Here is a 217,241-nt window from a genome sequence, read left to right as displayed (position 1 = left end):
CACTGCACACACACAAAGCTGCCAGAAACTCGCAGGGAGAGATGGGCACAGTCTCTGTCATCGGCCTTCGGATGCAAAAGTGCCAAACCATCAACTAAAGGAAGAAAAAAATGCAAAATAAAATACAAATCTGCCAGAAATCTCTAGCCTGAAGCAGCTCACATCTTTCAACCTGAAGTGCTTTGAGTAAAGAAGAAAGATGAAGACCTCCCCCCCCCCATGCTCCCGCCCACCCTTAGGATGACATCCAGCGATGAAATCCTGGGAGGAAGTGAATGAGGTCAGGATGGCCTGGAGGCCTGATGTCAGGCGTCCTCTGTGGCTGAGGAGAGAGAGAAACTCGCTGACAGGTTCTGCATAACATACACATCTATCCACACACACACCTTTGTATTCACATCTTTGTGGGGACCGTCCACTCATTTCTCTAGGAAAAACTCTAATCCCAACTGTGATTACCTTACCCCCTACCCAGCCCTAACCTTAACCATAAATAAGAAGAACAAAACACAAGACTTTTGGCACTTTCAGTTTTCGATTGCAGTCATAGATTTTAATAAAATTCAGTTTCCCTTTGGGTTGACCGAAAAATGGATCCCCAAAGTCAAAATAGCAGGTCTTATCACATTATGGGGACATTTGGTCCCCACAATGTAATACATATGTAACTCATTCACACACACACACACACACAATGAGTACACACGGACGCACACTTCAAACATAAGTTTCACAATAATAGCTACATGTAACACTGATTTCTCCTGCCACACCGGGAGAGCTATGTGCTTAGTGTTTTGGACAGTTGCCGGTTTCAAATTTTCGATCTGCATGATTCTGTAGGAATATAACAACCTCAGACCTGAAACATGCACTGCTTGACCAGACCATTTAAAAAAAAAAAAAGTTGCACGTCTCGAATGTCATCTCACTTGACCGATTGCCTCTGATTGGACGAGGCAGACCCATGTGACCCTTCCACACTGCTGCAGATAAAATGATGTCTCAGGCCCCATGTAGCGCAGGTAGGCTGCATTCGCCCAGGATGTTTCTGCCGCTGTCAGACGATGCGGGGGTGCTGACGACAGCTCGTCTGTGTAAACGGTGTGGCCCGCGGGTGTCTGGGCCGGAGGCCAATCCTTACATCTTTCATGTTCAGTCACACTCTTTCATGCTCAGATACATGCATATCTATAGACATACATGTGTATTTATATATAAACCACCTTCAGCAGGATTTAATGGCTATTTGGGGAGAATGGGTGCGTGTGAGTACCGGACCAACACATGGGTGGATTAAGGCTTGGGCTTGGGCCCACTGAACCAGGGCCCAGGGTCTGTGGACCTTGTGTGTGTGTGGGGGGGGGGCATATGCAAGGTCCACCAGTCCATGGCAATGTCTAGATTATGTCGTCCTGTTACTATGCCAGTGCTAGTCTTAGATACCACACCGATTTTGGCCAACAGTGGTTTTTGGGGCCAAAGGCTTCTTCAGTTATGTAAAGGGATTTCTTAATTAGCCCATGAGCCCCTACCAGAAAATAAATTTTGTGGGGGTGTGACCCCACCCCCAGTCAATTCTGGTGATTGGAGTCCTAAAGCGAATTTAGAAGGGGGTGGACTTCAAACTCATCATGTTAGTTCCTGGCTAAGTCCCTGATTGGTAACAAAATAATTTCAGATGAGTTCAAACACAATATCCTTTAGGCAAATTTGCAAATTTAATTTTGTTTATTCAGCATCCCACACCCCAGCCTTGTACCCCCTACTGACTGGCATAGGCATATAAACATATAAAGAACCTATTAATGTATTAATAAGAACGACCATGACTCTATACCAGAAAAGTGGTGATGTAAGATGGATAAATGACATGGTCATACAGTCTTATTCACACGGCCAATGAGCAGAAACTTGCCCAGTTTACTACCTAATCATAAGGAAGCTGGTTTGTTACTGGTATGTCATGGGTGAAAGTGTTTTTGTACTACGATTCTCCCACATGACTAGAGTTTCTAAGTGACTATTGGTGACTGTCAGGTGTGCATCACATTCAGTTCTCAGCTGGCAATAAATGAGGGCCTCAAATTGTCATGGTTGCTGTGAGTTTAGAATATGTCACCTTTTAGAGCCTGGTTTGCTTTCGAAGTGTTTAAAGTGTGAATTATAATGCGTAAGTGCTGCTTGTTTTAGCTGCGGTATTGGATGTCAGCTGTCTATCATTTATTTGTATTTAGTTAACAATGGTTGGATGCAGATACATGCCTATATGCACTCGTCGCACACTCAGGCACTGAATTGGGGTTACTTCAGTTTGGTATAAACAATGTAATCCCAAGCCTGTAGGACTGTCAGGAGAACAATGCAACGGAACTCCCACTTTCTTAGGTCAAAGCACAGAAGCGGTGGCCCTGAATCACCAGCTGCAGGGAAAAGCAGGTGATTAAATGCACTGCCACCTAAAGTCATTCTGGCTGATAGCAGCAGTCAGTCTCATTATTGCTGCACAGTCAAGCAGTCGTGTAAAAGCCCAGATAGTCTCATTACTCAAAGTCTATCTCAGCATATTCAGTTCTATATTTCTATTTTTCTTTATTGTTTCAGAAAACATACTGACCATGGCCTGCATGAAATGTACCAGGTACGTAGTCAACTTTCATGTAATTACCAGTTTTAAATAATGGTTTCTGCCATTCCAATTCCCTCCAGTAGGTGGCAACCAAGGTATTGCAGCTGGTTACATGATTGATTTTGAAATTATGTATTGGCAGCATCACAAACACTTAAACCACAAACCAAGCACAATAGATTGATTCTACAAGGAGCCACTAGATGGCGTCAAAATAACAACAAATAGCTGATGCTGAGCTAAAGGCAGGTTAATCTTTCGTTGGTCAGATGATAATCTTGTCCAGTTTGTTCAAACATAGTTATAGCTCTTATTTTTACTGTCTGACCTTCTGACAGCTGGATTCTAATTAATCAAACAGGCATTAGGGGTTAATTTTCGGTAAATACTGAATTATTTGTGCTGACTTTGTGCCATAACGTCTGTCCCTGAAAGGCCACGCCTGTACATCTTACCTTTAGTAGAATAACATGCAATTACATTAGACCATAATAACATAATTCTAAAAAAGGAAACATGTTCTTATAGATTGAATTGTTACTCTTCAGCTTATAGCATAAGCAAAAAAACAAAAAACAAAACAGAATACAAATCACGAAACACAGGAACTACAAATACAAATGAAACACTAGGGAAACAAAATCTACAAAATACAAAAACCAAGAACAGTAAACGGTAAAATACAGCAATGCTACAACTTAATTCAGAGTCGGTTCTGAATTAATTAAGGATTATATCTCTGTTTATGTTATCGTGTTCTGTGTTGGGGGTGCAAGTACACAAAACAGGTCCTTGAGGAGACGTGAGTAAATATCAGCTACAGTATACATACACACAATTTTTGGCTCATCCCCGATCTGCTTTCACATTTGTCCATTAGTGAAAGAACTTCTGAAATGGGAGCCAGCCGCTCATTAAAATTTAAATCAATTTGCACAACGGCAGATTAATTCTGAAGGCAAGCGAGGCAGAATTTATACATGTGATACATTCTACACGACTCTACACGTTTGTTTGTATGCACGATTCTCTCTCTCTCTTTCTGCTTCACACATGTGCAAATTCCCTACTGTTGCAGATGGCAGAGTTTAATGGTTGCTTCAGTACCAACCCAAAACCCAGCATACATGGGTTCATGGAAGGTGGTTTGGTACCTATGGAGCAGAGTCATGGTGTCGGAGATGCTGTAGAAGGACAGAATCCCGGCCCTGTGATCCAGGTACACTCCCACCCGGGGACTGTAAGGTACCCTGATATCAATGCGCTTGAAATTGTGGCAGGCAGAGTAAACGCTGTTGATGCAGTCTAAGCTCCAGGACTGATCGTTGCCCCCGAAGGAAGCGCGGCCAGTGGTCCCCTTCCTGCTGATGCCTTTGTATGTCACCGCCACCTCCGCCTTGGTCCCCTCCAGCTCAACTTCCCAGTAAAAACGGCCACCGGACAGGACCTCCCGGCACAGGAGCTGGCTCTTAGAGACGAATCTCTCTGGGAAGTTAGGGTAGTACTGTTTGCTCCCCCGTGTGACCTCTCGCCCGTCTGCAGACAGGGTTAGCTCACGGTTGGCCGTGTTTTGGTCAAAAGTCAGGTTGAAGGCATCTGAGCGGAGACATCAGAAGTTGACGGTGTAAAGCACCTTTCTGTCCATGAGCTTACCTACAACAGTGCTCAGGAAAAGCACAGTAAATTATCGAAATAGTGTGTCTTGCACAGCATACTTACATTTTAAGAATTCTGGTCTGGAGCTCGGTTCTGGATCAGATTGTTCTGGATCAGACTGTCGCTCTGGAAGAGCACTGGGCCCAGGAGCAGAACTGGGATTATCTACTGTACAGAAAGTCAATGTATATAAGTAAAATGCATAGGACCAGGGTTCACCAGATAAACATCACTGTAATACGTAACAATTAAGCCCTTATGTGAAAGAACCTGCTTATTTGTATGAGAAATATCAAGATTTGCAAAATAACCTGAATGAAAAAAACAAAAATGACAAGGCTTTCAGACGAACCTGTGTTTGAGATCCTCATCACCTGAGCATCACACATATCCCCTATCTGCCGCTTCAGGTCAGACAGAGCTGCCTTCATCACCTCAAAGGGAAGCTGCAGGTCTACAGCCAGGTTTTGGAGAGCATCAGGTTCTGCTGGGAGGCACGGTAAAGGCCACCTCTGCTGTACATGGGAGAGAGGTGAAGGAGGGTTCTGAACATACTACGGTCGACCCTTCCACATCACAGGGGTTAGGGGCACAGAACCCCCGTGATCAGGAAAAAAAACACCACATTTTTTGGTCCTCTAAGCAAGCGGAGCATAGTGAAGCAAAAAGATACAAGAAACACCAGGTACAAAGATCACTGCAAGATTACTGCAAGACATCACTTGAGAGACTGCCGTAAACATGCATGGCGTCCTCCAAACCAGCACTGTACATATGCATTGAGTTACGGTACATTTTGTGTGTCGTCTACTGGCCTTTGCGGCTTTCACAAAACTCCCAAAAACTACTATTTAATTACTAATGCCAACCACACAATGTATCAAAACCACAATGGAGAAAATCATGATGCAGGTGAGTGGACTGTAGCGATGGGAAGCCACTTTGCCAACAGAAAACACCATCAATCTTGACCTTTAAGGTGACCTTTATGGCAGGAATTTGAACCCAAGTTGGTGGAGGCAGAAGGAAGTCTAGGGGATAAATTTCCAAGCGATTGAACATAGAACAGGGACAAATATGTGTGTACGTCGTAGGCAGCCTATGGAACTGTGCAACATGAACGCAATGGATGAAATTCACTATAATAATCATTGAAATGGGTGCTGTGGGAAAATATACTCATTGCACCATTTTAAAATTTCAAGATAACATAATTACATACACTACATACACAAAAAAAGTCTCTCTATCTTGTGGAATGACAGCATCCTTAAAACATATTACCCGAATAATATTTAACTTTTAACTAATAATAGATTTAACTTTGGGATGCCACTTTTGAGTGTTACTTTCTAAATGCAAATTAAAGGCCAGACTAACAGGACTCATTTCTACTCCTGACCGGCAGATAGTCCGAAAAACATGGATGTTACCTGTAAGAAATGGACAGGATTCTTTGTGTGTGAAATCTTCTCCAGCTCAGAGTCTCTTTTCCTCATCTCATCAATCTCCTGGTCCATTTGCTGATGCAGCGTTTTGGCTTCATCCACTGCAGCCTTCTCCTGCTTCCTGATCTCATCTATCACCTCAGAGCACCTTCCCTTAATTATCTGGATCAGCTCAGTAGAGATTCTCTCAGCGTCCTCTTCTGCTTTCCTTGCAGAGGCCTAGTAGAGACAGATGGGAGGAGGAGTGGTCTTACTGGTTACCATATCCTAGGGCAGGGCTATTAAAATCACGTTCCTCAAGAGCCGAGCACTGCTGTTTTTCCTTCTATCCTTTACCTGAGAGCCAGTTGTGAAGCCTCTGGCCAATTAGAGCCAGAAATTATTAAGCTAACTACCTGGGAGACTTGAAAACAAGGCCTGGATTTGGAATCGAGGGCCAGATTTGAACAGGGGGCGCCTAGGGTGTTTGTCAATATGCGTACTTGACCGTATTTGTGTTCTCGTGTACCCGTTTCGTTTAGTTCAGATACTCAAGAACACAAGAACGGAGAACAATAAAAATACCTAGATATTATTCTTGCCACATCCCAAATATCAAAAATGCATCGGTTGCACCCTCAAGTTCGTTCTTGGGAGGCAAGTTAGCAAGAACACAAGTACGATCTTCACGTTCTTGGTACTGGGAAACATCTGAAGTCTCCCTCAGCCACTTCCACCCCAGTATAGAGGAAGATTGCATTGACAGACAGATTAAAGGACCCCTTATGGCCTTAGCAGCCCAAAAAGCCAAGCCTCCCACTTTCTCTGTCGTCCATGCCCACCATGAAGGACTCCAAAGTCATCCTGTTCTCCAGCAACTGTCTCTCCCTCTCCTCGAGCTTCTTCTGGAACCTGTTTCTCTCCATCGCCAGCTGTTCCTGTACACAAAATAATTCCATTTAGTCACATCCCACATCAACACCACATCCCTCCATTCATCCACATCAACACCACATCCCTCCATTCATCCACATCAACACCACATCCCTCCGTTCACCTAAACTGTAAAACTGCACTGTAAAATCTAACTGTGAGAAACTGTTATAAGGGCAGGGCTGGAACGTACAGAGAGGCTCTGTGGGACCATGTGAGTTCTGTGACAGTGGGTCAGGGACCGATATTTGTACAGTATCAACCATACCTATGACCCCAGTTCACCAATCCTGATCCTGTATCCAGGAATCTCATATCTATTACCAGGAGCATTTCAAGCTACTGAAAAGATCAGGGGCTACATCAAATTGCTTGACTTTTTTTCTGTAAGAAGATTGGCATCGGGGCTACAAAACTCATCAGAGTCATCAGACCTAACAACGCCCATGTCTATAACCATCACGTCTTAACACAAGCTGGGAATTTCACGTAAAAGCAGACATGGTCCTGTATGCATATTTATAAATGAGTGACATGATTAATACCCTTAGATTGAAATGCTGGTTTAGTAACTGGAAGAAATTGCAATTTTATAATGTAAATAGAAACCTAGAGCTATAGTTCCAGTGTACTGGTGCCGGTACAGTTTGAACTGCATCTGGGCCTTACCTGTCTCTTCGTCTTTTCAGTGACCACAGAGACTTTGTCGTGGCACTGGTGCATCTCCAACACACACCGAGAGCAGATGCAGCTTTGGTCCGTACGGCAGTAAACATCCAGCGGCCTATGGTGCAAAGAACAGACCATGTCTTTCTGCTTCCCAGACGCGCGCACCCACCACGGCAGGGCTGGGGAGTCCGGGGCCTTCCGTTTGTTCCCAGCAGAGTTGCTAGACACTGTCACTCCAGTTTGGGACCTTTTCATCTCCTCGATCTTCTTATTCAGAAAGACATTTCTGCTCAGAACTGGCCGAGGGCTGAAGTTCTTGAAACACCAGGGACACTTGTAGATGCCAGTGACATCATTCCGATTCCATATGCTCTTAATGCAGTCCATACAGTAATTGTGTCCGCAAGGGATTGTCACTGGGACTTCCAGTAAATGCAGACAGATCAGACATTTGAACTGGTCTTGGTCCGCAGTGAAGCTTGATAAGGACATTTTTACTATTCATGCCAAAAGGAAACAAAAAAATATATAATAAACCGTCTCGTTTTCAAAAACTTCCCGTCTTAGTTTTATTTCGCAGACTAGGTGTGTCAATCTTCCGCCTAATTTGAATCCGCAGGGGGCGTGGCCCTTCGCTTTTCGGACCGGTACGGAGAATTTCGGACGTCGTTTGTAAGTTCTGTGTTAAAAGATAAAACTTCCGAACGACGGAGCGTTAAGGCGGCTTCGGGAATCTGGGCCTGCATGGGTCTGGAAATAAGTGGCTGACTTATCAAAAGCATAAAAGTCACTTAAATGACTTGTGTTCCGGTTGTTTAGGTTTCGTTTCAGTACTGTGATGTCATGTTGCACGTTATTTTTTCCCGGTCGTAGGATCCAAAAAATCTTTCTGACCTAAACTTAGATCCGTGTTACCTTCAAATTGACTTGAGTCTGACTGTGAAAATAAGCTACGCTAATACCGGGGCTAAATTTATTTTATACAAGAATCTTGCTTTTTAGCTGGTGTGTGTCTGTGTGTACTTATAGAGTTGTGTTTTGGAGACACTCGAAACCGCTTGGATAGTATCGGAGGGACATTTACGGGATTCGTGTTGTTTTGGATAGGTCTTTAAACGTAATTTAAAGGTGAAAAAGACTTTGTATCATCTTTTAAAATCGTGTAAAACGTAAACATGGCTACACGTCCAGGATGGAGGAAATTCTGTTCTGTACAATCCTGTTGTATATGACAAGCATTGAAAATGACGAACACAAAAAAAAAAAATTAGTGGAAGTGCCGAAATAATAATTATGGTCATGGGCGTAAGTCATACGGGAGATGGGGGAGGGGGGGGTTGTAACGCCCCCAGTAATCAAAATCAGCCAATACAACCCCCTGGACCCCTTTGCACGGGTGGAGACCTCACCCCCCCAGTGCTCAACCCAAAGTTATGCACTTGCTTTCAGTACAAGTGTGAGTGATATGAAAGTCCCATGTGAGGCACATTGGAGTAGTTTTGCACAGACAAGAATTGAGGTTCAGTGGAGTAATTTTGCACGGACAGGCATTGAGGTGCAGTCACAATAAGGCATGGCTACTACGATATTCTGGGAAGAGACTGGTTTCAGAGAGCATGTATTGAAGAAACATGCTTATCTATTGGCCCATGATGATGATTCAGTCAATTTCCTACAAGATTATATCTAAAACATCCCTCATCCCTTCGGTGTCCAAGCGACAATCCGAACAAAATACACCTTATCGGTCAGGTATCCCAAAACCTTCCCAGGAAGCACAAGGCAGGAACACAATGAAGACTATGCCAGTCCATCAGAGGGCACATATTCACACACCACGGCAAATGCAGAGGCATTTATAGATTACGGATTAATGTGTTAGCTATCCTACATAATATCCAATAGGGTACCAGCAAAAATCAGGGCCCCACCCCACCTTCGGAAAAAATGTAACGGTTAGGTTCAACCTGTGCCGAGACACAGAGCTTGGGGCAGGAATTGGATCCAGAGCCCTGGAGGTGAGTCCATAGTGTTACCTGCTGAGCTGCTACGCCTCCCCTGCCGCCCCCAGGGCTGGTTTCTCAGGGCACCACAAAGATCATTTTGGGATTAACTCCAAAGCACCGTTGCCTGTAGCTCCAGGCTCCAAACATGAGGCCCAGACTAGAGCCCTGCGCGGGACTATTTTTTTAATCCCGCTCCCGCCCACTCCCGCTGAATTTCTGACCATTACCGCCCACTCCCGCTGAATTTCTGACGATTCCCGCCCAATCCCGCCCGCTGTCTCTGTCACTCCCGCCCACGACAATCTAAAACCCGCCCAATCCCGTGAGATTTGCGTTGGGTCCCGCGGGACCCGCGGGATCCCGCTCCCAATGCAGGGCTCTAGCCCAGACCACATGACCAGCAGATAACACAGCATTCCTTAAATGTGAGGCAACACCTGTGAACATTAACCTGAACAGAGAGACCACAAGCAGCAGCACACGTCAGAGAAATTTATTAATATCGTTGCTTACAGAGAGTGTCGCAGCAAACTGTACAAAAACAGATGATATTAAAACATGATCTATAAGGAAAGCTGCAAGGACCCCTGACATGGGGCCCCTTCCAACAGGACGCTTCCCTGCCTGCCTGTCAAATCGGGGCCCCCTGTGGAAATCCATCTGAAAGGTTGGCTTCCCCCTTCATTTTCCACAGCCATGGCGTTGCAGTCATAAACACAGCAAGACTGGCAACCAATGGCTGGACTCCCAGAAATGGTGGGGGGGGGGGGGCATTCCCCTGGCCTTTATGCAGGTATTACATACATACCTGCCTTAGCGTAGCGCACAGCTGAGATTAAATGGCAAGATGTATGCAATGCAGAAGTAATATTTTAAAAGAAAAAAGCAAAAAAAAAAATAAAATACACCTTATCGTCCCAGACCAAAATCACCAGCTTCCAGCATATTACACCATGGGAGCATCACTCAGGAAACAGAACATCTGGTCCACAGGAAAACAAGAAGGGAGCGATGTGAAGGTACAGCCCCCCCCCCCCCCACCACCCCCATGCCCACAAACCCGCACATCTGCCTATACAAATAAACACATACCTATAAGCAAAGCTCCTTATACACAAAGAATACATAACAGAAATCATTCATAACATACGGATTCTAAGATGCCCCCAGGAGAGGACAGTAGTGTAAGGTTGAGGAGGTAAAAGGTCCAAAGGGGGCTGGATCCCCTTTCGGTAGGCGGACAGTGGCCACTGCAGCAGGTTGTAGGTTCAAACACAATCCTCAATTAACCGGCAGATTTGGTGCGGTCCTGCTATCGTAGGGTACTAAATTACAGTTAGGGGTATAGTTTGGCCCAGACCGGATGAAGAGCACAGAGGCTTTTGTGTGTGTGTGTGTGTGTGTGTGTGTGTGTAGGGGGGGGCAATCAAAAGAAGCAGTAAGGATGCAGATGCAGTGCTTCTGGCACCTGTGAGCAGGGACCACTGCCGTGATGGTTCTGATTTCAGACCACAGAGTGACAAGCTGGCCACGGCGCTGGGTGGTCCTGACAAGGTGCTTGGGACAAGGCTCCGTTTCCCTTGAGAGCACAGCGGAGGGAGGAACCGGGTTCTGCCGGGTCCCGCCAGGACTCCGTCTGACCGCATCTGGGCCTCACTGCAACAGCTCCTCCCAGGAGATGGGTTTGGAGAAGACCTCCCGCTCTAGCCAGAGGTCATAGTTCATTTGAAATTCCTCGGGCAGCTCTACCCGCTGGCCCAGCACGCTCTGCAGGCAGTTGTCCACGGGCAGGAAGTCCGGGTTGCCCTGGCTCTTGTCGTAGCGACGGGCATTGAAGCGCTCTATGTTGGCCCTCAGTGCGCACTCCTCAGCCTGAAAGTCCCAGGGCCGTGCATCCAGATCTACTACCGAGAAACGGGGGCAGTTACCACAACTGGGGCACTGACTGCTAGGGACTAGCACTTGTACCAAAAGGGGATAGTACCTCTGGAAATGTGTGATTCAAACTGCCATTGTCTGCAGCACTAAGAATGGAAACCTGCTTATTGAGGTCATATTCGTCATCAATTAAGAACATCTCAATAGAGCAGTGGTCAGAAGCCCTTCTCCTGGAGATTCACCCACCCCCCGCAGAGCTTATCTGCAACCCTAATTTAACACACCTGATACAGAAAATCAGGATCTTCAGTAGCATCTCAATATTAGAACCAGCTAAGTTTAAGCCAAGCTGGCTTGATTATCTGTATCAGGTGAGTTAAATGTCTAGGAGCAGGGTTGGTGACCACTGCAATAGAGACTGTGGTAACCATCCACAGGCTGAAAGTTCTGGGGCAGTCCCACAGCCAGGGGAATTCATGGATGGAGGGGGGCATTGAGCAGACGTAAGCTGAGTGGGCGGGGCGATGGCGGACTTACCGTTTCCGTAGGCCCAGTCATCATTGAGGCGATGCCGCACCTTCTGGTAGATGGCCGACATTGTTTTCATGTTACTTTTCCTCCATTGTCGCCCTAAGTACTTAGTCTGGACCTTCAACAGCTTTAACACGTATAGCTGCATCATGGCTTGCTTGACCTTGAGCGCCCTCTTGAGGATAGGAGCTGACTTAAATACAACCAGCATCTGTAGCAAATGGAAGTGGAAAAAAAAATCTGTATATTTATATATGCCTGCAGGCACAAATAATCAAATAAATGTACATAAAAAAACATTCACATTTACCTAAATCAACTTTACTTTTATGTAGCAGGTTGTTTTAGGTCCAGAGAGGCCAACCTCATCCACAAAGGGCCGGTGTGTATGCAGGATTTTGGGATAACCTTTAGGTCAGCTGATCAAACCCAGGTGTGAAGACCCTTCAGCCAATCAGTGCTCCACTTAGCAATCTAATTAGGGAGTAGCAGTGAAAACCTGCTATTTCAGGATAATATTGGCCACCCCTGTTTTAGGTATAACTAGTTGGCTAACTTTGTGGCCGGAAGGGTCCCAAAAACGTCCTGGTCATGAAACTGCATCGTTAACTGCATCTTTCATGTATGTAGGGCTGTCGTGATGACGTCGAGATGTAATCGTGATTATATAGTGCATGAGCGATAATCACCAGGGCCTTAGATGAAGAACGTTTGTCGAGACGCAGGCTTCTCACTATTTAACAGTTTTAATTGCGGCCGCAATTTGGTAAGCAGGTTAGTGGTGTGCCTGAAATATTACCAAGATGTGATGCCTGTGATGTGTATTGTGATGCCCAACAGTCAGTAGTCTGTGTAAATTGAGTGTATCCTTCTGTTTATTACATTCGCCGCATGTCACTGTTTTGATAAATAATGGAGGCGATAAGCACTGAAGTGGTGGTGAAGAAAGGTACGGATCAGCAGCCAGATGATCTTTTGAAAAAGGAATCTTGCTGATAAGTTTAAAAAGATGTTGGTGTCATGGTACATTTTGCAGCTGTACGTTTATTAAGTGTAAGGATACTCAGAATTTATACAGATCACTAACATGAGCAAATGAGCAAAGACAGATGGAAAGATATGTGTCACATACAGAAAGACAGGTAAGTAGGTGAAGAGAAGCGTAGATGGAGCTACAGACAAAGAATAATGGGCTCCCCACCATGGTTCTGGAGTGCTTCCACTTGGTGAGCTTGTTGAGGATTCTCAGCAGGTTGATGCAAGAGAAAAGGTTCCTCCAGCAGAACTGGTTGTTGTCACCAGCCTCCTGTGAACCAGAAACACACAGCGAGCCTGATGAGACCCAACGCCACAACGTCTGACTGCTCCTCAACATCTGACTGCTCCTGGTGCCTTCTGATATCGGCCTCAAGCACGGAGGAGGAGAATCTTGGAATTGGACAAGGTGTCTAAGATGTCAAGTACTGAGTTTGAGGAAACTGGTATTTACACGGGACTCTAGGATCAGACAACATTGCATTACATTAACAGAGAGGACCCACATATTTCCCCATAATCCTCTATTTTTCCCAGCAGGCATTGTGCCTTACCAGGCTCTCTGCAGTCAGCTCAGGCAGCTCATGCACCACACAGTGGGGGAAGTCCAGCACGGAGATGCTGGAAACGAAGATGCACAATGTCACTAGGCTTCAAAATCTGGCCACGCCAACACATCAGGCTATGTTGCAATGACCCAGACTGACCTGTTCTTAGCTGTGATGTAGGACATTATGTTCTGGTTGAAGAACTTCAGGATGAGCGGAATGCAGTTAGCAAAGACCAGGTGTTGGGCCATATACTCAAACTAAGGAAGAAGGATAATTGGACGCTGAATGAAGCCATAAAACTGCAGGAGTTCTGCATCAGTTATGGGTTATAGGGATGGTACAGCAGGTGCATGGTGACTGGTACCTGGTAGATGTGGTTGAGTTTGAAGTGTTTGAGCAGCAGCAGCAAGATGGCAGAGATGGCCTTCACGATGATCTCCTTATGCCGATTCACATCCACACCCAGCTTCATGCTCTGCAGAACTGTGGTCCTGGATGAAAGGAGATGAGATCATTCGCTCTCACACATCCACACACAGGGCAGCAACACAGGGGGGGGCTGGGGGGGGGGGACGTACGGCATCTCTTCGGGCAGGACGTCAGCCAGGATGTTGATGGAGTCGGTTTTGGCCTTGGAGGTGGGAGCTGCAGCCAGCAGGATCTTCAGCAGTGCAATCTGGAGTGGAGAGATGTGGGCAGCGAGAGACAAAGAGGGAGAGATCTTTCAACTGCATATTCTTCAGAATATTGATACGAAATAGACTCCACACTTAGGAATCTTGGTAGGTATTTGCAAACTCACCATATACTGTGGCAGGTTGGGGAGGATTCCCTGGTACAGCAGCTCAATGGAACACATCTCTACTTCCTCTTCCCCCTGTCACACAACAATGACATCACCTGACTGGGGCTCACTGTACACAGAGCGTCTCTGCCTGGATGGACTGGGCAGCAGGCCTACTCACCCCTGACAGCGGGGTCTTCTGGAACTCCTCCTCTTTGGCAATCTGAATTTCGGCGATGGACACATACTTGTGCTGCAACAGAGAGCACCGTGAACCTTATTCTCACACTCCGGGGGAATCGTGGTAGGAAAGGCGCTGCATAAAGTCCCGTTAAACCGTTAGCACCGTTATGAACTTTGGGACTGGACCCTACAGAGGGGGAACTGTGATCTGCGTTCAGGGTATCCCTGCACTGCTATAGCCTGAGAAATGGTACCTGCTTCAGGGTCCTGATGCTCTCGTGGATGGGAGTAGGCAGGCCCACAACGGTGTCTGTGTCGCTGCAACACACAGCTCAGCATGTCAGACTCACAGTACGTACCTGGCGCTGCTCCAAGAACTGCCTGTCATTCCTGTATCTAGCCAAGGACGCTACACTGGAAAAAGCAGCTTCTCTACTGGCCAAAAACCCCCCCTTTCTCTGGAGAGTCTGCTACGGATTCCTTGATAATAAGTTTGTTACGATCTTAAATGGTTAATAAGTACATAACAATCTAACAACCCCAACTTACCTTCCTAAAGTGTATCCAATAAATTTGCTTCTGCTAGACTCCAAGAAGTGTTCGATGTCCTTCTCCCTGGAAAAACAGGTGCCCAGATTTAACGTAAACGATGGGTCCTCATTCATGTTGGAGGGCAGAGCACACAGATCTGACAAACTAACTGGTTCTGCAAGGACACTTACCGGACCTTGGGGGCCCAAGGCAGGCCCTTGGGGAAAGACACCCTCTCGCAGGGCGGGTGTGGGATCGGCGGGGGCATAACCTCATCCCGCTCTAAGGGAAAGGTCTCCGGTTCCAGGCTATTGTCATTGTCATCGCTGTCATCTTCATCCTCACGAGTATCATCCGCTTTGTAGGGGTCCTTTTCATTGAAGGCATCCAGGTTGTCCTGCTTGATGAGAGCCTGTGAAGGGGAGACAGGAAGAGCTTAATGCCAACTGGAGGCCTGACTCATTGCCGAGACGGAATTAAGTTACGTTGTTGCTTGGCAACAATCTCCGATTTTATATATTTTTTTGTCGTGGCACCAGAAGCTCCAGCTGGCAAATAGACCCTCACTGACTCAAACCGTCGACCGAGTGAGTACGTGTGCCCCCCGAAGACAACATGCCGGCTGACGGCAGCAATTTCAGGACTGTGGCTGGCTGGGCCGGAGCTCGCAGGACGGCGAGGGGGGGGGGGGGTACCTTGTGCTCGCGGCGAGCACGTTTTTGCTGTTGCTCTATGAGGTCGGATGCGGAGGCGGGGGGGGAGGCGGCCCGCATGGTGAGCACCACCCGGATGCTGTCCTCCGGCAGGGGGGGCAAAGCCAGATCCTCCCGCTTCCGCACCTTGATTTGCTGGAGCTGCTCGAAACCACCCAGTGTGAACTGGAAATATATGGGGGGGGGTTGACATTATTTGCATGACATTGCAGCTTACACAATGACAAACTAGCACTGTACCCAGATGGCTGTTGATTTAAATCCCACTAAGGGCCTGGCTGCTATGCCTATGGAAACTACTCTTAACCCATATTTGAAAAAAACAGGCAAAGCTATCATTGTACCAATGGTTTAAAAATGAAGCTAATCCTTAGGTTACCGTGGCAACAAGCATCAACAACAATCATATAATAAACAGTCTTCCTCACCAGGATGGTCTTCCACAGCAGAAGCAAAACCTTCTTCATGGGGAAGTGGGGGGCGTGGCCGCTGCAGAACTTGGTCACCATGCCGAACAGCATGACGGAGATGGGCTCGTTGTTGTACAGCGGAGAGCCTGCAGGTCACACATTCATTCACAGAGCTGCAGTACAGACAGGAGGCGCTTTTCAACTGACATTCAGGAACCAACCCATACCCGAGCCGTACTGTGAAGAAAGTCTAGTTACAGAACGGTTCCAGCTCACTCCGGCTTTCCACTGCAGAAGGGTCGGCTCAGTAAAGGTGCCGGTTTGGAGAGCGACAGTGATATATAACCGAAGAGACGCTTATTTACTGTTCACACGGTGTGACTACATGATTTACAAGTATTATTTTTACTGTGCGCTAATACCTGCTAGCACGTCTGTGGGAAACGCTGTCTTCAGTTAGCATCAAACGCTAGCAGAAATTTGCATTACGAATCCATTCCGTTCAGCCGTTCTATAATACTATTTTAAGGAGGTGGTTGGAAATTCTCAAGTTATCGGGAATGCATCACTACATCACACATCACTATTACTATTAATAATAAATAACATATAGAATATGCCTTTTTTTTCCTTCAGATAATCCATGCGTATCAACGCAAAATGCCGGTATTTTTGTGCATTTTGACCAATCGGCTTGGTTTGGTCACTTTCCACGGGGCCATTTCAGCTCCGACTACTCACATACTTTACAATGGAAAACCGCGAGCCGGCTGTACGGCTCGGGCCTTGGCACCAGTGGAAAAGCGACTGGAGATTACGGTGCGGACTTCTGCGATCTCCCCAACAGAGCCGCGATTCTGGCCCAGTGTGCTCCGCCCCACCGTACCCAGCTCGGTCCTGAAGGTGTCCCGGGCGGTCCTCCACTCCGGGCTGTCAGCAAGGACCTCCTGCTGAATGGTCTCCACCATCAGGTACATGATGTTCAGCAGCACCCTGTTCAAGTGCAGCAAGTCAGATGCAGGGGCAGTGGGGGGGAATGGGTGACGTTCGAGGGGGGGGGTGGTGCTTGAGGTCTGTTACCTGAGGTCTGTGCTATCAGCCAAGGAGATGGCAGGCTTCCTGACGGCACTAGTGCAGGCAGCACTGTTACTGCAGGCGGTAGAGACAGGAAACAAGACAGAAGCCGATGAGAGACGGACAGCTTTCACACTTCCCACATCCTCACCACCGATCACCTGCAACATGATTGGCCACGGTGGTTTAGGTTCCACCAATAGTCTGTGAGATAACTGGGCCCCACCCCCTCACCTTATTAGTTACATACTCAGGAATATGCATACATATAACCCTGCTTATCTTGCACTATCCTGTGTTTTTGGAATTTTAAACATTATTGTGAATCTCTCTTTTTATTGACTTTATGTCCAACTGTGGCCCTGGAGGGAAGATCATCTCCTGCCACTGCATGCTTGTATATGGACAGTATGCCAATAAAGTCCATGTGTCCTGAGACCCAGCCCCGCCCCTCTTACTCGATCTCCATGTTCAGCAGCTCCACCAGGGCCGAGAAGGTGCCGACCTCCAGCAGGAGAAAGACGTTGTACCTCATCCAGTGCTGCACCTCCGCCTCCGATTCACACTCCCCGAAGGTACCTGTGCAGACCGGCTATGAGCACTGGGACCCACCCCGAATCCCAAACGAACACCACACAGCTAAAGGATTAAGCAGCCCATTAAGCTACCATAGACATCGGCCCAATCATGTGGAATTATCTGTATTTACCCAAAGCAGTAAAACAACAGAGATCAGAAACTAAAGACAGTAAAAACGTTATGCATATAACGACTAACAAAAATGTGGATATTCGTACTAAAGGAGTTAAAGAAATAAAAAACACGCCATGTAAAGGAAGGAAGGACTTAAGAGAGAGAGATGGAGGGACGTCCCACCCTGAGCCATGTAGAGAATGGCTCTGGCCACCTTCAGCCTCCTCTCGCGGGCCGTCACCTCCAGGCTGTCCAGCAGCCGCATGGCGTGGGCGCGGTGCTCAGCCAGGCTCAGCTCTGTCCACTTCTTATCAGCCACTGGGAGGACCGGCACAGGGAGGGCAGACTGTATGTGCTCCATCTTGGCAAGGTGCTATTCACATGACTCACACAAACAACATCTGGATGCCTATTTACGGTCATTGCTGGGAAAAACAGCAGCACACACAGCGGACTACCAAGGCCAAAATAACCACGAAAGAAAGGAATTAATCCTTAAGGTCATCATTACTTGTTTTAGGTTTTGATAATAACAGTATAGTCACAAGTTAGAACACTATTAAAATGACTGTTTTGATCTGATTATTTCTTTCCTGGTTAAACGTGTTGCATAAACGATGCACATGTGTGACACATGGCACCTACACGCTGTTACAAAGTATGATTATTGAACCTGTGGAGACATCCACACAGACACAGCAGCTTAAAGCAGGGGTTGGGGAACCGGTTCCATAGAGGGCCGGTGCGGGTTTTTGGGATGACCTCTCAATCAGCCAATAAACAGTGGGTCCCCAGGACTGGAGTTGCAAACCACTGTTTTATTATCGGCTGATTGAGAGGTCATCCCAAAAACCCGCACCGGCCCTCCATGGATCAGGTTCGCCAGCCCTGGCTTAAAGGGATTCTGCAGCAGCATGAGCCCCACGCTGCCATGCCACCTCACAAACACTGCAACGCCTGTGGGGAATTAGGGAAAACGTCAGAGCCAGTACCATGAATCCTGAAGTCCTCTGTGAAGCATTTCCTATTGAGGAGGAACTCCGGCCCCTCAGTGTAGCTGTACAGCTCTGAGGAGACAGTAAGAGGGACGTGTCAGCCCTCTGCAGTGGGAGCGCTGATGACCGCGAGCGCAGGGGGGGAGTGAAGCTGCGACATCCCACAAGCACCTCCCTCACCTGACAGCTCTGCCGCCCACTTCTCCGCGTCGCCGTATTCGAACTCCAGATCCGGAGCCTCGGAAAACCCCTGGAACCGAATGAAAGGTTAAGAAAAAAGTCATGCTCTGACATGTAGCCCTACGAAAGCAAGATGGGACAGAGGGATACCTCCCACATAATATGGAAAGAGGGTCAGGATGGAAAGAGATGCATGTAGTATCAGAATTTAATTAAAACTGTAGATATCACTGCTTTTTAAATCAAATTCCTGTTACATGAGGCACCTAATTAACCTACTTGTGTATATCAATAAATCCATTTTACATTAGCTCAAATGTATAGGAAACACAAACCTCATTAAGGCAGATAACTTTATGTATCTTAGTCAAAACAGGAAATGCAGCCTTATTGACCATTTCATAGATCTTTGGAGCTACCTTGAGGCTAGCTAACTTAGTAGCATAGAGTCAAATGTAGCTCTGTTTTAAATAGAGCATTTCGTCCAGTGTAGCCAAAATATATGTAGCTTATGTGAACTGCTGTCTTAAAATCACCCTAAAATATATTAAATCCACAAGGCAAGCCTCCAGATGCTGACTTGCAATAATTGATTTTAAGCACATATTAAGAGTAAAGCATACGCTCTTGTGCAGAGCTGACAAAGACAAGGTGTTGCTATAAAAAGCATTGGTACCCCCTAGTGCTCAGACGGAAGGAGGAAAAAAAAACAAGGGGGGTTATTGGGGCTTTAGCGCCTCCCCCGGTAAGGAAACTTCAAACCTTAAGTGATAAACACGAACTTATCTCAAGAAATCGGACAAGATGGCACAATACAACCGGCAGCACACTATTTTAGTTACTTCACACAATAAGTAACATAAAACTGTTCACTAAAATGAGTAGTACTGGCTGCCAACACAGCTACAGGTTTCCTACACGTTAGCACAGCTGCCAAACAAATAAAAAAATTCTTTCAAAATATCTTCATATTATACAAAAAATAAACCGAATCGTTGCTATCGCCATCTAAGGCTGCTACCATAAACATTTATCCAAAAATGCCCAATGCCATTACTATCAGACTGATCATACATTGTATCCTGTGTAAAATGGCTTGTGATCCCAAGACGACAGCGCTTTACTAAATAAAAGCTGCGTGGCAGTTAAAGTTTAAGGTTGTTTTGAGATTTAACATTTAACTGCACATTGCCGTAATCCTGACAGGCACCGCATCGGTAAGGGACAACCGCTTAGCTTGGTAGCTAAAAGCTAGCAAGTACCGAAAAAATATACGACGTTTTCTTTAGTGAGATGCGCGACGTATCTATTTACGACTTTCCATTCCTTACCTCCGAGTCTTTTCTTTGGTTGCGGGTAAATTCACCCCTGCTTTTGTTGGGTATCATAGCTCTCTGCTTGTTATTGGCGATCAACCCACCACCACCGCCTCCTCCTCCTCCTACGACGTCCATCTTTGACATGGAAACGGTGGCACTCTCCGCACATCTCGCGAGATTACGCCAGAGGTGACGAATTCGCATCGCAGTGAGTGGGCGCCGAGTCTGGGCTTGCAGGAAGATCCCAGTACTCTGCTGTTTTTAAAACGTGGTCATGTAGTCCATATATACATATTTATATTTCCTCAGAATTTTTCAGATAGATCATCCTTTTGCGGATGTCATTTTCTTACCAATATTGCCAAACAGGAAGACATATTTCCTCGTTTTTGTCCACCTTATGAAATAAATCCTTTCCGTCAGTTTCTTCCTTGCGCCAGTTTCCCGTTGTTGAATTTGGCCAAAGTTAAATCCCTCTTTAATTCACTCCTTGTCAGTCTCTTTACCTGTTTTTTTTTGCATTCTTTAAAAAAACATACTGCAGTTACCCATCCTCTGGAGTCAAGTTATCCAGTTTACTCAAATGCACTCCAGAGAGCATTATTAGAATTGGAGTATTAGGTAAATTAGTGTTATTTTTTTTCGTGGTTATTATATATTAAAACCATTCACAGGTGTTGATTTTTTCATTGTGGGTTTACACTGAAGATTTCCTCAATAACGAAAGTGTTTGCATGTATTGAAACTTTACAGATATTAAAAGTTGTGCATAAGAATATAAATAAGTAACGAGACGCTAACTTCCTCGCTGCTACAGTTTCCCTCTACCATGATTAGCCTTAATTGCTAATCGAATAAAACGGTAATAAATGCTGACAACTCATCTATACCATTCCGCGTGATGTATTCTGTTCAGATTTACTCTATAATAACCCTTCCTATTCTTTAATAAATCACTGAAACGTTTAACATTTTAAAGGTTTATTTAAAGAATTCCAGCAGGTGGCGACAAATCAAAAGGAATGGCAAAAGGAACCGGGCTTGGCGAAACAAGTTAGGAATCACATTTATCTATGCGAGGCTGCCTGATACATGGATAGATATTGTCAAATGATGCGTGCAAATATTCAAGGGAACAAAAAACGTTGCATTACAATTACGATAAGAAGGTATTCTCTATTAATTCATACCACAGATATCTTAAAGGGAAATTAGTTAAGTATAACAGACATGGGCAGCGTCATGTTCTACTTCACAGTGATCGCTTCTACTGGACCGTAAGCTGGGTCCAGTGATGGCCGCGGTGTTCTGGCGCTTCACATCCCCATCCTGAGTCACACATTTTGGAACATGGACTATAACCCCTTGGTTTACTGTCCTTTCCCCTTAATATGGACAGTTATACGTACGGATTAAAAGCGACGGAGCGTTAAAATTAATGCACAGGCTGGGGACGGACATAGAGCGGTCGTGGTAAAACAAAAAATGCGGTCTTTATTGCACTACATCAATTACACAGGGCACATATTAAGAGATATATGGCTTCCCTTTAAGCATAAACGTATACCGTTTTCTAAATGTAAGTGTAAATAGTGCAATTTAGAAAGATCCGAATGATTTAGTCTACACATAATAGCGTGATAAACTTGATTTTAAAATCTTTATGACTGCAGAAGCACGCAATACGTCGGACTACACGCCGTGAAACTGAGTATATGTATTTTTTATTTTGTAACCACGTGTTGTCCCTCATCGTAAAGTGCGTAAGTGTACACGTCAGTTATCGCAAAAAGTAAATGCAAGGAGCAGTTGCAAAATGCCGAAAGCAGCGCGTGTGCGTACTCATCTCATCTCGGGTTAAAAATTTACCTTTGGTCCGCTGGCACACTAAAAAGTACATCTCAGTTTTATTTACTAAAATATATATTTAATCTTTAAAAGCTTCTGTATGTATATGTACGCAACCTCCCTATGGATATTGTGACAGAAAATAGCAACAACGTTATGAAAATTATGAAAGAAAATCTTAAAAACATTCAGGGTGAAGTCCACAAAGTAACATAATCCTGATTCCAAGATCATGACCTGTCAAAAACAAATTAGTATGAGAAAATCTTGGGCCAATGTCAAAAAGTGTGGTCCCCTCACCTCCGTCCCCCCAATTCCAACATCACTTGCACAAAGAGGCAGATTGTGCAAAAATCAGTCTAGAGCCACAAATTGCCACAAGCTCAACTCAGAGTTTAGGGGAAAAAAACAGATCAGACCGAAAAGGACAGAGGTAATATCAGCTCAAAATGGATTTTGGAGGTGATGTGGATCAGGCCACTGGCACCAAAATAGGGAACAAGCATGTCTTCTGTCATTTGGCACTGGTTTAAAATTCTTGGTAAATATATTATTAACTGATCATCGAACATGAGCCAACACTCCGTTTGTTGTAGTAAATTCACTATTCAAAAGTGCTTGTTATGTTCTATAGCCGTGATTGTGCGCTGCAGCATCTGTAGGTTTAGTTTCAGTTACAGCTATTAAACATAACCAGCGACCATCCTTTGTTAAGGGGCGGGCCCAGGCTGGTCTGCACACAGACCCCCAACAGACCAGCAGGGTATTGGTTGTCCTTAATGAGAGAGAAATCTCTCCTCCAATCACAGCTGGTACTTCATGTGACTCGTAGCATGGAAATACACCAATCAGCCTGGGCAAACATTAGGTAAACTGATTTGCATGGGTGTGGAAGGTTTTGCCGGGAGCCAGGATAAACACTGTTCTGGAAGACAACTTAAATATAGAACAATTTTCTTATAGATCTGGGGCTGGGGGGTAAAAACCTACTGTCCGGAATTCTTGATATTTAGTAGACGGATATGCAAATTAAAGTTTGTTGGATGGCCCAAAGATTGCTGTCCGATATCATTCATCATAATATAGTAGGAATCATAAGAGCTGAATAAAAGCCTATTGAACAGTATTGTGTTTTGCTTTAAGGAAGTAGCTTTTTCAGGATGATTTTTTTCTCTGTAAAGTAACATCTAAAAAAACAAACAAAAAACCATGAAATGAATCTGGCTTGTCTTCCTGGGCAGCAGGACATCGCTGTGGTTCATCCTCATACTTCAATATCTGTGAAGGGACAGAGAGAGATTTGCGTGAAATCTCACACTCTGTCACTGGTGTAGCAGTGCAACTGGGACGGCTGATCTGGGGTCAGTGAAGCCAGATGGCTGACTGTGGGTATGGCAGATTAAGTAACTGTCGTAATAGGAGAGACTCCTGTACAGAAGAGGTGTACTTGGAAGGGAACAGTGTTGGCAATCCTACAGAAAATATCTGCCTTATTATCCTGAGAGTGATGTACACTCTCCTACAGAAACTGTTCATCCTATGTAGTCTTGAGGGTGCTACATGCTTTTCCACTGGCATACAGGAAGCAGGCGTCGCCGAGTTTGGAGAGCGACAGTGACGTAAAATCTAAGAGAAGCTTGTTTACTGTTCACATGCTGTACATCATGATTTACTGTGCGTTAATTTCTTCTAGCATGCCTGTGAGAATTATTATGTTATGTTAGTATCAAATACTAGTGGAATTAGCCTTAGCGCGAGTAAATTAGCATTATGAATCCATTCTGTTTAGCTGTTCTATAATAGTTTTTCATGTAGGAGGTTGGAAATTTTCAAGTCTGGTGGCGGTGATGCAACGTGCTCGGTTTACTCGTACATACTGCTGGTAAGCACAGGTATGGGCTGGGTACGACTTGCACGATTTTCAATGGAAAACCGTCTCTTTGCTGTTCGGCACGGTTCTTGGTGGCAGTGGAAAAGCACCAATAGACTGAGTTCTGATGAAGATGGGGAGACTCCCCTACAGGAGAGTCCCAGAGCAAACGCAGAGAATCCCAGAGAGACAGCATTTGGTCGATACCTGTAGTAGTTGGGCTTGAAGGGGCCGTTCTTGTTCAGCCCCAGATACTTGGCCTGCTCATCTGACAGCTCCGTCAGGTGGGCGTCGAAGGTTGGCAGGTGCAAGCTGGCGACATATTCATCTGCAGCACACACACACGTGCAACTGACGCAAATACAAATAATCTTTCAAATTTTATGCACGTGTTCCCTTTTGTTTTGTGCCTCACTACAAAAACCCTGGAGAATTACCCAGATATTCTCTGTCTTACCCATCTTCTTAGGCAACAGGTAGACGTCCTGTTTGTAGCGTCCCTCCGGTGCGTTGTAGAGCTCGATGAGCGCCAGCGCCTGGACGGAAACCAGAAGAGTGTGAATCACTGGTTGTGCGATCCCAGCACTAGAACCTGCAACCATCTGGTCACTATCCAGAAATCCATGTGTCAGACATACAACATGAAAAACATCACGGGGCTTGAGAGAGAGAAACCAACTTCAGGTATTGGCCAGCATCTCCTCCCCCTGCATGAGACTCTGCACGGCCTCAATATGCCTCCCTCATGGCGTTTTCATTAATAGAATCTCTGCTTTTTTAGGTCAAGGACAGTTTCTCTCTAAAACTGAGAGGAAAATCATTGGGATTCTATTTCCTATAGAAAGGTTACCTCATACCTACACTAACAGTGTCCAGGTACATATTTGTAGCCTCCTGTTATTATGAAACCCAAATCATTACCTAGAGGCTGTTGTTCTGAGTCCAGCAAATAAAAAAAAAAAAACAAAAAATGTACTACAGCTCTAAGCTGAATGACTTACAATACAGCGCTCACAGAAAGTTTTGGGATGCTTGCTTAATTCAGTAAACATATTGCAAATTTATTGATTTTATAACAAAAATCATTACTTTATTCATCTGTTTACAAAAATATACACCACATTAGAAACAACCAGTAGTTTTAAGTAAAACATTTTCATTTCAAGTAGTAATAAATTGAAACCCAAATTATAAAAAGCTCATTTATGAGCATCATTGGGTGCTTTTCAATTAGTGACACCTTTGCAATAATATAAAACAGCAGACATTTGTGTTTAGTGTCCCTTTGGCAGCCAATGACTACAACTGCAATTAATAGCAAAATGGCAAGAACAGAACTGAATGAGTCAATCAGAAAAATTATGACAATAAAAATGTCCATGGGGATGATATGTGCAGATACGTTAAGCATTGCTTGTCAATGGACTTTTGTTATGAAACCAATAAATCTGCAACATTGTTACTGAATTAAGTAAGAGTTTCTGTGAGCACTATATATGCAACAAGGCGTGAGTACAAAGAGTGACAGCTGCCATAGCCATTATGAATCACAGAATCTGCTATAATTAAATGCTATGGTGCGGCAGTGGATGCACACGGAAATCGGCTTACCTGGGTAGTGGCTGTGATTGACAGGACGAATGTGGGGACAGTGGAACAGCTCAAGTTCAGAAGGCGACCCTAAGAAGGACAAAACACCCAATCAAACACTCAGATAAAATCTCCACATAGCTTTTAGCGCAATGCTGTCAATGTAGCTCAGTGTAGCTACAGTATATGCCCCACATCTTCCAACCTCGATGCATGTACTATCAAACAACATCTCTCAATGTAACTAAACTCAGTGACAAAAAAAGTTAAGCACCCAGAAGTAATGGTCCGATTTGGATGTAGATGCGTTAGACAGCATTACCAGCACTTGACGGAGTTTGATAGGGGTCGTATGCATGAGGTAGGGTGGTCGTATCGTGCAATTGCCCGGCGTGTGGGGCATACAGATGTCACAGTCGCCCGATGTTGGAACCAATGGGTACGTCGCCCAAGGTCCCGGTCGTCCAAGACACACCACAATGTCGTCCGTTTGATCCGGGTGCTTAACTTTTTTTGTCACCGAGTGTATAACCAGACGATGGCAATAGATATAGAATTACAGGAGCCTTTGGGTAATCAGAAAGCTTGGCTATATCCAGCCTCACCTCCGCCAGCAGAACTACCCTCCTGCCATCAGGCCAGATGATGTGGTCCACCTGCGAACGGACTTTCTCCCATGTGAGCTCGGGGGTCCTCAGACTGGCCTGGAGTGTTGCAAAAGTGAGCATGTCAAGCACACACGAAGGCCTGAATATTCTACCATAGACTCTGACAATGGAAAGTCATCTCACCACGTCAATCTCGGTGTTGGAGTGGCCCATGTTGCACACAACGCAGCCGTTCTTCATACGGTCAAGCTGGTCCCTGGTCACCACATTCTTATTCCCTACAGAGCAACTGGGTTAACCAACTTCCGCTTGGCACGTCGAACGCTGGGCGCAAAGCTGGGCGCACATACCCGTGCAGGTGATCACCATATCCACCAGGCGAATGACCTCGTTCAGCTTGACCACGCGGAAACCGTCCATGCTGCAGGAGTGCAGAGAAGGATGAGTGGAGACAGAAGAGGAGTATTACAGCACAGGCCGGGATTAAAGCCAACTAGGCAGCAAGCCATGATATATAGTGGCTTGTCTTACAAATACAAATTGGCTCTAACACATGAGCTTTGTCTTCCTGGCACAATCTGGATGTATCCTCTCCTTACAGCCTCTTGACAGTTTCAGTATTTTCTGAGGTTCTTCTAACTAGGGTCCTCACTTCAAGTGCACAATATCAGATCGTCCGCTGTTCTGCATCATTAACTCGACGCTCTAATGCTGTCATTCCTACTGAGAACTAATGACACTCATGCTGACACGATTAAAGAGTAAGTCATCATCAACAATATTGTTTTGTTTTGGGAATATTGATGATTTAGTAAGACTCAGTCTGAGTACTGATTTATCAACAACTCATATGAGAACCCATGCAATCGGTATCTTTTCTAACCCTAACCCTCTTTGCTTCTTACCAGGCCTGCAATGCACAGATGGGGTCGATCTCCGTGACGTAGACGATGGCTCCCAAAGCCTTCAGAGCCGCACAGCAGCCTTTCCCAACCTGGGCGGCAGACCAGAGCAAACCCAGCAACTCAACAGAAACTTGCTACAGATTCAGTCCCGACACGTTCAAGACACATACCAGAGATGAGAAGCAGACCCAATACAGACGCCACACCGAGTTAGCAAGAGGATTTAGGGAGCAGAAATGAAGGCCTCACCTCTCCATACCCGCACACCACCACCTGCTTCCCGCCAAACATCACGTCCGTGGTTCTCTTTAAACTATAATCAAAAATAAAATGTCATGTCATTTTTAACATCATCATGATTTCACTGCCCAAAAAAGGGCATCAGTGTGTTTTTGTCCTCCATCCTGAGTGTCTTCTGTGTCTCTGTGAATAGCAGGCAGAAGTTCAAATAAGGAACGGCATAGATAATAATGAGTATGTTGAATCACTCGTTAATTTATGAATGAGGTCACAAACTACTTTAGTTACAAATCGTTTTGAGAAACACTCATTAATCAATGAATGAATTAACACATGATAATGAACTACTTTTTGACAAAAAGCTTTCAAAACCCCCCCCCCCCCCGAAAATTTACCTAAATTTAACTACTTTTATCTAATGAAAATTTGTTACATTTTGTCAAGTTATTATATAATGCAGTGTTATTACATGATGCGTCGTTTGATGGTGTATGACAATACGTTACGTAATAACACCACGTTATGCGACACAAATACGTTTAATTTTGCCAAGTTATTACACAATGCAGCATTATAATGCATTGTTACAAGTCTTTCTGAGACAATAAAACACAATTTAAGTCTTCTGACCTCATACTTTCTGAACTTTGTGACTTCTCACAAAGTTGAAAGTAAGTGCTAGTGAAAAACACATGAGCTACTATGACATTAGCAACTGAAGCTAAACTTTCAGTTTTTGCTTATGCTCATGCCTGTGATGTCGTGTGAGGCGGAGGGGTAACAGGATGCTGCATGGGCAGTGATTGGGTTTGAATCCAAAGCCCATTCAGCCCCTAGGGGAATAAAGAAGACCTAATCCTTACTTACCCGTCCAGGATGGACTCTCTGCAGCAGTACAGATTGTCAAACTTCTGCTTGGTTACCGAGTCATTAACGTTCATGGCGGGGACACACAGCTTACCGGCTTTGGATAGCTGGTACAGCCTGGAACACACAGGGCAGAGTTTTAAGGTCCACCCAGTACTCCCAGGGAGACCAGTCGGCAAGACCCGCAGAGAGGGGTCTTTGTTTTCCAGGCACCTGTGTACTCCAGTGACGCTCTCCTCAACGATGCCACGGATCTTCTTAAAGACACTCGGATACTTCTTATACACCCAATGAGTCAGGTCACCCCCGTCGTCCAGGATCTGCCATTTGCAACAGAGAAACCTCATACAACAGTGATCAGAACATGAAGAGTCACATGACTCAGACTCTTGCCATCTGTTGTTACCGTCCAGTCATTTGTACCATAACAAGACAAATTAGGTTTTAGCAATTTTACGCAAAAACTGCCAGCTCATTTAATGGGCCAGAGCTTAAAACATTACTGTTTGATGCAGATTTTCAATAAATTAAATCAATTTAGTCATATACTGTCACTACAATGTAACTTCTTTTCAGTTAACTATTTCTTTATTTGTTTGGCTTTTCGGCTTTTTTGTCTTTCAAATGTTACTTTAATGTTTTTAACTTAAATCTATCCTTCTGCCTTTGTAAAGCACTTTGAATTGCGTCTGAATTGTGCTATATAAATAAACTGGCCTTGCCTTACCAAAAAGGGGAGAAATGTTTTTGGGCTGTACCATGTGAGGTGCACAGGGGTCAGGTGTGAGTGCCTCAGAAAGTCTGGACCGTACCATGTTGGGCTGCCATCCATCCATGCTAATGCAGCGGTCGATGCACCACCAGAAGTCATCCTCAGACTCTCCCTTCCAGGCGAACACTGACACCCCTGGGGAGGACAAGGCCCATCTGACGAGTGACATTTAAACATCATCGTATATTTACCGAATGTCATATGTATACAATGTGGTGCTTCAGTCATCGTCTGTAAGTAGGCAACAGCAATAGAGCGTCAGAGTCTGGTTCACCTTCTCTCTTTTGGTCCTGTGTGCTTTTCTCCACCTTATCACCTCTCACCTTTCTCCGAAAGGGCGGCGGCCACCTCGTTCTGCGTGGAGTAGATGTTGCAGGCCGCCCAGCGACACTGGGCACCCAGGGCCACCAGAGTCTCAATCAGTACCTGGAAGTGTGGGAATAGAGCATGGGCTGGGCGATAAACAGGGGAATGGACCGGAGAGACACTGAGGCAGTACAGGTATGGGGACGGACTTTACAGGCACGGTAAGGCATGGCACAGACAGCAACGTCAAGAGGATGGACAACGGCGGTGCGATACAGACAGGACAGAGAACCGGGACACAGTTGACGGTACAGAGGGTCAGATATGGTGGACGAGGAGAGCAGATAGAGAGGGACAGACAGCACACGCACCGCTAGTCCTTCAGTATTAACTCATTAATGGGCCCCTACCGCCGTCTGAGCCGTGATGTGGGTGCAGCCCACAATTTTGGCCCCCGCGAGCGGCTTCTCTCCCAACGCTCTCTTCCTGAGGGAGATAAGGGCTGACATGTCTGCATGAAAAAGAACAATAAAAAATTAGAGGGAAGGGGGTTTAATAATTACACTGGATTGGTTTAGCGATCAGTTTCAACCCTTGGTGGGTTTAACACACGTCATATTTATTACTTCCCACTGGGTCAAGTCAGGCAGTGATTGGCTGCATGAGATAACCCCTCCCGCCACGAGTTTCAAAGTGCCGCATCTTCCAGGACCAAAGACCATCATCAAGACCCCCAGGACCACAGAAACCGCCACACCAGGGCCTTTACAGAGGGTCATGTGACCAGCCGCCCACCTTGCTCCGCGATCTCAATCTCGCGGCGGCCGAACTCGGCCTGTTTGATGTTCTTCACGCAGAAGTCGGTGCTGCCCAGCGAGTTCAACTGGGTCTTGTCCCGTGGGGAGGTCTCATCGTCCGAGCTGTCAGTGTAGGACGCAGCTGGTGGGGCGGGGGGGGGTGGGGGTCACACAGGGATACGAGTCACCGCTCTGACACACCCAGCCATGCCGTTTCATCGGACCAGACGTCTTACAGTACATGCGGTACAGCCATGTTGATCTCAAGCGAAGGGGACTGTGGTTTACCTGAGCTGTAGCTGTCCGTAGAGGACTGCGAGATGGACCGCGAGAGGGAACGCCTTCCTGCTTTGGTGGGAAACTTGCTGAACTCCTGCTTATCTTCAGCAAACTGGATCTGCTGTAGAGGTATAAATCAGACGAGACATTTTATATAACATTTTAAAACCCAGACCGATGACAGCATTCAAAGGCCTGCATTTCTAATACTGGGTGTGAATCCCTCACTTTATAGGTTAGATGCACATTCTCACCTGGGCACCATGTTTGTCACATTACATCACCTCAGTCCCTGTCTCCCAGGATACTTTGGTCCTCATTATATTGTGAAAAAGAGAAAGGCAGACATTCCATTTTTACAAAGTGAGAATATCTAGACTCACATTTAAACCTTCATACATAACATCCCATTGTAGTTCCATCATGAAAACTCCAGGCGAAAGAGCGGCGCGTCAGTGGTGCCCAGCAGTGACCTCACACCTCCGGCAAATCTAGCACTTGTAGGTATTAAATACGGTTTTTAAAAAGTAGTATGCTACAGCAGGTTGTGGGTTCGATGCATTGGCTTTGTGAGTCTCCTTGTTCTCCCCATGTTCGCGCTCCAGTTCCCCCCCGCAGCTCTGAGCTGCCCATAGCGTGTGACTGGCTGAGACCCCCCCCTGGTGCCCAACATTATCAAGGGCTCACATTTCATTGGTGTTAATATTAAAGCAGCGGGGGGGGTGGGGGGGGGGGTACGAACAGCCAAATAAAAACGAAAGAAAAAAAATACAAAGTGTGTTAAATTAGGTCATCATCTGCTTCATAGAGTCTTCTGCCAAAGCTTCCTACCAGTTTTATATTAAGCAAGCAACCCCAGATTCTCGTTATTGTATCAAAAAACATCAACACTTTGAATTGTGTTGCCAAGCAGACAATGCCATCGGATTACTGACAGCTTTCGAACTGATCCCTAAAAATATCTTGTTCTCTTTCAGTGAGGCAAGCGAGCCAATAGTCTCAGACACGTTACGCAACTGCCCTCTGAACAGCTCCGGGAGACTAAAATCATGGGGTGGGGGGACCCAGGGGAAGCCTGACAGGGCAGGGACACATATGCAGGGTAATCCGGCTCACGGTTCTGCTTTCCGGCATGTCGATAATTCTGCTAGATAGACGCCAGTCCGAGGTCAGGGGTCACTCGTGTGTGCACACACTCACACACAGAATCTGTGCCGCACAAAGATTTTGGACATTCTTTAGACCAGTGGTTCTCAAACTTTTTTGCACCGCGACCCAATTTTCACCATGCCAGCTCAGTCGCGACCCAATATTAAGTGTAGGTTTAAATTAACGCTATGATCAAGCATGCAATGCATTCTGCAGTTTACGCCAATCAATGTCTATCGCACAAATCTGATTGGATGTGCCAGTGAATTTTGCCCCTTTCAGGCACAAATTTGGGTCACGACCCATGGGGTGTCAACCGCTGCTTTAGGCATTTATGTGGAAAACTGGGCAGTTGATTTTATTATTCTGACTGTTTCACTTTTTTTTTTTTTTAATCAAACCACTTTCAGTTATGAGTCTCGTATCTAACCAATGCAGTACCTTCTTTTCCAGGTTCCTTCACCATTTCCCAACATGCACCTGTCTGCAGGAGGATGAAACATGTCCCATATTTTCTAGAAAACCAATAAAGACCCGCTGTTTCTATGGAGACATAGAACTTACGGACTTTTAGAGGGAAGCAGGCAGAGCTGAAAGCAGGATAACAACAATAGCTGTCTGGCAACTAATATAATCACGGTGTTGTTTGCATTATGCTAACAGTGAAAAGATCATTTATGGGCCTCAGACACCGTTCCATGGCTTCTGGATTAGTCTCCCTCCCACATGCTTTTTAACATTTAACTCCACTAAGCTTTTCCCAGCTAAATCCCCTCCAACTCTGGTATTAAGCTGTTTGTTATGTTTGAACAGAAATGATACGAGTGTCAGACGGTGTCCTTGGCAATAATCCTCAATTCTGAATTTTGACCTTGAGTGGAGCGTAAATGGAGCAAAGTGCTCCCCGTCAGGACCCGTGTCGTGAGCAGGACCTGCAGTCACTCACAGGGTAGGATTTAGAATCCTTGGGTTTTATTTGCTCATATGGCAGAGAAGAAGGAGCCCAGGCCTTTGTTAGACTGATGGTCAAATGGCAAATGCATGCGCTAATAAGCTATGAAAGGCAAAAAATAAGGGTGACTATAGGCTGTCCTATCCTGATGTCTGACTGACTCAAAGGGTTGAGGCCGTCCTTGGACATTATCAAGTCTCGCAGCCACAATCTGTCAGTTTATCAGTTTTCCTTTTTTTGGCTGCTTGATTCTGCTCATTTGTCCACTTGACCTCTGAACACCTGGATCACAAAATTGGGCCTTGGCCTCACCTAGAGCAAAGGAGGCTACAGAAGTCAATCACTGGATTAGCCTTAGAAGATACACACTGACCTACAAGCTGCGGCAGCGAGGAGAATGGGAAAAATGTGAAGAATGTTAAGAAATCGAACCTCCTAAACAGAGCCAGTAGTCTCTGCTGCCACAAAAGTCCTGAAACACCATCCCCCCAAGAATGGGTGTACGATGTGACGATATTAGATCATGGATGATTAAAATGTCTCCACAATCTGCCTTTACGGAGAGATCATTAGTATCACGCTACAGTGGACATTCTATCAGTTGCAGTTCTGTGGCTCACATACATATCTAAAGTCGGTAGTGCCTTGGATTTCTTCCTCTCTCCCTTTCACGCCTATCCCAACATGCAATGTGCAACATGCAACACATTCCGTACTTGCCAACGTAGTGGCATGGATGGCATGAAGGAGTTGGTCCCTAAAAAGAATTTGACATCTGTAATTTGGAACTTTTTTGGATTTTCCAAAACTGACAGCAACAGTTATTTGCAATATTTGCAAAGATAAGGTCTGCATGTCGGAGGGCAGCACGAGGAACCTTATTAACAACCTCAAAGGAAAATCTCCAGAAGAGTGTGCTGAGAATGTTTGTCTTTTTGGTTTTATTGCCTTATAGGGCTGTATTTTTTAAAATAGGGGAATTAGTTTGGTTGTATTGTTAAGTAACTCGCAAAATAGTCACAAAAACATGCGTGAAAAAGAATTGCGATAAGATCGTGGATCGTGATCTTGCCTGAAAAAAATCGTGATATGAAATTTTTGCCGTATCGCCCACCGATACCCCCAAGTTACTCCTTCTGCAGAAGCACACTTTCTACATCCAGATCAGACCAACCCCTGCTTTCCATGACTTCAATCGTGAAAGTCTAAATTCAAGGCAGAAGCAGCACTACGAGCAGTGACTGCTGGGAGCTAAAGCCACAGGGTCGCTTCGAGGAACCGGCCGTCACACACAGGCACTGTTCATAACGGGACCCTAATCCACATCCAGTCTTTTGTCTGCTAATGAACCACAGGAAACACCCAGCCCTTGTTAACTTCCACAACCCTGTGAATGAAGGAACTAGGACTCACAGACGCAGCTACTCCGGGTCGCTGTGCAGAGAGGAACGCTAGCCCATATGCAGTTTGCCGTCCATGGAAAAACCACCGTCCACTCCCCGGTACGTCTCAACCGCATGACCGCCGAAGGACCACAACCAGCCCCCAGGCCCCCATCCAGTTTCCAGCCCCAGGCCCCCAGCCCCAGGCCCCCAGCCAGGCCGGACTCACCCCGCTCTGCCTTTGCGCCATCGTTTCCTGTTTGCAGCTCTCAGCCTCTAGGTTCGTCTGCACTCCTGCCCGGGTATTTTAACATCCAACATGCGTTTTCATGGTAATCTCCTGGCTGGCGGGGACTAGGGAAGACGGGGAGGGGGCGGTACCACCCTCTTTACAAACGGCCACCCCTCCCCTCCCGAGGTGGCTGAAGTCAAACGGCTCATTTTTGGGAAATACAGGCAACCTGATGATTATGACCACAAGAATGGCAGATTAACATCTAATAGAAACCTTGCCCCTTACCTGCCTGGCTGCGTCCCGCCCTGTCCACTACATCTCAGACTTACTCTAATGAGTAAAAGAACACGGGCTATTCAGTATGGTCAATGTCACAGATAGCCTAGATTAATGGTCCTACAGATGGAACTCTATCCATTCATTTTCCATAACTGTTTATCCAGTACAGAGTTACTGTTAGCCAATCCCAGAATGCACAAAACACGATGCATCCGCAATGGGCAGAGAGGTATATATGCATTTCACATATGATACTCTGGCAGCTACGATCCAAAAAGAATACCATTAGCTTACTCAACACCCAGTCTGTTTCTTTACAGGTTTCCAGTGTTCACGGATGTGGAAAACACTCAAGCATGTGTGACGTGCTCAGGAAGAAGCACACTTCGGCAATTTTCAAGCATAAAAAAGCAACTGACACTCTAACACGCATGCAGCTCTGGAACAAATTTAAAAAGCACACTATATTTTTTTAAATCTTGTTTTAATCCTGGTTCTACTGGCAGAAGACCACACTGCGAGGCGAACTGCTTCTAGGCGTCGAGTTTCTACAACAGCAGGACACAAGAACATGGTGAAGCAGGAATGCTGGAAATAACCAAAAACCAGTCAGCTAGAGGGCAGAAGCAACTTTCTAATTCCAGAGATGACCATTAACTTATCATAAATCGGAGGATGATCTCAAGTGACCTTCAAAAAGAATGGGAAACATTAAATGGTATGAAGTGCACTGCTAAGACAATTCATAACAGGCCCCTATACTGTCAGAAAAGTACCAATTTGTACCTTTGAGGGTACAATTACTTGTCACTGGGGCTGTACCCTCAAGGGTCTGCCAGTTGTACCCTAGCTGTAGGGTAATGTACCTTTTAAGGTACAGAAATTGACTCTGAGGTACATTTTTTGTACCATTGGGGGTACATTAATGTTGTTTGTACCTTGGACGACAAAACTGTAGCAGGCCTGTACCGATTTTTCCAACAGTGTAGAAGCAGGACTGAAGACCCATAAAGCAAGGAAGAAGCCCTTCATCAATGAGAATTAGGGAAGAGCCCGGCTAGAGTTTGCAAAATCAAATGTATATTTTACACATGAGTGAAACTGAAAATTTTGCTGTGGTCTCATTTTGTTCCAGAGCTGTATATTTGTTTAAATTGTATGTATGAAAAGAATACTTGGAAAAAATCTTAATGTTGCAAAACTCAATGCATTATTGCGTATGTATCGTTTAACAATTCGCACTACTGGTGAAAGAGGATGTATAACAAAGAAAGGAGCCACTGAATAAGGGAGAAAGTGGGCAGTCAGCTCAGGAAATGTCTACATGTCAAGTGGTCCTGCTTCCCGTCCCCAGTTCTGGGGGTGGGGGGTTTGGTGGGGAGGGGTATTGCCCTAAAAAACCCACAGAAGATGCTACAGTCACCGTGGCAACTGTCACCGAGTCGGCTAGGTAATCCACTGAGCAATACGTCTCAAAGATGTTCTGATAAACAGGCTAAGAGATACCAAGCCAGTGCCATTCAAACCAAAGCACCAATTGTTCACAAACACACACACAGACACTAAAGCAGAACATTCAGAGGTAAACAGCAGACAAAATGCCAAGTTGGGAAAAAAAATGTCAACATCAACAATTTATGTTTAAAGCCAAGGACAAAAAAAATGACCCCCTAGCATCCTGACAGGTACAGCATGAGATCCACACTGGCTCTGTTCCTCTTCATGCAGAAAGATCATGTTTACTTGCTCTTAAATCAAGGTCCGGTGGTTTGGAACTCCGATAAGGCAAAGCGATCTCACGACTGCTACATTTGTTGACACAGCACTGAATGACTCTTTTATAAATTGTATATTGTTATTAGGTTGACCAGCTGACCACTGGTCCGTAGAGATCCTTCTCTTCATTATCTCCTCTCGTCCTCTCCTGCTTCATGGTTTGTTACACATCAGGAAGGTCCTCAGGTAATCTCACCTCTTATTTTCAGTGCTAATGGTAGGCATACCTGTCATCTTTAATGTGGTGGACACCATTACCTCAGAACACCCTCTTTTACAAGGCAAAGCCTAGATTAAAGGTCATGCAGCAATACACCAATCAATCACCTTCCATAACCACAAATCCACAGAACCACAGCAAACCAGGAGCCCCCACCAAGAAACCCAGGGTACTCAAGACAGAGTGCTAGGTTTAGAAGTGTCGTTATAATACATGACTAAAGTTAAAATGCAACACATTTCAATATACAAAAGATGTACATGGGACTCAATTCTAAAACAGTATTCAAATTTTACTCATTAAAAGGGAAACGTGAAGTAGTTCTTCCTGTGTGTTTTGCTGGACTTTTACCCCTGAGAAGCTCGATGGATAATTCCATGACAGGTCAACATAATAACGTTCAAAACAAAGTTACGTTTATTTCTGATGGCTTACACCACAGGTGTCAGACTCCAGTCCTGGGGGGCCGGAGCCCTGCACATTTTTGGGTTTCCCCTCGTTTAACACACCTGATTCAACTTCTTGTGCTAATTACCACATAGTTGTTGAGCTGAATCATTTGTGGTGGAACAGGGAAAGAACTAAGCTACACAGGGCTGCGGCCCCCCAGGACTGCAGTTTGACACCCCTGGCTTAGACTATACTGTTCAATTCGCTATAGCAGATAACAACACCTGCATGGATTTTTTTAGGAACACTTCATTGACTATATACCGTAAAGAGAGGGATGTTCTGATGATGGTTGCAATCAAAGCTCCAAACAGCAAGCAGGTCAGTATTTTTGCAGGTTGTCTTCGTAAGTGTGGATGCTCTTCAGTCTGCCACACAGGATACCAAACGCTTGAGCTCACATACTGTAGGTTATACCTCTAAGCTGACAACAAGCTGTATAAAAGCTGCCTGACCTGCTGTTCTGTCAGACTCCCTCATCTACTGATTTCCAAGTCCTTGTATTTCCTTATATCGCCACCATTTAGCTTCTCCGCTGCTCCACCACATTATGCACGAGGCACCTAAGCATCCACAATCAGGAGGAAGCTGGAGATAGGCCTTTTTCTCCATGAACCTGGTGAAAAGTAAGGTAATGCTGTATATGCTGTGAGGCACCTTCTCCTGTCTGAATGACTACTGGTCTACCATGCATGTGTGTATGTCTGAAAGGTGACCAAAATTTCTTTCCATTATGTTCTTGAAATATTTTATTACATACTACTGTCCATCCATACATCCATTATCCATGACCACTTAGCCAATGCAAGCACACGGATGAGCCAGAGATGCCAACTATGGTTAGCTGGCTGGACTGAGATTTTCAAATCGAGACACGTCTGCACACACATTTACATGTATGTTAGAGTTTTATTACCGTGTAAATAGTCTGTAGGGTTTGCAAACTGCCCCAACGCCTTTGATATAGCTTATTTTATGTTTATAACGGAATAATAAGAATTTGCCGTACGATTTATTGCATGAGCATGAGTCTGAAAGCTTGACTGTCACGCCAGATGCGCGAGAGTTGGTGATACTGGGATGGGCGCATATTTATGTGAGGATAATAATTATTCATGAGTACACAACAAGATCCAGACGTGTGCAGGAAATTTACCCCGGACGCCTACAGACGCACCTGCGCACCAAAAGAGGGGTGACAGGGCCAAATCAGCGCACCCCAACGGAGACGGTCACTTATTCGGGGGCGGTAGGCAGGCGCAAGGGTGTCAGTAAAGTAGGTAGTAAACAGATGTCCCAGACAGTTTAACATTTATCAAAAATAAATCCCATTTATTATCAACAACCTGCGATACCGTTTCCAGTTGGCGTAGCACTAGGTGTCATAAGCATTACTAGTTTTTGCCAGCCAGCTTGTAATTCCGCTAGCCGTTTTGCGGAAAGGCAATCATTAATAAAGTTTCACATTGCACAACTTTAGTTTGGTGGAAGCACATTTATTCGGGGGCTTGTAATAAATCTCGCATTGTGCTTGGGATGTCTTCCGTAGCCTTGTGCGCAACGACTACAGATCGTCCAGCGCACGCACTGCAACCGAGTGTCCATGCATCGCGTTTATTTTATCATCATGATAAATTACCATCATGATCTAACAGGGTGTTGGCTCCGCGCGGGTCGCCTTACCTTTTTGACAGGTTTCTGGGGCGTGAACGCGTAGGGCAGCTCGCCCGCGCTCCCGCGCCCAGCCCTCGCTGAGCACTTCTCCGCCGCGTTCTCACTCTCCTTGGCCTCCTTGCTGGCCTGTTTCGGTTCAAGCTTACCGTCGACCACCGATTCCGACATTATAATAAGTGAGGTTTCTCTCTTTGCCCCCTCCCCTTCACAGTTAACCCCTGCCTGCTCCGTACTTTGAAGCTCCTTCCTGATCGCACCCGTTCTTCTCGGGCAAAAAGCGCGCGCCTGAAGCGCAATCTGAATGCGGTAGGTATGCGGTTATGAGCCTGCTCACGTGCGTGCGCGCTTTGAGTTTTCGGGGCTAATATTCTGATGTTAAAACAGTGATGTCTTCATCGCAGCTGTAGGATTGTCCCCTTTTTCAGTCTGCGTAGGACTGCGTAGCTGCTATTCGCAGGCAGCCTTGGCTGCTTCCGTCCCCTGTCACCTTAGCGAGTGGGCGGGCAGGGGGCGGTGTCTGATTGGGCTTTACCGAAGCTTTTGCGGAACTCAACCACAGATAAACCACGCTTGATTTTCTTTTTGACGTCTGTGGCGAGCATAGAAGCTTAAAAAACATTTTGATTTAACAAAGCAGTATTTTAAAATGCGTTGTTGTGGTCGCGGGGTCAATACTTTATTAACACAATTAGTCTGACGGTCTAAGTATATACTACCAGTCTGAGAGACAACATATAAAACGTATAAAATAAAAAAGCTCTTTTAATGGCAGAATGTAGTACACAATCCTGCATTTTATTCTACTAATTCATGCATGGAGGAAAAACCAATACAATATACATTAGAAATGTATGTACATTACCCTACCCACCATGTGACATTATTTTTTTATTTTTTTTTACAAAGTTCATGCAAAAGCCCTTGCCATATTGCCAATTTACTGAGCAAACACACTACCGCTACCAGTGATTCGGTATGTAGCAAAGTAATTTCAAAGTTCAAAGTAATTTTCTACAACTGCTTCAGACAGATACAGATGAGAGTGGTTAAAAGGTGATAGAAATCCTTGCCAATAGAATCACAGAGTTATTGCTTCTCAGAATGAAAAGGAATAAGCAAACTTGCAAAACATGTGAAACAAATTGGCGTGGTGCTGCTTCTTTGCCCCCAATGGTGTGGGACACAATCCCTAATAACTGACTTTGTTGTGGGACACTTTCATTTACATGCCTGGTGGTTGGGAGGGTGTTATGAGAAATACAAATGAAAGAAGAAAAAAAATCTTATCTACAACTGTTTTTGCTTCCCATCCTACACACAACAGAAGAATGAAACAGACACGTGTGTCTGTCATGTGTCTGTCAGCACTGGGTACTAAGATTTTTAAAAAATTATACAAAAAGGGAGGGCTGTCATGCAAAACCATCAACACAAAACCTCCTGACTAAATAATTTAATGAGGAACTGAAAAATATTCTAATGTTACACAATTATACTTTACAGAGAGAAACTATTCAACACTAAGATTACAAAATAGCCAGTTACTGCAGCTATGCTTTCCTACGACGTAAGCCCCACCTATGAAGAAAGTCGGGATCTCAGACTTCCATCCCAGCCCTGACACAGACTTAATACCACAGGAACACAAGTACAGGACATTTCACTAACACTAGCGTTAAATCTGTAGAATTTCATCACGACCCCGTCACGCATCCCGTGACATACTGAGCATTGTGGTCTTAAGCTTTTCCTCCCTCCCTAAACAGAGAAGCTGAAGAGGCAAAACGTCGAAAATGAAAATCAGATGATTGCTGTTTCTTTGGAAGATCAGACCAAATCATTTGTAAAGTGGGTTGCAAGCTCCTCAATTTCAGGGCAAGTTCTGGATCACTCTGACATAGCAGCCGTACCGATTTTGGGAGCTACAAAAGGGAGGGAGAGGCAAGGGGGGGAAAAAAAAAAAAAAAAAAAAAGCTAAAGTGTGCCCACATTTTAAATCAAAAAATAAAAAATATAAGCATTCTGCATTCACTAAAACGGGGGACGTTTCCTTATAACAAATCAGAGTTGCTGTTGAGCGCCCAACATTGGGGGAATCCCCTCATTCTCTCTCTCTCTCTCTCACACACACACACACACACACAGGCAGGCAGCCTGGTGTTACGACACACGGATGATCTGGTTCACGGTCTCGTCCGCAGCTTGGACTTGATCCTGTTGGCCCTGGAAGGAGGAGGCAGGGGTCAGAGGTCAGACAGACTGCACAGGTGAACACAGCACACCTACGGACAGGTCAGGTGCTAGTGTACATTGTAGTGTAATTAAATTTAGACCCCCAGGCTCCTAGAATTTTCACAACATTGATGTAATCTGGCATACTTGTGTTGTGTTAATACATAAATAGTTACAGGCTTATTTTAGCCCAGTTACAGATATTTATTTCAGTTCAGTTGCAAACATTTTTCAGCTAATATGCGATAGTGCTTCAAACCTTTAGCTCAATGTTAAGCTTTAAACCCCAAAGCTTTAAATATTAAACCTGGAAAGCCACACATACAGGATTCCTGCAGCTTGCCCTCTGATCAGAAGACTGTTTTAATTTTATTAAGTGTTGCAAAAACAGGATTCTGTTATGTTGTACATTGTTGTCCAAGGCCCATACAAGGAGCTCACATATGTTAAGACATTCTTCAGATGGTATTAAAAGTCATTTATTCATATTTAAAAACAGGAAAAGAATATACATGTTTGTATGCCAGACAAGAAAAACAAACACGTGAATACCATCAGGCCAAGCAGAACAGCACATCTTATCTGGATTTAAAATATTAGCATTAGCAAAAGCAACATGCAGACATCACAGTGGGGCATATCTACAGGAAATTCAAACTCCCACTTCCACGAAAAGCAAGCCTACACCAACCCCCCCCCCCCCATGTACCAATCCCACACACTCGCTTAGGAGGTCTCCAACTTCCAGGTGCTGTTGTCCTCCAGGTCACGACCCGGACAGTGGTACAGTACAACCCACCAGACGGGTCTGGGTTGGGCTAGACCCGAAAGCTGGGCTGGAGGCCCAACAGAACAGTTTTGGTGGACAGGTTTATAGCACAGCACAGCACGTGACAAGCAAGGGCTGGAGAAAACTTTACTGGAGCCTGACTACTACTGCCATGCTGGGTTGAGTGATACACAGCAATTCCCCCAAAGAATAAGCAAGAGAACATACAAACAGAATCAAGCTGATGAGACCAACATAACAGAAATGCCAGAGCAGCAAACAGAAACAGGGGCCCAGGGGAGCTATTCAGAGGAGGTCAGTGAAAATGTCACCCCCTAAACTGCCACTTACCCTCCGCCAGAAGTTCACAACTTACAGCTGAGCATATTTAACAAACCATAAAAATAATCTTATCTGAGGTAGCTGGCATAAGACAATGAACAGTAGGTTTCAGACACAAAGAAAACATGGCTCTCATCTTACAGGTAAGGCCTACTGAGTACAAGTGGGATGTCCCACTGTTTACCCGAGGGGGGGGGCAGACATGGATGGCCAATGGGAGTTGAGCTGCAGAGCCCTAAGCACATCCTCCTCCTGCTGCTGGTTTAAGTCCCCCTTTTCCCTCACCTGTAGGGCAAGGGCCATTTCCTCCTTCTCCTTGGGTGAGAAGAAGCGGCCGCCATCACCGCGTTTCCTCTGCATGGCATGCCGGTGTCGTGACTCGTGCAGATATTTCTAAGAGCAGAGACACAAGTCAGCACCAATGCCTAAATGAAACAGTGATTTGTCAAATTGCCCCCTCTAGTGGAAGATATCTGCAGTGACATTTAGAGTGAGTAAGGTCCCATGTAGGGTATATACCCTGATAGATTGAATGCCTAATATTTTGCAATGGCACAATATGTTATTTCTTTATACAAAGAATGTTTGTTATTCTTTATATAGACTAAATAACTAAACTTGCTTATTATTTGTTGTTGGTCGAGAAAGTAACTTGGTTTCAGATTGCCTAATAACGGATTCAAGTGTTTTTCTTTTATCTTCTTTTGTGACAGACTAATGTAACATTTTCTCTAAATAAAATTTACTTGGAGCAAAATAAAATTTTGAAGTAATAGTATTCCAGGAATAGCACTTTGTAATTCGGCACACAGTGTATGAGAGTCACTTGAGTTATTTCACTGGCTAACAGCATACTGCTTACATATTTGCCTTCTGCTAATCAGGTAGCCCCCCCCCCACACACATTGGGATCACTCAGCCGCTTAGCCCACACGCCAGAAATAACTGATACCTTCATGCGGACTGATATCTTCCTGGCTACCACGGATAACTCAGGGCTCCACCGTTAGCGTCGGCGCTAGCTGCACTGCCCTGCCCGCGCCCCAACTCACCCTGCCCCCGTCCCAACTCACCCTGCCCGCGCCCCTGCTCACCCTGCGCTCCTTGGGGATCTTGCCCTCGGCTTCCAGCTTGGCGCGGGCCTGCCGGCGCTTCAGGATGCGGTGGTACTGCTTGGCGTTAACGTAGAGTGGCTCCTCCTCCAGCATCTCGGCGCCAGGCAGCGGGATGCGTTGGATGGAGGGCACGGTGTTGCCGCCGGGCACCATCTGAGACAGAGCGACGGGGGGGGGGGGCAGGGACATGGCTTAGACCAATCAGCGGCTGAGGCCCGCGGCTGCTCCCCACACTCCCTCAGATTTTATATGCTCACCATCACCATGCCACCGGCATTCACCATGTTGCCGGATACCGGCAGGGTGACTGTCACGGTGCCCTGGCCGCTGGTGCTGGTGTTGGTGTTAGAGCCGGCCTGCACGATCTGGGCCCCTGCCAGGCTCGCCGCGGGGATAGTGATCATTCCTGCAGGGCAGTGAGATGTCAGGAGGCTCCGCCTACCGGGGATGGCTGGCACGTGATTGGTGTACACGTGGAAACGAGGGCAGGGCACTTACCCTGCTGCAGGATGGTGCCGTCAGCGTTGACCGGCTGGTATACAATAGTCTGGCCCTCGGCCGTCTGCGCCACCTGCTGGCCCTGCACCGTGATCTGCTGCTGGCCCTAGAGCACACAGAAGTCCCAGCAGTCATAAGCCAAGAGAACCATGCTGTGTAGAGCTTCCTTAACCTAGTCCTCTAACCAAACTCACATGGGTCGATGGACTCCCCTCGCCCGACGCCCACCAACGCTCACCTGGGTCTGTCCGGCGGTGACGGCCGTCTGGGGCTGTTGGATGATGATCTGCTGGGTGGCACCTTGTTGGCCCTGCACTTGAAGCGCCTGTCCCCCCTGGAGCTGGATCTGCCCCGGCTGGACGAGCTGGATCTGCCCCACAGAAAACAAGAAGTGTGAGGGACTCGAACTTGCGCAACATTTCACATATCGATACCACCCTGGAGAACGACCCCATGCAGCTCCCCCCAAGCCCACGGTCCCGGCCTCACCTGCTGCAGACCCTGCGTCCCTGATACAGGCACCTGCATAATGGTCTGGCCCTGGCTTCCAGGCATGGCCTGCACCATGATCGGCTGCCCCGAGGAAGTGATCAGCTGGCCTCCGCTGACCTGCACCATCAGGGGCTGACCCTGCACCTGGGTGGCAGGAGACACAGTTAATAAGCAGGGTTGCCAAGCTCCGGACCCCAGACCACCAGGGTCAGTAATGGACACCAGGGGGCAGGTGCGAGCATGCGCGTGCAGGCAGACACTCAGCCAGCGAGCCTGGAGACGCCGGGCAGAAACGAGCACCTGGGGACACCGCGGTCCCTTGGCACGATGTCACAGAAACGTCACGAGATCCAGCCGAGCACAAATTGCACAAGACAGGTGCGGTCGGGGAAGGGGAACATCCAAACGACAAGCTGAGACATGCAGGTCTTGCATCACTGGGCCGAGGTGGCGGCGACGGGATCCCACGATGCCAGACAAAGATTCCACTTTCTTACAGTCAGGTTTTACAGACATTTAAATGCTTCAAACAGAAGGAGCATGCAAAGCTCTGATCTGGGGTAACCTGCCCCTGATGTTAATTTTGCATACATACATACATACACAAACATAAATATAGACAATTTTTTGTTAAAAGCACAATGTCTTAACGTTTGAATGACTTAAGATTCACTTAGATAATCTGAGAAATTGCACAAGTTAAATATTAAGCATTATAGGTCTCCAAATAAATTGAAGGGAAAAAAGAAAAAAAAATGGATGAACAACAGTACAGAATAGAATCAAATTAAAATCTTTAAATGTTATGGGGAGAAAAGGTGCGATAAAATTTAGAAGTTTAGAAATCTTATGAAGTCTTAGCTCCACTGCTAAATGTTTGTATATTGGTATATTCGTCTTAAATTTCATTAGACTCAAGAGGATGTTCTAAATTTCCCCCCAACTAAACGCAGATGTGTTTTGGCATTTTATATCTTATCAGCTGGAGCTTTGTAATTGCCGTTCACACATTAAAAAATTAAAAACGGCACAAACCCTAATGTCTCGGGGGGACACTCATGGTGCCACACTCAAGGTGGTGTTCGTACTGCATTCCGAAACGAGATCTTTTCAGGTCAACAGCGATGCCAAAACGTAGCTTTGTGGGGAACCCATATATGGAGCCATTGACTACTCAAGGACTGTCCTACCGCCAAGCTGCAGCGAGATGTGCGATACTACAACATCCACAAGTTGAGGGAGGACACACCCACCAGCTACTCAGGGTGGGGTGGGGTGGGGGGCATTCATGCAACCAGCCAGGCCAGTGTGCAAAGGTTCTTCACAGGCAAGCATGGGAATGACACGGGGGGGGGGGGTCATGCAGAGAACTGGGAGCTGGAATTCACACCACTACCTGGAGAGTCTGCACCTGCTGGCCAGAGGCCGGTGCCACTTGGGCCTCAGTCTGCAGCTGCACTGCGGTCACTGTGCCCTGCGACCGAGACAGGGAACCGTTACCAGGGTACGGCCAACGAATCCTTCAGAGCGGGGAAGGGAATTGCTACCGTGGCACAACTGTGCTTACCGCCCAGAGACAGCATGTACTCGCAGGAGCACGACCGCAGCCACTGTCAAAGTCGGCAGGGTTATCGAAGTTTAACTGCGGCCTACGCGTCCAGGAATTAGGCAGAAAATCGGCACAAGACCGCAAATACTGTGCCAAAGACGGTCATTAACACAGAACTGGGATTAGTGTGGTCAAAGGAGATCACTGACTTGCATATCCCAGGTTTGGGGGGTTCGGGTTTAAAAAATTACATGTAAAAATTATAAAACAAATATCCAGGATTCTCCAGCCATTTCACTCAATAATGGATTCTGAAATTACTGGGTTTTCATATATTCAAATCTATAAACATTTTCCTGTGTGCAAATCATCCACACAGATGAGAGAAAGTGATTCAGTCTGAAAGGCATGACTTAAGTCGAAAAATGACTTGCCACAAAAAAACCCTAAAAACTATTTAGACCATGCGGCGAAAATCGGCACCAAATACCAGGTAAATAAGACAATTTTTTTTTTCATTTATAAGCTGATATTTGATTTTACACAATATATTATTTTACATATTTTAACATCGCCTGACTGATGTAAAGTTGCGTAAACTGACAGTATTTAACAAAAAACTGACAAAGTTGATTGACGTAACACGAATCAACATGTGACGACGTATTACTGTAATGTGAAATATGCAGATCCTAACTCTCGTCTATTGATCTACACAGAAGTGATATTACACTGAAGTTCTGCAAGGTTCAATTACCTCCACATGAACTAAAATCAATGTCATGTTTTTCCATGAGAAAAGCAACACCACTGTCTTTCTGTGGAAATACATTTGTCCATGACACATAAGGTTTTTCTCAGAGAATCTCACCGCATGATTTTACAACCCCCCCCCCCGTAACACACACAGCTGTATAGTAGATCACCCTCCCTCGTAGGAGTTAATGGCTGGATAAACATCTGCTTTAGAAGTCTTATCTCCACTGCTAAATATTTGTATATTGGTACATTCCTCTTAAATTTCATTAGAATCAAGAGAATGTTCTAAATTTCCCCCCAACTCCGCCCTAAACGCAGATGTGTTTTGGTATTTTATATCTTATCAGCTGGAGCTTTGTAGTAGCCGTTCAGACAGAGCAAAGACATTAAAAAATAAATACAGCACAAACCCTCATGTCTCAAGGGTAAAGCTGTACACACAGCTGTACAGGAGAATCACCCTCCCTCATCGGAGTCAATGGCTGGATAAACATCTGCTGTGGAGAGCTCAGCCATCTCTGTGCCTCTGCCGCTCACCTGCTGCTGGAGCTGCCCGCTGGCTGCCTGGACCACAATCTGCTCCCCGGTGGTGGAGGTGGTGGTGGTGTACTGCTCCATGCCCACGTCACCTCACTCTGCTGCTGCTGACGACGACGACGACAACGATCTGAGGCAGACCGAAAACATGAGTGCGCATCAACAGCAGTGCCGCTGCCTGATCAGGAGACACGCACGCTGAATCACACCGACTTCCCATCTACCCACTGCATGGTCATTTGCACGTCAAAGCAACAAACAGTCAAAAGAAGTTAGCAAACCAGTACAAATTGAAGTGACTTCTAACAGCTCAAACGAGGTCTGAATCTCTGTCCAGGACACTCATACACAAAAAGTAAAAAATCTCAAGTAAATTCCAATGTTTTTGTTGTAGTTGGAATGTTATACCATTCCAAACGGGTACAAATACTTTTAGGAAAAAACTGGTTATTTCGGTGTAAAGTCGCCATGCATGTAAAGGGGGGGAAAAGCACAGAGGGTGGTTTGAAATGGTTACATCTTAATTAACGGGTTAAGTGAGGTTAAATCCCCCCGCCTCTATAAGCTTATTTGTTGACCATTTCCCGCGATGCAAATACAGAGTGGTCTGATTTGATAGCAGTCCGAGTCATATTTTGTTTCGTAGTATAAAGTGTATCTAAAAACAACGAAGGGACGCCCCCTGCCCATGACGGAGGAGCCGAAACGACTCATTTTGCGATGAAAAACTCGCGATAGTGGATAAAAGAGAGCGTTTAAGTCACTTGGCGGCTGCTGGAGACTGTATTTCAAAATTATATCGAATGTATGCACAATTCTTAATAATTTATGGTCATTGCTCTTAGAGATGCGTTAGACAAATGGTGAAATAGGCAGACAAAGAAGCCGGTCGGCGCCTCATCGCGGTCCGAGGTTCAACACCCGATCTCTGATATTCACACACGGTTGTATGACTATGGGTTTGAGTAGAATAGTTTATATAAAACTGGTAAATTAAGTATACATTATTTCTGTCTCCAAGACCGATGGTAGTGCTTGTAGATATCTGGGGAAAAAATAGACGCTTTTCTTGGCGATGGGGGTCATCGCGTGAACTCGCGCGCTTTAAGAATAACGTACAGCGAGTGAACTAGAGGTCAGTATTTGTGGTAATAAATCATTTTGAGGTATTTTCGCGGTTCTCCATCTCCGTCAGAAAAACATCACTGTATGCCAAATATGTAGGCCCCGAATGGAAGGCGATTCACACAATAGATTAGCAAGCTACTCAGCACGGGTGTACGAGTTCATGTCCTAAAACGCAAAACTAAAAGTAATTTGCTTGCATGTAACCTACGAAAATTAAACAAAGTGTAATGTATTTCTTTTTTATTGTGGACTACCACTTATAACGGATATACTGCCGTGGAGGCATGTGAGAGCGCCAAGCGCCGCTAGTCAGAGCAGGCGGCCTCCGTCTCCCGCAACACACAAACAAGTAGTTTTCCAAGGAGAATTCCGAATTTAACCGACACTAGACGGGCACCACCGGCTGCTGGCAAGCAGTGGGGCCGGCCGCACACATTAATGCACAGACTCCCACGTAGTCGGATAGAGCCTGCGGGCTTGCCGAGCACGGCAGAGTACAGAGGGACCATGAGACAGCACCGGTTTGCCTCTCGTCGCCCCGGCCCGGGCCTTTCCTCGGCCCTCTAATTCGCCTTGGATATCGTTCAACCATTTTGTTTCGGGGACTAGGGAACGTTGCCTGCCGCGTTAATGTGCACTTTTGCGGCGCGTACCTAGCAGTTAAACGTAAATACAAGCCAATTCCTGTGTTTTGCGGCGTTAGTAATTTGGTTGGTCAGTGACACACCAATCCCCTGCTGCCGGATCCCATCCCCTCCAAGCCGCGCTCCCTCTCACCGTTTCTCCGCCGCACGGTTCCCCTCTGATTGGCTCCAGCGCCGACCAACGAAGCCCAATCACCGAGCTCACGCGAGTGCGGACAAAATGGCGCAGCTTTACCACCTCCGACAAGCAAGGCCGCCGCCGTTTCTCCGCCCCTCGTCGTCCCGCGACGCCTTATCCACGCCCATAACGCAACATTGCGCATGCGCCTGCCGTGTTCCTCCGCCCACGTCGGTCCGCTGTTGACGTAACACTGCTAAATGGCGCCTCTGCAGCTGTTTTATATTACAACGGTTTTATGTGTACGAAATTCAAAGCTACTGTATCAGGAAGTGTGCAGGGAGATGAACGTCGACTGCTTTTGTTAGTCGTTACGAAGATGCGGTTTAGGCGGTAATTACTTGATTAACCATAGAATCCCGATTTTAGTCATTGGTACCTTTTGCAGTTCGTAAATTCGAATACATTCATCATAACCATAAAGCACGTCTGAAATGTTTGTAATGCTTTCTTTTATTGAACAAATATTCAAGTACAAACTTATAAGGCATGATTGAATACTCCAGTTTAAACAATAACCAAAAAAATCAAGAAAACGCATAAATAAAGTGTATGCGTGACATTGCGTCACGTTGAACCCAATCAGCACATTACTGTGAAGGCCCAAGGCTATCCATATTGTTCACAATCATCAAAGCCACAGTCCATAATTGAAATAAAAGTACTAGTTGAACTGAATTATTACTTAGACCTTACTTCCGATTAACTCTGAAACCAGATGTTTTACTTCCCAGATATAAATTATTAGTTATGAATTATGTATATATAATATAAAGTAATATAAAATATATAATACATATAAAATGACTCTTTTATATGTGTGTGTGTGTGTGTATGTATATATATATATATGTATGTATATATATATATATATATATATATATATAAATAATACCTGTTTCTCAAGCATGTTTGATGTAAGACTGGCATATAATAAAGTTAGTGGTCATAGGGTTAGGGTCAGACACAGTCTGCAGAAACAGTACCGTAAAATGGGAGCTCATATGATTATGATTATGATCATGTTTTCATATATGATGGTTACTCAGGCTACTCATATTAAATAGAATTTAATATATCAGACTTTCAACCTCAATAGGCATAGTGGAGAGATTTCTATGTCCTACATACTTTGATTAATGTTTGTTAATATAAATAACATTTTGATCAAAATACAATTTTTACTATAAACATCGGTCCGTCAATGGACAGGTTGACGATCCCTGAGTGTAACATCTAAGTCTGGGTTAAGGCTTTGAGGGTTTTTAAGCAGTCCTTCACACGATCTCTGCACTATCCATGAGTGTAAGCCTGTTAAAATGCAGTGGAAACTCCACAACATCAGGCAAATAGTGCAAAGGTACTATCTTATAGAAAATATTGTATAATGAAGTACCTATAAGCTAATTAATGTTGCATCCACATTTTAAGATCCAAATGTAAGAAAAATATATTGAAATATACCAGGAAGGGCCATTCCTTTAGTGTGTGCTGATTTCCCTCAGCTCTTGACTTCTTCATTGTGGAAGTGAACTGGACTGCAAATGATCTCATGAGTTTATCATTGAATTGCAATGCCAGCAATTATCACACTTGTGAACTTGATCTGAGGCTGGATTAAAACAAAGCTTAAGTGAATAGGGTTTATAAAATATTGCATCTGATTTTTATTGCCCATTGATTAAGACATTCCATGCATTTGTGGACATAACAGAATTCTACAAGAATTTTTGAACACCTGTCATAGAATTAGTTACAAAGCTGTAGCAGAACGATAAAAATAAACAAATTGTTAAAGTTCCCAGAATTCTCTTTATTACATCAAAACAAATCAAAAAATGAAGATTTCTTTTTTACATAAATACACAGATCACCAATGTGAGAGAGTGGGGAAAAAAAACTAAACGGCTTTCCATATATTTTTCAAGCATGATAAAAAAATATATATACACCATTTTCTTAGATTACAGCAGATAGTATTCACCAGCCGGGAAAGCAAGTGCATCTCTGTGACTATTGGACAAACTCTGTGCCTCTCGTTTCAAGTTCCTCACAATGGGTTTCTCACCGCAAGGGTTGGTGGGCAAAGCTGTGTGGCTGAGAGGGACCAGATCCCAGCCCAGATCAACCTGGTCAGCCACCTGTCCGACAGCCATCTGGTCTAGTCCATCCCCGTACATTTGCATGAAACGTGACACCACAAAGAACCAGATTACAAGGCAGGAAAGTGTCCTGGCAAGCAATGGAGGTCTCTTGGTCTCCCTGGGGGTGGATCTCTGTCTCCCGGGGCTTCTGCACAAGCAGTGGATGCTGCATTTGAAACACGGTTTGGCTGGTGGTCATTCAGGCCGGGTTGAGAAGTGGCTGAAGGTTGTTCTGGAGAGATTTGCGTGGTGGAGTCGAGGCACTAGATACAGCAGCAACTTTAGTACTGGAGCTGGCGTGGATAGACAGAGTTGGGGGACTGGAGGAGAATGGTGCCTGGGAGTTGGGAGGGGGGGGGGGTGCGTCTACCCAGGTTTCTCCTTCCACCTGGATACAGCTTCCTTTGGGTCTCAATCCAGAAGGTCCTGCACAGCAAAGGCAAAGGCATTTCAGCACACAGCAAGTGAACAAGCCTGGCTAAGCTACAGCAGTCGGTCCTGCTACACTCAGACCCAGGTCCACTTGTGAGCACGTGTGCACGTGTGTTTATTAGCAATGTAACGGATCTGAAACCAAGACCCATAAATCAATAAGTTATTGTTCTACTTAAAGTTAGGACATGCTGTATATTTTGTAAATATTACACCTTCCAATTGTGTGTCACATGACTATTTTGGTCCAATCATGACTGAGCGATCATGCCTAGGCTAGTTTCATTAGCTCAAGATGGATAATAAGCCTTAGATTGCAGAGCCTCCTGGCACTGTCAGGTCAGCGGTGTTGGAATATTTTGGTTATCCAGGAGAATATAGTATTTCATTTTTTAATTAATTTTTTTGTTATTTAATTTTATGTGAAGTTAAGGTAATATAAGATGTTGTTTAGTTCTTCTGTTAGTTGTTGAACAATAAAATCTATATTTTTTCCCCATTTTTTTTATTAATCACCTACTGCCCTTCCGACCCAAAAAATCTAAACAAAAAAAAAAAACTAGGTAAGGACCGAACCATGACTCAAATATCAAACTCTGACCCAAACCGTGGATTTGGAGACTAGTTATGTGCCTTGTGTTTGTGTGTCAGTACCTCATCGGAATCGTCGTGGTACTGCCTCCTGTTGGAACTGACGGCACACGTGTCCAATGCATCCGCGGTCTCGATGCCGTTGGCGTCTGCGTGTTGCTGCAGCACTGAGTACCTGTGGACCAGAAATCTGCAAGAGAAACAATGAGATGTGCACTCCGGCAAAACATAAACCCACCAGCCCAGCAGAGGGCACTGTGCCAGGACCGCATGCATACCTACCTCCCTCCACATACGTATCTCTTGATGAAGAGCACCCCTGCTGCCACACTGATCAGCAGAGTGCAAATAACAACCAGTATGATGAGTGCAGTGCTGGAGGTGCTCGTGTTCGTCTAGGGGGCGGGGGTCAGACAGGCAGAGAGAGTAAGGATTTTGATTTATTACAACTAAACAATAACAATGAATGTTACATATACATGAGAAAGTGGCAGTGGAGACTCCTTACCTGCTTTTCAGTGACCAAAATGTTGCTGACACACCTGCTGCTCAGGTCAATCACTGAGCGCTCGGGTGCAGCACCCCCCTCGCATTTGTCTCCTGGTATCTTCCGGTACCTGTGGGTCACAGACAGGGCGGGAGATCAGCATTACAGGTGGAACCAACAGTTGATCCCACTCTCTTTTATCGTCAGGGTCAACCTCACAGACTTTCTTGCCTTTGTGTACGAATCATTCATTCATTTAAGAAGTGTTAGTGAGGGAAAAAACACACAATTTCCCTGAATGTGAATCCAGAGTATGGGTGTGCGATTTCGCGATATTAGTTCGTGAACAATTACAATGTCTCCACAATCTGCCTTTACGAAGAGATCATTAGTAGAGATCGTTAGTATCATGCTACAGTGTACTTTCTATCAGTTGCAGTTCTGTGGCTAAAGTCGTTTTGTCAGTCAAATCTGTTTCGACACACCAACAAACCGGCAGTAGGTAGTACCTTGGATTTCTTCCTCTCTCCCTTTCACGCCTATCCCAACATGCAATGTGCAACATGCAACACATTCCGTATTTGCCAATGTAGTGGCATGGATGGCATGAAGGAGTTGGTCCCTAGAACGTATTTGACATCGGCAATATGGAACTTGTTTGGATTTTCCAAAACTGACAGCAACAGTTATTTGCAATATTTGCAAAGATAAGGTCTGCATGTCGGAGGGCAGCACGAGGAACCTTATTAACAACCTCAAAGGAAAATCTCCAGAAGAGTGTGCTGAGAATGTTTGTCTTTTAGGTTTTATTGCCTTATAGGGCTGTATTTTTTTAAAATAAGGAAATTAGTTTGGTTTTACTTCTAGGTAACTTGCAAAAGTCTTAAAAACGAACATAAAAAAGATTCATTATATGATGTTTTTGCCGTATCGCCCACTCCTAAATCAGTGTCACATTTTCTGCGAGTACTATGACCCTGTACTGAAGAAGCAACTGGAAGATGAATGGATGGATGGATGGATGGATGAAAGGATGGATGGATGGATGATCTAACAGACTGCAGCACCAGAGGTAAACTCACTGACTATATTAACGTTCTTTGAATATGTAACAAATATTTATTAACAAATCTATTTAAAAAGATATTTTCACCATCTACTGCAGTGCATTTAATCTTGGAGGACATTAGAATCACTGAATGGGTTTGAAACTTCCAATGTACCTGCAGGTAAGATGGCTCATGGATGGAGGTGTAGCTGTATGACAAATAAACAGCGACCAAGAGAGAAAAGGAAGGATGACCGACAATATCATTACCAAGAGGGGGGTGTTCAGGTGCTAGGGCGGGCAGAATGAGCATTACCCCTTAGTCTGCAGCTGCTCCATCTTGCCCTGTAGACAGAACTCCAGCACCTTGCCCTGGAGGTCCGGCTGTTCCACACACTCTGAGCTGTTCTCTACACGGTAGTAGCCAAAGTCACTGCCGACGGAATGGACACGGTGTAAGTAGGTACAGCTTCAAAACAGCTACTCAGCTCCGTCACGGGCGCCAAGGTCATTCAGTCCATGGCGACACACCATGGTTATAAACATCTTGGACAGACTGCAGAGGCACACAACACCACAATCTGGAGCACAGAACCCCTAGTGGAATTCTGGGGCTTACGCCACATGACATGACCTGAAAACCTAGACTGATTCTGCCTCGCTTGTATGTTGTTTTGGTCAAATATGTCTGCTAAATATAATAAATGTAAATGCAAAATGCACAACCCTGTCAAGTCACCTTCCAATCAAAAAGAAACAACAGGGGTCTGTGAACAGATGTTGAAAAGAGAGAAATGGGTTTCTTCACTTCTGTGTACTAACGGTGCTCATTATGCCACAGTTTCTGCATTACACCATCTGCACAGGCTATCACGGTTAGAACTAAACCTTGGATGTGTTATGCAGAATGCAGATTACTGTTCTACTCGTTCTCTTTCATAACATAACGTGTGAAGTGCCTTACCAGAGGAAGTCATCCAGCGTACACTGGCAGGGTGACGGCTGCTTGTTGATCATGTAGTCTCGGCCGTTCAAGCACACCGAGTCTTTGCGTAGCCGTAGAAACTTCTCCTTGTATCCCAGCATGCACCCATCGTTAGGATCGCTGATGTCATCAGAGTGTGCCAACCACTCCACGTAGTCATCATCGACACCTGTGGAGATGTGCACAACATGTGTATTACACACCGCCAGCAGTGTAAGACCCTTCTGTCATTTTTTTCAAGCTTGTTTTTCCATCAATAAAAGGAGATCTGTCATTCGGCTCTAGGCCGTAAAAAAGCAGGTGGTATGAATGTCACTTTCAAGTTCACTGTAGTGGTTTCTCAGTTCTTTATTGGTGACTTGCAAGAACCCACAACTAGCCACAAGTTCTATCTCTAAAACTCGCTCCAACCTGACAAGTAGAGCCTCCCCCATCGTCAATGTAAAGTTTACCAACCTAGCTTTAATTCTCCAGCTCCATCCTCCTTTCCTCTTCTGGCTAAGATTACCTGGCACTATTCCAGATCCCAGAACCCCCAAACTCTGAACAAGACCAATACTCACAATCTCGACTGAGCAGCTCTTTAAAGTCAATTGTGATGGAGACCCAGAACTGGCTGAACAGGTTCTCGCGGTAGCCCCAGAGACTGACATTCATGGAGCGCGCCCCAGGCTCTGATGCCAGCCCGGAGAAGTAGATCGGCTCCTTGGTGAAGTTGTAGACGTGCCAGCACTGTCCCTCATCTGTGGAGAACCTGCTCAGAGAGAAAAGAGAACAGCTGAACTACAGTAGCAGGTCCTTATGGAACAGTCTGATCCCTCTGGCATCTGCGATGACCTCCATGGGCTTTGGATGGTATAAGTAGCTGCCTGAGCTTCACGTACAAGCGTAGCTTGTTTAACTGAGGGAGTCCCTCATCGGGGATCCAGCTGCTAATTAAGTGCTCGTTGATAGGTAACACCTAACCACTCTGCGGTGTTCACCACTTGCATCATCATGAACCTGCTGTCCTCCTTCACATTAACAGAGTTCGCCAGACGGCACCCACTCAGATGCCAGACTGTGTGGCCCTTTTGGCACGGAGTCACCACCCCACAGTACGAATCAACATCTCTCTCAGCGGCCAGACGACTTAACATGGCCGAGAAAAGCCCGCCATCAGGCCATCAGTGGAACAGAGTCTATCACACAGCTCACCCCATACACCCCATACACCCCACCCTGATACCACCACCCCAATCCCCCGGACCAGACTCACTTAATCTGCTGGATGGTCTGGGAGGGGGTGTGCTCCACGGCCACCAGCAACCCACCCGAATCCAGGATGGCATAGTGGTGGGGGCCCTTGAGAGCCAGCTGCCAGGAATAGCCCCCGTCATCCGATACATATACATCAGGCTCCATCACCGAGAGAGCATCACCCATGCTACCTGCAAGGAGGTCAGAGAGTTAGGGTCACTGTAGCATCGCTATAAAGCAGCTGGTTGGTTGCATTTACTTGGATAAACACACAACTGGAAATGGGGCAGGTACATTCACACTGCGATCTACTGGGAGTGATGGCAGGAATAGGACAGATTTCAGCTGCCTGAGGCCGGCTGGACTGGGAAAGTACCATGTGCTAGGATGAGTCCCACGGCGTTGGGCTCGGTCAACGGCAACATGGGAACGTTCAGCTTTGCGGAGATGCTGTAGGAGGCATGGATATGGAAGGTACACTGTAGGGGAGGAGAACCAAGGATGGCCGTCAGGGTCTGCTGAACACGCACCCAAAGAAGCACATGCAAGCACGTCAAAGTGCATGCAAACACAGTAAGGTTCTTCTGATCACACATCTTCTGCTCTTGTCTACCCATTGGGCGTCATCACCTGCTCTTGGCTCTGCAATGGGGCGTCACAGCCGCCTTCTGCTGGTTTCTGTAGGGGCCTCCACTCACCACCCTGGTCAAAGGTCACAACTGTCTGCAATGAGCCATCTGTAAATCACAGGGACCGGATGTCACATAAGGTCACTCAAACCGGCATCCAGAGGGAAATGTTTTTGTCTCTCTTGATTTAGATCTGGCCCTTAGGCTCTACCCAGACACACTCACCCTCCGCCAACACGGTGGTCATGAAGACACCGCGCAGTGATGTTATGTTGGTGAAATCAGTATCACCCCCAGTGGTGCTGTAAAGGTGCCGTTCCAGAGACGTGGAGTACACAACACCGCGATCATCGGAGACGTAGATGGTGCCAAAACCTGAATCTGGGAGCAATGACACTACAAATGACCCTATCTGGTATGGGTTACCTGCTAACAATGACTACCAAACCAACCTGGATTTTGCATGAATAACCATCCATGGAATAACAGTCCCTGTCTACTGTCTATCTGATCCCACGGGTTGAGTTTCCCCTGGCACTAAACTGAGGTCCGCTGGCACCACCCCTGCAGAGCCAGTCCAGCATGTTAGTGGGAAAACTGACCTCCCGGCTCGTCCACGTGCATGAACACCATGTCATCACTTGCAGCCAGGATGGAGTAGAACTGCTCGTGCCCCACAGCTGGAAGCTGAGCTATGTTCCACGTGTCACCCTGGTCCAGGGAGACGTGGATCACACGTAGGGTGTCCTGGGGCAGAAGCAAACGCATGTACAGAGCTGTTACACTGTCTGCATGCACACACAGACACACACACAACCACGCTGTCTGTCAACCTACCGAGTCAGCCATGACCGAGGCAAAGAGGAAGCGTCCACCCACACCAAAGGAGTAGATCTTGGTGCCAAGGGTCTTGAAAGTCTTCCCATAGTCCGTGGTGCCCCTTAGTTCCAGCATGCCCCTATCGCCTGACAGGGAAGAGGGAAGCTACACGTCTCACCACCCGCATCAAACCAGAAAGGAAAACACGACAGGGCTCAACCAAGCTACTCACTGCAGGATCTGTTAAGACTGGTGGTGAAGAAGATTGCTCCATTTCGCCCCCTAGAATGATGGACATGTGACATTAGATCCCTCCATCCTTCAGCCACATCACATACAGAAACTCTTGGGACACTTGCATAATTCTTTAAAAATGTTGCAAATTAATTGGTTTCACAACAAAAGTCCATTGACAAGTAGCGTTTAACATACCTGCACATATCTTTTGCAAAGACACTTTCTTTTTTTAGGTGTCAGAATTTTTTGACTGACTTATTCAGTTCTGTTCTTTCCGTTTTGCTATTAAGTGCAGTTGTAGTAGTCAGTGTAGGGCTTTTCCTGTCCAGAAGCTACAAATCCAGACCCAGATTTTGATTCTGCCATCCAGGTGAGCATAAAGAGTGAGAGTCACAGAGGACTCAACTGGTTGGTAGAAACCAGGGTTGGAGCCATTCCAGAATGCATTCATCAATTCCAATCCAAATCAGGAAATGGAACTGGAGCTGGGATTGGAAAACAAATTATGGGGAACAAAATTGGAATTGAATTCGAATTTCAGGGATATTTAAATTCCAGTTCCAGTTCCATTTCCTGATTTGGATTAGAATTGATGAATGCATTGATAGAAACAAAATCTTGGTCTGAATTTGTAGCTTCTGGACCTAAAATGCCCAACAATGGTAGTCATTTGCTGCCATAGGGATACTAAACACAAATGTCTGGTGTTTTATATTATTGCAAAGGTGTCGCTAATTAAAAAGCACCCAATGATGCTTGTCCATGAACTTTTTAACTCAGAACAGCTCTTTTAGAACTATAATTTGGGTTTCAGTTTATTACTACTTGAAATAAATGTTTTACGTAAAACTACAGTTTTTTTTTCTAATGTGATATACTACGTATGTTTTGTAAATGAATAAAGTAATGTTTTTTTTAATTAATTAAGCAAGTGTCCTGTGAGCACTGTAAGCCATTTCTTTAGTCTCTTTATCTTAGTTTACTGACTGTAAGCCGTTAGACTACACGTCTAAGAGAAAGTAAGCAGGAGAAAGGCAGAGTATATCAAGAAAAGTGTTCTGACAAGAATGCCGAGCTGTCAGATCCAACCAGGGCCTGGTTTGTCGTTGCTTGCTAACGCAGTCCCAGAAGACCAGTTTCTTGGATGGCTTGACCTACATGCCAGAAAGCCAGCAGACACACCCTACGCAGCCCGTCAGACCGTCCTTCTAAAGGTGGCGACTGCTACGCGGAATCGAAGGCCGAGCAGAGATCCCAGTCACTCACTGGCTCACCAGTCACCCACTCCTTACCATTTCACTAGACACACAGAGTGATGAATGTTCCTCCAGTTCTTGCCAAAATCCTCTGACAGCCAGAGGTCATGCTGAAACAAGGAAGCAAGCAGGCAAATGGGCAAATAAACCAGAAAGATTAAAGCCTCTATCACTTAAACATGCTTAAGAAACCTTTACGATAAAATATACACAAAGATGTTTGCCACTGCCATCAAAGATTAACTTCCTTAATGAGTTTGTCAGTAGTGTGTTCATTATCAACAGCATATGTAGGTACGTGGGTGTGTATCTGCTTATGTATAATTTGTCTGGGGAGGGCAGGCTGTGGTTAACTTGCCCCAGTCTTTATATGATATATAATAATAATTATATTCTCTCAGCCACAGAAAACACATTATTCCCAGGCCAACACCCAGCTGGTTCCGATCCCAGATCCCGTCTTGCAGCATGCATGTGATCGCATGGCACATATAAAAGCATCGCGGGTCTCCGGCAACGGCGACTCACAGTGGAGCTCACTGCCAGCAGGGCCTCGCTGTCGCTGGGGTTGTAGGATATTTGTGTCACCGGCTCGAAGGAGAGGTTGTTGCTCGTGAAACTATTCCCAAAGTCCCTGGAAAGAAAGATTCGCGAGATGTCCTGGCTCCCTGGTACGTCGGCTGTGAGAATCACCTGAATAGAGAGAGCATTTGCATCGGTGGCCTGCCCAAATATTGTCTATCTCATCTAGAGTTTGCAGTGTAAAAACAGGAAGAGTCTACTTTAACTCCTCATAAATGCCAACGCACTGACACGCTGAGGGGTAGACTAATAGAGTGTGACACAATCGAGTAGGGTAGGCACTTCCAGTCACTGGACTCCGTAGTTTAGCATGTTGACATTCAATCAGAAACCAATGGTGATGTAATATTCAAATAAGAACTGACATGACAGAGCGAAAGTCTGGTCAGCAAACCATCTGAGCCCTAGAACCCTAAAGGTAGATCTCCAGTTTGATCTAAGACCTCCGCACTGTGAGGAGTAGCAGACAAAATGAGGTCTGTGCCTGAAAGCATTTAAAAAGGCTCAGTCTTCCACCAACCTTCCCAGAATTCTCAGGGCCCACAGCAATGCCAAACTCGGAGCGGATGAAGGTGTTGTTAATGAGGTTTGTCACGTCGTCGAAAAACTTCCCGTAGTTTGTACTGTGGGGGAGGGAGATGCAAAGAGTTTTGCTGTACTGCCAGTACAAGTACAGATATTCGCACACAAACATAAAATTTTGTGCTGAACCCCTCTTCCATCTAGTAGGCCTGCACTGACACTTACCTTCTGTAGAGTTTTGACTGGCCAAACCGCAGCATGAAAATAGGCACCTGGTATGTTGTTAGAGCCAGAATCACCTGTGTGAAAGAACCAACGTCATTGGTGGTATCTATGGCAACTGATCACCCAATCACTGTTATGTTTTTTTTCCCCCCCATTGTTTAACTTGAAAAATAATCTTCCTTTTCTCTTTCTCTGCTGGCAAGTAAGTTTAAGGTTAGATGTGAGCAGTTACTCTACATGTTGTCACCAAAACACATCTTTATTTAAGCTGCTGAACGTCATAGTGTAAAAATAGGTCAAGATGTTGTTCCGCCATGTTGGCAAGATCGACCGCCAGGAACAGACAGTTTTGCAGGCGAGGGACAGATTGGATAAGAGCACAGTGTTCACAGCACTTTGAAAAGCTCGTGCCTAAGTTTGGCTCATAGCACACTGACAAGAGAGTGAACAAAGGTATGCAGAACTATGGTGTTTTGCTCAGTCACGGTAATGTGTCTTAATGCCTCAATGCATATTTCGCAGTCACTGAACAATAAATATACAGGAAAAAGGGGAAAGGAGGTGCTGCAAAAAGAGGATCAAGAAAACAAAGCCAGGATTATGAAAAAAATCACTCAGTTCTGTGCCTTTGCTGTATAATTAAGTGAAATATTTCCTCAAAGAAATTTTCCATGAAACATTAAAAATAAAGCATCACGTATATATTCGGCAGAACTTGGTCAAGTTTGCCAGTCAACACAACCACTGCAACTGTTTTGACATTGTGGGAATTCCCCCCAACTGAAAGAGAAGCATTCCAAATTTTACAGTTCTTCTCATTATGTTGTTGTCTTTGCCCGTGAACAAACGTTTGGGAACGACGAGGCGGAATATGATTGGTCCCCTCACAACGCAACGCTTGCCAAATGAAGGTTCCTGATGCCTTATTTTTGATTGTTGTGTCAGAGACCCTTTGTACTGATGACATTGTGTCATGCTACCTGTAGACGCTAACTAGTGATAATCTGGGTCCAGTGGGGTCCAGAATAACTGCACAACTGTGTGGTAACTTTCAGGAACCAGACAGGCAGTCTGACAGGAACGCGAAAGCCGTGGGAATCTCCCGAACGCGGCTCCACACTTCCTGCTGACCAGCAAATTTAACTGTGCTGAAACCTGGCTGGCGGGAGTGGGGGGGGGGGGGGGGGGTATCATTTGCTATGATGCCCATAAAAAGAAAATCTTGATTGTAAAAAAAAAATCATAAATGCACATTTGTAAGAATCAAACTGTAAGCTGGAACTGAAGTATGTTTTTAAAATCACAAAAGTGGTTCATTTAACTGCTCCACAGCTGACAGAGTGAACGAACCTGTTGTTTAGATTAGATTAGATTAGATTAGATTAGACTTTATTAATCCCACAATGGGGAAATTCTTTGAGAAACAGCAGCAATAATGAAAAAAGACAGTACAAAAAAGGACAGGATCCATAGGATCAGCAAATAAATAACAATACAGATAATAAAAACAATAGAAAACAATTTCTAAAACTATAAATATATAAGTAAAAATGTAAGAAGAAAAAAGAAACATATACACAATGCTAGTTATATGTGTGAACAGGTGCTGAAATATACATACATACATACATACATACATACACACACATATATACATATATATATTCACACAGAACTTGGTTCTGTCTTGGATTAGTGCCCGGATATCTACAGGAGATGGACCAAGACTGGTTTTCCCTTGCATATGGCATCTGGACCACCCATGAGCCTAGAAACGTGCTATTTGCATGCTTTCTCAGGTGGCTGTGCTTCCTCGAACGTTAGGACTGCCTCGTGGGTGCGGCTAAGCCAGCGCCTGGATACTCACCCCGGTGCCGTCTCCCACCCAGGCCAATGACACGGAGCCACTCAGGTCTCTGAAGACATACTGCAGAGAGAGAACAGAAGGAGGGCATTACACACACAAGGCAATCTCATCCATGGCCTAGAGATCCTGCAGGAGGGGGTGGTCAATCTTATCTTAAAGGGCCGGTGTGCATGCCTGTAGGTCAGCTGTTCAAACCTAGATGTGAGGACTCTTCAGCCAATCAGTTCTCTAATTAGTAATCTAATTAGGAAGTTACAGTAAAAACCCGCATACACTACGGCCCTTTTTGGATAAGACTGATCACCCCTGTCCTAGGGTGACCTAAAGTGACCTAAAATGATTGACGTAGCTGATTGTTTGACACATTTATCCATCCGCTGATCTTCCATAAGTGCTTATTCCGCAAAGACCCAGGAACTAATGCCAGGAAGCACATGGCACGAGGCAGGGAACACCCTGGGCAGGATGCCAGCCCATCACAGGGCACGCAATCACACACAAAGAGCAATTTATAGACAGCAATTCACCCTACCGTTCACATAACCATTCGTTTTTGGACTATGCGAGGAAAACAGAGATCTCAAGGGATATTCAATTCACACAAACACAGGGAGAATATGCAACCAGAGCCACAACCCGGAAATGCAAGGTCACACTGCTAACCAGGACGTTTCCCTGCTAGTCTTTGACACTTTTACAGTTTTACAGATTAATAATTATACCTACAGCTGGAGATAAATTCAATCATTTACCTCAAGGGAACCACGGGGACCACAAATTATACCCCTAAGCCCAAGATTCCATTACACCACCAGCTCCTATCCAATAGTCTTCGGTGCATCACCAATTGAAACATAAACCAACCCTTTTTGCAAGGGGAGCACCACTAAAGATGTGTTTCCTGTATAACAGGATGTTCACAGTATCCCACTCTGCTCCTCCTTGACATTCGTGTCTTCATAAAAAATGGATAGGTATAATCCCTCCCTCCTTTTGACACCAGGACACAAGTAAATTCACATGCAAAAATAAAGTTCAAATAAAACCTCAAAAAAAAGGACACAGCAGAAGCATCAAGGTGCTTAGGGCAGTGTTCCCCCGCTTCCCCCGCATATTTGCCCTAGGTGGAGTCAGATTGAGGAACCACAGCCCAGCAATTAAACTGGACTCAGCAGCATTCCCCTAGGGCCTGCCCCGAGGACGTCCAAAAGCGGCACGCTGTCCGAGTTGCCTGCAGTTTGTATAGGGGAACGGCAAGCGTGTCGTGTTACCCCTCGCCTCTCACCCCTGCACGGATCAGCAAATCAGCATTACGCAAACATCAGGACCTTCGTGCACTACGGGGCACACTCATGCATTGTGCATGATCATTAACTCCCAACCCAGTAACCGATACCTGTAGCCTGGTCTACCAGGTTTCCGTGAAAGCCTTATCAACAATGCAAGGTGTTGAGGAGCTGAGGAAGAGGATCGCCCACAAACGCCAGTCTCAAATGCCAACAGGATGTTAACCAGGAACTTTCCTGCCTGATTGCCTGTTCAAACCAACACGGAAAAACACCTATTTACTCAACCCGACTCGTCGTGGGAACCTTGGTCCACAGTGGCTCAGAGAACCAGCAATGTAATGCAAGGCAAACCAAGTAAACATAGAGAACCACTCCTCCAGACAGATAGGAAGATAAGGTCCACAAGTATCGCATAATGCCTCAGACAAGAGGAGGGCCTTTGAAATTGCCATCTCTCATAAAAAAATAAACAAGGATGTCAAGGCCTGCCACCACCCTGCAGGAAGAAACAGGAACCATAAGCATAAGCCAACTGTTACTGCAGCAAGAGTTGACACAACCTCCTTTGTGGGCATCAGTGCAAAACATGACCTGCGGTTTTCCCTTGGGCTCCATGTGCAGAGAGGATGGGGGGGGGAGCAGAGTGTAGAATATTGAATCTACTCTCACTGCTGTTGCCGTTTCCACATTCAAATCCACACTCCTTCTCACGAGCTTAACTCCTCCTCTCCTTTTCGAACCCACAGGAAAATGCAACACAACTGGTTTGGCATGACATTAGTACTCATTTATTTATCATAAGTCTATTTTTGGATAAAGCTGCGTTCCGGTGCCAGTGTTTGAAACGCTTGAAAGCGTTCTTGCTGTGTTGCTCCCTTTAACCTTTTATAGGTTAGACCGGGGCCCCCACTTGCAGAAACCAGTTGCTTCAGCTAGTACATAACAGACACCACCTGATCACAATGACACCATGACAACCTGCACTTACTTCTCGACAAAAAAACAAAGAGAGAGAGAGGGACACACACACATTTCTCAAAGCTAAAAAAATCAGGAAATAAATTCTTATCTGATTAGTTTGGTTCAGAAATTCTCAAAAAAGGTACTTGGTTAAAAAGCAAAATATATGTAAAAAATGCTAAAGAACAAAACAGAACTTAATAGCTCTTCAGCACTAAAAGATCACACCACTGCAGAATATCACTTATCTTTGTCAAAAATGCAAAAAATGAAGGCCTTTCAATAATCAAATGACTGAATGAATCGCAACTAAACAGAAAAAAATGTAAAACATGCAGCTAAATGAGAGCTTTATAATCAGCTTGAGGGATACTAGCTGGGGTGTCCTGTAGACGATCTGGGGAAATTCAAGTGACGTTCAAATGTGTAATATCAACATCAATTTATAAATAACCCCGTCCCACGCATCCACACAGCGTACACCATCTGAAAGAAAGTGCAATTGAGCAGTGAAGTATTTCTGGCCGCCTATGTCTGCGATGATTGTAGTCCAGGATCATACAACAGAGCCCAGTATGCATCTAACATTTCATATTTCCTGTGTTGTTGTTTTTCAGTCTACTGGAATCATTGCCACGACAACAAGCGCTTTTAGTTCCTGATGTTCCTCACCTCTGAACGCCACCTGTGTCAACAAGAGAAGTTCTGGAGATTCTGACCCTTTTTTCCACCACACAGCTTTCCCGTGGTTCTTTGGCGTTCATTGCTTTGGCAACAACAGCCCGGGCCGAGCGTGAGACAGAAGGAGAGAGGCCCCGGGCCCAACTCTACAAGCTACTCGGAATAATGTCAAGTGTGCAAGAGAAGAGCGGTCATCATCGACTGAACTGTGATCACCTGAACCAGAAGGCACTTCCCAGGGCTCCATGGGAAAGATAATCTCTCTAGGCTGCAGGGGGACCAGGGACGACATTCCAGCGCAGTTACAGCAAGGCTGGAACTGACATAACCACAGAGGAGCCAGACAGCCCCATGGCAAGAAAACCAAACACTGATACTTATCGCCCCGTACCTCACATTCGAAACACAATAAACGGCAACACGATCATTCGTCCCAGGCATTCGAAGGCCAGTGTTACGCTTTACTCCAAAACCCTCGTCTATTCTCCCTGACCAGGTTCCAAAAAATGCACCACAGCAGAACAGAATGTTTTCACACAAAACGTTGCTGGTCCATGAGAGAAATTTCTCCAAAGCAGCCAGGGAACACCGTCGAATGTCAGTTGTGTGACGCTACTGGGGGGGAAAGAATAACTGGTAAACACTCAGTTTCCATGGTGATACAGGCAGTCCCCAGGTTAGTACCATCTGACTTATAGACAACTTGTTCTTACGGACAAACTGCCATGAAGTCTATTATTTAAAAAATTCAAGTTAAATACAATGGTTGTTAATAATGAATGCATGTGCTACTTTGTGTTGCTCATGAAAACAGTGTGCAGCATCAAATGTTCATCGGTTTGAGGTACAGTAGAGTACCATATGTAGCTACTTTTGTTAATACCATACAATAATTATTATTATTATGTACTGCATTATTATTTTTCCGACTAACTACAAATTCAACTTAAAGACAAACAGCGAACGGATCTTGTTTGCATCCTGGGCACTGCCTGTCGTCTAAACATACACAGGTTATAGACCTAATCCTCATCTTTAGTACGACATGAGCAGAGAACTGACAGGTGAAATTGAAGTCCCTCTTCCTTGATCAAAACCAGCCACACACAGTTCAGTGGTCAGGGAGACACTGTTATTGTCGAGGTCTAGAACAGCACTCTTGGCTGGTCCTGTTCACGCTGCTTGAACAGGCTAGAGCAGAAAACATCCATGTTGGAAAGAGATCACTCTGTCTTGCATATATCAGTCATCTGTCAGAATATAAAACAAACTTTTTCCAGAAATTTCACAGAACTTTAAAATTGCTGCCAGCAGCGTGTCTGGTTTTACGTGTCAAACGTGCTAAATGTGGAAGCACAGATTGTGTGGTTTTCCTAGGCAAAGAGACAGGTTTGTTTAATGTACAGAGGTCACGTGAGCATCACCTGATCACTGTAATCAGATTTCAAACCCCACAACAAGCATACCAGGAAAAACATAACTGGTTTCAGCATTAGCTTTTCCTCAAACAAGCTTACAAAAACAAAGCCTCAGTGAACAAACCACACTGCAAGAAAGAAATATGCGAACGGAGGGTAAGGCCATCTGGAGAGAAAATTCTCACAGTCAACAAGAAGAACGCCAACAACAGACCGAGAACAGGGAGGAACGAGAACTTTCGAGTGGCCAGTTTGGGAATTACTTGAATCCGGGTATCCAGACAGGCTAACCAAGGGCTAATCCCAGATCACTCACACCCATGGTGCTCCAGCGAGCCTCAGTGTGTGCGGTAATACCTCCACCTACTACATCGGGGTAACACTACCACTGAATTCCAGGAGTTAAACAGGATGAGTGATTTGGAAGGAGAAAAAAAAATCACAACACATAAATTCACTGCTTCAAGACATCCTATGATGCCGTGCCAGAATACCAAGATTCTAGCAATTCTAATTTTACAATACTGCAGCGATCGCATCCACAGGAGGGACTAGCAAAAGAATCGAATGAGCTTTCAGAGGTTTATTCACCTACAGAAACATGACGGAAAGGAGAAGAATTTAGGTCATAACTTAAGAATGACGTGACCTCATGCCTGCAATGCGGCCAGGGCTGGACTGGTCACTGGGATCCGGGCATTTCCCAGTGGGCCGATAGGTATGCGGGCAGGCAAAATCTGTCATGGAGATCCGCCCCAGCAAAATTTACCATAGAGGACCCTAAGGTCCAGGGCCAATTTTCAATCCCAGTCCAGCCCTAAATGTAGTCATGTAGTTTAAGCCCTGTTCACAGGATCATAATTTGATTGCAAACAGGCAACCTCGTCCTCGTTTACAGGGCTAAAAAGATGCAAAGTTTCATTATGGAACAAACAAAAAAAAATTCGAGAACAAAAATATAACCTCATATTTACTTCACAAAAGCAGCTGGGCTATGCTAATATTTTCATTTGAAAGTGATAGCCAGACTCGCAGAGATTCAAATTAAGCTGAAGGGGAGTTAACACGACATCGTCCTCAGGGGGCGTCTCCCCAGGACTAAGCCTGAAGGCTTTTTATTTACATCTGACCTAAGAGACACAGGTTTCCTCTTTGGATCCTCTGTACGTCTCAGGTGAAGCACATCATCCTGCTTAAGTAGACAGGATCTCCGCCAAGGGGCCTGGAATTCCAGTATATCCGGATCTTGGCCAGGCAATACCTAAGTCAGGCAAATGGCTGATATACCCTGGGGGGAGGGAGGGCCTGACTCTCCCCAATGATGTTTACGGAAGACACAGCCCACACCCTTTGCACCTCATTCAATTCCTCATTCATTGTCCAATCAACATGCATGCACACATACACAGAGACTTTAGGTCAACCTGCACCTCAGTGGGAACCAACACCACCATGATTAATCACCTCAGAGGTAATAGGAGAACCACTCAGAAGGGATTTCAGAAGCCTTCCCAGAGGCACAAGGAACCCGTTGTGTAGAACCATAGAATCAAGGGAACAATTCTGGAAGCGCTCGGCACACTCAAGTCAATAGACCAGAGTTTGATTGTTTCACATTTATCCTCCAGCTTCTGTGAGAGACTGATTGTCATAGAAAGTAGAGGAACAACTACGCACTCTTGCCTGAGAGTATTCACAAGCTCCAACCTCACCCAGTAATTGTCCCTCTGCTCCAGATCCTAAATATCTGCTGCCTTTGGTGAAATAAGTCACAACAGTAGTTGACTAGATCATTCCCTTGAAGGGAAACAACCAAAACTGATGAAGACATGGCCTCAAAACATGGGGAACAATCCACAAATCCATGGAGAAAAAGTTCTCACAGCCAACAGAACAGGGAGGAACGAGAACTTCCGAGTGGTCAGTTTGGGAATTACCTGTTTCCGGGTATCCTGGCAGGGTAACCAAGGGCTAATCCCAGCTCACTTCTGCCCATAGTGCTCCTGCTAGCCTCAGTATTACCAGTAAGACCTGGCTAACAGGGCCGACCTCCACCCTCATCATAAAATGCAAATGACTCTAAACATGTAACACGATCCACAAATCCGTCCAGGTTATGACTAGAGGATCTGGGAAACATACATATGATCGTCAGTTTTACAATATGTTCTCTTTTCTATTCCAGAATGTGCTCTTTTTTCTTGTTCCAGAATCGCACGGGTTAGGATTAATGTTAATAAATCAGAAGAAAACTATCGAGTTACCCTACGTCAGTGTTGTTGCCATTGGCTAAACTTCGGGTTGCTATTACACTTTTTAAAAGATTTAAACAGGAGCGTCATTCCCTACCTAATAATTAAAAAATTGGACAAATATTCGCACATCAGAGATCAAATAACACCTCTGTGTCTCTGACAGTAAGCGAGGGAATATGGTGTCAGGGAGAAACATAAAAATGATTTATTAATAAGGCTTGTTATAATTATACATACTGCTTATGAGAATATGTGGCTTTCGTCGCGAAAATGCGACGCCAGTTAAGGAAATACAAAGTAATCACAAAGTTTTAAAACACGGCCAAGTATGATAAGAATGTATCATAACACCCAGTTTTACTTTCCTCCTGACATCGATGACTTCTATGGAATTTTTAGTACATCGGATGAAAAAAAAATGCTTCATGTCAGTAGCTTCTTGCATGATCAAAATAAAAACAGAATGCGATTCCCTTTACCTAGTCCTGTTAATCAAGCCTTCAAACTCAGAATACTATAATTTAACTCCCAAGGGGGAAGTAAATGTCTATAGGTCAAACCCAAATTCCCAGTGCCCTAGATTGCTAGTTTTGAATAACTGGAAATATGGCTATGGTAAGAGTCTGTGAGTCTGGAAAGGGAGGAAAAAAGTATCCAGACAGCTAAGCGGAGCTCCCAGGATGAAGATACTCACGGGGTGAGTGCTGCTGTTCAACGTCGCATCATATTCCCGAAGAGCCCCGCAAGAGTCTCCCCCAGGATCTGCCGTTCCCACGCTAAATTCTGGGGAGGTGGGCATGGATCTCTTCCTACGAGCATCCCGTAATTTCAGGTCCTTCGCCAGCGACAAATGAGCGACGCTGGACCTCTCTGAGAAATCTGACCCGCTCACTAAATTGAGTAGTGCAACTACAGCGCAGCAGCGCAGTGCCTTCATGTTTTCCGTGCGCCTCGGGTCCGTACAGATTGCAACTCTTTCTATATGTCCATAAATGAAATCCCTTTTGTCTGCCTCGGCGACTCGTCCCCCAGCAGCATAAGCAGAAAGGACAGGCTGCTGGCGCGCAGAACCGCAATCGCCACCGAGCAGGATCCGAGGGCAAAGCCGTTTAGAGGTGGTGTGTCTCTTTGAACCGCCCACTATCCCACCGCAGAAGAGATGATTGGCTGAACTCCCCTTGCCTTCGTTTCCATTTGCTTTAAGGCGTTTCTATCAAATGCAAATGTATCTTAAATATCAAATAAATGCCCGTGTTTTATTGAGACCCGGTATTTAATTTCTGGGATTACGCATATTCTTATTACAATAACCACGCCTTTTGGGGAACAATTAGGCACCGTTCTTTCTAAATTAGCGTCAGCAAGTCTCAACATATATATCCGTTGGGTTGTACTCAGTTTGCAGGCTACAATTTATTAATTGATGTAATAATCTGGGCAAAAAAATGCCGTAAAATTATGTATCGGGAAAGTAGGTAAGCATTTTTCCACCGACATCAACCCAATTTTTAAGAAAAATAATTAACTCTTACTCAGTGTTCAAGGGCTTTTGGGGTGTCAAATGTACCATGTTTATTTGCCTTTCGTGCTTAAAGTAAACTCTACAAGTTACACTATTAGTCGAGTTAATGTAAAACATTGAATAGCTTGGGGTTGATTATTATTTCGTAAAACACTGAGTGAAATTTATTCGCTACTGTTACGCAGTTTAACACACATTGTTACTAATTTAACTTGTTTGTGCAATAATACATTATACATACAAACGCTGTTCCTAGTGTTAATAATAATAAAAATAATCTTTTTAAAATGCACAATAAGTAGCCCTATATGTAATACTCTCAGGGGCCACTTTATTAGGTACACATAGGCGGTACTTTCTTTTCATACTGAGTCACTTCTAGGGTGGAGAACTTGCTCCTTTAGAGAAGACTTTGCATACCACTGCTGCACTGGTATTATTATGTTTGTGCTCGTGGCCTTCCTTGTTAGCGGTGATGAGTCTCACCACTCTTCTCTTACTTAATTATTATCTTAATTGCTGCCAATCTCGATCTCACCTACATATGCGTCTGTGTGTGTCCTGGAGAGCAAGATGGGGTAGGTGAAAAGAGGATCAACAGATGTGTCATTATTTTTATTATCATCGTTATTATTATTAACAGGGAGTTTGTAACCACAGAAATGGCGTTGAGTGGGTGTTTTCGCTCACTTCGCCATTCCCTGCAAACTCCAGACACTGTAGTGTGTGGAACAGAAAGGTGTCTTTTCTGAGATACTGGAACCAACGCGCCTGGCACCAGCAGTGATTGGATTTAATACAGCCTGCGAGCCGTTTATATTCAGTTGCAGCCACATGATTCCATGTTTTTAGGAACTGGCAGTTTGCAATAATAAGTTGCAGCCTGTAAACTGGTCGCTCAATGTAATGTTAAAAACCAGAAAGGCAGGTCTTGCAGGATCGCACATTGGTTACAGGAAAAGCTGAGATTTAAATCCTCCAGTTTTGTGGTGTGACTGTTTTCTCAGCCACTGTTGGAGGTGGATGTAAGCAGTCAGTTAACAGATAAAAGGCAACTTCCTCCATCAGCCTTACTGATCTCTAACAACTAGCTAAGTCACTATCTACAGTCCATGGACTGAAGGACGGGCTGTCTGCTCCGTTTGAGTCCCCATACTAGTTGGTGACAAGTTGGTGTTTTGTGAGAAACAGATCATGGCTTTGCCTCTGGTCTTTAGTGAACTTCATCCCATTTATTTTGGGGGGATTCATTTTATTATAAGGTTAAATAAGAACTCCTGGTACAGACTATGTTCGATGTTATATCGGGAACCAAATCTAAGAATTTTCAGTGTTAATGACTGGCAATTGTGACTTTAATAATTAAAATCCAGCACTGTGGTGATCCTACACAAATCAATGACATTACTCTCATACTTCTTTTAAAATTAAAACATAATTTTCACATTCACAGCCCAGACAAAAACATCTAAGTTGACATATATATACACACAAGACATTTTGGTTCCTTCCCATGCAGATGGCCAATCAAGTGGTTCCGCTTGCATCCATGTATGCATGGACAAGGGAAAGCACAAACGTCTACTTCACAGAGCTGTTGTCCTAATAGGTTTCCAAGCAACAGTTTAAAAAAAATGCAAAATAATGCCTAACAGCTCAGGAAAAGGGAGAGCATATTTTCAAGCCCTTGCAAATTAAACCAATGCATGCCGAAAGCAGCGCTCATTTCAATGTCACATGAAGAATGTACAGGCAAGTTGATTTATTTTTAATGTCATAATGGCCCTAGATATAACCTCAATAGGCTAATGCATTCATTTGCTCAAACCTCGACTGCGACGTCCATAAACATTCACAGAAACGCACACATAGCTCTCAATGTTCCGGGTGTAACGCTTTTATTGTCAAGCCGAGACGTAGTAACAAAAGCCCCCCCCCCCCCCCCCCCCCCCCCATCCCCTCAACACCCTTCCAGCTCCCAGCAATTCCCTGTTGATGTGGTTCTGTGGTTTTGTACAGATCTGTAAAAATCTTCAAGACTAGGGGAAAAGGAAAAATAAACATCACAACCAACTGGCTCCATTCTGGACTGGAATATGCCACAAAAAAAAAAAAAAAGTTGCTGAGAGGAAGCTAATTATTTCAGCCAGCTGCTCCAGGAAGATTCATATGGCACCACCATTCAGATGTCTTTGATGACTTCCTCCAGCTCTTCCTTGGTGTACATGTGAAAGGTCTTCCCTGGTTCTATTGTGGCAAGCTGAATGTCAGGGAAGGAAAGAGAAAGACAGAGAGACTGAAAACAGCTTAGTGAACATCATTGATCTTTAGTGGCCTGCATACTGCAAGAATGCTGGACCTCACGAACAAGGTGGTCAGGTTCAACTCACACCGAGTTGGGTAAGTAAGCATGTGAACTAACCGGTCTTTCAGCATTCCTGGCCGGGGCTATAATCCCATTGCCACAATGATTGAGCCACTAGCAGCCAGACAGACAAATGGGCTTCTGGCAGACTTCACCTCACACCAAGACCCAGCAACAGAGCGCAGGTACAGAAGAGAAGGGGGAAAAAAAAAAAAAAAAAAAATCACCTCAATGTTCGTTGCGTTCAGCTTCTCCTCCATGACCTGCTTCAGGATGGTGAGGGAGGACTTCATTGCTTCTTTTAACGTCATGGACTGCAAAAAAAAAAAAAACCAGATCAAATAATGCACCTCTGTCCACACAAGGCTCCTCCTGTATCATACATCTATGTGTCATTTGACAATTACCTCGTGCTCCAGTAACGGCCAATTAGATTACAGTCATATGACAGTAGAGTCCAAGAGGGCATTGTAGTCACAGACTGCATGTAAAACAGGACCATCCAATCACTTTCTGACTGAGCCCAAGACTGACACACCAGCTGGCCTATAATGTTGAACGGGGCAGTAGGAACCACTCCTATACAAAGTAGGTACGTGACCAAAAGAGAGACAACTAAAGACAATTAAAGTGTCAGAGCTGCATACACATTACTCTATCATAATACTGTCTCACTTCCAAGGAACTGTGACACATATCTCAGCGCTGAAAGAGCTGTAAAGGCTTTAGTTTGGCTTTCAATGATTGGCTTGGGTTAAACTTCTTTCTGGAATTAATTCAGAAGCCATGAGAAAGAGATCGCTTAACAAGTGCTCAAGTTTTCCTCAATGTGTGAAGTTATACTAGTCAAATCATAAGGGAGGCTGCATCATATAAACTTGATTTCAACCATGGGCCACAAGTGCCCACGACAGGTGATTAGTTACTCACTGCTACCGCCCACTTACAGCCCACCCTGCTTCCCACCCCAATTCCACTGAAACCAAATGCTTTGGATCATAGAAATGCTCTTTATGCATAGAAATCCCTCCCACTGGAGTTCAGTCCATTCCCCGAAAGTAAACAAAGAGGCTGTTATCTCTCTATAGAACAGTGCCAGCAACTCTGTGCGCAAAATGCTTTTATCAAAGAACTGGCTGTTCAGGCTGGACGCCGTTTATCTAATGTAGTTAAGGCTTGTTTCTGAAAGGTACAGAACATCTCCTCCAGAAATTCTTATAAACCGTCCTTCTGTGTGTTAGCATGCAGATCACGATTAGTACAGTTTTGCAGTGGTATTTGAAACAGGCAGGCTGTGGACAGCCCCAGTGCCTCTGCAGGGGTCCTCACCTTGTGGTACACTTCCTGCAGTGAGCTCTGGGCACCCTCGGAGGCGGAGCCAATGGCTCGCGCGTCACATTGGACAAAGGTGCCGGATGGGTCCATGTGGTACCTGTGTAAGCCACAAGCCGAAGCGCGCGCGCGCACACACACACACACACACACACACACACACACACACACACACACACAGACACACAGACACACATACACAGTGTTAGGATGCCTCCCAGTCAGCCATATTTAGAATCAGGAACTTAAGATACACGAGGTGAATCTATTATAATAAAAATGGAATCTTTTCAAAAAGCCTTTTTTCAAAGCAAAAAAAAAAAACAAAAAACTTACAACTGGGGACCTTTCTCATCCAGTCCCCCAAAGAGGAGTGCTACACCAAAGGGCCGGCTCTGGAGAGAGAGAAGAGAGGAGGGAAAAAGAGAGGAAAATGGAAAAAGAGAGAAGTTACTACTGCCCTCCAATAGAGGGCGCTGTTATGCCATCATGGATCACCTGTTGCATGAGGGCCAACAAACAAGGTTCCAAAAGACACATCTGATCAATGAAGCTGCTCACAGCAGCCCCACTGCACCCTGGTTCTCCAGCTCCCCGACATGACATCGTCACCTCTGAAGTCTTAAGTGTTCAAATTCCTTGGTTTACATGCATACTTCAGTATCATCATTTATTTATTACATGGAAAAAATGCTGAAGATCAGTATTTGATGCTAACATACAGTAAAAAAAGGACAGAATCAAATTTCCAAGGACGCAAGACTACTTCTGCACTGATTTCAGCACTTATATGATTCTACAGAATTGACTGAATATCTGTTACATAAACCACATTTGTATTGTGAGGAGGAAAAAACTGTCCTTTAATACATCCATAACACATCGAGTTCGCATCATGCAGTGGACAAAATTTAATCTAATAATTCAATTTTGACTATAAGCACCAAAATTCATTATGCAACTTCACAGCCTGACTGTGTGGCTGTTCAGCTTGATTCACGTCTGCTGCCGTCTATGTTCTTTGATCTGCTCCATATGCTGTGACATCCATCACTGGCACCATACCTGCTTTGCATTGACAAGACTGCACATGTAAAAAGGAGGCTTCTAATCTATATCAAATCCTGATCAGCAAACACCCGGTTAACTATACTATGTGAAAAAAATATCTACTTCTCGCATACGTGTTTTTGGTTTGCTGCATGCGACTTAGACTGTGGGGTGGGTTGTGGCCAGTTACCATGGCGCCGGGGTCAGCGTCCTCTTCCCCGAACTGCAGCGCGAGGTTGGACACAGCCTGGGTGACGCTCTCCACTGTCATGGTCTCATTGTAGGTGAACCAATGGTTCTGTGGTGGAGAAGGAAAAACGAGCAAGAAATTGGGCTTCTGTTACGATGCCATAACATAACCTAACACATTTATTTACCAAATGCTTTTATCCAAAGCGACGGACAACTGAGGTCTGTCAGACAGTCCCTGAGGTAACTGGGGTTAGGGGCCTTGTTCAAGGGGCCCAGTGGTACCATCACGTTGCCAACCACGAGATTTGAGCCACCTTCCAGGCACAGAATCCCAACCCGCAGAGTCACACAGCAGCCCGTTGGAAGTGATGGAGACCTGACACAACAGACAAGGACCCTGACAAGCCAGCTGAGTGTGGGCACTCAGAATGAAGGAGAAGCCGAGGTAGGGGTGGGTGATACAGCAAAAATATCATAGCAAGCAGGCAGGATAACAATCCATGATATTATCACAACTGTTTTTCATATTTGTTTTTAAAACTTTTAAGACGAAGTTACTGAACAGTACAACCAAAAAAAAAAAAAAAAACCATAGGCTTATAAAGTAACAAAACTTAAAGCAGGGGTGGGCAATCTGATCCACAAAGGGCCGGTGTGTATGCAGGTTTTTGGGGTAACCTTTAGGTCAGCTAATCAAACCCAGGTGTGAGGACTCTTCAGCCAATCAGTGCTCTACTTAGTAATCTAATCAGGGACTTGCAGTGAAAACCTGCACACACACCGGCCCTTTCTAAATAAGACTGGCTACCCCGGACTTAAAGGAAAACACACTTTGCATACTGAGAATGCTCAGCATATGTTTTCCTTTGAGGTGGTTAAAAACGTTCCTCACGCTGCCATCATCCGACGCGTGGAACTTTATCTCTGCAAATAAGTTGTTAGCGCCATGTTGGTTTTGGAAAATGCAAATAAGTTCCAAATAACGGATGTCGAATTCTTTTTAGGGACCAACTCCTCCATGATGTTGCCAAATATGCAAAGTGTTGCATGTTGGGACAAAGGCATGAAAGGGAGAGGGGAAGAAATCCAAGGCACTACTTATTGCCGGTTTATTGGTGTGTGGAAACAGATTTGGCTGACAAAATGATCTTAGATGCATGTATGAGCCGTAGAACCGAGACTACTAGAATGGGCACTGTAGCGCGACACTAACGATCTCGCCGTGAAGGCAGATAATAGAGACTTCTAAATCCTTCGTGATCCGATATCGTCAAATGGCACACCCCTAACCTGGGTCCTGTGGCTAACCTCACTGACAGCAACAAGCTAAATAACCCAAAATGCAGACATGCATCAGGCATCCTGCAGCAGAAAGGTTGAATGAGGCTTGCAGAGCCCCGGAGTGAGAGATAAAAGCATGATCCATACCCCCCAAATGCCCAGCTAGCAAACTGACCTGCGTCTCCACTCTCGCTTTGTCGATCAGCGTCTTTGCATCAGCTATCAAGCCACTCATGGCACAGCCTGAGAAGAGAAAGAGAAACCTTAACAAAGCCTTTTTTAAACTAAAATAACATTTTAAGTAACTGCTGAAATGTTTCTGGCACAAATTAACGCTTTTCTGGTGCGTTTATGTCTTAAAACTGCACAATATGATGTCAGTGCGCTACCTAATCTTAAAATCTGTTTGCACTATGTTTATTCTCTTTACACTATACATTTGTAACTCTGCACTTCATGCATTTGCTGTTGTATACAAAAGCATTTCCGCCCCAGGATCAATAAAATATATAATCTGATCTATCAGAGAGGGGGCTCTCCCTTTACCGATGTGAGAGTCAATCTCCACGATCTTCTCAATGCTGCTGGGCTCCATGAGCGGTGATGTTATCCTCTTCTCTACGGCCAGGCACACCCCCTCAGATGTCTGGATTCCGATGGCCGTTGAGCCCAGCTGTGGGGGGTGGAGGTGGGTGAATTAACAATAATGACGATAAATCAGGATAGATGCAGATTCTGCTGCTTTGAGACAGGCACACTGCTTCAGAATGTACAAACTCACCTTGATGGCTTCGATGGCATACTCCACCTGGAACAATCTACCCTCTGGAGAAAATGTGTTCACTCCCCTGCAAGTATACAAGAAAATGAAACATTCAAAAATAATATTTCCAAACACGCACTGCACATTTAGATCCAACATGTTTGTTTAGATTAAAAGTTTAAAATCCACCAGCGATTCTTTTTCTGCATGTTCTTTAAGCATAGATTTTAATATACAAAATTAAAATGAAAGTGAAACTACAATAGCTATATTACAAATGTATAAATATTAACAAACTGTAAAAGTCTCACAGATTTACTAATTAATTAATCGCTTATCATCCACGGTACTAATTGCTCTGACAATATTTTCTGGAAGGTTGTTTAATAAAGGCCGTTTAGGCGAATCATAGACCATGATGACAAAGCAAAGATAACGTAAAAGCAAAGCTTACCTGTCATATTCCGATCTTGTCAAAAACATCTCGCCGGACTTAAAACAGGGGAGAAAATAAAATTTAAAAACTAAATAAAAACAAAATAAAACGGTTAAATGTAATCAACGAATGACTACTTGCAAGCCTAAACTTCACACGAGAAGAGAAATTGGCACCCACGAATCAACCTAGCCTAAGACTGTCTTATTCCCAAAGCCGATTGGGTAACACTGACACAAGGGGCGTGGCAGGCCAAAGACTATTGATGCAATTGGCTGATACAGCTGTCCATCCAACATGTTTCACCAAAACCGGCTTCGATTTCACATGAATCGCTTCTGAACTATAATGCATATCAAGCAAAAGCGATTGAACCATTTTGTGATTATACTATTAGTGATTCAATCACATATGATTTTTCATTAAAATCACTCGTAAATATGGTTAGTGAGATTTGTACGCCCAAATGAATATACTGCAAAGCACGAATAGCACATGAAACATAATCGATATGTTATAAACAAAAATCCATATACCTTATGGATACTACTAACTATGCCTGTTATATTACCGAATGGTGAATTTAACACTGGGCTATAAGTGTTACACCAACAACACTACTTACAAGAATTCAACGTCGTATGAATTTGCGTTTCGCCGAGAGTGTAGCGGAAGTGCACGATTATTTCCTTCCGAAGGTGAACACCATGCGCGTTTAGATGAATATTTTAGTTCCGCGGTCGATCCAAGAACATGCGATTTTATACACATTTCTAATTCCCCAGTTTTTGAACTGCGGCTACTTAATGCATTTGCTGTGTTGTCCCTGTCACCTGATGATCATCCTGTCGCAGTACAGTTTTTAAAAGTATTTTATGCTACAGTTTTGTAGTATTTATTAGTTGAATTTAGGGCTGTTTTCCAAAGCAAACAAACGGGATTTTGAGTTGATTAATGTGTATTATTATAGAAATGTCGCATTTGCCAATAAACATTATGTATCTGGATTTGGGGTACTCAGATGCATGTTTTTGTAATGATCTTATTTTGCATCTTTTCTGGGCCTTGGATGGAGTGACATATCAAGATTACCATCATTCCCAACATATGGGCATGTTGAGTCTGGAGCTTATTGGATGAAGTACAGGGTACAAATGTAATGGAATGTCAGTTCATCACAGGGCTCACACACTATTGGCAGGTAAGGGTGGTATGTGGGTCTGTGTTAGGCACCTGTGTCTCAAATGTCACAGTTTTAAATCCCATCGCTGGAAATGATACAGTATAACTGAACAGGGCTCTTAACTCCAAACACTGCTAATTGCTAACTGCTAACACTGTAACCTTACATTAAAGTAGTCTTTGTTTTGAATTTTTAACATTTAAAAAACAATGAATAGTGGAGTTTTGACTAAATACCATGTTATCAATTCTGATATTAGCGGAATTGAGAGAAAGTTTAAGCTTGAGTGGAGCAGGAGTGACGTGGTTCTGTTTACTAGCATGGAGGATACTGGACTAATATAATATCATCATAACATCAACTTTGGGATGCCTGAGAGGTGGCCCTGCCTATGTCGCAGTTTGATGGACAGCAGCCACCTATCAGGATTCAGCACCAAGGTGGTGCAGAGCGGGGTCCAGGCTGTGGCCCTCATGAACCACAGCTGGAAGCCATTGATAAGGGAGGAATCTCCCGACATGGTCTTCAGCATCCCGAGACATCCTACCTGGCCCATGAGCCCCCGAAGTTTTCAGATTTTGTTGACTCTGGGGGGGTCCCGTCAGTACATTTTGTTGACTGGTGGGGTGGGGGGGCTCTTGTTAGATTATCGCAAGCAGGAAGGGCCCTGATGTTTGATTTTAGGGCCCCTAGAATGTGCTGAGACCCCTGAACCTGCCAGGGTACCGTTGTCCCTCAAACACTCCAGCCTGGGCTCCCCTGTAGCATCACCTGACTGGTGCCTCAGCTTGGCACGTTTCACCTGCCTTTTTTGGTTGCAAACCGCCATTTTCTATTCTGGCAGATTCCCATAACATCCATTGCATGTGGCTGTTTGCACACAGCGCCTGCCACGATATAACATGGTTATTTATATTTATATAACCTTACAGAGGTGCTGTGAGTCAGAGCACATAGCTGGACCACGTGGCAAAAAGGACGCAGACGTGAGCCGCCGCTCTAATTTGGAACTGACCATGAGTTTTTGCCTTTGGGAGAGGAAACCACAGCAGAAGAAAACCCTGTCAGACCACAGGGGACATCATGCCAACTTAGAGAGGCCCAAGCTCAGCTCCCGGAGCTGACAGTCCAAACACCAAGCAATAACATTCATGCAATGAAGTACATTCAAGGCTTACACACTCCTTAACAGTAACTTTAGTCTGTAATTCAACAGCTCAATTCTAATAATATGGTTGCAGATCCCACACACCAGCCTGTTGTTTACCTCTTGGAAAATGGTGTGAAAGTAATCTGGTTCAGTTAAACTCCAGCTATATATACAGTAAGCTTTAATCTAAGCCCAACTGCTATACCTCTGTATACAGCGTCTGCTAAATCTACACACCACTAGAGGTCACTTCTCTGCTGTTTCTTAAACCTGCCCTGCACCTTCTTGCTGAAGTTTAAGGAGAGATGGCAGTAGTTTTGACAGGTTGCCATATCATTTACTATTAATAACCGATGCTTTGAAATGTTCCGCCCTGTAGGCTTTCACCTTATTTGGGGAACCCTGATGAAACCTTGAATCAAAGGTGTGTGTAATAATTATGTAAGCCAGACTAGTATAGATTACATCTAAAGTATTAAGGCAGCGCTTTTCATTTTTACAACCAGAGAGGGTTATAATTTGTACTTATATATACATGTATGGGGGAAAAAAAACTGTTGGTAAAAAACAGACATGCAAGTCTCAACATTTCCATTGAAACCTCACTCTCTCCAAATAAATACATAAAATACACTTAGTAAAATACATAAACAAGGCTGTCAATGAATTTCCCTAGATGGGTAATGTCTATTGAGGATTAGGGGCCACTCAGGGCAATCTCAACCCAGTCCATGGGGACCCTCAGACAGTCCTCGTTTTTGCTTCCACCCATCTCCCAGCTCACCTATACCAGGTATTCTGTGATTGTTTGTTTAGTTCAGCTCTGCTGGTAGCTGGGAGAGAGCAAAAACATGGACTGTCTGGGGGTCCACAAGGACTGGGTCAAGAAACACTGTCCTGCAGTATTCCCTTGCAGGTAGGAGGCAGAAGTCCTGCAGGCCAGCTGCAGACACATCCAAGCGCGACCAGCTTCCCCATTTCTTTCTCCCAGGCTTTTTCCCAGCATAGGCTTTAAATCCAGCAAGGAAGATCTGTAACCCTCTCTCCTAAGGCTACTATTAGTTGCCAGCCATGTCCCACTAGTTCTTCTTGAAGCTGCTATAAGGAAACCTGGGTTACTGCAAGCTGGCACTGCGCTGATCGCCCCCTACTGGTACACGGCAGTATCCCAACAGGCCATTGCGGCACTATATGCACACCTGCTTATTCATGCAATTATCTAATCAGCCAATCATGTGGCAGTGCAATGCATACAATCATGTATATACCAGTCAGGAGCTTCAGTGAATGTTCCCATTAAACACCAGGCAGGAAAAATGTTTTTTTGACACATGGTATAATTGTTGGCTGGTTTGAGTGTTTCTGTAACTTCTGGTCTCCTTGGATTTTGACACACAGCAGTTTATAGAGTTTACTCAGAATGGTGTGAGAAACAAAAAACATTGGCAATTCTTTGGTGGGAAATAATTAATTGATGAAAGAGGTCAGAAGAGCATAGCCAGAATAGTTTGACCTGACAGAAAGGCTAAAGTAACTCAGATGACCACATCTGCCATGAAAAGCATCTCGTAATACACAAACCTTGAGGTAGATGGGCTACAACAGCAGAAGACCATGATGGATTGTACATCCGTCAGCCAAAAACGAAAACCTAAGGCTGCAGTGGACACTTGAAGACTAGAAGAATATAGCCTGGTCTGAAGAATCTCAATATCTGCTGAGGCATACAGATGTTAGGGTCAGAATTTGGTGTTAACAGCATGAATCTATGGACCCAACCTGCCTTGTGCCAACAGTCCATGCTGCTGGGGAATGTTCAATGTGGGGAATGTTCCCTTGGCAGACTTAGGGCAGATTAATACCAATCAATCATTACCTGAATGCCACAGTCTCAGGGTTGGTGCCTTTTCCCAGTTTTGCCAGCAGGAACTGCCCTAGTGTGTTTTCCCTGCTCCCTGGGCCACCGTGTGGCTGAGCCAGAGGTCCCTTCTCTGGCTCATGTTCTGTCTGGCTCCTCAGAACTCCTTATGTTCCTTCGTGTGATGAATTTTAAGGTGCTTGATTAAATTTGTTGTACACATCGATGCTACATCCTCTCAAAATTTTGTTTTTACAAAGATGGTACATCACATGCTCCTGACACAGAACATCTTGTCCTGGTTCAGGAATAGCTGTGTTCAGGACCAAAAAGCCCTCCAAAGAGTAACTGGTGCAGCGGAATGTTGCTGCACGTCTACTCTCCCTTCGCTGCAGGACGTTAACACCAGGAGATGTAGGGCCAGAGCTATTAGGACTGTAAAAGACTTGTCTCACCCCAGACTGTTTCAGCTTCTGCAATCAGGCAGAAGGTTCCCCACCATAATGGCCAAAACAGAGAGACTTAGGAGGAATTTTTATCGTCAGGCCATTCGCCTTCTTAATCAGGACATGCCCACCTCCACTTATAGTTGTAGTTTCATGTTCACCGCACAGCAACCAAATTCTTAGTGTCATATTGCACATTGATTGCCATACTGACTGTCATATTCCATATTGCATATTGACTGTCATATTCCATATTGCACATTGACTGTCATTTTCCATTTTGTCTCCGCCTTGGTTATTGTTTATGCTGCTACACTACGTTTACAATGTTTATACTGTTGTGCCGACATTGCACAAAGCACTTTAAATTTGCAGCTTGCAAATTGTACATCTGTAATATCTGTAGATCTGTTTCATACTTTAAAGTTTACATTTTTAATTAAAAAAAATATATATATATTTATTTTCTAGATCTTATTTCTAATTTTTCTTTATTTTTTTTTATTATTTAAACGGTTGCACAGTCGGATAAGAGCGGCTTAGGATACATTTCAATGCGTGTTGTACCTGTATAACTACGCACGTGACAAATAAAGAATCTTGAAACACAAAATATTTCCAGACTGCAGAAATGTTTGTTATAGCTTGCTTGGCAAGCATGCAAGTCGCCTTCACTATTGTCACCTTCTCACCTGATCTTATGCTTCAACTACTGCAAAGGGTATGCACATGACGTCACAGAAGGCAGCAGTACCCGCGGTCACACCCACTGAGAGGCAAAAAACAGAGTGACAGCGTTAACATTCAGCAGAGTACAGCAAAAAACACATCTATCAGAGCTATCATGCCATTATATTGTAAAACTCGAAAACTAAGTATGTAAGTAGCCTATCGGTCGTGGATCGGTCGCATATGGTCGATACCCGATCCGTCTAATTAGGTATAGATCGGTGTCGATACCGATCCCGAATATCGGATCGGTGCATCTCATAAAACACATCATCTATGCACTTGTTGATGTAGCCATTGACCCATAATCTATCCTCCTCCAAGCGGATGAGAACCATAGATGGCAGCCATGTTAAACTTGTCCTTGTCCGCGTGGTCAAAACAGTCTTGCTGAGGTCTATTGTCCTTTCATGGAAGCGGAGGCCTTTCCTTTGACTTTTCTGTTAAACCACAACTGAAAATCGAATGTGAGAAGACTAACTTCTTATTTCGAATTTATTTAGGAGAGAATTATTTGAGGATGTGTCCATCCATTTTCTATAGCCACTTATGCAGGATTCATTTGTATTATGTTTAGTAATGTAACGTATTAATAATACAGAAAATTGAAAGTGCAATAAAGAAAATAAAAAAAATATTTAAAAAAAATAACCGTGTTGTAAAACCAGATTAGCAGCGGTTTAACTAAAGCCCTCTTTTGAAAGAGCAATCACTCCATTCGTGCGTGTTTTTCTTTTGGCTTTAATCATCTGACCAATCATAACCTGATCAGTCAGGAGATCCAGAACGTTGTGTTTCCGTGCAGGAGGTATAGTCACTGTCGCAGCAATCACCAGCTTTCCGGTTTCTTTTCAAGTTGCTTAAACTGGAACTTGGAATTGGAATTGCTTACATCGGAAATAAAAAACCACTTGCATTTTAAAGCAACAGCATCACCACGTTCCGCAGTGTTTCCTATACTGATCTGTTCGACAAACTAACAGTGAGCACGGGAAAGAAGTTAGGTTAAAGTTGTTTTATTTATGTAAATACGTTTAATTATGAAAAGGCAGCGCAAGTGGACATGAAATGTATTTATACGGATTTAGGTGAAAAGAGAGTGAGGATTACTTGTAGTGAATGAACTCAGGTCCGTAATACGGTTTAATATAATCGCTAATGTGACAGAGCTGTTAGGTCAAGTTTGGAAACAATGAACGCATTTTATATTTCACAACAATATCGACCTTCAAATAAATTCCCGAGATTTGCAGCATTTCAAATGTGTAGGTTGGTGAGTGAAAACAGACATGTTGACACTTAACAGTAACAGGAACAATGTGGGAGTGACCGTTCTCCTCACAAAGGTTAACTGAAGGTGGTAATGGGTTCTTTCTTAAGACAAGAAGCTCGGGAGGAATCAGTGTCTGGAGCTTTAAGGCCAACCCTGTTTAATACATGTGTTATCTCACAGAAAGGTGGGCGTATTATGTGCTGGTCAGAGAAATGAACATCTTGAGGAAGAGACGAATGCCATCTTGAGGAAGATACCTAAAATGAAGGCACCGAATAACCAGTGGTTGTTAAAGATCCCCTGGGATTTGTCACAAATGGCAACTCTGGCCAGAGTCCCAGATCTGCGCCTTACGGCCTAGTCAACCGCCAGTTTATGATTAACCCTTGACTATCCACCCAGCTCATGCCTGATGACAGCTCTCTGGCCATGGAGACACAAGCTCTGCTGTATCAAAGATAACAAATCTAAACCAAACGACTGCAAATAGAAAAACAAGTACACCACGCATACTTCTGAAATAGGTTTTACTCTTAAATTTAAATCAAAGAAAGGAGAATAAGCCATGGATTGCCAGTTGCAGAAACCGTAATATTGTGTCAACAGAAAGGGTGGGACGAGCGCACTTAAACTGCGCCTTTCTCTTTAAGGTTCGACTCGGTAATCACGTGTCCGGAGTTGCAGGGTCAAAAAGTTTGACAGAAGCCCGTGTAGACATATAGTTTTGTTTTGTTTCCTATTGTTTTTGTTTTCTTTGAGGCAGGCATCAAACGGGGTTCCTGAAACTCTTGATCAGCATTATATGCTCGCTAATCTTGCATAAGGGTAAAGTTTTTTCCGTTTTTCCATTTCCTATCTCAGAGTAGGCAGACCCTTTCCACAGTAGCAATGGCCGGAGTTATTCAGGTAGGGGATCAAGACTCGTTTTCTTGTGTGGTGTTTCTTGATGAAAACTGATTTGGGTTAGATGGATATGACTAAGTTCTTGTGGCTTCCTTACCCCGTGTACGTTTAGCAAGTGACAACGGGACTTCGTCTCGACCTGGGACCTCTGAAGGAGCCATTAGGATTTATTCGCGTCCTAGAATGGGTAAGCTAATTATATTTAATTCATTTTAAGCAATGGTATTACTGCTGCTGCTTCTACAAATAATAATAATACGCACAGGCCACCAATTGCCAAAATTAGGCGCACGTTATATTATGAATTATACGGCCAGTTGTTTCTTTTATACACCCCCCCGATATCCAAGTAATTAAATGAAGTAAATTTGCAGTACACGCAGATATTATCTCTGGTAAACATGCTCAACACCCATTTTAGGTAAGGATTTGTCAAAGTAGTTTTAACTCTTAAACTTAGCAGCTGGGATTTTAGTCTCTAGATCTACATGCATTAAATATTAATGCGAGAAAGTTTATACGTGTCTGAGGGCGCTGTTGCGACGCTGCTTTTACATCCCCTCATATAAGTGTCTAATTGCTATAATGTTTCAACTGTAACTATGTTGCTTCAGAAAAGCGTGAGAGTTTTGACTTCAGAAGCTACAATCGGTACAGTCAAATGGGTGCAGAATGACTGGGGCGTTTCATGCGTGTCATTTATAATGTATACCAGGCCCTGGCCAAGCGCAGCTTTCCATCAGAAATCTAAAAAGTTAAAAATTAACGCGAATAACACTGGGGTTTCACTGAACGCTCCGCTCTTGCTGTTACATGCAGATAGGTTATAAAAGTGGCGCCTTAATTAAACCCAGTCACCCTTTATTTGCTCGTTAGGCGTTTTGTTTGAACTTGAAAGTACGATCATGAATTGGAAAGCCATGCATTTCAAGAAGACACGTTGCACAGTCAGGATGCAGGTTAATTTTTTTGCTGTCGGGTGGTGTATGTGAAACACCTGCGGCTTGGAAGATCAGGGATGCGGATCTCTGTGTGTGTGTGTGTGTGTGTGTTTAAAAAAGGCGTGGGCCCGGCAGCAGGACTCGTCTGGCTCAGATCACTGTTCTTATGCGCGACGCCTTTCCCCGATGCGGACTCGACCTGCAGGAACCCGGAAGAGGAGCCGGTCGCCAGGAAACCTTACGAAGTCTTTTCCGCCTGTTTTCCACCAACTGATCTTCTGCGGTGACGACAAAACATGCTTAGTTGAGAGTGCAAAAAACGAGTCTCCTTTAACTAGTGTAGTTTGACTTTTTATTAGTTTGGGTGGTTGGCCAGAATTAACCTGCACAGGGCACACCACAACCACTCTGCCACCGAAGTATTTTTTGTTTTATTTGGAGTGATGGACCCCCTACAGATAAGAGGCTGGCCTATTGCTACAGAAACGGCAATGTGAGCTTTTCAGCCTGCTGATTCAACCCCCCACCCCACGACCAGGCTTCCTGTTTCCTTGTAGCCATGTTTTCAGGAGGGTGTGTGCAGGACTGTGGAAAACCCCCCCAGCGTATAGCAGTGAATATGCCTGGAATTTGCTGGCTGTATGGTTTGTTTAGTAGGGTGATGTTTGTTTTAAGTCTTTGCGAGGAGGGAGCTTTCTGCTAGCATTTTAGCCTGTCAGGGAAATGTAAGCAAGAACCCACCCCCTGAATGTGCAGTTGGCGAGGCTGTTACCTGGGATGGAAGAAATTCCCCCAAACTTGTTTCCCAGGGCAACAGGGCATCCTTGCTGGTACAGACTAGAGATAGTGAAAGGAAAAGTAACTGTCACATTGAGTGCAGAGAGGCAGGAGGGAAAAAGAGACTCTGTTCGAAACATGTGCATAGCAGTGCCTCGGAGATCCTGACATATAAAGTAACACGCTGCTTTATGTGATGGAAACACAGGACCTAAAATTGCCAAAGCAAACTCCATTTGCTTCAGAATCTTAAACATTGATTAAATTCACTGTGTCCATCCTATATTTTTCTCTCCCATTCTCCATATAGATGAGGATTGAGGTGATTGGTATCTGGGATAACCCTAGGGATGGCTGATCTTACAGCTCTGGGATTTTGGAGTCGTAGGGATGTGTAACATACTGGGTGAGAAATCGGTGTATCTGGAAAGAGGGGTGACATTTGTGCATGCATAGAAACGGAGCAGTCTTTCCCCTCTCTCCAAGTCATGACAGACGTCCCTGTCACCCAATTTGAGTACAATAAAGCATGCAGACATTTTTTAGGTCAGTTTTCTCGGATTGACCGTATCCTCCCACATCCCACAAGACCGCCTGTCATCTTGACTTCCGACAGTTAGCCAGACCAAAAGTGTGTGATTCCGAGCAGGTGCCAATGTAGACCAACAGGAAGTATTTACCACTAGCTTCTTTGTTTGCTTTGGAGAGGAAGTGAATGGGTCCAACTAGCGCAGTTTATTCCTTTAGTTGGCCTTAAGTTTCTGAAGTCCCTCAGACTGGTTCAGGTTTGCTTCTTTCTGCCTTAACCACTGAAATAGATGTCAAATAAACTCTTCAAATCTACTTCACGTGTTCACCCCTTGTCGTCGTGGGGTTTCGTCCGAGTACTCTGGTCCCCCCCCCCCCCCCCTTACAGACCAAAAACATGCAGAGGTTAATTTGAGTTGTAAAGTGTCCATATGTGTGCATGTGTGAGTGAATGGAGTGTGAGTGAATGGTGAGTGAGTGAGTGGTGTGAGTGTGAATGGCATGTGAGCGTGCCCAGCTGCCCTGCGACGGGTTGGCGCCCCATCCCGGGCTGTTCCCTGCCTTGCACCCGTATGCCTCATTCGCATTAACCCGGTAGCTTGTTTCTCCTCTTTTGTTGGGCTGGGTGTCCTGCCTGCAGGTTTTCTCCATATTTGCCTTTGCCACGGCTGGTGGATATTCAGGGACCACTCAGGTCAAAGTGACATGTACAGGATCGGATGCGGTCAGCATCAATGCTGACTTCCATTACCCTTTCAGGTGAGGAATTTTGAAAGTTTCCAGTTGTGTGTTGATGCTTGTATTCAGTGATGCTTAGATTTTTCTCCCCAGACAGCACGCCTGACTTTTCCTGGGCTGCATTTTCTTGTGCTTCTACAGACTCCTAGGTCAATCATTCAAGATCCCGACTTGTAGTAATGACACCAAGTTGGACATCAACCTTATAGGAGACTTATCATCATCAGCCGAGTTCTTCGTCTGCATCGGCGTGTTCGGCTTCCTGTACTGCACAATCGCCCTGGTGCTCTACTTGTGCTACCAGCACGTGTACCGTGATGGCACCCGAGGCCCCATGATTGTGAGTCCCATTTTAAGCCTCTGACTGTGTTCGAGAGGGCACCGATCCAATACCCACTATCAGTATTGGGCCAAAACCAGGCAAAATTTCTGCATCGGTTATCTGGTGGGTGGGGGGAAAGAAATCGATCTGATTTTCCATCAGAGATCGGTCAGGCCTGAAAAATAGCAAAAATGCCTGTAGCCTTAGCATGACATCCCATAAACAAAAAGTGAGGGTCACTTGATGGGTAGCAAGTTCAGCAAGTTGTTCATGTTTGCTGTGTGGAAACAAAGTAACTGCTTCACATTTGTGAGGGTTGGGGGTGGAAGATCTCTGCGAATGTGCAAATAATACTTCGGTTCTCCCAACTTTAACCCATAACAGTTGGCCAGCCTGAACCAGAACCCTAGTTTGAGATGAATTGATTGGAGGGCTGAGTTTTTACTAGAGGGAGCTGATGCCAATAAATATACAATTATTTAGGGTGGGCTAAAAAAACATTTTAGGGGGGGCTAATGCCCACCTAAAATAGGCCTAACGATGCTCCTGTCCTGAACAGTAACACAAAAAGTCTGGTTACCAATTTCTAAACAAATATTACTGTACTGAACACTTTGCGTGTGAAATTACTTTATTTATTATCAAGATATAATATACAAACCATCTGAATTATGCCACTCTATGTGCAAAGTTACTACTGTTTGCACTAGGAGCACTATGTTTTGGACTCATTATTGAAAATGAAAAATTAACAGCACTGAAAAGTTTAAAAGTTACTGTAAGAAACGTGAGATTCCACTGTCAGAGTTAGCTAATGTGTGAGTGAGGCCGGTTACTGAGACAATGAGGGGCAACATACCCCAGCCAAAATTTTTAATATTAAAGATATATTATGCACTTGCACTAACAAATGTTCTGTATTACTAATATCTATATGATTTTTATGTAATCCAAATTATTTTCAGTATTGTTTTTTGGCTTGCGTGTCGTCTGCGAGTTTCCGCGATCGTCTGCAAGCTCCAAAAATATTCGTTTAATTGTTGATGGCCAACTTGTGAATTACCGAAACCGTGAATGTCAAATGCGCAGATGTGAAGGGGGTGCCGAGTTTAATTCTGATGGAAGAAAAAAACAAAACTGCTCAGTGCAATGTATGTAAGGCTAGTGTGGAGTCTTCTTAAGTCTGCACAGTAAAATGTATTCAAACTGTCTTCGGACTTCTTTCTAAAGTTTGGCTAAATACTATTTCAAAGTTATATCTGGGCTCCACTGTATATTTCGTACTGGAGACTTATGTGTATTTTTTGATTAGAAATAGTTGGGGTATACACTGATATTTTTATGATCTGTTGCGAAATGAAAGAAACCAATTTGCACTTTAAGAAATTTCTGTTCATTTTTGTGAAAGATATTACTCAATAAAACAAAGAAGCAGATACATGATGTTGGCCATGGATTTTTCACTGTAGCGTAGTGGAATATCTTTTGTTTGAGCAACATGACCATCATATTTTCCATTTCTTAGTGTACTCAATGCCAGTACAGCAATAAATGCAGATAGTTTGCTATGTTAGTTGAAATGTATTGATACAAATATGTCATATATTGTTTAGTAGTTGATAGAGTGGAAGAAATACCAAATTGGTGTAGGAATTGGCAGATATTCAAAATTTTAATACTGGTATTGGTATCAAACCATAAAAAATGATATTGTACCACCTTTAGACTGTATCCCTCCTATCAGTGACTGTTTTGAACTACAGCATAGACTGTATTTGGGCAGGGACGGATTATGGGTTGTGTGGGCCCCTGGGCAAAACGTTCGAGAGGGCCCCCCCCCCACCACCACCACCACAACCACCACAATTCAAGGGCCCTTGGCAGCCAATCGCCCTCCCTCCATGTTTCCATCAGAGGCCCTATAGGGTCAGGGGCCCTTGTAGGCAGAGGATCAAAGAATGTAGGCCCTCTAAAATAGACAAACGAAAATACATTGTTGATAAGCGTTGCAAATTGTTTTGGGCTAGGGGCCCCACGGGCCCCCTGCACCCCAAGGGCCCCTGGCCAGCGGCCCCGCTGGCCCGGTCCGTAATTCGTTCCTGTATTTGGGTACATTACCCAAAAACAACCATTATCAACTTAAAAAATTGGAACTATTCAGTTGTATGGTTCCAACTATGTAAGTTGCTAACGTTGTTGGCAAGTGTGCTTTTGGGAAACGTACCAGCGTCCGTCCGTTTCAGCTCGGACTGAGCTAGAGAGACACGGCACTGGAGCACCTGGTCATCTCCACAAAGATACCAAGTGCGTCTCCTAGGTTATCTTCATAGACATCTTAGTCTGTAAAAGTAATTGTTCTTGAGAAGGTGAGATGAAAACATTGCCAGGAATGAAATTGCCTACTACTCGATTATAGCTTTTGAACGCAAAGAAAAAAAAACGCGTTCTCTTACATCTCTGAATTACACCACAGACAATATGCACAGTGTAAAATCACAGTTTTTAAATGAATAGCGATGAGGTATCAATATTCAATGTCAGTATTTTTGTTTATAGTAAAAGGTTGGTAGATATGCATAATAATTGGTATATTTATGAATTGTTATACTGATGGAATCACAGCAAATCACTGGAATTAAAAAATGCATAATGGTAACTCATTGGTTATGAAAACTGCATAAAATTTTTAGGCTGCTAATTAGCATTGATTTTAAAATTGGTTCTACATAAATAATGTAAACAGCTGCAAGCGGTAAATATGTCATAGACATTTGTTTTGTTTTGATACAAATTAACCTAAGGGGTGGTGATCATTTTTCTGACATTTTTCTGGCTTTCCCAGAAAATCCATTTATGATTCCGCTGTGGTCATTCTTCAGTGTCATCAAGTGCGAAAATTCCGCATTAGAAGGCAATAAAAAGTCTTGAAGTGCCTACAGACGTCCACCGGAAGCATGACCTGATGATCTTGGGTTGATTTTATTTTACGAAAATGCATTTCTTTAGCAGACTGTCGAAGGAAACTTAACAGTCTGGTGCTTCATTCAAACTGACCTACGTACTGAGTGTTCTTTCGAGTTAATGCCAACCTCTACAGGCTGCTGTTTCATCACTATGTCCGACTTGTTCCCCCCCCCCCACTCCAGGACCTGATTGTGACGGGGGCCTTTTCCTTCCTCTGGCTGGTCTCTTCCTCAGCCTGGGGTAAGGCCTTGACTGACATCAAGTGGTTCACCAACCCGCAGACCGTTGCTGATGCCATTGCCACCGTAAAAGATTTTAAGGGAGCATGCAGTCCTGGACAGGGCCCAGCCATGGGTCGCCTCAACGCCTCCGTGGTGAGCACCAGTGCCGGTATTTGCCCAGCAGTGATGCCACCAGTGCTGACTTCTTGTCAAGGTCACTGAAAATTTGCCATTTTGTTTTCAGATCTTTGGATTCCTCAACCTCATCTTGTGGGGGGGCAACTGTTGGTTCATCTACAAGGAGACACCGTTCCACAAGCCCGTCAGCCCTCCCGTCATTGAGGAGGGACCTGGATCTTCTTAATCGAATCCCTCAGAATCGCCGATAAAGCCCCCACCACTATCAGCCCATCATCCAAAGGGGGGGGGAGGGAGGAGCTGGGTCAGGAACCCATGGTCATGTGTCTGTAAGAGTCCTGATATGAGCATGACGATGCTCCAGTTTTCATTGCTGGTGTTGAGCTTCAGCTTTTAAAAATCACGTCGGACAGCTGGAGCCCAGACCCACAAGGGAAACTGCAGCAGCATATCCAGCCCTGTTATCTGATTACTATTAATTATTCCGTTTTATCTTGTTGTGACCTTTCCATAGTAGTATTGCAATTCAGTGTTTCAACGCCAAATCGTTTGATTTTTAATTGTAAGCAACATTAATCCCCTCACCCAACAATTAACGTAGTTCGTCACAGTGTATCATTTTTCGATACTGAAATTCAAGCACTTTTTTTTTTTTTTTTATTTTAAATTCTCTTTTTTTGGCTGTATGTGCTGCAAGGTCAGCTCTAGTCAGACTGGGGTCTTGGTGACTGGTATTTCACCCAAAACATCAACAAGAAGAATATGGTAACTTGAAAACACTCAGTTCTTAATTTGCAACATTTTGTGTATAAGGGAAGCTACCAGCTTCTTGAACTGCTATAATTTTTTTATAAACCTCATTACAATGCTTCGTTAGAAATTTGAGCTGTTTGGCTTTCCCAAAGGAATAGCCATTAGTTTAGGCTTTTTTCTATTAGTCATTTTTATTAATATTAATATTGTTACTGTAATGTCACTGTGCTTGATGTTTGCCTCACAAGTTGAGGTCAGGTTAACTTGAGAAGATTAAACTCCTGCCATGGAGTGATGATGTCAGATTGTTTCCTGCTGTATTTCACCAAATGGCTGTGGCACTTATTTAAGTAGCTGGCAGTGAGTCGTCTTTTTAAGCATCTTTCTGTTTTGTTTATGTACTGCATCAGGTTTGAAATTGAAGTAGGTGACACATACTGGCTATTTCTGTTAAAGTGTACTTTAACCAGTTGATTGGTAAGTGGGCGGGTTTGTTTTCCTAATGATACAGGGCTTCTGAATGTAATGATTTGTCTTTCTCTGGCGTTCTGAGCAGACTTCTCTCTTCTGTGTTATTAAAGAAGCTGCAAAACTTTGCCTTTGTTCAGTCTCTCTTGTACTACAATGAGTATTTGGCCACAAGGTGGTGGTATTGTCACTGACGTTTTAGCTGCCAGAGATTTCCTTGTTCTGCGGAGTAGAAATGGGCGAGGTTATTCAGCAGACGGCCAAGTGGTGGCACTGTTGAGAAATCCAGTGCCAGGCCTAGAAATCCGCCCCTACATAGTCATAATTCGCTACAGCATTGACTCTCATGATGGACTTTAATACCATAGTGTTTTTTCTTTGATGATATGCTTTACTCGTGTTTCCTATGCTGCGTGAGCAATTTTCCCTCTGTCTGAGAAGAACATCTGGCATCTCCTCTGCTTCTTCTTGTTGAGGGTTAGGATAACACCTAGTCTGTTGATGATGGAAGGAGTAGAGAAGATCATGGTGCTTGAAGCTGGCAAGATCTGACCATTAAGTGATGAAAAGTCCTTCCTGGCTGCCAGGCCTACAAAAGGCAACTCGCAGGAACAGGCAGTTGGCAGTCAGTAGGAAATATACTGTATATGTATTTGTTAGGCCTGAGCTAGATTACATATTTCTATACATTAGCAGCATTAGCAGCGTGATATTTGCACAACAAAACAGCAGGAAGTGGAACAAGATGGTTCGTTTTAATCTGAATTACACTCATGCGGTATATGGCACAGTGCTACATGAAAATCACATCTGGGAACTGAAATAAAAAAAATGCATGTCCTCATTTGATTATTTGTGCCTATGTGGTCTTTGTAAATCACCCAGGCGTTCCCATTTACCTGCATTTTAAATATTTCCAAAATACAGTGTAACCATGGTTTCGTTTTTTGAATGATGCAGAAAAGCTCACAGATATTGTAAAACTCTGCTGTCTAGCTGTTCACTTGGCTCCCTCTGGCTTTTCCAGCTACTACAGCATGCTGAGTAAGAGCTCTTACTTGGATTAAATTATATGAACATATCCCTCCTGTACTTGCATTCCTACCCAGTTTGTATAGCAGAACACACACTACTGTCCCTCACCTATAAATCTTAAAAGACTTGGTACTAAACCATCATAGAAATTCCGCCCAACCTGAATATTTCATCCACAAGATGCTGATTATCTTGTTATACCAAAAATGCATATCACAAATACACAATCTCCTCCTTCTCATATCTGAGATTCAAACACACGCTCTCATTGAAATATAGAGGGGAAAAAAAAACATTTATAGTATAGGTTTGCTGTGTCCTGACCACAGAGAAATATACAAGCAACAGTGAGTATTGATACACTAACATTGCAAGCAATGCACCTCAAATAGCCATGACTTCATGAGGTCTTCATATTTCCTCCATTTTACAACATTTTATGTGGTATAAAAAAATGTATAGCATAGTAAATTCACCAGAGGTATTTCAACATGCTAAATGGTTCATTTTACTTCATTATAACCTAAGTGTTAACTCAATACTTAGCCACCATTTTCAATTTCAATTCTGCCTCAGGTCTGGCCCTGGGTTAACATCAACAGCAGCAAAAGGTTGTTCAGCTTGCAGCATTTTTGAGACCCAGCTCACCAACAGTGGTCTGCATCAGACCTCTGTCCAGCATCACTCGCCCCTCTTACTATAGTCCGTATTTTGTTAATATGTCATTTTTACCGTAGGTATCAGGAGTGCTACTCATAATCACATCAGAGAAGGCCAGGTAATAATTTGTTTTGTTATATATATTACTACATATGTTATTATAACATCTATGTTATTATACTTGTTTCTGCGTTTTACTAAGCAATATGTTATTCATTAACTGATTGATAAATCTGGCTACAGTTCATCCGGTTAAAAAGAACAGTTCTTTTCGTGGGAACTCGATTCACATTTCTGCTAGGCCCCGCCCTCTCTTTTCACAGCCAATCACGCCTCAGTTCCTGAGCGCTGCTCGGTAGCACAGCTCAGCCCCAGCCTCCGACCCATGATTCAAGGGCGTTCGTCGGTTTTGCTGCGTAAGGTACATTAACTGATTTCCTTGTAATGTAATTGTAAATAACTGTACAGTGGAGATCCATATTAGTTTTCTCAAATGACACTAACTTATATTTAGTCCAACAACTTAGGCTACACCCCGAAGTGTCTTTAAAATTATACGGGTAGACGCGTTTTGTTCTACTAACGCAATTGTATTAATCCTTATAGATAGACGAAGATGTGAGTTACGATACGACCTCGCGCACCCCTCAGGCCCGCGTCTCGTGCCCACGCACGCCGGCGACCCTAGCACTCGCGGGAGCGCGAGCGATGACGTAAGGGGCATGCCCGCGCAGCGATGATGGCGGTGCGTGAACGCGCAGCAGCAGCAATGGCTGCTTTGGATCGTCGGGTCCCGAGTCTCGAGGACTTCGTGGGCCAGAGCTGGAGCTCCTGGGCGGAAAGAGTGAACGCGTTCGTTTCGGAAGGTGAGTGAACGTGTGGGCAACGGCGCCGCCGAGGTTCGGGTCGCGCAGCCGCTCTGCTGCGGTTTATTTTTTGCTGGAAAGCGTAGCGCCCTGTCCATGTAACCCAAACAAAGGACCCGCTGGGTCCTAGTGCTGGCTGGATATTGAGCTGCGAGTTTAGGAACTCTCCTGGGTCCTAGCGCATTAATAATCGTACGGTTTTATAGGGAAAAAGTAACTACGCATTTTAACCACCGTAGCCTCTTATTACATGTGCCCGACTTTGTGTTATGCTGAACGTACTTGATTTATCCTTCTACAATTGTCGGAAAAGACAGCGTGGACGAGTTCTGAGAGATGGGTGGTTAAAGAACTTAGAGCGGAGGCAGACGCCGGGTGGCCGATGATGATGAGGAGGAGGTGGAGTACGACCCTGTAAGCTAGCGATCACACATCGGCTGCGGTGCCGTCAGGACGCGTCCCCGGCGATGCCGCGGCGGTCCCTCTCGGAATCGCTGCTCGCAACTCTTTGGAGGAGGAAGGCGCGGGGGGCAGCGCTTCTACTTCGGCATGTCACGGGGGGCGGCTTGACTTCGCGGCGTGCGCCCGCCTCGCATTGTTTGGCACCTCTCCAGAAGCGCATTGCCACCCGCGGGATGTCCGATGCCGGCCCAAGCGGCCGCTTCAGTCCGCGAAGGATCAAACGCACGCGCGCCCCGCCTGCACGCCTGCCAGTTGTGAAAATGGCTTATGTCGGAGCCAGATAACTAGTTAAAACTTGCATCGGGCTTGTTGCGTTACGAGTGACAGGGATTTCCCTGGCGGCCCGGACGGAGGGAGAAGTTACCCCAACCCTGCGGAGAAATCCATGCCCCCCCCCTCGTCATTTTTTTAAACCCCGTATTAGTTTCAGTGTCAATCCCCCATTTGCTCCTATGAGTATACTTTGCTGATTATGTCGCATGTACCTTGATATATACAGACAAGGCTCTTGGACACACACACAATGCAATATTGCTTTAATATTTGTTAGTTTTGGTTTATTTCATTCTGAGACTGTGGGTCATGTGCCTGCTTGTTTCTGAGCCCATCTTGACATTGCCTTTGTGGAAACACGTCTTAAAGCTGCGTCTGTCCCAGGGTCTGATGGGGAAGAGTGTGGCAAGAATGGGAAGAAGAGGGCGGAGACGATGACGCTGAGGAGGGAAGGTACGTCAGCTAGCCGCAGCCTGGTGTGTCTGCTGTTGGGAATCCCTGGCGCTTTTGTGGGAACGCGAAGACAAAGTGGTTAAATATGAGGAAGGGAAAAAAGTGCTTTTGAGTTCTGCAGCCAGTGTGGTGCCTCTGTACAATAAATCTGTCTGCCCACTCCAGTGTAGTCCAGCTCAGTAAAGCCTCTCAGATACGTAGCCCTTCTGCACACCTTCTACCAAAGCAGGTTGTTCCTGTTCCAAGCTACAGGTCACATGACATCATGCTGGAGGGTGGGCTCTGATTGGAGGAGAGCCCCCCCCCCAGCATGCCGTGGGAGCCCAGAGGGCCGCAGCCGGCATTTAGCGATGGTGTAAGCAGCCCACACACTGCTGCCGCCGGTTTGCAGTCGACGGATGAGTCAAACTGCCGTCTGAGGTGTGGGTTTTGAACGAGTCTGTCTCTAAATTTAGCCTGCCCAAGTACTAGAGGCTAACTTGGCTGTGAGAGTACCAGCACTTGGGGGGGGGGCAAAGCACGGCAGTTTGTATCCTCTGTGGTGTGGTAGACTGCGGTGTGTGTTTCGGACCTGGTCACGCCCGCTGTTTTCACACCGAATGTGTCACTAGCTGAGGGCATTGTGAATTGTGAGTGTGGCCCTCGCTCGCCTTGAACTGCGGGAAAGGATGACAGTTTTGCATGCGTCACTTTTCAGTTCATCTGGAGCTTTTTAGCCACCGTACCTGGAATTGGACATCTTCTGTTTTTTGCTGTTATTATCCATCCAATCACCCGGAGGTGTTTGATCTGTGCCTGTCACATGACGCAGCACTTTGGTTGGGCCCTGTCATTTATCTGGCGGGTGGTGGCCCCACAGGATGACTCTCCGCTTATCCGGGGTCTGTCCCAGGAAGGATGTGGCCAAAGGCTGGAGATTCCCTGGATTGGATGCGTTATTATTCTTTTCTATGATGAGCTGTTATTCCTACAGCTGAACACATTATTGTTGTTATTGTAATTATTACAAATACTTCAGGTTAATTTTGTTCCAAGGTACAATAGCTAGCCCCCTCCTGCTTAAAGTCCTGTTACCTTCTGACCTTCTGCTTTCTGTGTAACCCCCCCCTTCCCAAAAGACATGTCCATGTTTGGGCACTGCCCTGCGCAGGATGACTTCTACCTGGTGGTCTGTAGCCACTGCAGTCAGGTGGTCAAGCCGCAGGCGTTCGAGCGTCACTGCGAGCGGAGGCATGGCTCGCTCGGCAAGGCCCACGGACGCCCCCCTGTGGCAGCCGCCGCTGCCCCTCCCCGCTCGCGACACGCACCCCCTCCTTACAGGTCGCCCAAGCCGCAGAGGGACAGCGCCCGGTAAGTCCTGCCGTCTCCTGCTTGCGTGATTGGCTATCCTAAACAGGGGGGCAGACAGGCCAGGCTGACATGCCGGAATGGTGGTTCTGTTTTAATTAGTCGCGGTTAGTCTCCCAGGGGCCCAGTAGCATGTTGAAGCTCCGCCACGTCATCATGCCCCCTCACCGCTCCTACGTTTGGGCCTCTGTGGGCTGTTAGTGTGTCCCCATATATAATTAACCATATCTCGGGCCAAAAAAAATGACTGAAAAATCACCTGCACATCCCTTGGGGGAAGCAGCGAGCTCCATGGAATGTACATTTTGGGGCTATCAATGCTGTTTGTCCCGCCTGCCTTTGTGATGTGGCGAGATTCAATTGGATGGCGCGGGTCGGCGAGGACCTGCGGAAACATCTCCTCTTAGAGCCGTTGCAGGCAGAACTTTGGGCCGAATTGTCACCATTGACTGGGCACTGATGTGCACACTTGTGTTTCTGTGGCATCCGTCCGGGCCAGAGGTCAATCTAGCACTGGTAGCAGTAGTTGTGTCTCTCTCTTTAGGCTGGTTCATACTTCTCCGCACAAGCTCAGCACTCGCATATCCACTCTGCATACATAGAAACGGTCATAGTTCTCCGGTCAAGCTGTATACTTTGCACATGTAAATACAACACGTTCTGTGCATTTTTTTATTATTATTATTATTATTATTATTATTATTAACAATTATAATGATGTAAATTATTATTCTGATATTCCCTGCACACATACCACAGCAATGAGGTTTGTGTCTGTTTCTCTGTTTTACAGATTTAGAGCCATCTCACAGGGTTGCCAACCTTTGTCAGCTTGCTGGCGTGAGATTTTCAATTCAGGTCCAGGACACCATAGTACTTGTCCAGTAGCCTGTCCTACGAAGCGGGGTTACTGGCTTATCGGGGTAACTTGTCAGATTTAAGGTACCACAGTTTAAATGGACTTAAATGGACATATTCGTTCACTTGCATTTTGCCCAGACTACCTTAAATCCGACAAGTTACCCCGATAAGCCAGTAACCCCGCTTCGTAGGACAGGCCAGAAAACAAATCAGAGAAAACAAACACAAGCTCATTAGTGATGTAGTGTAGCACAAGCCCCGCCCCCTACTCCCACACAAGACTGCACACACACACATTAACATGTATGTAACAGTTTTATTACCTTGTAAATAGTCTGTAGGGTTTGCAAAGTACCCCAACCCTCGTCAGAAGCATCCATGTTGGTGTTTAAAGTGGACACTAGTGACTTGATCAGGCGCAGTGTGTCCAGAGCTGCTCCTTCACAGCTGCACGGACACAGATTTGGAGAGCAGCAGGGGTTCGGCCACAGAGGCCCATCAGACGCTTCATAAACGTTTGAGTGGACACTTTTTTCTCCTCCGTCTCCTCCTCATTCTTTTGTTCCTGTCCTCCTTTCCCCAGCCTTTCACCCCCCAATAAGGCCTGCCACACCGCCGCCACCCCCACCGCAGGGGGCTCCTCTTCCAGGCACCCCCCGTCATCTGGCTCCCCTCCGCGCTCTCCGGGTCCCAGCCTCAAGGACCCCCCGTGGCCCCAAGGGGGGGCCGTCTCTCTGCCCGGCGGGACCCCTCCATCAGAGAAGCCCCAGCAGCGCAGAGGGGAGCCGGGCCGCACGCCTGGTGGGTCCAGGACCTACAGGAAGATCAGTAAGCGGACAGTGAGAGGACTGCTGACGCAATCCGCCAGCCAATCCCAGGACCAGAAGGGAGTAGGGGGCGGGGCTTGTGCTACTCTGCATCACTAATGAGCTTGTGTTTGTTTCCTCTTGTCCAGGGAAGGAGTGTGACCTGGACAAGCACTGCGGTGTCCTGGACCCGGAGAGGAAGAAGCTCTGCACCAGGCTGCTGACCTGCAATGTAACAGCCCTTCCTTGTCATTCCTCTGATTGCTGTTATCTTTTGCTTTTGCATCTGCATGTCAGTTTTAGAAAAATGGCACCATGCAACACAAGCTGAGAAATATGTACGAAGCCACCTATCTGGCCAGAGGGTCGTGGTCAGAGATTAATTAGTCTTAACGATTAACCCCTAAAATCTGGATCATGAGTTGCGAAACGACAGCCGTGTCATAATGTTAGTGTCACGCTGAAGTCGCTCCTCCTTTCGGCCCTGGAACTTGAGGAATGTAGGTGAAGGATCGTAAGCCGGCCCTCAGACGCAATGCAGAGCGGCGGCGCTTTAAGCCGGAGATCGGGGTCCGTCCTTTGCGTTCTCACACGTGCCGTGAAAAAGGCGGCTCAGTTACTGCAGTCAGGGGGGTTCGGCTTATTGAACCCGCAGCGGGAAGCGTGGTCATGCACAAGCAGGAAGTGTGATCTCACTTACAGGAAATGCACTTACAGGAAAGGGGGTGGGGGAGAGGATGCAACCCTCAGCTGTCAATTAAAGCCTGTTTCCCCTCCCACACAGTTCAAGCCTACTTTGTGGGTAGGAACACTGTCGATCTGCTCTAGTGAGCTAAGTGCTGCAGTGGGCAGCTGGAAATGAGAGTAAGCCTGAGGCACTTTGACCTTTGACCCAAAGCAGGGATTCCCAGAAGAGGAAGTGGAACCTGTATCCTGTTAGCTGATTTAGCTGCTTTTCTGTAGGTGGGATCAGTGTGCTATGTCAGCACTTTGTAATGCGATTTCTGTCTGGGTTCCTGCAGCTGAACTGAGGGCCTGTATGTAGTGCACTGGTTAAGGGACAATATACTAAAAAAATAAATAATGAGGCCTGAAAGGAGTCTGAATGTTGCATTTTACTTTACCTTCTTCATGAACTCGTAAAAAAAAAAATCGGCATGTTCACTAAAAATACCGGGAAAAAATTGAGGTGGTTCCCTTGCTTTCTCCCTCTCATCTCTGCCGTCCTCACTCCTTCCCTGTCAGATCCACTCCATCCACCAGCGCCGTAAGGTGCTGGGGAGGAGCAAGAACTTCGACCAGCTTGTGGCAGAGCTAAAGATGAGCTCCAAGGCTCGCGAGCAGACGGTCCAAGCCAAGGAGGAGCCGGAGGAGGGACCGGGGAGCTCCGACAGCTCTGGGGAGCCCAGTCGGAGGCCTCCCGCTGATTGCACCCCTTTAAGGTGCGTGATGACATCTCTGACCTGCCAACTGGGGTCACGTGACCTTATTGCCCAACTAGTTCAAACAACAGACATACCTGTTTAGCTGCACCCAGAGCACTCCAGGGCCCCGTGAATCAGACTGCTGATGCCTTGTCTGTTCTGGCAGGTCAAGGGCATTATGGGAGGGGGGCACAGAAGAGGACAGGCCTGGCTGTGAGGAGAGGGAGGCCCAGCCCCCGGTCTCACCTCTGACCCACGGGCGTCTCTCCAGCGAGGGCAGCGAAGGGGAGGGCACGGAGGAGCTGCCTGATTGGCATGGCATGCCCTGGCACCCAAAACCTATCGGGGTATGGAACTGCAGGGGCACTGCAACACAGCCTCACTGTCACTGCTGTTCTGTAAGGGGAGGGTGGGGACAGCAGCCTCTAGTGGCCGTTCTGAGACATGTTCCTGGATCATCAGCATATGTAACATTTTGGCCCGAATATTAGACCACCCTGATTATAAGATGACCCCCCAACACACACACACACACACACACATGCACATTTTTGAGCATCTATTTTTAGAAAATAGTTTTTGGACTCCCAAATCTTTATTTTTATAAAGAAAAATACTTTTATTTGACAGGAACATGTAAGAGTAAATCGCATTTACGATAATTGTATTAAACATTCCATAAACAAACATTCCATAAACAAACATTCCAGTAAACAAATGTATTATTTAGGGGGGGGAAGTATAGATAGTCAATATTACAAACTCCTAGAGCATGTAGAATATTTTCGATGCAGCAGACCCACAAAAAGAGTGCGAGAAACACATTTAGTGGGGGTCATTTTAATAAAGGAGATGACCGCACTTTTAAAATGATAGTTGCTCTCTTTAACAGCCACTAATGCTTTACAGTTTTCTGTACTGTTCTCTACTGTTGAATGCATATCATGACATTTCAATTCCAGTCCACAAATATAAGACGACCCCAGTTTTATTTAGATGTATGTTTTGGAACACAATGCTGTCATATTTGGGTGACAAAGGTGCTTCTTCCCACCCCAACACATCAAGGTGAAATGAGTGATTGATAAATTAGGTCAGATAGGGGGAGAACATAATGGAGCGCTTAAGGAGCATGAGGTCTGTGCTAACAGAACCTCCTGAATGCTTCTGTGAATTCCTGACCTTGGCACTCAGCAGGGCTGCTCCTGCTGCCTCAGTGATGAGGGTGGGGCACGTGGACTGAGACATGCCACCCTACCGGTTGTGGAACCTGTTGGGGGCACAAGCCAGTTTCTGAGCCAGTTATTTGGGTGGTTACTATAAGGGCTCTCTCACTCCCTCCCTCCCACTCTCTCTCTCAATCTCTCCCTTCCTCTCACTCTCTCGCTCTCCCTCTCACTGTCTCTCTCTCTCTCCCTCCCCCTTCCTCGCACTCACTCTCTCTCTCCCTCCCACTGTCTCTCTCTCTTTCTCTCCCACTCCCCCTCTCTCTCTCTAAATCTCCCTCTCCCCCCCCCCTTCCTCAGACTCACGTTCTCTCACTCTCTCCCTGGCAGCTGTGCACTTTCGGAAGCCGCACCCTCGGCCCGGGCCTGTTCACCTTTGACCGGCGGCTCCTCCGCTTGCGGTCGGCCCTCAGTGCCATGGTGGAGCAGCATCTCGGCGCCCCCCTGTGGAGGTGAATGTCTGGGGCCCTGTCATCTCCTGTCACTGCAGATGCTGTATGTGGAAGTTACTGTGCCGCTTTACTTTTGCTGCCCAGAGGCTGACTGGTAGCATCTCCCCTTGCAGGAAAATACCTCAAACGCCGGAGCCGCAGGTCCAGCGGAGCGTGACCTCTAACGCGGCAGCTGGGCTGGCTGCCAGCTCGCTCTCTCTCAGGACGCCCCCCGCTAGTAGCCAGGTGGTGACGCCGCCCCGCCCCGCCCACGGCTCTCAGACGACGCTCCCCGGCTTGAGCCGTCCCCGAAACCCTGTGGGCCGGCCCAGTAAGCAGCAGGGACGGCAGCGGGAGGCAGAACGCAAGAGGAGGGCTTCCCCGCAGGAAGACCACGCTCCAGCTAATGACAGGAACTGTGTGCTCCAGGAACGGGGCAGGACACCCGACCCCACTCGGACCACCCATGCCACACACGGACTTGCCAATGGCACGCTGTCCCCGGGCAATAAGCCACGCCCACAGGCCACACCCGCAGAGCCCCATTCGTCCTCCCTGGGGTTATTAAAGCGAACCCCGCCCCCTGACCACACCCCCCGAGGCCCTGGCCTTCACAGCAGGACAAGCGGCCACGAGCACAAGGGCCCCGGCCGCAAGCGCAAGGCCGGACTGCCCCCACCGTCCAAAGCCCCACGCCCACCCACGGCCCCCCTACATCCTGGCTTTTTCACATGGAGAAAGGAGGGGAAGAACCTGGAGCCCAAGCTCAGCGCGCAGAAGGTGGGTTTTTAGGGCGGGCCCCAGTTGCCCCAAACCCCCAGTTCCTCCAGGAGGGGAGGACATTATTTAATTTTATTATTTTTCATCTGAAGCTCTTGAAGTTTTTAGCTGGTTTTGTGTAGCTGGATATATAGCTGTATTAATTACCTTCACCGCTACTCTGGTTCTCTTAAGTTGATGATACACAGGGTACCTTTTTCAGCCCTGTTGGTGGGCGGTTTTGCTCAGGCACTTAAAAGGTCGCCTTGTGTATCATCACCTTTACAGTCTTCAGGTTACTTTTTGCTGTCCGACCATGATCTGGCTCAAGGAGTCACATGGCTCCTTTTTAAGGTTCTGTGCCCAAATAACTGTTAACTACTTTCCTGTCAAACCATTAAATAAATTCTGCCCATATCTTGTAAACTCTCACCCATATGCCGCAGCACCTAGTATGCAGAGTAGAACAAACCAATCATGCTTCATAGATGCTGAGCTTTTTTTTTTTTTTGCACAAAATGTGGTGTCTGTGTGCAGTGGTGGCTTAATGGTTAGGGAGGTGCACTCATAATTGAAAGATTGCTGGTTCGAATCCCCGACCAGCAAGGTACCGCCCCCAAGCACTGCTCCCCGGGCGCGGAATTAGCTGCCCCCTGCTATGTCACGACGTCACATACGGGTTAAATGCAGAGGACACATTTTGTTGTCGTGTGCTGTGGTGTGTCAACAATGACCACTGATCACCAAATTCTAAATTATAAAATCCTTTATAGCGGAAGAAAAATGCATTTCTGATTTTTCAGGGAACATACAGCTTCATACCTTATTTATAAGCATGTGTCATATCATTAGTGTGACGGAAACATTTCTGATCGTCCCTGTTTGCAACCTTGGGTTTCATGGTGATGTAAGACAGTCATGTGCCATGGTTTTAGTTATGCATCAACATTCATAAATAATGCATAAATTATAGGGATGCACATATAGGGTTATATTTTGCCAGTCGGTTGGAATGTGTGTCTTTGTCACCTGAATGTCAGGACTGAACAGCAGTGTTTGTGAGCCAGACTCTGACTGACCATGACAACCTCCTTCATGTCTGAACAGCCAAAACTGCACCACTGAGAGTGCCTGTCCAGTGAGCCAGAAGGAATGAAGCGTTTGGGAGTCTGCTGCCACTGACTGCTGGAAGGGAGCGGAGGAGCCCGTTTGTGTGGGTGTGTGTGTGTGTGTCTGTGTGTGTGAGTGAGAGAGAGAGAGGGGAAGAGACAACAAATGGACTTTCAATGACCTGTGTATAAATGATAGAAATACCTCAGAAAATTACCTGTTATGCTGCTAAACGGAAGCCGATTTCTGGAAATGGATTAAATCCTCCTTAACACTTGAAGTCCCAAGCTTTTTCTCTTTGACATTTATTATAAATTTTGAATTTTTTTTTTTATTTGAATTTTGCTTTGGGGATTATTTTTTCCCCTCCTGGTATTTCTTAATAAGGATGGACAATGTCTACAGTCTCTCACAGCCTTTCTCTACGTAAAATCTCAAGCAAAATTACAGTGGGACCAATCCCTGGGTTAAGGAGTTATGTGTTATGTTTTCTGACTTGTCTTTTGTTAAATAAAATATTTCTGTATTTACTGATGGAGCCGTTTATGGGAATAACTTGTCGGACTGACACCATGAGGAATTGTGACATGGCTGTCAGGTGTACACTTCTTTCACATTACACCCCGTTTTCATATCGAAATAATATTCCTATTTGATGGGGTTCATATTCGCTATTCCTACAGCGGTTGGCGGCTATCGTGGCTGTTTGTCTGCTATACGTAAAGTGTAAGAGTTTACGTGGAGTTGTGTCCATTACTTGTAGGACGAAATCGGACCTGAACAGGAATTTCAGATAAGCGACATACAGAGACGCCGGCGTCGCCATTAGGCGCCTCGTTCGACGTATGGCGTCAGCCCGTCCTTTATACCGCGTCACATGGCATCCCGGAAGTGCCGCATTTCCCTGCGGCAGGTGGGCACGCTGCAGAGGATCGTGTGAAAGACCGGCGAATGGAACGGGCGGCTGGACAGGCGCATGTTCTCATCCCGGTGCTTTGGCATGAGTTTTTTTAAATAGGCATATCAGTGTTTTATGCTAGCTAAAAGTGTTGTGAGTGTACTCCGTGCCACTTCTCCGGTTTGTTTATAAATAATTTAGGGGGGGTTCCGAAGCTTGACGTTAAAATTGCAGCCCTCGCAGCTGGTATCAACGCTTAGTTACTTGTCAATAAGCGCGGAGCCCTAGTCACGCTTGACGATGTCGTATGCATTAGTAATGTGAGGTTACCCGTATCCAAGAAGCGAAGACGGCAAGGACACTCCTCGGGACGGTCGCCATGTGTGTACCGGTCGACCCTCGGTCGATAACATAGCCAGTTGCGGTGCAGCATCGGGATGCGGTCGGAGGTGGAATACAGCCCAGTGGGCGAGGGACTGGGAATGAGGGAGTACTGGCTGTATGTGTGGATGCGCCGGGTTGCAGTGATCGCAGCGCACGTTATCGCCTTGGGACTTACCATTCTTATGTCTCTGCTGTCCCGACCAGGAACAAGTAAGTTTGTTTGTTTGCATTTAACAAAACCCTAGATAAATACGTTATTATGCTTTGAGACCTGACTGTTTTTGTAGTCGGTCTTATTTATATGTTAACACACTGTGTTTCCTGAGGTGCACAAACGGTCCTTGTTTATCGCTCTTGTTTGCATAATTTACATCCATTCCCCAGACTTTCCGTGTTCCCCGTTTTTCGACGTCAGTTATCTTAATTGCTTCCATAGCCTAAAACAGACGCATATTGCAGATTGGATTTCTTTAATCAAAATATGCGAGTTAAAAATACCCATTATCAGTCTCATTTAATATAGAAGTAACCTGTTGGATTTACCCGGAATATAATTTCTATGCAGTTTTCAGAGTACTATGACTAATGTGGGCGATCTTTTTTACCAACGCTAATTGGCCAGGGGGCTTTCAAAAGCTATTTTGTTCCAGGATGAAAAGGACAGAACAATGCTTAGACAAATACCCAGGGAGAGCCGAGCGTCTTCGGTACCGTCGGTGCCAAGCAGTAACAAAGAGCAGCCATGGGCTGACGCCCGCCCACCGCTGGCAGTTTCATCTTCACCGTTTCAGGCTATTTGAAAGACTCAATAAAAAGTTTCCATATAATTTATTTGGGTAAAACACGAACGGAAGAGCTGACCCCCTAGCTCAGTGCTTAGCTGTTTGCGATAGGGTTTAAGTTGAGTGTGTGTGCGTGTATTGCATGCCTACTGAGTTTCTGTTGGCTTAATACCCTGGTCTTATGTTACAGGTCTTTTCTCCTGGCATCCCGTGTGTATGTCTGCAGCAGTAAGTATTCAAGCAAACCTGCATAGCTCTGCAAGATGGGGGGGGGGGGGGTCATTTATGCTGACTTATTGAGGCATCCAAACACACCAGAGTGTGACAATAACAGGGATGTCAGTCCCTGTCAGTCATAGTTGCCACAAAGCACTGATTAGACTAGCAGTGATGTAAGCGGGGGGGGGCTAGGCGTATGTGACAGGCCGTTCTGACCCGACAGCATTGCTGAACGATGACGTGTCTGAGCGAGCATCCATCGTGTTCCAGGAGCACAAACAGAGAAGCGCTGTAAAGAGAAATAATGACAGTGATGAGAATAAGTTGCCTGCTGACCAGGCGCCTGAACGCCCTCTCTCCCACGCAGTTCTGCCTGTGTATGACCGAGGGGATCCTTCTGTTCTCCACTGAGTGCACCCCCTTCTGCTTCAAGTCCCGGCAGGCCAAGGTGCGAATGCACTGGTTCCTGCAGGCCCTGGTGCTGGCGGGCGGGGCCGGCGGCCTAGCCTTCATGGTGGCCAGTAAATCTCTGTCGGAGCGCCCCCACTTGACCACCTGGCACGGCTGGCTGGGTGCGAGTACGCTGGCGGCCACCGTGCTCCAGGCGGGCTGTGGAGTGGGGCTGCTCTTGTCGCCGCGTCTGCGCCTGGGAACCGCCGTCTCCCGCCTGCGGCTCTACCACGCCACCTGCGGGTTGCTGGCCTACCTGCTGTCGACGGGCACCGTGGTGCTGGCCGTCTGTAGCGACTGGTTCCAGGCCACCGTGCGCGGGCCGCCCTGGTACGTCTTCCTGCTGCTGCCGTTCTTCCCGGCCCTGGTGGTGATGAACCAGATCACCAGTGCCTACCTGCCCAAGAAGAAGCTCTCTTCCTGATCTCACCCCCCCCCCCCCCCAGAGTGAGGAGGTGTGGACAGGCACATTCATCTTCAGGTCTGAACGAACTTTTTATGCAATAAAACAGCTCACTGCCACTTTGGTGGGGCTGTTCCACCCGGGACTTGGAGAGATCCTGCCCCCCCAGATGAAACATCAAAATTGTATGGAATGACTGGAAAGAAGCAGGTTTGGCGTTGTAGTCAAAAATGTTCAGAGAACGAGAGGGCTATAGACGGGTCCCAGTGCCTGTACTCGTGCAGCGAGAGGCTTGATCTGCTGCCGTTACATGGGGTGGGGGGGCGGATCAGTCTCACGATGCTGTAAATGTCTCAGTCCCTGATGCATGGGCCTGGTTCCCCCTCACATTAGATGACGTGATGTTGAGATCTTGCTGCTGATGTTTCTGTAGCCCATACTGTCGATGGACGTTTGAGGGGCATTTTTAGCGCTGAGCGAGACCAACTAAACCGTTCAGCTAATCCCTGCGGACAGTCCTGACAAAGCCTCTCAGAAACCATATACGCTGTAGGCAGCTGTGCTGTTCTGTTGATTTTTACTCCAGTGTGAAATATTGGAATCTGCCATCCTTTCAATTTAAAGAATCCCGCTGCCCTGTGAGCATGTGTCTCCCCCCCCCCCCCCCCCACACACACACACACACAACCCCGGGAACAAGGCCATGCTGCAGAAAAGCTATTTTTAAACATTTTATTGGAGGACTCCTGCGTGTGCCGTGGCGGAAACAATGCCAAGGCTGTGTGACGGGGAAACAAAGGGGTTCGCAATTTTTTTAAGCCACAAAGTATCAAGATATAATGAAGCACATGTACTGAGGTCCTGATGCAAAATCTCGTTTTATTGTATTAAGTCCTATATTTTTAGCTCCTGGGATCTTTACCAGTGGCTGCTGTGTGTGTGTGTGTGTGTGTGTGTGTGTACATATATAAATATCAGTTGGATTACAGTGTTTGTGTGTGTGCTGTTTAGTCCTGTGTAATACTTTTTCTGAAATTAACCTGATCAAAGATGCAGTGAGTTATCTCTAGGCCTGTTAAGAGTGTGGTTTTAGGTTTATTCTATATATCCTGTACATCTGACTCCAGGAATGTACCAAAACATCCATCGAGCCAGGGAACAAAGTTTTCTTTCTCTTTTTGTTAAACAGTGTGGCTTTAGGGAGAGACAGGGAAACTGGATTTCGGCAGGGACGGAAGGCAGGAGTGGGACAGTCTACAGGCCTTTCCAGCACAGTATGGGTTTAAATGATGTATTTCCATGGCAACAGTGAGAGTGAGTAGTTGGAGCATTAGGTGCATGGCGTGTGTGTGCATGTGTGACATCATGTTACGTCGCCATGAAGAACAAAATGGGGACAGTGGGGGGGGGGGGAGGTGGTAGTATATACTGAGAGCACTGGTGGAAATGGTTTGTTAATATTACTCTAGGAAGGAAGGGTTCAGGCATCTCCAGACACAGTGGGCTATACCATTCCAGACCTGGGGGGGGGGGGCTGGGGCTACTAACCTACTCCTTGATTCCTGGGGGTTGAATCATTATGTTATGAGGGTCTGTTTACTATAATACCTTTGACAGGTGCCTCTGTGAATTGCTGTGGGCAGCTTTGACTGTTGAATAAAAACCTTTGAAAAATGAAAAGCAGGAATGTGTCCTTTGCTGCCTTTTCACAGTTTGGTGGATAATGACAATATTTTTATATTTACTTTTGTTGAAGATCCTTGAGACGCACCGAATTAGAATGAGGTTTAATTGCCAAGTATGTTCACATACACACAGGGAATTTCTCCAGTTGTCAATGGCTCTCGGTGGAATTTAAGTGTAAATAAAAAGACTACAAAATAATGCAATGAATACAGTGAGTTATGTCAGGCTAAAATACTCTTCTGTTGCAATTGTTGATTTTAGTGGAAGGAAGTATCAGGTAGAATGTCTTTAGGATGGTTTTTGTTTGCTATAGTTGAGTTTCAGGGACACAGCACCACCTAGTGATTTGACTGTGCAACAGCATGTCAGCATAACCAGACCTTCAGTTGCAGTGGTCAGGGAGACTTCGGCACAGAATTGGACAGACAGTGTTATTTAAATTAGTCATATTTATTTAAATTCTCATAGAAAGGTCACAGATGCATTAAAATGCAAATTAATAAATAATGGGATGGTTGGGTGGTGAGAATGGATGTGTGGGTCCAGCAGAGAAAAGCAGTCGGGAGTTTCACAGAATCAGAGGCCGACGTCACCTGTGGGGGTCAGAGGTCATACTTGGGCCCTTGATGTCCACACCCTTCCCTGGGAGCATGAGCACAAACCAGGGAAACAGTGGTGGGCGGAAAACGGATATGAGCTGCAGCGGCTTTCTACAGTCAGTCAGCTTTACTGCGCATATATTATGGGGGCGGGAAAGAACAGAGCACCCGTCCAATTCACCAATGACCAGTGACACAGTGGGTAGATTGACACACCTCCCCACCAATGAGAAGTGCCGGGGAAACCAAGCGGCCAAGCTCACTGGCTCTCCCCGCAGATGAAGGTGACCGTGCCGTCCAGCAGATCCTCCATGTTGACTGCCACTATCTCAGAGCCTGCTGCTCCACCTTCTGTGTCTGTCAGCGCCACGTAGACCTGGGAGCCGCTAAGCTGTGATTGGTCCAGGGCGATTACCTGCTGCTGGCCACTGGGGGCCTCCTCAGCCTGGATTACCTGCACAGGTGAGAAACGTCTCCACTGAATTTTCATTAGCTTCAACACAGAAGTCACATGTGAAACTTTAAGTAAGATGGGAGGATCAGCCCAAGCAGTGAAACCAGACACACTGTTATGGTTCACTTGTAGTAGAAGCTAATACTAGACTTAGCACTCTCTGCTATCCCAGAAGCACTTAAGAAAACTACTGGGAACTGAAGTTAACGAGGCTACGAAACTAGGATCGTGGGTTACCATTTGGGTGGCGGAGACCTGGGATTCGTCAGACAGCGCCTCAGTGTGGTGAGAGAGAAAGTGCTCCTGTAGCTCCAGCTGTGAGGGGAAGAGCAGGTCGCAGTGTGCACAGCCAAACAGCTCCCCCTCCTGGCTGAAGTGCTGAGCGCAGAGATGCTGCTGCAAGTCGGCCGCAGAGGTGTGAGAGCTGGGGCAGTACGGGCACTGGTGGAACTCTGTACACCAACGTAATAGACAAAGGCACATGGTTAGCAGTGCGTGTATCACAGATGTGCTTTTACTATTGCACTGCACAGATTCCATCCCATAGTGCAATATAAAGCCCCTGTGAAGTCTAATCCCCTCCCACAGCATGCGATAAGCCCCACCCATGTTATAAACCCCTCCCGCATTTCCTCCAATCACCTCCTCCCGTATCAGATAGATCCCACCCCCATGCCAGCGTCAGCCTCTCCCCCCTGAAATGCGCCGTTTACCCGAGTGCTTCTCCTTCTTATGGGCCACCAGTGCGTCCAGATCCGGGAAAGTATCCTTGCATTCCTCACATTCAAGCACGCCCTCTGGTGGATAGAAGAGGAGTCTGCAGATGGCAATAAACACAGAGGAGCCCCGTTGGGCTGCAGAAACGGCACGGTGGCCTAGTGGCCGAGAAAGAGGCCTACCTGGGTGCTCGGCACGCTGGTGCTTGAGCAGGGTGGCGCTGCTGGAAAAGGCCCTGCTGCAGGCCGGACACTGGAAGAGGGACTTGAGGCCCCGGCTGCCCTGGGCCCCAAGCACGTCGAGGTGCGCGGTGCGGTTGTGGTACCACAGGCCTGAAAGTTGCTTCATGTAGCAGAAGGACAAAGACAAACATCCACTTGAAAGAGCTTCCGCAACTAGGAAACACTTCATATTTTATATGTACTTTAGGTTAACTACAAACACACAGCGTAAATGAAGTACCTACCTGGGGGGTTATTCCACAAAGCAGGATTTCTTCATTAGCCAGGCTTATGCCAAATGTAAGGATTGTCCAATAGGAATGTCTGTTACCTCTCTTCCTATTGGCCAGTCTTCATGATTGGCTTAAGTTATCCAGCTAACTGGGAAATCCTGCTTTGTGGAATAGCCCTCAAGTCTTTTGTGTATTCTCCAAATACAATCATATTTCATCTAATAAAAATATCTCCTTATCCAGTACATGGTCAGGCAGAGCCTGCAGCCTGACTCTGGAGGCACAGGTAATGGGAACACCCTGCATGGGATGAACACCCTGCATGGGATGAACACCCTGAATGGGATGAACACCCTCACCCTGCATGGGATGAACACCCTGAATGGGATGAACACCCTCACCCTGAATGGGATGAACACCCTCACCCTGAATGGGATGAACACCCTGCATGGGATGAACACCCTGAATGGGATGAGCACCCTCACCCTGCATGGGATGAACACCCTGCATGGGATGAACACCCTGCATGGGATGAACACCCTCACCCTGCATGAGATGAACACCCTGCATGGGATGAACACCCTGAATGGGATGAACACCCTGTGTGGGATGAGCACCCTGAGTGGGATGAACACCCTGAATGGGATGAACACCCTCAGCCTGCATGGGATGAACACCCTGCATGGGTGAACACCTGCATTAGACGAACACCATGAATGGGATGAACACCCTCACCCTGCATGGGATGAACACCCTGCGTGGGATGAACACCCTGAGTGGGATGAACACCCTGACCCTGCATGGGATGAACACCCTGCATGGGTGAACACCTGCATTAGACGAACACCCTGAATGGGATGAACACCCTCACCCTGCATGGGATGAACACCTGCATTAGATGAACACCTGCATTAGACGAACACCTGCATGGGATGTCAGGCCATCACAGGGCACACATTCCTGCACCATGGGAATTTAGAGATACCCGTCTACCTAACAGAATGTCTTTGGACATGGGGAGCATAAACTCTCTCTCTCTCACACACACACACACACACACACAGAGCAGGGGTAAGAACTGACTCCAAAACCCAAGTGAGGCGGCTGTACTACACTACCGCCCACCCCAAAATTATAATAGTTTAAAATCATTTCTTTTTGTCTTGCATCCAGGATGTTACTGGGCAGACCTGAGCCCACACTGACCCTAACCTGATATGCCTTGTGGCAAATCTTGCAACTGTAGGGCTTGCCCCCGACGTGGGAGACCATGTGCTTCTCCAGCAGGGCGGCGCTGTTGAAGATCTTGTTGCACATGTCACACCGGTGGTACTCTTTGGGGTGGCACTCCTGGATGTGCTTCCTGTGCTCCTCCAGAGAGGAAAAGCTCATCCGGCACTTCTGACAGTCATGGGGGTCAGCAATGTCTGGGGAGGGGGGGGGGTGGAGATTCTGGTAAATATCTGGCCCGAGACAACAGGAGTGGAGTACAAGCAGGAGGTCATGTGACTCACTGTGGAAGGTGTGCAGGTGGACGGACAGCCCATTGGCCTGGCTAAAGCCCTTGCCACACTCGCGGCAGACATAAGGCTTGTCCCCGGTGTGGGTACGCACGTGCCGCGTCAGCTCTATGGACTGGGCGAACAGCGCCTCGCAGTACTGACAGGCGTACATTTTACCTGGGGGGGGGAGAGAAACAAGTACGTTGACGGCCATCTCCCAGGTAACCTTATGTCAAGAAGCAGCAGCGCCCCCTGGTGGCTGTACCCTCAGAGTGCTTCTTCTTGGTGTGGTAGGAGAGGGCAGCGGCCTGGCTGAAGCTCATGTCGCAGTGTCGGCAGTGGAAGGGCCTCTCGCCCGTGTGCAGGCGCTGGTGGTTCTTCAGGGACGAGTTGGCGGCGAACTTGGCTCCGCACTCCTTGCACGCGTACGGCTTCTCATCAAAGTGGTCGGTGCGCTTGTGGTACAGCATGCCTGTAGGGGGGGGGGGTGGGGGGGGGGTTGATGATGAGTCATGTGATCTCCCACCTGGGGTATTAGGGGGTATCAGGGGTATCAGCATCTGAGTGACGCATCCTTTCACAAGAGCCATAAGACCTGAGGGGTGGGCGAAGGTCTTGCCGCAGAGGTCACAGGCCACCGACTCCTGCTTCCTCCTCTTCCGGCGGGGCTGGTCCTCGTGCGCCTCTGCCAGGTGCTGCTGCAGGGCGTGGGGCGTGGGCAGCTCCAGAGCACAGCGAGGGCACCGCTGGCTGGCCTCCTGCGACAGGCGGCAGCGCTTGCGGTGCACCTCCATGCGGCAGCGGAAGGCGAAGGCCTTGCCGCACCACTGGCAGAAGCACTGCTTGGCCGCCGCCCGCTTCCTGCTGGCCTTGGGCTGCTGTGCGTCGCCCACCTGTGACTCCGCCTCCTGGGAGGGGTCGGCCGCATCCGTCGGCTCCGCCTCTTCACCTGGGAGCAGAGTGTCGCGAGTTAAGACATGGCAGCTCACCAGTAGATCACCTCTAGATCACATCTCAAATTGTACTAGCCTTCAGCTAGTTAGCATGAAAGAGGATTAGCATGAATTTAAATCAAATTAATGACAAGGACAGGTTCTGCTATTCCAAGAGGCTAAAGGACACACTGCTTATAGTCATCTATTGGCGTTTTTCCACTGTAATACAGCAACCAAGGAGAGACTAGTTACAGAGCGGTTCCAGCTCGCTTCAGTTTTCCACTGCAGGACGGTCGGCTCGGTAAAGGTGCTGCCGGGTTGCTGCCGTGAGCGAAGAGATGCTTATTTACTGTTCACATGGTGTACATTGTGGGTTTACTATGTGCTAATTTCCGCTAGCGTGTCTGTGAGAAACTCCATCTTATGCTAATTCCACTAGCATCGAACGTTGGTGGAATTAACATTAAGAACCCATTCCGTTCAGCTGTTCTGTAGTACTATTTATCGTCTATAACTAATATATATATAACTGAAGCTGATGTTTTGCAAAGCCTAGCTAAGCTCAAAATAAATAAATCACAGGGCCCTGATGGCATCTTACCTATAGTGTTAAAAGAGATGAGGGATATTATTTGCCGACCCTTAACATTACTGTTTCAAAAATCCTTATCTGAAGGTGTGGTACCTTCTGATTGGAAGCATGCCAACATAACGCCCATTTTCAAAAAAGGGGATAGAAGTAATTTGTCAAACTATAGGCCAATCAGTCTAACTTGTATAACTGGTAAAGTTATGGAGGCTATAATCAAAGAGAAAATGGTAGATTACCTGGACTCAAATAACATTTTGAGGGATAGCCAGCATGGATTTAGGAGAGGTAGATCCTGTTTAACAAATCTGTTGGAGTTTTTTGAGGAAGCTACTCAGGAAGTTGATGATAAGAAGGCCTATGATGTCATCTATTTAGATTTCCAAAAGGCTTTTGATGTTGTTCCCCACAAGAGGCTCTCACTTAAACTCAAAGCGACAGGTATTTTAGGAACTGTAGCGACTTGGATTGATAACTGGTTAACGGATAGGAAGCAGCGAGTAGTTATAAGAGGCTCGATGTCACAGTGGGCCTGCGTTCATAGTGGGGTACCGCAGGGTTCAATTTTAGGACCACTTTTGTTCCTAATTTACATAAATGATATAGACACCAATATATACAGTAAACTGGTGAAATTTGCAGATGACACCAAGGTGGGTGGTGTAGCAGATACTGAACTAGCGGCTCAGCAGCTACAGCGGGATCTTAATTTAATTAGTGACTGGGCTGACACCTGGCAGATGAAATTTAACATAGACAAATGTAAGGTACTCCATGTAGGGAGCAGAAATATAAAGTACAGGTATTTTATGGGACCTACTGAAATAAAGGTAGCTGATTATGAGAAAGACCTTGGTGTGTATGTTGATGCTTCCATGTCTCATTCTCGCCAGTGTGGGGAAGCAATAAAAAAGGCCAATAGGATGTTGGGGTACATCTCCAGGTGTGTGGAGTTTAAGTCAAGGGAGGTAATGCTAAGATTATACAATTCCTTGGTGAGACCTCACCTAGAATATTGTGTACAGGTTTGGTCACCATATCTTAAAAAGGACATAGCGGCCTTAGAAAAGGTGCAGCGTAGGGCCACAAGAATGATTCCTGGTCTTAGAGGAATGTCATACGAGGAAAGGTTATTTGAGCTAAATCTGTTCAGCCTCAAGCAAAGGAGACTGAGGGGGGACATGATCCAGGTCTATAAGATTCTAACAGGTTTGGATGCTGTTCAACCGAATAGTTACTTCAGCATTAGTTCAAATACAAGAACTCGTGGCCATAGGTGGAAATTAGCGGGAGAACATTTCAAACTGGATTTAAGGAAGCACTTCTTTACACAGCGTGTAGTCAGAGTATGGAATAGTCTTCCTGATAACGTAGTGCAAGCTGAATCCTTGGGTTCCTTTAAATCAGAGCTAGATAAGATTTTAACAACTCTGAGCTATTAGTTAAGTTCTCCCCAAGCGAGCTCGATGGGCCGAATGGCCTCCTCTCGTTTGTATAGTTCTTATGTTCTTATGTTCTTATGTTCTTATAAGAGGCTCGATGTCACAGTGGGCCTGCGTTCATAGTGGGGTACCGCAGGGTTCAATTTTAGGACCACTTTTGTTCCTAATTTACATAAATGATATAGACACCAATATATACAGTAAACTGGTGAAATTTGCAGATGACACCAAGGTGGGTGGTGTAGCAGATACTGAACTAGCGGCTCAGCAGCTACAGCGGGATCTTAATTTAATTAGTGACTGGGCTGACACCTGGCAGATGAAATTTAACATAGACAAATGTAAGGTACTCCATGTAGGGAGCAGAAATATAAAGTACAGGTATTTTATGGGACCTACTGAAATAAAGGTAGCTGATTATGAGAAAGACGTTGGTGTGTATGTTGATGCTTCCATGTCTCATTCTCGCCAGTGTGGGGAAGCAATAAAAAAGGCCAATAGGATGTTGGGGTATATCTCCAGGTGTGTGGAGTTTAAGTCAAGGGAGGTAATGCTAAGATTATACAATTCCTTGGTGAGACCTCACCTAGAATATTGTGTACAGGTTTGGTCACCATATCTTAAAAAGGACATAGCGGCCTTAGAAAAGGTGCAGCGTAGGGCCACAAGAATGATTCCTGGTCTTAGAGGAATGTCATACGAGGAAAGGTTATTTGAGCTAAATCTGTTCAGCCTCAAGCAAAGGAGACTGAGGGGGGACATGATCCAGGTCTATAAGATTCTAACAGGTTTGGATGCTGTTCAACCGAATAGTTACTTCAGCATTAGTTCAAATACAAGAACTCGTGGCCATAGGTGGAAATTAGCGGGAGAACATTTCAAACTGGATTTAAGGAAGCACTTCTTTACACAGCGTGTAGTCAGAGTATGGAATAGTCTTCCTGATAACGTAGTGCAAGCTGAATCCTTGGGTTCCTTTAAATCAGAGCTAGATAAGATTTTAACAACTCTGAGCTATTAGTTAAGTTCTCCCCAAGCGAGCTTGATGGGCCGAATGGCCTCCTCTCGTTTGTATAGTTCTAATGTTCTTATTTACAGTAGATGGTTGGAAATCTTCCAAGCTAACGGGAATGCGCTGGTGCTCTGCAATGTGTGATGCTACCAATCATAAATAATATACAGAATATTCCCTTCTTTTCCTTCGGATAATTCATGTATATCGAAGAATAATACAGGTTCCTCTGTGCATTTTGACTAATCAGATTGTGATGCAATCGGCTTGGTTTGGTCACGTTTTTAAGCCTGCAGGTAGGTAGCACAGTAAGTAATCTCAGTGCAGGTAAGATAATTTACAGAGGAAAAACGTCAATTACGGCTCGGTTCTTGGTGACACTGGAGAAGCGCCATATGGCTAAACCTCTCATTATTGGGCACGTCCGTCAAACCTGAATGCCGTCTTTTAAGATGATGTCATGCTGTGGTGTTCATGTTCTGCTTTGCACCACTTACAGATTACTTCATTTTCATTCACTTTTAATGTGCAGTGCTTCCACAGAACTGATGAAATTCTGATCAATGCGTTTTTGTTATTTTAATCGAATTTAATGCCGTAATAGTGACTGCTGTAAAACACATTAGCATTTATCAGCCAAGGGACAGGCAGCCGCATGACTCACCGGCCCGCTCCAGGTCCTGGAAGAGCGGCTCCAGCAGCGGCAGGCTCTGCCGGTTGAGGGACAGCAGCCTGCAGAAAGTCTGAGCGCAGAGCTGCTTCTGCTCCAGCACCCGGACCAGGACGTCACCCACAGACGGGCTCCCCTCCTGGGAACCGCAGGCGCTGAGAAACTGCGAGGGTGAGGAACAGTCAGGCCGCCGGAGGGGCCTAGGAGGGGGGCGAGCGCCGCTAACATCGCAGGCATACCTCGGGGATCTCCTCTGGGGGGTCCTCGGCCACCCGTAGCCCTGCCTCCAGAACGGCCAGCTGCCCCGGGACCTGCAGGATCAGGGCCTTGTGCTTCAGCAGCAGGTCAACATGGAGGCTTTCTGGGTCCATCGCTGAAAGGAGGAATCCGAAGCATTAACTCCCCCCAGGTCTTTAACCCGTGGACTCCAATCTTTTTTTACAGGGACAGGTACTAAAACAATAATCTAGGGGGGGCCAGGTTAAAAGCTGTCAATAGGGGGTGCGGGGGGGTAAGGTTGGGATTCATATAAAAATGCTCCTTGTGGCCACTGGCAGCTCGTAGTCGACACGTCGGCGACCAGAGTACACTAATAAAGTTAGCTGGTAACTTGATGACGCACAATGAAGCATGTTAATTTATGCAGCAACGTGAAGGTGATGGCTGATTATTGATATCGACCAGGAATGTACGAAAGATCGATCTGTTGATTGTGACTGACTGATTGGCAACCTCTCCTCTCTGGTACTTTCAGTACTACTGCTAAGAATAGAGTAGTACTTGTAGTACAGCTCACTAAATAGCGGTGATTTAATCCTTAATTATACTCTTTCCAGCCGACCTCCATGTGGCCATTGCTGACCTTCACCTGACCTCAGCACAGAAACCCACCACCCTGAATGAGGCTCTGTGCTCCTGGCTGCTCCCGGACCTCCTGGATGAGGGCCTCCAGCGGGGCATCCTGAGCCGCTGCCCTGAAGAGCAGCCTCCACACAGACAGCGATGAAAGGCTTCTTCCCTCTAGGGCCTCAGACAGTAGCCCATCCAGGCACTGAGCGCTGCTGGCCTGCTGAAGCAGGTCCTTGGCGCGCTGCAAGAAAACAGGCAACACAGGAAGAATGCGGTCAGACCGAGGGAGCACAGGCAACACAGGAAGAATGCTGTCAGACCGAGGGAGCACAGGCAACACAGGAAGAATGCGGTCAGACCGAGGGAGCACAGGCAACACAGGAAGAATGCGGTCAGACCGAGGGAGCACAGGCAACACAGGAAGAATGCGGTCAGACCGAGGGAGCACAGGCAACACAGGAAGAATGCGGTCAGACCGAGGGAGCACAGGCAACACAGGAAGAATGCGGTCAGACCGAGGGAGCACAGGCAACACTGAAAGACCGCAGTCATGCCAAGGGAGCACAGGCAACACAGGACGAAGGAGGTCAGAACGAGGGAGCACAGGCAACACAAGAAGAATGCGGTCAGACCGAGGGAGCACAGGCAACACAGGAAGAATGCGGTCAGACCGAGGGGGCACAGGCAACACAGCAAGAATGCGGTCAGACCGAGGCAGCACAGGCAACACAGGAAGAAGGAGGTCAGACTGAGGGAGCACAGGCAACACTGAAAGACCGCAGTCATGCCAAGGGAGCACAGGCAACACAAGAAGGTGGTCAGACCGAGGGAGCACAGGCAACACAGGAATAAGCTGATCACTTGGAAGGAGCTCAGGAGACACAGGAAGAATGCAGTCTAAGAGCGCAGGCAACACTGGGGCTGTTTTCCAGTTGACACTTGTTACAAATTGCAGCATCACAACACTTCACACGTAACCATCATCTCTCTTGGTAATAGTTGCTACCTCTCTGTCTTCAGCAAGGAACCCCGTCATGGTCTCCAAGCTATGCAGAAGTAGCTGAGGGTCAGACACAGCCTGCAAAAGTCTTCTGCGGTACCTCCTCAAGAGCTCAGATCCGTCTGATTCCTCCTGGTCACCTAGCAATGTAGATGCCCACACCATCATCACCATCATCATTCACATGCGTGACATACATGTAACTGATGTGTCGATGGGCTGCCTTTACTATACCCTACGGGGCATCTGATTTAAATATTTCATGATGGTATTAGGAAATAACCAGACAGCATATCTGCCCAAGTGGAGAAGCAGTCTTCAGTCCTATCCATGACATGGTGCCAATTCTACTCTCATTCCCTATGCCCAAGTGCCCAGGTCATGTTTTCCTACTTGCCATCCCACCCAGAGACCACGCTGCAGTTTTCCCCACATATGTAGATAAGCGCCCATTGTATCCTCAGCCTTGTGCTTTCTGGGACAGATTCTCAGCTCCCTGCCACTCTGTACTTTATAAGCAGTTATGGAAGACGGATGGAAAGCCTGGATCTATATAGGCGCATTATAAAATAAAATATTTTATAATATAATATTCAGAGTTGCATTACTGCTCTTCATTGATGGCACAGATGATTTTTGGGCACCTGTGGGGTCCTCCTGGGCTAGGAGACCTTGCAGTGTGGGACTGCTGTCTTGGAGCTCTTGGAGCAGTAGCATGAGGTCGCCCTCGGTCAGGCCTGCTTCTGATTGGCCCACGGCAGCCAGCAGGCATGCGGCCACCTCACGGGGGGTCCCACTTCTGCAGCACTCAGACACCACCTGGGGCAGGGCACAGATGGGGTCGCACTGCCGCTTCTGTACTGCGCCAAAGATGTCGCGGGTCCACGCAGACGCCACCCTCACCTCTGTGATGCGTCCCCCCGCGCAGCGTCCTGCAGCCGCCGTCAGCCGATCCCCCAGGGACTCGATGTCAGCCAGGGCGGCGGCCAGCTCCTCTGCATGCTCCAGCAGCACAGAGCCACGCCCCGGCCTCTCCTGATCATTCACATCTGTCACATGAACACAAGAGGGCGCCAGACCGCCTCATCAGTTAAAGGATGATCTTTTCCATAAATGAGTGTCACGTGGCTGTTCAGCAAACTGACAACCCATCTCTCTTGGCAGTGTAGGCAGCTGGGGGGGGGGGGGGCAGTTGTTCCACTGGATGTGAGACTCTCAAGGTCCTTAATCTAAGTGAAGCCAGAACCTGACCCAGGTCTAGACTTGGAGCTGCTGTATGACTCCCATCAAGTGACGCCATGGTGACTGACCTGCTTGTGCCACCCAGACTCTGCCAAGCACGTGATTAGCGCCTCCAGTCCACATATCTACATACTTTTGAGAGCTAACATACCTAAACACACCTAAACCCGAAATACATTTTTATTATGTGGATCTGAATTATCCATCTCTGCAGAGAAAGAGGTGGCAATGTCACTCTGGGTCCGCTCTGCTTACCCGCATCCTTGATGGCGGTGTCCTCCTCTTCCTGGCGTCCCGCCTGGCCCTCCAGCGCAGCGCCCAGCTCCGGCCGGTGCTCCCTGAGGAGGCCGAGCAGCGAGAGCAGCGTGTGGGCCGACAGGCCCCCGCCCTCCGTCACGCTGTGCAGGAGCCTGTGGAAGGCACTGGGGCCGGGGGAGCCTCCTCTGCAGCATTCTAAGATCACCTGGGAAGAAGGGAGGCACAGCAAGAGTGATCAAAATATTATGCACATGATATGAAACTTTTAGCTTGACAAGGGTCATAGAAAATACGGGGCACAAGACAGGGGGACACCCTGGACGGGATGCCAGTCCATCACAGGGCACAAGGCAGGGGACACCCTGGACGGGATGCCAGTCCATCACAGGGCACAAGGCAGGAATAACCCAGGATGGGGATCCACCCAATCGTAGGACTCACACATAATTCACTCACACATGCAGACCTACAGGCACTCTGGTAACTCCAATTAACCTCAGCATGTTTTTGTGGGGAAACCCCACGAGGACACGGGGAGAACATGCAAACTGCACAAACACGGAGCCACGGCGGAGACTCATTCCCTGTCCCAGAGGTGCGAGGTCACAGTGCTGACCACTGTGGCACCGTGCTGCTCTTGTTTTGCCATCACATTTTCTTTTAATTATTAATTAATGAATAATTATTATAATTAATAATTAATCTTTTAACACTACTAGCAGATAGAAATTTCTCCATGGTTCTTCCAAGTATGTAAGCATTTACAGTGGGAAAGGTGCTGTTATCTTTCATTATGCTACTAGTTATAAGAGTTTGATGTAGTCAGTACGCATTTCCTAATTTATGCATTTTAATTATTTTATTTTGTTAGCGTCATATAACGTGTTCACAATATTTTTAATATTAATGAAGATTTCAGTTTTGAAATAGATCTGCCCCCTGCTCAACCCCCCCACGCCCCGTTATGTTTTTTTTCCCTTCATCTGCCCCCCCCCTCCCTCCCTCCCTCCAATTCCTTTGCACCCCACTGGGGGGAGGACCCCACAGTTTCAACACCTCTGCTCCAGAATAATCATTGCTATTTAAAACATGCACATGATTGATTAATAAAAGGCTACTGGTAAAAGTAGAATACTGATATAAAACAATTGTGTACTGATTAATGTTTACTTTGGAAAAGCTTGTCGAGACCCAACCCCAAGCCCACAGAACGCCACGCTTGCCTTCTTCTCCACACCCGGAATGCCTTCCCACATCTCGGCAGCCTTCACCCACAGTTGGACATCCCCAATAATCCTGGCGATCTTGTCCTGGCTCTGTGTCAGAAGCTCCAGGTTCTCTGAACTGTCCTGCAAGCCTGAGAGGAGAAGGAATGAGGTGAGGTTGAAATGCACCCACTATATCAGCCGCAAACTGCATAACGCATAAGATGGAAAGAACACAAAGGGTGCACCTGTGGAAAGCAGAGAAACACACTTCAGTTCGTCAGCAACTGCCACGAAGCCTGGAGACGAGGCATGCAGCCCTCGCTTACCTGCTTTGTCTGTGGCTTTCTGGTGAGCATCTTCAGAGGAGGAATCCTGAGGAGGGCTGGAAAGCATCTGATCCACCTGCTGGGACACTTTCACAGCACCCTGTACCTCAGACTCCACAGCCCCTAACTCCCTCTGTGCTGGGGCTTCCAAAACTCCTGGGTCCTGTCTTTGGTTTGGGTCAGACACTGTAGGGGAGGCCCCCTGGTTCCCAGTAGACCTCGGCTGCACTTGGACCAGGGATGGTGCTGGAGCTGCGGCTGGTTGCCTCATGAGGCTGGCCAGGATGTTCTTGCACCCAACGGCCACATCGAACATCTGCAGGCTGTCAGCTGCGGCAATGACCCGGGTGAAGTTGTGCTTGCCGGGTGGCAGCCTGCCTGTGTAGACCATCTCCAGGAGGCTGGAGAACTCCTGCGAGGTCACCAGGGCGGGGTCTATGGAGACACTGTCCGAGCTTTCCAGCAGGGACTTGAAGAGCAGGCTGGAGGCGGCTAAAACTAGCTTGTGGGCCTGGTGGGGAATATCACCCACCAAGATGGTGCAGTCACAGAACTGACCCTCCTTGCGCAGGGCATGCAGCTGCTGCATCAGCTGCCTGTTGTAGTTGGGCAGTTCCATTGATACCTGCACAGCACAGAGAGATGATGCTTAAATCACACTTTCCGAAGCGGCAGCAACAAGACATCAGCTAACGGGATCACGAGTGAGCGTGTCTCCTGTTTGCCGAAAAATGTGACAACATTACAGTTTCTCATCATATGACGTTCATACGACAGAAGGAAATATTGTTCAAAAAAGTGATCAGGAACAACAGCTTTTTCAAAATTTTATTCACAGGAAACATCCACAATTTACAAGATGAACACATTAACTGGATAGTTGATCGAGTATAAGCTGGTCACAAATCATATAGCACCTTCATCTAATCAGTGTTAAATATACAAATTCGGTTAATATAATCAATTTTCCATCAAACAAGTAATACAATTACTATAAATATGCAGTCAATTAACAGTAAAATGTCTTAAATTAATTACTCAACGGTACTGTATATCAGATAGGTGGTTAGCTGATATTTTTCAATCAAAACCCATTAAAGCCGAGTACTATTTCAAAGTTAGTCAAACAGTAGCAAACACTGAATAAACACATAAATCCGATGCCCGTCCCTTAAATTACAACACAAGTCCTGAACGGACCGCAGACACGATATTAAAGCTTAAAATTCATGTGTGACTCTGTCCAGCAGGACCACTAACTGTACAGATCCAACCTCCACCACACAATCTGAATTTCTGCTTTCTTTACCTTGATTCTTATTCAAATATTCCAGCTCTTTATTTAAACTCCATCGGCGGACAAAAATTATGGAGAACAATAAAGATACCATATTTTGAACATGGCGACTCCGTTCCACAGGAAGGTGGGCACTGCGCAGCCGCTAGCACAGCCACGTGGCCTAGGAAGTCATGTGACGTGGTACCGTTTTTTTTTTTTTTTGGGAGTTACCAGTGATGGTGCATGTTCTGGTGTAGCACCGTGATAGCCGTGATTAGTATAAACAAATGATGATACCTCGGAGTATGAACTGAAATGTGTCATCCGAGTTCCATCTAAAATTTTAAAGTGTGGTCTTGCATTTTTGTCTCCCATCATTAACTGCAGTAACTTGTGAAACTACTGTTTTTTCATTAGTAAAAAGTCTGGTTTTCTGTTTAATATGCACCAATAATATGTAGACCATACAGAGACTTTGGCTGCACTTCTTCTCTAATGGTATCCATTTTTAAATTTGTTTTAGCGATAATATTTTTTTAAATATTCAAAACTGCCTCAGAATAAGCGGCGACAAAACAACAAAAAATCAAACATTCCGAAATAAAATTAGTTTACAATCGAATTAGTTTTAGTATAATTGTTTAATATTTTTTCTTATTTCTTGAGCTATCTTACGTCACCATCTTGCGAATTTCTGTAATTTGCACCTTTAGAACTAAATTCGTAAATAGGCTACATGTCCTGGACTCCTACGTAAAATTTTTTAGTTAAATATAGCGTAATTTTGCGGTACCACTTTACAATAAGGCTCCCTTTTGCCACTTATAAATGGTAGTAATTAACTCATTAATAAAAAGAAAACTGTGTTATGTTGTTTAAAATTGTTTATTAATAATTTACAAAGTGTTACAACAAATTAATAACCAGATTATAAACCATTGATAAACCTTTTATATTGATAGCCTTATTATAAAGTGGCACCAATTTTGCTAACCGAGATAGTCTTCCTATGTAGACTTGCTGTCCTTTAATCTTTTAGCGGATCTCACACGTCCTAGAAGACCTGCTTCCACACCATCCTGATTTAGAGCCATATTCCCTGGACAGCCGCCCGCCGGTGGTCCCTTATTAGGCGTTGTGTGCCGCGGAGATTCACATGGGACAGACGCACACCTGTTGAGTAGAGCAGTTGTGAGCACTTAGCCATCCTCAGGGGGATCCGAAGTTGTTTACCGTAATTCCCAAACATCTGATGGCGAAAACACTTTGTGGTGAAAGTACACTTGAGCCAGAGGGGTTTATATTACGACGTCCCTTAATTATTAACTATCGGAGTTTATCTATTATAGTGATATGGGTGTGCGTCTATAAACTTTTCAGAAATGCTTATTATTACTCATATGGAGAATAACTGCTGTCGACTGAAGTTACACAAGCACCCTAAACTCTGAAGCTTTTTTATTTGTTTCAACCTTGATTTGTTTATTATTATTATTTCACTTTTAAGTGCTTCAGTACATTTTCAGATGGCATGTGATTCAGCATTAAGATGTTATAGCAAATAATACGTATAAAACATTGCTAATAGACGTTTCACTGGACGAGTTGTAGTGAAAACCAGCAAGCGCATCGCATTCACTATTTTAAGATGCTGGATGAGACAGCGATACCCCCATGACGACGCGTCCATCTGGGTACCATTTGATTTCCACCAAAAATAGGATCGCATGCGCCTAAATGCCATAAAAGGCTCATGCGGATACAAAACCCCAAAGGGAAACGTCAGTCTTTCAAAATGCACAACAGAATCTACTTTCTGACCGATATTTGCTGCTTTGGTGGAGGGTCATTGCAGTCTGAGGCTCTGACAAGATGGTAAGTGGGCTGCCTTATTTTATGTGTTTGTTTTTTTGTAAACCTCCGCATCTTGATATATTACAAAGTATGTAAAGTAATTTTGTAAGCGCATTTATTTATAATGATATAATATATGCCTTATACAACATAGCCTATAACACAAAGATCGATTGACAAGTTACCAAGTGATCGAAAGTTAATAATCCGAGAACAGTGTTTTAATCGTGGGAATTTTGCAGATGTAAAATCATGCAGCTCCCGGCCGTAGCCAGGTGCTTTTGTGGAGAAATTCTGGATCCCCTCGGTAGACTTTGCCGACCGGATCCCCGGCGGTAGATTTTGGGCCCCCTCAATGGGTATCAATACCGCTCCGACGTCCCTGATGCAGCTAATTATCTTTTTTGTTTGATTGTGCAGGATTTAAAATTGACTTGCTGCACAATTTGTCTTCTCCTGATGAGAACAGAATAGCAGAGGCAAGCGTTTCTGCAGAGAATCTTATGCTTCATAAACAAAATAAATGCAATCAATATTTAATTAAATACTTGAAGAGAAAATGATTAGTTAATGTATGATACTTTCTTATAATTGCTTTTTAATTACCATAATACTACGTGCTGAGCGTACCACGTAGCTAGATCACTTTAACTTACCTGTGTATTTGCACCTGTGCAAATATACCCAGGGGCGGATTAACGCACAGGCTAGATATGGCTTAAGCCTAGGGGCCCCACGTGTGCCAGCCTGCAAGGGGGCCCCCATTGGCACGGAGGGGGGTGGGGTTGGGGGCCCCACAGACTACTGTAGCCTAGGGGCCTCTGTACACCTTAATCCGCCCCTGAATATACCCCATTGCTCAGCTTACAATCGAACTGTCATTTATTTGTAATTTTAAAAATCAGACTATTTTCCCTTTAATATTTGCCAACGTTTCCAAATTCACCCTTATTCTTGGAGAGGATGCGAGTCATTCGCAAAACACACACACACATAGTGACATACACGAGTTATGGAGGGCAATTTAAAAACATGTAAGCCGCATATCGTTCTCTGGTGATATTTACGAGAACATGCCGCTGTCTTGGTTCGTAGGCGAGCACTCTGACCCAAGAGCAGATCGCGGAGTATAAAGGGGTGTTTGAGATGTTCGATGAGGAGGGCAACGGGGACGTGAAGACGCAGGAGCTGGAGCGCCTCATGAGCCTGATGGGGATCAACCCCACCAAGCGCGAGCTCAGTCAAATGGCCAAAGACGTGGACAAGGACGGTGCGTCTCCCCCCGGGGGCTCCAGTCACATCACACGCGATACGTGTAGTGTGGTGTAGCGGAACAACTGGAGGTTGTACTTTAAAAGGAGAATAACGATTAAACTACAACAAATCAGCATGTTCAAATATGTAGCCAAGTCATACCGAGCCTATAATTGAACAGACAACATATGACCAACCCGTACCGAAATATATAGACATATGTCTCTATGTGTCATAATCAATCACATAGCGAAATCGATGCATATAGAGAGACATATATCTAGTCACGGAACGAATGACTTATGTTCTCAACACAATGGGGATAACATGTTACACCTAAGGGACAAATTCTGAAAACATCCTTAAAGAGACAGAAGAGGAATGTTTTCAGTGTTTTATATCTTGTTTGCAAAATATCACTGTATGATAATGATATAAGTCCCTTCTGGATCCTAAAACGTACACATGGTTGCGGTAATGCAAGCGAAAGTCTGTCACTATAGCAACTGCCATCGACTGTGACTGTTGCCTGCAGTGACGTCTAAAATAGCTATCACCCCTAAACTTGTAGATTGAAACTGGTGAAGCCTTAGGTATCCGGAGAAATATCCTTCAACTAATTATCCAGTCCGGGGTTGCAGAGAGCCTGAAGCACAAGGCAGGAAGCGCAGGTCACAAGGCAGGTGAATACCGCGGGCAGGATGCCAACTCGTCACAGGGCACCTAACCACGTCTTAGGAGTGTGGGATGAAACTGGGATCCATTAAAGTGCATCACATGCACACTGCTGAGGTCCTACACACAGAGGCACTGCGTCAGCCTTCTTGTTGGAGGAACTGCTGGTAATAATGTAGCCACCATCTGAAAGCCATAAGGCCCAGTCATACTTACGCAGTTAGACTTCAGTTCTGGCGTTACTTCAACCATCTTTCCTTACACTTACTTTGTATTGGGAACATGTATTGTAATTTTGGGAACATAAATCACTTCTCCCTCAATCCCAATCACTTTTCACGCATTTCAAATGACTACATTGTGTATCATTTAATGGCCTCGTGAATCAATATATGAGAACTAAATAAGAGGATGTGAACTAAAAAGTGGGTAATTTAACGTAGCCATGACTCGATGAGAGGAGGTGTATCTACTGGTTTGGGGGTCGAAACCTGCCCTCACTCTGTGCGCGTGGACTTTGGACATACTTCTTCTGTCGTTTGCATTTTCTCCCACAGTTGAAAAGCATGCAGTTTAGGCTAATTTGTGTCTATAAATTGCCCATAGAGTGTGATTGTGAGTGTATGGATGTATGTTCCCTGCAATGAACTGAAATCCCAACTATGAGTGTAGCTGCAGGCTGATAGTGCCTCTGTACTGCGGAAGATGTTGGAAGATGGACGATTATTTGAGGAGAAAAGGAAGGACACTTTGCTTTCCGGAAGGGTCTTCTGCATAGCAGAATTGCGTAATATGTGAATTCCTCTAAATAATACAACCTCCAAATTAAGCAACACATTTGTCCACATGATATGGTAGCCTGTTTGATAAAACATTTATATTGATCTCATTAAATTAGTTAAGACTGCACCGCAAATGCAGTCAAATCAACTTTACAAGATACTAATGCACAGTAAGTACTGTAGCATATCAAATGCAATTAAACGGAGTACTCTGCCAGAGACATTCATATAATTTTTTTCCAGTTGTGTTGATGTTCGTTAGTCAGCACTAGAAGAGAGAAGAAAATAGGGTTAAGGGCCTTGCTCAAGTAACCAATGGTGGGATCACTCTGCCGACCAAGGGATTTGAACCGATAGCCTTCTGAGTCCCAATCCAAAGAGCACCCCCCCCCCCAACAAATTAACCATTTTTAATATTTTAATGCATTTTTTTGTCAGTGCATAATTCCATGATGTTTTACAGTTTTAATCTCTATAATTATTCTAAAACATAGAGAATTGTAGAAATAAACTTTTCTATGGGTAGGTGTGTCCAAACTTTGCATATGTATTGCCTTTACAGGTAAAGGCATTTTCAACTGCGAAAGGTTCCTGGGCCTAATGGCACTGTACCACGAACGGACCAAGAACCAGGACGAGGAACTACGGGCAGCTTTCAGAGTTTTTGACAAAGAGGCCAAGGGATACATCGAGTGGGACACTCTTAAGTATGTCAGTGGACGTCTTCACTCTCATATCGTTTAATAATTGATCGCATTGTATTGGGCTGGGGAAGCTGAGAGTGCGTTTAATGGCCGGATGGCTATGGGCCGCACTGCGATAAGCCTTTCCGATGAGCCGAGGACCATTTGCCTGTGGGTAAGAGGCTATTAGCAGATGCTACATCAGCACAGCAGAGCTAATAATATCTACCTGACAAATGTTTTGGACACAGAGCAGTGGAGAGGCTAATGGCTCAGGTGGGCACTGTGTTTTTCCAGGGATGATTCAGGTTGGTTACTGGCTCTCGGTGACATTTCAGGTACGTCCTGATGAATGCCGGGGAGCCCCTGAATGCTGAAGAGGCAGAGCAGATGATGAAGGAGGCCGATAAGGATGGAGACGGAACCATAGATTATGAAGGTAATGAAGGCAGATGAGTTTGCCATCTTGGTCTTCAGAACATCTATTTCAGCATTAGGTGGAGAAATGAGGCGTGGAAACCCACAGTGACTGGGGTTATTGTACAGTGTCATTGGTTTTACCCAGCAGGATGCAATAAATTAACCAATGGGAAGTGAGATAAGCGATTGGCTCCTAGGTGGTGCTTCTTTCTCCTTAATTTAATAGCCTAGTTTAAACCGTACCTTTTTTTTCCCAACACAGTTAATAAAACGTTTAATTTGCCCCCTAGAGTTTGTGGCCATGATGACAGGAGACTCTTTCAAGATGAACTGACGGGAAGAGCAAGCATGGCGCTGACGCACAGAGGGATCTTCATGGATACTGTGGACTTTTGCAGTCTGCATGCCCACATCGTACCTGCAAAGACAGCATTTTTTTTTGCCTCTACCGGACATTCTCCTCTCCTCTGATTGGCTCACACACCACATATGCACACAAGCTTAGCATGGTTTAACACAGGTGGATTAGTGTTTTTTTTTTTTTTGACTCATCTTACTTTCAATAAATATTAAGACCATTTTCAGTGTTTCCAAAAAACATTACACAGAATTAAAAATAGTAAATGGGGAATATTGCATTCATAACTTGGAAACAATAAAAATATATCATTTTATCGCTGTGAGCTATTTGCAGAGTGACTGTCAGTACTGCCGGCCTTCAGGGAAATAGAGGCCCCTTGTTTGCTCACTCCGTCACCCTTCTGGTGCCCCACCCCACCCCCCAGGCAAATAATCACTCTGCTATAAGTCCAGGCTCGCATGTTCACATCTGGCCCTAGTTCTGCAGTGACTTGGAATGCTTTGTCCCAAGCCTGTGTGGGATTTGGTTAGTCCAGCCCAAAGGGATCCATTTCAGCCTTTGCAAGAGGGTCCTGTGATGAACGTCATGTGTATGACTACAGCAAATAACATTAGCATGACCTGAGAATAAGAGAAACACCAAACTGCTAATCTGACTGCTGCAATCTGATAGAAATTGTGACTGACTTTCTATTCACCAACTGGATAATTCCTGTTAAGTCTAATATATATACTTAAGCTATATCCAAATTCCTGAACTTTAGGGAAAAGCTGACAGCCTTTAGCATCGTAGGTGTCCTGTAATAATAATGATAGTAACCACACAGATAACCAGGGGTGGGGGGGGGTAATTGCTCTTAACTCCCTGCGTCTCCCTCCTCCTGAGCCACAGGTGGGAGGAGCTAACCAATGTCCACCTGAAACTCCACGACAAAACTCAACTGAGGCAGAACAAGAACCAGCACACCCCCTACCCCCCCCCCAACCCAATTGCTAAATATTACTGACCCAATTACCAAACTAATTGCAGACTGAAGCAGCAGCCCGAATGCCCTCAGCCACCGCTGACCCAACTCTGGCCGTGTTTCGACGAGTCACGTGGCCGACTGCAAGCGCGGGGTGTGGGGGGCGGACGAACACCTAGCTGACCGACTAGTCACTGGCTACAGACTAGGCAGAGACAAAACAGGGAAACGTCTCAAACTGCTTTTTTATTACATCTTAAATAACAGTACATTTTAATATAGTTTCTATCTTGCATCCAGCTTTCTGCAGTACACTGAAAGACTTTGAAATTAAATACAAAAAAGTGAAGTGGATACAGTGGTGCAGCTCTACACTTCTCATGGAAAGAGAAAAGGAAATTCATTCATTGTTTATTATTATTTTTAACTCCAGGCCTAACACACAATTACATCACATTTTTTTGTACAGTGTCGCATAGGAAACAACGAAATGGAAGATGGCTAGCTAAGAATGGCGTCTGTCGCAGGAAAGGGGCGTTCCTGCCCACCAAAGGCTGGCCTTGTTTGGGAAAAATTTATTTATTTATTTTTTACAGTAAATTAAGTCAGAAAATCCTGTGTTACAAAATGATTCTAGCACTCGTTTCGGTACTGGGGAAAACGGGCTACTACGTAAATGAATCTCTTAGCCGGATGTGTGCGCATGCGTGTTTGAGTGTGTGCGTGTGTGTGAGTGTGTGTGAGGTGGTGTGGTTATTTCACAACAAATCATCGTAAATGTGGACAGCGTGGGTTTGATGTGCGTTTCCGTGCCTGGCTCAGACTTGGGGGGGGGGGGGGGAATGAATGCACACAGCTAAGGCCGACTCTCCTCGCTCAGGCTGAGACCCAGACGCCCCCCCCCCCCCCCCCGGAACAGTGGTGTGTCACTCTAGGAGTCCCACCACCCCAGGCTGAAACTTTTGTATTTTTTTAACGCCTTAAGATAAACATACCAGTTTCACTCATTTTTCGGCAACTTGTACATTTCATTCACACAGAAGGAACTACATTTCCAAGCACGGAACAGACCCCCAGATTAAACAGGAAGTTCCTGAGGGAGATTCCTTGAACACACACCCAGACGCACAGCCACACACACGCACAGCCCTGGCCTATTAATAAAAAAGGAAATACAGATGTGTGGTTAATCTTAAATTATTCTATATTACCCAATAACAATGTACAAGGACAAAATGTTGTTAACTGCTCTCTTTGTTTGTAAAAACAAGCATTCATCACCTTTATCAGTATGTGCTTGGTTAGCAGATGCTTTTACGTTACTCAGTATATTCAAAGTTTCCATTTGTGGCAAGACAGAAAAACAGTAAGGAAATGTAAAAGGAATAACCATCCAGAACTAACCGTACAGAGGTGGCATCCTCTGAAAGCTGGCTGGAATTTCCAATAAAGCTCTCACCATTTGCTTGTGGTATATTAACTTTCCTCAGTAAAGCTGGAGAAAAAATGGCAGGCTTCTGTATTAAAACTTATCTACAAACTGAAATCCAAAATACTTAGACTGAGACAAAAAAAAAAAAAACCTCATTCTCCTCTGAACACAAACCAGGAGTTTCACCCACAGAATCCTTGAAACGAAAAGGAAAAATTAAAAACTAACCATTTTGTACAATTACACTCCAACATTTCTTTTCAAGATACATGACACTTTCGCATGGGATGATAGTGTTGTGTTTTTCCTATTTCAAGGTAGAAACATAAAATGGTCCCAGGAAAAAAAAAAAAAAAAAGAAATTCACAATTTTTCTTGTTACTCATTTCATACCACAGGGATTCTCCACTTCTCTTATCTCGGGGGCTATCAATTGTGCTCTTATTTTTATTTTTCGTTTTGGAGGAAGAGGAAAGGCCTTTTCCCGTTGAAGGTTCCTGGGGCTTTCGTTACAGTTCTTTTGTGTTGTTTGAGAAGATCAGATATGCAATGAAGTTTAACTTTAAATGTTGGAATGGTCTTCCAGTCGAATTGAATCCGAATGCAGCCTGCAGAGGAGGGAGAGGACACCCATTCACTCATTGCTCCGAGGGGGGTGGGTGATGCTGTACTCTTCTTCACCAGCAGAGGCAGCAAGATCACAAAGAACACATTGCTCCCCTAGCACTCAACCATGACCAGCCTACACTTTAAGCCTAAATTTATCAGTTTTATTTGCTCCCCAGAGTATAAGAACGATTTTTGGGCCAGTTTAAGGCCACCCCTCTAATCCCGGTCATCCAAGAACAGCAAAGAGTTTTAGTATATGGTCAAAAGTTGTAGCATATTTTTAGTGTCATAACTTAAATCCGGAGTATATTACATCTAAACTGACCATCATCTTCAAGGATGAAGCAGTAACTTATCTGCTAAAGGCGACCCTCACTCACCTCCAGGCCTCAGTTCCAGATCTTAAGGAAACTGTCCCATGAGCCAGTGGCTACCGCCATGCCGTCATCTGTCACCCCCAAACAGCTGACGCGGTTGTCGTGACCTGCCAGCACCCCTGGAAACGCGGCAAATGAAGAGCCATAGTTATGATTTTAGGCACGACTGTAGATTTTCAGTCAAGCCCACAAACAGTGCGGCTTTGGCTAAATGGAGCTAAGTGGTTCGCTGCTATGTTTGGCTGATCCAATTCATCACAGGATGTGTGTAAGAGATGATAGTTGGTACAGTTGGCACTAAGCTTTCTTGATCGGTGGTCCACCGTTGCAAGGTGACTTACCTGCGCGGTCGGCTTTCAGGGTGTCCCAGACGTTGCAGTTGAAGTCGTCGTATCCGGCCAGCAGCAGCCGGCCGCTCTTGGAGAACGCCACGGAGGTGATGCCGCAGATGATGTTGTCGTGCGAGTACACCATCAGCTCCTGGTCGGCGCGGAGATCGAAGAGCCTGCAGGTGGCGTCGTCTGAGCCCGTGGCAAAGGCGTTGCCGTTGGGGAAGAACTGTGGTCAGGAAATGGGCAGAAAGACGGAACATGAGCCACGCAGGCGTCTGGGAGAGCATCACAGAGCACGCAAAGCCATTCAGCTACCTGTGACCTAAAACCACCCTGCATGTGAGCATCCGGAAATACCTGGACCGCTGCTGCTTGTGTAAACTAAAAGCAGCTGCTATGTTAATTGAAGGGACCGATCCTTGATCTTTCCGTTTCAATAACTCTTACTAGTTTTCCTTTGCAATGTTATGATGACACATTAGGTTACTGCTGTGTATTGAGGGACGATTGTGAAAATTCATACCAGCTACATTTTCCTAACACTTTCCACAAAAATTATTTTTGTATGACCTGCTCATTGTCCAAGAGACCATAAAATGAAGTTTTTGTATACATTTCAATTTTACTCTCCATGTCCAAAAACAAGAAATACAGTGATTCATTGCAGGCCACAAGAGTCATTTCATTTCACGTTTGTTTCTTAGTTCTGCAGCAGTGAGATCAGAGTAGGGGTGGAGCACTTCTCCGCTTCACACGCATAAGAGAGCGAGCAGCCCGGCAGCCGAGGTTCTGAAGCGGCTGAGCACAACATTGCCATCGCTTTGGACTGTCCAGTTAATTAAAACAGTTGAGCGTTTTATTTTATTCTTCCCTGAGGCACACAGGTGATATAGGTCTAGTGTGAAATTATATTTCACAGACAGCAGTTACCAGCATGTAAACAAAACGGCACATGCGAAAACCGATGCCCTTCTGTAAACGGGCGAGGGAGAAGGCAGACATACACAGATGGCGTTGATGTCGGACTCATGGCCGGTGAATGTCTGCCTGCACATGCCTTCCCGCACGTCCCACAGCTTGGCGGAGGCGTCACAGGCCCCCGAGACGAACAGCCGGCTGTCAGGAGCCAGCGAGAGACTCATGACATCGCCGGTGTGGCCGGCGAATGTGGTCGTCTGCTGGCCGGTCTCGATGTCCCAGAGGGCGCTGAGGAATGGACACGTGATTAGAACTTCAGTTCTTGGTGGGGGGAGGAATTTCATCCAGTGTGATTCACCAATCAGATTAAAACTAGAGAGCTACAGATTAAGTTAATAAGCAACGATACATGTTGATCACATGATCTAGCACTGATTAGTCCAAACTGACAGAACCAGACCCATATAATACCCCCCCCACACACACACACACTCACCAAGTGGTGTCTCCAGAGCTTGTAACAATCTGGTTGTCATCCAGAAAACGGCAGCAGGACAGGTAACCTGTCGAGGGACAGCAGAGGGACCTCAGAATTCATATAATAAAAAAGGAGATTCAAGAGAATCTCAATTCTCAGTGGGCCTGACATCAGCTGCTTTTGTAATCACTGATTGGCTGAAACCTACACAAGTCCACCCGGAATGGTTCTGTAGTCAGTAATCAGCAACCCTATATACTGTAACACCTTCCTAAGCACATTCTCAAGCAATGAATGACCTTAAGTGTGAACCCTGTCTTTGCCAAACACAACAAACCCAAGTCACATGGTGCAATCAAACCTTGCGGAATTTGGCCAGGTTGTGGTGCAATGGGACTCAAATCTCCCAGAGCCACAGTGCAGAGCTGAAAGACAAGGAGCTGGTCGGAGGCCATCCGCCGATACCTGTGTGTCCGGCCAGCTCGCGGCTCACGCGCACGTTGCCCTCGCGGGTCTTCAGGTTGTAGATGGAGCAGATGTTATCCAGGCCGCCGCAGGCCACGTAGTTCCCAGAAGGCGCGTAGGCGCAGGTCATGACCCAGGAGGAACGGAGAGGGATGGCATGCACCTGCGTGGGGGGATGCGGTACATTAACACCAAGGCGCTCAGCTGCTCCTGCAGCCACTTTCAGGATACACTGGCATACAGGAACCAGGCCGTACCCAAGCCGTACCACACAGAGTTACTAGTCACAGTGTGGTTCCAGCTCGCTCCGGGTTTCCACTGCAGAAGGTTCAGCTTGATAAAGGAGAGCGACAGTGACGTAACACTGAAGAGACGCTTATTTACTATTCACACTGTGTACATTATGATTTACTATGTGCTAATTTCCACTAGCACATCTGTGAGAATCGCCGTGTTAGCATCAAGCGCTAGTTGAATTTCCATTTGCTTGCTAAAACTTGTATCACAAATCCATTCCATTCAGCCATTCTATGGTACATTTTTAAGGAGGGGTAGGAAATATATTTAATGTTCTGAGTTATCGACAATGCATTAATACATTTACCACTAATAATGAGCAATATATAAGAACATAAATTTACAAACGAGAGGAGGCCATTCGGCCCATCAAGCTCGTTTGGGGAGAACTTAACTAATAGCTGAGTTGTTAAAATCTTATCTGGCTCTGATTTAAAGGAACCCAGGGTTTTAGCTTCCGCTGCACTAGCAGGAAGACTATTCTATACTCTAACTACATGCTGTGTAAAGAAGTGCTTCCTCAAATTTGTTTTAAAATGTTCTCCCGCTAATATGGAATATGCTCACGCATATCAATACAGATCGTCAGTATCTGAGCATTTTGACCGATCCGATGGTGGTGAGGCAGCCATGTCAGCACGGGAAAGGCTCAGGTTCAGCTTACATAATTTAAAAGGAAAACCGTCTCTTCGCGGTACGGCTCGGATACAGCTTGGTTCTTGGTGGAAGTGGAAAAGTCCCACGACCAGCCTACACCCATTCTGGCTAAAGTCATTGCTACGTTCCATTTGATCTTGCAACTTGGAAATTCTGAGTTCCTAGTCATGGATTTCAACTGAAACGCCCCCTGAAGTCAGAATTCTGACTTGTCAACTCAGTGGAATCTACACAACCCTGAGCTCAGAATCCAAGATGGCTGCACCCATTATCAACAGAAGTTAAAGCTGTAGTTTTATACTGTTTATTAGCACTTCGTCTTGTTTGCGGCTCATTAATTCGGTCGTACACGCAATACTGTCCAACTTATCTGTTGACAGTTTACCACAGAGTTTTATGCGCAAAACAAAGCATAATGCATTGCGAACAATGCTTAACAATTAGCCAGAGGCCCGTTTCAGAAAGCAGGATTTCTTGCTGAACCACATGATTTGTAAGATTTAAGGTAGTCTGGGCTAAATGTAATTGAACGAAGGTGAAGGCCATTTAAATTGAGGCAAATAAAATCCAACAAGTAATCCAGCTAAGCAAGAAATCTTGCTAGTATATATCAGTATTAGCCAATATTCATTAAAAATAAAGATATTGGAATCTGTCTGATGTGCCAATCTCGGCTGATATCGCCGGCCAACATTTGAACTGACAATATTCAAAGTCAGCAACATCAGAGCTAAATACACCTACTAAAATAAAGGAGATTAGTACACTGGACAATCAGCCACTATCTACAGTGGATGAGGGATTTCGTCGGCTCATTCACCACTTATAGTCTAACACGCACTAGGCGATCTGTACCGTCCCTGAGCACGTTTAACGCCTGAAGTCCAGTTTGTTTGACTATAGTGATCGCGCCATATTCTGCACAAGCACGGTACGCTTAACTGTACCTGAGACCACTGAAAGAGAAGGGCCAGAGCACGGCTTTGGACAGAGTACACATCTAGCGTGATCGCCAACTGTGCTCAGGCACGGAACACGGACATGACGTCAATGATGTGACTGACACACGCATGCACACATGTACATTACACATTGACTGGACCCGGAAAGAACAGATCAGTAAAGTAGGCTGTACAGAAATTGTGTTGCAAAACAAAAACAAAAAGATTACACACAGATCACAAAATAACATTGTTCTGCTAATCAGCGGCGGCAAATTTCACTGCCGGTAATTCCTCACCTCCCACCCCCCCAGCGAGTCGCTCAGGTCAGCCGGTTATCAGTATAAACGACATCGGGCAAAAATATATCGTTATCAGTATCGATCGAAATACCCACTGGGATGCACCAATATCATGTAGGCAAACAGCATACCTTGTTGGTGGTGTAGCTGTCCCAGATGATTAGCTTTCCATCCTGGGAGGCACTGACAAGGAGCCTGCAAGGCAGTGCAAAATCATTACTACTACTTTACATCGCTGAGCAATTCCTCGGCCTTATGACACCATGGTACTTGAACTCACCTGGAGTCGGTGCCCCAGTGCATGGCGTAGATCTTAGCCAGGTGACCTCTCAGGGTCCTCCGAGTGCGCATCTGGATCCGGCCAACGGGATCCACGTTCGCCGTGATCTGGGCAGACCAACAGAGTGCTGTCAGTCAGCACCTCGCCGTAAGGTCCAAGCGGCTGCTAGGAACTCCATCATGGCAATTTGTGCCCCTCTGACAGATCCTACTTCTATGACTTGGCAGATTGACACAATGCGCTGAGCTAAAATTGAGTGCTATCTTTACATGCATCTTCATGGACAATAGTGGTTTCTGACAGAAAGTCAGGTATCACTGGACTCTACTCCTGCCCCAAAACTGGTTCTTCAGAACAGTTCCTCACCTGGGACAAGGTGGCATCTGCACAGGCTTTCCTGGCATCCTGAAAGCAAGCACAGGGAGAAAATGCAGAAGATCAACATTTTAACTGCAACCTTTCAGACTTGTTCAGGTCATCTGAAGTGTCTGTGTGGGTGGCAGGGGATGTCCCCTCACTCTGATCTGGTTCTTGAGTTGCTCAGCCTCCTGGCGTAGCTGGTCCAGTTCACTCATCTTCCTCTAAACAGTAGACTTCACTCTGGCCGGCGAGACACTGGCAAATCTGGAAAGGGAGGAACATAAGGTTTTCTCCATCAAAACGGCAGCACAAACAGCCCTCATAGTCACTTCGGGGCCCGCTGATCCTCTGTTCGTGGAACAACCATGCAGGTGTTGGTGAAACAGCCTCACGCTAGAGGGTATCACGCCAATGTGTGTCACGGTAACCAGCTGCTGGTATGTTGTATGCAGGGCTGCATCAATTAATCAAATTCATTAATAATAAAATAGCCGACTATGAATTTTGTCATTGATTAGTTGCATTTTTTGGTTGGTTGCGTAAATTGTGTATAATTACAACATCATCAACAATAACATTGGTGTGCCAAGAACCATCGTTAGCGGAGACAGCAGGTTTCTCTGAGGAGGGTCGACACAAGTCCAAACATCAAAAGTGTGGGACAATGTTAATCTTGCATCGTCAATGAGTGAAGTATCCAGCAACATCTGCCAAACCAGTGTATCAAAGAATGATCCTCTGAGGGCTTTAATGTTACACAAATTCGTCACATACCGCTCTCTTACATAATTTTCAGTTTGGAATGCGCAAGGAAGAATAAATTTCTTGACACCGGCGAAACCTAAATCCACAACTAGATGTTCAAAACACAAAACATTATACTAATTGTGGCTGCGAGTTTGTTACGCCTAGTGCTGGAGAGCTCAAAGACCTTCCCCATGTCAGCAAAATCAGTAGTTTGGGAACATCTTGGTTTCCCACTAAATTACACCAATATCAGAGAGAAAGTAGTTGATGAATCAATGACTGTCTGTTGACTATATTACACTGAATGCTGATTATGTTAGCGGAAACACATCCAACATGCTAACTCATTTGAGACTAACATACAAGTGTTTGTATGACTAGAGCAAGGCAGAAACCTCCTTTACGGGTTGGGTTTAAAATGCCACGGAGCGACTGCGTAAGGCTACAGGGGCGATCATCGGTGCAGATATGCAGCTATATTCAAAACTGAGGTCAGTACCGCTATGCAGCTATACTCAAAACTGAGGTCAGTACCGATATGCAGCTATACTCAAAACTGAGGTCAGTACCGATATGCAGCTATACTCAAAACTGAGGTCAGTACCGATATGCAGCTATACTCAAAACTGAGGTCAGTACCGATATGCAGCTATACTCAAAACTGAGGTCAGTACCGATATGCAGCTATACTCAAAACTGAGGTCAGTACCGATATGCAGCTATATTCAAAACTGAGGTCAGTACCGATATGCAGCTATACTCAAAACTGAGGTCAGTACCGATATGCAGCTATACTCAAAACTGAGGTCAGCCCCAAACTGTGAATTTTTAAAACTGTTACACCCCTAGATTCTCACCAATGTATTAATTTTTAATTACAGACTTAAAGATACCTCTTGCTGATTTTTTTAAATAAAGCATTTCCTTTTTTCTCTAAACCCGGTATTCTGACCCAACTAATTAGTTGATTGCCTAATGAAATTATTAATCGATTATAAAAATAATCCTTTTTTGCAGCACTAGTTGTGTAATTTCCTTCAGTGTGATTCCCTTTTTGGACAGCAGGTGGCAACCTTTCCAGGGGTGTATTAAGCATTGCTGGGTCTGGGGACACACCCCTGCGGTTCACACGTTTTTCTGCAGTTGGACTACGTTCAGGTAAACAACCCCCCCTTTAAAAGAAATGCCTGTGTCTTCTGGCTCAGCTAGCTGCTGCAGTGATTGTGTTACACTCCATGAAGGTTGACATGGCAACCCTTCCCACCCACCAAAGACCCACAAGCTCTCCTCCTGGCATCAGCTGCTAATCCCAGAAACCACCAGTTCAATTCCTCTGGCCAAATCCTATTAAGATTACACCTGTTCTATGTGGCTGATCCCAACCCAGCAAGCCCCTGGCTTCATAACCCGAGATCCCGACATGCATCAGGTGTGCAAGGTTTACATCCCTGCGGATCCCGAATCTTCCATAAAGGAGAAAATCTAGTAAAATTCTGTAAAATTGTTGCTTCTTATGTTGCCATGGCAAGAAGCACCGAGATTACAGTTAGTAGTGGAATAAGCTTAACACTCGTGTAGCTCCATGCCTAATGCGTTTTTCAGTAAGTACAGAACAGAAATGGAACCTAAGATGACGATCCCTTAAAGCCAGGAATATGGGGAACACTAAGCACCGTACTAGCTTCCCCCTCACAAGCTTCCCAGCTTACAAGCGAAGCAGAACACTGTGAAGGTTTAGGAAGAGGGACAGTGCAATAGTTAAACACGTCATAGATGTCACCTCCTCCATATTAAATATTTGGCAGACATGACCTGCCTTACCTTCCTCCTTCGTACTTAGCACCATTGCGGCAATGGCACACCTGCACTAGCACAGGCGGAGATCTAGGAACGCCCTCTGGTGGCCAAGCGGTCAGATCACCAGGCCAGTGCAGGTAGGCTGGCATTCATAACGACCGGCACTATTTTTGTGGAAGGGATTCCTGTCTGTAGTTCACCAGGTCCCCATCACACCAGCAGGAAACGTAGCTGTACCATCACTCACAAAAACATGCATAATGGCACTACTTGGTTCACATTGATTGACCCCAAGATGGTGCTCAGAAAAATGGCTACTTAGGAGAAATGTAACAAAGTGAAAAGCTTGAACGAGGTGCCGGTCATAACATCACTTCAGAACAACACTAAATGTCAGATTACCCCCCCCCCATCTTTAAACCAAAATGCAAACTACTTAATTAAATTCACATAAAAGTGTGAAAATTCAAAGTATGTAAGAGAATTTACTGTTTAGGTTTCTGAATTTTCCCAGCGACCATACGGCTTAATGATCCCGAAGTATTCACAGTATCCTGGGTAAATGTCACCACTATACACATGTAGCCACACATGTAGCCATACATGTGCGTGTCCTGTTGCTATCTACTCTGACAGGGGAGCGTAGGTTTCACTTCCAAGCAGAAAATAACCCTGCCACCTGAATTTCTGCCAGTGAAGCTGGCCACGCATCTTCCATACTTCTCCAAAATTCACTGCAGGCTTGACCAGACTTCAGTATGAAAAAATTATAAAGAAAAGGTATCAGAAATATAAAGGAAAGATCTTTTTCAAAAAAGCAAGCAGCCCTTCAACAGTAACCTGCCTCTTGAATGTTTCACATACCTCTTGTTAACTTGAAAGGTTACTGTAAAACAGGTAGAACCTCCAGCTGTGAAGCACACCCCACATCTATCTCACACTGCATTTTCGATGCAGGGCTGCAGTGAACATGAAGTCTAAGAAACGCGGAACCAGCACGCAGCGGGTATCGCTGAAGTGTGAGGCCACAGACCTACCTGCTGAGCTGCTAAACATGATGCAATGCATAAAAATGTACTCAGCAGCTGAAGGTGACAAATGACTTACAACATCCCCAAACAAATCACAAAAAGATTAACTCACAAGCAGCCCAATTAAGACGAACAGTTATGCACAAAATCACACTGTGGCTTGTACAATGTTAAGTCTCTAAATTATTCCTTCCATCTCCCAGTTGTTCCACAGCCTCTGGGGATGATCTCATGGCTAATGCTGATTTTAAGCATCACAGGAAACATAGACTGAACAAAAATCACAAAGCAGTGGCCACACACCGCAGGTGGATAGAAATTCTAATATTTTTCAACTGTGCTGCTGCTGCTCTGCACATTAATTTTGAAAACCAACATTTAAAAATTTAAATCATAAAACCTAGCAGTGTCCACAAAAGAGCAAGCCGGTGGGGCCCTTTCCAGTAGCATGGGCGAGCGGCACACAGGACATATAACACAAGAAGCACAGCCCCAGTTGTGGGGCCCAGTGCATTCCACAATGAGATGTTAATGATATTACAAACGCAATAGGAACAAACAGGTTGCCTGTTAGTTCGGACGTCTTCAGCACGTTGCGCCAGGGCACGTCCCATATGACACATGCTAAATAATTAGCTCTTCCTGGTTAGATACAGCTAAATGACAAAACCATCCTTTAGAAGTTAAAAGTACCCCACAACTGCAAAAAAAACAAAAATCATCAGTCAATATTTTTTACTACTCAGTTTTTTTTTTTGATCCTGAAAACATGAACAATGCAGTATAATAAATTAATAGCAATGTTGCTGCATTCAAAGCTTCGGCTTATAATAATATAAAAAAAAAACACATAAGGTCATATTCAAACCATCAGAGCTGCAATACATGTGACGAGTTTCTACCAGAGAAAACAAACGGTATCCACACAATGACAGAAGTACGACACTGCAGGTCAGCAGGCAGACGATGGGGGAGTGTTTGGTATGCGTGGGGGATGCTGTCCGATTGTGACTTTTTGAAACCATGTTACTCCTGAATTCCAGTCCACCAGAAGTGCATAGAAGAATTATTAGTGTAACAGATAGAGTTTCTGGTTATTTAGCTGAATTTTAAAATCCACGCCGCATTCGAGCTTCCTTTATACTTATATATACATATCAAAGCCTGAAGGACAAACCAAAACCTATCCGGGATTTCATGACCCCATCGTACCTCGCGTGCGGCAGGTGGACAGCTGGTTAGCAAGTGTCAAGAAAAGCGGTCGGCGCAGCACGGCGAACGGGACAACGGAGAGGAAACACGAATGCAAATCGTCACCACCAGGCACTCTGCAAACCACAGCCGGCACTCCTTCCTCTCCCGTGTTCGAGATGCAAACGGCGCAGTTATGCAAAGCAGAAAGAGGGCATTTTTTGCATGCAGTGGTTGCAGCTGAGATACGCTGCACGAAGCTGGGCCAGAACAACACAGGTCGGAGTGGAGTTCATCCTGCTGGTTTCTTACCTTACGCTTCAACACTCATTTGCGGGCATCGATACAAATGAAGGGAGCATTAAGCCACAGAAAAACACCCACTGATGGTCAACAGATTTAAAGCTTCAGGCTGAGGTACTAGTATCCCTTAGATAATTACACTCAGCTTATGGCGTGTTTTCAGGAATCTCAATGTCAAATGTCACACTAAGAGGTGCTACACTGGATATAACATGCTTCCCAACATGCTGGACCAAACACAGGGTACTGGTGCCCAGTAGTAAATTAATGTGTTATTCTGGGGATTAAACAGGAGTGCTACAGGACATCTTACAGGTTACCCACATGAATGTCTTGTGGATGAGTTTTTAATAGCCATGCCTGCATCAAACTCAGTGGGCCATATAACACCCAGAACATGTAAACAATCCAAACACACTGGTACCACGAATAAATGGGGAGTTTTGTACTTCAAATGCTAAAAAGACATTTTCTTTACATTTTCTCATACTCAAGCTGTGTAAGACACCACCATCGTTTTCACCAGATCTAGAGACTTTTGTAAAACCCTGGCAGTCAACAATGAATCTCAATACAGTGATCAAGGAAATGGCACCTACAGCGCAAGTTCTGAGGTCAAAGGTTACAACATCCCCCCCTCCCCCACACCATTCCTTTTCCCATATCCTCCTCTGGGGCAGGACTTTGAAAACAGAAAGGGGTGGAACAGCATGGCCTGGTCCAGCAGATATTTCTACCTTGAGGGTGGGGTGGGACTGGTTTTCAGAAAAAAGAAAAAAAAAAACAATTTTCCCCCCAGCTGAGGACCACAGGAACACACACACCACCGTTTACCAGCCTGGTGATGCCCAAGCTTACACCAACATGGGCACGACTTGTAGGAGAAACCTTGAGCATTGCACTTTCTGGACCTTACCATGAAGAGCTCTGAAAAGCCCTCCATCAGGAACTGAGAAGCTTATTAGATTGAGAAAGGCTGTACTGTACTTTTCCCCAGGCGAATGACTTCAAAAGGAAGTGTGACCTGCATTTACTCATTACTCACCTGTCTGTAAGCATGTCACAGCTGTTTAAGGCTCACAACCCTTCAACGAGTCACATAAAATGTACTTCTACTGATTTTTCCACCACTGTCTACCACCCCCAAGCCATAAAAACCAGCCATGATTCCACAAAAACCAGTGTCCTGCTTGTGAATCTCAAATCTCTCTCAGGCTGACCAATCGAGGCAATAATAATCAATGCAGACCTAGCCTGATGATCAGCGTGGCCGCATTACACTGCCAAGCTTGCGAAAGCAGCCTAGTGTCCTGCTACTTTTGGGTATCTGTATTTTGGTTGCTCTGCACACAGCACTCCATTGCAACCAAACACAAGGGCTTCACCTCAGGCTGTACAGGAGACCCAGGCCTCTGTGGTATCTGCATCAATCACAAACACGAGAAGGCCACAATGTGTGCTGCAACTAAAGACAAAAAAAAACAAACTGCAGACACAAAATGAAGATGTTCCTGCTCAAGGACACAGCATCCTACCCCACATCAACAATTAGCTCAAGTTAATCACTGTGAATTGGCATACTCGCCTACGTTAGTGCAATGGCACGCCGAAAGGCTGGAAAGAGCCTGTCAAATCATACATAAATGTGATACATTTAGAGACAAAGAGACACATTCAAAAGGGCTTCATTCCACAGAAAGGACATCCCCGTCTGTACCTCTCCTTCGCACACAGGGGGTACTCGTCCATTAAACAACGCTGTTTCCACAGCAACCTCACCTTCACAGGTGTGGAGGGGGTACTGACCCCCCCCCCAGCTGAAGGGATGCCACAGCAGACACGAGCATCACAAGAAATAAAGCCTGTAAATCAGCATCTCACCTCCAGCCCAAATCGATCACAGAGCAGTTGCTTCTTACAAGCATGGGGTGTGCTTTGAACATTGGCTGCATTTTCATTCTGCTTGCCAGTCAGTGTCACAGTAACCCTGACCGCAGCTATCCTGCATGCAGGCCAATACCCTGCTAGCAAATGGAAGCTGGCAGCTCAGTGTTGTGAAGGGGGACGGCGCAGGTTCACTGGGACTGCTAACTGGAAGCAGACAGAGCTAGATGGCAAATATTGGGGACTAGGGATGGCAAGATTTACCAAATCGCATCTGTGCATCCACATAAAAGTTCACAATGCGACTTCCCCGATTTAAAAACTGTGCACTGGATACAATTTGGGATGAACTTGGGATACATTGTTTACAACATCTTTGCATTGGTGAAATCCAATTTTTTAATGTAGAATAGTGAGTTAAATCATTTTTGGTTTATGAATTTTGTGTTATTTAGCTCACAACTGGTGTTAATGTTTTTTTGGGGGCATTATGCTTCCAGACTACAGGAGGACGCGTCTTTTATCGCGAACCTTCTTGTGCAAGCTGTTGTACGCATAAGGAAGCTCTTTTGTGTCTGTTTGAGACGTCATACATATGTTTATATGTTGAAGAATGTTGGGTAATGAGCTGAATGGAAGTTTATTTGGTTTATTTAAAAGATGTGGCTTAAAAGTTATGTTTAGCGGTGTGCGCTATGGTAAAGTTAATTAGCAGTGAGTTCTTTCAGGGCAAATAAGTATAATTGAGCCAGTAACTGGTTAAATATTACATGTTACAATTTTGTTGTAAATGACCATGTTTTATGGAGCCAACATTGAAAAGTTCAATTTGTGACTATGGGAAACTGTTGCATGCAAAAAGCAAGCTCTCTGTGTCTGTGAAGGAAGAAGAATCGCCAGCTCAATACGTTTATGACGACAGGAGGAAGAATCTTTAATACAGTCCAAAGTTTGTTTTTTTGCTTTGCTGTTTAAGTAAAAACTTTTTTTTTATTAAGATTTAGGCCTACAAGCAAGTCTTCAGTTTTATTTTGTTAAGTCGTATTCACCATCACCCACCACTCCCATCATACTGCACTCCCTGCAGAGTGAGAACACCTGAAGTCACCACAGATACCGGTGCATTACCACGCCTGGGCCAGCATCTCTCACCACACCATTCAAAATCACCACCACCAAATAGAGCAGGAGGCTCCCAGCCCTGGCCTGCCCTGTTCACTAGTTCACTCAAGTTGGAAGCAACACACAACCAGGGTTACATAAATTATTAGTAGAAGCCCTGTGCCCTTATTTATTTTGTTAAGTCGTATTCACCATCACCCAAAGGTGACCAATAATTTGATATTAAGATTCATTCCCCTACTCTAAACTGTGCCTCAAGTGCACTGAGTCGTCTCCATGCACGGCTGTCAGTGGCCAATTCTCTGCAAGTCTCTTGGCCAAGTCTCGCGGGAGTAGGAGGCGTGTCCGGCGTCAAAATAGGGGTGAATTGTATCACATCGCAAAAGTAACTGCTTCATATGTATCTTTAATGTATTGTACCATTGGCAATGCATCAAGATGTGTATCGCATTGCCTCAGAGATGGGAGATCATTAGTGGGGACAGATACTGTAGAGGAGCCCAGATCCCCCATTCTGAGGGGACCATATTTTCACCCACAGCTGTGATTTCTCCACTTGGTTAATGTCTGCTGACAGGTTCACATAACCAAGGCACGAGCGCAGGAGATAGGCTTTAACGGGTGAAATAAGCACACATGCTCTGCATTTGATGCCTACAGACCACACCCAGGCATCTGACCACTTATACACTCTGGGCTCCTCCGCGCCTGGGTGCGATCCTCAGCCTGGCTGCTGTAACACATCCTCAGTGGGAACACCCACACCCAATCAGGTGCGACAAGATTTCGGGGTGAGCTTAGGCTAACTGCTGACCTTGCCCTCTATCTCAGACGAACTACCTCAATCTGATTGGATGAAAAAATGGGAATACCAAGTAGAAGAATATTTAATGTTCCTCTGATCAAAACTGAAGTGAAAAATTAGCCACACAGCAGACGCATGTGGTTGTTGGCTAAACTTTCCTCCATCAACTTGTGAAATCCCACTATACTTTCCCTGGATTCTGCTTTAAACTCCTGGTAAAATATACCACTTGGTGCCAGAAATATCACACTGTCTTGTAATCATGAATTCTACCCAAACCACGGCGTGGTAAACCGAAAGATTCTTTTTCTCCCTCCGTGCAGAACAGAAGCTCGTCACCATCACAGTATCATTGGAAATGCATAGTGTGAGGGGCACAGCTGACAGGCCTCTATGCTTGTAATTAGAAGGTTGCCAGCTTGAGTCCAGTGCTCAGCGGAATAGTCACCCATAAGGCGAAGCTTAATCCCAGAAAACGCTCCGGACGCTCCAGATAAGCACATGACCATGTGCCCTCACCTGTATGTGTGTGTGGCTCAAAGAGCAGCAAGATGGGATACATAACAACTAAAGAATTCCAATATACATGTACAAACGGCAAATTAAGCTTCATCTCTTTCTGCATTGCTTATGATCAGATTATAAAAAATGAAAACTAGCACTATCGCTGACCACGGCAGTAATCCCAAAATCTGAAATCCAAACAGCAGGAATTTAATCTGCTTCATGGTGCCTGGAGGACAGCTGGCCTAGGCTTACCTAAGGGGCAACCTAAGGGGCAACCTAAGGGGCAACCTAAGGGGCAAAACCGGTGCTATATGGAAAAACGTGGCACAGCTGACAGCAGCTAGCTAATTCATAACAGTGCAAGCAGCTGCAGATGCCAGACTTTGCTTTAACCTATAGCAATGATGTCACCCAGAGGAGCACCAACAACAAAAAAAAAATACAAGCCAGGATGTACAGCAACACAGCTGACAGTAAGCAGAGTGACAGACAACACAAAGGGTGAACCTCAAAAGCAAGACCACAATAATGGGATTGGTCTCGTTCAGCAAAGATGCAACTGATGCATACTTGATATTTGGGGCGGAGCAAGACAAACATTTTTACCGTCCTCGTGTACTTATGTTCTTAGTATTGGAACTGGTCTTAGGTAATAGAAGACGACGTAAAATGGGTACGTGAACACAAGTAGGGTAAAGAATGCATATTGAGATTTGCCCAAAGAATTCAGAAAATGTGAAATTCTGAATAGTTTTATGAATGGCGGGAAAGTACTTGGGAGCTGAGGCTTGAGCCTGGAGGTTGTGACACCTGTGACACCAGCTACCAACCCCCAGACACCCAGTGTGTCCTACCCACCTACCCAGCAGAGCGGAGCAGAGGGATGAGCTCCGCCACTTCTAGCAATAGGCACAATTTTAGCTAGTCATCAAGCGGAAAGTGTGTGTTGTCAGCAAAAAAAAAAAAATCAATATGGATTTTGCTTTGTGCAAAGAGCAGTCTACAAGCGGCCTACTTTTAAACAGAAATCCTGGTTCTTTTTTTTGGGTGGAGTTGGGCAGGTGGAGTTGGGCAGGGGGAGGGGGGGGCGGGCACAAGTACAATGGGAATCTGACAAAAATCACAAACTGAAACATAAGTGTATCCTAAACATAGGTCGTATCCTTAAACATAGGTCTATCCTAGGTATTTTTTTTAAACTGTGATATAACTAAGCCACATAGGACCATCTGTTTTCCTGAGACTGGTGATCACGTCACTCATTTTTAGCCTCTGCAGTTAAGTAAAAGTAAGTTGTCAGGAAGTTCAAAAAAAGAGGCACAGATTAACTCATTATGATTTCTATCATAGCAACATCCTGCATGTACTAGAGCATATGCGCCCCCCCCAAAAAAAAAAAACCTGCATGTGGTTGATCTGCATGATGCACTTTGCACTTGTAACCCAAGGTGTAAGTTCTCTCAAGAGTGACCAGATGAGTTTAAAATATCAATTGTAATTTTAGAATCCAGTCTCTCTCTCTCTCACACACAAATTGCTGTCCAAAGAAAAACACATATCTGCAAAAATCCATTATTTCAGGAGCGTGAAAAACGCATTTTCTCAGAAATCACATCACAAAATAAATCTAAAACAATGTAATGAGACACCCTCAACACCTCAAACAGAAACCTATATTTACATAGCCATCACTGAATGGCTTGTTTTAAATGGACTTATGTGGCCTGTTAGTGAGGCAAATGTCAGTATCAACAAGATACAAACTAATCTTGCTTTATATTCACAATTAACAATGATGCTAATGATGTTAATAGCCTGACGTTAATTTGTTTGTTGTCAGAGTTGTTAAAACTAGCAATACAAAGTAATCCATACAAATGACCATCATAAATACAAATGTTAACAATACTACTAGTTCAGTAGATAATTTCATAAAACATCTTTTCATTGGCCAAGACGTCATGTGTTTTGCATCTAATAAAAAAATATGAATGTGAGTGACATCCTCTCACACACACTTGTGTATAATACGTTAAGATAGGTCAGACATTCTTTACATTTTTAAATTTAGTTAATGCTGTGATTCATATACCACTATTGTCATATAGCACAAACATTTTTGCTCACATACAAAAACAAGACACTAAAAATAAGTTTCAGCAGGAGAATATTGGTATTGTCAAAAAAAAAGGGCGATAGACCAAAATCAGCTGGCACAGCAAACTGACCAAATTAGTAAGTATAGATACATAAATTCATTTTAACAGCTACTGGACACCTCTTCTGTAACTAACCAGTTTTTTACACTGGACTAATGTAAATTAGACCATGCTTTTGCAAGTTTATTGTGCCAAACCATATATGGTGGAGTACTACTATCACATAAGAGCCCATCCACAAGTGAGTGATTACAAGAAACTACTAAAGAGGGACAACTTCTTTTCACCATTGATGAGTATAATACCACATACTACAATTATTCCCAACTCTAAATTAAATTATTGTGGCTATTACCACCAATACTGTATTGCTCAGGCCACAAACTTTCATCCAAAGTGACTTACAATTTTGTCTATTTATAAAGTTGGAGCAATTTAGGTTAGACACTTTGCTCAAGGGTACAACAGCGGATCTCCTCCTGAGACACAAGAAGGGAACCTTGGGGCGATGAGCTGTGTCCTTGCCAACCCACTGTGTCCATACCAGTGTTGAGCTAATCAAAAAGCAATTTGTGACACAAAGCACACCGGCCAATTGCTTCATATGATTATTTAAAATAAAAAACAGCAGCAGCCATTTGAGCTAACTAGCTTCCTAGTCTGAACAGCCAGAACCCAAAAAAAAAACTGCAGGCAGGGCATTTTCCTGCACATAATCTCACCCAGGAGTGGATTTATTGTGAGAATGGGATTAGGCATTCACCAGCCCCAGAAGAAGTGGCTGGTTACAGAGGCTGTGAAACTGGGAATCAGAGGAAGAGGATTGACAGCTGTCATTCTTAAAGGGAGGGCAGAAAACTTACTGCTTAAAATCAAACTATAAAATATTCCTGCAATATGGTATTTTATACAGAAAAGGCAAAGATCTTGAGCAATGCGAGTGATGTTCTCTCCACTGCGAAGACACTTCCCACAATGCACCACTGAATGTGAATACTGTCAACACATGAAAATACCTAAAGGTGCTAGACTCACATGAAACTAAGTACCAGCTGTGTCACAGCTCATATCTACTTGACACCGTCCTGCAATAGGCTGCCTAAAAACACTTATTCCACCAGCTCCGAATATTTTCCAGTTTTGCCAGTGGGCACATATGACGCGTTCTGCAATGTCACAAATACAGCACAGGATCAAACGCGCCAGCTTAATCATCCCAGTATGCTATTCAGCATGGCGCTAAGCACATTAGCAATGAACATAACACCCTTAGGTGTGCAAGCTGGGGGATTTAATATTTTTTTATTATTTAAAAACTATAATATTCTGACAGAAAACAAACTTTTTACAGAGTGAGGTCATACACTTTCTAGAACGCCACAAAACTAACGGCGTGCATCAGGTCAAAAATACCACCAATGCACGTCACTTTTTAAACATTTTAACGGATTCATATGATAAGTCACCTTCCACGGTATTTTTAAAACAAAAACGCACCATTAGATGAGACAAATAGGTAAATATGGTTAAATATTGAGTAGGGGAGACAAGGCAACACCAAAGGAAGGGGGGACCTCCTCTGCGCCGACGTCTCGCGCTGGGAGAACGCGCTGTGCTCGAGCCAGCGCGCGCCATCTTGTTCGCCGCAGCTGCCCGGACCCGGAACACAGGAACCCCATTCATTCAAACGGGAGTAGAATAAAACGGGATCGATTCATCATTGTTGAGTTACCAAAAACAAATACGACCCAATTTAATATATTAAGGCAAAGCTCTCGTTCTGACATTAAAGGTTAAATAATGGGCACAATAACGTAAAATTTTTACTTTTTATGATTCCCGTTAGGGTATCAAATCTGTGGAGAATTAAGCCTCCGCTTTTTAGACAGTCTTTGCTAACGCGACGCATGCAGCAATCCGGCAAAGAAATCGGCTCCATTAACAGTGCAGACCTATGCACTGCAATTTGGCGAAACAAGCCATCTTTCGGGGTTTAATATTGTTGTAAGACCACCCCCCTTTTGCCGCTCGTCTTAAAAGGGCAGGACTCGTTGCTTCCTCGTTTTAGACCTATGCATTTCCTCCCTGCTGAAACGCTAAAAGGATAGCGGAGGCGCGGGGGGCGGCTGCTAAGGGACGCCAATCACACGGAAAAGAACTGGAGCTGGTCGTCTTAAATGAGGAGATTGCCACAATCCGATTTCCTCGTTAGTATTTCGTTAAACGTAGCAGAACCTATTTAAACATCTAGTATACACACCTATTTAGAAATAAGTACTGCTGGATGTATAAAAAAAGAAATCCGAAAACACACAGGCAGTTTCCTGTCACAGAACACACACTTCTCGGTTGTCACTATAGCCATTTTACATAACACGGTCGGGGGAAAACGAGGTACATATGAAAGTGAGGACTGACAGTGCACTCCTCCCTGGCCTTTTTAAAGATATGAAATGCAACATTAAGGCACCCAGCGATGGACGCTGCCACGCAACCACACACACATATATAAGTCGTCTGTACCACCAGTCTATGCGACATCTTTCCATCTTGGGAGTCGGTCCCCCCCCCCCCCCCCTCATTTTTCCACTCATCAGCGATCGTAAGCTGCTCTCCATCACGTGAGGCGGCACTGGGTGCATTTTTAATAAATAATTGTGGATGTGTGCAATTTAGGAGAATATGAAACACCGTTTACATATTTCATTATTTGCGACAGGTATCAGTCTTCGGGTGATGGCACAACCGCGATTTTTTCCAGCACCACAAAAAAAGCCAGTAGAATTTGCTACGTGGGGAGACGGGAGGGTGGTGGTTCTCGGCTATCTAGTATGGACTCGCTGGGAGGCGGTGGTGGGTCGTCCCTATTGCTGCCAGCCGAAACGGCCATCCATACTCATTTTCGATCTATTCACCTCCACAGAATGTTAGCCAGTTACTGGCCTCGTATATTTACGCACGGAAATGTGCTATATATGTGAATAATCCATGCAGATCGGCGATTTCCCATGTACAGTTAAACTGAGTTTGGCCGGGTTATTGAGCTGGGCTGCGCTCAGTGCAAACGGGAAGTCTTCCGCAGACCGACATGAAACATTTCCTTCCTCAGATCGTTTACCACCCCCCCTCACTTCTTGCAACACTGAAGCTTTAATATTTGTTAATCCGACCGACTGTCCGGTTATTAAAACCAGTACCGGGGTGTTTTGTAAGAAGCAAAAAATAGATATATATTAAGACACAATCCGCCCCACCCCCCACGCCAAAAATAACACTATAACTAGTCGGAGGAATAATTCACCCAGACCGCCGCCTTAAACCCGTTTGAAGAAGCCGCGGGGTGATTTCTCCGAAATGAATCGACAGCCCTAAACCCAGTACAATAACCCTAAATTCAGCCAGATGTATCAGTCAGCCGCCACCACCCCCCCAGTCGCCGAATATAATGATCCAACGACCCGCTTTTAACCCTTTCCCCCGCGTCTCCGAAGCCCACATTCCATAGGTTGTTTTTATCTTATGTCTAATAACCACGTTCAAAAGTTAATCTGAAAGAAAACAGATGTGCTCACCAGTTTTTTTACTCGTCGGTGTCCGTTGTGTATATATGGCATTGACTGGTGACGGTGGAGACAGAAACCGTCCGATCGCGCTCCTCCTCATCAACCGGCGATCAGCAGACTTTCAGCTGGCTAAAGCCGACTAGCTACCGAGGGGCGGCACTCCCCGTTCCCCAGTTCTTTAAATGATATATATTTTCCCGACCTGCCGAGTGTAATACACCGGGCACGCCGGCGGCACAAACGGACAGGAGGCACCGCAAAGCCGTGAAGCCGGTTAAATTCTCACCAAACGGGCGTCGCGCCGCCCCGACTCGCTGCGTCTGTTCAGAGCCCGCGGCCGCTTCCCTAACCCTTCTAGTCTGGTGTGGCTGGGTATTTTTTATTTTTTTTTGCCTCTCGTTCCTTCGCCAGGCTTTCTCGTTCCTCTCCCGCACCTCAGTCTCTTCCCCCGGCCATGAAGCAAGCGGCGATGGGCGCGGTAACCCTGCGCTCAGCCCCGGGAAACCCCACGCTACGGCGCGCGTCACCACGCTCCGCTGGGACCAGAGGCGCAAAGTGCGACCCGGAGCCCCGCTGCGCTCTTTGATTAGGGCGACACACTTTGACGGAAGAGGAGTCTGTCCGGATAACAAAGAATTAAATGCAAACGCTTTGCACCTGTTAGTCTCGGTGGTTTAAAAACTATGTCAACTTCTCTTACGTAAAACACCATAGACATACACACCCACGAATATTTAAACACAGCAATTCAATCCTAACATTGGGTTATTTGATGCACCTTATTACATAAGGATATCCAAACCTTTGTCTGTGTGACTCCGCTAGTGTGAAATATCTTTGATTATTGATTTATGGAATTGTTAATGTCAAGGAAATAGTGCCGTCGAGTGCATTACGGTCTAATAGCACACAAATATAAGTGAGAATGCAACAATCGTTGAGTGAACTGTTCGCTGGAATACAAAATAAGAGGCAGATTTGTAAGGCCTATACTATTTGCGGCACTGCAGAAAGTTGTGTTAAAAACACTCAGCACTCTTGTTATTGGTTAGCTTTGATTGTTTTACACTCAAAGATTATTTCTGTTGAACAGAACTTAGAGGAATAATGTAAATAGTAATTGAAAATAATTTTGTAACCCGTTAGCAAAACAGGTACTTAATCATATAGCCTTTATTCACCCGTGAAAAACCCAAGCAAGGACATTTTTTACTCAGGCCTAACAAAATAGTCAGGAGGCTATTAAACTTTATTTTATTTTATTTTTTAAACGGTAGACCATACTAGCATGACATTCAGGATAACTCATACTGTTAACTGTCAAACGGTATTATGCTGCAAGGTGTTTAAAATTGTTGTTGTTAACCACAATTTAAATAATAATTTCATTAAGTTTAATTATAATAATGCGTTTTAGGTCTCAGGACCAGTCTGACCATAATGTATCAAACTTGCAAATGAATGTTTTGAGTTCTCCTAAAAATTTTTGTCATGATGTTCCTACAAGGGCCACACTTAACGGTTTAATATACAGTATATGTGGTGACATTTTGTAGTGGCATGTAAATAGTACTGAGTCACTCCTTGAATCAGACAGCTTGTCTTTGTTAAACTAGTAGGGCACCAGTGTGGGAGCTGAACCCACTTTGCCTCAGCCTTTGCAATTTATTAGGCAGGAGAACTAGTCTGGTAAGCGTTGGCAGCAGAGGGTGACACCACTGTTGCAGTGACTTTCTCAGTGAAGCCTAACCTGGAGATCCACCTAAAATGTCCCAGTCTGTGCAAATTATCAATCAAGAAGACCCTCCTTAGAACATAAGAACTATACAAACGAGAGGAAGCCATTCGGCCCATCGAGCTCGCTTGGGGAGAACTTAACTAATAGCTCAGAGTTGTTAAAATCTTATCTAGCTCTGATTTAAAGGAACCCAAAGATTCAGCTTGCACTACGTTATCAGGAAGACTATTCCATACTCTGACTACACGCTGTGTAAAGAAGTGCTTCCTTAAATCCAGTTTGAAATGTTCTCCCGCTAATTTCCTTGAAAGAATGCAGCAATCGAACATTTCCCTTGACTTCCAGCAATGAACCAAAAATGTGCTCAGTCAGCGTTGCTATGTAGATTAAGAAGCAGGAATTATACCCCTAACCCTACCCAAAAAAAAACTATGACAGTCTATGTCGACAGCATAAGATGCTTTTTCATTTTCAGTGTGTAAGTCTGAGGGCAGCTTATTCAGTCAGTGATTTCTTTGGTGCAGTTAAAGAAGCTGTGGTCTGGTGGGTCAGTTGACATTGGCATTGCATCACACTTCCAGGGTTGGGGGGTTTGACCTGTCCCTGCTCTGTGTGTGTGTGTGTGGACTTGCATTCTGTCTGAGGTCTTTCCCCCCCCCACATGCCCTATGCTGCCCCCACTGACACTGAAATAGACAAATGTTTGGAAGATGGATGAATGGTGAGAGATGGTATGCTGGGTATTATGTTGCTGAATGCTATTTTAGAGTATTCACAGTAGTCAAACAAAGTGGGCAACATTTGGTTTGATCAGCTTCTACACTACGGATAATGAACATCTATCAATCAGTGTTCTGGGCAACTGATCTAGCACAGGGTCTCCTGGAGACTGGGGCTTCATTGAGGTAGCATAGGGCAGAGGACAGGGGAAAACACAGGACTGGATGCTGGTCCATCACGGGTCACACACATTCATACAGACCGTATCTCCTAAACAAATGTTTTCTGGAGTACATGAAGGAGACCTTTATAAGCACAACATGCAAACATATATTCCTCCCACACAAAGAGCTGGAGGTGTGACACTGGGTATTTGGTGCATAAATATTGCAGATATAGCATGAAATGTTCTATTTAAAGACCTGAAATTCTTTTCCATGAAGATGATGATGTGTATTTAGGCTGAAGCACTTGTACATGAAGACATTCTGCCTACCCTATTACCCGCTCGCCCGTCTGCCTGTGGCATCTCTCCTGCCTGCCCTGCTGCTATACCTCTGTTCATCCTGCCATCCGAAGCAGCACCAGCACCTACCTGCTCTCCACAATTAGATTCTTAAAATCTTAAAATTTGCACTGTGTAAATCAGGATTTTGCCACCTTGTTCATTTGACTTCCTCTGCCGGCCCCTGGAAGATGGGCTCCCACTTTGAGTCTGGTTCCTCCCAAGGTTTCTTCCTCCTAGGGAGTTTTTCCTTGCCACCGTCGCCTCTGGCTTGCTGACTGGGGGCTTTGGGCAGGCATAATGCAAAACACTTTGAGACAACGTAATGTTCTGAAAATGCGCTATACAAATAAAGTTGAATAGAATACATTTCTTGAACACAAAGAGCAGTACTATGTTGTGGGTGCAGCAGTATGAGTCTCTTTTGCGAGCAGAAATGATGCAGGAACGATTAATATTTAATTGTTTTTTTTTTTCCATGCTAGCTTTAAATGAATTGTCAATAACAGTGCATGTCAAGGTTTTGCTGCAGTCATTAGTTGGACCCTTGAAGTGCTGAAAATGTATGCTGTGCCACACTTGTCATATTCAGAGTGTTACATGTATCCCGATGTAGCTTGTGAGAAAGCTCACATCATCCAGCTTTCTGAACTGAACCAGTCATAACATTGGATGATCTTCTGTGGAGGATACATCCCATTGCCCACAATCACAGACTGACTGCAATTGCTGGTAAAAATCCATTTCTGTTTAATTAAGGAACCAGCTGTGCTGGAGTGGGGGAGTAAAGAGATGAAATGGGAGTGGGGTTAGGGACTTTCCATCCCTGTTGGTTAAAGGCATTTAAAGGGAACTGTTTCTTAAAATTCCATGCCGTCTTTTCCGTTTTAAAATTAAAATCTCAAAGTTCTGTTCATCTGGATGTTTGGATGCAACATTATTCGCTCGTATTCCTTCCAGTATAACGTTCAGTTTGGCAGCTTTGTACGCCATATACCATTTTCACACTCCATGTCAGATGAGACTGTACGTGAACAGCGGATGGATCTCAGCCAGGTTCAGAATTAGCTGGCTTGTTGGTCTAGAGGTATGATTCTTGCATTGGGTGTGAGAGGTCCTAGGTTTAAATCCTGGAGCAGTGGTAGCCTAATGGGTAGGGACATGCATTTCTAATTCAAAGTTTGTTGGTTCAAGTCCCTAATCAGCAATGTACTAGTAAGTTGCCTTGAGCAAAGTACTGCTCCCTGGGTATTCAGTTAGCTGTCCTCTGTTAAGTTTAGAGGACACATTTTGTTGTGGTGTGCCACAATTTTCTGAAGAGACTCCCTGAAGTTGGAACATTTGAACCCACCTCTTAGCCAATCACCTTTCAGAGCATCACCATGATTCCTTCAGGGTGCACCAGTCCATGTTGTGACATGTGATATAGTGTGTTGTCCGAAGGGTAGCTCATTCTTCTGTGCAACACACAAGCCCACCTAACCTGTATGAAATGGTGAATAAGCTAGCTAGCCAAACACATGAGAAACAAATAGCCTGATGACCTTTTAAATTAAGCCGTAACTTTAAGATATTAATCTGGAATTTTGAGCTAATTCATAATTTCCTATCAAGCAGATGAAGAGTTTAAAGGCATCAGACCAGGGTTTCTGTTTTAGTAATGTAACTCCAATAACCGCTATTCAGTTTCCTCTCTTTTTCTCAGTTCATTGTGTGAAAATGCTGATCGTTCTTCCAGGCTCTGTGAGATCAGGATCATCCCTTAGGCACCATAGACAAGTGTTCCAGCCAGATTCCTACATTCAGAATCCCAGAACACCAGAAGAGACTGCATCAGCAGAGTCACAGAACTGGACAGGTCAAAATTTATGTGCTCTGTCTTTCTGGTACAAGCAAGCCTATGACTTTGCAAAGAGGCATTCTAAATGTTCGAAAAGAAAATAATAATAAAAAAAATAACAGATGAATGCAAACAGACATAATTGGAGAAGCCCCAGAACTTTCCAGATTTGCCTGTGTAAACATGGCAGATGATGGTCCTGAAGCAGTCTGATAGTAATGATACACTGTACATAAAAACTTTCTGAAAAATAAAAGTAACGGTGTACTCAGGCCTGGAAGGACCCATCTTACAACAGCCCAAACGTAACCATAGTTACTGTTTGAGTTATCAGCAGACCAGGAAGATTACATTTCTGTCAGATTCATTACTGGGTCATCACCTTTTTTTATCAGTCAAATTAGTAACACAGTAACACATATGAATCCTGTTCTTGCCACTCTTTCAAAATGTTTTAGAGGCCTTTGGGTTGTACAACCGTTGTTGCCATCTCAGCTGCTATGGTTGTGTCACAATTCTTGCATGAGGAAAAAAAAAATAAAAAATTGTACAACTACTGTGTGGAGATGCAGAAGTGATCCGGGTGCTAATGGTGGGTCAATGGTGAGGTCACCAGACTTTCCCAAAAGAAACAATACGCTAACAGTTACAGACAGGCTACAGAAAGATAACCCTCAAGATGGCTTCTCCACAAAGCGGTGTTACGATGAATAGGCACATGACACTGGGGCCTCATAACTCCAGTGATGTGGGTTTGATTACCACCCCCAGCTGTCTGTGCATTTTGCATGTTTTACATCAATACGCAAAAGATTCCTCTAGGTCAGGGTTCTTCAACTCTGGACCTCGATTCAAAATCCAGGCCGTGTTTTCAATTCTCCCAGGTAGTTGCTTAATAATTACTGATTCTGATTGGTCAGAGGCTTCACACCTGACTGACAGGTAAAGGACGGCTGGAAAACCAGCAGTGCTCAGACCTCGAGGACCATGAGTTGAATAACCCTGCTCTTGGTGCTCAGATTACCTACCACTGCCCAAAAAATGTGAAGTTATGTCGAAATTCCCCGGCATGCGTGTGCTCTCTGATGGAAGAACACCCTGTCCAGGGTGATCCCTGCCTTGTGCCTAATGATTGTTGGGAGAGTCTCATAAAGGCCCCACATTGGGTAAGTGGTGTATAAGACGAATAGGTATTTATTTTTTTGAAAGAGTAACTGACTTGAAGGAACTGAAAAATCATGCAATTGCCAATAGTATTCTACTGTACTCTTTACTACTTCTGTGACACAAACTAAGACTTCAGCAGGTGCATCAGGTCAGGAGAAGCAATCGTATCCCAAATGCCATTTGAAGTGCAATGTGTGTTACTGCCCCCTTGTGGCAGCTGGCTGGTTCGAGTCAGCATTTAAGGATGGGGACAAAAGCCCTATAAATACAGACAAAATCAGAACAGAGGCCTCAGATAGGAACAGAACGGAACTGAAGCACACCAACACAAGTGAGGAATTTGCACATCCTGCCACCAAGTGATCCATTTTTGCCCAATACAAATTGGAACATTCCAGAAAGAATAAGAGAGAGCCAGAAAGATATTGGATGTTGTACTGTGAGCCCCCTGCTGTTGGCACCAGGGAATGACGTGTCCCCTCAACTATGTGACAGCCAAAAAAAGAAAAAAAAAAGTTTCCTTGGTTTAAGTCACAAGACAATCAAACCACCCCTATACAGTTTCAAGGAAAAGCCATATTCTGCCAACTGCTAAATTTAAAAATATCACACGAGGATTTGGGTGTTTGTGTGAATAGACTCTAGATGTTGGATTTAAGTTTATTCAGCTAAATTACGTAGTGGCAATTTTTCCGACACAGAGAGAATATATTTTTTTCCATGTGCTCTGTTGAGGTATTTAATGCAAGTTATCATAGATATGCTATGCTCTTTACACGTAGAATGGAGGCAAGAATGTCACCTGACCTACCTCGTCTCCCCTCCCAGTCTGAAACAGCTCCTAGCCAGAAATAAATAATAATAAAATGCACTGACCTAAAATTAAATTATGTTCTAAAGCCTTCTAGGGCAGATTGTGCAGTGTCTACAAAACCAGATCAACAGGGATTATTATGTTCACTGTATTTTTTTCACTAAAGCACATATAATCCTAGTTAATATTAAATGGAAGGTTTTAGCTCAATAAACAAGGCGCATGCAGTGAAAGCGAACTGTTTTTAAAAAAGGGAAGTGGGGGAAAAAAATACCCATCTGAAGCAATTCAGGAAACGCTGCAAAGTGGTAGAGGGAGCTAAGGGCAGGAAATGCAAGAGCGAGTTGGTACCAAAGACAGGAACTAGGTACCATGTGCAGAGTTAGCAGATGCCAAGGGAGGAAGCAGATACAAAGGGCAGAAGGTGGGAAGCCTTTCAAAAGCTGGATGTGCTAAAATGACTGGGCACCAAAGCAGGAAGTTGGTATGAAAAACAGGAAGTGTCAAAACTAGCAGGTACCAAGGCAGGATGCAAGTATTAAATAGTAGGAAGTGCTCAAATGAGCAGGTCTTAAGGCAGGAGGCAGGTAGCAAAAGCATCAAGTGCTAAAGTGAATAAATGTACCGCAATATACCAAACGCATGCTGAACAAATAGATTAGGCCACTATGAAAAATGTAATTTATTGATATTCAGCTTTAACTAATAATATCTACACTGGAATAAACCTGTGCTTGTATTGCGAGAAACTGAGGTTTTCTGGGGAAAATCCTTCTTAGGGACAAACCATTACACCAGTCAACAAACGAGCAGAAACACAATCCCTGGCCAAACACGTGAAGCATCGAAGCCACTCTTATACTTGTTACTGGTATCATTACAGTTGTGACACTTTAAAAATGTCACAGCTGTCAGTTCACAATGACAATTCATATTCTGACGTTGGGGGTTACGTCACCAATGATCGAGATATTAATCCCAGCTGCTATGAAGTACATGAGAAGTAATATTTAACAGCAAAGTTTTGTACTAAGGAACAATCCAGTGAACAATTTTTATATATATATATATATATATATATATATATATATATATATATATATATATATATATATATATATATATATATATGCGCGCTTACATTTAATAAGCTCCATACTTTAAAAGGAAACATGCCATCACACGGATTTTCCAGTAAAAAGCAACATTAGTAAAACTCCAAATCTATTTCAAACGAGCTTCAGAGATCTCCATACAGCATCATGTCTACACGGTGAGGGACTCACTCAATCCCATGGCCATGATGTGACCCAGCACATACAGTACGGGCAGTTTTAGCGTTCCAGTTTTTGGTATGATAGCAGGAATCTGTTTACTTTGGTTTAATGAAATATATTACAAAAGAAAGCAGAACTATGACCAAAAAAATGATCTATATAAATAAAATAAAGCAGTACGTCAATTAATCCAGCTCCACACCGACACAGGCTCACCTGTAAGTGGATGTGCAGCAGCTTGCTGGACCCACTGCAGGGAAACCAGACCCACAAGCTTAGTTCCGATCAGTGTGAAGTATGTGCATTGTATGTAGGTACATACAAAGTCATGAACAAAACATTTTAAAAGTCTATTCTTTATTCTCCTCAATATGCTCAGAGCAGACTGCCATTCAGGCTTCTGCTTTACAAAACCAACCAAAGAAACAGAACCAAAAAGAGCTGGGGGGGGGGAGGGATCGGGTCTTTGAACCCCCCCCCCCCACCCTTGCAGATGGTGCATGGGTCTGTGGAACACTGGGTGTGGGGTGGGTGAAGGGCGATGGGTGTGGGGAGAGGAGGCATCACTGGAAGTAGCGTGCTCCCTGCTTCTCCCTCATCCAGGTCTGGATGCGTTCCCTCAGGGCTGGCTCTGCGTGGGGAGATCAAGCAGAGATGGCTGACACTGGATGGCCGAAACGGTTAACGCAGCTAATGGCTGCCGGCTAGCACTGGCTCCCAGACGGTCCCCAAGTCTGACACAGGCGCACAGATCTACACACATTCCGACACAGAGATGAACATGGCGTGAGTGCATCACACATACACAGGTAGAAGGTAAGACCGGGGTGTCGTCGAATGAAAGAACAACGTAAAGGACGACACAGCTACTCAAAGGCTCATTCAGATACAGGCCGAAACAGGATGGGAATAAACTATTATGAGATCCCATTCGCTGACTAACAGTATGGCCACACACCAAGATTCAGCAGTGGCAAATTCAATAATACAATCCTCATTGTTTTGTATTATTCTATTAACACTTGCATTGCAGTGCTTTCCTGATGTTCTCGTATCTGGTAACGGTTGGGACCAAAGCACTGCCACATAGCAGAATTTTCTGCATAGTTGAATAATACTCTTGAAAAGACTGAATTGTAACACATTTCTTACACTTTAATACTTTTATTCATACACTAATAATTATTGTAATGTTATTTTATTTTCTTTGTGTTATTTTTAGTTTAGTGTAAAATTTAAGATAATTCTGTTAATTATTATGAATTTTTATTCTTATATTTTAGAATTGAGCAGGATACGAGAGCTTTTACTGTATACAGTTGCTCACAAATGTAACCCTAAATCTCTTAAATCTTTTTAAAAGCGACTCTACCAAAATGTTGTCACGGTAACTAATAGCATACGAAGCTAACTGGTGCTGTCATGTTTGGCCCAAATTGTCATTTGGTTCCTAAATTGTACATTTACTGTTTACTTACAAGTGAGCGGACAGCAATGCACACGCAGAATTTTGCAGGTGGGCAAATGAGAGTCACCTGACTCCAGCGAGCCAATGGGAAGCCACGGGGACACACCGGGGGGGCTTACGGGGACACACCTGGCTCGAGCATGCTCTCGGTCAGTGGCTGCCTGTTGAAGGGGTCTGTGGAAGAGTTGAGCAGGTGTCGCAGGATCACGGCCCGGTCCATAACGTTCCCAGAGGGAAGCCTCACAGGATCAGTCATTAGGGTATCCATCAGCGGGTCTACCAGACACACATACACCACCTTACTTAGTAATCTTTACATAAAAACCTGAAAATTAGCAAGTCAAGTTAGCTCAGTTAACACACAATTTATTTTATGCATACTAGCTGGTTTACTAACAAATACTTAAGCATTTGTAGCTAATCAACTGTATCTGTGGATGAAGAGAGGTAAGGATCATGCACTGATACAGTGTGTTGCTGCACCCATCACACGACAAACCACCTCAGGGATGAGAACCTGAGGGCAGCCGTGTGGCAGGTGAAACCTCAGCACCACACTACTCTAAATGGACCAGTGTGGTTTTTTTCCAGGGGCTGGAGTGTCAATCCTGCCACCAACCCCCAAGTTTTTCCCTGTAAGTTGGAGAACCTCCTTATAGAGCTGGATGAACATTAACATCATACCCAGGATGAAGCAATTGCAGGTTAAGGGCCTTGCTCAGGAGCCTAATGGAGTAGAATTACTCTGGACATTCACAGGATTTGAACCAGCAACCTTCCAGCTGCTGGCACAGATCTCTAGCCTCAGAGCATCAGAACCACCACGCTGGATAAAAGTGTTAGATAATTAAATAACTTCAGCGGGAGAGGAGGGGGGGGGGGGGGTCCAAGCCTTTAAACTTTACCTGCTGTCGTTAGCCCTGTATGAATCTTATAAGACTAGATCAAGCTCACTTTGGTGTTAGGGTCCAGCGTTTCCTTGGACGGGGTCAAAGGTTGCATGACAACTTGCCTTTGAACTCATCTGGCGCGTCGCTGTAATCGATTTCTGACTGGGAGTTCCTGGCGACGATCTCTTCCACCTTCTCCGAAAGCAGCTTGAATTTCTCAATAGCGATCGTCGACTTGATGCCCGCCTTCCTCATCTTGGAGATGACCTCTTCGAACAGCTCGCGGCTGTACGACCGCTGGAGCAGAGAAATGTCGAAAGGTCATGTAGCCACTGCTGTAAAACGAGCGGTCAAGCGGTGTTTTGTCTGGTGGGCGTGGGGCCCACCTGGTCGTCGGCGATGGCCTTGGCGAATCGCGCACAGTTCAGCTGCAGATAGATGTCGGTCAGCTGGTCTAGCAGCTTCTTGGGCTCGAAGCCGTACTTCTCTGGGTTCTCCACCTTCAGGTCCCGACACTTGGGCCCGCACAGCTGCTGCAGGTTAAAGTTCAGCATGGCCGCCAAACGGGGGCCTAATTCCTGAGAAGGGAGCCCCAGAGGGTAGGTTTAGGGCACCGGAGGGCTTGCTAGGGGGTCTTCAAACTGGATCACTGAGATTCCAGTGACGCATCCCAGATGATGCACCAGTGAGGTCTACTGAGGGAGTGATAGACTTACGGGTCGCAGGAATGGCTTCTGGACCTGCTTGGTGAGCAGGTGGAACATGTCTACGGTCTCGGTGGCCAGTGCCAGGTATGAACGGGATACCCTCTCGTCCTGAGTCAGCTGGGACTGCCGACTCTGTTGCTGCTCCTGGGGGGGGGGGGACCATACAGGCGTCATACTGTCAGCTTAAATACACACATTAAAATGCAACATCAAGATGGCAAATCTGATACTCATTTACACACATTTGCATGTCATGTCAACCAACTACATACAATGCAATGCAGTGCGGTCCACTGCTTGAATGTTAATACAGCATCACTGAATTATTTATTATGTCTTGTATTTTACTTAATCGGCTGACTGGTGTTTTAATTCAAAAGGACCTACGGCTGAGTATATAGGTTAAGTGTTCATGTTACCTGCTGACCTCTGCCCTTGCATGGACCACGAGACCCTATTTAGCTCTGACCCCCCTCCACTGACCCTGGGCAGCTGCTCCCACTGTTCCTTGTTCTTCATCTCCTCCTGCACCTCGTGGATACGCTTCAGTGACTCCAGGCTCTCGTCCAGCAGGAAAGTGGTGTCGTTGATCAGCATGTTGATGTAACGCACAAACTGCTTCCCGGAGCTGCGGTGAGAGGAGGCGGCCATGAGCACCTAGTGAGCGCTGTCGCCCTCCAGTGGTGGGGAGGATGCACAGCCACAAACCCACTTGAACTCCTCCAGGAAGGTGCCGTGGTGACTCATGTTCTGCCACAGGCTCTTGAATATGGTGCTGATGTGGTAGCGGATGGTGAACTTGTCGTAGAACTCGCTGGTTGCCCCCGTGTGCTCCACATCTGGTGTGAGGCAGAACGATATTAAAATTCTGCTAAAATGTTCTGGATTTTCTCTTGCGTCAGCTGAAAAGATAGTGGCTAAACCCCGAGCCATTTTGTCAAGAGAAGTATTTCCCAACCGGGTCCACGGGGACCCACAGACGGTCCATGTTTTTGCTCCCTCCCATCCCCCGGAGCAAAAACGTGGACCATCTGGACCCACCATCTAGATTGGGAAACACAGGTCAAGAAATATGAGAACGCCAACAACATCAGATAGATACATGAGAAATACCAGGCAGGATGTTCCCTGTCGTGCCCCACCCCAGACCGGGCACTATCCCTCACCAGTGTAGAACTTCATAAGGGCGGGCACCAGGTGCTTGATGGCCACCGGGTGGTTCTCCATCATCTCAGCGAAGCGTTGCGTGCGAGGCTGCACAGCGGGGTTGGTCACGAACAGCACCTCCACCAGTTTGGCGATCAGGTAGGGGTTACGGATGTAGTTCTGGCTGCAGATGAACACCACCAGGAAGGTGACGACGTCCTGGATGCAAGGCTCATATAGCACCTGGGGACAGTACCTGTCATGGGAGTGGGAAGGCCGATCATCAGCACACTCAGCCTACACCTTCCACTAGCTTTCACTATCACTATGTTTCATACACAAAACATTCATTCATCTATTACAAATAACCGTAATACTCACCTAGACATGCACATACAATTTTTCCACCCCTACGCCATCATTGTAATTACCTCCATTTATATTTTTGATGTTATTTACTTATGCTTCGTTATTATCATTGAAATTGAACTGAAGTTGAAATAAAAACACATGCACTATACTATAGAGCCCTATTATTCAAATCACGGTCCTCGTGGTCCGAGCACTGCTGGTGGTCCAGCCTTCCTTTACCTGTCAGTCAGGTGTGAAGCCTCTGACCAATCAGAATCAGTAATTATTAAACTAACTACCTGGGAGAACTGAAAACAAGGCCTGGAGTTGGAACGAGGTCCAGATTTGAAGAACTCTGCTATAGAGCTAGGGGTGATGAATCGGTTATTTAGGTGCCGATTTCAATACATCGATTAGCAACGTCAGAATTGTTGGTTAACATATCGGAAACGGCCAGATATTGGGATTGGTCTGATGTATCAATCTTGGCCGATACTAACAGGTGACATTTAAACTTTATCAGTATTCAAAGCATCACCAGAGCTAAAGACATAACGATGTAACATCATCCCACTAATCTGCACCAGCAAGCTTGGCCTGTTTCACTGCCTGCAGCCCCCAAATCAGCTTATAATGTGTCTGATTTTTTTCTGTACAGTTCAGTAGTTGGCCTTTTGACAATTTTAGACTGACGTGTTCTCCCTGATCAATATTAACAAAAAAAGAATGTTTTGAGATTCTACTTTCTCTGTATTCCTTTAATATGTAATTAAGTTCTTACGTAATATTTGTGATTTTTTTTTCAGTGAAGTTATAAATAATTAAACTCATAATACAAATTAAAGATTTCCAATGCATTGAATCCAACAATTCCTACCCCTATATAGAGCTAAATTGTTTCACATCATAAAGGCATGTTTGTTTTATATAACAGAGACATCTGAAGCTAATACATTATTTGCTGAGCAGCTGAAAGGTGTGTCTGAGCCCAACTCACTGCACAATGAAGAGCAGGAACTCAGCTACATCCTCGATGTAGAATTCAGGCAGAGCAGCAAAGCCCATGGGAACCTCTGGATTCAATGGTAGGCTTACACTGTAGGAGGAGGAGCTGTTAGCATCACTGCTGCTACTACATATACACAGTACACAGGCCGTTAGCATCACTGCTGCTACTACATATACACAGTACACAGGCCGTTAGCGTCACTGCTGCTACTACATATACACAGTACACAGGCCGTTAGCATCACTGCTGCAGTAACATATACACAGTACACAGGCCGTTAGCGTCACTGCTGCAGTAACATATACACAGTACACAGGCCGTTAGCGTCACTGCTGCAGTAACATATACACAGTACACAGGCCTTTAGCGTCACTGCTGCAGTAACATATACACAGTACACAGGCCGTTAGCGTCACTGCTGCAGTAACATATACACAGTACACAGGCCGTTAGCGTCACTGCTGCAGTAACATATACACAGTACACAGGCCGTTAGCGTCACTGCAGCCGTCACATATACACAGTACACAGGCCGTTAGCGTCACTGCAGCAGTAACATATACACAGTACACAGGCCGTTAGCGTCACTGCTGCAGTAACATATACACAGTACACAGGCCGTTAGCGTCACTGCTGCAGTAACATATACACAGTACACAGGCCGTTAGCGTCACTGCTGCAGTCACATATACACAGTACACAGGCCGTTAGCGTCACTGCAGCCGTCACATATACACAGTACACAGGCCGTTAGCGTCACTGCAGCCGTCACATATACACAGTACACAGGCCGTTAGCGTCACTGCTGCAGTAACATATACACAGTACACAGGCCGTTAGCGTCACTGCTGCAGTAACATATACACAGTACACAGGCCGTTAGCGTCACTGCAGCAGTAACATATACACAGTACACAGGCCGTTAGCGTCACTGCTGCTGTTACTTATTGTATGGGCATGTAGCAGTACAGCTATTATTATTGTACGTAGCTGTTAGCAGCTCACTGTTATTGTAGTCTGTGAAAGTTTTCAACACTACTGTCAATACTTAGTATTAATAAAAAGGATGTTAATACAGGCAAACTGTATAGGAATGGTTAGATTCACTCCTCTGAATAACAACAAGAGGTGTAGGTGACACCAGAATTACTGCTGTTACATATACACAGGACCTGTTAGCGATACAGGCGTTAATACAGCAGTTTGGACGGCCTCGCCTGTCACTTACTGTGGGTAGGCGGGGTCAACAATGCGCAGAAGCAGCTGGATGACAATGCTGTAGAACTGCAGGCATCTGCGCAGAAGGCTTTCGTCCAGCAAGCCTGCGTCTGCGCAGGCCTTACACCGGACCAGTTTCTAAGTACAACAAACAAACGCATCGAATGGATGGCAGCTGGAACATGATGCTTATATGTTGCGCATCTGCCCATTAAAATTCACCCTGTACAGTTCGGATGAGGGACTTTCCCAGTTCTGCTATCCAGTCCCTCCCTGCAATAAACCAACGATGGCCTCCTGACCCACCTTCAGCTGGCCCTTGCACCTCTTCAGCATCTCCCTGTGCCTGGGAGCCAGTGGAGAATCCTTCCATTGGCCCTCGCTGTTCTTTAGCTCCTCGACGGTCCTATAAATGCACACATAGGAGGGCTAAGGGGCTGCAGTGACAAACAGCCGCTTCCACTGCCGGTCCTGGCCGTCACCTACCTGTTGAGTTCCCGGATGGCCCGCAGCCTCCGAATGTACCGCCGACAGCCGGGCAGGATGGACAGGTGGTGGGCGTGGAGTGTCAGAAAGAAGCACTCTGTGGGGAACTTGGGCTCCGAGAACCTCGATGGGTCGTTATCTGGGTGAAATGCAACACGCCATTTCACACGAGGTGGAAAATACAAGAGGCCTCTCAGTGTGGGCTATCATCACGAAGGGACTGAGCATGCTCCGTGCGTTCATCCGAGCCTGAACAGTCAGACCACGAGACCTCAGACTGCCTCCCCTCTGACCAGCAGGAACGCTCGCCCGGGACCACTCACGCATCTCGGACAACCAGCTCTTCAGCTCCTCCATGGAGGCCTTCAGCCGCGTCTCCTCGGTGCTGACGCTGAGGCGACACCGCGGGTGGAAGATGTACGAGGGGTCGACCGTCTCCAGCTTGATCTTCGTGCTCAGCTGCTGCAGCACCCACAGGAAGTTCAGCATGAAGCCATCCGTGGACACCAGCTTGTCGTCCGTCTGGAGAGGTAGGGAGATGCAAGTGTGAGAAAGAGAGAGAGGGAGAGAGATAGCGGGAGAGACAGAGAGGGAGAGGGGCAGAGATAGAGAGAGCAGAAGAGGGAGATGGAGAAAGAGAGCGAGAAAGAGATAGAGGGAAAGAGACAGAGAGAGAGGGAAAGGCAGAGATAGAGAAAAAGAGAGGCAGAGTTTCCTAGAACGTTTCTCTTGGTGTTTAGACATCCAAAAGCTCCAACCCAAAGGATTGTGGGACACAAATTTCTCACTGCGTGAAGAAAGGTCGAGCTACCTGCATCTGAGCTTTGCGGACGTTGCGGTTGACCAGGGCAGCCATGTAGTTGAGGGCTGCCTCTCTGGTCTCTCCATTCAGCAGGACGCTGTGAAGTATCTTGAAGAGATCGCCCTGAGGGAAAGCAGGTAAAAGAAGGCTTTACCACACACCACGGTAAAGACAGCGGCGCGACGGGCTGAAGGACATCAAAGGGGGCACTCTGGGAGATGAACAACACCCAACAGAGTTCGCTGTGTCCGGAAAGGAGACAGGGGGCCGAAGACAGTGAGGCAGAGAGATGGAGATGCTCTGGGACTGGGAGATAGGTGGGGTTAGGGTTAAAGACAAACAGAAACAGAGGCTGAGAGGGATGAGACAGCAAGAGAGAGAGAGAGAGATGGGGAAAGAAAGAAGGACAGGGATCCAGAGAGACTGAGAGGCACTGAGAAAGCTGGGTCATACCCGGGCCAGTTCCAGGTAATGCTGCAGGGACTGGCTGACCACGCGCGTGTTCTCCAGGGTGATCGCGGGCCCTGAGAAGTACTTGTCCCCAACTCTGGCCTAGAGGAACACAGAGAGCTGACACTCCAAGCTGAACCACTCAGCAGCCAAAATGCCAACCACAGCAAAACAATCCAAATGCTACAGAGTGCGGGGAATGATTCTGGTGGTTCTGGGGAACTCACGTCGTCCTCAGCGAAGACAGACAGGCTGAAGAAGGAGCCCAGGAAGGACAGCCGCTGCAGCTCTCTGCCCATGGCGCCGCTCAGGGGCTCGGGGCACCAAAGGGGCATGGAGGTCATCTGGATTCAGGTGGATTAGAATCATTGTTATAGCAACCGAGCCAGTACAGGCACACGGTGGGCAGACGTGTGAGAGACATCAAAACACAGATGGCAGACACAATTACTAGCGAAATAGCGGTTTCAAAATTACAAATAAAGAAAAAGACGAAAAAACTACCCCACACATACAGCTGAGCTCCTCCCCCCAATACACATACCTGCATCACTTACCAAATTGCATACAGGGTGCGTTTTCCCAAACTTTATTTCACACAACTCTGCTAAAGCCTGCAGGATGTGAGACCAAAGACAATATAAAAATCCATTATCAACCGCAGCACTTTGTGGGTCACATGACCATTGTGGGCCAATAAGCCAATCAAACACCTACCATCAAGGGATATTTAAAACTGTCACTGTCAAATGAGCTCTCCTTCACTGCCTGGGCCAGGCCTTGGAGGATGGGAATGAATATCTGTGGAACAAAAGTGCTATTACTGACACACTGCTTGCACATCTTGGCAAGGCCCAGTAACGGCTGATGTAATCAGTGTACAGGCTAACTTTTATAGCACTAGCATAGTCAGCCCACAAAGCTGCTAGCATAGCCAGTTTTTGGTCAATATATCCAAGGCTCTAGCCATCATAGGACACTTGTCTCCATGCAACCCCCTCATAAACGACAGTATAGAATACAGTCCTGAAGGCGTTTCTGTGGATCCACACACATTCCTAACCAAGCCTTACCTGTCTGAACACCTCCTCTTCCTGGTGAGTCATGCGGACCAGCTCCTGGATGAAGCCGTAAGGAAGGTTCCGGCACAACATGTAGGGGACCAGCAGGGGGTGCTGTAGCAGGGATCTGGGCCAGCAGAGATGGTAGAACAGAATCAAGAACAGCTGCAACTCACAACTAGATAGTTGTAATAGACCGAGCCACACGCTGCCCCATATAACTGCCCCCCCCCCCCAATTGTGACAAAACTTCTGATTGGTGGCAGGTGTCCTCACTCACCGGGGCTGCGTCAAGGACCCCTGCAGTACCAGGGCGGCGTGGGAGATGCACTGGGAGCGAATGTTGCTGAGCAGCTGGCTGACCAGGGGCTGGCTGCAAACCTGTGAGGGGGGGTGGGGGGGGCACCTGTCAATCACAGGCTCCATCCAACAGCGCAACACCACATCTTCACCAGCCAGAGGTAAATTACACTCTCTCAGCATTTACACCCCAAGTACAATTTATTCTAACACCACATATGGGAGTATTTTCAAAACACGTTATTTTAAGTATCTTCACAAGACACTGTAGAATTACATCGGAAAAAGGATCAGTACTGAGAAAAACAACATGGGAAAAAATAAAAATAGTTGGATATTCCATACCAAAAATGGGAATACAAGAATAGAAATCATGACGTTGGAGAAGTTGAAAAGATCTGAGGACAGAGAGAGACAGCCAGGTCTACCTTGGGAGCTTTTCTCTCCTCCATCCCCACGCTGTCGAAGCGCTCGATGAGGTAGTTCAGCATCTCTGTCTCCTTGCAAGCTTCAATGGTGAATCGGTCGCTGGTGGGATCACAGGCCACGCCTCCTCCAGAGGCACCCAGACTGTGTGGGGGGGGGGGAGGAAGAGGATTAGCATCTACGACACAAGCCACCCCCCCTCCCCTCCCCTCCCCTCCCCTCGCCGGACAACTATCTGGTTGCTGAGAGCAAGCAGCCCAGCTCTCTGGCAGGTCTGCCACAGGGGGAACCAAACCACGCACCAACAATGAGAACTTTGGGTCGCTGAAAGCAGGAAGCTGGCACAGAACCGGGACAGGTTCCAGTGGAAACCTAACCAGCACCAATCCCTCGCTACTATCTGCACAAGAAACGTATTCAAAACAGGCCAACAAAACGGGGTCCGAAACTGACTGCATGTGATACAACTTCAAGTACAAATGTTCACCGGTTCACTTTCAGCCACCGCGACAGCCTCTCCGCTCCAAAATCCAAAGGCTGCACTTCAAGGCAATGGCTGCACTCCAGCAGAAGACCTGCCCTGAGACCTGCTCTCCGTCGCGTTCATCCACAAGACCAATGGTGACATGATGCTGTACGCCAAGCCTCTCCAACCCACAGCCTGTCATTAGTCACTTTATTCCACAGATCACACCGACCACCCAATCAGCACACTTCCCAACAAGCCTTACACAAACCCCAAACGTTATTAACTGCGTGGTTCTTGCATTACACGTCCTGGCTCATGATCAGAAACACTCCTATACAGATGCCATCTACATTAAATGCAAAATATCTCATTTGCAAAATGTACCTGTAAGGACCTAGCCAAAAGGATTTCACTATTTATCTGTAAGGACCTGGGCAAAAAAAATTATACCATATTTGCTAAAAAGAGGAAAACAAACCAAGAAAATACAAAATGCTCCTCCTTCCAGACTGCATGTCTGACAGTCATGGGCACTTTTGTTGGTGAGTTACTGTTATGCTGATTTAACTGAACGCACACCACACGACACATGAAGTGAACCACAACTCACAGTCACAGTTTCCCAGGGGCGTGGATGGGCTACCCACGCAGGGAAACTGGAGGGGTTATAGGTGAGACCACCAAAGCAGCAGCGAGGCTAGCAAATGGGGTTAAAGGTCAGGCTGCAGCACATGGGAGGCTCAAAGGTCAGGAGCATGCTCAACACACCACAGGTACCTGGACCCAAAAGTCACCCTAGAAAACTCGTCCTCCTCATCCTCCTCTGGCTCTTCCTCGCCGCTGTCCTCGGACTGGTCAGAAAGGGCGAAGAACAGGAGGGAAAGGGGGTTGTCGTAGAAACTGGGCCACGGCAGGGGGGGTGGGAAGTGAAATGGAAAGGTGGGATGAAATATCAGCACTAAAAAAAAAAGGAATGAGCACAAACAAGAGGAATAGAGAAAAGACGGGGGCCACCCAGGCCGCCACACACTCCAATTATGGGATGCTACCCACTGTAAACCGTACAGCGGTTAGTTAAACACACACACACACACACACACACACACACACCAAAAGCCTGCTGTGGGCAGGGATCTGTGTCATTCTTCAGGGACAGCCAATCACGAATGGCGGCGTCAAAGTCAACATACTTTGGTGGCTTCAGAGACACAGAGTCAGAGAAGCCATCCACACAAAGCTAGTGAAACTCTGGGGCCAGGCAGGGGGAAAGATAGGACACCACAGGTCTCAGGCAGACCAACAGGACAGCTAGAAATCCCGGGCATGCTCAGTGAGGTGGCACACAGGAACAAACAGGGGGCCTTTCGTGTTGGGTGTGCCTGGGTGCGACTGGCATACATTCCCCACCAATCCAAGAAACTATATAAACTGCTCCTTTGTAAACACACCTCCTAATTTCACTTGATGGGCAATGATCCGTCTACTTATGAACACTGGTTTTTCTAGATGTCTGGAGAAGATGTGGAATCCGCTGTGACCAGCGCATTTTCCAGTGAGCCGGAAACTAAGAGGAACGTGGAATTTGGAACTTATTCTCAGGAACTTGGGGACAAGGCTATGATGAGATGTTTCCCTGGTGTGCGCCTCATGTGTATGAGGGGTTTGTCGCGTCCAAAAACGCCTGTGTGTTGGATACATGGGAAGCAAACACTGAACTTGCACGAAGACAACAAAAACTCCAGCGACAAGCATTAGTTAGGCAGGTCAACAGAGGATGAGACTTGGGAGAATCTCCTTTAGAGAATTAGCGAGAACTGTTCCAGACCTACACTGCTCACTCTGTACCTAGTCGGGGCCTGGCTGGTCTGAGGACTCCTCTGCGTCATGGCACCTGGTGAGCCACGCAGCTGGGGGAGGAGCATGCTCCTGTGTGGGCGTGGTGACTGGGAGTGGGCGGAGACAGGGCTGGCACCAGGGACAGAGGTGGGGCCCCAGGGTGAGTAGGGGCGGTACCTCGCACTGATTGGCAGAGGTACAGAGGAGGGGCCACGGAGGGCGGGGGCAGGGGAACGGGGCAGAGAAGCCAGAGGTGCGGAAGAGGGAGCAGTCTCAGGTGTGGCTGGGGTTGCCGGAAGAGATGGGGGGGGCATCCGCACAACGCTCAGTGCCTGCGGATGAGGACTGCACGCGTACAGACTGGAAATGACACAGGAAAACACTGGGCTAAATAATCAGACAGCTCTAACAAAAAAAAACAACAGCAAAGAGCGTGTGTGAGAGTGTTTTTCAGGATACGGGTGTGTGTAGATCTCTGTACATGTTTCTGTTTGCGTGTCTGCCATGTGTCTGTGGCTTGGTTTGTGCGCGTCTGAGACTCGCCTGCAGGGGGAGCCGGCTCCAAAGGAGCCAGCGGGGGCGAGCATAGGGCTGCCCCCGCCGCTCGAGGGCGCCGTTAGTGTCAGGTGGCGATCGGGAGATCTGGCCGTGGCAATGGGCGGTGATGTCGCCGTCAGACTGGCAAAGGGGTTGTCGTCCCGCGACTGGGTGGACATCATCAGAACCTCCATTAGGATCTGGCCAATCAAGTCCTTGAAGTCAGAGAAAACTGGGGTGGGGGGGGAGAGGGGTGGGGGCAAGTGTAAGGGAAACCAATGGAGCTTGATTCTTTACATCTTGAAGCATTGAAAACAGACTGATGATTTGGCAGATGGATGGATTCATTGTTGGATTGATGGATGTAAGGACAGAGAGAGATGCATGGATGAATGAATGACTGAAAGAACGAGTGGGTTTATGGATGGATGGATGGATGACTGATAAATCCATAAATTTATCAGTCATCCATCCATCCATAAACCCATTCGTTCTTTCAGTCATTCATTCATCCATAAATTTAAGTAGAGACTGATGCATGGATGAATGGAAAAGGTAGATACATGGATCTATGGTTTTATGGAATGAAAAACAAACAGTTACATATAATTAATGGATGGGCTGGTTGACAGTTTTTTTAGGTAAACAAACAAAGCCCAGATCTCAACCCTACCTTGTTTGGGGCTCTGCTGGAACTCGGCGGCGAGCATCGGCAAAAAGATGACGTCGCGGCTACGATCCTTCCAGGAAACGCGCAAGATCTTACAGACGAGCTGCAGGGCCTGCTCCTCTGTCACGTCAGGGCTGAGGGCCGAGTCCTGCGGCGGCGGGCAAAACATGCAGGTTCACTAACCTCAATCTGCCAGTACACGATGACCACCAATAGGGGGCGACGCGAGGTTGCCCCGGCCTACCCACCTTGTCTGAGAGGTTCCTCTTCTCCCTGCGGTCAGTGTCCTCTACTTCCATGTTTTCTATCCCCGAGTCCACATCTACCTGTGACAAGCTGGTACCAGGAAATCGGGGGTCACAAGGTTGATCAGGGTTCACAGGGTCATTTGGGGGTCACAGAAGGTTTATACAGGAGCTGGGCATAGGCAGCCATGTCAGGTTCATTATTTGTGATTGGCATCAATTTCATTGGTCTATATTTAACTTTTTTTTTTTTTTAGATATACATGGGCACTCAACTTTAAGCTGCCAAGCAGCGAACAAACACAGAATTTATGGTACAAGGCCAGCTGCCAGCTCCCTTTCAAGACAGCACCCCCTAGTGTTTCCCCGCAAACGGTGCGTTTTCACCAGCACAGTGTAATGAAAATGCGAGGTCCGGCGTCCCCTCACCTCTTCTCGCAGGCGGCCGTGTCTATGTCCATGCTCTGCGAGCGGGACAGTGTCTGCGACTGAGTCTCCAGGCTGTTGGATGGTGAGCTGGACAGGGAGCTGACTCCCTCGCTGCTCTGACTGCGGTATGCCACCCCTGGGGGCCAGGAGGGGAAATGCACCCACGACATTTTGTCAAGGTTCGGCACATGGAAGTTCCCCAGATCCCCTTCAGAGAACCCGCTAGTCTCTCTGGCTGGATCGCCTTTAGTCCCAGAGAGTCCAGATTATTAATGATGCCTCTAGAAGGTCGTGTAGAAAAGGAGGATGAGGATTATTCTGCATCTCTCTTTAATGTAGGAGGGAGTCAGTCCCATTCAGGACACACGCTGTCTACAGACCACGTGCGTGAACTTTGAGGTTATGACTTTTGAGCTGAGAAGGCAATAGGAGAGCTTCCTCACTGGAATCTCAGCATGAAAAATGTCAGTACATTACGAGGGCTTGACTTTTCTTTTCGTCCACTGCGACAAAGGGCCCATTAAGGCCTAGTCAGCGATGACCCCCCCCCTCCCCCCTCCCCCGTTAAGTCACGACCGCCGATTTTCTTCGGACAAGCTTACCGGTGGCCCCGATGGGGGAGGTGGCAGGAGTCATACTGTGGACGCTGAGCCCCAGGGCCTGTGGGGGGGCGTGCGGAGGGCCTGGCGGGGTCTCCCTCTGCGGCGAGGTCAGGGGGGTGCTGAGGGGTGTGGTGGGCTGCGACGTCTGCCCTCCCGCCAGCCGGGCTAGGCGCCTTCTCCGGATCTGCGGCAAAGACCTGCCGGTCAGACGATGCCAACCAGCCAGGACACTACAGCCCGTACCCCAAGGCCCCCCAGATAGTCGTTACCCCCACGTTATTTGCTACATTGTCACGGTGCAAGTTTTTATTACTTAATGAAACTTATAAACTTGTTTTCTTTTAAACAATTCGGGTATCTTTTCTGTGGGAGGTAAAACAAAGGCTGTTGGCTGCAGAGACTCACAGTACAAATCATCCAGCCTCTCAGGAGGATTGTGGGAAAGTGGGAGTACACCGAAGATGCCTCAGCACTAAAAAACTGGAATGAATGTCATGTGGTGGTTGAATCAATTAAACGGGTTCATTTTTATTTCGGCAACAATTAATAAAAGAGGGACCATCACCGATATTTGGGTAGGTTAGTAATACAGGGGCGTCCCTCTGCGACCTTGAACGTCATGTGTAAACCAAAAAAATAAATAAAATAAATCAAGATATCTGATGCAAGGCAAAGGCACCGCAGAAACCCCTGCAACGCTGCATAAAAATACACCGGAGTTTAGCAATATTTATTTTCCCCCAAAACCTCTGGACGGGTCACATACACCTTCACCCACTGAGAATAAACCAAAATACAGGTGAGCCTATTATATCAGCCAACTGTGAACAGCTTTATAAGTCATAAAGAGATTCTCGGTCCTGCTTCAGAATATGATTCTGAAAATGTGATTTTTAGCCCGCAAAACGAGGACAAAAAAATTAAAAACCTACAGATAAATTTACACCTCAGTCTCTGCTGTCGTGCAGGTTAATAAGATGTTCCAGGCATATTAATAAAGGACCCCCCCCCCACCCAAAAAAGCCCACTGGGTTAAGTTAATGTTAATTTGTTTGGGGATTCAGAATCACATTCGATCTGATTTAAGATCTACTTGCACTTCTTTAAATGTTAAAATCACAATGTTGATCGCATGCTCATTTTTCGCCACGATATATTGTTGTGAAGACGTCCTTGTCACTTGCTGCCTGTATGTCACACCATGGTCCAGGGAGACCCTTATCTGCTGCCTCTGTATACTTGTTTACAGATGGTACAACAAACGTCCCAACTTGACTTAACTTCATGACCAGTTTACTACTGAAAATCACTGGGTGCTGATCCTCCGTTAGGGAAGCCATACGATACTGTCCTTTATTAATGGATGTTTTGCGGTTATTTGGGGATGCACTTACAATAAATGTGGGGCTGAAGAATCAGGGCCAAATCTGTTTCAGACTCCACTGCGACCACCCTCTGCAGTACACACCCTGCCAGGCTAACCAGCATCTTCAGACCCTACAGACAGCAGTGAAGTGCATCTGGCTCTGGCTGGAGATGTGGCAATTTCTCGATGCCGCAGACTAGCCACCTGTAAATGCTTGGCAAATACACAGGCCACCTCTACAGGTCTTCCTATCAGCATGCAGTGATGACAACCCCAGCGAACTGAACTTTCCCTCCAAAGGTAGAATAAAGCAACGAGTGACAGAATTCCTCTTTACTAGCTAAGGCTCTCAGATCCATCCACCACACGTTGTTCATAGCTTTGTAAAACAGCTGTACTGGTAGTGCTTTCATAATGCTGACCAGTGGTATGAAACATTGTATCTGTAGATCAGGGCTCTTCAAATCTGGACCTCGATTCCAAATCCAGGCCTTGTGTTCAGTTCTCCCAAGTAGCTAGTTTAATAATTACTGATTCTGATTGGTCAGAGGCTTCACACCTGACTGACAGGTAAAGGAATGCTGGAAAACCAGCAGTGCTCAGACCTCGAGGACCGTGATTTGAATAACCCTGCTGTAGATGTACAAGTGTTGCGTATTGTTGTGACTGCTTTATTGAGCACCTCTGTGTCAGTGTTGGCTTCCTTTAAATATTTAGCTAAACCAACGATGGGTTAACAGAGCAAAGCAAAAGTACAACCGGCTTCTCCTTCAAACATGCTGGGCTCACAGTGTCAGACGGCTGAATAGATACTGGTAGGTGACTTTTTAAATGTTGCTTTCCAGTTAAAGTAAACTATGAGCACTCAAATGACACACTAAACATTTCATAACAATCACCCAGTATCATATTCAGAATCATTACTGAAGGACTTTGACATCACTCACAAAAGTCCAAAAGATATAAAACAGACCAACTATGGTGGTTCAAACAATATACAGAAAAATATTTTATGCTTGCTATCATGTTATTTACATAGAACTTATTTAACAATGATGATCATAGCCTGTTAAAGGCAGTTCCTTAATTTTGAGTGATCAATACAGGAAATAATATTATATTCCTTTCCACAGATACTGTTCCATATACAAGTGTGGAAATCTTTGCCTTCACTGAAAACTGAGAAAGGATACAGAAAAGTAATCGATTTATTTTGTAATGGCAGGATTTGAGAATTTTTTTTAAGTAATACATTTACAAGAATATTGGATATAGCAAATGTTTACTTTAAAATGCATATGGAATATTTTATGAATACGCAATTTGGGAGCGATTAGTAAAATTCCTTTGTGAACTCATTTGACTTCCTACATGTACAATCAAAACGTTGTCTACGTCAGCCGAAATAATGGCAGCCGGGGAACCCCTCCCCAAAACACGATATTACAAGGCTAATGTAATTGTGTGTTTTAAACAACTTTCGTCAGCTAGCCAGGCAGACAGCAACATCTGCACAGAGTAATAACTGTGAACGTAAACAGGATCACCGCTTTCCTTCGGAGCGGGGAGGGAGACATTTCACAGTACGCGACAACGCACAATAAAATGACACACTACAAGCGATCTACGCGTACAATCAGATACGATTAATACAGAAAAAGGATTTGAATTGTAAAAAGTTCGATGTCAATGCTCGGCCTAAAGTCCCACGACAACAAAACGGTGATGAGGAAGAGTATTCTGTGGCAGCGTGATAGCTAGCTAGGTGGACAGAAGACTAAACAGCCAAGGCATCTGTCGAAGGTAAAAACACTCAAATATATTCATCAGATACTTATTTTAGATTTTAAGGCATATAAATCTTACCTCGTCGGCACTCAACTCTTCCATCTCTTTTTTGTTATCTGCTAGCTAATTTCAATTTCACTTCTATAGCCAGCTAACCTTCTATTCCAAATTTAGTATGACCAAAAGTGCATAGTCTTACGCATACGACAAATCTTTGAAAGTCTTGCTTACTTTAATATATACGTTTAAAATTAAATAACCATAAGGGTTGTATTTTTCCTTACTATTTCTAACGGGAATCTATAATGAAACAAACACAAAGTATTATTCATCAAAACAACAACGCCGCCATTTTGGAAGTGGAGGGTCACGTGACTGCAATCTTGGCAGCCGCGAGCAGGCTGGCCTGAGGAGCCAATCAGCGCCGTCGGATCGGATAAGCGAAAAGGGACGATGGGCGGCGCTGCTGCTGGGGAGGAGAGTTTCGCCGTAGCGGTTCTTCCGCGGTGCTGCTGTCGACGACCTCCAGGGCAAAGGCTATGGGGTTATTTAAATACTACGCTGCCGGTATTGCTGCTATGCAGGTTGACACGGACTTCACGCTGTGAAGATCCCAACTTGTTTCCAGAGGGTGCTGTCAAATCACTTATCTCATGGCTTTGCAGACCCCAGTTCATAGCCGGTCCTGCTGGGAAAGTTCTGCGTCCTTAATCATCACGCTACTTGATATTCTCCTGGAACTGTCAGCATAGCCGTTTAATGTTTTTTCCTCTAATCTTTGAGACCTGGGGGTTAAAAATCGGCTTTGACAGTCCTGTGCAATGCTCACACCTGCAGCCTGTGAAAACTACCTGCCACCATGGCAACGTGCATATAAAATAGCCAGTTGAAAAGGAGAATCACAGTAAGGATTCACTTGAGCAGAAGATTTGGTCTTTCAGCACGTGTCCTGTATGCTGTAAAGTGAACTGCTGTGGTGTGTCAGGTTATTAGCTAGTGGAAACGTGGAAAATAACCTGTATACAAACATAAACCCAAGATGAGAAAGAAGTGGTCCCAACATGACATACAGCCACTGGACTTTAGTTATACATTTTCTTTTATAGCTGAAACATGCCCATGAATTTTACTGGGGAATTCCCAAGACTGGAACAACGCGAAAATGATACATATCATGTAGGCCTGTCCCCATATATCATGTGCCCCCCCCATATCATGTTGGCATGTCCCCGTATATCGTATAAATCAGGATTTGTGTTTCTATGGGGAAAAACACAGACAGGGATGGTGTCCCATTGAAAAAAAAATACTTGTGTGATGTCCCAAAGTTTTATTCAAACGTTTTAAATTTGAAAATTAAATGATGTATGTGACTTCACAATCACTGACATGATGCAGCATAAAATTAAATTAAATTAAAGTTTCACTTTAAAATGGAAAATAAGATAAGACTCTCTGTCATTTCGAAACAACAGATTTTTGTTGATATCTCTCACACACTTGCATGTGTAATGGTGGGAACTTAAAACAGCCGAAAAAGGGAGCAATAAACTTTTATATATAAAAAAGTTACCATGAATATTATGCATCTATTTTGGCACTATAATTCAGTTTTGCCCTTTGTCCCTTTGCCCACTGGTTTTGCGATCAGGCACTTTTTTTATAGACCTGTTTGCACACTTGATCTTCACAGTGCATCTCCTGAAAGAGAACGAAACAGTTGAAGTTTAGAGGAAAGAAGTTGTTTTGGACTGAAAGGCTGTGACTGGACACTGAGGTTTGATGGGGACTTAGCAGGATCCTGGCCATGATCCCACCATATTGTGCAGAAGCCCCATATACAATGTGGCAGCTCATGCACTGTCTGAGTGTCTCTGCTGGCCAGTATGGACTTTCCTTACCAGATGAAGCTCGTTTCCCTCCAGCCAGTGAGTCCATCCTCGGTTCTTCTTCTCACCCCTCTGCACACATACTAGTTTGTTGTTGTCCCAGTTCACCACCGTCTGTGGACACGGCAGAGTTACGGCATTCGTGACAGCGGACTTCACCACCTTATCGAAGCACAACAGCACTGTATACGTTAATGTCCAGTTGCTACAATGTGTATAAAAATATCTCATTGTGATTTTGAATACAAATGCGTTCACAAAATCAAAACGTATGACTTTCCGCCACATCCCACAAAGCTGCCCCTTGTGAACCTTCCGCTTTAAGTTTCGCCATTTTTTTTTACTTGAACTGTCACAAGTAACCTCATCCAGAAAACTCTCTGTCTTCAGTGGAAATACAGGCTTTCATACTGTCTTTGTGTAGTCTTTCAAAGTGAAGAATACAAGAAGTTCACGTTTTTACAATCATGGTGTGACTCAGCGAACCTGAGGCCATTTCACCGGAAAATATTTCAACTAGGTAAACGGCCTTATATTCATATGAGCGTCGTGTCTTAGACACTACCACTAGATGGCGCTGATGAAGCCATCAGACGTCAGATTAAAAGGAGCACTATTAATGGCGGTCTTCCATACGTACAGCAGCTGTTTCCTCAGAAATGCTACTCGAAATGTGTTTGTGTTATTAAATTGTACAGAAGTATGACTGATCTTTTTAATTTGTTAACAGGAATACTTGCGCAGGGAAATATTCAATTCAATCTATTTTTATATATAAGGTGCTTTTCATGGGTGTGTTGTGATACATTCCTGCATCAGATATCTGAAATGATGTTAGTCCTAGGGGCGTCAGAACCATGGGAGATGGGAGGGACATGTACCCCCCAATATTTCATTGGTTTTCAATCATAAATAAATAAAAAATATTTTTGTATACAAATTAAGTTGTGCCCCCCCACCAAATATCAATCTGTCCTACACCGTTGGTCAGTTCTTTACATTTTTTTAAATGAAATCTCATGTTTTGGTTAATGTCATGATATATGTATTTTTATGTTTAACAATAAGAACTCATCTCATCTGTTGCTCATAAAAAAAACACTTGTTAAAATTTGCGGGTAAAAAATTCATAGGTCACCACATGATCATGTGACGGGAGAGGTCACTAGAGGTCACCCTGTGTCTGGGTGTGCAGGGGCTTCTTCTGGTCACCTTGCACTTCCTGTTGTCCAGGCCTTTGGTCACCTCATCAAGCTCCTCCCCAGTTCTGAAGGAGAAGGTGTAGTTCCGGAAGGTTGTGAGGGTCTTGATGATGAAGGAGTCCCCGTCTTGCTCGATCACTTTCTGTGGCTTCAGCATGCCTGCGATCTTCCGTGTGGCGAAATCGATGCCTACGGGGGCAGAGACGTTACTCAAGGGCTCTCAAGAACCAGTAAATTACCACTATGGGTGCTTCTTGTTTTTGTGCTTTTTGCTATTTATTTCAGCTGCTAAGAAAACAGCTTATTATTATTGGCCAAAGTTTCTCATTTGGGACCAACCGTATCGATTCCTGGATGCTCCACATACTAGCAATAAAATGTTCTGAGTTCAGGACCTTGTTTCCCTAAAATTATGTTTCTTTAAATTATGTTATTAATGTGTTTCTATGGTTGGCAGGTCCAGGATATAACCTGCCTCATGCCCTGTGTGTCCTGGGACAAACTCTAAGCTCACCATGACCCTGTACTGCATAAGCAGATATGCAAGATTGATGCTCGGATGAATAGATGAAAATAGATGGACATTAGATGAATGGTGTGACCGTGTGAGCAGCTATAATCAGATTTCTAAGAATTGACTATCACTGCTTGTGGTTGAGAGAGTTATTGAAAATATGTCCACCAACCAGGATCAACCGACTGGTCACAATGACAATGGAAAAGACATTTAACGACTAGTGTGTCCCCTTTGCTAAAACAACTAGATGCTGTTAGCATGATCACAATGTTTTCCCAAAATTACCCCAGCACTTCCTCGCCCTATTTAACCACTATGTGGTGCTGCTTCAGTTTTGGGGCAGTCTATCTCAAAATCTGACCACTTTCAGATCTTCACCCATATAATGTGTCTCCCAAGTTTGAACAAAAAAATATTAAGTACTTTTAGAGTTACTGTATTCACAAGATCAATTATCTTGTACAGCTTCCCTTTCTTTCCATTTTACCACAAAGTCCGGCTGCTTGATTTTTTTTTTTTTAAATCTCAAAATGAAATCAAGTGTAGATCTTGATCTATATAATGTTTTTGTGATATAGTGATAAAATCCATTGGATAGCACTTCACATATTCGCAAGGTCAAATGTCGTCTGCAGTCACCCTCCCCTTTGCTGCCACTAAGCAGAGTTGCTTCATCATAGAATGTGTCTGCACAGCTGGAAGAAGTTACGCCAAATATTTTTTGAGTTATGGCCAGAGAGTGTATGCTGTATGGGCAACGGACCTGTCCCAGAACCATTTGTATTTTCTGTCTGGGGAAGACAACTACAGAACTATAATAAAGCATTCAATTTCGTGCCATCAATGAATAAAAATCGATTTACTAGCGAGAAGAAACGGGTAAGCTTGTCTGGGTTACTTGTCCATTCAGATCGGCTCCCCGACCACCGGTTATGATGTAATTAGCTCCGCTACGCCTTGGATGTCACATATGTCAATGAATGAGATCGCCTCAGGTCTCGGGGGTTTAAACTAAGAACCATACATCGAGTGTATTACCACCATATTATTAATTTCCTAATCCAATCACCACCCTTTGGCATCACGAGTCATGCACTTAATATCCTTCTTTAATTTCTTTTTTTATTAGTTCGTCACATTTCGTATTATGAAAAAGATGTGAAATACAGAAACACTGATCTAGAAACATAACATGAACAAGGTAGCCTTTAGAGAAACATGGCCGTTGGGTGTATATCGCCATCGCACCGCAACACCGGAGGGAAGTTAGGCAACCACCGGTGAAAATGTGAATAAGTTTCAGCCTGTAGAAACATTCTCAGCTTTTGGGTGTTTTTTTTTAACTAAAATTATATAGGTATCACTCAGTACAGACTGGAGACCGGGATGCTGCGGCATTGTCTCGTAATGCGTCTCTAGGAAAGGAAGTGAAGTTTTCTAATAATTTAAACTTAAGTTTATACAGTATATGAAACATACAATACGAGCATATACTCACCAATCGCCACCATGTAACCTTCAAAGTTGACATTGGTGACAATGTCCCACGTTCCGCTGTAGTCGGCAGGCATGATGAGTAATGAACTTAATCGTACGGGGAAACGTATTAACAGTTAAAAATCAGGCACTGCTGGACCTTATTCCACGTCAACGCAGATATTCCCGCTGGAGCGATAGTAAAGTGGGCGTAGTCTGGACCGGTGTCGGTCCGGGGCTCGATCCCCCACTGTATTGTACTTAGAAATGTGTTACAGGGGTGGTCTGCCGGTCATGGAGTTAACTGGGCAAAAGTGAGTTGGGCCATCGCACGCTCTAAACTTTAACACATGTTTGGTGGCTATTTTGGACACAGTCACCCACTGAGGGGGAGTTTAACAGCGACCGCGGACAATGGAAATGAAGGCATATGGAGATCGAGATTCATGAAAAACGTTTCCACATTGAGCAACTGCGTGCATAAACTCATGATTTCCAATAGCTGTCTGATAACTAGCCTTGATTGTATTTTTGAAATATTTTTTTTATATATGTGAATATATTACAATGTCATACATTTAATAGTTTTAATGACTTTACTTACATTTTATATACTAATGTATTTTAATTAATAATTATTAGGCTACTATTATTTTATTGACTTATTTATTTGTAGATAATTTATTTAAATACTTAAAATGGCAGGCAAAATTCAATTTTAAATCAACATTTATTTAACTTCATAAAAACATTTGTTAACTTTTGACTACAAATTTCACTTTGCTAGGCTGCTGTTCAGATTCCATTCATTTTTTCCTGTTGTATCTGAGTTCTGCTAACTTAGAGCGGATCTTTGTGGAAACCGCCCCCTATAGTTGCTTCTGCAAATTACATTAAAATCAGTTTCATAGTTAGCCCAATTCATGATCATGATGAATAAAATTACAGGTAGTTTCCTTCACAAACATTTTTATATCTTGTGTGCATTGCCCCCCCCCATTCCATCGCACAAAGCAAACTCTACTAGATCTCTCTGTATCATGCTGTTTTAGAGATATTAATTAGAACAGTTATTACAGCATTTGTGCTATGAATGGACACTCGGGGCACCTCACTGTAAGTGAATGTGAAGTCCGCACAATGCAATTTCTTGTACGCACAAGAAAAACACAATATAAATTTTGGGACTTCGCGGGCAAGATGCAGCGCTCTATATCCCATATACCAATATCGGTATTGGAAAGGCCGATATTCGGGCCAATACGGTAACTCAGAATCAAATGAAATAGTGCGAAAGATATGTCTTTTGTCCAATGTGAATAACAGCAAAGGCTTATTTTTGGTGTCCTGTGACAGAGGCTTTATCGCATAAAGCTAACAAAACAATGATGACTTACTTCGTGTGTCTCAGGGGGCTAACCTAGTGCCTAAAACGAATTAATTGAGAGATGACTTTCAATTAATGTTACATTTACTTTTTTAATTAGAGTAGGCCTAATGAAAATGTAAAAACTCGTAATGAAAAATACAGTTCTAAACTGTTTTAACTATTGGAGACTTAGCGGGTTATACACGATATGACCAAAGATATGATCAATATTTTTGATCAATGTAGACATAAAAACAACGTAAGCCCCTTGATGACGTAGGACAAGCGGGTACAGAGAATGGGTGAATGGATGGTGTGAATTATTACTGCTATGCCGGCAGGGGCGGATTAACGCACAGGCTAGGTATGGCTTAAGCCTAGGGGCCCCACGTGTGTCAGCCTGCAAGGGGGCCCCCATTGGCGCGGAGGGGGGCGGGGTTGGGGGGCCCACAGACCACTGTAGCCTAGGGGCCTCTGTGCACCTTAATCCGCCCCTGTATGCCGGTAACACACGTACAGCTCGACATGTCTGTCAAATCCAGAAAAAAATTCGTTTATAAACAGCATATAGTAAGTAACGGTAGTAAGACTTAGATAATTCATTAAATAATTAATCATTTACATAATTATTTTATTACTTATCAGTTAATTTCAACACTTTATTACAAAAATGTATTATTTAATTTTTAAATTTCAGTTTTCCTTTACTGGCAAATGGGATTTTGTTTTTTATGATATAGAAAATGTGTTATAAAAGTCATTAGCATCAGATTGCTTTGCTAAACTGATTTTCCATATGTGCAGCTCAGACCTTAAAGCGTTGAAAGTTTGAAAACCGCTTCGCTCTACTGCTGAATATGAAGTGATTTCTATAATGTTCTCGGAAATACAAAATTCTTCAGCTTCATAACGAAAAATCCACATAGGGTCAATCAAAAAAGTACCTCCTGAAGATTAGTTTCACAATGAAATATATTAACAAATACAAGAATGAGAGGGACACTCGTGAGAAGTAATAGTTTTGGCTCAAATTGCTCATTTTCTTATAACAAAATCAATAACACAAAAAGCTTAGCTGAAAAATGGACAGCGGAATCCTTCTGTAATCGTCTCGATTAACCACAAGAGGGGAGTAAGAGTCTTTTTTTGTGGTAAAATTAATCCAAAATTACGGTAAACGTGTAGGGCATTAACTTCCCCTGTCGTTCGCCGAAGAGAGGACCCATCATGTCTTGGTCAGTAGGGATATTTTAAGAATTCAGGGGTTTTATTTGTCACATGCAAGGCATACAGCCAGGCTATAACATATGACCTATTAGTACAGAACATCCACGCCCGTTTTGGACTTGCAGCCATGGCGGTGAGCAGCAACAAACAACAACATTTGGTAAAGTAATCAGCAACCCCCCCCCCCCCCAATGTGGGATAACCCAAAACAGAAACGTTCCATCCAGCTGGTTTTCCTGTTTTCAGATAAAATGTTACAATAACCCTGTCTATGAAAAGAAAGATGACAGCGATAAACTTACTGTCCTTCTCATATAGTGTGTACTGCAGTGGAAATCTTCGAGGTCAATGAAGTATCTATCTATCTATCTATCTATCTATCTATCTATCTATCTATCTATCTATCTATCTATCTATCTATCTATCTATCTATCTAGTCTGTCTGTCTGTCTGTCTTATTGGTTGTTGAAATGTGAGCCTTGTGAAACAATGGAACCTTAGATGGATAAAAATAGAAACATTAAAAATGTCCCTCCCAAATATATGAATGTTGTTTATAGAAGTGATGAAAAGAGAGATTAGGAGGAACTTTGGGGAGACAGAACAGTGAGCCAGTTCATTAACACAACCACCATTTAAGCGGCATGTTCAGACTTTGGTGTTCCTACAGTTGGGGCTTAGGTCGCAGTCCTGTTCCTACAGTCGGGGTTTAGGTCGCAGTCCTGTTCCTACAGCTGGGGCTTAGGTCGCAGTCCTGTTCCTACAGTTGGGCTTAGGTCGCAGTCCTCTTCCTACAGCTGGGGCTTAGGTCGCAGTCCTGTTCCTACAGCTGGGGCTTAGGTCGCAGTCCTGTACCTACAGTCGGGCTTAGGTCACAGTCCTGTTCCTACAGCTGGGGCTTAGGTCGCAGTCCTGTACCTACAGACGGGCTTAGGTCACAGTCCTGTTCCTACAGCTGGGGCTTAGGTCGCAGTCCTGTTCCTACAGCTGGGGCTTAGGTCGCAGTCCTCTTCCTACAGTCAGAGCTTAGGTCGCAGTCCTGTTCCTACAGCTGGGGCTTAGGTCGCAGTCCTGTTCCTACAGCTGGGGCTTAGGTCGCAGTCCTGTTCCTACAGCTGGGGCTTAGGTCGCAGTCCTGTTACTACAGCTGGGGCTTAGGTCGCAGTCCTCTTCCTACAGTCAGAGCTTAGGTCGCAGTCCTGTTCCTACAGCTGGGGCTTAGGTCGCAGTCCTGTTCCTACAGCTGGGGCTTAGGTCGCAGTCCTGTTACTACAGCTGGGGCTTAGGTCGCAGTCCTCTTCCTACAGTCAGAGCTTAGGTCGCAGTCCTGTTCCTACAGCTGGGGCTTAGGTCGCAGTCCTGTTCCTACAGCTGGGGCTTAGGTCGCAGTCCTGTTCCTACAGCTGGGGCTTAGGTCGCAGTCCTGTTCCTACAGCTGGCGCTTAGGTCGCAGTCCTGCACTTCCTCCTGTTGTCCTCTCAGAGCTGCCCTTGTCTTCTTATTTCTGTCAGCCGTAGGCACCTGGGGTTATTGGTCAGTGGAATTATGGGCATGACCTTGTACAGGGCGCTTGATTTTTGGTCCACAGCCCAGGTGCTGCAATTTTGATAGGTGGCCACTATCCAGGGTTCTTAATGTGAAGCGTGGCCACCTCTCAGTCTGTTGGACGGACTATGGATCGAGGTTCCCAGAAGTGGCACTGTACAGTGTGAACACATATCAACATATAACAGACACATTCCAATTATATTTCAACACTTTCAAACAATTCAGACCCCACGTAGTGAAGATACTGGCAAGGTTCTGAGTCAGCTTTGTCACCTAAAATTTCAGGAATAGCATAATGTGAGCTATGAATCTCTTCCCCTGGAATGGAAATGGATAGAAATAATTGCTGAATCTTTACACAGGCAATTTATGTTATGTCTTGTGCACGAACGGGTAGCGAGGAAGCAGATCCGGGAGACAGGAGTCCAAAAAACGGGGTTTTATTGACAGATCGGGAAGCAACACAGGACAAACGTCAATGATGGATCTGGGGATACAAACTCAGACGTGGACTTAAATACACATGACTAAGGGACAGAAAAGCAGAACAGCTGAGAACAATCAGGAATTCACATGAGGTAACGAGAGGGGCGTGGCACACGGAAGGATCGTACGAGCAGGTCATGACAATTTAGTATAATCCCCAACAAGATGCTTGTATAGTTAAATGCAGTTATTTGCTTTTGGGTACAAAGTGATTCCTTTTTTGCAGAGCATACTTTTAATCATATAATATAAGGAACTGTTGTCAGAAAAGGAAAATTTTATATGACTTCTCTGATTCTCATCTCATAACCACTGCTATGCTGCTTTTAACTCATTAGAAAAGCGAATTTGTAGATCTATATTATATGGGCTTAGATCAAGCTTAAAATATCAGGCATTAGAGTAACCTGTTGGATTAGGGATTAAAGGACATGTGACCAGGGCTGGACTGAGAAAGCAGAAACAAACTTGTTTCAGTAGCTGACCTGCCACTGGGCTGTTCTGTACCTCAGTTCTGTGCTTCCTATACTGAGTCACAATATATATCCTACCCAGCTTGCACGGAACTGTCACGCCTGGTAAGGACAGAAACTCAGAGGACCAGAGATCAAGTAAATTGGGTTTTATTAAAGAACTCAGATAACCAGAACTGGAATCAGCAGGCAGGTCGCAGGAGTCGAGGTCACGGATCCGAAGGGGTCAAAAGCTGGGAAGACCAATCGTACACAGGCATGGAAGATGGGACAGAAGCAGACGCGGTGAGTGTGAGGGCAGCGGGGATGAAGGAGGGCAGGAGCGGAGAAAGTCAACAGGAAATGGGAGAGACAATGGATGTGGTTTAAATGTTCAGCAGGAACATTTTATGGAAGCAAGACCTCGCTCTGCGTGTGAGAGCAGGCAGGGGTTTAAAGGGAATAGGACAGGTGCAGGACAATCAGGAGGACCTGCCCCAAGGGGCGGGACAAGAAGCTGGCTCTTGGTCTCATTCAGCTCCTGGCTGGATTCCTGCAGTGGATGATGCTCTGTTGCTAAACATGCCTGTCAACCACTTCCATTGGTCAATCACCCCTATTCGACCCCTTCAGCATTTCATGTGCTATACATATTCATATTCATCCTTTCTTATTTTCAGAAGAATTAGACATGACAATTACCCTGTGGTATTCCCATGTTTATGGGCAGACATTTCTGCTGTATCCAATATTATTTGTTGTACTTTTTATCCAAAAATCACTGATTCAGTTCAAATCAATGTATTTTTTATAGCAATTTTCATAACACTGCCGTCCCAGCAATGAATGCCCTTCACCTTAAAGACTCCCGGGAGTTTCAGTGCAGTGTTCGAATTATATCATAGGTCTTGGGGAGGGAGGGGCTGCCCTGGTTGGCAGTCCAGTAAAATGGCACTTCCCCACTGCCACCCAGAAGCAAGGCGTACCTGAGCCCTAACCCTAAACCTAACCCTAACCCTAACCGAACTGACAGTCTTCCATACCAGTTTTCCCGTAGCCGCGCTGACGTGGCCCTGCTTCCTCGCAGGACCAAAAGCGTGAACAAACTCAGCTGGTTGTGTCAGCACCATTTTATTGGTCGAAATGCGATTTTCAGTCACCTACTTAATAAATATTGCAGAACAGCTGAACAGGATGGATTCGCAAATTTATACGTGAATGCTAATTCTGCTAGTGTTTGATGCTAACATAACACGGCGATTCTAATGAATAAATAAATAAATAAAATGAGACTCCAATTCTCACATACTTGTTGCCGATTGGGGATGTGTGTGTGTTTGTCTGTTGGGGGGGTGGGGGGGTTAATGGTCATTTTACAAGGGACCCCCGAGACACACCTTTTCTCTCTTACGGAGTGTCCCTGAGCTCTTGTGGGGGTTAATTCAAACATGGTTCAGGTTTGTTGTTTCGTTGTGTTATTTTTCTTCCTGTCCCGAAATCCCACGATTACAAAACCTTAGCTGGGGTCAGGGAGCTGTCCTAGATTAGCGCACGGCTAATCGGCGCCATCCTCTCACTAACTGTGCCACTAAGTAGGGAATCAGTCAGGCAATCTGGGCTGCAGTAGGGAAATAGAGACCCTGGCAGACTCAGGGAGCCCAGCACTTTACAGGGGCCCTTAAATATGTAAAATTATGTAATGGGTGGGGGGGGGGGGGGGGGGTAAAGTGACATATTTTGCCAGAAGTTCTAGCTGTGCTCTTGATAGCAATAGCCTGAGTAATTAAAGAATCAGTGTGACACTTACTTGGTCCTACAGTTACTTTCAGGTTTGGGGGTTTACATACTCTGTGTGTGTGGAGTTTGTATGTTTTGCCTATACTGTACAGGTTTCCTCCTGCAGTCACACTAATGTTTGTGAGTGAATGAGTGTGTGAGTGAGTGATTGCAGGCATGTGCCCTGTGATGGACTGGCATACCGTTCAGGCTGTACCCCAACCTTGTACTCTATGCTGCATGCAGTAGGGTCCAATCCTCCTCCTCCCCCCTCCCCAACCCTGTCCAGGGTAAACAGTTGGAAGATGGATGGAAAGTTCGGTTTGGGGAAAAGCTTGATTCACACACACAACAATAGTCCATTAATGATAATGATTATGATTCAGTCATTTCGTTTAAGAGGTGTTTCTTTTGTTCATTACGTTATTGCCATTATTCAAATGCTTATCTGCAGGTTTATTATCTTTATTTTCTCACAGGTACCTAAGTAAACCAAGCTATTATCTGTTATATTGCTGCTGTTATTCTGTATTACGTCGGCCATCTTAAATCTAAGTAACGTTTTAAGTGTTAAATTACAAATACATTTAAGGGCGTCCTTTAATTATAATGCATAACTTATGCTGTATTCTTACGTCACATCGCTTCTTTTCTCAGCGAAAATATCATATCGGTCAATTCCAACAGATAAAAATACATGGCTTACCAAATTTACGTGTATGGTTAAGTAGCTGGAACTGGAAATGAGCTTACTATGTTAATGCGACTGAAAACGATGAGTTTATTAGCACAAACTTTATTAACTTACGATCGCCTCAAGGACAAGTAGGACTAGGTCAGCATAACGGGCTTCCATTCATACCTCCCTGGGTTCAGCTGAAGTCAAGCCACTTGCAAGTCATCGCCCTATAATCATACCCAGCAGGTTATTTCCGCTTCGTAAGGGACCATAAGCTGCCGTGGGCTCCGTCTCATCTGTTTTTCAGGATCCTTTGATCGGACGGACGTCCGCAGCATCGTCATCTGCGGTGTTTCACGACAGGTAAAATTCACCCTGCACATGCAAGTGTGCTGTTTATATGTTAATTATACCGCTCGGTATATAATTCATTTGCTGTCAATTTGTTTTTCAAGTACCGTTTTAATGCGTATGGATAATAATGCTTAAATTATCCGGTTGGTAACGTTTGCATTCCTGCAATCTAATCGCGCACTGTAAAATTGCATTACCTGTGCGGAAAGTATGGTTATAAGGAGGTATATGGTATGTGGCCGCTTGTGACTTTCTGCTGTAAGTAAATTAGTTAAGCCTTTGATGTTGCAAACTATACAGCAGGCGGTAGACGGTAATGCAGAAGCAAGTCAAGATTCGAATGGGACCGCCAGTATATGCTTGTGCTGTTTTACCTGTAAGAAACGCTACCGTTGTACATACTAAAGCATATGTATGATACGGTTACATAATAATAACACAGGTACCTCAAATATTAACCGTACCACAGTACAGATACCATGGCACAGTACCTCTTAGAATATACTGAACATTATTCTAATTCTAAGAATATAGTGAGTTTAGTTTCAGACACAGTACAGAACACATATGTACAAAAGATCTACCCAACAAATGTTTCAAGTAAAAATTGTCTGTAAGCCAGTTTGGCTACTTTGTAACCTCCTATAAGGAAAATTATTCTCAAAGAAATGCAACTTTCCAAGAATGTTTTTGGCCAGAGTGAAGTATAGCTGGGTGAGTGGCTCTCTTGCCTTACAGGAGTCTCCAGCAAGGCATTATGGGCCGCATGGAGGGACCCTGCATGTGCACAAAGAGCACAGATGACATACGGGAGGTGTTTGACTTTTTGGAGGTGCTGGGATCGTAAGTGTCGGTCTAACTGGTTTGGGGGGGGGGGGGGGCAGCAGGGATTAAGTTGTGGGCTTCATAAAATGAGGCACCTGGCTGGTGACATCACTGAGAAGATGTGCAAAGCAGGGCAACTCCAGAGAAGACAAACTGCTGGATACAGCCCCTTGTTATCTGTGGCTGAGTCTTCATTTCTACCTCAAATCTGGAATTAAAACAATTTACGTGTACAGCACTTAAAACATGAAGATTGCAAAACCTGGGTTTCTTGTGTCGTAGTTGACTCCAGGTAGGTCAGATAAGTGTCATGGCTACTAGACTCAAGTAAAGGAGAGCTGGAAGCAGGCAGAGCTAACGAAGGACACTAAGAACCCCCCTTCTGCCAAACAGGGGGGCCTTTTCTGAGGTGTTCCTGGTGAGGGAGAGGGAGACTGGAAACCGTTTTGCACTGAAATGCGTGAACAAGCAGCATCTACAGGCCAACAAACTGGAGAATGAGATCAGTGTTTTGAGGAGGTAAGATAAAATTCACATACACACCTTCAAATGGGGGGGGGGGCAAGGAAGTGTGTTCTGAGTGCTGTATTCAGTCAGACTGAGGATTATTGTCCTCACTGATAGTTATACTGTTCATTGTGATATGACAGTGTTAACCCTTCTGTGGGGTGAAAACGCACGGTGGAGTCCATTACAACTGTACAGTTGTCTGCAAAGGCAGCCATATTGAATGCTGATGCCCACGTGAAAAACAGCATTATGAAATGGGTCACACTTCAGAGCTGGACTGTGGAGCGTTTGACCTGCGTACTTTGTCCTGACTGAAAATCCAGGCACTCATCTGGGGGAGGTGGGAGGTACTGCAGGCCCTCACCTGAGCGGAGATGGGAGGTGCTGCAAGCCCTTACCTAGGGGAGATGGGAGGTGCTGCAGGCCCTTACCTAGGGGAGGTGGAAGGTAGTGCAGGCCCTCACCTGAGCGGAGATGGGAGGTGCTGCAGGCCCTTACCTAGGGGAGATGGGAGGTGCTACAGGCCCTTACCTGAGTGGAGATGGGAGGTACTGCAGGCCCTTACCTGAGCGGAGATGGGAGGTGCTGCAGGCCCTTACCTGAGCGGAGATGGGAGGTGCTGCAGGCCCTTACCTAGGGGAGGTGGGAGGTGCTGCAGGCCCTTACCTAGGGGAGGTGGGAGGTGCTGCAGGCCCTCACCTGAGCAGAGATGGCAGTTCTGAGGTCTAAGCCAATTAGCATTGTCCTGGTGAATAACAACCAATTACAGAAGGCATTTGTAACAGGAAGGGTGTCCACCTGCCCACCTGCTTTACAATATCAGGGCTATGGTGGTAAGTCAGATCTCTGCTTTGGGACTATTTCAGGATCAAACATGAGAACATTGTTGGCCTGGAAGATTTCTATGAAAGCCACACCCACTATTACCTCGTCATGCAGTTGTGAGTACTGATCCGTCATGACCTGCTGATGTTCTGAAGTTCTCTCTCGTACTATAGAAATATTTCCAACTATCTTCTATTATTACATTCTCTTTATTGCTGTCCACTAGCATATAAATATGGACAAAATGGCACTTTGCAATGTTTATTATCCAGAATTTAATTTCCCCCTGGGATCAGTAAAGTGCACCTCAGTCTTAGTCTTTTGTGCATATTAAGTGCACTTTGACCTTCATGTCTCGTCCGACCCCTGGCCTGTTCTGCAGCGTCTCTGGCGGTGAGTTGTTTGACCGGATCTTGGAGCGTGGGACATACACGGAAAAGGATGCCAGCCACGTGGTCCGACAGGTGCTGGAGGCCGTGAGCTACCTGCACCTGAACAACGTCGTCCACCGAGACCTGAAGGTGTGCTGCCATCATGGTGATGTCTGCACTGAAAACATCACACCACACCCATCTTTGACCACATCTTGACATTAAGGAATGTGCTAGAATGCTAATTCTTATATATATTTTTGGAAATAATTGCATATTTTTATATAAATCCCATTACTTTTTGTGTAAAATAGATATGATCTCTGCTCTAAACTGGTCTCTAAGGGTTGATCATATCTCTACCCTTATATCTTTTGCTTACCTTTTCAAAAGGGTACTGCGAGGAAGAAGAAAGTCTGGAAAAAGAGACAAATTGATGTCCTTTGATTTGTCCCCTGATAGCCAGAGAATCTGTTGTACTACAGCCAGGATGAAAATGCCAAGATTATGATTAGTGACTTTGGTCTCTCCAAGATTGAGGACAGCGGAGTCATGTCGACAGCATGTGGAACGCCGGGATATGTGGGTAAGGCGATACTGGGGGGAGGGGGGGCTCAAAGGCTCAAACAGTGTGAATTTCAATAATTCAGTGGTTAAATATTATGTCCAACCCTACAGCCCCTGAAATCTTAGCCCAGAAGCACTACAGCAAAACCGTTGACTGTTGGTCTATTGGAGTCATCACTTACTGTACATCCTGTGAGTAATTCTATGCAAGTTGTATCACACTCATCAGCACGGTGCTTCTATTAAGCTTATTAACATCTTTGCGCAGCCTTGGTTACCATTCCAGGTTAGACCAGACTCTCAGTGTAAAATATCCATGGACATGCGAATAACTAGGAAGGAAACTCAAGGAACTCATCAGGACTGCCGAGTAATCCATTTCTGTATGAGAACCTGACTGATGATATTTGCCATTATGATTTTTCGGATCCTTTTCAAGTTATCAACCATTATTTGTCCTTTAAAGGTACTAATCCAGATCTGTCCTGAAAAATCATGGCTCAAGTTTAGGACTAATCTGAAGGAGACAAATCCTGTCAATAGGATAGCCTGATTTCTCTGAATTGTTGTTAATGAGTAAGCTTGTCAGGATATTGCTTGACTGTGCTTATCCTGAGAGCAGATTTCCAGAATATACTCTGCCTCTGTTCCTCGCCAGGTTATGTGGATACCCCCCTTTCTACGAGGAGAATGAGACCAAGCTCTATGCAAAGATCATGAAGGCCCAGTATGAATTTGATTCTCCCTTCTGGGACGACATTTCTGATTCTGGTGAGTCGACAGATAAACAAAACAGGACGAAGGAAGGACGAATTAGCTTGGTGCTTAGTGACAAGTGCAGATAATGTCCAGGGAACCCAGCTCTGATTTGTCTCTAATGCTCAGTAGCTGTCTTTGGTTTTTCTCTCAGCTAAGGACTTCATTCGCAACATGATGCAAAAGAACTCGAAATTACGTTACACCTCAGAGCAGGCACTTCAACACCCCTGGTAAGTAAAATGCCAATTTGGAAACTGTTACGGTGGGACATGGCAAAGGGACAGAAAAATTGTGGGAGGATCCACAGAAAGGCTACAAGAAAAAGGGCTTTATTAACAAAAACCGAACACAAAGGGAAAAGCCACAAAATAAAGGGACCACAAAGAGTCAGGAACTGAACGAGAGAAATAAGAACAAACACAATAATAAGCTACAAATGTCTAAACTAGTGGTTCTCAACCTTTTTTGCACCACGACCCAATTTCTACCATGCCAGCTCAGTCGCGACCCTATATCACGTATAGATTTAAATTAACACTATGATCAAGCATGCAATGCACTCTGCAATTTATGCCAATTAATGCCTATTACTGAATTCTGATTGGATGTGCCAGTGAATTTAAATTAAGCATCTGTGGTTTGGCTTCATGGATTGGTTAAGTGTTCACTAGTTTTGTGCCAAGCATTTGCAGACCCAAGACTCATTTGTATAGGTTAATTCTAAGATTAGGGCTAGGAAATCTGATTGTGGATCAGCATAGGAGCTTGTTGGTTTTAATGCTTACATTTCCACTTTGTTTCACAACTCTTACAGAACTTTCCACAACCCAAATTTGGGTTACGACCCATGGGTTGAGAATCGCTGGTCTATATGCACACATCTTAAACATAATGACTAACTGATGAACTGAATGCAGGCAGATACTTAAATACTTACATAAGACAACAAGGCAAACAAGGGGCAGGTGTGGACCATAACCAAATCAACCAATCAGGACAGTCACAGGAAAACAAGGAACAGATGGAATTAATTACTATTAACAAGCACAATAAACTAGGAAATATTAACAAACACTAAGGACTGACTGAATAAAGAGAAACTAGTAACAAACAGTACATAATTCAACAAGGCATGAGCAGGGTAGACTATTAACAAGAATAAAAAGCAAGGACAAAGAAACAATACTAAAAGCTAAGGGTAAAATAAAACCCAATAAATTAAACAAAAGGCAAGACAGGTCTCAGCCCATTACTGGAGGGGCATCAGCTTCGCAGTGGCCCTGAGAGCAGGGAAACACGCTAGGGACTTAGGGCTGTAAGACAGAGGAAACAGGATGGCCAGCGACACCTACTGGCCAAACGGGAAGAAAATAAATGAGACAGGGCCAGATCCTGACAGAAATGTAGAACTTATGGTTGGATTAAAGGTTTATTGTTATGCTGGAAAGTTCCTCAAGGTCTTCCTGTTGACCGAGTCCTTCCTGTCCCTTCTGGCAGGATAATGGGAAACACAGCTAAGAGCCAGGACATCTATCACTCCGTAAGTGAGCAGATCCAAAAGAACTTTGCCACGTGGAAGTGGAGGGTGAGTGTGCTCCCAGCTTCTTTGGGAGTTAGCAGGCAAGGGGTCACTGCTGATGAACGGCTCCAGTAGGATAGCATTGCTCTAAGCTCCCAGGGTAGATCTGCAAAATCATTGCATTTACGATATAAAGGAGTATTTGGCAGAGGTGTATGTGTGTTTTTTTTCTATTTAGCAAACATTAACTGCGACAGCAGCTGCTAATCACCTGAAGAAGATGCAGCTGGCCTACTCCGGACCCACCCTTCATGGGCAACAGGGATTTGTGGTGGAGGGAGACCTTTCCCCCACTGATCCTGAGAACAAGCAGCCCAATGCTAACCTGGAACACAACGGGATCCTGACTAGTGGTACGGAGAGTGAGTGCATGATGGCTCGATCCAGTTCCAGGAATCCAAGGAACCATTTCCACCTGCTGCAGGCTAATCTGAGTGAACCCCTCATTATACCACCATCAGGCCAACATGCAAACCAGGCTGCTACCATGGAAACCAGCAGGTACATTGCCCAGCGCATCCTTGCCTTTAATTTTTTTATTCAGTACGGAAAGCTAGGAGACGGGCTAAAACAGGAGCATGGTTTTTGTGCTGCAGAAAGGAGTCCATGACCTCGGAGTCCGAGAGGGAGGAACAGGAAAAGACCACCATGTGTTCCATCATGTGAGCTTTTTCCTGTGGAGCACACTGGGAAGAGCTGGAGCAGGTACAGCACTCGCCTGCAGATGGGGAGTGGAAGGGGTGAAGTTAAGAACTACTGTACTGTAAGACTTTATGTCTGGTAGGAATCTGCAAGGTGGAATCTATCAAATAGGACTACAGGGCCCCTGTGGTAGAGAAAGATCTTGGTTACGACTGTGGAGTTTCTTGGTTTGAGTAATAAAGACCCTTAAGACTTTAGAATTATAGGAACCTCTTAAACATGACTTTGGTGTATTTGTTACTTTTGCTGCCTTTACCAGTTTAATATGTACTCTAGTATGAAGATAAGAGTGTAATAACATCAAATGCCAGTAGAGGGCGGTACTTTTATCAGCACTTTGGAAACCTGCCATTAGGCTAGGGGTAGGGATGTCCGATTGCACAGATCAGATTCCAGCAAGGTCATGAGGAGATTTAGGTGGACTATACCTAATGCGCCTCTCTTTGTCTCTCTCCTACAGGCTGACGACTTACGGGCTGCAGATTAAGGCGTCTCAGTTCCTTCTCAAATTCAGGGTCAGCCTACAGCCTTTGGCCCGTTATCTGTCTGAGTGTAACAGTCCATGGCTGCACAGCTTTATTATTATGGGTGCTGTATATTTTAATTGGCACTTGGCATTAGAGCCAGTGGGCACGGAGTATCAGCTATTTGTAAGTTTATGATACCCAGGCCTCACTTGTGTCATCATAGTGGTGACGTTCGTGACTCATGACTCTTTGTTTGGTTGTGTGGGCAGCTGTGCTTGGTTACTGCATTGCTGCAAATATGGCCTGACTTATCAATAGTTAACATATTAGCTCACATCACAGTTACAGACTAAGCAAGAGAAGCAGCCACCTCAAATTAGATTTCAGACCAGCCTCTCTAGTGTTCATGCTGCCATTTCTGGATTTTTAAATGTTTCTAAGACTAAGTGGAAGAGAATGAGGTTGGAACGCCCTCTCTTTTTTTGTTGGTTTAGCAGTGCAGGAAAATAGGAAATGATGCTGTATATTTTGGATGCTACAATATGGCCGACTGCTTGTGCCATTTACATGTGTAAAAACCTGAGAACTTCCCAACAGATGTGCATTAGTGGTCACTGTAATGAAGCCATGTTAGCCTACTGCTGCTGTTAACAAATGAAATTGCATTTTGCATTAGTGCTAAAGGACGTGGACCGAAATCTTTGCAGGTTTTTTGGAGTCACATAGGGAGATCATTCAGACTCCAGACACACGATGCTGAGGGTAAAAATCACATCCGTGGCCTAACCAGCGTGAACCACTGACCACCATTCCATCCTGCCCTCAAATCTGTAACCATATAATACCCATATGACATGTCCTAACTGAAGTAATAAATACCAAACCACATCGAACTGCAATCTTCTTTCTTATATTGACAGAAGTGGTAGATGTCAAACGCTTTTAGACCTTGTCATGACTGCATGCTTGCAAAAAATGGCAGACATTCACAGTCACAAAATATTCTTTATTACACCTTATTGACTCATGTTTGGATGCCAAAAAGTGAGGGTATTTGAGTCGTAATTTTTTTTTTAACTGTCTAAACCAGAGACCATCTCTTGTCTGTCTGTGATTTGCATCATAGTTGCTAGATTTCCTTGAACTTGAATCCCAGGATCGATCTGGATATTAATCCAAGTCCTGGACTGTTTGCTTCGGGATGAATAAATAATTCAGGGAGGGGGTTCCTTGCAGAGTGGGAGTAGGTCCAGGTGGGTTGTGGTTATAGCTGGCAGTGGCTCAGTGCATAGGCCCTTTTGCGAATGTTGGCCAGGATATCCTGCACCTGGATGTCCAACCCATTCAGCATCGAAGCCTTCTGGAGGAGCTGGTCCGTGGCCTCCTGCAGGGACGTCTCCCGAGCTGGTTGGAAAGACGGAGAGGTCATGGTCAGAAAATGGCAAGACTTGGGCCAATTACATCCCACTATGTCCAGCGTGCTGCCAATACTAACATACCTGCTAATGTCTTCATCATGCCAGAGGTCTCCTGGATGAGGGCAGAAGCTTCCTCCTGTAGTCTCCTCACACTCTCCTCTGAGACCCCATCTGTACCCCCCCAACCTGCCTCCATTGCTTTCTGCTGTAGAAGCTTCAGCTGGTCCTCCAGGGTCTGTATGCCCTGCACTCACACACACACACACGCACACACATGCACACACACACACACACACACACACATGCACACACACACAAATAACCAGGAGAAATGGTTCATTTAGAAATGTCTGATCATGAGAACTGTTTTCTTCATAAATCAGTCTTTCAGTGGATAGAAATCCACAGCCGTTTCCATCTGGAACGGCTACTGTACTCAGGAAGTGACATCCTAGCACTGAAAGCTTGAGCCTGCCCCTTCCTGGGCAACTCTAAATTTTCATTGGCTTACCGTGGCAGCAGCCATCGCCTCTTGCTGAGCCCCCTGAGCCTGATCTTGCGCCTTATTAGCTAGCTGTGTCCCACTCTGCACCAGCGTCCTCAGGCTGTCCAGTTGTGGCTGCATGGACCTCACTATGCCCTCCACTCCTCTCACTGTCTCCAGGGCAGGGCCCAGCTCCACATTAGCCTGCCAGTTTAGGGGAGGTAGGTGGGGAAAAAAACATGAAATTTAAAATCCAGACAAAAAACTTCAGGAAACCTTGAATCGGTCAATAGATCAAATTTTATGTAAAAGTGCAAGTACATCAAATTTTAGGGTTAATACATATACTGTAGGTCCAGAGTTAATAGTTACATCAACATTGAATTGGTTTCCTACCTTGGCAATATTCTTGTTTGCTTGGTCCAGCTGCCCCAGGCTGCCCTGGATCTTGGCCTCCAGGTTGTCCATCAGGCCCTCTGTGCTCGACAAGTTGCTCAGAAAGCTGTTGACCTTTCCTCCCACCTCCAAGGCATCATCTCTGCCAGAATTAGAGGTCAGTGTTAAGGTGGTGTTAAGGCGACGAAAAGGTGGTGTTAAGCAGTATTAAGGCGACAAAAAGCAGGTGTTAAGCAGTGTTAAGGCGGTGTCAAGGCATACACCACTGCCTCGTTTGAGTACCTGGCAGTCTCGGCCTCCATCAGCAGTCTTCGGGCCTTGTCCAGCTGTGGGCCGGTGCTGGTCAGGATGCTGGAGCTGTCAGGTAGGCTGACGGCAAGACGCTGGATCTCCTCCAACTTCCGTTTCAGAGAGTCCAGGCTGAGGGGCAGCTTGGTGTTCAGGACACCCTCACTGACGGTCTGGATGATGGCTGGGTCAGAGTTTGGGTCTGGAAGAGCACACAGACAAATTTAGCTACTCTGTTACACCAAAACTGGCATACATACAAAGATTTAACAAATGACACAAATACACAGAAATAAACACAAAGACACTCATTTTAGTAGTGCATTGAAATGATTATCACAAGCACAAGCATTAGCTCAAGAAAATAATGAAACTGTGTTTCTGCAAGGGACCATTACGACAGCTATTGAGTAAACGGGCTTGAATTACTTTTCAAAGCACTAAGCACAGTACTGTAAAAATGGTGTTAAACTGGCATTGGATTTTATATGCAGTCTTCACTGTCATATTCTATAAATGTCACTTTCTCCATCACTCCCTTTCAAATCCCTTTAATCCCTCTTTAATTATCAGTATGCAGGAAACGTACCTCTGAGTAAGTCCTTCAGCTTCTTAACAAAGAGTCGAGCACTGCTGAGGTCTGCCTCCAGGGTGTTCCGCGTTTGCTTGATCTGAGTAGCTAGATCGTCAGTTGTCAGCCTCACTTGATTTGCTGAATCTTGTGTTTTTTGGATCTGGAAAAACAAGCAAAGAATTAGTTACCCGAATACTCCTTTGCATAACAATACCATCAGCTGATGTCCTTTCTCACAGATGGCATGACATCAGCATGAATTAAATGAGTTCAGACAATCTGGACCAATCAAATGAGGACCTTCTATTCTATTACATGTACCTGGGCTGTATGCTTTTGTATTTCCATGATGCATTTCTACTGTGTTGTCTACAGTGAGACAACTGGGGGAATTCCTACTCATCGTGTCATACCTGATCAGCGACCTGGGTAATTCTGGTGTTGAAGTTCTTCAGCTTAGCTTTGACCTCCTCCGCACTTGCCACTGCTTTGTTCCCTAGTGGCAGTGCCCCAATGCAGTCCTCCTCCTGGCCACAAGAGGCAGTAGTGGGGCACAGCAGTCCATCACATTGCTGAGGAGTGCAGGGAGTAGATCGAGTGCTGCCACACACCTGTAAAAGCAATACCACTCACTGTCAAGGCAGCAGTATTTTCTAGGACTAAGGGGTAAAATATTTTAGCTAAGGTTTACATGTTGCTCAGGAATTGGGGGAGAAATATTTAAGTTCCCAAATTCTTAAGAATCATAAGACCAATCAATTCAAGTTAATAGATAGCAAAGGGTCACATTTTGGATATTCTGGTCACACTTTTTTCTATCAGTTGTATTCCAAGATGTGGTTGACCCTCACCATCTTAGCTATGGGTGTGAGGTTGGGCCCTAATGTCAGATCTCGCTCCAGTTCCTCCAGGTTCCTGGTGTTGGTCAGCTGGACACGGTCAACCAGGGAGAGTGTGTCACCACGAGCCTGGGCAGCCTGCTTCAGCAGCTCCTGGCTGGCCTCCGCCTTCCTCATGGCCTCTTTGGAGTCCTGATAGGCCGACTGTATGGCAGAAAAGGGTCCTGTGGAGGACAGACGAGAAGGTTAGGATGTGGGGGAACTCAGTCTCATTCTAGACATCCACCTGAAATTTTGAAGATATTCCACTACCCATCTTGAAAGGCTCTTGAAGGTGGTTCTCACTCCAATTACATGAGAAACATAACAAAAATAGTAGCTGTCAGCCAACCGGTTGCACTAGTTTGGATTTGGGTAGTTATGTATGTAGTGCTCATGATACTACTAGTTAAGCTGTTCTGAACTCCATCACCCTTTGTAACTTTTTGGTCACTGTTCTCCCGAAACTGTACTAAAAATCTAGAGCAGCAGTGGCCTCTTCTGTAGATCTTGAGATTTTACAAACTTGAGTTTCTCCCAAGGCCAAATTGCATTGGGCAGCCTGTCTGAATGACACTGAACACACACACACACACACACACACACACGCACACACATATTAGGACCATACATCAGACAGCACTCATGTGGGACCAGCACAGCCAGTCAGGCCACACCTCACCTCTGTAGCTGCTGGTAGAGCCTCCGTTCAGGCTGTCCCGTCTGCGGTTGTATTCCAGCATTAAAGACTGCAGACTAGCGCTGAGGTCTTCAAGCTCGTAGGCTAATGTCAAGCCTTTGTCTGTTGGGAATGCGCCTGGATCCAGGCTGTTTGCTAGGTTCCTGCAGGAGGGTATAGGGTGGGCAGGTTGGGGGCAGGCATGGCAGTCTATGTGAGGAACACCCACACAACTCTTCAGATCTATGACTAAACTCTTCTACACACCTTAAACTGTTGTTCAGGTGGACTCTTATTCAGTTGAGGTCAAATACCTTTTTCAAAGGTATAATGTCACCGATCATGTGTGGATTTTATAGATCCATCCCTGTGCTATAGTTATGGCTGCTGTAGGTTTCTGTAGTGTGTCTTTATGCAGAACTAAAGTCTCTATGGTATGAGCCATTTCTGTCAGACTGAAGCTGAAAATCACATTTCTCTTATGCCGTGGGGTACATTTTCTGGCCAGTTTGTTCTTTGCTGTAGTTCATTTGGTATGGGTGACATGTTAGTTTCTGTTACATGAAGGGTATGGACTTGTGATGGCCAAAACGACGCCTCATGAACCATTTGCTATATTTTTAAACTCCACTAGATGGCGCTCATGGTTTGCTTGGAGGTACGCTTAGAACCCTCTTTGAACGGACAGCACCATCTAGTGAGTTCAGAAAATACAGCAAATGTTTTATGAAGCGTCGTTTTACTAGTACAGATAGGCCCGTAACTCAATTCCAGCTCACCTCAGACGGCGTAGTTCTCCCAGGACCTCGGTCGTGCGCCTGGCTGATTCCAGTGGGAGCTGCAGGGAGCTTTGGATCTGGCTAAGGGAAGCTTCCAGGGCTTGGATGCGGAGGCTCAGGTCAGGCACAGCGATGCTGGGCAAGCTGGAGCCCCGAGTCGAGAGTCGCTCCAGGGTCTGGGTCAGGTTGCGCAGCTCCTGGTCCAAGGTGAAGAAGCAGGAGGGGCAAACTGGGCAGGCAGGGAAGCGACTGCAGTGCCCACGGGCACAGGTGTTGCAGCGAGACCCTGTTACTCCCTGGAGACAAATGCAAGCCCCTGTTCGCTTGTCACATCTGGCCGTGCCACTCTGCTCACACTTACAGGCTGTGGGGCACAAGAGAGTGACAATAATACAAATTACAAATGTGCTGCTGCATCTTAATGCTGATCATCTGGAATGAAAGACAGATCCCCAGGAGGCTGTATTTTGTGCATTGTGACGGATTACAGCTGACTCAGGGGAACACTTACGTTGGCAGCCGGAGCGTAGGTCCCCGTAGGTGTTATCTGGGCATTCTGTGCAGGTTCGCCCCCCGAACCCTGGACGGCACTGGCACTGACCAGTCAGCTGAAAAACCAGCGGACAATGTTAACAGCACTACCCACAATTAGCTAAACAGAGCACAATTAGCAACAGGACACAGCAGAGACACACAATGCACAGTTAGCAGCATAGCACAGAATTAGTGATGCTACACATAATTAGCTACATGGCATTTGATGGTGCAAAGTTAGCAACATGATGCTGAAGGACATGGACCACAATCAGTAATATAGCTAAGGCCAGACTTATCCCAGGGCCCCAAGTTCTAGGGGCCCGAAATTTTTTTCTGGTCATTACAGCAGCATATAATGACATGTAGGTAGGGTCCCAATGATGAATTTAGCCAGCGGCTCCCTAAATTTAGCCTTGAACAAGATGCTAGTAACATATTACTGAGAAACAAAAAGACCTGACAAAATTCACATATAATGTCAGAAGCAATGAGAAACAGCTCTATTTCTCCACAAAATATAAATCAGGGCTCCCCAACTCTGCTCCTGGAGGGTCAGAATCCAACACAGTTTACAGATTTCTATGCTGAAACACATCTTACCAGGTTTAGTAGGTGTGTTTGAACAGGGAAATTTGCTAATTGTGTTAGATTCTGGTCCTCCGGGACCGGAAATGGGAATACTGATTTGGGTGAACCGAAAAATAATTTCATTCTCAGCAGGATTTTTAAATGAAATCTCATGCAGCATGATTTTTGCTACAATAGTTTTAGTATCCTTAGCTAAGACCTTTCTTGCAGTCTAAAGCAGCAGCACCTGGTCGCAGGTTTGGCCGTAGGAGTTGTTGGGGTCGCAGTTGCAGGGCTCACATCCTCTGGGAGACAGCAGGTTCCAGTGGTTGGGGGCACAGCGGTCGCAGCCTGGGCCCTGCACACTGGGGGGGCAGCGGCACTGTCCCGTCACTGGATCACAGGGGCTGTCGGCCTGGGAGCCGCAGGAGCACTCTGAACACACACAGAGACGGGGGTGAGCGCGCGGCGGCTGGCAGGCGGTGAGCGGAGGAGCGCTCGCTGTGCGGTCGGTCACTCACTGCGGCAGCCGAGGGGGTTGTCCGCGCTCAGCCCATAGTGACCGGCCCTGCAGCGGTCGCATCGCGGGCCCTCGACGTTAGCCTTGCAGTGGCACGCTCCGGTCTCGGGGTCACACATTCCTCCAGCCTTGGTCCCTGGGGCACTACATTGACAACCTGCGGGCGCAGACATGACGCAGTCAGTACCTCCACCCCCATCTTATCTTTTATCTTATCTTATCTTTATCTTATCTTATCTTATCTTATCTTATCTTATCTTATCTTATCTTATCTTAACTTAACTTAACTTATGTGTGACAAATAGAAAAAATCCTTCACTTGAATCCTTAATATAAAGTTTAAACCAGCTACTGGAAGCAGTGGTTACCGTATAAGAGGAAACGAGCTTCCCTTGAGCAGCAGACCTTTCCCCGAGGGGATGGCTAACGGTGGACACTCACGTAGGCAGGCGTCCGGGCGGTCTATGGCGCTTCCGGGGTTGCGGTAGTATCCGGGGGCACAGCGATCACAGTGGGGGCCGGCCGTGTTGTGCAGGCAGCCTTCGCACACTCCTCCACTGCGGCGCCCACTAGCCTCGAACAGCGCTTGGTCAAATCGGCAGCGATGTGCGTGGTTGTTGCATTCGCAGCCTACAGGGGGAGCCAGAGGTCATTACCGAATATAAATATAACACTTGGAGGTAATACAGTTTGCAGATTTCCCTGTCCAAACACACCCACCAAACCTGGTAAGATGTGTTTCAGCAGGGAATTCTGCAAACTCAGCTGGATTCTGACCATCCAGGCCTGGAGTTGGGGAGCCCTGACTTAGACTTTCTGCTGTTTCTCATTGTTTCTGACATTATGTGTGAATTCTGTCAGGTATTTTTGCTTCTCAGTAATATGTCAGTAGCATCTTGTTCAAGGCTAAATTTAGGGGTCCCTGTTAAACCTTCTCAATTATAGAAATAAACCATAGGCTCTGCCAAAAAATTGGCAGGAAAAAACACAATATTTTTTACGTGTACTTGCTAGGATTTCAGCACTCTTTTGTGTTTATAAAAACCTGCAATTCACTGTACATAGTGCTGACCATTATCAATGAATTATGCAAATTGAAATCCCTCTGCCTGGCCATTGGTGGAGGGACAGGCCATACGTTTGCAGGTGTGTGTCTGGCCGTCCTCGGCTGCTCGCCACGGCAGGTCGTTGTAGAGGTCTGCACAGCGCTCACAGGACACTCCTGCAGTGTTGTGCTGACAGTCACACACCTGGCTCACCTGCGCAAACAGGAAATACACATAAATAGGAGAGCACCATTACCAGGGACACCTAAAAGGGGGTTATCATGATTCCAAGGGCCCCTGAGTGACAGGGGCCATAAAACATAAAACATAACAGGATTGGTCTGGGTTGGGGGCCCAAAATCTCTAACTCTGCCCCTGGCTATTACACTCCACCATCTTTCTATAATATCTAACGTCAATTAATTATAAAATCTTACATTTTAGAGGCATTGGGAGCTATGATTCAGTGCTTTTTATGAGAGATCACTGTGCCTATGTTCTGCTTGCCACTAGTCATAAACTCTAAGTATCATGTGTTCCTGTGGGTGTGTTTGTGTACTGTAGTCCCTACACCTAAGTGCAGTGTTTTCCAACCCGGTCGTCAGGGGCCCATAGATGGTCCACGTTTTTGGTCCCGGTAGGAGCTGGGAGGGAGCAAAAAAATTGGACTGTCTGCGGGGCCCTGAGGACTGGACTGGGAAACTCTGCCTGAGTGCATGGGTGCATGGGTGCATGGGTGCGTGTGTCCTACCTCCACGGAGGGCAGCTGGTTGCTGGAGGTATCTGGCAGGCAGCGGTTAGCGTGTCCGTGGCAGAAGCAGGTGCCAATCACCCGCAGCTCCTTGAGGGCGTAGAAGAGGCTGGCCGAGCGTCCCGTGGTGCGGGTGATCGGCCCCAGCTGGGTGAGGTTCACCCGCAGGTTGGTGAAACCCGACGCCTCTGGGGGGGGGGGGGCGAGGGGGAGGGGCTTTTGGTTAGTCAGGTGCCCACAGCCCAGACTAGCAAAGAGCAACAAGACGGCCTCCTTTCCATACTGACACGAGAGCACCCTGGTTTTCTACCAAATATAACCAATTAAGAAATTCAGCTGTGGTGTCCCCTACCTTCCACCTTATGGCTCAGAGGGCTGCTGATCTCAGAGAACTGCTTTAGGGGACTGAAGCGAATCTGTCCAGGGGAGAGGAGAACAGGTCAAAGGTCTGCTTTGGTCTCTAAGTGCTCACATCACACATCATGAGCTTTATGAGGGCATCAGATAGCATAATGGTTCCTAAAATGTTCTACTGGATCTTGAGGTATGTGCTTTTGTACCCTTGAGTGAAGTACTTAGAATGGATGGCAATAAAACTTATCTGGGTAAAAGTGGTAAGTGGTAAGAAGCAGATATTTACCCGACTGAATAGTAATATTTGCTATTTAAAATTAACCCACATCAACAGATCAATTTTCAGTGCATGCAGTTCAGGCTAAACGACTAAACTGTAATGAACAGCATGAGAACAAAGCAAGTCACTGGAGTAGCACCCCCTTGTGGCCCTGCTGTGAAAGGCAAGGACTCACAGTCTGGTCCAGGTAGGGGTTGGTTGGGAATGGTGGCAGTGCATAGCAGTAGGTTTCCTGCAGGCTGCGCGGCAGCGTGGTTCTCGTAGCTGGGAAGGCTGAGCTGCAGTCCTCCGCCATGTACAGGGCAGGCTGCCAGGTCTTCCCGAAGTCTGTGGAGCGCTCAACCACCAGAGCGTTGGGCCGGGGTCCCTGCAGACCGAGTAATTACTCTCATTACAGTCACATTTACAGTTATCATCATAACTGGTCAATCTGTGGTTGCTCTTTACCTTGAAATCCATCACCAGGGTGTCCAGCTGAAGCAGGTGGGGTAAGTCCAGCTGCAGAGTGACAGGGCTGACACCTGCAGGCAGGTAATAAGGCACATCATGTTCCCAAACCAACACGGGCAGGTTCTGCCGCGCCCCCCCCCCCCCCCTTCTGGAGGGGCAGTTTGCACGTGGCGTCACACTGATGAGCGAATTGTACAAAATGTGCCAGGGAACAGGGAGGCGCAGCTTCTGGTTACAGCCTGTTCCACTGTCTCCATGGCAGGTAAATTCAAACACAGAAGCTGAGAAATGAAGGGGAAGCCGTAGTTTACTGTCTCAAAGGACAGTTTTTCCTCCTATTATCTAGGTGTGGTCGCAGCGTAACCTCGTCCCCTACATTCTTCAGCTCAGCGCTCCTCCAGTTACATGGACCACGGGGTATATCTAGTAAGACACCCCAAGAATCCCCGACTCTAACGATCCCCAAGTCTTAAGATCGTACTGTTCAACTTCATGATGTAAAAAACACTTATGCAAACAAAGTAATACAAAGGTTTGGTGTGGTTTTCATCAAACGTGTCTGAACAGCATCTGAGTCAATCTTAAGCACAACACACAACATTTTTATGGCCGGTATAAAAATGAAAGGTAGACTCAACTCTCATGAGATAAGGATCATAAAGGAACAAAACAAAAGCAACTTTACCTCAGAAATTTGCTTGGATGATTAAAAAAAGTCAACACAGAATTAAATAAATGAGCTGGAACATGGGTAACAACATGGGGTGACTTGGAGGAGTAACAAGGTGTGGGGGGGGGGGGGGGGGGGCTTAGGGACGCCAGTGATGATGACGGGTGGGATATTCGCACAGCTGCTGCCCGGACTCACCTTTCTCAGACTGCCACCACCTGCTGGGCCCGGCAGTAGAGAGAACATTCCGGATGGTGTGGGCATTCTGGCCTGATGGGTTCCGGGAGTCACAGGGGCAACATTTGATCTTCCCCTGTGGTGGGGCAGAGAGGAAAGACACTCAGAGTGCAGTGCTTGCAGTGCTTGCAGTGCCGCATGGAGGTGATCTTCACCAGAACGCTTGTGTGCGTCGGCCCAGTACCCCATGTCAACTTTGGTCCGGTGCATTTGCTTTCTGTGTTATGGAAGGTCAGTTCTGGTGCAACTAGCCTGATGGGTCAGAGCCTGTTGATATGAGGCCAGATCCCTTTAAGCATGGAATCTTATTCCTAGCTATTCCAGAACCTTCTCCTTTCATTCTTCTGTGCTTTTATCTGCATGGAGGTGTTTTAAAAGGACTCAAAATTTATTCCAGATTCATTTGGAGCGAATTAGGGGTGGCTTTAAAAATTATTTTCTGACTTCTTCAAAGGAAGTTAAAAATACATATAGATTTTAAGCCCCCTTGATTATATAATGCTGTAAAAAACTCACAGATTATTAAGACACAGGACTATTCACTCTCAACAAAGCAATGGGTAGGTGAGCCAAGCAACATAATAGAAACTGTTTAGCTCTTTAACAGCAAATCTCTTGCTTTCAAAGCAAAAAATCTGTATATCCTTAATTACTACAGGTAATCTCACCCCACCCCTAAAACAGACCCTTCCTCCCCACATCACCATAAATACATACACATTGCTTTGACCCAAGGGTGTAGGTTTGGTTCCACAATTGGTAGTGATCAAATCAGCTCCATTTCCCCACTGTCCTACCTAAATCTACACCCTTGCTTCAACCCAGTCTAACACTATGCACATTGTGAGCTGGCTCCTAGACCGCCTTGCGTCACACACAGGAGGCTTTGAACATCACACATTAACGATGGTGATATCCGCCAGCTGTGGTCAGAGAGCAGGGCCCGGGGCCCAGGGCCCGGGGCCCACTGACCCGGCACTGGGGAAGAGACCCCGTAACTGGAACCTTCTAGAACCTTCGCTGACATGACCAATGAAAAGGTCCCAGGTAATCACACCCTGCTCAGCTACCAACACCAAATAATCAAGTGATCTTTAATTAGCATGAATACTGTATTTTATGCCTCTCTATGAGGATTTGCGTTTGTCTACCCTGTTATTTTGTGACACTGGCCACGCGAATTGTGTCAGCATGCCGACAGTACCCAGCATGCACGCAGACAGGGCAGGGACTATAATTTTGACCAGCAAAGGGCCTATTTGCTAACAAGTCAAAACAGCAGCCTGACTGTCTTGTGCTTGTGATGGACTGGGATCCTTCTGCCTAGGTTATCACTTGCTTTGCATCCTGTACTTCCTGGGATAAGCACACGGCTCATTGTTAACCTGTTTGGGATAAGCAGTTATGGAAAGCGGACAGACGTTCCCAAAGTACAGACTATTGAAAAATAACAGTGCAAAAATAAAACAAATAGTTGCACAAAAATTCTATGACATTCTGATTTTAGTGCAGTTTCTGGCATGTTCTGTGATCCAGCCCAGCAAATACCAACCCAAGTTGTTTCTTGCCTGTTTTTCAATAAAATTTCTGACCATTGTAATCAGACCCTTGCAGACATGGGTACAATTTCTCTGTATCTTGTTTTCAATGTGTTTTCATTTTTAAGTGTAAAGGTCTTTTACAAATAATACCAATAGTGTCATCAACATTGTAACAGACATGGCGCTCACACGCCAGCTAATCAGCATTGGCAAAAATATTTGTTCGTCTGAGTGATTCCAAGATTGCGAGGTTTTAGGAGGTTAAGACATAATGCTGCCTGTTGTTGTGCTTTCGCTGGAACTCTGTGGCTCTCCTACTCTAGTTGGGTAAAGTTTTTGCTCCTCAAGTAAAAGTCATCTCAGACACCATCCACCGTGCAAAGACTGGCTGCCCGCCCCAGAGAGCGAAGTTCACCGGCCACAACAACAGCAAACGCTTGCGAAAGGTCTCCGAAGAAGGATTTTCAGTGGGAGTCTAACGCTTAGCCTGGGTAAAGTAATAGAACCACAGAGATTTAGAACGACAGACTTAGCTTATTTGCGGCCGTCTAACAGTAAGACTGAAGCATTGCTCAAGAAAAGTAATGCACACTAGTGTTTGGTTGCTTAGAAAACGCAGGAATTAATTGTACTTTACTGCTGAGAAAGTCCACAAAATGAGTAATTTAGAAAATGTATGGATACTTATAGATTTCGAACTGGCATCTTGTCCAAGGTGTACCCTAGCCTTATATATTTGCTGCCTGAGACCCTGACCAGGATGCGTGGTTGGGAAATGGATGGATGGATGAATAGACGGAAATGGATTTCCAAAAAGAAAAGTTTAGAAGTTTAATGTAAGAACACAGAGGACCATCTATTAGCCTTTGTGTTGCGAATTCGCAGGCAGGCATCGTGCGCCATTAGCACACAGTCCTGCACCTACAGGACATCCATCCTTGCCTTCATGTCCTCAGCCTTGGTGGCCATTCATTTATGAGAGAAACCACAGGCCAACACAGCTGCTCCTTGTTTCTGCCCATCAGATGGGTGTGGATGCTGTTCACCACAGTGAGACTTGCTGTAGACAACATATAATTACTGCAGTATAAGGGGAGACTAATGCTAGACCACAGAACAGCAGACAGCCAACAGCAATCAACAGGCTGCCCTGTATCCCTGATAATGACTCATTATTAATATAATGTGTAACATTTAAATGTTCCATAAAGAGCAATGAAGGGCTCATATTCGGTAATATCAGCTTTTCGCTGGCTGCCTTCCTTCAGTCACCATCTACAGGCTTTGCTGACACTCAGGGTACATGAGCTATCTATGTTTGCTGGGCCCAGTGTTCCCTCAGCCCAATGTTCCCTCAATATGATATTTTTAGTGGACTCATGATAGGGTTTGTTTAGTCAAAGTTGGGGGTTGGGATTCTATCCTTAAATTAAACCTGACCTATCTCATATTCTATTCTGGTGCATAGATCCATAAAGCACCCAATACAACCTACACTAATCCAGTCAAAGCCCCCATTCATGTGCTACACTAAAAGTCAGTGGGCCACGCTAAGTCAGAGCACCTATTCATATATTATGCTAACAGTCAGTGCACCTATCCATATGCTATGCTAACCGTCAGTGCACCTAGCCATATGCTATGCTAACCGTCAGAGCACCTATCCATATGCTATGCTAACAGTCAGAGCACCTAGCCATATGCTATGCTAACCGTCAGAGCACCTATCCATATGCTATGCTAACCGTCAGAGCACCTATCCATATGCTATGCTAACCGTCAGAGCACCTATCCATATGTTATGCTAACAGTCAGTGCACCTATCCATATGCTATGCTAACCGTAAGAGCACCTATCCATATGCTATGCTAACCGTCAGAGCACCTATCCATATGCTATGCTAACCATCAGAGCACCTATCCATATGCATGGTAAGAGTCAATGCACCTATCCATAAGCTTTGCTAACGGTATGAGCATCAGATGCTATGCTTATTTTTCACACTATGATTCATTTCTAGGTTTAATTCAGTGCAAAGTCTAGATGGGGTGACAGACCTTTGGATCTTTCTTCTTCTTCCATTCGGGGTTTTTGTTTCACCCTTGGCGTGCCCAAGCACCACATCAGCTATCAGCTGACACATCTTATTCGTTATGTTTGTAACTTGATTCACTCCACTGCAACTTGTTGAAACGTGTTATAATTCACAAAACCTGGCTACTGAAAAACTCCAAATGATTGTACCAAATGAGAGTGACAATCAGAGACAAGGAATCTGTTCGTATATATCACTGTTGGGTTAACTTAAAACTATAAAGTTACTATAAAGATACGAGATATCATCCTAGGAAGAAGCAGATAGGCTAAATGATACTCTTTATCTGATTTAGTGTTCAATCTGACAAAAGAAATTAGAGATTTCTGCTTTAATGCTGATTCTGCAAAATCATTTGCTGTGTTGTTGGGCTTGAGTAACACTGAGTAACACTGAGTAACACATTCTTCAGTCTAATTCTGAAAGTTTGGGTTCAGCGACAATTGATGGAAAATGCCTTTTTAAACAACATTGTGAAACGGATGATCTCTTTCTCCAGTTCCTAACTGCCAAGTGAGCCAGAAGTAGAGGGTAAGATTGCAACATCTGGCCCCTGGGAACAGACAGAGGGAGGGGTGGGCAGCCCCTCCTAGTGAGGTGGCAGAGGGTGAAAAATGAGGCATTGTGCCAGATATCGACTGTCTTTGCCTATCTTTCCTTCACAGACAGAACTCCCGACCTACCTCCAAACAGACCCGAAACCACACACTCATACATACAGCGTACATCTTTTTTTTAAAAAGTGCTTCATGTCATTTGAACTATTGTCATTGTTGATGGCTAAAGTTCTATGACCGGAACTTCTGTGGAAGGACCATGGTGACGATCCTGAAGCTGCGTATTTGAGTACTGCTGCCTCCCATCAGAATGTACGTCTCATAGCTGCCCTGAATCTACAGCAATGCCTGCCAGCCTTAGTCTTGGCAATGACTTTCCTCAGTATTAAAAAATATGTATCAGTGTTGAAAAAGAAACTGTGCTAAGATACTCTATATGGGCAAAAGTATTAGGCCCCCTGCCCATTACACCCACAGGAACTATTATGACACCCCATTATAAATCCATCGGCATCAGTATGGAGCTGGTTCCCCCTTTGCAGCTACAACTGCCTCTCTTCTGGGAAGGATTTCTACAAGAATTTTGGAGTTAGTCTGTGGGAATTTTTACCCAATCATCCAGAAGAGCATTTGTGAGGTCAAGTACTGATGTTGGACACGAAAGCCTGGCTTTTAAGACGAAGATTTAAAGTTGCAGTTTACACAACTAGGGTCATTTTTTGAAAGGTAAGATGTGTTCAGCCCGATCCCTGTGGCAGCAGAACATGATATTCTGAAGCTGAAACCACCTAAGAGTTAATCTACGTTTGATTTACAGAATTTGCTAATTGTTTTTATGTTACACAAAAGGTCATACCAGTCCTAATAGGGTACAGAAGGTCTCGGGTGCGGCGAGGCCGCAGGTGGAGGAGGCGCGGAGGTACGTGTCCCGGCCCAGGAGCAGGTCCCCGGATGGGGGGTAGCAGGCTCCACGCTGGCAGTCTCGCTGAGCGCCGCAGAGAGCAGCCAGAGCTGCAGAGCATACAAGTGAGAATTTAGTAAAGAATTACAGAGACCCTCCACCTTACTCACATAGATAATTGCAGTATACACTCCCCCCCCCCTTTACACAATCCGCATTATCTGGACACCCCCAATACATTTTCAACACCCACATAAGCAAGACCCCCCACCCCCATTTAAATCATCTTTATTGTTTAAAGATCACTCTTCTTAATAGGGGTCAACAAGCTTAGAGAACATCACTGCATATTAAAATACCCCAGGCTCTCTCCACCATATATCCATAGCACAGTAAGAAACTAAGTACACAGTATAGTATAGTATAGTATAGTATAGTATAGTATAGTATAGTATAGTATAGTATAGTTAAGTATGCATACATAATTGTATGAATATATCCACAGTAAGCGTACACACCTGCCATGGGGAGTAGAATCCAAATCTTCATGTGGTCCACTTAAAACTCCTGCAACGGAAAGCCACAAAACTTAGGAAAGGAATTTTCTGAAGTCAGTCTATGATCACAGCTCTGTAATTACATGCCGGTACGCCACAGCTACAGATTTGCAAACTCACAGCCATAGGAGATTATAAAGCACTAAGGAAGATAGGAGAGACAAGAACAGCGACTATCAGAAACAGTGGGACCTAAAAGAAACCAAATTCACAGTCCTGGTAGCTCACCGGCAGCTCGTAGATCTGTGTGTCTGCGGTTTTGTTTGGTTGAGAATCCCTGGGCAGACGCCCCTCTGTTTATAAAGGCGAGCTCACCTGGCCGGCAGTGATACAGCGTGCGTCAGCACCGCGGGAGACGGCCACACCTCACCTGTCGGCCACCCCCACTCCCCCAGGCCATGAATCAGCCAGCCGCGATCCACCGCCATCCAGATCATACCCGGCCAAACCCAAACGGAGGAACAGCATTAGTATAGCTAATGAAAAGTCTCACATATGCCCCAGGGGTATATAAAACTTCTCTGTCGGCATCTTACCAGGCTGGATGGCAAAAGAACAAAACCGGGAGATTTGTCCCAGTTATAAGCAGAAAATTTTAAACATTTGTTTCCCTTATTTCCAGGGGTTCTTTATGAGTTGAATCAAATGTTTGTTTTTTTTAATGTTTTTTTTGCCCTTTCAGTCTCAGCTTTTTCGAAACCTAAGTAATCTTGTGTAGCCATTGATGTCTGATTTTGTGTAAATGCAAAAAGAACGGGAATACAATCCTAAACCTTCCATCAGCTCGGACACTGACAGGCACGAGTGTGTGGATGTTATTTGGAAGTCTCAGCTTCAGGGCTGTCTGGACTTCAGGTTGTCTGCACCCCGCTGTCTGTGATGTGGCGGGTGGTCGCCGTGGTGACCAGGTGCCAGGTGGAGGGATGGAGACGCGTGCCTGAGAGCTTACTCCTCCGTTACCCTTCTCCATATCTCTCCGACTGCTGGGGGGGGGGGGGGTTACTTTAGCAGCCCCATGATGCTCTGGTATGCCCTCGTCTCCATAGAGATGGGCTGCAGGCAGAGTCAGGGATGGAGCAGGAACAGAAAACTTCTGTATAAATATGACTGTTCATTGATGGTTAAAACAGACATGAACATACGAGACAGACTGCAAGACAAGCAGACTGGCAGCCATACTGACATATGGACACGCTGTATAAATGGTGAAAGAGAAAGATAAAGCTTTTGGGGCTTGTTTCACCACTGACTCACAGACAGCTGATTGTTCACGGTATTTAAAAACTGTGCCCTGAGGCTGCACATGTTCACCTGGGTCATTCCGCAGCTACGCTGACTAACTACAGTGAGGAAAAGGTGTGGCTGTATTGACTAAACGTCTGCACCCAGCCTTCCTTTGCCATGGAGATTACTGACTGGCAATAACGTGTTTACCGCAGCTCCTGATGTGCTGCTCCCTAAACTAAATTGGGGGCAATCATTAGTACTGAAGAGCATAGCATTCAGATACATCCAGTTATGATCTG

The 217,241-nt window shown here is 45.5% G+C and overlaps 15 protein-coding genes and 1 pseudogene across 37 annotated transcripts; 5 read left to right on the top strand and 11 right to left on the bottom strand.

Moving 5' to 3' along the window:
- Nucleotides 1-2,567: 2,567 nt before the first annotated feature.
- Nucleotides 2,568-8,136, bottom strand: LOC111858890 (tripartite motif-containing protein 16-like protein). 3 transcript variants are annotated; one of them, XM_023841069.2, is made up of 6 exons: nucleotides 7,315-8,136; nucleotides 6,555-6,650; nucleotides 5,719-5,952; nucleotides 4,638-4,800; nucleotides 4,349-4,450; nucleotides 2,568-4,225 (listed from the first exon to the last, which is right to left on the bottom strand). In XM_023841069.2, the coding sequence occupies exons 1-6, from the start codon at nucleotides 7,804-7,806 to the stop codon at nucleotides 3,696-3,698; spliced, it is 1,617 nt and encodes a 538-aa protein (XP_023696837.2). In that variant the 5' UTR covers nucleotides 7,807-8,136; the 3' UTR covers nucleotides 2,568-3,695. The 3 variants fall into 3 exon arrangements, with proteins under 3 accessions (XP_023696837.2, XP_023696836.2, XP_023696835.2); XM_023841068.2 differs by having other exon boundaries at nucleotides 4,349-4,453; nucleotides 4,638-4,797; nucleotides 7,315-8,135; XM_023841067.2 differs by having other exon boundaries at nucleotides 4,349-4,453; nucleotides 7,315-8,133.
- Nucleotides 8,137-9,797: 1,661 nt separating this feature from the next.
- On the bottom strand, nucleotides 9,798-20,375 carry strip1 (striatin interacting protein 1). Of its 2 annotated transcripts, none has more exons than XM_023841129.2 (21): nucleotides 20,210-20,375; nucleotides 18,879-18,948; nucleotides 18,696-18,770; nucleotides 17,887-18,021; nucleotides 17,469-17,589; nucleotides 17,017-17,085; nucleotides 16,823-16,929; nucleotides 15,955-16,082; nucleotides 15,509-15,691; nucleotides 15,005-15,225; nucleotides 14,832-14,897; nucleotides 14,537-14,600; nucleotides 14,281-14,352; nucleotides 14,118-14,192; nucleotides 13,894-13,991; nucleotides 13,680-13,806; nucleotides 13,472-13,572; nucleotides 13,319-13,385; nucleotides 12,931-13,035; nucleotides 11,736-11,940; nucleotides 9,798-11,224 (listed from the first exon to the last, which is right to left on the bottom strand). In XM_023841129.2, exons 1-21 carry the CDS (start codon nucleotides 20,339-20,341, stop codon nucleotides 10,974-10,976), a joined length of 2,472 nt encoding a protein of 823 aa, XP_023696897.2. In that variant the 5' UTR covers nucleotides 20,342-20,375; the 3' UTR covers nucleotides 9,798-10,973. The 2 variants fall into 2 exon arrangements, with proteins under 2 accessions (XP_023696897.2, XP_023696898.2); XM_023841130.2 differs by having other exon boundaries at nucleotides 9,798-11,221; nucleotides 20,210-20,369.
- A 786-nt stretch (nucleotides 20,376-21,161) lies between these two features.
- On the bottom strand, nucleotides 21,162-38,909 carry LOC111858896 (S-adenosylhomocysteine hydrolase-like protein 1). The gene is made up of 17 exons (XM_023841077.2): nucleotides 38,406-38,909; nucleotides 30,289-30,400; nucleotides 29,999-30,142; nucleotides 29,614-29,714; nucleotides 29,221-29,323; nucleotides 28,938-29,032; nucleotides 28,339-28,445; nucleotides 28,126-28,242; nucleotides 27,268-27,331; nucleotides 27,019-27,107; nucleotides 26,464-26,534; nucleotides 26,297-26,391; nucleotides 26,111-26,209; nucleotides 25,527-25,595; nucleotides 24,373-24,451; nucleotides 24,123-24,243; nucleotides 21,162-23,323 (listed from the first exon to the last, which is right to left on the bottom strand). Exons 1-17 carry the CDS (start codon nucleotides 38,562-38,564, stop codon nucleotides 23,317-23,319), a joined length of 1,632 nt encoding a protein of 543 aa, XP_023696845.1. The 5' UTR covers nucleotides 38,565-38,909; the 3' UTR covers nucleotides 21,162-23,316.
- A 231-nt stretch (nucleotides 38,910-39,140) lies between these two features.
- nfya (nuclear transcription factor Y, alpha) lies at nucleotides 39,141-48,758 on the bottom strand. 8 transcript variants are annotated; one of them, XM_023841085.2, is made up of 10 exons: nucleotides 48,595-48,758; nucleotides 46,690-46,819; nucleotides 45,238-45,318; nucleotides 43,842-43,988; nucleotides 43,591-43,722; nucleotides 43,353-43,458; nucleotides 43,136-43,260; nucleotides 42,813-43,007; nucleotides 42,025-42,132; nucleotides 39,141-40,619 (listed from the first exon to the last, which is right to left on the bottom strand). In XM_023841085.2, exons 2-10 carry the CDS (start codon nucleotides 46,768-46,770, stop codon nucleotides 40,557-40,559), a joined length of 1,038 nt encoding a protein of 345 aa, XP_023696853.1. In that variant the 5' UTR covers nucleotides 46,771-46,819; nucleotides 48,595-48,758; the 3' UTR covers nucleotides 39,141-40,556. The 8 variants fall into 8 exon arrangements, with proteins under 8 accessions (XP_023696853.1, XP_023696846.1, XP_023696850.1 ...); XM_023841078.2 differs by having other exon boundaries at nucleotides 43,112-43,260; nucleotides 48,595-48,755; XM_023841082.2 differs by having other exon boundaries at nucleotides 43,112-43,260; nucleotides 45,241-45,318; nucleotides 48,595-48,755.
- A 1,524-nt stretch (nucleotides 48,759-50,282) lies between these two features.
- Nucleotides 50,283-69,434, bottom strand: sort1a (sortilin 1a). The gene is made up of 20 exons (XM_023841127.2): nucleotides 69,000-69,434; nucleotides 61,703-61,762; nucleotides 59,836-59,909; nucleotides 59,609-59,711; nucleotides 59,035-59,199; nucleotides 58,543-58,616; nucleotides 57,246-57,295; nucleotides 57,032-57,159; nucleotides 56,797-56,941; nucleotides 56,420-56,575; nucleotides 56,196-56,302; nucleotides 55,942-56,044; nucleotides 55,585-55,756; nucleotides 54,890-55,080; nucleotides 54,306-54,495; nucleotides 53,658-53,774; nucleotides 52,315-52,423; nucleotides 52,089-52,201; nucleotides 51,870-51,996; nucleotides 50,283-51,209 (listed from the first exon to the last, which is right to left on the bottom strand). Exons 1-20 carry the CDS (start codon nucleotides 69,240-69,242, stop codon nucleotides 51,195-51,197), a joined length of 2,442 nt encoding a protein of 813 aa, XP_023696895.1. The 5' UTR covers nucleotides 69,243-69,434; the 3' UTR covers nucleotides 50,283-51,194.
- Nucleotides 69,435-71,774: 2,340 nt separating this feature from the next.
- On the bottom strand, nucleotides 71,775-77,978 carry psma5 (proteasome 20S subunit alpha 5). Of its 3 annotated transcripts, none has more exons than XM_023841147.2 (10): nucleotides 77,872-77,978; nucleotides 77,265-77,302; nucleotides 76,829-76,895; nucleotides 76,594-76,720; nucleotides 76,223-76,290; nucleotides 74,765-74,872; nucleotides 73,861-73,919; nucleotides 73,522-73,624; nucleotides 72,420-72,506; nucleotides 71,775-72,087 (listed from the first exon to the last, which is right to left on the bottom strand). In XM_023841147.2, exons 2-10 carry the CDS (start codon nucleotides 77,291-77,293, stop codon nucleotides 72,010-72,012), a joined length of 726 nt encoding a protein of 241 aa, XP_023696915.1. In that variant the 5' UTR covers nucleotides 77,294-77,302; nucleotides 77,872-77,978; the 3' UTR covers nucleotides 71,775-72,009. The 3 variants fall into 3 exon arrangements, with proteins under 3 accessions (XP_023696915.1, XP_023696916.1, XP_023696917.1); XM_023841148.2 differs by having other exon boundaries at nucleotides 77,265-77,334; nucleotides 77,872-77,941; XM_023841149.2 differs by lacking the exon at nucleotides 77,872-77,978 and adding an exon at nucleotides 77,783-77,801.
- Nucleotides 77,979-84,525: 6,547 nt separating this feature from the next.
- On the top strand, nucleotides 84,526-92,765 carry LOC111858905 (synaptophysin-like protein 1). Its single transcript, XM_023841098.2, has 6 exons — nucleotides 84,526-84,791; nucleotides 84,901-84,975; nucleotides 87,675-87,793; nucleotides 87,914-88,112; nucleotides 91,241-91,432; nucleotides 91,524-92,765. The coding sequence occupies exons 1-6, from the start codon at nucleotides 84,774-84,776 to the stop codon at nucleotides 91,641-91,643; spliced, it is 723 nt and encodes a 240-aa protein (XP_023696866.2). The 5' UTR covers nucleotides 84,526-84,773; the 3' UTR covers nucleotides 91,644-92,765.
- Nucleotides 92,766-94,642: 1,877 nt separating this feature from the next.
- Nucleotides 94,643-104,881, top strand: atxn7l2a (ataxin 7-like 2a). Of its 3 annotated transcripts, none has more exons than XM_023841097.2 (11): nucleotides 94,643-94,754; nucleotides 94,940-95,199; nucleotides 96,319-96,387; nucleotides 97,506-97,737; nucleotides 99,179-99,423; nucleotides 99,551-99,633; nucleotides 100,647-100,843; nucleotides 100,992-101,172; nucleotides 102,382-102,503; nucleotides 102,617-103,262; nucleotides 104,349-104,881. In XM_023841097.2, exons 2-11 carry the CDS (start codon nucleotides 95,070-95,072, stop codon nucleotides 104,364-104,366), a joined length of 1,923 nt encoding a protein of 640 aa, XP_023696865.1. In that variant the 5' UTR covers nucleotides 94,643-94,754; nucleotides 94,940-95,069; the 3' UTR covers nucleotides 104,367-104,881. The 3 variants fall into 3 exon arrangements, with proteins under 3 accessions (XP_023696865.1, XP_023696863.1, XP_072571193.1); XM_023841095.2 differs by having other exon boundaries at nucleotides 96,304-96,387; XM_072715092.1 differs by having other exon boundaries at nucleotides 94,674-94,754; nucleotides 94,985-95,199; nucleotides 96,304-96,387.
- A 357-nt stretch (nucleotides 104,882-105,238) lies between these two features.
- cyb561d1 (cytochrome b561 family, member D1) lies at nucleotides 105,239-109,167 on the top strand. The gene is made up of 3 exons (XM_072715093.1): nucleotides 105,239-105,843; nucleotides 106,606-106,643; nucleotides 107,002-109,167. Exons 1-3 carry the CDS (start codon nucleotides 105,687-105,689, stop codon nucleotides 107,506-107,508), a joined length of 702 nt encoding a protein of 233 aa, XP_072571194.1. The 5' UTR covers nucleotides 105,239-105,686; the 3' UTR covers nucleotides 107,509-109,167.
- A 437-nt stretch (nucleotides 109,168-109,604) lies between these two features.
- On the bottom strand, nucleotides 109,605-123,929 carry zbtb40 (zinc finger and BTB domain containing 40). The gene is made up of 18 exons (XM_023841092.2): nucleotides 123,740-123,929; nucleotides 122,431-123,055; nucleotides 122,120-122,253; nucleotides 120,894-121,101; nucleotides 120,300-120,445; nucleotides 120,041-120,215; nucleotides 119,403-119,536; nucleotides 118,439-118,637; nucleotides 117,787-117,920; nucleotides 117,542-117,710; nucleotides 113,495-113,848; nucleotides 113,165-113,371; nucleotides 112,912-113,076; nucleotides 112,610-112,824; nucleotides 111,126-111,285; nucleotides 110,940-111,023; nucleotides 110,464-110,678; nucleotides 109,605-110,226 (listed from the first exon to the last, which is right to left on the bottom strand). Exons 2-18 carry the CDS (start codon nucleotides 123,047-123,049, stop codon nucleotides 110,032-110,034), a joined length of 3,513 nt encoding a protein of 1,170 aa, XP_023696860.2. The 5' UTR covers nucleotides 123,050-123,055; nucleotides 123,740-123,929; the 3' UTR covers nucleotides 109,605-110,031.
- A 140-nt stretch (nucleotides 123,930-124,069) lies between these two features.
- On the top strand, nucleotides 124,070-130,060 carry LOC111858903 (calglandulin). Its single transcript, XM_023841094.2, has 5 exons — nucleotides 124,070-125,584; nucleotides 126,659-126,833; nucleotides 128,837-128,981; nucleotides 129,296-129,396; nucleotides 129,668-130,060. Exons 1-5 carry the CDS (start codon nucleotides 125,582-125,584, stop codon nucleotides 129,709-129,711), a joined length of 468 nt encoding a protein of 155 aa, XP_023696862.1. The 5' UTR covers nucleotides 124,070-125,581; the 3' UTR covers nucleotides 129,712-130,060.
- An 869-nt stretch (nucleotides 130,061-130,929) lies between these two features.
- On the bottom strand, nucleotides 130,930-153,845 carry LOC111858901 (guanine nucleotide-binding protein G(I)/G(S)/G(T) subunit beta-1). 2 transcript variants are annotated; one of them, XM_023841090.2, is made up of 11 exons: nucleotides 153,269-153,845; nucleotides 138,309-138,414; nucleotides 138,157-138,195; nucleotides 137,791-137,897; nucleotides 137,642-137,705; nucleotides 135,314-135,476; nucleotides 134,867-134,933; nucleotides 134,457-134,658; nucleotides 133,462-133,678; nucleotides 133,124-133,239; nucleotides 130,930-132,742 (listed from the first exon to the last, which is right to left on the bottom strand). In XM_023841090.2, exons 2-10 carry the CDS (start codon nucleotides 138,363-138,365, stop codon nucleotides 133,133-133,135), a joined length of 1,023 nt encoding a protein of 340 aa, XP_023696858.1. In that variant the 5' UTR covers nucleotides 138,366-138,414; nucleotides 153,269-153,845; the 3' UTR covers nucleotides 130,930-132,742; nucleotides 133,124-133,132. The 2 variants fall into 2 exon arrangements, with proteins under 2 accessions (XP_023696858.1, XP_023696859.1); XM_023841091.2 differs by having other exon boundaries at nucleotides 153,546-153,845.
- Nucleotides 153,846-161,660: 7,815 nt separating this feature from the next.
- On the bottom strand, nucleotides 161,661-180,778 carry ube4b (ubiquitination factor E4B, UFD2 homolog (S. cerevisiae)). Of its 4 annotated transcripts, none has more exons than XM_072715089.1 (29): nucleotides 179,655-180,778; nucleotides 176,423-176,606; nucleotides 175,821-175,956; nucleotides 175,395-175,482; nucleotides 175,150-175,294; nucleotides 174,483-174,708; nucleotides 173,949-174,299; nucleotides 172,872-173,003; nucleotides 171,637-171,778; nucleotides 171,189-171,289; nucleotides 170,921-171,035; nucleotides 170,565-170,648; nucleotides 170,405-170,461; nucleotides 170,075-170,191; nucleotides 169,851-169,949; nucleotides 169,407-169,520; nucleotides 168,919-169,117; nucleotides 168,596-168,734; nucleotides 168,416-168,515; nucleotides 168,120-168,247; nucleotides 166,880-166,978; nucleotides 165,552-165,787; nucleotides 165,098-165,224; nucleotides 164,869-165,013; nucleotides 164,395-164,529; nucleotides 164,065-164,256; nucleotides 163,801-163,975; nucleotides 162,918-163,064; nucleotides 161,661-161,951 (listed from the first exon to the last, which is right to left on the bottom strand). In XM_072715089.1, the coding sequence occupies exons 1-29, from the start codon at nucleotides 179,676-179,678 to the stop codon at nucleotides 161,884-161,886; spliced, it is 4,005 nt and encodes a 1,334-aa protein (XP_072571190.1). In that variant the 5' UTR covers nucleotides 179,679-180,778; the 3' UTR covers nucleotides 161,661-161,883. The 4 variants fall into 4 exon arrangements, with proteins under 4 accessions (XP_072571190.1, XP_023696867.1, XP_023696870.1 ...); XM_023841099.2 differs by having other exon boundaries at nucleotides 172,881-173,003; XM_023841102.2 differs by lacking the exons at nucleotides 172,872-173,003; nucleotides 173,949-174,299.
- A 108-nt stretch (nucleotides 180,779-180,886) lies between these two features.
- Nucleotides 180,887-184,997, bottom strand: LOC111858907 (retinoid-binding protein 7-like). 3 transcript variants are annotated; one of them, XM_023841105.2, is made up of 4 exons: nucleotides 184,683-184,997; nucleotides 182,642-182,856; nucleotides 181,478-181,579; nucleotides 180,887-181,277 (listed from the first exon to the last, which is right to left on the bottom strand). In XM_023841105.2, the coding sequence occupies exons 1-4, from the start codon at nucleotides 184,753-184,755 to the stop codon at nucleotides 181,224-181,226; spliced, it is 444 nt and encodes a 147-aa protein (XP_023696873.1). In that variant the 5' UTR covers nucleotides 184,756-184,997; the 3' UTR covers nucleotides 180,887-181,223. The 3 variants fall into 3 exon arrangements, with proteins under 3 accessions (XP_023696873.1, XP_023696872.1, XP_023696874.1); XM_023841104.2 differs by having other exon boundaries at nucleotides 181,478-181,627; nucleotides 182,678-182,856; XM_023841106.2 differs by having other exon boundaries at nucleotides 182,678-182,856; nucleotides 184,683-184,993.
- Nucleotides 184,998-189,750: 4,753 nt separating this feature from the next.
- On the top strand, nucleotides 189,751-200,049 carry LOC111858914 (calcium/calmodulin-dependent protein kinase type 1D-like; annotated as a pseudogene).
- Nucleotides 200,050-200,141: 92 nt separating this feature from the next.
- Nucleotides 200,142-216,133, bottom strand: lamb3 (laminin subunit beta 3). 3 transcript variants are annotated; one of them, XM_072715086.1, is made up of 23 exons: nucleotides 216,031-216,133; nucleotides 215,677-215,725; nucleotides 215,114-215,268; nucleotides 210,026-210,140; nucleotides 209,155-209,228; nucleotides 208,883-209,074; nucleotides 208,426-208,489; nucleotides 208,074-208,261; nucleotides 207,415-207,535; nucleotides 206,718-206,906; nucleotides 206,278-206,433; nucleotides 206,004-206,191; nucleotides 205,164-205,260; nucleotides 204,653-205,016; nucleotides 203,877-204,037; nucleotides 203,168-203,379; nucleotides 202,730-202,927; nucleotides 202,332-202,476; nucleotides 201,737-201,944; nucleotides 201,455-201,596; nucleotides 201,086-201,262; nucleotides 200,656-200,818; nucleotides 200,142-200,560 (listed from the first exon to the last, which is right to left on the bottom strand). In XM_072715086.1, the coding sequence occupies exons 2-23, from the start codon at nucleotides 215,705-215,707 to the stop codon at nucleotides 200,421-200,423; spliced, it is 3,480 nt and encodes a 1,159-aa protein (XP_072571187.1). In that variant the 5' UTR covers nucleotides 215,708-215,725; nucleotides 216,031-216,133; the 3' UTR covers nucleotides 200,142-200,420. The 3 variants fall into 3 exon arrangements, with proteins under 3 accessions (XP_072571187.1, XP_023696882.2, XP_023696885.2); XM_023841114.2 differs by lacking the exon at nucleotides 216,031-216,133 and adding an exon at nucleotides 215,944-216,021; XM_023841117.2 differs by lacking the exons at nucleotides 215,114-215,268; nucleotides 215,677-215,725; nucleotides 216,031-216,133 and adding an exon at nucleotides 213,663-213,888.
- Nucleotides 216,134-217,241: the final 1,108 nt, after the last annotated feature.

The sequence above is a fragment of the Paramormyrops kingsleyae genome, chromosome 8 (assembly GCF_048594095.1).
Source record: "Paramormyrops kingsleyae isolate MSU_618 chromosome 8, PKINGS_0.4, whole genome shotgun sequence".
In the NCBI taxonomy this organism is placed as follows: Eukaryota; Metazoa; Chordata; class Actinopteri; order Osteoglossiformes; family Mormyridae; genus Paramormyrops; species Paramormyrops kingsleyae.
Note: the sequence above shows the minus strand (reverse complement) of the source record. Positions and strands in the feature narration are given on the sequence as shown.

Coding starts and splice junctions, on each gene's coding strand:
- LOC111858890 (XM_023841067.2), bottom strand. CDS start 7,806: ATGTCCTTATCAAGCTTCACTGCGGACCAAGACCAGTTCAAATGTCTG. Junction 5,953..6,554: donor TGACTTTGGAGTCCTTCATG/GTGGGCATGGAC, acceptor TGTCTCTACTAG/GCCTCTGCAAGGAAAGCAGA. Junction 4,801..5,718: donor ATCCTGTCCATTTCTTACAG/GTAACATCCATG, acceptor TCCCATGTACAG/CAGAGGTGGCCTTTACCGTG.
- strip1 (XM_023841129.2), bottom strand. CDS start 20,341: ATGTCAAAGATGGACGTCGTAGGAGGAGGAGGAGGCGGTGGTGGTGGG. Junction 17,086..17,468: donor CTGCTGAACATGGAGATCGA/GTAAGAGGGGCG, acceptor TACCGCCTGCAG/TAACAGTGCTGCCTGCACTA. Junction 14,193..14,280: donor AGAAGACCCCGCTGTCAGGG/GTGAGTAGGCCT, acceptor GTTGTGTGACAG/GGGGAAGAGGAAGTAGAGAT.
- LOC111858896 (XM_023841077.2), bottom strand. CDS start 38,564: ATGTCGGAATCGGTGGTCGACGGTAAGCTTGAACCGAAACAGGCCAGC. Junction 26,535..27,018: donor ATCTGTGCATTGCAGGCCTG/GTAAGAAGCAAA, acceptor GCACTCCTGCAG/CATGGACGGTTTCCGCGTGG. Junction 26,210..26,296: donor CCAACACCGAGATTGACGTG/GTGAGATGACTT, acceptor GCAACACTCCAG/GCCAGTCTGAGGACCCCCGA.
- nfya (XM_023841078.2), bottom strand. CDS start 46,770: ATGGAGCAGTACACCACCACCACCTCCACCACCGGGGAGCAGATTGTG. Junction 43,989..45,237: donor AGGTGCAGACTCTCCAGGTA/GTGGTGTGAATT, acceptor CCTGCCACCCAG/GTGCAGGGTCAGCCCCTGAT. Junction 40,620..42,024: donor AAATGGCCCTTGCCCTACAG/GTGAGGGAAAAG, acceptor TCCTCCTTCCAG/GGCCAACAGGATCAAGTCCA.
- sort1a (XM_023841127.2), bottom strand. CDS start 69,242: ATGAAGGCACTGCGCTGCTGCGCTGTAGTTGCACTACTCAATTTAGTG. Junction 59,910..61,702: donor GGGTGGGAGACGGCACCGGG/GTGAGTATCCAG, acceptor TCTTTCACACAG/GTGATTCTGGCTCTAACAAC. Junction 56,942..57,031: donor CCTCGGTCATGGCTGACTCG/GTAGGTTGACAG, acceptor CTTCTGCCCCAG/GACACCCTACGTGTGATCCA.
- psma5 (XM_023841147.2), bottom strand. CDS start 77,293: ATGTTTTTGACAAGATCGGAATATGACAG. Junction 76,721..76,828: donor ATGCCATCGAAGCCATCAAG/GTGAGTTTGTAC, acceptor CACCCCCCACAG/CTGGGCTCAACGGCCATCGG. Junction 74,873..76,222: donor AAGCGAGAGTGGAGACGCAG/GTCAGTTTGCTA, acceptor TCTCCACCACAG/AACCATTGGTTCACCTACAA.
- LOC111858905 (XM_023841098.2), top strand. Junction 88,113..91,240: donor GCACCCGAGGCCCCATGATT/GTGAGTCCCATT, acceptor CCCCCACTCCAG/GACCTGATTGTGACGGGGGC. Junction 91,433..91,523: donor GTCGCCTCAACGCCTCCGTG/GTGAGCACCAGT, acceptor TTTTGTTTTCAG/ATCTTTGGATTCCTCAACCT.
- atxn7l2a (XM_023841095.2), top strand. CDS start 95,070: ATGATGGCGGTGCGTGAACGCGCAGCAGCAGCAATGGCTGCTTTGGAT. Junction 99,424..99,550: donor CAGGACCTACAGGAAGATCA/GTAAGCGGACAG, acceptor CCTCTTGTCCAG/GGAAGGAGTGTGACCTGGAC. Junction 100,844..100,991: donor GCTGATTGCACCCCTTTAAG/GTGCGTGATGAC, acceptor CTGTTCTGGCAG/GTCAAGGGCATTATGGGAGG.
- cyb561d1 (XM_072715093.1), top strand. CDS start 105,687: ATGCGGTCGGAGGTGGAATACAGCCCAGTGGGCGAGGGACTGGGAATG. Junction 105,844..106,605: donor GCTGTCCCGACCAGGAACAA/GTAAGTTTGTTT, acceptor CTTATGTTACAG/GTCTTTTCTCCTGGCATCCC. Junction 106,644..107,001: donor CCGTGTGTATGTCTGCAGCA/GTAAGTATTCAA, acceptor TCTCCCACGCAG/TTCTGCCTGTGTATGACCGA.
- zbtb40 (XM_023841092.2), bottom strand. CDS start 123,049: ATGGAACTGCCCAACTACAACAGGCAGCTGATGCAGCAGCTGCATGCC. Junction 122,254..122,430: donor GAAAGCCACAGACAAAGCAG/GTAAGCGAGGGC, acceptor TTCTCCTCTCAG/GCTTGCAGGACAGTTCAGAG. Junction 117,711..117,786: donor CCCCAGAGGAGATCCCCGAG/GTATGCCTGCGA, acceptor TCACCCTCGCAG/TTTCTCAGCGCCTGCGGTTC.
- LOC111858903 (XM_023841094.2), top strand. Junction 126,834..128,836: donor CAAAGACGTGGACAAGGACG/GTGCGTCTCCCC, acceptor TTGCCTTTACAG/GTAAAGGCATTTTCAACTGC. Junction 128,982..129,295: donor ATCGAGTGGGACACTCTTAA/GTATGTCAGTGG, acceptor GTGACATTTCAG/GTACGTCCTGATGAATGCCG.
- LOC111858901 (XM_023841090.2), bottom strand. CDS start 138,365: ATGAGTGAACTGGACCAGCTACGCCAGGAGGCTGAGCAACTCAAGAAC. Junction 137,898..138,156: donor CAGATGCCACCTTGTCCCAG/GTGAGGAACTGT, acceptor TGGTCTGCCCAG/ATCACGGCGAACGTGGATCC. Junction 133,679..134,456: donor CCGACATCAACGCCATCTGT/GTATGTCTGCCT, acceptor TCCTGACCACAG/TTCTTCCCCAACGGCAACGC.
- ube4b (XM_072715089.1), bottom strand. CDS start 179,678: ATGGAAGAGTTGAGTGCCGACGAG. Junction 175,295..175,394: donor AGAGGAACCTCTCAGACAAG/GTGGGTAGGCCG, acceptor CCGCCGCCGCAG/GACTCGGCCCTCAGCCCTGA. Junction 174,300..174,482: donor GGAGCCGGCTCCCCCTGCAG/GCGAGTCTCAGA, acceptor TGTCATTTCCAG/TCTGTACGCGTGCAGTCCTC.
- LOC111858907 (XM_023841104.2), bottom strand. CDS start 184,755: ATGCCTGCCGACTACAGCGGAACGTGGGACATTGTCACCAATGTCAAC. Junction 181,628..182,677: donor TGGACAACAGGAAGTGCAAG/GTGACCAGAAGA, acceptor TGCTTCGATAAG/GTGGTGAAGTCCGCTGTCAC. Junction 181,278..181,477: donor AGGGAAACGAGCTTCATCTG/GTAAGGAAAGTC, acceptor GTTCTCTTTCAG/GAGATGCACTGTGAAGATCA.
- lamb3 (XM_072715086.1), bottom strand. CDS start 215,707: ATGAAGATTTGGATTCTACTCCCCATGGCAG. Junction 205,017..205,163: donor CCTACGCTCCGGCTGCCAAC/GTAAGTGTTCCC, acceptor TGTGCCCCACAG/CCTGTAAGTGTGAGCAGAGT. Junction 201,945..202,331: donor GCTGAAGGACTTACTCAGAG/GTACGTTTCCTG, acceptor GTGCTCTTCCAG/ACCCAAACTCTGACCCAGCC.